The 237,143-nt window shown below is 46.0% G+C and overlaps 2 protein-coding genes across 11 annotated transcripts; one reads left to right on the top strand and one right to left on the bottom strand.

Annotated features, from left to right (window-relative positions):
• Positions 1-4,793: 4,793 nt before the first annotated feature.
• Positions 4,794-5,219, bottom strand: LOC142777231 (uncharacterized). Its single transcript, XM_075881558.1, has one exon. It carries the CDS (start codon positions 5,217-5,219, stop codon positions 4,794-4,796), a length of 426 nt encoding a protein of 141 aa, XP_075737673.1.
• Positions 5,220-70,108: 64,889 nt separating this feature from the next.
• Positions 70,109-223,118, top strand: LOC119175652 (nucleolysin TIAR). Of its 10 annotated transcripts, XM_037426574.2 has the most exons (15): positions 70,109-70,220; positions 70,296-70,327; positions 70,449-70,545; positions 97,383-97,478; positions 162,181-162,238; positions 169,906-169,993; positions 175,853-175,928; positions 178,370-178,478; positions 179,075-179,182; positions 179,241-179,325; positions 188,129-188,312; positions 197,376-197,512; positions 209,759-209,826; positions 209,943-210,116; positions 222,358-222,551. In XM_037426574.2, exons 1-15 carry the CDS (start codon positions 70,209-70,211, stop codon positions 222,456-222,458), a joined length of 1,425 nt encoding a protein of 474 aa, XP_037282471.2. In that variant the 5' UTR covers positions 70,109-70,208; the 3' UTR covers positions 222,459-222,551. The 10 variants fall into 10 exon arrangements, with proteins under 10 accessions (XP_037282471.2, XP_037282475.1, XP_037282470.2 ...); XM_037426573.2 differs by lacking the exon at positions 70,109-70,220 and having other exon boundaries at positions 70,278-70,327; XM_037426575.2 differs by lacking the exon at positions 70,109-70,220 and having other exon boundaries at positions 70,278-70,327; positions 188,129-188,255.
• The last annotated feature ends 14,025 nt before the right edge of the window (positions 223,119-237,143 follow it).

Genomic DNA, 237,143 nt, shown 5'->3' on the forward strand with positions numbered 1-237,143 from the left:
AAATAAAGGCCGCCAAGCCTACTTATTTTGAAAAAACTCTACCTCAGTTCATAAAAAGTTCTCCGACAAAATTTTGGCAATATATGAATCCCAAGGTCCGTAAAATTACCCACGAAAGCCTGAAGAAAATGCCTATTCCGCAAACGTATTAAATAGCTATTTCCAATCAATTTTTACAGTTGACGACGGAAAACAGCCTCACATAGAAATTAGAGACGAGAAATCTATTAAGCGATTATTCGTTTCAGAAGAGAGAGTTTTCAACCTACTGTTGAAGTTGGATGGCAAAAAAAGTTCCGGACCAGACAACACACCTAACGCGTTTTTAAAAAGATATGCCGAATGGATAACAAAATACCTGTACCTGCTATTTAACCAATCATTGTCGTCGCGTACCCTACCAAAGGATTTGAAAATAGCAAAAATTATTCCTATACATAAGTGCGGAAATAAAAACGAACCTTCCAATTACTGTAACACAACTCATTGAAATGGTCTATGACGCCTCATTAAGCATCGATCGCCAAAAACAAATTGATCTCATTCTGCTAGATTTCTCGAAAGCATTTGATCGGGTGTCGCACAGCAAACTCATCTTGAAACTCCAACTTCTTCTAGGCAAGGGTCAAATTGTTGACTAGATTACTAACTTCCTAACAGACAGATCGCAGTTCGTGGAAATGAACCATGTCCAATCTTCAATCGTACCGGTGACCTCTGGCGTACCGCAAGGCAGTGTTTTGGCGCCGATATTATTCCTAATTTTCGTGAACAATCTTCCTTCAACTCTTAGTGTTGGATGCAGATTATTTGCAGATGACTGCATCCTGTACAAAGAAATCCACTCACACGATGACCATATCGCCTTTAATACAGCGCTAGACGCAGTTTCAGCCTGGTGCAGTGATTGGCAAATGAACATCAACGAAAAAAATCCGCGCTCTTATCTATAACTAGAAAAAACAATCCATCCAATTTCAATTACGTCACCAATTCAGCTACCCTTTCTAAAGTCACGAAACATAAGTATCTAGTCACGAAACATAAGTATCTAGTCACGAAACATAAGTATCATTCTGTCACATGACCTACGGTGGGACGCTCATATTCATTAAATCACATCATCTGTGCTGAAAAGACTGTTATTTACAAAAAGGCGATTACAGCAAGCACCACCACACACAAAGTTACTGGCCTACAGTACAATTATACGACCCATCCTGGAGTACGCAAACACTGCCTGGTTCCCGTACACAAAAAACTAACCAGCAAGCTCGAAGGTGTTCAACGAAAAGGGCTTAGGGTCATCTTTAACAAATTTAACCGAACAGATTCACCTACGGAGCTGCTTAAAAAGGCTGGACTACTAACCATGAAAAACCGGGCGATATTGGCACGCTTAAAGCTGATGTACCAACTGTTACATGGTCAACTAAACATAGACAAGTCCCGCTACATAAAGCTATCCGCAGCTAGAACTACCCGCCACAAATACTCTCATACCCTTGCCCCTTACAGATTTCACACAGATGCCTTCAAATTCTCGTTCTTCCCGCTTGCGATCAGAGAATGGAATAACCTGTCCCTCTCCATTACCTTAGCACATCCTTAGCCACCTTCATAAAACTAGTAGAAAGCGACTTGATAGCCTCGCAAACATAATATGGTGCTCTGTGATCTTTCTTGTTATTTAAGTAAAGTGCCAATATGATTGTGCTTTGACGAATGTGTTTATATGTTTCCTTTTTGTTGTTGTTTTTGTTAATTTTTTTTCTTATTATTTTTCCTTTTCTATTGACTGTACTTAATCACTGCCTTAGATTGTCCACCTGTTATAATCCCTCTGGGATTGACAGTATGTATAAATATATAAAAAGAACAGTTTGGTACCACAACAGGAAATGAATGCGAGTAGATCTACACACCGCATGGGCCTGCATGCCACTTGCTCCTGATTTGTATTGCGATAAGGTACCTTATAAATGAGCTTAAAGCCATAATGCATATCTAGATATACAGTATGACTTCAAGGTCATTTATAAAGCACATTGTCACGTCTGCTCATATGTGTGTAGCAGGTTCGGTAAATAAAGCCACCTGGACCAGCTGTCTAATGTTATTACGGGCCAATAGGAGGAGGTGAGCGTTTTGTTTCCATAGAACCGAAATAAAAACTATGGACCATCTCCCCGAAGGGAACCCTGATGGGATGCAAAGCAGTAGCGGTGCACACGGTGTCGACCCGGTTGAAACGGGCGTTGACGCGGGTTCTGGAAGAACTGTTTGAAGCGAAACTCGGTGTGGCGTTTACTCGAGTAAACGTTTGTTTAAAACGCAAAAACAAGGGAGGCGGGACCCGTTGAAGACACTTGCGCTCGGCTTCCTTGGCCCACGTCTCGTCGGTATTACCCGCACGCCATCGGTATTCTCGAACGCGATTGGTGTTCTTGACTCGCACCTTGTTGGTGTCACTGGTGTTGCACTGACAACGCTCGTGTTCGACTTCCCTGGCTCACGCCTAGTCTGTGTTGACATCGCCACTCGCAAACGTGATCAGCTTCACCAACGCTCGCAACGCCAGCGACAGCCGGGAAAGGTACGTGCACAATAGCGGGAAGCATGCTGCGACGGCGTCCCGTCCATCGGCGCGATCGCACGGCAAGCAGCGGCACGCTAACTACATTGTCACCGCCGCGAGATTCTCGAGGCGCGCGCAGCGTGCGCATCCGTCGGCTTCTTCACGCTGACAGATGTTGTTGAGTGACTCTAGGAGGATGAAAAAAGCACCTAATTTATTTCAGCCTCATGGGCGACACGCCGCAGTGCCTTGTAGAGGAAGGGGGAAGGGGAGTGAAAAAGGATATGGGTGATAGAGTAGTATCTGTTATGCCAAGGCTTGTTGGTCATGGCTGGAGCAGCAAACAAGGCAGCAGCAGGGGCAGGGATGGCAGGTCCCTGCTCATCTGAAGGCAGCTATTCCCGTCTCGTCCAGAAACTATACAGGGCTCCGGAGCACTGGCAGGTGGGAACAGAACGGTAAGAGCAGGTGTTCCAACGTGGTGGCAGGTAAGCCCTGTCTGCGATAGGCTATGGTGACCCTCGAACGTTCTTGTTCTAAGACAGGGAAGGAGCAGAGGAGGTGTTCGAGGGTCTCATTTTCCTTACATCTACTGCAGGCGGAGGAGGCACAGCGTCCCTTGGCATGGCGACGAGCAGTCCAAACACAGCCGGTCCGCAGGCGCAGCAAGGTGGCACAGTCCCGTCTGGTGAGGCCTGTCTCGGGCAACAGCTTGGGGGCTCGTCCGTTGGCTACCCTGGGGTCTGGGTGTACAATTAGAAGGAGCTGCTTGATGCGCGCCTTCGTTTAGTTTCTGGCCTTGACGGTCCGGGTGAAGGAGGTGCCAGGGTAATGTGCAGCCTTGAGTAGCGCGTCCGCCTCCTCGTTGCCGGTTATGCCCACGTGGGACGGCAGCCAGTGGAAGGAGACGGACGCATCAGAAGCAGAAAGGACCTAGTGCTTGGCTACCAGGAGGCTTCCGGTCAGCCAGGCCCATCGGGGGTTGGCCATGGTCTGCAGTGCCGCCTTGTTGTCGCAGAGGACAGCTACAGACTGCACTGGGAGGCCCTCCACCAGTAGGTCAGCCTCCAGGTGAAGCCCGGCCAGCTCATCCACCGCGTAGCCCACCGGGAAGGGCAGTTTACACTGCCTGCTGCTCCTCTGTGCAGGGACGACGCATGCCACCGTGGCAGTTCCATCCAGCATCACGGATCCGTGCGTGTATACCTGCAGTGCGCCCTCCAGTTGCTCCTGGAGTTTGCAGGATGCTGCCTTTTGTAGAGCAGCTGCAGGTGTTCTGCGCTTTGACACCCCGTCCAGGTGGAGACGCACCTCCGGTTGCCGGTGGTGTGGCGGTGGAGAGGCAGTAGGGCGGGTGGATCCAGTAATATCTGGTGATGGAGAGGGATGAGGCCTCCTATCCTAGATCCCGGCAGGCTGTGCAGGCGGGCTAGGAGAGCTGCACCGTCTGCAGCATGGTGAAGGCGGTCGATGTGCCCCTGTGCACGCTGTAGCTTGCGCAGTGACAGGAGCCACTCGCCCGCCTCCGCCAGCGTTGCCGCAACAGGGGAGCTCTTAGGGAGTCGCAGGATGGCCCTCAAGGCTCTCCTATGCAGTTCCTCCAGCATGCATTTCTTGGCCAGCGTCATGTTCACCACGGGGAGGGCATACAGCAGGATAGTGGTCGCCGCGGCCTCGTTGAGCCGCAGTGCTCGCTTGGAGCATTCCGGCGCAACCAGGCAGTGAAACATCCGCGGCCACGCTTCTGCAGCTTGCTGACGGAACCCTGGACGCGTCAGTCCTGGGTTGTAGCAGCCTTGGCAGCAGAAATACAGGTGAGTCGATGGTAACTGGTGAGGCGCAGGTACCTCAATATCGTCTTTCATGGGAGACTGTGGTTCTTGACATTCAGCTGCTTCACGTGGACCTGTACCGCAGCAAGTGGGTAGATCAGCCGGGCCAAGGTCTTTGTGGCAGAAACCTTGAGGCTAATGCCCCCGAGGAAGGAGATCACCATATCCAGCGCTGCCTGCAGTAACCTCTTGATGGCAGGGATGGACCGCCTTGGCCCTCTTGTCCACAGTGCCACGTGGTCAGCGTAGACGTAGCACTGCGCCGGCAACCTGGTGTCTGTCGGGAGGGAAGCCGGAAGTCCTGCTAACGCCATGTTGAAAAGGAAAGCACTCAGCAACGAGCCCTGGGTGACACCGGATATGATGTCCCTGGGCTGGCTGGTCTACCCTCCAACACGAACGTAGAAGGTCTTCCCGGACAGGAAGGTGGTCACAAATCCTCGGAGGCAACCGCTGATGCCAAGTTGGTCCAGGTTCGCCTCTACGACCACGTGCGGGAGGTCATCGAAGGCGCTGTCCACGTCAAGCAGCAGCAGCATGACCACATCCCCACAACTCTTGGCATCCTCCAAGGTAGCAACGACGTCTATGATAGAGTCGCCAGTGCACCGGTGTCGCCTGAAACCTGTCTCTTGCTCCGGAAAGAAGCCCAGCGGAAGAAGCCCAGCCGGAAGAAGCCTCAGTGTCCGATGCTTGATGTCCAGGACAGGCTGCCCCTGCTGGACCTTGATGACAACTGTTGCTGCCCTAGCACTGTTGACCACAGCCGCATGCCAGGTCCGCAGCCTCCAGGTACGCCCAGGTTCCATTCAGGTACGCTGCCTGGATGTTAAGGTGGATGGCCAGGGACATCACTTGGTTGAAGGGCCATGGCACCATCAGCAAGCTCTTCTGCAGGTGCCAGGCCTTGGTGCCGTCCCGCGATTGGCCGATGGGGGCGCAGACGCCCACCCAGCCCTAGTTCCTGCGTTGTCAAGCATGGTGTCTGCAGATGGCGTCGACCCGTTGTGGGACGGCACCAAGGCCTGGCGCCTTGGTGCCGGAATCAGCCGGAACACTGTCCAGAGCTCCGGTTGACCTTTCTTCAGAGCCTGGCGTTCTGCCCGCCTCCGCACTGCTCTCAATGATAGGTGATGGATGTCTGGAACAGGCTGCCCCTGCTGGACCTTGGTCACAACTGTTGCTGCCCTAGCGTTTTTGACCACTAGCGGCATGAGGTCCCCGCCACTCGTATACTCCCTGAAGAGCCACCGGAACACCTGCCAGTCCACCAAGCAGTATTCCCGGTCCCTGGGGGCCTTGCCATGGTAGGAAGACAGACGGAGGGGCAGATGGTCAAAGCCCCACGTGTCCAGAGCCGGCGTCCATGAGTAGTGCCATCCCTCCGTGGCAGCGCTGACGTCAATGGCCATGCGGGCTGCCCGGCCCCCGCCACGAATAAAGGTCACGAAATTGGTATTCAATGTCACCAGGCCCAGCTCATGCAGGACGTCATGTAGGGCCCTGCCCCGTGGACAGGTCTTGTGGCTGCCCCATGCTGTGTGGTAGGCGTTAACGTCACCGCAGAGGACGAAATCCTTCCCCATCCTGTGTGCCAGCTGCCGAAGGCACCTGGAATCTCAAGGCTGCTTAGGTCGAATGTACAAGCTGACCACGACAGTTTCGCCCTCTCGAGGCATACTCGGACGGCGCAGCACTCAAAGGGGATTACCGACCAGGTCATCCACAGATACCTCAGCCTGCTGGAGCTCTCGCTCTACATAAACAGCACACCGAGCTGCCTTCTGCGGGTGGTAGTCGTCCTGGCAAGGGGCAGCTTGGCAGACCTCAAAGGGGCACTCTGTCCCACGTGCCCCGGCAGGCGTAGCTCCTCCACCCGGACATAGACCTCCTGCAAGGCCAGCACGTCGAGGTAGACCTGCTCAAGATGTTTGTAGAAGTCATCCCGCCGTCCCTGCAGTGAGTTGACATTCCACTGTAGAATGCTCGAACGGCGGGGGAGACGGGCCCTGGCAGGAGGACCAGTCTGGGGCAGGTTGCAATGCCACCGCCTGTAGGCAGAGTGCGTGGAGGGGGTGCTCTGTTGGTAGGAGGGCGGCACCAAACTGCATGGTTCGCAGGAGGTGGGCCGTCAGCTGATCAATGCCTGGCAGAACCGGGCTAGCATCGGCAGCAGGCAGGGTCACCATAGCAGCAGGCTGGACCACAGAGGCAGCTGCCATGACCGGCAGGGCTGCAAGGGCAGCATTCACGGCAGGCAGGGCCGGGGGGGGGGGGGCTCAGGAAGAGCAGCCGGGGGCTGGAATGGAGTGGACGCCTCAGTCGTTGTTCCTGGAGGTGAGCTGCGGTGGGTGCGAGGCGTAGGAATAGGGCGGCCAAGAGAGATGAGCCCCTTTACAGCACTCGCATAAGAGCGAGCCTCCCTGGCCTCCTACCTCACGGCCGCGGTGACCACCTTCCATGACCGGCTGGTCACTGAACATATGTCCGTCTATTACTAGACAGGCTGGTGGTGGACGACGCCAAGATGGTGTCCACCTTCCGCTGATCCTGCCACCGGGACCACTACGCCGTGTTGGCAGGGTGCAGGCCACCACAGTTAATACAACATTGTCGCGTCTGCGGGAAGTACTGTACCTCTGGTAGGGCCCGACTGCCGCGGAATTAGCTTCCAGGACAGCTGCAGCTTTCCTTCACATGGCCGAACCAAGCGCACTGCTGACACTGTAGGTGCATGGTCTAACCGGCCGCACCGGGAACCTCACCAGAAAGAGGGTCACGTGCTCAGGGGGAACCGGTCCGGCGAAGCGAAGCGTCACCGTGCGCCCCTTCCTGGTGGCAGCAAGCACCGGCACTGTGCCCGTGAAGGTACCGGGTGCTTGTCTTGCGGTCAGCAGGCTCTCTTGCGGTGACAGATATGCCCCGCAGCTCCTTGATGGTAGGGAGCTGCTCCAGGCACTCTTGAGTGGATGCGTCAGCTGCCACGACGTTACGTTTGTGGTTAACGCGTGTGGCAGCTACCCCGGTCCTCGACGAGAGTGCCTGAGTGAGCATGAGGCGAGGGCAGCCACTAAAGGAGCCACCAGGTGCTGATGGACGGTAGAGCACCGTGCCCGCGATGATCTGGTCTACGGGGAGTGCCACGGCAGCGGCAATGTCTCTGGCTTGGCGGCGGCGGGCTCCTCTGCTCAGGACTGGCTGGAAGCTGTTGGCAGATGGAGGCGGCTTCTTCACGCTGACAGATGGAGAGAGGTGGTGCGACGGAGATGATGCCCTCGTGAAGAGTGCGCTCGAGCTTTGCGAGCGCTGGAGAGGGTGAAGCGAGAGACAGCTGACAAGCGACGAGTGTGCGGCAATCGAGGGAGAGAGACGTCACCGCGCACTGCTAGGAGGGCGTGAGCTACTCGGTACCGCTTTGAGACCTACGGTGAAGAGAGTGGTGCGGACGGAGGGACAGCATCACACAGGCTAGTCGAAGAGCGGCTTTGCATCTAATATCTAAACACAGGGAAAAAACACGGCAAGAAAACACTACAGTTGCAAATCATTCGTCCGTCATCAAGCTCGTGGTCGTCGGGGCTACACATGGTTCGCAAGAAGAACAATGACTGGCGACCCTGTGGTGATTATTGAGCTCTAAATGCAGTCACCATTCCAGATCGATACCGGTTACCCCATATTCAGGACTGCACTGCCTTTTCAACCGGCACAACTGTATACTCGAAGATTGATCTTGTGAAAGCTTATCACCAGATCCCCGTTGAGCCTTCTGACATTCCCAAAACTGCAATAATTAGCCCATTTGGGCTCTATGAGTATTTACGAATGCTTTTCGGTTTGAGAAAGACGAAGTCACAAGAGGCTTGCCGTTTTGTTTCGCCTATATCGACGATCTTCTCGTTGCCAGCAAGGACGCTGAAACGCACAAGGCACATCTATATCAGCTTTTCACTCGACTGCGTGATTACGACCTTGTCATCAATGTAGAAAAGTGTCAGTTTGGAGTCTCGGAGATAGCATTCCCCGGACATCAGATCACTAAAGATGGCATCACTCCTCTACCTGACAAGGTCCAAGCTATCCTCGAGTACCCGCCTCCCACATCCATACGCAGTCTACGTCGTTTTCTCGGACTCGTCAATTTTTATCGCCGCTTCATCCCTACATGCTTTATACACTGCTGCAGCCTCTGGAAGCACTACTCTCGACTTGGCAAGCCGAGTCAGCCGCACTTCCCTGGGACACGGTCGCGGATCAAGCTTTTGCCGCCGTAAAGACCAAGCTTGCCCTGGCCACCCTCCTGAACCACCATTCACCAACTGCTCCCACTAGCCTCATGGTGGACGCTTCTTCAGAAGCAGTTGGAGCCGCTCTTCATCAATGGATCAATGGTGTATGGGCTCCAATTTCCTTCTTTTCCCGCAAGTTACGCGACACTGAGGGCCGATATAGGATGGGAGCTCCTCGCAGCCTACCTTGCGGTGAAGCATTTCAGGTATTTCCTTGAAGGGCAACAATTTGCCATTCTTACCGACCACAAGCCCCTTGTTTCGCCTTTACGTTCCTGCAGTGCCACGCACACTCTTAGAGAACTTCGACACCTTGATTTCATTGCTGAATTCTCCACATACATACGTTATATAAAAGGCAGCTTTAACAGTGGAGCGGCCGCTCTCAGTCGTATTACCATCAGTGCCACGACAGGCACCACCGACCTTTCATTGTCTTCGCTCGCGGAGGCACAGGCATTAGACGATGAGCTCCCACGACTCCGATCCTCTACTTCCCTCCGACTGGAACAAGTCAACTTTCCCGACGACGATCACGTCCGGGTCACCAATAAATATGAAACTCTGAAACGCGGTTCCGAAAACACAGCGCGGTTTATTCATGGATCTCTGCCATTGTTCCAACTGCCTCTTTTTTTTCTCCTCAGCAGACTACCCACTACTAGCTTATGTCCCAGCAGACTACCCACTACTAGCTTATGTCCCAAGTATGTTGTGCCAGAAGAAGAAGAAAAGTATGCCACACTACCATTAACAAAATGTAAACTGACACGCGTCGATCATACGGAAAGTAAACACAGTTCTCGTTAACGAGTGGAAACCTCTAAGAGTCTGAGCGGTCTACCGAGCTCACCCGTTCATGTTCTTATTGGAGTCTGGACGTGCAAGGAGACAGGTCCAGCCCACCAGTGGTTCATGCCCTTCATCATTCCAGCAAGGAAGACGCCGTGGTGGGAGTGCACAAGCTCAGGCCCATAGCCCGACGGCTTGCTCCCACTCCCGGTAGACGGCGTCATCTGCGGCGTTGTCTTCTGCCCGAACGCCACAACCAGGCCGTGCCAGTGGCTCGCCAATAGCCTAGGCGGTTGAGTGGTCACCAGGACCCCGTGAAAGTCGCCACTGGCTAGGTGGATGCTTTGGCGCCCGGGTACCCGCACCTGACGATCTCACACGCCGCACCCAAGCCCCGTTCTTCCAACCACCAGCACGACTATTCCTCTTCCTCCTTCGGCGCAGTGGCTCTGGATTCTATCTGCGATTTTCTTAATTTTTTCTTCTTTGTCAGTCACCCAGTGAACGCCACGCTCGCGCAGGTAACATATTGTCAGTAGCCCGTCTTCGTCATCTTGCCGCGTCCACTTTGCAAATCACCTTACTCGCGCACTTCGCTCACAAAAATGTGTTCAGGTTTCACCCGCAAAGTCTGTTAGCAACGCTCGGCGCAAAACACGCGGCAATGTTTTAGAGGCTTCGGGATTGTTTCAGCTCATTCTCTTAAGACTACACGCAGGGCGCGAATAGCCAAGCTGCGATAGTTTTGGGAGGTCTGATTGTTAGTGTGTAAAAAAGTCAATTCATTATCCATTGTAATTGTTGGCTTATGGCGTTTGAAAGCCACGATATAATTGGGACGCCTGAGTGCAGGACTACAGATCTGAAATTTCAACCACCTGGAGTTCTTTAAAAGGCACCGAAATATAAGTACACAGGCCCCAAGAATTTTCGCCTCTACTGAAATTGAGGCCACCATGGCCGAGATTCGGTCTCACGACATTCGAGTCGTGTCCCATACACCACCATGGCGGGTCAACCTATTATTCGAAAAGTAAACGCGCCTTGCCATCATTTGGGCTATATCGAAGTTCCTACCTATACTGCAAGCATTTCAAAGTCGTGAGCGACCACCATACCTTCATTTATTCACTTATTCATTCATTTTATTACCTCAAAGATCCCAGTTGGGATGTTACAAGAGGGAGTGGGTGATATAAAGGCTATAACTATCAGGGTATTTATGATGGCATGGTTTTAATGAACCACTTGAATTCTTGGGTGTCGATTATGGTGGCGACTTCGGTGGGCAGATCATTCCAGTCTCGGGCTGTGCGTAGGAAAAACGATTGGCGAATGGTCACGGTATGGACTTGCACTGGATAAACGGCGGTATGTGACTGTGGTGGGAAATGCGATGGGCTCTTCTGATGTATCGGTTCTGAAGTCAAATAATGGGACAGTTTATGATAAAGGTTTAAACGTGCCATTTGAGGCGTTTAGCTAGGTCGGATAAGCTAATCTTTGCTTTCAGTTCCGAGATGCTTGAGGTGTATGAATAGTTATATCGTATAAATCGCGCCGCACGAATCTGGACAGACTCGAAGGCGTTAATGAGGTTATGGTGGTGAGGATCAAATATCGCATGCACATACTCTAGCTTAGGTCGGACAAAGGTTTCAAAGGCAACTTTTTTAATAGAAGGAGGCTGAGTGAAAGGTTACGGCGCAAGTACCCTAGAGTACAATTAGCAGAATTTATGATGTGGTTAGTATGACATCTCCAAGCTAGGTCGCACGAGATGGTCAGACCAAGATATTGAAACAAAGCAACTGTAGAAACATGGTTGTTATTGATACTGTCGTTTTAAAACGTGATGATGACAACGGTGGATAGGCATTAACACAGTTTTAAGAACATTCAAAGACATGAGCCAAGATTTACACCAGTTCTGTATGCGGGTGAGATCACTTAGTAATATTAAGAAGAAATGGGGACCCAGAACGGTAACTATCGGTACACCTGAAAGAATGGGACTTAGAGATGAATAATGTAGTAGATATGAACGAATTGGAGACGGTTAGTTAAAAGGCTTCGAATCCAGATTAAAACTAAGAGGTGGGTGTTAATGCGGGACAGTTTCAATAAAGGACGACTATGGGGAACCTTGTCAAATGCCTTTTCCGAATCTAAGAATATTGTTTCAGTCGGAATGTTACGGTCTAGGTTTACGTGTGAATCATGCAGAAAAAGAGCAAGTTCAGTGTCACAGGAGTATTTTTTTTGCGAAAACAATGCTGACTTGGGTGCAAGAAATTTACAAAAGTTAAGAAGTCAGCAGTATGAGGGAATGATATGCTCCATTATTTACAAATGGCACTTGTTCTGGAAACGGGACGGAAGTTACTCGGCGATGCTCTGTTTCCTTTCTCACACCTCGATGGACGCATGGAGAGTACGAGGTCGAAGCGGGACTGGCTCTGAGCGATACCTCTCGCAATCGTTCCATTGTGCAATTAAACGCGTTCCATCTTCACAATATATATATTGTTATAAAAGGTTCGATTTTGTTTAAGTATAGCTCTACTTTGAGACTAAAACGGGAAATTTACAGAAATTACAACTTTGTTCGTCAAGCTTGATGGTTCTTCATTGATAGCTCGAACGTCTCTGCTGTGTCGCTTAGTTTCCCCGCTCATTTCCCCTCTTTTCCCTTGAAAGTTCCCGTCCGTGGTTACGAGGGTCCTAGAAATGTGATGTCAATTTGTCCTGATTTGTCGACAACGCTGGCAAGACTATGAATTACAGTAGCTAATTGGCTTACAGTGAAAAGGCCCTTCCTGAACCCATGCTACATAGGAGTTAAAATGGCTTGATCATCAAGAAACGTAGTGTGTTTTTAGGAATAACATTTTAAATGTTTATAACAAGAAGTTAGTGATATTGGGCGGAAATTTTTCAGTAATTATGGATTGCCTTTCTTTAGAATCGGAACATAGCCAGGTGCTCGGAAGCACAGCTGAAGATAGTGATACACGAAAGATGATAACAAGAGATTGCAACAGCATTAAGGCATATCTGAAGAAACACGTTTGGTAAGTTGTCAGGCCCGGGTGATGGTTTTGTTTTTATATTCAAGAGCATAGAAAATACGCCTGTCAAAGAAATAAAACTAAAATCATATTTGACTGGTGGGTCGTTCAAGTGATGCTGAACAGGCGAGCTTGGGAAAATATTACTGAAATAGGCATTGAAGTGAGCTGTGATCTCTTGTCTAGTGACAACATGATTGCCATGGTGCATAATATAGTTGAGCGGTTGACGGTATTTGCTTACGAAGGGGGGTTCAACTCACCTCTGAGTATTTCATGCGTATGTTTGTATGTGTGCATATACATATACCTCCAGAACTTGCTGGGAGCAGTTCGGAGAAAGTTAAGCAGGGTAAACTGAAAGTAACGAAGTTAAGCATCCTTAGCTGCCTTGTTGATTTAATTTTGTATGGTACTATTACGTCACTGTAAGGTACTACTACATCACGATTCGGTGAATGAAATTCCTTCGGATAGTTTTCTTGTGATTCACAAAAAAAAACTGTGGTTATGTAATTTGGGCTCATCAAGCCACTATAGTGGGATGATGCAAAGATGAGCTCACTGAACTAATAATCGAGAGCGAGCACATCGACCCCTGTGATGCATTGTGTGTTAGTCATTGTTGCATTACCTCGTTTGACAAAAACTTGAATTTTCTCATCATGCGTAATTCATTGAGTGTGATTAGTTTTATATGTACGAATGCATTACCAATCATGTTAGGGTGTTACTATAAGCTGTATTCTGCTTAAGTTTTCTATTAGACAGATTCTAATAGTCGGTTTGAACCTTACGAAATGCAGTGCGAGATACACAATTCGGTTCTTTATTGTCTATGCATTGTTGCAGTATGCTACCCGGGAAATGTCAATTTATCTTTTGTTTCCCATTGTCCTGTACTCTACCCCTCGTGTATTATTTCTGTTGGAAGAGCTCAGGCTTATCCTATACTCCTATTGCCAGAAATGATACCTCGTAATTGGTGACATACTTCCAAAGGTACGCACGGTTGGCATATGAAGGAATTAAACGCTGCTGTCAGTAGTACCTGTGTGTCCGTTGTGCCTATCTATCATATGTCCTTGTTGTTTCTCGTGCTGAAAAAGCTCAGCCATTCACTACACGCATGCTGTGCTCTACTAGACATTGTGCAGGTGGAAGCATTAAAAAATAAAGTATTTTAGTGATGCATGACTGCAGCGGAATGCACGACTAATACCGTCCAACTCCCAAGCATAGGTCGGTAATACAAGAGAATGCTCACTCACACTGATATTTCTCAGGCTGCACGCTCGCTTACATTCACACTCATGTCTACTGACATTCACAGGTACTCACTTGTATTTATGCATGCGCATAATAATACTCCATGCTGCTCACTCACACACTTACTCACGTCTTCTTACTCTCACAAGTGCGCACTCACGTTCACACTCATGAATACTAACACTCAAGAGCACTAACCACTCGCATTCATACTCATGCCTTCTCACAATCATTAGTAATGTCTCAGGTCCAGCTCACGCTCATCAGTACTGACTCGTGTTCCTGCATGTAAGTTGACCACCCATCATGGAGAAATCAAGAGGGGCAGATGTCACATGACTAAACTGCAGAAAAGAGAGCTTGTCTCTCTCCTAATTTCGAAGTCAGCATGATCTTGAAAGTTTTGGCCTGTTCAACTGTACATATAAGAATGTTACCAAGTTATTTTGGTTTTTTTTTGTGAAACTCAAGTGCGACAACTTGGCAATTGCTTTCTGTTACGCAGCTTGTTTCAGTGTGATATTCTTGTGTCTAATTATTTTATTTTGACACTATGTAGTAGGTGTTTCTAGGAAAGTAATATCAATATCAATTTTTTTCATTGAGTGTGATTAGTTTTATATGTACGCATGCATTACCAATCATATTAGGGTGTTACTATAAGCTGTATTCTGCTTAAGTTTTCTATTAGACAGATTCTAATAATCGGTTTGAACCTTACGAAATGCAGTGCGAGATACACAATTCGGTTCTTTGTTGTCTATGCATTGTTGCAGTATGCTACCCGGGAAATGTCAATTTATCTTTTGTTTACCATTGTCCTGTAACCACTCCAACTATTTTTTTTTCTTATTTCGTATGGGGCTGTGAACAAGTCAAGCTGTTCGAAAGACAGCTTTTCGTCACAGTTCTTTCTGTATTACAGGATGCAAGTAAACTTCATTTGATTTGATTATATATATGTGCTCATGCTCGTGATTACTCAAACCTCTTTACACGCTCATACTAACTGATGCCTTTTAAATGAGTATGACTGAGTGTATCTAAGGTGCCAAGCTATACTCCTAATTAACACAATATAAATTGCAAAACAGCACAAGTGGCCTTAACTGCCTAGATGACACATATTTTATGTATTTTCTTTGTTATATGACACACTTTATAATTTTGGGCACCTATAAAATACCAATATTTTCATACTGTCAGGAATGTGTCAGTGCACTGTATTCGTTAACTAAAGAAAAAAGTGTACAGGAGTTAAACCAACAAACTCATCTTCTTGTCCCTTAGCCAAATATACCATGCTTTCATTCCACAAATCAATAAAATAAGATACTCATTTAAGCTGTGTGAGCTACATGTCACTCAGATTTCGTTTACACTGATTTGTCTGCAGATAATGTCACGGCAGAATATTTCTGTATTATATATGCATTCATTTCCATATAAAAATATCTGTATGTATATTGTGTTTGTCATCACAAGTGTGGAACATATTTCTTTTCCAAAGTAATCAGTAGCATACAGGCAATGTATGATGCTCGACAAAGAATGTTTTTGAGTTAGTAACACCGCAATTCGAACCACTCTTTGTATAACTAAGTGAACCCAAATGTTATTGCGTGAACCCTCCTTCTGCAATGTTCTTGGGTGAAATGTATTGATTGATTGATTGATATGTGGGGTTTAACGTCCCAAAACCACTATATGATTATGAGAGACGCCGTAGTGGAGGGCTCCGGAAATTTAGACCACCTGGGGTTCTTTAACGTGCACCCAAATCTGAGCACACGGGCCTACAACATTTCCGCCTCCATCGGAAATGCAGCCGCCGCAGCCGGGATTCGAACCCGCGCTCTGCGGGTCAGCAGCCGAGTACCTTAGCCACTAGACCACCGCGGCGGGGCTTGGGTGAAATGTAGGTAATGAATGAAGAAGTAAATAAACAAGTAGGTAGTGCATGAGTGATCCGGCTTCATAACATGTTCTATATCGCATTCCTACTAATTAAGTGAACCACTTGTGGACACTTGTGCTAGTTTGACTGGTAAAATAGGACCAACTTATTCTCCTTGGCAACTAATGACTGTGATTGGACATGATCATTGTGATTGGCTGTAATAATTATCAGGTTATTTTACTCAAATGTAGTTCTGCAGCAAAGTATGTCCTTTATAAAACAATAGTGGAACAAACGAGAAATCGTACCCGATTTGTGATTCAAGTACTTTTGTGAAAGAATACCAATTTTTTCTCTTATGCATGTTTTCTTCGTGAAGCAACTTTATGTTCAGCATGTGCTTCTCTGCTACCTCTCACAGCACCCATGGGGAGTATCCTCATTTCATTGGGTAGTTGTGTAGTGACTATGTGATTATACAAATCCAGCTTGCATGTTTAAACAGAACATAGAGTACATTAATCTCAAAGCATCATTTGGTTGTTTCGTAATGAAAGGGAAGAATGGCAACAAATGTTTTCTCAGCCTCTTAGCCTACCTTGGCCTTGGTGCTAATCGAGGAATAAACAATTTTTTTGGCGATTAGAAGGATTTTTGCGAACGAATGTTGATTATACAAACATTGCACACTATAAGTAGAAACTAATACAAATATACAAGATGTATTGGTACAATTACTAGTCATTCACTACACATATACTTTACTATGATCTGAATCTGGCGTGACAGCTGACACTACCTAATGTTCAATCTCGTTCCCTGTCTTGCATCGTGTGAGCTTACTCACTGTACTCAGTGGAAAGCTCAGTTACTTTATTTGAGCGCGCTGTAAGATGAAATGCAGGTAGCACTCACCTACTTGTGTTACTCGATCAGGCTATGCTAATTTCATTTTATAAAAACATAGCTCTATAGTAACTAGCCAAAGTGTTTTTACCCATATGACACTTATGGGTATACCAGTAGCTTAGGTAGAGGCTGCTGAAAATTGCTTGCCCAACACAACGATGTCTGTAGTGAACTGAGTGATCAAAGGAGAACATATACGTGGCTGATTTTAACACCTTCACAGTCAGCCATTCTCAAATGCAGAAGTGGAGCCAGAAATTTTTTTTCGAGGGGTTCAACCAAACACTTTTCTATGTCTGTGCGAGCATTTGTATGCGTGCGTGTATATATATTTACGCCAAACTGAAACTTTTCGGGGGAAGAGGAGTGGTTTAACCCCCAACCTCCCCTCTTACTATGCCCCTGCTCACATGTCATCACTGCTGAGAGCAGGATCATACATGTCATGGAACAAATTATTTGTTGTGCACTTTGACAATGTGCCATGTGTTATTTAATTATTTTATGAAGTATGGCTAAGTAAATCAAAGGGACAGCAGAATGGGCCCACACCCAGAAATGTGAATGCTATGTTCACTGCAAACTACTGGTCTAGTTGTCCATAAAGGTAATTGTTTTTTATGTAAGTACTCTCTTCTTGAGAACATGCGATAAGCATTACGTATAAAAACGTCACTAAATAAGTTGCAAGGAGTCAACAACTTTCACTTACTTTCACAACTGCTTTCACGACTTATACACAACTTTCACTTAATTGCTCCATAAAGCTTACCATTATTGTAGGACCTCTTTATGCACAGTCATAACTGCAGGCCCGGCGGGAAATATTTTGTGTTTCTGGTAGCGTAGAACTTTTATTCTGTTCAAAAATACGTACCCTAGCTCAATCTACCAGTACAGCTACAGTGCAGCATTGGATGCGGGGGATGTAGGCAGACGTTCTTTACAAAGAGAGGACACCTTCTTGATCTGAATTGCTGGTGGGGCAGGCACATGGTGTCAAGTGTCATAATGTGCTCTCCATGCACCGGTGAGAAAAAAATTTCTGGAGGCAGAGGACACGAGCTAAGTGTGGAACTGTCGAGCGCATAATCCGAAGGTTGGAGGATTCGGTCTCCGCCAGTGAAAAATTTTATTTCCGGCCACTTTCTCCACACCAATGTCACAATGATAATACACTTAAATATGTACAGTTAACGTCCCTTGTACTTTACTTGGCTTCATTGTCTGCTGGCTTTAATTAAGGTATTGTCAAAAAAAAGAAATGAGGAGCCATAAAGGTTTCCTTCTTTAAACTGACAATAAAGGAAACTATTAAGTCGACATTGATTGTTGAAATAGAAGTCCAGAAACCTCATAGTGTTAGTTTTGTGCCAAAGAAGCGCCTATTCTCCAATAAAATCCCGTTTCAGTGGTCCGCGTCGGGTTAGCGCACTTCAAATTACCCGCCTCAAGAAGCGGACCGACCGGACCACGGAGGAAGGAAAAAGGTCTTTTCCTTCCTCCGTGGACCGGACCGACTCATGTCCCTGTTGCCGTGCACAACGTTGCCCGGCTTTACTGCGCTAATAGCCGCAGACCGAAAGCAGCAGGAGCCACAGCAGCAAGAACGGCCACTGATAAATTTCCCGACATTGGCTCCGAAATAGCAGACGTATTTGGTTCAACTGCGCCCCGCTAGATGGCGCCACCTGTCCAGTGTAGCTACGCGAAAATAGAATTTTTGAATTACTCGCGCCATTCCCCATAGTAACGTCCGGTGGTTCTCTTTTCGTGAATAAAACAGAAACAAACAAGTAGCATTTTATTGCTTTTCTTGGTGCGTGGAAGGTTCTTTATTTAGTGCAGCTAGATTGATTACTAGTGATTGATTGTAGGTGGTCCGTCTGACGTCATCGGAATCATTTTGAAAATGTCCTACGGTGGCGCATGTATTCCTGCGCATTCATCTTAATTTCTCGGTAAGTAGGGCACTGTATTTAATAATATTGTAAGACAGTAGCAGCGTTGGAGTCCCGAAGGCGTTTATTAGGCCGAATCGCCTGATCAACCCTTCGAACGAAGACGACGTTTTTTCGTGATGATGATTATATACAGATGAAGACGATGAAGGTCAAACATTGTCAATATTGTGTTTACACTAATTTCCCCCTCGCGCGGAAGCGGCCAATTAGGCCGCTGTTTATGACGGTGGTGCACGGCGCACGAATGGTTTTAAGCGCGACACGTGAACAACCTCCGCACCGTGAAAACGGCCGGCGAGAGGCATGACAACAGGGGTTACTCGATAGTTAACAGGAGACGTCTGCTCGACTATAGCGTAGGGGCCGATGAAACGTGAGTGAAACTTATCACACAGACCGGGAACCCGCGTTGGGGTCGACAACAGTACTTCGTCTCCAGTATTGAAGTGAACTACACGGTGGACGCCATCGTAGCGAGTCTTCCGCTCTTGTTGGCTTGCCTGTGTATTGAGGTGGGCGCGTCGGCGACAATCGGCCAGGCGAGAGATTAAGTACTCCCTCGATGACAATGACGAGTTCACATGGACGTCAAAAAAGGAGATGTCGAGCGGAGATGTTGGTTGACGGCCATAGACGAGAAAGAATGGCGAATAGCCCGTGGTGCGCTGCGTAGCGGTATTGTACGCAAAAGTCACGAATGGCTGGATGGTATCCCAGTTCGTGTGGTCGGCGTTGATATACATAGATATCATATCGGTCAAACTTCGATGAAAGCGCTCTGTGAGGCCGTTAGTCTGGGGATGGTAGCTGGATGTTGTCTTATGAATCGTATTACATGCGTGGAGGACTTGTTCGAGTAGTTTCGAGAGAAACGCCTTGCCGCGATCGCTCAATAAGATGCGTGGTGCACCATGTCTTAGAAAGATTGCCTCCAGAAAAAAATTTGGCAATGTCCTCTGCTGATCCTGAAGGAAGTGCAGCTGTTTCGGCGTACCTTGTTAAGTGGTCAACTGCTGTGACAATCCAGCGCTTGCCGCCAGTTGATATTGGTAGCGGTCCGTAGAGGTCAATGCCAATGACATCGAAGGGAGCATTAGGATACGGAAGAGGTTGTAGAAGACCGGCCGGGGAGGAAGTGGGTCGCTTGCGGCGTTGGCATAGCGAGCATGACGCAACACATCGCGCTACGCAGTTGGAAAGGCCAGGCCAGGCAAAACGACTGCGGATGCGTTCATAAGTTTTTTGAAAACCGAGATATCCAGCCTTGGGGTCATCGTGAAACGCCTCCAAAATCTGCGCCCTTACGGAACGAGGAGCAACAGGAACCCAGCGCTGTCCTTCGGGGTGGAAGACAAAGCGGTAAAGGATTGAGTTTTCAGTCTTGAAGTGCCGCAGCTGTCGATGGGCGCGAGCGTTGGGAGGACGAGAGGAGCCTTGAAGGCGCTGCATTATAGAGCGACAGTAAGTGTCGCTGCGTTGGTGGGATGCAAACGTGTCGTTGTTGAAGGTAGAAAGAAAATTGACAGCGGCGAGTGAATGAACTGACGGAGACACTTTGATGGCTTCACTCACAGTTGGCGACAGGCCAGGAGTGCCTGATGAGGTTTGTAAAGGACAGCGGCTAAGGGCATCGACATCGTTGTGTTTCTTGCCGGATTTGTAGATAACGTCAAATTCGTATTCTTGGAGACGAAGTATCCAGCGACCGAGACGTCCAGACAAATTCTTCAACGTCGGCAGCCAGCACAAAGCGTGGTGCTCAGTGACGACGGTAAAGTGGCGGCCGTGAAGATATGTTCGAAACTTCTGGATGGCCCAGACAACGGCGAGCCACTCCTGCTCGGTTATGGTGTAGTTTTTCTCTGTTGCTGTGAGGGTGCGACTTGCGTATGCGATCACACGTTCGTCATAACGCTCTGTTCGTTGCAGAAGTACAGTGCCGAGTCCGTGTCCGCTGGCATCAGTATGGAGGAGAGTGGGTGCGGCGTTACCAAAATGACAAAGAACTGGCTCAGACGTGAGGGCACGTGTCTAGGTGTCAAAAGCCATTTGGCATTCGTCCGAACATACGTATGACGCTCCCGAAGAAAGGAGTTGGTGAAGTGGCGCAGCAGTGGTGGCGAAGTCTCGTATAAAGCGCCGGAAGTACGACGCAAGGCCAAGAAATCTTCGGAGCTCTTTGACGCGTTGAGGCACCGGGAAGTGAAGAACGGCGGTAATCTTGTCGGGATCAGGCCGGATTCCATCTTTGCGGACGAGATGTCCGAGTTCTTTAATACTTTTGCTAGCCAAGTGGCACTTCTTGGTGTTAAGCCGAAGGCCAGCAGCTGCGAAACACGTCAGAACTTCATCCAGGCGCTGCAAGTGCTGTTTGAATGTTGAAAAAAATATGACGATGTCGTCAAGGTAACATAAGCATGTTTTCCACTTAGGGCCCCGCAATACAGTGTCTATCAGTCGTTGAAACGTTGCTGGCACATTGCAGAGGCCGAAAGGCATGACGTTAAATTCGTAAAGCCCATCGGGTGTGGCAAAGGCACTTTTTTCCTTGTCATCCTCGTGCATTGGAATTTGCCAATAACCGGAGCGCAGGTCAAGGCTCGAAAAATATTCCGCTCCTTGTAAGGAATCTAAGGCATCATCAATGCGAGGCAAGGGAGATACGTCTTTTCTGGTTACATTGTTTAATGCGCGGTAGTCAACGCAGAATCGCACCGAACCGTCTTTTTTTCTTACGAGAACTACAGGTGACGACCAAGGGCTTGAGGAGGGGCGGATGATGTTTTGCTTGAGCATATCAGCAACGTGCTTGTCGATGATCTCGCGTTCGCTGGAAGAAACACGGTATGGTCGACGACGGACAATAGAAGTTCCGTCGGTGTGTATGCGATGAGCCACCGCAGAAGTCTGGCTTAGAGCAGTGGAATGTACGTCGAAAGAAAATTTATGCTTAGTCAACAACGCCAGTAGTTCCTCTGCTTGCGGGGGAGTGAGATCCGTGCTGAAGGTATTGACGAGAGCCGTAGTGGGTGGAGCATCTGTTGGTATGGAACGTGATTCCACCAGACTGGTATTCGAAGCCACTACAGAGATAGGTTGTGTGTCCACGCTGGAAACTACAACAGTGCCCTTGGTCAGCAGAATCGGCTCATTGGTGATATTCAGTACTGCGAGAAATGCAGTGCCGTTGGAGAAGCGGACAAGACTCGATGAAAGTGCAATCCCTCTGGATAGACAACGGGCTGATGGACTGACTAGGACGTCACCGTGGTCAATGGAGTCAGCCATAACCGTGATAACGTGCTCGTGGTTAGGTGGCACAAGGAAGTCATTGGCTGTTCGTAGCCAGTCACGTGATAATTTCGGAGAAATATCATCCGTCTCTCGCATATGTATGAGTCGTTGTCGACAAGAGATGAAAGCAGCAGCATCAGAAAGAAAGTCCCAGCCTAAAATAAGCATACAAGCACAAGAATCCAGCACGGCAAACTGAATATGATGCCGGATCTCATCAACGAAAACTCTCACGGTGCACTGTGCTGATGGCCGTATCTGCGAGTCATTTGCGCTACGTAAGAGAGTGCCAGTATAAGGTGTGGTAACCTTACGTAGACGAGTACACAAATCCGCATAAATAACAAAAATAGCAGCCCCCGTGTCCACCAATGCCTGAACTGGTACCCCTTCCGCATACACTAATAACAAGTTGGCTGGGCCCTCTGGAGCTCTTGGTGTTTGTTCGAGCGATGCAGCTTTCCCTCCAAAAACTGCATCAGCTAGTTTTCCGAGTGGTAGTCAGAAGTAGGTACAGCCGGTCTCAGAGGAGATGTTGAGCGTCGTAGAGGTGAAGAGGACCGGCGGCGTCCGAGATAGCAGGGGCGAGGTGCGGCGAGTGGGGAAGTCGGAGAGAAGGAACGTGTCGTAGGGCGTCGCTGGTACTGGTTAGGGGATGGCTCCGAATCCCTTTCGTAAACATCGTAGCCACGGCGTTCGTCCTGTTGGCGCTTGCGGCAAAATCGTGAAATATGGTCCCGAATGCCGCAATAGTAACATATTGGGCGAGGCGAGCGCCAGGGGGCGTAGTGTGCTGGAGCTGTCAGAGGCGCTAGTACTGGCGCTGGGACCGGCGAGTGTGGTGCGAATGCTGCTACGTTGGACTGCGCAGGAACAGGATGCGCGTGCTGAACCAATGCAGGTGGCATGGCAGCGACTTGCGCATACGTCATGGGTGGTGTTGGTGGGGCCGTAGTGTTCGATGAGAGAGCGCCAGCCATGGATGAGAGCTCCTCTTTGATGATGTTGTGCAGACCAGCAGATTGAGAGTAAGGCCGAGGGGCGGGTGCACATGACAACCCTTGCGCTTGAAGTTCCTCGCGAATCAGAGTGCGAATCAGTGCGCGCAAATCCGCATCCGAGGAAGGCCGGCTGTCACTGGCGTCTGGGTAGTCTGGGTGCAATCGAATGGCTTGGAGTTCATCAAGATGCTGACATGTCGTGATGACGTCCTCAACGGTGGTGGGGTTTTTAACAGCCAGAGCGTTAAACGCGACATGGCCTATCCCTTTGATGATGTGGCGAACACGATCAGCTTCTGTCATCGCCGAGTTCACGCGGTGGCAAAGGGCAAGGACGTCTTCAATGTACGAAGTGTACGTCTCCCCGGGAAGTTGGGCACGCCCATCGAGCTTTGGTTTCGACTCTTCGGAATGGATGTTCGGTTTTCCAAAAATCTTACGGACTTGTTGAGCAAAAGTAGGCCAATCCGGGAAGCTGCTCTCGTGGTTAAAAAACCACGTTTTCGCGACATCGGACAGATAGAAGGCGACGTGACGAAGTTTTTGAGGCTCATCCCATTGGTTATAAACACTGGTCATGTCGTATTCCTTTAGCCATACCTCGACGTCGTCGCGTGGAAGACCACAGAAGATGGGTGGGTCGCGCTGCCGGGCGTTGACAATCCACGCAGGAATGGTTTGTTGGACGGGGATGCTTGATGTTCTGGGCAGCGGTTCTTGAGCCATGACAGCGGACGGGGGAGGCAAGCGGCGACCCGAATGAAGCTCCAGGGGAACGTGACGTCGGAGAGGACTTGGGGATCAAAGCACTTCCACCACTCTGTAAGACAGTAGCAGCGTTGGAGTCTCGACGGCGTTTATTAGGCCGAATCGCCTGATCAACCCTTCGGACGAAGACGACGTTTTTTCGTGATGATGATTATATACAGATGAAGAAGATGAAGGTCAAACGTTGTCAATATTGTGCTTACAATATTGTCGTTTTAGATGCCATACACTGAGCTTTCACTCTGACGTAAATTCTTATTTGACTGTAGTGTCCCTTTAATTCATTACATATTTGGCTTACTGGGAAGCCAATTCAAACGTGTCCATTGGCCCTATGGATGTTTTTAGCTCCAATTGACCCTGCCATTTCAGAATCGCCCTCTATAACAAGGGGCATGTTGCAAAGAACTATCTGCAATGCAGTGGCGTAGCCAAAAGAGGGGGGGGGGTCACACCCCTCACCCGAAATGTTTCGCGCGGACCCCCCCCCCCCTCCCAGCCACTTACCCACCTTTTTTTTCATCACTTCGCGCTGACATGACCTGGTGCTACTATCTATCACAATGTCATTCCTGGGCACTTTTGCAGTGAATAATGTGTGAACACGGGAAAACGTGTCGCGGCATTTGTCAAGGCTTTGACATTCTGAGATTTTTGGCAGGAATCTCGGCAACAAGCGTGGTAAGTTGGCTTGGAGTCGGGATTAATGCTGCAGCGATGGTCACACGTGTGCCCACCGGAACAGATCTCGCCGGCCATGAAAGCTCGCGATTCCGTGCGTCGCCGAAGGCGACTGAGTAGTGCTCGTCCTGGGCTCAATTCGCCAAATCGGCAAAGCTTGTCAGCAGTCCTCAACACCCTCAGACATCTTATCATCAATGCATGTTCCTCGGATCGTTGTTGGTTTCGTATGGTCATACGATATACATCTGAGTGCATATCTAGAAGCCACATGTTGGATAGGCCAATTATTGGTCGTGTCTGTGATACAATGTTAAAATCGCCAACAAGTATGAATGGTGCATTGTTTTACTGCGTTTAAATTTTATCGCATTCAAGCATCATCAACTACTAGTACCGCCACCTAGTTCTATATACAAGTACCGCGATCGGTGGTACATACCCGCTTTAGAGCGGGTACTTGCCACCAGTGACTACGTACATCACCAACAACAAACCCCATAGGATGTACAGATCCATACCCTAAGGAGCTTCGCCCCTGAAAGTTGGTGGTCATAAACGCACAACAGCGTAATGAGAAATGCAGTGTGGGGAGCTGTAGTGAGCACAAGTTTTATTGTTCAGCAGCGTGGCAAACAGCGCAAGAGTAAGGCAGGTGGAGCTGAAAAACACGACGAATTAAAAATATTTGTACTGATTCGCTTCATATGTTCGTCCCTTTACATTGCCATGACTGGAAGGGCACACAGAGCGATTTCTGCGACTAGCGACAGCGCACAACAATAAATGCACAGAATGAAGAGCATGAGTGGACGTGGACATGTTATCATGTAAAATGAAGAACAATATGCAGAGTAACCGTAATTTTCAGAAAAAAAATGAAATAAACTGTGGAAGCAATGTTTCGCGATGAAAATAGACACATAACACAGCGGAATACTGTTGATTGTTTTTTTTTTTCAAATGACAGGACGATTATTCTGCGCATTACATGTCATTGTGGTGAGGAGGTGGCTGCGGGCCTTCTGTCAAGTTGCTTGTGTCTCAAGCAACTTTTACTCGCAGTCTCCTCTATTGTTGATGAAAATTAAGAGACTAGTATTATTATATTATATGCCACATATGTTCCTAAATTTACGAGAATAGTTACAAGCAAACTTGCGTAGTTGCTTTGCCGTTCACACCTTACGTATCCGCGAACCACGTTTGCAAGTAAAAGGTGGCACCGGAAAGCAAAGGAGTGGGCAACGGGAGAGAACAAAATCACTGTGCCACGGTGTGAAAGTGATTTTCACCAGTATATCTCGATCAGTTGAACTTGCGCCCTTACAGGTGGACGAAACGGGCGCATAATTATTTTACCTAAACCATCCTTTTTACTACCCGCAAGAATGGTCCTATGGTTATAGTGCTCTAATTCTGACCCGAATGTTGCAAAATCGAATACTTGTCGTATTTTGATGTGGGTGAAAATGCTCGAGGCCCGTGTAGTTTGTTTTGCGTGCCGGTTAAAGACCCAAAGTGGTAAATTTTTTGGAGCGCCCCACTACGACGTCTCTCATAATCACCTTTTCGCCCACAGAAGACGGAGATATGATGGAGATCAGTTTTTTTTTTTAATTCCTTTTGTACTTGCGCTGATGACTCGCAAGTCATCTTTTCGGCGAGTGACTCGCCTTTGAGTGCTTCTAGAAAATTCGTCGCGTATAAAGCAGTGGTCTTGTGGTCACACTCATTGTGGCTTCCGAAATTTTCGAGCGTGTTCTTCCAACGTTTGCACGGAGAGAGGACCAGTCTTGCACCGAGTACTTGCTCCCTCCTGATCATTGAAATGCACCAGGAGCCAGGAAAATATTTCTTGCCAGTGAGGTTGGAACTTCAGTTTCCGCTGACTAACTGAGGAAACGCTGTAGCTGGCGCCTGGTTTCCATGACGTCTGTAGCAAACGTTCTCTTGTCTCGTCGTACTGCAACTCCTCGCGTATTGACCTAGTAAACAGGTGTCACACACAGGTCCCGTTAATTAGGGAGGCGATCGCCGGGCTAATTCCAAGGGCCGAAGTATCGGCCCCCCGAACCGCACCACGAAAGCGTGGACAATTTAGAAGTGGTCCTTTTTGGCGCGCCAGCGGACGCCAGCTGTGGCCCAAAGAACAAGTCAGAGCCGAGAGTTGATAAACCAACAAAATTATATTCTCAATAATGGCAGATCAGAAAAACAATACACAAATATGCTCACTCCACAATAGCTGAGTACAATATGTCACCGATCAAACAACGTACTACACAGTACAATTAGCCACACTCGAAACAACGGACACAGACGACAATACGCACTACAATGCAGTCGCATGCATTGAACAACCAAGACACTTAAAGACTAAAGAGATAGAAAAACCTATTCAGTCCAAAGTTCTTGGAACAAAAGTCTGGATGATACTCTTCCGAGAATCACTCACTCAAAGTCCAGCGTTGTTGTCGTTCCGCTGCCCTCGAAGTCTCTCTTTCAGGAAACCTCGCCGAAGTTTCTCTTCCAGGAAACCTCGCGTCTTCAGTTGGCCACTCTCCAAGCTTCAAACTTCTTCGCCGGAAACACGTCGGCTTCACACACGCAGCTGTTGCCACGCGTCTTCGCTCGATAGCGGTAAACACACACTCTTGCCTGTAGCTCGAGTCGTCACCCCTCAGGTGGGAATCATCTTCTTCTCCTGCTTTGTCTCTACGGACAAAACCTTCGCCGACTACACGGCGGAATCCCTACGCGCTCTGGCGCTAACTTCCGTCTTCTCCTGCTTTCTCATCTCCGCTGCTCGGTTAAATACCTTCCGCGCGACATTCCAGAAGGTTCTCGTCATTTCGTCGGCGCGATACGCAGCGAAGGCTGGGGAGAGGCGCGAGACTGTACGAGGGCCGTCCCCGACCGATGACTCAACTCGGCCGAACACGCCTATTTCCTTCTCGAACTTTCCAGCGCTTGCTCGGCCGCCGTTGTGGGGTGAGGAGGTTCGTCGGCGAAGCCACGCTTCCGAGAGGAGAGCGCGCGCCCGGGGAGCCTTGGATGTTTGTTTTCTTTTTTTTTCTTTTGACCTCCCGGCGTCTCTCCCGCGCGTTATCGCAAGAATTTGGCGGCGCGCCCATTTTTAGCGCTCGTTCTGTGACACTGCCCCCCACTTTCAGAATATTATCTCATAATATTCAAACCCACACAAACGAGCGCGAACAGTCACCACACGCTCAAAGACTGTAACATAGTCCGTCGTTCATGACACGTCACATTCACAATATATCACTCAATACGATTGGACATTACAATTCAATCTCACACACATGAAATATAACCGCAGGTACATGAGTACAACGCTTCATCACACATTCCAAACAATACAAACGTACAAGGTTCTGTCTTTACAACGATTATACAACACTATACATCACAGCACAAACACTTCGACACTTGTGACACAGGATAACACAACATTAACACAACATATGGCACTCAGCACTGCCAAACACATTCTGATTCGACCTCGACACCTATCCGGTGCATTCCGAGCGGCGCTCGCCCTTTCTTGCGGTGCTCGCTCGATCTCTTCTTGTTTTTCCTTGTTCTTTTTCGGCGAGCCTTTTCCAACGATGGAGTCTGAGGCGGCGTGTCAGCCATCGTTGTCACTTCTGACACTGTTAACGGGTGATAACGTTCAACGGGTCCTATCTGTTTATTTACCAGCTCGTTCATGTCATGACATTGGGCTTGGCTGGCCAACTCCGTCACCATTACACTGTCGGTCGGTTGGGGTCGTGCCGACGTACGTCCAGCTGCCCAGCACGTGAACTTATTCGACACGATCGTTTTCTCCTTCGCTGTCTCTTGCGCCGCGGCTTCACCTTGGGCTCTAGTGAGATCCGTCACGGGATGCTCCTCCAGTGTATCTCGCGGTCGCTGGATTGGCGAGGGCTCTATCTTAGGGTCTTCTCCCAAACCTTCCGGATCATTCGGTCCTCGCGCCCCGGCGATGTTTCCGATGACAAGGTCGTAAAGGGGGGACGTCATGCATAAAGCAGTAACCTTCCCGCTGAAGTACGGGGTTTCAACCTCAATCTCTGCTTCGGGAAGCATCCGAACCGTACGGTCAATTAGGCAAACCGGTTTCGTTCTGCCTGTCAACTCACTTTCCCGTACCAAATTTCTCCGCACGATAACCGTGGAGCTACCGGTGTCTCTTAGAACCGTAATCTTCTTGCCTGCAACCTTTCCAGGCAGCGTTGGCATTCCCTTCGTAACACCGGTTGGCTGTTTTGACATTACAGAACCCACAATAGGAATTTTCTCCCCATTTTTCAACTCTACGAATCCATCGGTGACGCCATTATTATCAGATTTCGGTGCCACTTGCACACAGGATACTTGTTGAGTTTGACTCACTCCGTTCCGACAAGCGTCTGCTTTGTGCCCAGTCTGACCACACTTGAAACATTTTACTGCCGTAGGGCTCATAAAGATCGTTCAACAGCTTTTCGCGCGATGACCCACTCGGTTGCACAGAAAACATCGCGGAATGCTCTCTGGTGCACGTTTCTTTTCTTCGGGAGCCAATTTCTTCGAATCATCGGGACAATCCTTCTTGACCTCGGCTAAATTAGTGCCACCTTGCGCTTCCAAGAATTGATCAGCCAATTCAAGCATTCCTTCAAGTGACTCGGCCTTCCTCTCTTTCAAGTACAGCGACAGGCTTGGGTGGCAACTAGTAAGGAATTGTTCTCTAATTAGGAGCTCTCTAAGTTCATCGTACTCCTGCGCTGTCCCTGAAAGTTCAATCCATCTGTCGAAATAACGGCAAAGTCGGGCGGCATACTGCGTAGCCGTCTCACCATCAGCTGGCTTTCCTGTCCGAAATCTGTCCCGGAATCCTTCTACAGTAAATCTAAATCGCTTCAGCAAAGCAGCTTTCACCTTGGCATAGTTGGCTGCATCGGTCGGCGTCAGCCTACCGTACACACTGAGCGCTTCACCACTCAAGCAAGTACTCAAAGCAGTTGCCCATTGCTGTTCCGGCCAATTCTGGCTCCTCGCAATCGTCTCAAATCGGTGAAGGTACGCGTCAAGGTCGTCCTTCCTTTCGTCAAACGCTACGAGCAGCTTGCTTGGGTTCAAGCGGAAGCCGTGGTCCTCCCGTTCGCTGCTTTCAACTCTAGCTTGGACGGTAGTTTCACTTCGCTGTTGCAAACGGAGCCGTTCGAGTTCCATCTCGTGCTGCCGCTGCCGTTCCCTTTCAGCCATCTCCGCTTCTCTTTCTTCTTTCAGCTGTCGCTCGTTTGCTTCTCTTTCTTCTCTGGCCCTTTCAGCTGCCAACTTTTCTCTCTCCAGCTCCAACTTCAATTGCTGCTCTCTTTCTTCTCTCGCTCTCTCAGCTGCCGACCTCTCTCTTTCCAACTCAGCTGCTTTTTCTTCCTTGGCTCTCTCAGCTGCCAACCTCTCTCTCTCCAACTCAGCTGCTTTTTCTTCCTTGGCTCTCTCAGCTGCCAACATCTCTCTCTCCAACTCAGCTTCTTTTTCCGCTTTAGCTCTTTCGACCTCCAACCTTTCTTTTTCCAGCTCAGCTGCCTTTTCTTCTTTGGCCCTCTCTTTTTCTTCTTTTTCCTTCTGGGTGACCCACTTCCGTAGTTCGACGCCAGAAAGACCCATCTTCTCACCAAGAGCAACTAACTTTTCGAGATCCATTGTATCTCACAAATAAGACCTTGCCGCGTGCAAAAAGTATCTGCCTAAATCAGTCTATCGGAACACTCCCCTGCACTCGTTAACGAGAACACTGAACAACACACAAAATCGTTCCGATAGCACTATCAACAACTCGAGGCTCTTTGTCACTACTTTGGACACACTGTGCACCAAAAGGTCCTGTCGCGGACACCAGATTAAATGTCACACACAGGTCCCGTTAATTAGGGAGGCGATCGTCGGGCTAATTCCAAGGGCCGAAGTATCGGCCCCCCGAACCGCACCACGAAAGCGTGGACAATTTAGAAGTGGTCCTTTTTGGCGCGCCAGCGGACGCCAGCTGTGGCCCAAAGAACAAGTCAGAGCCGAGAGTTGATAAACCAACAAAATTATATTCTCAATAATGGCAGATCAGAAAAACAATACACAAATATGCTCACTCCACAATAGCTGAGTACAATATGTCACCGATCAAACAACGTACTACACAGTGCAATTAGCCACACTCGAAACAACGGACACAGACGACAATACGCACTACAATGCAGTCGCATGCATTGAACAACCAAGACACTTAAAGACTAAAGAGATAGAAAAACCTATTCAGTCCAAAGTTCTTGGAACAAAAGTCTGGATGATACTCTTCCGAGAATCACTCACTCAAAGTCCAGCGTTGTTGTCGTTCCGCTGCCCTCGAAGTTTCTCTTCCAGGAAACCTCGCCGAAGTTTCTCTTCCAGGAAGCCTCGCGTCTTCAGTTGGCCACTCTCCAAGCTTCAAACTTCTTCGCCGGAAACACGTCGGCTTCACACACGCAGCTGTTGCCACGCGTCTTCGCTCGATAGCGGTAAACACACACTCTTGCCTGTAGCTCGAGTCGTCACCCCTCAGGTGGGAATCATCTTCTTCTCCTGCTTTGTCTCTACGGACAAAACCTTCGCCGACTACACGGCGGAATCCCTACGCGCTCTGGCGCTAACTTCCGTCTTCTCCTGCTTTCTCATCTCCGCTGCTCGGTTGTTATGACTATGTTCTTTCAAACGATACAGCCTTTTATCCGCAACCATCTTTTTCGGTATATCGACTGTACTGTATTATTTTGCTTGTTCTCCCCCCTACAATAATGCCCGTAAGGGCGATGTAGGTACATGTATAAATAAATAAAATACCTTCCGCGCGACATTCCAGAAGGTTCTCGTCATTTCGTCGGCGCGATACACAGCGAAGGCTGGGGAGAGGCGCGAGACTGTACGAGGGCCGCCCCCGACCGATGACTCAACCCGGCCGAACACGCCTATTTCCTTCTGGAACTTTCCAGCGCTTGTTCGGCCGCCGTTGTGGGGTGAGGAGGTTCGTCGGCGAAGCCACGCTTCCGAGAGGAGAGCGCGCGCCCGGGGAGCCTTGGATGTTTGTTTTCTTTTTTTTTCTTTTGACCTCCCGGCGTCTCTCCCGCGCGTTATCGCAAGAATTTGGCGGCGCGCCCATTTTTAGCGCTCGTTCTGTGACAACAGGTGAAGACCAATGTCGTTGTGAGGAATCCTGGTTTCCGTGTATTCATCATACTCCCGTCGGTTTTGAGAAGTTCTTTCGGCACACGAGAAATATTCGGGCAGTGCAGAACAATAGCTGGGAACTGTCTCTTTAGCGGCTGTAAATTTTTTGTTAGTTGTCGAATGAGCACTAGAAGCAGAGTCTACTTTCGAAAAATAATCATCAAACATTACCTCACAGCGTTTCGGTGCGGCCATCGACTCTCATAGAAAGGCGCTAATTGACACAGAAAACGAAACTATACCACCAATATGTGTAGACAACGTATTTCAATGGAGTGACTTCGCATTGCAAGGAAGCAACGCACGCAGCAAAATTTGGGCAGTGACACTGAATGCGAGAAACGAGAACCTTAGCGACTTTACATGTCGGCTGGTTAAGTTCCGCCTTAAACACTAGCGCTCATTTATCTCCTGGCGGAAAGACTCGCGGGTATACATTTTCTCCACTTCCTTTCAGGAGCCGGTAAGGTCGCGCTCGTCCAGTATCTCACTCTGCGAGCGAAACGTCTCGCGTTTGTGATTGCGCCTTTACGGAACGATGGTACTTTATGTTGCGTTGTGATCCCATACCACAAACATAATGGACGCGAAGGAGTTGATGCCAGCAGTGAAATTCCAGCGACTGGAATCAGAATTTCCGAAACAGAAAACCGACGAGCATGGATGGTACACAGTACAGCGTAAGTAAACTCGTGTGTCATGCGCTGGCAGTGCTCGTTTGGAGAAATTGATTATGGTGGACAAGACCGGAGTTCATTCCTTCATCACTAGTGAACCAATCACTCAAGATTTTCTGTAGTACGATGTTGCTCCTGTTCGCGACGGCGTAACTGCTGCAAACATGAATGCACGTACTGGTTATAACAGTGTATGCATGGCATATCTAAGCTGCGTGGTGAAATATTCTGTAGAGCTCTGAATGTTTTTTTTTTTCGTAAAGCGAAATGACGGCGGCAAGCTTGCAAACAACTGAAGACACTTTGCCACAACGCTATCGCTATGAACAAAATAGATAAACGTTTTCTAGTGCATAAACGCAGCGAACAAGCTACTTCTATGTGAGTAGCTATAAGGTCCGTTCGGTTTGCCTTGCACTGCGTGAACCAGTTCCAGGCAGTTAAGATGACAGTGCACCTAGAGCTGAACTCATTCAGTACCAGGTCAGCGAGTGCTCGCGTAGCGTTACACTAGCTCGACATTTAAATGAACGCCGAAGTGCAGGTGCATCCAGAGTACCACCGATAGCATGCCGGCGGCTATGTGTTTCTCACTTGTTCGTTGTGTGCTTTTGTGTAAAAGCGTTGATGTCCAAGCTGGTAATTTCGTCCAAAAAGCCATAGGTTCTGTCACAACATGTGCAGCTATTGAGCAAATGTTTATAGAACTGATAAGAGTTCGACGATGGATCGTCGCAGTTGTTACGATGGAATTGATGGGTTGCAACGCCTCGGAATGATCGGGTACCTCGAAGAAGTCGTGAGGCAGTACCTTGATTTTTTCCTAACATGACAAGTGGGTGACGATCGGTCAGTGTTGAAAAAAACCTGCTTGGTAGTTTTGTGCTACTTGAATGAACAGCCCCTTGGCCGAACAATTCGACACTGCCGTGTCGACCGTGCACAGTTGCGCCGAGCAAACCTTGGATTTTCTCAACAGCGTGAGTGCGGAAGTGATTCCTCGGTGCAAGACAGGAGCAGTACAGAACCAACGGCCGCTGAACTTGGCAGGAAGACGACAAGCAAGTGTTCCCTCCGCCACTTTTATGTCATCTGTTTCTGTCGTTCGCCGTTTGGTTGTGTTGTCAAGGTGAATGGACTTTTAATTTAGAGTATAGTACGCGTGAATTAGATCTACCTATAAATGTTCTGCTTTAGCAAAGCTTTATTTACGCAGTCGTATTCGCTTTTGAGCCGAAGCTTCGCTGAACACCAGCCAACACATCCCTCGCAGACACATATCCCGTCATTGCGAGCGCTCCAACATCGCCTCTTTAAAAAATTCGCATAGACAGTGGCGCCACACTTTCCTCTAGGTATTTGTGAGAAACTCTATGACGGCCTCCGCCGCCAGACCGGTCGAAAGACGGAACAGTCAGGAGGCGCTGGAACGGTACGATATAAGATCCCTCCATAATTTTAAGGTAGTATGAATGGATGGCTTGATGCATTGATATGGTTCTACCCTTTAGATCGGGCGGCTCCTAACGCCACCTAGCCGTAATACTTAGAGAACCAACAACTCGATTTGTCTTCTTTTTTTTTCCTTTAAATAGCCAAGTTGTGGACTGGTACTTTGCAGTGAATGATTTAATTTTCCCGCGTTCCTTGATTTCAGCCACCAATCAGATAACCTCCTTCTACTTATTTCTACCCACTTAATGTCTATTTTGCACTCACTGTCCCTAAACCCCCGTGCTCTGAAAAGCTCCGCGCCATCATCCTGAACTATAGGGTATGCCCTTTAGAGAACATTACCAGGTGTTCGGCAGTTTCTTCTTCCTCTCCACACGCACTGCATACCGTGTCTACCCCTTCGTATTTGGCCCGATATGTCTTGGTTCGCAATACTACCGTCCTGGCATCAAACAGTAGAGAACTACCCCGAGTATTATTATAGATCATTTCCTTGGCAATTTCTTGCTTAAACTTCAATAAATCTCTTGCGCGGAATTTGTAATCATGCCGATTCTCCACATGTCGGTCTCCATTTCCTTCACCTTTTTCTTAACAGATACTTTTTTTTTTGTCGCTTGATATTTTCGAAGTATTTTCCCGTCAATTTTCTGGTTCGCTTCCTCTCTTTTGTATCGACATTCCTCATGTACAAGTAGCTGAAAACCTTCCTTGCCCAACGCTCCTCCCCATCTCTCTCAATCGCTTCTCAAATTTTATCTTGTTGCTAGCTTCCCTGCCCTCAAATGATGTCCATCCCATATCACCTTGTACTCCCTGATTTGACGTATTCCCGTGAGCTCCTAAAGCAAGCCTACCAATTCCACGTTGCTTAATTTCTTATTTTGCTTGAACCTCTGATCTCATGCACAAGACTGTATTGCCGAAAGTCAGACCAGGAACCATGACCCCTTTCCATATGCCTCTCACAACATCATACCTATTGTAATTCCACAGTGCCTTATTTTTTATCACCACTGTATTCCTGTTACCTTTAGTCGTTACGTTTATTTCGTGTTCCCTTAGGTACTCGGTCCCATTGCTTATCCATACACCCAGATGTTTGTATTTATTCGATATCTCTAGCGTGACCTCCTGTATCCTAAGCTCACTACCTTCATTCTCATTAAAAATCATGACTGCTGATTTTTTTCTTACTGAATCTGAAATCTAACTTATCTCCCTCATTACCGCAGATGTGCATCGATCTCTGCAAGTCTTCCTTGTTTTCAGTCATTAGCACTATATCATCTGCGTACATCAATGCTGGTAGTGCCTGTTCAATGAGTTTTCCCTATTTGATAAAAGAGAGGTTGAAGCCAAGTCCACTCCCTTATAATTTGGCCTCTGATCCTTCTAGGTAAATCATGAATAACAAGGGTGACAGGGGACACCCCTGTTTAAGCCCCCGTTTTATCTCTGTGTGCTTGGATACCTTTTTTTCCGATTTAAAACTACCTTGTCACTTTCATAGATATCCTTTAAATGATTAGTGACTCCATCTTCCTCACCTAGTGCGTCCAATATTACCCACAAGTCCTCTTGAACCACGCTTCGTACGCTCCCTTGATATCCAAAAATGCTATCCACATGGGCCTGTGTTCCTTTTCTGCTATTTCGATGCACTGCGTAAGTGAGAACAGATTGTCTTCCAACCTCCTGTGTTTCCGAAACCCATTCTGTAGTTCCCCCAGCACCCCCTCATCCTCTATCCATGCCTGCAGTCTTTCCTTTATAATCTGCATCGCCAGCCTGTAGACCACTGTTGTCACTGTTATAGGACGGTAGTTGTTTATGTAAACTTTGTCCCCCTTTCCTTAATAAAGCATGCTCATCCTGCTAAGTTTCCATCCCTTCGGGGACTTCACCATCGATTAATATTTTGTTCACTGCCTCTCTCGAAGTCTGCTTAGACTTCACACCCAATGTCTTTATCAGCATAATTGGGATGCCATCCGGGCCTGTTGATGTACTACTAAGAACCCTCTTCTCAGCCCTTTCCCACTCTCGTTGTGAAAATGGAGCCACTGTTCCATATTGAGGCGCATAAGGCCCTTCCTTGTTGAATTTTTTCTGTCACCCTTGTTCTTATACATTCAATAGCTTCGTCCCCTTCTAGCCTAACCCCTTGAGCTGTATTTATAAACCTCTGCTCTAGGCTTGTCTCAATTCTTATGGAGTTTAAATGGTTCCGAAATTTCGCAGCTGCCTTTCTGTCCTTTTTATGCACTTCTGCCAGCCACTGAGCACCCTTTCTTCTAATCTTTTCATTGATCAGAAGGGATGCTTCCCTTCTACAGCTTAAAATAATATCCCATTTTCTTTCAACATCATCTATCAGTTCACCCCGCTACTTAGCATGTCTGTGTTCCCTAGAGGCTTCCCGACGTTTTGCTATGGCTCTCTTAACTTCCTCATCCCCCCAACTCTTGGGTTGTCTCCTTTTCCGGGGTGACTTGTCGCGTGCCTTAGCAAGCTCTAGCTCAAACAGTCCAATTAGATTTGTGTACGTCCACATTGTTTTATTATCCTCAGCGATTACTTTCTCAATTTTTAGTGGCTATTTCTATTTGCCTTTCTGAATAAAAATTCCCCTGTAGTTGCTCATCTTGTCTCCTTCCCACTTTAATTGCTCTTAGTTTGATACGTTTGTGATCACTATCCAGACTTCTGGAGCCACATTCATCTATGAGCATTCCACTGAGCCTATCATGCATTCTATGAGACATCAGTGCATGACCTATCGTCGACTGCGGCCTTACTACCTTCCATTTTGTTTGCCCTTCACACTTCTCTGTACTGTTGCAAATGATCAAATCATGCCTTTCACACATATCCATGATCATTTTGCCTGTTGGGTTGTATACCCATCTATGTCTTCTATGTGCGCATTCATATCTCCTAGTATAATTATCTCGCACTCTTCTCAATGTCATTTGTTATACACTCCACCATTGCTTGGTTTTCCTCTGGCATTTGCTCCCTTCCACAAGTACACCAAACCATGAAGTGTCATCTGCCTTGCTACCTTCCCTTTTAACCATAAATGTTCCGTGCAACCATGCTTGACTGTTTGCCAACACATACTTTTATGTACAAATGCCCCAATTCCACCTCCCTTTTTGCAGCTTTCTGTTCAATTGCAATATTTCCATACGTAGTACGAATTGCAAGGTAGTCGCTCCATGTCTCGAAGATGTGTCTCCACAACCCCATATACCAGCAGCTGCTCTTCTATCTCTTCCCACTTCAACCTATTCCTACCACCCTGCATGTTAATATAGCCTATGTCTGATTTAGTTCGGCCCTTATGCTTACGTCCATTTCTTCTTCCACGGGCCCCACGTGGCTCGAATATTTGTGCCCCTTTAGAACCGTCTTCGGCTACACTGTTGGCCTCAGGGCTCTGGGTCCCCCTAAAAAAGCTATGGCTTGGCGACCCATTCTGTTACCGACCCTCCTGCCCATCGCAGCACTGCAGTGAATGCCATCATGTGCAAAGGGGCGAGCGCCGGGCTCGTACACGTCTTCGTTCACCTCCATTACGCTGTAGCCGAGCTGCCGGATCATACCCTTAATCGCACAGTTGGCCTCCACTACCCTCCTTTCAATCCCACGAGACTGCCCCCCAGACCTCTGGGACTGTGCATGTGGTCACAAGCACACTCCCAGAGGCGTCTCGGAGTTTACGCATCCCACCCTCTAACTATCTGAAGGTTCTGAGTCTTTCCCTTCAGCCCATCATTGAGCCCAGCATGAATAATGACGAGATTTCCGTCCTTCATGCTGTCCTCTACAACCTCCTGAGCTTTGGTCAGTGCATCCACCATGCTGTTTCCCGACTGGGCCTCCACCCGCACTCCCCCCATCTCCCTTCACTGTCGTGAAGACGCCATCCCTAACCCTGGCCACGTTAGAGTCCCCCACCACTAGAACCCTTCTACGCTCCAATCGCTGCCTTTCTGTTTGCGATTGCGCTCCTGTTTGCTTCCCCTGTTTCTCTCTCTGCCATGGGTGCTGTGTCCCTGCCCTGCTCGAGGACTGCCACACCACAGAGCTGTATGTTCTCGGAGCCTCCATGCTGTGACCAGACACTGTGGTCCCCTGACATCCCTTCTCACCTGTCCCTTACCGCCTGTCACCTTTTCCGCTACCCACGCCTTCCATCTCACACCGCTCGAGGCCGGGGCAGAGTGCCGTTAGCTCTTTTACCAGCTGCTCGAGCTCGGTCCGTCCTTCCCGTTCTTTTTTAAGGTCACCTTTATTTGCTCTCATAGGCTGGCGGTAGCCTCCTCCCGCTTACGCGATGCTTCGAGTTGTTTTTGGAGTTCCATCCTCTGCTCCCACCACCCCCAGCTCCTCCTGCAGCACCTCAATGCTAGCATCCATGCGCCACACTGCCGTCTTCAGTGCCTCGCACAGCCTGCGCACGAAGCTCGCCTTCTCCACGTCGGCCAAACTCGTGAAGCCTGTCTCGTCCAGGTAGCACCAGCGCTAGCATTGTTCGCACTGTACCTGCTCACTCTCGCCCGTGGTTTTTCTAGCCTCCTTAGCCATCACCCGCCCGACCATCGGACCGAGCGCTCGACAGCCCTAAGTTCAACACTGATCCTCCTATCCAGCCGCTTCCGCTAACTCTCCTACGTCAGCAACTGTTGGAAGCTTCCGCCTACATCATGCACTCTGTGTTCGGGTTTTACAACTTACTGTGCGCACCAAATGAATGACCAAACTTCTTCAAAACTTCCGCCTAGTCGACATCTGCCGCGCGCGCCACCTAAAAATTTCCTCTAGCAGACAACGCGCAGGTTAAAGTACGGCATTTAGCTGGTGGAAAAATATCTGCACATAATAGGAATGCCTGACTATAATTAAGCCAGAAATAAAGGTTCAAAATGCTAAAGTTGTGTCTTTATTTCAAATAAACATTGAAAAAGAGAGCGGGAAAAATGTTTGATACATTTGGCATGTTTACATCTTGTTTATTCGCGCTCGTATTACATTGTATTTCGCAATCTAAATTAGCTGCATATAATTAAAGAACGAAGGCGTGTTGATACGCTTTTATTTCACAGAATAGTCGAAGCCCTTGTCGGTAAACAACGACAAGCCGGGATCGAAGACGACGCGAGGCGAGTTTATCCGCGCCTCCCATAGCGTCTGCCTTGGTCGCTGTAGTCTGCGTGCGCTTAATCCCAATACTCTACGTCTTTCTTGCTTGTAAGTGTGCTTTGTACATAGAGCGGTCACTTCGGTCGAAGAATGCAGACTGTGCATGCAAATAAGAAGACTGACAGCCATCCGGACCGAAAAAGTTTCGACATGGCGGTGCTGAAACGCGATCCTCGCTGAAAGTTGACATCCTGCGCACGTGTGTGGAACCTCAGATTTTGTGGAAACTAAAGGTACCTCAGTGGAAACGAGTGCGCCAACAGTCTTGTCACTGCGTGTGGCGATTGCCTGACAACTTGGGCGTGTATATTGCTATTCTGTGCTACGAGTAAACGCAAGTGTCGTGACATTCCAAAGCGGCGTTATTGATCGTGTCCTCGCCGATCCTCAAATTTGTTCGTGTTGCGAACGCGAGCTAAACGCACGGAACACCATGGTGTAGTTGAACTTTTTCGACAAGGCTTCTTGTGTGTGCGAATGCGGTTGTATTCCTGATATGTCGGTACGTAACATTGAATCACCGCATGGATTAATAATGGTGTGTTTGTTTTTTTAATAATGGTGTGTTTGTTTTTTTGAATTGCTTTTGAGGCTCTCTGAAGCGCACAAGCTTCTCAAGATTTAAAGATCCTAAAATGAAACGCCCGCAAATTGGCCTAGTTATTGCTGCACTTTATTTTGCTGGCAATCTTATATCGGTTCTGATGTTTTTCTTATGTTGGTTCAAATCTCGGTGCTTTTCATCAGTAAAATGACATTGCTGCTTAGCCGAGATATTTCATTTAGTATCCAAGTGTGAGGGTAACCGAAAAGTAACAGAGTATACAAGTGTATGTAACATGCTTTGATACAGTTGTATTATTTGGTGGCCAGTAGCTGTGGCTATGTGGTATTGATTTATTTATTTAGGAACATACAGTTAGTCCGAATGCCATTCTTTAGGCAAGGGTCAGCGATACAGTGGGAATAGCACAATTCAGTAAATACAGTGATGGCCAGTGGCTATGTGGTATTTAACTATTTATTTAAGAACATACAGTTAGCCTTATTGTCATACTTTAGGCAAGGGTCAGCGATACATTAGGAATAAAACAATGCAGAAAATACAGTGATAGCCAGTATCAGTGGCTATGTGGTATTTATTCATATATTTAGAACATACAACCAGCCCGAATGCCATACTTTAGGCATGACCAGCAATACAATGGGAATAACACAATACAAGAAATACACAAGGCATACAGAATAATATGAAATATCCAACAAATCATAATGTAGGAACTAGGGTATTATTAATTTAAAACGAAAGCATAAATGATACACAAACCAAAACAAAGTTCCATAATGCCACACTTATCCCTACACGAGTAGTGCAGTAACAGCACCTACCATTTATATACCGTAACGGCTGGACATATAAACATGCCGCCTTGCAGGAGCTGAACAAAGTTTTTTATGCATCCATCCATATACACATGCAGCACAAAAGTATAACGACACTCACACACTTCGGGTAAGGCCCCGCCGATCCAACATCGACGAGCGGCAGACTCGCAGGCTTCCACTTTACGCTTCGGCCTGCGACGCCTGAAAGGCCTCGAAGTGGCACATCTCAAGTTTATTTGCAGGTCGGTTGACCCGTGCCGGGTTGCACGTGTGGTGATGTATGAGCCTGAGCGACGTACTCACAGAGCAGACACGGACATTTGCTCAAACACAAACAAGCATTTTATTAAAACAAGGGCAATGGCGGTGAGATTACAGAAAATAACAGAGGAAAAACACTAATACGCGATGAAAAGAACAACAAAGCAAACTATGCTCTAAAAAACACTACAAAAGGTACAAACAAAAGACAAATACGCAGAATGTTAATAAAATACCAACAAGATGGAAATCAAAAAGACATACAAAGAAATCATTACGAAAAGATCATGGTCGCGCTTCGGAACGTCTATGTGCGTCAGAGCGCACACTACACTTATTGAAAAGCTGGTTAAAATAAAATGACAGTTTTAAAAAAAGTCACAATAACAAGTTTTATACGAACCAGGCCAGGTCTTGGTACACGTAGGGGAGTTGACAGGTGCCGCTGAAGATCTCGCCAGCTTAGTACACGACGAAGATGCCCGGTATTGTACCAGTCTCAATACGTTGCCCGGGTCACTTCATACTCGCCCTCTACGCGAGCCTCGCGACACTGGCGACCACGCGTCTTGCTGGTTGCACGTCAACCGCCGATTCCGATGCTGTCCAAACTCTCTCGGGTTGTCCCGTCCCCTCTCGAGCTCGTTTATTTTTCTTCAAACATATTTTCTCCTTTCGGTACAGGTGGTGGGAAGACACGGCAGCGCCACCGCCGCTGCGTCGCCAGTCGCAGCGGATGTTTTTTGTTGGGATGTCTTCTTCCCAACACAAAAGCGCCCTTTCTTGGACAATGGGGCACTAGAAAAATGGAAATTGCATTCGTTTGTGACAGACACGAAGTAGTAGAACAACTACGTAACGTTATGCTTGCAGACATAAGCCATCCAATGCCATCCACAATGCAAAGTAAATGGTAATGCAGGTACTTACTAGTAGGTATATTTAAGTACACATGCAATGCACAAAATACACTTATAATGTGCTTCCAAGTGAACAAAAGGACATTACATAATGCTGGCGCTGGCCCCGTGTCAGTGGCCTACGGGTTATGGCGCTCGGCTGCTCACCCCAAGGTTGCGGGATTAAATCCCGGTTGCGGCGGCTGCACTTCCGGTTTAAGCGAAAATGTTAACGCCCATGTCCTTAGACTTCGGTGCTCGTTAAAGAACCCCAGGTGGTCAATATTTCCGAAGCCCTCTAATATGGTGTCTCTCATAATCATATCTGGTTTTAAGATGCTAATCCCCACACTTAATAATGCTGGCACTGAACAGTAAGGGTACCTTAAATAACTAATAAAATGCAAAGACAAAGAGCAGCCACATTTACAGTAGTACAAGAGACACCATACGTTTTACACAAACTTTCCTACCAGTTCTACCTAATGCTTTCTGCAGCAACATGCATTCCAATGCTTCGGCTACCACACTTGCTGTGAGCTTTGAATTTTTGTCATCAGGAGATGGTTTTTGTTTTTCACAAGAATTGAAATGCTAGTTCTTAAAAATGTGGCAAGGAGATTATCCGATATGCAATGGCATGTAGCGAAGCAATTGCCCAAATACAGGGAACTTTGAATGGTACTCTGAATTTTAGATGCAGAAGCTGTTTGCAATCAGTGCATCTTCATTTAGGCACACATAATTTTCACCAGTCTCTATTAACTTCAAGACAGCTGCGGATGGCACTGCCAATGCCGGCTTTTCTTGGTTGTAGCACTTCAGCACTGTGAGCTTGTGGCCCTCGGCTGAGCTTGTGATCGCTACGACACATGCTTGACAGGAGTTTGCCTTCTTCACTTGCGCAAGAACATAACCAGCAAGAATTCATGTTCTAAGTCTAAAATATCAAGGAGGTGAGACGGACAAACAACATACATTTTGCTTTCATTTGGTTTGTTGTCATTGGCCATGCCAGTCAAGAGAAAGCAGTCTTCTTCAGTGTAGCTGCCATCCTTACTTTTTTTACTTATTTACATTTCATCTACATCGCCGTAAGGCATTACATAGGGGAGGTACACATAATAATTTGACTACATAGTTTCAATCGAAACAATAGACACAACAAAGACAACAGCACTCAAGATATTTTAAGAGAAGAAAAAAAAACACTCGAATATTGGTGAGCGAAAACAACGTCGCAGTCATGCATTTGTAAACACCCACACGCTTCGAGACAACAAACCATTCTTAGTGGCAGTGATATTGTAGGCGTTGTTACAAGGAAGAAAAAAAAGATTCATTATCAGTTTCATTGACGAGATCATCTGGCAGACGGTTCATTCCTGTATTGTTTTCACGATAAAAGATCTACCAAAAGAGTGGATTTCGTAGCGGTATTCTAATATTTTTCATAAATGGTCTTGACGATTAGAGACGTACGTTGGTGTGAACAGATAATCGAGAGGGTTAATAGCATTTCCATTACAATATATACAATGAAGGAATTTAAGCCTCAGTTTCTGCCTCCTTACCATCAGTGTCTCCCATTTCAATGCTTGTTTCATTTCTGTGATGCTTGCAAAAGAATTATAGTTGTCGCTAACAAATCTGGCTGCTTGGTTTTGAACTTTTTCCAGTGCGTCAATCAAGTATTGCTGATGGGGATCCCAGATTACGTAAGCATAATCTAGAATAGGTCTTACATACATGAGATAAAGGGTTTGTTTCACGGTCTGTAGAGCTTGCCTAAATTTCTGCATATGAAGTATAGCATCCGGCCTGCCTTGGCCACAGTTATGTCAATGTGTTTATTCCACTTGAAATTGTCGGAAAAATAGACGCCCAGATACTTATAATAGGATTCATTGCTAATTATTGAATTATTTATTTCGTATGTTGTGTCTAGTTTACTAATCTGGTTGGTGAATGATACACAGCAACATTTACGGACGTTTAGACTCATTTTTCATTTTTGGCACCACGTTGATATTCGGTACAAATCATGCTGCAGAATTTCAGCATCCTTGTGCGATTTAATCACTCTAAACACTACACAATCATCTGCGAATAACTTAATTGGAGAGGTAATACCATCAACTATGCTATTAATATAAATCAGGAAAAGCAAAGGTGCTAATACGCTACCCTGTAGTACACCGGACGTAACGGTTAACGCAGATGATTTTGAGCAGTTAAGCACTACGATCTGTTGTCGATCGTTTAGATAGTTCTTTACCTAATTGATAACTTTAAGGTGCTACTTGGCCTCAGAAACTGGGCCATCGTAGCACCTCAAAGCGAAAACTTGAATTAAAGTGCACGAGGCACCGGGTTCTTTCACCTTAATGTTGAGAAAATATTCTCGGGGGTATCTTGGCCGAACGTGCTCAGGAACAGAAATTTAAAGGTGTACTTTTCAAGAAACAGTGCCTGCAGTAGCAACACTGATGTTCTCGCTAGGACAACGCCAGTCTGCACTGGTTTCCGGGTGGCTTTTTTTTCATCCCCAATACATACTTCAAAAAGTGCAATTGTTTCTTCAAAAAACTGAACGGCTTTTTCATACTCATTATCATCAAAATGACTCAAAGCCAGTTTTGTTGTTCTGGAAGTCATGAGTCTGAACCACCAAAACATCACCCGAACAAACCATGCAGTTGTTAAGGCTGATTTCTCTAATGTTCCATTATCTACAAGCAAGCGTACTACAGCAGCATTGTTGCTGTTGATAAGGCTGAATGCTGGCCCCACCTTCACTTTATCATAATGGCTGCGATCAACTGAAGAAGGCTTCAGGTGGGGAGCCAGCTTTAGCTCTGCATTGCTGTCTATCTCGACGAGCTTTTTTGTAGGCTCGATAGATATTTAATTTCCTGGCAGATTGTTTTTTTTTTTCTACTTCTTCGGGCAAGTATATCTTCTGGCCTTTAGTCAAGTGGCTCCTGAGGTTCCTAAGGAGATGAGGAACGTCAGCCATGAAAAAAAAGTTGCCTAGATGCATCACTTGGGAATGGACACCAAGTTTTAGACTTGCTGTATTTGCCTACAATTATACCGAACAGTTTTCAAACAGCTTGGTTCCCCCCTCCCATGTCTGTCACCACAACATCTACTTTCAAGGAAATTGCCTCACATGCTTTTATGTAACAATGCTTATATCCTTAACTGTTTTGGTATGCAATGAATTTCCAGTCAAATGGTAAGCAACTGTTTGCTTCCAGTGGTTTGTTATCCCACCGAGCATCAATACCAGCCGATGAGTGGCCAAACAGCCAGGTGACAGTGTTCTGTCTGCAAGAGGTATAGTTGGGGCTCTAAGCACTATTCCCTAGGGTGGGTTGTACACTAAGCCTGGGGCAAGCTGCATCTCATCAAGCATTAAAGTGGCATGCCACTTCTCTGGTGACATGAGGCTAACCTATGGGGTGGAAAGATTTAGTTAGGCAATGCAAACAGTGATGCTATGTTAACAAGATGGGTCAAGGGTCGTGGGCACCTGTCTGTGTACTTACCTTTAGTACGAGAGACTTTATGATGTCCTCCAGCAAACCTGGTGTGAACTTGTACCCTTGTAAGTGACGATGTAAGGTGCTTTCTGTTGGCAGAGGTTGTCCAAGAAGCTCCCGGACTTTGTCATAACCACGTGGCCCTCCCCCCACAGGAAAGTCTCATTTTCAATGCCTTTATGACAGTCTTCTTAGTCCATTGAGTCCCTTGCATTGTTGTCATCTTCAGACATTTTACTTGCTCTTCATTCAAGTATTTCTTCAGTCCTGCGACAAGGTGCTTATTTGCAGTCAGTGCCTTCAAACGCTGCCTCTGAGCAAGTTGAAGCTTCCGTCATGTCACCTGAACTTCAGTTTCAAGCTGTGCCACCCTCTTCTGTAGAGCCTCTTGTATCAACTGGTCTGCAATAGTACATCGAAATCAGGTCTCAAGCAGTTGTCAATGCTAAACAGGCAAGAGCGGAGGCTAGGTGGTGCTTGAAGATGTCACGTCGATACAGAAAGCACATGCAGGAACAGCCTGTTTGCTGTTCTCTGTATGTGTATTCTGTATCAGTGTGATATCTCCACTAGTTTTAAATAGCGTTGTTAAGAGTGCATCACTGACAGCAAATGAACTGCATGAAAGAAGGGAAGCTCAACACAGAAACATGAGATAAGTCCAGGGATATGTAACATTTCTGCTTGTTTTTTTTCCCTTTGTTCTTTCAATACAGTTCATTTTCTCTCACTTTTCACGAGTTGTACACAAAATGGTGATGTTACGGGTATAATGTATTGCAATTTACAAAACAAAGGGGCTCACCCTCCTAGTAGCATGAAAACTTGCATGGAAAGAAAGGCTATGTCAGCTTCCGTAAGTATGTTGTTATGTGCAAAACAGGGATTGAATGATGTCACACAACAAAATTCAAAAAAACAGTTTAACTTACCAGACTGTCTACTTTTTGGCTGGAATGGGGCAGGAATCTGTGGGTATGTTTCCATATCAGGAGCATCTGCGTGGAGCACAAAGCAAGGTAACTACCAGCAATGTAGAGAGGCATTGGTATCTCACATGCGGAATGCACATGCTTTGGGCCACACAAAATATCTCCCTGTGTGCTTGGATCAGCTGTAGACACAGCTTTATTAAACGTGAAGGTAAGTTTGAACCATATTTTGCAACATAAAAAAGACTGTAAATTACAAAATATAAGAATCCTCTGTGCTGTCTGCATGACACATCTCGTCTGTATGCGAATGGATGAAGAGCATAAGCCCACAATTTACCAGCTGATGGAAAGATAGGAGCGCGCAGGCGGGAGAAACATCATTTTCGGTGTCCACTGGCTGGGGTTTGACATCGGCCTGTGTGTTTTGCTTTACTTTGGGGTCATCTGGGAAGGATACAAGAACATAATTACAAGCTATAACTCAAGGATTGTTTTTATTGCAATAATCAAATTTGACTTCAGAACGCTATGAATAGCATTCAAGATCATTTGTCCTGATGAACACCATGAACATACCAGTACCACGGCCGCTCGATGAAACAGAGTACCGTGCGCTCTTTCATCCAGCGGCCGTGCCAGTACTGTCCACTCTTGTTCTTTTAGGGGGTGGCTTACGTGACTTTGCAACGGGTCGATGCAAAGATGCTTGGCGTGTCGCAAATGGCCTTAGCTTCTTTTCACCTGTATTCTTGAGGATAATCGGTTCAAACTGGTCTTCCGTGAAATGGTCCTGTAGCAGAGTCGGAAACGACTTTCTGAACATGTTGTAAAGAGAAGATAACAACGCACGCAGATATAGAAAAGTCTAACAGTAGAACTTGCTGCTGAAATTTATGAATTTTTATTGCTATAACAATAACAATAATTGCTGGGGTTTCCCGTGTCAAAACCACGATATGAGTAAGAGGCAGGCCGTAGTTGAGGGCTCCGGTAATTCGCAACTACCTGGTATTCTATTACGTGCACTGAGTACGCGCCCTACACGAGCCTATAGCATTTTTGCCTCCATCTAAAATGCGACCGGCCAGGCCGGGACGGACCTGCGTCTTTGCGGTCAGCAACCGAGCACCGTAACCACAGTAACTGCCACACCACGGCGGTGGACAAATTGTTATCCCGTGCAACACAATGCGGATATCTGTCAGCGAATCAGTGTGCTTCGATTCCTCGCTTTATTTACTTCCATGCTAGGCTCGTAGTGCATGACCTACGTCAGTGGCTTCATAAAGCACTAAAATGAATAATCTCGACAAACGTGGGCCATCAAAACCAGTGCACATGAATGAAATGCTATTGCAGCTCCGCACATGCACGCGCATGCTTTTTTTCTTGCGCTTTTGTGCCGCGTTCCTTACCTCGCATAGTCGTGCAGTGGCCGACGGTTCGAAGTCTTTCCGTCCAATACTGTGCAACCACACTTTTCCTCTGGTTATGTTCTGTTTGCCCCGCGGGATGCAAAATAACTTCTTGCCGTCTTCAGTCCGGTTTCGGCCCCCAAACGCACAGCAACAAGGCATATCGGACCTTCCACAACGAACTCGCCGCACAACGTGCATAGCGGAACAGGCGAAGCGCAGCGCTCTCATCCCGGGTCGCGGGAATCATCATGGCGCCGCAAGGTCACGTGTCACAGATCAGCCTATCGCGGGCGCCGTCTGCTCCATGAAAGCCTTTCGTCACTTTAGAATGTATTGAGGGATTTTAACACGAGAGAGCGGACACGGGAGACAAAACGTTCGTAGCGCGGAGAAAGCACGGCGCAGCGTCCACGCTTATGCTCACACCTCACTACACACTTTCTCTACCTTTCCTATCTGCGTACCCTTCCCCTCTCCCTCAAGGAGCTCAGCTGAGCCATGCTTCGGCAAGGGTTCATCAAACCTAATGGCTCGGCATTTTTAAACCACTCGAACTTTTTTTACGCTTTTCTTTTATCCCCATACGCCATATCGAGCTCTCCTCCCCCATATCCCTACCTTTTCCCTCCAACATTCTTGTTTTTTTTTTTCTTTTACGCCCGAGCCCAAGGGCTCGCGGCCAATGCCTAGGCCGGGGTTCAAGCCCGCCCCGATTTTTCATCGCCGGACTCTTAATAAATGTTGTTTCTCTCTCTCTCATTAGTGCCTGTTATCTTTGATCAACCACTTCTTCATACGTGGCACGATATAGGCCCTCACGTGCGATTTAATGCTAGCCATCAAACTGGTTTCGATCAACAACGTGCTTCTAACTGGCATGCCGAACCCCAGGCGCGTTTCGGTCGACGGCTACATTCACGTGCAAAATAGACGCCCGTTCGAAATGCCCATCCAAGGAGGTTATACGAAGTTTTAGTATAACCTCCTTGTGCCCATCTAAGCTCGGCGTCGACATTTGCGCGGATTAGTAAATCGCCAGCTACAGCCTGGCAACAAGTACGACGTTGATAGGAAAACCAGTACTCCAGAGAGGTAAGTTCGGCTGTTGTCCGTTTCCTTTACAAGTGGCTAATAAGATTTCATGATATCAACGATCACTGCGAAGCCACACTAGTAGTACCTAACAAGCAAATGTTACATTAGCCTGGACGGCAACCACCTTGTTTACGCGGGGATTCTGCTGGCTGCGAAGCACTTACTGTTACAGGACGGACACTCGCTCATCGTATTGAAAGCCACGGCACTCTGCTAGTGATTGAATGTTGTCATATTATTGTGCACTAAAATCGCAGCTGCAGCTTGGAAATGCCGATGCTGAAATCCACGAAACTGTGAATGGCTGGCATATTAGCGCATTTCATGCGCTCTTTCTAGAAGGACACTAAAGGCAACTATTACGTCGACGTTGATTATTGAAACAGCGCTTCAGAAACCTCGTAGCGTTACGTTTGTGCCAAGAAAGGGCCTATTTTGAAAATTAAATCACGTTTTAGTGGTCCGCATCGGGTTAGCGCACTTCGAATTACCCGCCTCAAGAAGCAACCGGCAGGACCGATTCACGTCACTGTTGCCATGCACAACGTTACCTGGCTTCACTGCGCTAATAGCAGCAGACCGAAAGCAGCGGGAGCCACACCAGCAACAACGGTCACTGATCAATTTCCCGCGATTGGCTTCGAGATCGCAGACCGTTTTTGTTTCAACAGCGCCCCGCTAGAACAACTTGGCACATTGAAACTATATCAACAGAATATCCAAACCAGTCGCACAATATCAAAAACCGCACGGTATTGGCGTGAGTAGGATGGCTAGAATTACCCTTGCGTGAGCAAGGGTGCCTTCGCACGATAGAACAGCCGTGAACGCTCCGTATGTGCGTTCGTTTGCAGGTGCGTGCATCCCCAGTCACGTGACCATAGCAGCACACTCATGGAGTCATGGATACCCATGGAGGACCATGCAGCACACCGAAAGCAACGGGAGCCACAGCAGCAGCAACGGCAATTGAACAGTTTCCCGTCATTGGCTTCAAGATTGCAGACGTTTTTCGTTCGATTGCGCCCCGCTAGATGGCACTACCTGTCCAATGTAACTGTGGTGTGCCGCGCGTGTGGGGGTGCTGACGAGACCATCGCACACAATTCATCAACTGCGCCGTGCTCCCGACCGAGTTGCAGAAATTAGGTGCCTTTTCTCATCTTCTAACCACTACCACCACCACCACCACCACTGAGTGCCCGCGACTGAGCCCATCCAGTTCGAACACAGATCTCGCTGCCGCACTGGGTTTTGTGACACTGGTGATGTGGTGGACTACGCCGCAGTGAGGCGCAGCAAACCTCGCCTAGAACAATGGAGGAAAATAACTCTCCGGGGACTTCGGGAGGGTTCTTAACTCGGCAACCCGCCCAGTCTATATTTTATTTTCTTATTTTCTTTGTATTTTTTACTATCGGCTAGGGTGCCAAAGTGTGCCCGCCCGTTACAAAGGGAATGGCCTCATTACCATCATCAACTACGCGAAGTTTTATTTTTTGAATCACTCGTGCCATTCCCTATAGTAATGTCCGGCGGTTCTTTTTTACATGAATCAAACAGAAACAAACAAGCAGCATTTTATTGCGTCTCTTGATGAACGGAGGTTGTTTATTTAGTGCAGCTAGATTGATTACTAGTGAATAATTGTAGGCGGTCCGTCTGGTGTCAGCGGGATCATTTTGAGAATGTCCTACTGCGGCACATGAGGTTTTGTGCATTTACCTCATTTCTCGGTAAATAGGGCACTGTTGTTGATGGTATTGTCGTTTTAGATGTTATCATACATTGAGCGTTCACTCTTATGTAAATTGTTATTTGACTTTAGTGTGCATTTAACATAAAAATCATTCCCATAGGTATGCAGTTACAAATATCGACAGTAAGAAATGATTCGCTCAGCAAAGTAAGCAAAACCGAATTATGATTATGAATGTACAAAAACATGCTGCGTATAATCTCATTCCTCGTTGTAAGTGGAGCCGTCCTTGACTTGTGAAACGCGCTTCGCCCCGACGAGGACCACGCCATCTACGCTTAGCAGAGACTAACGATTAACGGTGTCTTCTCGGATTGGGCGGGTCATCGAAATGCGTTTTCGAAATCATCGGGTCATCGAAATGCGACGAGAGGCCGTCGCTCCAAACGGTTACTGTACCTGTCGTTTACGGCATTTTACTGCGATTGCCCTTGCAGTACTTTTACTTACTCTCTTGACAACCATATGCTGCATGGAGAGGGGGAAAATCTCATGACTTGATATACATGCACACCATCTATTCGAACTACTGTAGATAGTGATGTCACAGAAGAAAATTGATGCATGTGCCCCCCCCCCCCCCCCCACGCAGTCGGGTTGATGTGAACATCCCCCCCCCCCCCCCCCCCCGAAAAAAAAATTTCTGGCTATGCCCTTGCCGCAAGACCTGCATGTCTCGGGCTTTCTCACCCTGAATAAAAAGCCGATCAAGCTTCAAAATATCGTGTTTTTTTTTTTAATAAATATTGGTGGGAGTTTCCTCTTTTCTCTAGCTTTCTGTTATCCCAACCAAGCAGACTTCTGTCGAATTTTCACCTTTAAAGGATACAGATATCTGTGTTGCAGGCCCCAAACGGGGGGCGGAGGGGTGCAAAGTTCGTTGCTTCATTTTGTACTTTCCCTACAATCCTAGGATGAACGCAAAACGCGAAAGCTCAGGTACGAGAAACTTGAGCCTAGGAAATGCCCGTGCCGTCAAGCTTTCTGCTGTGTAAACTGGACGAACACAATGATGAATGAGGGACCACCGAAAATGCTTCTGCGTGTGAAACCTGGCTATGAATGGGAAGGCGTTTGAATAGGAAAGGAAAGAAAAGAAACGTGAAAAAAAAAAATCGGGCGTTGCTATGTTGTGTCGGTACCGAGTCCTGATCTGCACGCGTGCTAGGAAAATATGGCAGCAATATCTTCTAGAGACTCAAGAATTTGAAGGGGTCATTGAAGTTTAAAAGCTCCTCAAATTGTCAAAAGAATACTGAAATATTTGACCACATTACTGCTTGAAGAAACTTGTTTTTGCCAGTCATGAAGCATCGCGCATTTCTTAAGCAGGGTGGTTCTGCCTTCTTCCACCTTGTCCGCTCGCAAACTGTTTAACTAGTACAAAATGACATGACAAAAATTGATGGTCTGTGTTGTCACTACATTTTTAACAGAACCTGAAATTTAGCGAAATGGTGCACAGCTATTGGGAAATTTTTGAGCGCAAAACAATGCATTGACGAGACATCGACAAGCACCCGTCCCATCTTTCAGTACTTATGAATATTTAGTTTAGCACTCCGAAATTTCGCAATCGCCACATTTATTGCCGGAAAAATCGAAGCTGCATCTGAGGACACAAGTGGCTTAATGCAACTTAGCGCGAAAGGAAACCCGATTCTTGCGAATCGGGCTGCCACATGATCGAGTGATGAAGTTGGAACAGTGCGCTAATTCTTCATTGATTATGCTCAAAATTGTAGATCGAACTCAACGTGAATCACAGTGTCGCGCAATAGAATTGGCCTGGAGTTGCACACTGTCACAACATGCAACACTGCCCATTTCTAGCCCCTCGCAGAATAATGCTCGCTTATTTCGAACATTTGCGAATTCGACTAGACACGTCATATTGTAATTATCGGTAATTATTCAGTGTTTCCTGTCGCCAGTATCGCTATTCGTTATGCGTTCTTCCCTCCTTTGGGAAAAGATCACGCGAGTTTTGTAGCATGCATTAGCATAAATTGCTTTTTCTGCTTTGCCGTAGTCTGCGAACGGTGTACTTAATCAGTGGATTACCTATTAGCAATAATCTCGGAGCCAGTAGAATGCATAAATAAGCACTATTGCACCACCAAAATCTACTGGCTTTTTGAGAAGAGAACCCCATGTCTCATTGGAAATTCTAACGAAGTTTTGAAATCCCGCCGTGAACGGCATCAGCTCCGTGACCGAATACCCTGCAAGAAATGCTACAAAGAGCTATGCATCTTGGAGGTATTCAATATACATTGCATGAGATTTTAGAGTTGCGGTGCTATTAATATTTCAGATTTCAAATGGCGCTACAGAACACACCAAATTGCGTTCTGTGGTTCCATGCAATTTCGTAACTTTAAGTAAGAGCTATATACACTTGCTATTCAGTGAATATATCTTTATTCAAAGAAATGAGATGTTTTTATCAAGGACCTTCACTAAAATGACTTATGAGGGTGTGGGAAAATGGAGAGATTTCTCATTTGTAAAATAAATTCTGTGGCTATACAAGCAGGAACATATGCGATTACAATATAAAATAAAATAATTATGTTATAACAGAACCCAAGGCTATCTGCAATACCTTTATTAATTATTTTCAGATGGTTCTCTATGAGCCCAATAAAAATGAACCTACTGGGTGCTTCTCTGACTCAGAGTGTGATTTAATAATAACGCATGAGGGTGTAATGAACCTGCTGCTAGAATTGAGTGATAAAAAATCAATAGGGCCTGATGAAATCCCCAATGCTTTCCTAAGACGTAATGTCGAACAACTATCACAGCCACTGGCTGATCTCTTTAGCCAGTTTGTTACTACTGGTGAGGTTCCGGCTAATTGGCTTCAAGCTATAGGGTTGTCCCCATACACAAAAAAAAGGAGATCAGTCGCTGGTTTTGAACTGCAGACCATTTTCTGTTACCTGTTTCTGCTGTAAACTGCTAAATACATAAACAATTTTTTAACCCAGAGAAAACATGCCATTCTAACATGGCATCAACATGGTTTCCGTAAAGAGTTATGCACGATCACTCAGCTTACAACATCTGTGTATGAGTTTTTAAGTGTTTTGGACGTAGCAGGGCAAGTAGATGTGCTATTTTTAGATTTCTGTGAGGCATTCGATAAAGTGGTCATGAAAATTCGTCGTATATGGACTGCAGCAAACAGGGCTACCAAGGTTTATTGTTCAATAGATAACTGCTTACCTCTGCAATCGCGTACAGTTTGTCACGAGAAGGAATTCTGAATCCGCAGTGCTCTATGTTAGCTCTATAGAGTTCCCTAGTGAAATGTCATGGATACGTGTTATTCCTAATATATGTGAATGACTTCGTGCCCCAAGATGTAAGCATTCGATTATTTGCAGATGACTTTATTTTGACCGAAAAAATATCATCTACAGCTTCTCAGAATGTTCTGCAGTCAGCTCTTACGGCCATTGATGACTGGCGTAGTAAATTGAATATGGTACTCAATTACAAAAAAAAAACTGTTTTGTTACCCATTACAAGAAAAAAAAAACTTCCCGCCGCTTTTACCTATACCTTTCATGGTATTCCAGTATTACAAGTAAATAATTACAAAATACTTAGGTGTTATTATGAGCAGCAACCTTACCTGTAAACCGCGCATAAGAGGTACTTGCACAAAGGCGCTTCGTAAATTATAGTTTCTGAAAAGGAACTTAAAATGTGCTCCTTCTAGCGTAAAACTTCTGGCTTATAACAGCTTCATTCTGTCTAAATTGTAGTATGCTGCAGTCATATTGCACCCTTTTACAAGAAAAAAAATGTTATGCTTATTGAAAAAATACAACGAAAGGCAGTTATATTTATTTTAACAAGTATCGAAGGCTCGACTCACCTGGCACAATAATGAAATTACAGAAAATTTCTTTGTTATAAACAAGAACATAGATGATTGGTTTAACGTTTTTATACAACATAATATCACAGAAAGTTGCCTTAAATGTACCTTGTTGTGTCCGAACAGCTACTCCTACGAATACTCACCGTAAACATGATCGACCCTTGGTAACCATATTTGCAAGAACTAATGCTTACAAATACAGTTATTTTCCCGAAACAGTTGAGCACTGGAATTTACTGCCTTATGAGATTTTTTTTTCGACTGACGATTTCGCTACACCGCTGTAAAGTTATCTATTTGGTGTTTAGTGCCCAAATGTATTATAATTGAAAATTATGTTGAAGCGCACTAAAAAACGGATGGACAGAAGAAGCTGACAAGGACTGCGCTTGCTCTCACAACTGAAGGTTTATTATTCAGAAAAGGTTTTTAAAGTGGATACATGGGACCATGTGGCTAATCATACATAAACCTTCAGTTGTGAGAGCAAGCGCTGTCCCTGTCAGCTTCTTCTGTCCGTTCCTTTTTTGTGCGCTTCAACAAAATTTTCAATTATGAACGTAATCCAACTGGCCCAACTTGCCATATTGCGTAAATTTTATTATAAATTTTGTTGCTGTTTCACAGACATGTGACCTCTGTTAGCGTATAGATGCATGTTTTTGGCAACGTATTCATTTTCGACGAATCACTTGATGTTTCTTTTGTCCATCCTGCTTGGGCCAAAATGCTGGTCTGCAGCATGTCTAAATAAATTAATAAAGTAAGAAAGGTACACTATAAAAGGAAACAACAAATACCTGTGTTAATGTCGTTTGGAATTCCAGCCCCAGACCACGCCCTGGATCGAGGATCAGGGAGCGTCGCACCTGCCACGACGGGATGTGGCTATGTGTAGCACAAAGTTTCTACTTTTTTTTGTTTTTGTACCATGGTTGCTCGTGTACGTGTTTTGAAAGATTCATGGGGGTAAGCTATTGGCGTCGTATGAAATAGTGACGGACTTAGCCTTGAATGATGCGTACGCAGCAGAAGAAAACTTTCGGCATGGAACTAGCAACAGGTAAATTAAACAACACGGCTCGACAGTCAAACCAGGACGCACATGCGCCATGCATGATGCAGTACATATGAAAGTGCTACGCACATGAAAATTCAGTAATAATTACTAAAATGCCCATGCGCCGTAAAAGCCATACATATAAAGGCGCGGGGCATGGTACTTTTAATTCCATTTTTGACGTATATCTTATACTTCCCCCTCACATCTCGTGGCTGGGTTAAAAGCAGGCGCGCACGTAAGCAACCACACACTCTTCAATGAGCAGGCAAGTATCCTTCCCCTCATATCGCAAACGTTTCGTGTACTTCCTGCGTGCTCCGTTTGTCCTGTATATGTGCGATTCATGACATTAGTGATTAATTCAGTGTATCTGTAGCGGCATGGTGAGTAGTGCAAACGCTTCTTGAAGTTCCAGTTTTCAATGCTTGTGCAAAAGCGTGACAGATTTCTTGGCGCTGAGAACTGGCAACTTTTTTAACTCTAAGAGAAATCGTGAATTTCCACTCGCCTACTGCCCTCACTTATACGGAGATCTTGTACCCAAGAAGACATAGTATAGAACCTCCTTGCTTGCACCGTATGTTTTTTTTACATCTTCATTTTGTTTTGGCTCAATACCTTTCAACGATGAATGGCTCCCCAGGTCCCTTTCTCCCTTTACAATATCTAAACAAAGAAATAAGATTGATAGTAAAATTTTTGATGCCTTCAAAAAAAAGTCAAGGGTCATGCAGGAGTGTGCCGCTAGGGAGACAAGCCACTCGGACGCCTTTCGAATGGGTTCCGAAAGTTATTCATTTTTGTGGCTGAATAATGACAACCACAGGATTCAATACCATCACAGTTGTTTTCAGACGATCACCCGATTTGTCATACGACAGAATATACCAGGTGGGCCAACTTTTTTGAGCCGTGACACTTCTTTCAAGCTCCCACCACGGCGTCGCCCTAGATACGCCATCGCAGGGCCATCGACGCGCTGGCAACTAGGCGACAAGCCAGGCCTCCGGCATGCTCGAAGCCTACGAAATGGACGTTGTGGAAAGTGATGAGGAGGAGACGTTGTCTCCTGAAGAGTACAACAACACTCAATGATGGGTTGTGGCCCATGAACGACGCAGAAAGGCGGAAGACAAGACAAACGCGGTACCAGCCACGAATGCGGGAGAGTCGTCCCAGGAGGCGTCTCGGAGACGGAAGGATTTTCTGCATCGCCGGCCAGTGCCGAAAGAACCGCAACTGCCGGAAGACGATTACGAGGTAGTAATGCGCCCAGGAGGTGATCTGGACTTGACGCAACAGAGTCTAGCGCTCATAAGAGAGGGTATTCTACGAGTTGCAAAAGTACAGCCTCACATTGTTAGGCTATAGATACTCTCAGAATCAGTATGCGACATAATACTATGATCATGAGCACGCCTAGTCTGGCCAATGCGAAGTACTACAGCAACATCAAGGAAATTAAGATCCATGACAAGAGCTACGCTACAGCCGCCTATATAACAGCATTATTGAACTTCTCATCACAAAAACTTCCGACAAGTAACACAAAAGACGAGGACGAGCGCAGACTTTCAACTAAATTTATTACTACTATGACGCGCATATATATGTTACAGAAAAGACGATATAAGATCACTTGCTTACAAAACAAAAAAACAAAAAAACACAAAACCAAATGTCAAAAGAGACTGCAAGAAACCACGTGCTCACCCCGGACCATCACATGCCGAATTCAAAAACGCCAATTCTTTTGTTTTTGTGTTTTGTGAGCAAGTAATCTTATCGTCTTTTTTGTAACATATATATGTGCATCGTAGTAGTAATAAATTTTCTTGAAAGTCTGGGCTCGTCCTCGTCTTTTGTGTTACTTGCTGGAAGTTTTTGCGCTGAGAAGTTCAATAATGCATTACCAACTAGCCCGATCCCACACCTTACTTCGGTATATAACAGCACCAGAAAACACATCCAAGGGGGTTATCCATGGAATACCGACGTATGATAATCAAGAAGACATAGAGAAAAGCTTAATCAAAGGAACACGACGATTCTACATGCACAACGTAGGAAACCTGCGTACTCAGTGGTCATTGTTTTAGAAGGGTCTTTTGTGCCATACTTTGTATACTACCGTGGCGCCGAATATAGGTGCTACTCTGCAAGAAGCAATACGAAACATGCACTACTTGTGGAGGGATTGGACATCGAGCGGGTGTTTACCCACAGCCTGACAGCAAGCAAGGTCGTGGTTGTGGGGTGCTCAATCCAACTGAAAACCACCAGTGCGACCCAAGGTGTTGCTTTTGCGGGAAAGGTTATCCTACAGGAGACACAAAATGCAAAGAACATTTCAGGACCCCGTATCTTTTGAAGAAAAGATGGTGGGAGAAACAACAACGACAAGCCGATGAACAACTAGAAATGAAGACTTTGTCAAACACTAGTGCAACGCAGACGTGGAGGGAATACCACACATCAAAAAAATCTAACGGAGGAGAATGGCAAAGCCACCCAGGATACAAGAGGATGACGCAGATGTTCCAGCTCCTTCCCGCGACTCGCCGAGGGGGAAAGAGAAAGAACCCAACACGGAGCCAGATTCACATCCAGATCAAGGTCCACTCGTCAACACAGATCCAAGTCACGGGCCAAATCCAAGACAAGCGCAACGACGTCCCCTCAAGGAAAGTCCCACGAGGGTTTTGACGGCGGTCAGGGCAGCCGACAAACGGTGAGCTGGGCAGGCAAGGTATCCGGGGAGTCCCTCCCGTCTGGGAGTTTGCCTGAGGCAGTGGCAGAACGGTCCGCCCTAGGTCACGAGTGAAACCATATTAAGAAAATGCTAGAGCAACTCACCCGCGAGAACGCAAAGCAGAGGGTAACAAAAACTAAAGAAAGAGAACGCTATAAGCTCAGGCAAAATCAGCTGCGTGAGTGAACTAGCCCCATAGCATCGTCTAGTCAAATTTTAACTTTTGTGCCTGCACTGGAGCGCATGCAGAAAAACTAAGAGCAGAGGAAATATCTCTTGTAGAAAATGAAGACCTCTCAGAATCCTTAGAGAAAAAAAAAGTCTAGAATATGCACGGAGAACTAAGGTAATGCAACAACAATTCGTAGGATTGCAGTTTCAGCTCGGAGAAATAAAACAAAGAATAAATAGCATAGAAAATCGACTAACGGTGGTGGAAAACACGCAAACAGATTTGAGGTCTATAAGAGTAGGCCTGGTTAAATCTATTACTAAACCCTACAACTGGCCCACTATGACCGAAGTAATCAAAGTCGCAGGGGAAGGGTCCGTTCCTAAACATAGCACGGCGTAATCAGTATAAAATTTGGCAGTGGAACTGTCGTGGGTATCGCCGGAAACGGGGTAACTTACAGTTCCGCAACGGAAAGGAGGCACCAGACGTCATCGCCTTACAGGAAACTGGAGGCATGGCTAAACTGTCGAATTACAAATCTTATGGTACCCCTGACGAAAAAAAACGTCCGTAACAACCCTCGTGCAAAAAAATCTCACGGTGATAGAACATGATACATAAATCTGCGATGTCGATCATGTTCTTGTTGAGCTTGTTCCATCGCAGAAGAGTGGTGACAGTCTATTCATATTAAACGTCTATAGCAACCCTAGACAAGAGACCAAATTTAGGTCACTTTTTAGGAAAACCATGAGCATTACAAACAACCGAGCACTAGTTATAGTAGGAGATTTCAATGCATGACATGCGGCGTGGGGTTATGACAAAGAAAATATCAAAGGTTGACGCCCAACAGGAGGACCTCACGTTAATAACCGACTCCCTTTTCCATACCAGGATTGGAAACAGCATATCCAAAGACACGTCTTCTGACCTCACGTTTACTAAGATAATCGAATCTTATTGGCTCAACACAGAAGAAAATATGGGCAGTGACCACTATATAATTGAAACCACGTTTAAAGCGGGTCCACGTAAAAGAGGAAGCAAATAATTAAAGATGGTTGAATGGGATGGTCTTAGAAAAAATCAGAGAAAATGAGGCGTGTGATGTCATCGAAGACTTAGATGAATAGCTAGGGAATCTTAAGCAAAATATTCGAATGGCAACTAAGACCATACCAAAAACAGAAGGACTAGAAAGCACAGATAGTAAGCTCCTACATATGTGGGAGGCAAAAAAGAGCCAAGAAAAACGGTGGAAAATGCAAAAACACAACAAACGCCTTAGTAAAAAGATAGACATTCTCAGTAAGGATACTGAAAAGTACGTGGAGCAACTATGCAGACAACAATGGGAGGAAAAAGGTGATGCGATGAAAAACAAACAAGTTTCCCCAAAACATGGAATCTGTTGAGATGTCTGATAGACACGAAAGCGAGCAAGACAGCACAACGACAAAACTTTATTAGACTTGTACATAAATACAAAGGTAGAGAGGAAGAACTGATTGAAGAAATCAGGTAGAGATACATTGGGGACACAACTAAAAAGTAATTAGGCTCGCACAAAGCTAAAGAAAATGATTCCCTAGACCGACCCTTAGTACAGGCCGAGGTACGTTCGGAACTTATGAAGCTGAACACAACATCCGCCGCGAGCCCCGATGGGATCACAAATAAAACGCTATTGCACTGGCCATAGCATCCACCCCAACTTCACAAATCGTTAGCGACTCGCAGACGGCTGTGAGAAACTTTGCACGAGGGCGAATATCCCAAATAGTTTCAAGAATATTGGCTGGACACAAAGACCAACGAACAAAAGATAGTCTGGGCACCCACTCACTCCTCCTTACCCGGCAATGAGGCTGCCCACCAGACAGCTCCAGGACTCACAGACTGAGCCTCTGGATTGCCCTGGTCGAGCTGGGAGGACGATGGGAGATTTGAGTGGATGACCACTTACAGAGATATTACGCCGTCTTACAGGCTAAGCAAGAAAATTTATCCTCCCGCACACTCGTCATTGAACAAAGGACATGTGGTGGCGTGGCGCCTATACTTCAGACCCATACGTTCCCTAGTCCGGTAACAATGAACCGCTGCGTGCCGGAACTTTATTCGGACACGGGTAAATTTTGCAACAACAGGGCGGGCTTGAGCCACATATTATGGGCATACCCACAGGCCCCCTGAGAGGCGAATTCCCAGAAGAAAGTGGATGGGGCCAAAAGAGCTTTCTTTTGCCCCACACCGAACCGCCAGAGCCAGGAGGCGCGCCGTCTGGTCGGGAAGAATGCGTTAGTGAAAGGAAGCATACACAGACCGCCGAGAGCAGAAAGGTGAAAAGGATTAGGGGGAGAGAGATGGAGGGGGAAGTGGAAGGAAGAGTGGAAGGGGGCGCCCGGGGGGGGGGGGGAGCCCACCGTATACTCTCTTCATCTTTTTTCCTTCTTTTTTCTTTTAGCTTTTTTTCTCTTTCCCCTCTGATTTGAGATTGTATGCAGCTGAACACCAACAAACTATACCTTCAATCCTGATGAAGGCCAGACTCTAGGCCTAAACGTCGAAATAAACCACGTTGTGACCGCTCACGGAGGATCTACTGGACTATATGCAATGCTACGGCCACTCAACCACCATGCCTGCCTACATATAAATATATATATATATATATATATATATATATATGAAAAATAAGTATACACCTTTAAAAAACTGTTTATTGGTGACGTTTCCATCGGAGACCGATCTTCATCAGAATTCTACGGCAACCGAAGGCAGACTCTTTATAATCTACGTATATATATATATATATATATATATATATATATATATATATATATATATATATATAGAGAGAGAGAGAGAGAGAGAGAGAGAGAGATTTGTGTTTTGGTTGTTTGTACCCTCCTCCCCTAGCCGTGCTTCAATCGTCGGCGGGTGTTGATGCCTGTGGTAATAGGTGTTGGCATGAAGGAATGAAACTCCGTGGGTGTTGGCCACTTTTCGTTCCAAGTTTCTCGACCCATCTATTTGACCATGCGAGCTATCTCAAAACACCGTGTATCTCTCAGAGCCAGTGAGACCACCAACACGATGAATGCAAAACGCCACGGCTACGGCTCCAGTGGCGCTGTTCATGAGAGAGAGCGAGGGGGGGGGGTCATCGCCTGCTCCCCTCCAATGCATGTGTCAGCACTCCCTCCCCCTCTCTTCGGTGCGTGTCGTACACAATTTATGACCAATTAAGACAAAGGATCGAGTGATGCCACCGTGATCTGACATTAAAAAACGCCAGGCCTGCGTGGTAAGCCCAGCACCGTCACAGCGAAAGCTAGAAGAGCGGCTTTTCAGAGCCTTTTCAAAACACTCATGGGGTAACTACTGCAAGCACATTTTCTGGGTACCCACTACGGCAATAACGATAATAATAACTTCTGAGTAGCAGGCTGGCATTCGTTAGGCCATCCTTCCTCATTTTTCTGAGAAGCATGGTATCCGCTAAACACTTGCAAATAATTTTGTGCCAATTGTTCATGCAGTGGCTGACGACGATGAGTAATACGCCTCAAGAGGGTATGCGCCAAAGTTAATAGGTGATCAAGAACAATTTTTTGTAAGGGGTTGGAGCACATGGACGACCAACTCGCTACGCTATCCGCATTGGGACGTCTGATTGTTCTGTATGATGTTCTAAAACACTTTATTACTCATGTTAACGCGACTCTTTTCGCGGACTCGAGCCTGCCTAAGGAAAGCTTGCGAAGGCTCGAAAGTTCTGCTTGGCGTGGCTCAGTGGTAGAACGTTGGGCTGGCACACTGTGGACCCGGGTTCAAGCCACACTGTGTCCTTGGTACGAGTTTTTTTTTTCTTATTTCGTGCGATAGTGCATGGTTACGGACAACTACGGCGCCGCGCGCGACCCGAGTTGTAATCTCATAACAGCTTTCGCTGCAACGAAAGCTGTTATGTAGCAACAAAAACATGTAGCAATAAAAGTGCAGGACCCCGCCCTCTATCTCCATGGTGTTACCAAGTTGGTTCTTTATTCTATGGTGTTACTTGAAAAAAACCACCCCCCCCCCCCTAAAATGAGTGACTGGATCCTCTCCCACCCTGTACACCAATGAACAAAAAATTAGTTCATATAATTTCCATCGTGCGGCACTGCATGATGGGTTCTCTGCGTAATATACACACGCAAAGGCTAGGCGATGGGCAAGAGCAGAAGTGCCTCGCGAAAAGGGTGGCGAACGGCTGGATCGGGCGCATCTGGCTGGCATTGTAAAAATAGAGGGGGTGCTGGCCAAGCAAAAGACGTTTATTACAAGGAAAGAGGGAACAACACTAGTGGGACACCACATTTATCGGCATGCAAGGCTTTTCTTTTTCAGAGCGTATCTTCATTCGAATAATTTACCTGTTTGGAGTTAATTCCTCACTCCATAAACTAAAGAATAAAGTGAAAACCAAAATTGAAACCGAAACCGCAATTATTAGCGCCACGTTTTTGCGGCACAAAGCATACAGACTCACGGGTATGGTGGCTAGAAGGAGAGGTGTCAGCATCGCTAGGGTGGCTAGAATATGAGGTGTGAAAAGCGGCCGCAGAAACCGGTCCCCAAGGCGCGCCGATGCCGCTTGGGGCGCTGCACGCACCGGCGCGGGTAGCCTTTCGCAGGCGATGTACGAATGAGCGCGCGCTGCTCGCCGCAGCGCGCTGCTCGCCGCAGAAAAACGAAGCAGTTTTAGCTGCCTATAGGCAGCTAAAACTCATCTGAGTTAATGTATACATTAACTCAGATGAGTCACGCATTAAGAGCGCCAAAATTTACCTATACCGCTAAGCGTGTGACTTGAGAATTGTTCCCAGCAGCATAAATTTAGCAGACACTTTTTCACAAAAACACAACTTTATTTCCACGCATGCCATTCATGCACTGCCACTAGAGTACGCATGGCTTTACTCTCCGCCCTTTCTTTTCGTCTTCCTTTTGGTTCATCCCTTTCAAAAAAAAGTGGACACGAGTGAGGCAATAAAATCGCACCACACTTTTCGTCAAAAAAGCAGCATGCTTTGCGCAACCAATTTGTTGCGTCTCGCCTATCCCCTTCATCATCTCAACGGCCGATTTGGCATGAAGACGTGATGTGCTCAAGAAGCGAGTGATTTTGTTCTCAAGGGATAATATCAGGTTATAGAAGGAATTCGACGGATACAAAAGTCCTCCGAGATCCCACAGCTTGCTTGCCTGGGCTGGGAGATTTCCTGGCACATTTTCTTTAGAAGCAAGGCAGGCGTTCTTGCAATCATCACAATTACTACGAAGTACACGCTTTCTTGCGACATAACCTGCGACATAATACACAAGGCGGGCGTCACTTCGCTCAACAGTGTATGACGCATGATCTACAGACACTTCTAGCACGTCAGATGAAAGTCTTTCGTTGTCTTCGTTGTGATCTTCCACCTCGTGCAGCATTTCTTCCAGAGAGAGAAGAGATTCCACCACTCCGTCAGCTACATTGCCACCCTTCGGACTCTTTGCCAGGCTATAGAAGCTGAGGCATCTATAAATAAACAATGCATATTTTACTCACAACAGCAGTCAAACATAATCAGATGCGTAACAAGTTTATACGACATGCAACATAAGGCGTAAAATTTGATAATAAAATACCTCGTGATAACAACAAACTGTGCAGGGGTTGGGTGATCATTGCCACCACCTGCCTGCCGCACGATTCCGAAACAGCGCTCAAGGCAGTCTTGGCTTAGGCGAGCCGTCATGAGATACTTGAAATGTACTTCCTCACACAGGTACTCCAGGAGGTGCTTCGTACTTTTCAACGTCACACGCAAACCCACTGCGGTACTTTTGCTTAGAAAGCCAAGTCCTCTTGCGTGAGCTTCCCACAAATCGAGGAACTTTAGTGCCTGGTCAAGCACAGCTTCCTTTCGGCTGTGAAGCCTGAAATAATGTTTATGTATGAAGCGTAGAAACTTTGTCTGGACTAATTATCGACAGGGTAAATATTTCACTCTTACCGTAAAGCTTCTGCTGGAAACCTGGATGTCATCACCTCGATTAGTTCCGCCATGAGACCAATAACGAGTCTTGTTGGCTCAACATTTGTGTATTGCTCCTCGATCTGATCTTTGTAAAAATCTAAGCACCGAGTCACTTGGGCACTGAAAACATGAAATGTTAAGTCCACACGCATTTTCTCGAATCCATTTGGAAAGATATGTGATCGAGTCAGCTTTGGTGCCACTTTCAAGGTGATGGCACTGCTGTCAAGTTTCCACATGGTTGACACATGATCCCAGTGGGCCTGTAAAATTTCCACATTGCATCAGGAACTGTTAAGGATTCAAATTAGCATTGAGAAGTACGCATTATGCATAAAAATTCCACAGAAATATTAGAGCCAACTTGCCCTTCCGTTGTGGGTGTTGAAGCCCTGCTTCATCATTGTGTTTCTCACGCACTTCATGAGGTGAGGGAAGTCCGATATAAAGTACAAAAATCGGTGTTTGTTGCACGGATGAACAACTCTGCACTGAATGTCATTGAGGGTGGCGCGTATCCCCAGGATGTTCCACATAGATCTGTTCCAGGGCGCACCATCACAGCAAATGTAATCCACGTAGAGGCCGGCTTGCTCACACAAAATTGTAGCTTCTACCAAAAGTTTTGTCAACAGCCTGGCTTTTACGTTCCCGCTGGATGAAAACACACCTGAAGAGAAATAGAGCATTACAAAACGCTTCGGCATATGTGCCTTAACAGTGCAAAAAATATATTACCAATGATTTGTGTCCATTTCCCCACAAATGGTTGGAACATTATGACAAGCCCATGGTCAGCTTTGCGGTGTCTTTCATTGGCATCGGTAAACTTGCCGAGGTCGACAAAGCCTTCAATATTGCTGGACGACTGCAAGTCCAGATGAGCAGAGAGTTTCATTTCATCCACTACTATGCCCCCATGCCTCTCCATTTCATCCATGTCTTTAACTTTTTTCTTCAGACAGCTCAGGAGTTTGGTATTAAACCCATAAGCAGCAGCGAATCCCTGTAGATAAAAACATTAGGAACCATCTCTATACTGCACACCATATGCAATCACATACCTTGATGTATTTTTGAAGGCAAGCACGGCTTGGCAGGACAAGAATTCTGTGTGCTCTAAGATGCTCATACAGTCGTGCACTTTTCATTCTGAGGATGATGCACTCAAGGAGCCATTCTTTATTGTAGTTATATCCGCGCAAGGACCTTCGTTTGGCAGCGTCAAAACAAGCCTGCACCGCAGCCCGTTGCTTTTTTGGAAGAAGTTTCAGCTGAAATAATTAAGAAGCTATTAGTAATGAATCTATAACAACTTAATGGGACAGTGTACCTTTTCCTCTAACACAGATGCAATGATTTGTGAAGTCTTTTCTCGCATCTTCTTCAGGGCATCCTGCAAGGTAAGCAGCTTCATTTTCTTTTTCTTCAACGTACGAACAGCCCATTTCAGTCGTTGTGCAGCTGTTCTTGCAAGTGGCCGCTTAGTCTTTTTTTTTTTTAGACGGAGCAGACGAGCCTTCAGAAGGTTTCTGCATTTTCTGCAGGCAGTACAACGTCCAGATGAGCCATCTGTAAAGTGTACCATAATCGGTGGATAAGTCTAACCAAAGCAGGGACAGGTATCTACAGGCTCAAATAAAATATTTTAGGCAGGGTTTGCGCAACTGCGATATCTCATAATACCTTGTAGCGAAATCGATGAGGAACCATCGCAAGAAAGGGAGAAGACACGATTTTGAGATAGCTTCGCCTTGCTTTCCAAATTCAGTGGTTGGAACTCTTCCATTGTCCCAATTCCTACGCAGGGTGTCAATGTGTCTGCATACTTGAGAAGATCCTGTGCTTGGCTCACTGTCTGACAGCCACTTTTTTTGAATAGGAACCCGTTCAGAAAGATGCTGCACTGAGCAGCTGCTCCTTCCTCAGCTTCAAACAACACTATCTTGTTGTGAATAACAGGAGGTGTTAAATCTCTGTCCAATTTAGCGGTCTGGTAGCATAATGCATTCGTTTGCTCGAACTTCTGCATCGACCACAACTCGCTAGGACGGTGAAGCATAGCACTTAAGGAATGCAGCTGTTCGGTCAACATGACGTTCTGTTCTGAAACGATCACGTCATGGTCAATCGCTGAGCCTTCTTCGACATTGTCGTGGTTCACACTAATTCTTTTACTCGAAACAGCACTTTCAGCCACGCTTTTCCGTCTCTTTCTCTCCTTGGGCAGAGCTTTCGTCAAGTATTTAGGCAAATTAGGAAAAATCGTCGGCACGGCGTCATTTGTTAAGGTCGGCACAGCGCGCGGCATGTATACATCTTCACCATTAATCCTATGTTTGAACGTACGCACGACAAATCTGTGAAAAAGAAAAGAGAAAAGGACAGCCAATTGGTTATGTTGCAATGCAGCATGTGACACGTGGAACGCAAGTAAGCAAAATTGGTCTCTTGCTCGGGTGTGCGAACACCGTGCCTTCTATTTTTTGTACATACCTTGGGTCGAAGTGCTTCTCGCACACTGCGGAGTTCTCGTCAAGCTGTTTGTCCGCTCTTGGAATAGCACGAATCCATTTGTCGAACAGCACACTACACGTGGGAGCTCGGAAAAGGGAAACTTTCTCTCCTGAAGAATTATAATATCCAGTGTTGCAGCCAGGCACAAAGCACCAACGTTGCGTCTTCTTTTTTGTCGTTGACATCTTCGGACATTTCAGAGAGACTCAACGCAATCACCGATCGACGACATACTTGTAAGACAGTGCGACTGCTAACGAAAAAAATTATGGCGCGACTGAAGCAAACCCAGCGAAGTGCGCCGCTCACTACCCGCGCCGCTGCCATCAGCGCCCCTAGCGGCATCGGCGCGCCGAAGGACCCTCTCCGCCAAGCGAAAGGCGCCCCGCTCATCACACCTCCCCATTCTAGCCACCCTAGCATCGCCCCGGCCGCGCCTTGGAAGGAGGCGTGCTCGTATTTCATTACGCCGCGGGGCGGCGCGCAAGTCACCACCGAGATCGGTCGAAAGCACTCGCCAGCCGCTAGCGCGGCACTTTTCAGAGTCGCTTGCTCGTGTGCTCGCAAGTCGCAACGTTTGTGCTGTGCCTAGTTCGATTTGTTCGCGATCAATAATTGCCAATGTGACCATGCCACAGCGCTGCGTAAGACTGCTTTGCACCTGGAAGCAATGTGAGATATGCTTCGGCCCGCAAACAAGGGAAGAAAGCGTCTCTCTTCTCTGCTCCCGCCGATAATGAACGGCGCAAGGCCTGAGAGCGTGCGATTCCTCGCGCTGACAAACCACTGGAAAATAACTGCGTTGTGTGCGAAGCTTATTTTGATGAAAGATTCATCGTCCGTAGTTACAAGCATGTTATCAACGGGTTCTTAGCAACTTGGGGAAAAGCTGTACCTAAGGAGGGTGGGTTCCTGAGTGAACCTACTGCCGAAGGACTCCGCTTCACTCAAACCAGTACCGTTTCTATCCTGCATATATGTCTGGAAAACATTCTGCTATAAATACTTGATGACGTCTTGCCTCTGCCAAGGCGCGCTTAAAATCTTTTTGTTATTCTGAAGCGAATGTCTGGCTCAAATGATCACCCTACGCCGACACAGTTTTTGATCTCTGTGAATTGCCTCAGTTTTTACAGTTTGGCACAGTCACTCTGCCGTAGAAACATACCTTCTTGAGTTCTGAGCAGCCCTCTAAGTCCGAGCATCCACAATAATTCAATAAAAACTGCACAATAAGCTGGATGAGCTGCAAGATGTGGGGCACCCCAATGAGGTTCATGAAATGATTGTTGCTTGCAAAGCCTCCCTTGACCACACTGATCTCATTGGACGCAAAAGTGACTCCCGGATCACTTATTACGTCAGTGGCTATGTGGCCCGGAAGATGGTGAAAAAGACGAAGTGCAACGAATGTAGCAGGTTTTTGCTTCACTCTGAGAATTCCAGCTTGCTTCCGGCAAAATCATGGCTTACACGTCATATAGACAAACCTGGTCAAAGCTATGGAAGATGCATTCACCTATCGCTTTAACTTCAACAAGTTGAAAAGTGACAGCATGACAGACGTTATCTCTTGCCTGTCTGAGAAGAGGTTAAATATGGTCGGCTGTGAACACCACAAGCTGGAAGTGACAAATCAGATAATTAGATTCTTTACACTAACCAGAATACATTTTATCGTTGCTGAAAAAAATGCGTCTAATCAAAAAAAGAGAGAGAAATAAAATTGTTGAAGCTGAGACGTATGACTTAATATAACGTTAACTCAGCCAACAAGGCTTTATTTTATGTTATTGTGCATTACTCACACTGTGTTGTTTCTTGTGGTTTTACTATTGTCTTGTTCACTTTGTTGCAAATCTCCCATTAACAACGGTGATGTCACCGTCTGGCTGTGTTTCACATATGCAGAAATCAGTTCTTTCGTAAAACTGCATGGTGTATGACTGTATCTATGTTTGCCAATTTCATCATCGTATATTTACTGTTCTATTTAGTTGCCTTATTCACTTGCTTTAGCTGAGTTTCGTATAACTTGCAGTTCTCTCCAACCTTAATGCATATGTTGTGTTCATTTTTCATGTTGTTTTTCGATTTCGTGAAAATAAATGTCTTGCTTGTAAAATTAGGCGTTGATTGCGCAAGTCATAAAAATAACAGTTGCCGATACCTCTACCTCCATTGAGACGTCACGGAGAACCCTGTGGCATCAAAGTGAAACTGCACGGACTTTGTTTTGTTGTCAAGCCCACGGCAAGTCATTTTTCGTAGCTGATGTACTACGAAATGAATTAAAAACACTAGTTTCCAGTGCCAATACACGCTTCGCAGCGCACCGCTAGAATTGTGACAGGTAGATTTTGTTATAGTCCGCAGGGTAGCGTGAAATATTTGCAACAAAAAACGACTGCTACACGGAAGCGAGGAGAGGTATCGTGAAAGCGACCGCAGCGTCGCCGCATCCAGATGAATTCTCGCTCGCTCTCCGGCGCGTCGAGGCTGACACCATTCCATGGCTGACACCTATCCTTCTAGCCAGCGTATCGCGGGCATGCGGGCATAGAGTTTCTCAGAACTCTATGCATGTGGGCCCTCCGTGTGCGGGCCCAACACCTCCTAGACTTCTCTTGCCTGCCGGATTATCAACGGTCACTTAGAAAACGGCGGTCGTCAGAACTACGGTAGTGGCGCTACTCAAGTAGGGTTGTCTTCAAATAGGTTTTTACGTTTTTGGAGCTAATATTCAACAATAATAACGTTAACAGTTTAAAAAAAGCGTGTACGTGATTAAAAATTAACCATACTAAAGTGACACTGTCATTCAATAAACAACTTTTTCAATACAAGGCATAGTCTTTGAAGTTATTAGCAAACGCCAAAATTGCCGATCTTAAAACCTGAGTAAAAAGACCTTTATTCCTACGTAGGCAGCGCCTTCATAGATGACAAGTGTTTTGTGCTTATTCGGCAGGCAAAGGAAATTTAGGAGGCATTGGCGGGCCTCGGCCAACGCCTCCTCTAGAAAGATGCCTGAGAAATGGCTCGCGCTTTCAGTGGAGCTGGTCTGCCTTCAGCTTTAAACGAGCTCCGCGCGGTGGCACTCGTGACCGACACTAACATCATGGTGACGGGCGGTACCAGCTAAGCGTTATTCATCTGCGGCCCACAGGGTCCGTCGAGAGTTGTTCACACGAAGGAAGGAAAGGTGGTTGTTCAAGACCTGCAAATGTGCACCACTGTTTCGGAGGCTATGCAAAGTGTTGCGTTGTTGCACCGTCCGCCACAGGTGACGCTAGCGACCGAGAACATTTTCAAAATAAAGAAGAGAAAGGGAGTGGCAGCTGTTTTTTTCTCATGCGGCAGGCATCTTCCTAGAGGAGGTGTTGCCTCGGCGTTGACCTTCCCAGCATGCGTAGCGCGGCGCATGCGCTTTGGTTATAGGTTTAGTCGACGGACGCCATAATGGCAAACAAGGTAGTGATATTCTGCTTAATTTAGACCTTGTACGCCTGATCGGCTCTGTTTAATGACATGTTCTCTGACTTCCAGGACCAGGGTAATGACTGTCAGCCACGTACACTGTGAGTACTTGGAGATAGCGTGCATTTTCATGTCCGGCGTTGCAGCACCGCCGGCGTTCGGTCATTTGCCGCTGATCTCCATGTGTTATTCAACGTGTCGCTTCCTTCCCAAAACTTGTAGTTACGTGGGAAACCTCGACACAGCGGTGACGGAGGAGCTTCTCGTAGCTGTGTTCGGACAGATGGGGCAAGTAAAAGGCTGCAAGATTATTCACGAGGTAAGTTAGTGCATCGGTTTTGTTTAATATATTTCCACCTGTGTAGCTTTGTTAGCTAGTGGCGTTAACCCTAACGAAAGGGGCGATCGCCGAATACTGCGACTTGCTATACGATGCTCGTGCATGTTTCGTTGCTGTCCTTGGAACCGTCTCACTGCGTTCGTTTACGAGCAGTGGTGGGAGCGCCGTGTACTTGATGTCCGATAATGACACTCGGTCACTTAGCTGACGATTCTAGGCCTAACAATTATGAATTACAAGCTCGAAAAACTGTTCGAGCTTGCCCCCCAGAACCACCGATCATAGTCTGTGTTGTATTTCAGTGCGATTACTTCTGCATGGTGACTAAAAGCGCATTTCACATGGAGTGTCGTGTGGGAGCGCGCTTGTGCGATTATTGACTTGTCAACTGCCGGCGACGTGTGTGAAGTTGCGTGCATGATTGTGACAGCTGGCACATTTATTGCGTTTCTTTAACATTGTCGTGTCAGTTATGCTATCGCGTTGAATTTTGTTAGGCACCCTTGCTTGCTTCTAGTTGTGCTGCGTCGTTGCTGATAAGTGCAGCCGGGTGCTATTTTTAGAGACTTCGGGACAATAAGGTGACTAAATTTCGCCAATTCATTCCAGTATGCTTTAATATGGGGGAAATATTGGGCTCGGTTGCAGGTGTATCAAACATGACCTGTGAATTGACAGTTCATGTTAGGTAACACCGCATGGATACCATACGTTGATTGTGCAGCCTTGTTGAGTGTGCCGTTCATTCAATGCATGTCTGTAGTGTAGTAAGTTATAGTCATGTGGGAAAGTAGCGTTTTTCTGGTCGTGCCATGTTTTCTTTTTTCAGAAGTTTGAATGCATTTTTGAAGCAGCTTCATCTTGCTTGCATATTTGTAGTTTGTGTGTAATCACATTCTTCTTTTCATCATTAGTTTGTAGTACATGTCAACATATATGGAAGCTGGTGTTGGTCATGCGAAAAACCAGCTCGGCCATTCCATCAGATATGGCACATAAGATTTGTTCATGTATGGACATTGTTTATGAAGCATGCCAGTGTGCACATAACCAGAGTTATTGAATCATATAAGTTGAGAAACTCCCCATTGACTCTATGTATCAAAGTATGGACTAGAATTACTGTGATTGATTAATATGAGCGGTTTAACATCCCAAAGCCACCTAATGATTATGAGAGACTTCGTATTGGAGGGCTCTGGAAATTTCAACCACCTGGGGTTCTTGAACGTGCACACAATTCTGAGCACATGGGCCTACATCATTTCCGCCTCCGTCAAAAATGCAGTCCCCGCAGCCAGTATTCGATACCGCAATTCGCGGGTCAGCAGCCGAGTGCCTTAGCCACTTGACCACCGCGGCGGGGCCGAGAGTTACTGTATATGCAACCCAAAGGTAGCAGAGTTGTGCCACTGTTTTCCGGGCGCCCCTCGCTCCGCCTGCTGTAGTTCAGCGCCCCTATTCGCCTAGTGCCATCACGTGGTCATGGTCTCGGACAGATTTCGGACAGATCAAGCGTGGTTGACATCGGCTATTATTCTCACCGCTGTAGTGAAGTAGAATATACTTACCGCGCTTCTTTGTTATTGAAACCATGTTGCCTTTTAGTTGCGAGAAATGTGGTAGCAAGTGCATTATTCTGTTTAATTCTATCACGTACAGCTCATGTGATCAGACGTGGGTGTTACTATAGAAATATGTGTTCACTGAGGAAGGAATAAACGCTCAGCTTTTTTTTGTTTTTATTCATGGCACTGCTAAACTTGCTTTATATGCATAACCCACAGATGCAGTGAATATGTTATACATGCAGAGTTGCCCCGCCGCGGTGGTCTAGTGGCTAAGGGGTACTCGGCTGCTGACCCGGCGCGGGTTCGAATCCCGGCTGCGGCGGCTGCATTTCCGATGGAGGCGGAAATGTTGTAGGCCCGTGTGCTCAGATTTGGGTGCACGTTAAAGAACCCCAGGTGGTCTAAATTTCCGGAGCCCTCCACTACGGCGTCTCTCATAATCATATAGTGGTTTCGGGACGTTAAACCCCACATATCAATCAATCAATCAACATGCAGAGTTGGTCAGCGTGTGTTGGCTGCATACGTCCAAATTGGTCTGACCAGTAAAATGCCAAAAATAAAGGAAGAAAAACTATAACTATTCGAATCGGCGAGGTATGGCATCTAGCGCATGAATTTAATGCAGCTTTCAAACCTTAAGCGGGAAGATTGTCTGACACGACAGGGCTGTTGAACTACGATTCACATCAGCTGCCGTGAGCCGCGATTGTCATACGAGCGTAATATGTGAAGCGTGCGTAACATAGGCGTCGCCCGGCCACACTCGATCGCTATCCAGCTCGACTCATTTGGCTTCCTCACACAGTTAACGAATGAGCTCAACATGACGAAAAAATTGCATTGCTACTCGATAGTGATCAAAAGTGCAAATTAATTTTATATCTGTAAATGCTAAAAACAGTGGAATAGAAGATGAAGCTAATGTGTGACCAAATAAAATAAAGGGACATATAATAAAAATTATATGTCCCTGGTGTAACAAGCCAGCGTACTTGTTTTATTATTACATACCAAGAACGTAAGCATAAAAATCGAGGCTTCTAGGCGTGACTGGAGCAACCGAGTTTTGATCATACCTTCATAAAGAATAGGAAGGAAAAAAAAAAATAATAAAGCAATGCTAGTGCTTTGAAGCACGAGTGCTGCTTCTACACGAGTGGTGAGTGGCTTTCCTGCAATACATCTGAACCCAAGTTGGCGTATTGGCGCAACTCTGCTACTTAAAGGTAGCATATACAGTAACTCTAATCCGGGCGTATTATTGGCCTCCCCTGTTCAGAGTGAGCATATTGTCGCGCGACCTGTGCATCTGTACGGCCACTATTAAACACATTATTTGCGTCTTGTGTTGCCGCTCTCAGGTGGCACGGCAGTCAGTTAACTTCGGAAAAAATTGGGCTAACTGCGTGTCCGGATTTTGGAATGCAGTTTCACATTTAGTAACTCTGCACGCAACTAATAGGGGCCTCAACTATGCCCTTGTTATACATTTGAATATCACACAGTCTGTAGGCATATATTTATTTAGTGAATACTGCCGACTTCTATGCGAAGTCGTAGGCAGGAGTGGGTGACAGATACACTTGATTGGACATTTTCCAGGGCAAGAAAACAACAGAAGCTTAAAACAGAAAAAATATGTCGGGGGGGGGGAAATATAGAAGAAAAACGGGGATTTACAAACATTGAAGTCAATGCAGCGCTTCAGAATGAGCAGGTTTTGTGGATAAAAAAAAAGGCGAAAAAAAACACATCGACACAATCGACGAAGCGTGATACAATTGAGCTAGCGCTGAACATAGGAAAGTAATACAACTCGGACACACACAAGAGAGATTAAATATATGTGTTATATTTATGGACATGTTGCCAGTGAAGGACCTAGTCGAGCCAATTTTGCGGCTCTTGTCTTGCACAGGCACGAAATAATGTTTCACAGCTGCATAGTGAATGTCGGGCTATTTTCTAGGTGTAGAGCCTGTGTTATGCCTTCTGCTAGGATTATGCAAGCAAGATGCATGGCCCCCAATTGAACCAGAAGTGTGTGTCTGGAGTGTGCAGAACAGAGTATTAATTTGGCACTGTTTGTAAAAAGCACTAGGTGTGTGTGTGCATTGCAATCAGAGGTGCCATTTGAAGTCTGCTATTTTTAAGCAGCCTCGATTATACCTAATGGCCTGAAATTGCGAGATCAAATCCCAGCCGCAGCGGCCGCATTTTCCATATAGGCAAAAATGCTTGAGGCATGTGTATGTGAACTCAGGTGCATGTTCTACCCCTGTCACACTGTCATTCTGTGCAGCAAATGCCATTTATTCGTTACATTAATGTCATTAATTCAGAAAAAATGGCCGAAAGTTCTTGAAGGTAACCACAAAATGGAATAAAAGGCAAGATGTTTACTTTAAGACTTGCGGGAAGTCGCCTCACTTAAAAAGGCTCATAGAAATTTTATATCTCGGAATATATGGCCACTAGACGATCCAAGCAAGTAGCCACAGCCGATAGAATAAACATAAACAACACGGCTGATATGGCAAAGCCACTGAATGATGCCAAGCTGCAGCAAGTAATGCGTTTAGTTATTGTGATATGAAAAATTTACATAAGCCAGATAACTTGGATCATGAGGTTAAAAAAAAATATCCTCTTGATGCCATCGCTGAAGATGCACACGTGCATAGAAGCGTTGGCTTGTTTACATTATGGCCGAAAGCCAGACGCCACTGAGGTGGAGAGCAAAAACATTTTGCCACAGCCTGACCTTCTAAAATGGGGGATACCTTCAAAAAGCAACATTAATGGCGTGTTTCCATGAATGGAGGTCCAATTGAGAATGCCGTCATTAAGTTGTCCCTGGGATAGAGAGTATACATTTGGTTCGGCTACGATGGCAAATGTGTTTCTCGAACTCATTCGATTGCCTAAATAATTCAATTCTAATGACATATATATTGGTGTAGCAGCCATATAATGTCATTAGATGCGAATGTCATTTCATTTAAATGATATTAAAACGTCCAGTGTGACAGGGAGGTAGTTTCCAGAGCCTCCCACAACGGTGTCTCTCGTAATCATATCGAGGTTTCGGGACTCCAACTACTATTAAATCCTGTTCAACCCTACGGCAAAAGGCATGATGTGACAAGATTTGGAGGCTTGTTCTGACCGAGATAAAAACTTGAAGGTGTCACTAAATATGAAGAATGCACACCTGTTGTTCTAATGAAATGCTTTATTGAATACATATGCAGTCACTGTTTTTATTTACCCGCGTCTGGCGAATAAAAACTGTGAATTGCTGCTTATGTGTGAACGCAGTAAAAAGGCAGTTAAATTTTTTGTATAAGTCTTGTTATTGTTGCTTGCTTGGATGTTTGTATAAAGCCTTATGTAATGATCTTCGTGTTTGAAGTTGGTCTAATACAGCAAGTGAACAGCCTCGAACATAGCGGAAAGTGTCTAGTAATATGAAAGTTTGAGTGTGGAATGTTGACATTTTTCACTGATGGCGCATTCACAGGCTTACTTTTTTGGGGATTGTGTTCCTTTAGACATTTTGTTCAAAACAAACAAATTTGTGCGTGAAGTGTCGGGTTGAGCGCTATAATCTCTCACTGAATGCGAAGCATTTCTCAGTGAACTTCAGCAACTTTGGCTCTATTTATCTATAACTAACTAGCCCCCTATCACTTTTAGCTCTCTTGGCCGTTTTTATTATGGTATCTATACCGAAATTTGTATGGCATAACATAACTGTATGACGAGCATAGGTGACTAGTCATAACAGGAAGATCATATGAATGTCATGATTTTCATTTCATAGTCTTGCTACTTTTGCAGTGGTTTGGTTCGCATGAAATATTGCAAAATTGGTATGGTATGACATGACTGCATGGCGAAAACATGTGACAGACCCTAACGTGTAAAACATGACATGCATGTCGTGTAAGCCATGACTCTACGCCACGCTTACATGCGCTCGCGATCGTTCCACTAGCTTTACATATACCAAATTTGCTATTACAGGATGTGAATGGATAACAAAGGTATATGACCTGTGCTAACATGATTATCATGAGATGCGTGTCATGTGAGAACATGACGTGTCATGCTCATAATGCGCTCACAGCCATTTCGGTAGCATTATATATATACCAAATTTGGTATTACGTTACTTGAATGAACGATGAAGGCAAATGACCCGTCCAAACATGATAATCATCACATTTGTGTCATGTGAGAATATGACATGATTCACTCATGATAAGCTCGCGGCCGTATCGCTTGCGTCACATATTCGCAATGTTCATAGACTTCCGCCGTCTAGCGGAATTCAGGAGTGTCCTCTAGAGGAGGATCAGTAGGCAGACGCTCCCAACACTCCCTTGTTCGGCGGTGTTAGCAAGGAACAAACACAAACCACTTTGTATGTTACGTGCATCAGCGGAAATACCGAACCGTCTGTGACATGATAAATGTGATTCGTTCTTGCGATATGCAATGTTTTCGTGAAAATACGTGACAACTTGGCTTTCGATTATATAGCCCACAGAGTACACGTATCAGCTTCGCAAGATTTTCTGCAGCCACGTTGGGTAGTTAAATGTTATCGTATGACCTTTGCAGTTGAAACTCTCCGTGTTTGATGTGCGTATAGCATTCGTCAGTGCTTTTGTAGTGCATGAATCCCATAACATTCATTGTACGTGGAAAGTAGTGCAGGCTCACGATGTGCGCTTCCCAACTTCGGCCTGCGGTGCGTCGCTTGTTTTTATTGCGATGGAATTTATGGACACACTGGGCTGGATTCTGCTGCAGGCGTCGACGTGGGCGTCAGCATCGGTGTCATGCATCGTATATGCATACGTATCTATATATATATGAAAATGCAAGAAAGAAAGGAATTTCCGAAAAAAAGACACACACGACGACTATCGTGCTTTCAGCATTATCAGCAAGATGGCGCAGTGAGCACGCGGCGGCTCTCATCTTTCACGCATACTTTGGCCCGCTTAGAGAATAAAGGGTGTACGCTGGATCGCGCATCCTTATCTTGCAGAGGGGAGAATCGTACGTCTTGGCTAGCCTTTGAGTTTCGTCGGAACGATTCTGTTGTAGTTACCGGGTGCACAAAGGTCACAGACGAAATGCTGGGTCTGGCGAACACTCAATGTCACGCTCGACGGTACAGATTCAGAGCGCGTGCTGGATCCGGCGATCTCTGACACGCTCAATGCATTCGCGGCTCCAGGTACACACTGTTTGTCAGATTATGGACTGGTGGCAGCCGACAGCACAGTTTCGCCGGCGCAAGCATCTGAAATTCCGCAGGAAAGCGGAATTTCAATTCTCGTAGAATACACATAACGTGTTTCCGCGCTCCGAACTAGCGCACCGTCTTCGTTGCCGGCATCACGCACATCAACAAAAACAAAGGGCACAGAACTTGTGTGAAAAGAAAAAAAAAAAGAGAAACTGCTCGAAAATACAGCGTAAGGCAAAATGCGGCCTGTAAGCAAAAGTCTATCGAAGCGGACGGAGCATAGAGCAACAGCGACACGAGCGCGCCGGACGTGCCATCCATCTCCAGGAGGGACCGCCCCCGCTTCCAGCGCAGCAGCCGATGGCGGGCGCACTTTCACCCGCGAGATATGAATGAGCTGCTCTGGCTAATCGGCGCTCTGCATCGCATCTTGTAGAAACGCGGATAGCATCTGAATCACGCCGTTGACGCGATTTTGAAACGCGGCAAACGAGAGAGAAAGAGTTCACGGTCAAAACAAGACGAAGATGGCCACGTACGGCCGCATGGTCTCGGAATGGCGCGCGTGCGAAGTTTGGTTTGATTTTGGTTTTTGCGTGTGTTTTGGGCGCTGTGACGGCCTCAAAAATAGCATATTTTTAGCACTTCGGGGTTGAATTAGGCATTGATATTCACAGAATAGGTAGTTTGTGACATACAACCTGAAAATATGGTTTTTCAAAAACGGGCTTTTTCGCAATTTTTCGGTTTTTAAGAGCTGCGATCCCCTTTATTAAATGAGAGACACACGCTTTTGTTTTTCTCGCTAAAGTGACCTGGCTCAGTACACTTGCGTCAAGGCACAGGTGGCTTGTAACCATGGTCTAGTGAATGATTTGACGTTCCAGGTACCCTTCATTCGATTTATCAAAGCTGTGGGTGAGCCAACCACTTCTAAGTTTGTCTTGTGTGCACTCTACCGCAATCGAACGTGTCTCGTGCCATGATGTTTTTACGTGCGAGTTTGCAAGCGCTATTAAACCCGCCTTTTCAACTAGCTCGACTCGTAAAACATCGCACTCGTATTGAATTCATGAGTTACTTCGACTTTAGCGTTTACAGATAGTATATAACTTTTGATTATCTTACCTTTGCGCCCATAGCGACGCAGTACTGTGACTTTTCAGCAAAAGTTCGTGAACAAACCCACTAGTCAAGCATCCAACGATTTCTTGGTTGAGTCGTTCATGCGTCACAAAACTTGTCGTATATGCACCAAGCAGTCCTTTATGTCTCAGAGTTCCACCTTCGAAACAAATCTGGTGCCAAACGCAGCCTCCTTGCTCGTCGAAATGAGTGGGTCAACACACTGCAGCAAGCCACTTTGTCCGTGTATCGCTCTTTGGCATCCAATTTCTCGGCGTACACGCTCAAGTGAATCGAGCACACATCGCCCATGGTTGCAGTAGCTTCACAAAAGGTAAATCTCATACCTTCTAAATCCAAATAAGATAAAACAAGAGTAACGTGCTCTCAGTAACTTGTGTGCACCTGTTGGAACCGCCGGACTCAACTGCCGCTGGCCGCCGGTATGGAGGCCTTCAAAATGGTGGCCATGCGGTTGCCAGCACAGCTGGCGCACTTTTTTCGCTGCCGCGCCCACCAAGTTGACGTCACGTGAATACAACCTATACCAAATTTGGTTTTACGTGACGCGAACGAGCGACAAAGATAAATGACGCGTCCAAACATGATGATGATATTGATGTCATCTAAGAACGTGACTACATACCATACTCATGATGCGCTTGCAGCCGTTTTGCTCGCATCGCACATACCGAATTCGGTATTACGTGACATGAATGGACAAAAAACACAATGCCAGGTGCAGACATGATAATCATGACATGAAAGTCATGTACGGCATAATTTGTCTGCCTCGTAACATTGTGCCCATTTTAAAGTTACATATCAACCTTTCTCATTTGTGCTTCGCATGTCATCGATTCTCACTGTACGTGAGATCTGCCAATTTTTTTGCTATTGAGACCAAATCTATCAGTGAGTGCCAATAAACAATCAATTTGCCATAAATAGTCTGCTTTTGGTTTTCGTTTTAAATTTGAAACAAAAAAAATCACTTTCGTTTGATATATGGGAGCTAGCTAACGAAATTTCTGCCAACCTTTAGTTTAAGGACAAGTGCAAATCATTCTAGAAACTTGAACTTATAGAGCTTGAAGGGGCCTTCCAACACTGCTCACGCCCCCATTTTTTTTACTTGCAGGTTGCATATACTTAAGAGTGAAAAAAAGGGGGGCACACAGTCCAGAGTTCTTCAGCTCAGAAAATCCAAAATACAATGGAAAAAGCCCACCCTCAACACTCTTTTCCTGGCGTCACATAATGACTTGCCATTTGTCAGTGATGTAGCAAGGTGCCACCATAGTCCTGCAATACTTTTACCAGTTACAAAAATTCGCCGTCACGCTATGGGGAGCTTGGTATGGCACGGAAAGCTGCTGTGCCGCTCTGCCATTTTCAGGAGGTTGCGCTTCTCCGGCTCCTTTGTTTGATTTCGCAGAGACCACACGTGGGGCTGGCGCGAGTTGCAAAGTTGCACATGTACTGTACAGTATCTGTGATAACTTTTTGGTTAAGGGCCAAGTTCAGGTATTCTACATTTGAAGCTGATGTTCACATGACGATTCCGTTCATGTGCTAGATACTGGGGGGCCGTTTAAAGGCACCACTGAAAAGGCTTTTGTTTTCACGCCAAGTGTCCATGGAAACTATGAGAACTTAGAATGAGCTATAACATGGCAAAAAGCCAATGATTTCAGCATTAAAGTATGGGAGTGTCTAAAGCACTGTGTTTCATCAGACATCACCCATATGCACGATTTCACCATAAGTGGTGACACCGTATTTTTGCCAAAAGACAAGCCATTCCTGAGGCTTAACGCCATTTCTCGTGTGTTCGATGGCCTGCCAGAGTACTTCACGAATGTGAAGTCATGACTACTGGCAGTTTGAAAACCAGTGAAACAACCTCCAAAGCCATCGCGGGCAAGAGGGATTTCTAGCTGCATGAACGAGTCATTAGCTACTTATTGCAACAATGAGAAAACGAAGATGATGGTAGATTTTTGTGTTAGATTTTCTTGAAGGAGCACTGACATTCAATTTAAGAATTGAGATGTGCCTTTCATTTGATTGCTCGGTATGCATAGGTCCTTTTGGCCAAATTTTAATTGGGTCAGTCATTGGCGAGTTATTTTATTTCGACTGCAAACAGTGCAGGAGAGCTCAAAGGAGAATGTAGTGCAATGCAACATCGACACTAGTACTATATGTTCGGTGTGGTATATTTCATAAATATCATTTTGAGTGACGGATATGCTAGTAGTGATTACGTCTACGATCAGAGTATTCTTATTGTGGTGCCGCCTGGCGCTGAAGCCAGGAAACACACTCACTCGTCATGTCTGGTCTTTGTCGCACCGCTTTAAATGATTTCATGAAAAACCAAGATGCAAACAGCCCATAAATGATTGGCGAAAGAAAAGAGCACGATTCAACGTGTGCTAGTTATAGTTAGTTCGCGTGTCGGGAAACCATTGTGAGAGTCGGTCGTCTGGTTTGAAGCGCGGAAAAAGGGTGTCTTTTCATTACATGTATGTTGCACGCCAACACGATCATAAGCCATTGAATTGGAGTAGCATATAGACAGATATTGTCGCTAACAAATAACACAAAGGTAACATTATCAGTGAATTTCGGCTCGTATGTAGACTTCTTTGCGTCTGCATAATACTGAGTGGTTCACTGCAGCTGCCACTATGAGAGGCCGGATAGGTGGGGCTAGAGAACCTGGCAAGCAGGGAACTTATTCTACTTCTCTGGTGGTGCGCATTCCCTATACCGATATCACATTGACCCCTTTGCATATACCTGAATGCTGTATATATAGCTAATTATATAGCTATATATACAGCAATATAGCTAACCAATATAGCTAATTTAGACGCACGAGCGAGCATGGCCGAAGCGTGCACCCTCAGGCACATCATTGTTGCCCGGAATGGTGTCAATTTTGGAATCACTATTCTGCAAAGGTTTGATGAAGCAAAAATGATTCACGACGTTGCAAATCGTAATTATTCCTAGCTCCAGGCTGTTGTATTCAACCCTAGTCGACGTTTTGTACGACGATGGCGGCAACACAGGTGACAAGGAATGATGAGTGTGTGTGCCTAGCAGACGAAATGCTTGAGGAGCCGCTGAGCCAGACGTCACTCTCCTTTGTGGAAAAGTGGTCAGCTGTGGCGCCACTGGTAGCGCTCCCAAAGCCAAATATGGCGGGATTGCTGGTTATTTTGAATCGTGCTAGATACCAGTGATATTTATTCTTCTCTTAGTTGCGCTACAGCACCCAAATCGCTGCTGAGAGTCCGCTAGGGGGCCAGGCAAGGCTGGTGTGCCTCGCATGGACTCCGTATTCTATGAAGTTTTTGTTGAACCAAGACTGCTTTTTTGGTGCCAACAGTGGTCTCTCTTGAACTTCAGCAAGTTGCCGACGCTGCTGGTTAGTGCCTCAAACCTCTTTGTTCTTGAGGAGCTTTGCAAACTTCAACTCTTGCTGAGCGGGGGAACGCCGCCTCGTCAGCCCTAACGCCACCGGCGTCGGGCTCGCGCTTCGACGCGCGTGCATAAGTTCATTCGGCAACGCAATGGCATACAAGGTGAATGGCACGGATTTACCTGCCACAGAATTCAACCCAGAAGAATGGAGTGTAGTCCTGAATCCCCGATAACGCTCACCTCGACAGCAGTCAAAAGAAACTGAAGGAACGCAGTCAAGTAAAGCGGCGTCAGCTGCCGAAACGCCAGCACGCAAAACTGAATCACCGCCCAGTGTTTCCTCAAAGCTCGACGACACAGCTGTGGCGCGTCCTCGCTTAAAACGACTGCCACGGTTGCCACTCGATGACTTCAAGATTGTCTTTCGTCCGAGTGCGGGCATAGATTTGGCCCAATACAACGATAGAGAGTTACGAGCGGCTGTAGTCGCCAACAGCGGACTGCACTCTGTGATTGCCGACGAAGATCTTGTGTGTACTAATCTGGCCAAGAATATTTTCACCGTGTCCACTCCTTGTGCCGACCGAGTTGCCAAATGTGCAAAAATACGAGTACTACGTGGTAAAAACTGGGATTTCATGCATACATAGCTCCCACGGACGGGGCACGGGCGGGGATCATCTACTGCGCTTGGAATGGTGAATCACCTCAGGACTTGCTTCAAGAATTACGTTGGGCGAATCCCCTTTTACCAATAGTCCAAGCAAGCAAGGGACATGGGGCGTACCTCACGCTCAGTGCTCATTCACTTCATGGCAGAGGAGCTTCCTCCGTCAGTCAAAATGTTTGGCATCCTCTACGCCGTTTTCAACTTTCAACCGAAGGTGGAAGCGTGCCTAAACTGCAGACAAGTCGGCCAGCGACGAGATGTATGTCCTTTGCCAAATCGCCTCACTTGCTCAAGCTGCGAACAGAAACACCCGGAGGACTATCCCTGTACCCCGCAGTGCGTCATCTGTGGGGATGCTCACAAGACGGGTGACAGGGCATGCAAGCAACGCTTCCAGCGTGGCTTCAGCAGTCTCTCTCGGCCATGACAAAGGCCGCAACAAGAGCACCAGCAGGAGCAGCCCGAGCTCCAGCTCGAGAAGGAGTTATTTTCAAGCATCGACGATAGAAATCATAGCAGTAGAAGCAAGAGTCCTGGACGAAACCGTGGCAGCAAAGGCAAGAGCCCTGGACGAAGTGCATCACAAAGCCGCGACTTCAGCACCAAACTCGAAAAGGTGAGCTGGGCAAAGCGAGCCTCCTGCTCCTGTTGTATGCTCTCTGACGCTGAAGAAAATTCTAAAACTCAGGAGACTATCGAACGTCTAATGCGAGAGAATCAAGAGTGTGGTGTACACGTATCCCGAAGGAGTACGGCCACCAGCGTGGGTCCGGTCTTAGCGAGTCGCAGGGCACGCGTTAACCGTCGCCGTGGCGAGAACACGATACTGTTCAAAGTAGCAACACTTATTGTGGCAACACCAAACGCAGTACAGCCCGTTGCAAAGGCGCGACGGGAAAGGAAATAGGCTTATCCACACCACGGGCACATTAGTACTACACAGGGTGCCACGAGCACGTCTCCGCGGTAAAGGTGATCCACGGAGACACCGGGACCAAGGCCCGGTTGCTCGAGCGAGGGCAAAGGCGCTCGCGTTGGCTTCGGAGGGAGACTGGTCGGCGTAGCTAGGCCACGCACTAGGACACCGTAGCGCCCTTCGGCTGTGCGTACGCAGTGGGGCAACAAAAGGTGAGCGTTCGCCTCGGGCGCGAGGCGCCGTCAGCGAAGTTCGACGAGCCCCGAGCGACGGGAGTCGACCGACATCTCACAGTTTGCATTCCCGGAGAGTATCTGTCTGCCTGCTCCTGACGCAGCGCGCGAAAACCTCCGGGGAGACTTCGCGCGCGGTGCCACAGTCAACATCCGCTACCGGGTGAGGGGTTAAACGTCACTCCTCTTCCCGAGCGCGGCAGACAGCAAAGGAGGGGAGACATGTCGGGACCCGAGAACGGCAGAAAAGGCTGCAAAGCCCGCGCAAAGGCAGCGGGTAGCCTCAATTCCCACATCCCCCTCTCCTAAATTTGCGCTTTATCGCTCTTCAAAAAGCAGCCGGATGTCACCCATGCAGTTAAAATGACACTGTTATGAGCGACAGCTAACCTCAGTTCAGCCCTGTAACTGCTGCTAAAAATGATGGCAAAGGAGAAACAAAAACATTAATAACAAAATAAATACATGACACTATATGACACTATAAAAATAACTACGGAAGGGAGCTCAGGACAGTGGTAGTAGTGTTCGTGGTGCTGAAGCAGGATAGCGTCCACCGCTCGGAGGGGCGTGATAATGTTCGCTGGGTGCGAGGTCAGATGTACGGGAGGGGGCTCTCTGATAGCTCGTTGCTGCTCTTGATAAGCCGCGAGTCTGACGAACGAACGCTCCTTGCTGCTCTTGATAAGCCGCGAGTCTGACGAACGAACGCTGCCTCGGTTGTGGTTTGGAGGCCCCGCATTTCTGGCTCGATGACTGAGCTGGGACGTTGCGGGAAGCAGGGCCTCTCCATGATCAGGGAGGCCAAACCAGAATTGACTGCGAGGCGCCCTGGCGTTGTTCGGCAGCATATAGCTGCTTTCAGCTGGCCTGGTGGGAGCCATGGTGCCACCATGGCTCCCACCAGGTGGGAGCCATGGTGGGAAAGGCAGCAGGGCTTCTTTGACGACGGCCGAGAGCAGAGCACAGCCAGACTGTCTGACGTCAGTGGGTCAATGCCCCCTCCCCCAGCACCTCCAGTGTCCGCGTCGATGGGGTGGGGGGGGAGCCATGACTCACTCTTCACGGGCACGCACTTACACACACACACACACACACACACGCCGCCGACGGCTGTGCAAGCGTAGGCGCAAAGCGTCCTTCGTCTCTCTCTCCCGGCAAGCACTGACACTCAAGGTCACACACAGCTCCCTTCGCGGTAGACGAAATGAACACGAGAAAAAAGTAAAAACAGAGCAAAATGACACTCAACATCTGGCCAAAAGAAAACATAAAACACAAATAACACTTAATATTAGACAAAAGAAACAAAATACACCTGAACACTTAAAAAAAGAAACACTGGCAGCAGACTGGGCCGAGTCGACTTCGTTACGAGAAAAGGCCCTAAAAAAGGTAACCTATACTGAGGCTAGACAGTAAACTGAGGGCCTCTGGTTGCGGAGAAGTCCGGCGCGAAATCACAAAGGTGACCGCTTTCTCAGATTATACCGGTGCGGGGTCCGAATGCAGTCCGCCGCTCCGGGTGTGCCCCGTTGCTTGCGCGAAGTGCCGCAAGGCTCTGGCGCGAGCTCGTCAGACCATGAGACAAAGGGTTTCAGGTCTGCGATATGGGTACGGCTGAGTTTTCCCGTATAGGGATCTTTCAGCAAGTACGCGAGTGGAGTGCAAGCTTTCTTCACTCGGTACGGACCAAGCCACTTAGGAGCGAGCGAGGTTGAGAACCCCTTACTGGCATCGCTAAGAGCGTGGTTACGCTTCAGGACAAAATCGCCCACCTCAAAAATTAGGTCGCGATGCTTGCGGTCATATTGGGCCTTCTGCTGAGCCCTGGCCGACGCCAAACTTTGCCTTGCTTTGCAGAAAGCTCGACAAAGCCTGTCCCGAAGTGTCGACGCGTAAGCAGAGCAGTCTGCCGGCGTCTCCTCGTCCTCGAGCTGGAATCGAGTGACGCTGGTCACCGGATTTGCCAACTCCCTTCCAAAATTTAAGAAGGCGGGAGAGAAACCAGTTGGGCGGCTCTCGGATGTTCAAATAGAGAACGCGAGCTCACTCAAATGGTCTGCCCAGTCCCTTTGACTTTCGGCAAAGGCCGCCAACATCTGCTTGAGCGTACGCTTGACGCGCTCCGTCAAATTGGACTGGGGATGGTAGGGTGAAGTGGTGCAGTGATCAATTCCGAGGGAACGGCGAAAACCTCTCGGGAGACTCCGCGCACGGCGCCAGTCAACATCCGCTACCGGGTGAGGGGGGTTAAACGTCACTCTCCCCCAGTGCGGCAGACAGTACAGGAGGGTAGACATGTCGGGACATGAGAACGGCAGAAAAGGCGGCAAAGCCCTCGCAAAGGCAGCGGGCTAGCCTCAATTCCCACAAGAGTTAAAGCAACAGTTGGCTCTGGTGCTGGAACGTTTAAGTACACTTACAGCTGCCCCACCCGCGTCTTCTCCACCCCTATCCATCTCCCCCTCTGTCATAGAGGTTGATATGGCAGCAGAGTCGGGGACCGATATTATAGATTCCTCTCCACAGCCAGCAAAAAAGAAAAGGACAGAGCCACCCGAGTCATCGGAGGATGATTTTAAAAGCACCAGTAAAAAAAATTCAGAAAGAACACCGGGAACTCAAACAAAAGGTTGATTTAGGCTTTACGCAAATTGCTGAATGCTTCAATAAGATAGAAAGTATTCTAGATGTGTTAGTTGCTCGGCTCGAATCTCTCCCACAATTTCAACCCTCTCCAATGCCTTCGCAGCCATAACCCCCTCCTGCACCCTTGCCTCATCTTCACCTTCTTCACTGTGCATATGGCAATGGAATTGACGTGGATTAAGAAACAAGAGAGCCTCTCACTTTATATACTGCGGTCTACATGGGCCCCTGATGTCATCTCTGTACAGGAGCCTTTAAAAGCTTGCAAACTCCTCGGCTATCAGGCTGTACATTCGCATCCTAGCTCGCCATGGGCTACCACATATATACGGAGAAATATCTTGTTTATAGAGCATGATCTTTCCGATCTTTACAGTGACTGCCTTCTTGAACTTCACCCACGTCGTACAGGAAAGGCACTTATTTTATTTTGAATATTTATTCTCATTCTAGAGATGGCCTCACTGCTGTTTTTGAAGCAATCGATAGGGCCATCCAAATAGCAAACTCTGCTCCCATAGTTGTAACGGGTGACTTTAATGCCCCGCACGTAGATTGGGGTTACAGGAGAACACTCGGAAGGGCACCAGCCTTTTTCAATACATTCAGCCAAACAGGTGCACTCTAGTCACTGACTGCATGCTACCTACACGAATTGGCAACAGTGTGAGCAGAGATACCACCCCTGACCTTAATTTCTCTAAAAATGTGCGACAAGCTAACTGGACACTCGGTGGGGTCAACCTCGGCAGTGATCATTACATCCTAACAATTACACTGTTCCATGCCAATTTTCGTCCACTGTCTCATTTAAAACCTATTGTTGACTGGGACAAATTTCGCGAAATCGGAGACCGAAACCCGAAAAAAGAGATTCAAGACTACAAAGACTGGGCGTCTCAGCTTAAACAGGATGTAGCTCTTAGCGAAAAAGTAGCCTCAGCAGCACTTATCCGTGATCCAGTAGACAGCAGGCTACTCCACCTATGGGGGGCGCGTATCAGAGCTTGGAGAAACGATGGCTCAAGCAAAAATATAATCGCAAACTAAAACGCAAAATGTCACACACTCCAGCTTGTAACTGAACAAGCGGCCGAACTTTCATCGCAGCAATGGAACCAGATATGTTGTCGACAATACTCTACATATGAAGAACTCTTGCTCCTTGCTTCGCCATATGTTAGACCCATGCTCCTCGCAATGTGAAAGTAATAAGCGAATTACGAAACTCTTGTTTGAAGTAGAAAAATGAGGGCAATACGTTGAAGCTACGTATTTCCCTGGCCCAAGGCAAGAATCGTTACCTGCCTACAATGGAGCTCCCAATGCAGACTTCGATGCACCAATTGCAGAGGCGGAAATTTGGGCTGCTCTAAGCAACCTTCGCACCACATCTGCTCCAGGACTAGACGGAATTACTAACAAGACACTCCGAAATTTAGACTCCAAGTCAGTGGCAGCTCTTACCGATTACATGAATCAACAATGGGAGCAGGGCATGCTGCCCCAGGAATGGAACTCAGCTAAGGTGATTTTCATACCCAAACATAATAAGCCGTTAGACCTTAGTAATTTGAGACCGATCTCTCTTACCTCATGTACAGGAAAATTGATGGAGCATGTAATTCTCAATCGTCTTAATCGCTACATGGAACAAGAAAAACTGTTTCCCTCCACCATGTACGGTTTCCGAGCGGTACTCTCCACTCAGGATGTCATGCTGCAGCTTAAGGAGGGCGTGCTAAATCCTACTTTTCCACACATCACCAGAGCCATCCTTGCATTGGACCTGACTAAGGTTTTTGATAATGTTTCTCACTCCTCAATTTCACAATCTCTTAGTGAACTAAACGTAGGCTCTCGCATGCACAGGTATGTCTCTGCCTTTCTGAGCAATAGGTCCGGCTGCCTACAGTTCGGCACTTTCAAAACCGATCCCTTCACGCTAGGTAGCAAGGGAACGCCCCAGGGATCGGTTTTGTCCCCGTTCCTTTTTAACGTTACTCTCATACCGCTAGCGCGGGAACTTGCCAAACTTTCTTTCATCAATCACTCCTTGTACGTGGATGACATCACCATCTGGGTCAATGCTGGCAACCATGGTGAAATCGAATCGAAGCTTCAGTTGGCCGCTGCATTGTTGTTAAACACGCCAACAATATTGGGCTCACCTGCTCGGCGGCTACATCAGAACTCCTAGTAATTGACTTTAAAAAGCAAGATACATGTCACATTCAAGTCATGCTTGATGACACCCCTATTCGCAGGGTCAATAAAATCAATATTTTAGGCCTTACTATTTCCGACAATGGTTCGAACGCTGACATCATAAAGTTAATTCGCACCTCAGTTCATAATACAGCTTCCCTCATTAAGCGCATATCCAATCGTCATCGCGGCATGAGGGAAGCAGACACACGCCGCCTCATACAGGCCTTTTGCCTATGCAGAATTATATATTCTATCCCCTACCTCTGTCTCTCACTTACGGAGATCGAGCAACTTAACAGACTCATTCGTATTGCCTATAAAACTGCGCTCCATCTCCCTAAATCAACAGCCACGGATAAACTACTTCAACTTGGGGTGCACAACACTCTGGGAGAGCTTGTAGAGGCCCATCTTTTCAGCCAATATCAAAGACTATTACTCACAGAAACAAGACAGGTAATCCTGCGCTGACTTAGAATCAACGTTCCTGGTCACACCACGGCCACGCACACAGTTCCCGTCACTGTTAGCAGCAACCTGTTAATCCCACCACTCCCCAAAAATACTCACCCAGAACATAATCGGGCGCGACGGGAAGCTCGAGCCAAGTCCCTTCAGAAGCGCTTCCCTCCTAATTCTCCCGCAGTCTATGTAGACGCGGCTGAATATGTAGATCATCGAGCTTTCGCGATAGCAGTCTTAGATGGATTTCAAAAACTGGTCACTAGTGCGTCCCTTCCAAATTCGACAGAATCCCTGGACGCAGAGGAGGCGGCAATTGCTTTAGCCATTGTTCACTCCTCCGCTGAGTATATTTTTTCTGATTCAAAAACTGCAATTCGTAACTTCACCACTTTCCGAATTCATTCTCCAGCTGCTAAAATTCTTGAATCATCTCTTTCGCCTGATCGCCTCATCACCCTCCTCTAGGTCCCTGCGCACTGTGGACACCCAGGCAACACGGCCGCTCACACCCAAGCCCGAGCACTCGCCAACCGGGCTCACAGGGACCTGCCTTCGCTCCGAGGTGCCAGGGATCGCCTCCTCAGCTATCACGATATCACGCTATTTTACCCAAATTCCCGCCTAACGTATCCCCACCACATAAATCTCTCTCCAGAAGTGACCAGGCTTTGTGGCGCAGACTTCAAACGGTCACAGTGACGACTCCTTTTCTTCTCTCCCTTTTTACACATGGCGAAACCTCACCTCATTGCAACTTATGTCCTAGCACCAGAGCCAACTTCCAGCACATATTTCTGAATTGTCCAAACAAACCTAAGCCCCCGTGGCAAGGGTCAGAACACCAGGAGCGATGGGAGGCTGCTCTGCGCAGCTCGCAACCGGGTTTACAGCTCCGGACAGTGAGCTGGGCCAGAAGAGTCGCCGAAGCACAGCAGTGTCCGGCCACCTAGAGCAGCCCGAAGGCTCGTCGTCATCCTGATTCCACTTCCCCTACCACACCGCCCCTCAAATGATTCCTTCGTGAATCAATAAAGTTGATTACCTACCTACCTACCCGAATCGCTACTAAAGGGTCGGTCCGTAGCTACACGTTGACTCAAAACTTTTCACATGAGTAAATTTGAATTCAGTGCTCCTTTAACACGTTCACTGCAGCATAGGTCACGGTGGGTCACGGCTTGTGCTCGGGTCTATGTGGCTGTGGTATATTATGAGCGTGTATCTGCTTGCTGATGCGATAACTTTATTGAACATGAAACTTTATTGAACATGAATGCAGAAGTACAATTCTTGTTGCAAGAGGTTATAGATTATCAGAAAATTTTTTTTAAGTTATTAGATCCCATGACCCCACCGGTGGGTCACTTTGCATGTAAAACGAGACCTCAAAGAAGTTTGCTACAGCAAATGTGTGAAATGCTTGTAACTCACCATCCACTTTGACCTATCTAACCCTTGGCCTTGGCGTAAGAATAAATTAGGTGATGACACTTTGCCCGGCGCCGTGTCAGATTGTGTTCGCTGCCTCTGCTCTTTCCGTTTGATGCGACAGATGGCACTCATGGAGCGTGGGTCAAGGTGCTCACTAGGAGCGACTCAAATCTGTGTGTTTGTTTATTACGTTCGATATAAACATGTATGTCAATAACTTAACGCACTATGACTCTGCTGTAACGAAACTGATTTCGTAATTTTATTTGCTAACATTGTTTTTGTCTTATAAATGCTCCGACAGTAGCAAACGTTGGCCTAGAAAGTGGTTGCATTTTGATGTTGAAGAGCTTGTTTCGCTGAAATTATGGTGTTGGTGGCGTCGGTATGTTTGGTTCAGAACTAAAGGCAGTGTTGTCCGTGAGTAAAAATTTGAGGTGTTTGCAATAAGGGTAGCACCCCGAGGGCAAAGGCACGCTAGCTATGGGAAGGCGATTGCGTGTGTGTGTTGGTGAGTGTATGCGAGTGCATGTGTGTGTGTGCGTGTGTGTTCACGCATGGATATCGCTGTTGCGTTCCTGTTGCTCAGCAAAATGAACGACAAACATGTCAGAAAACTTTCAACTAATGTATCACAAAACTTACACGCATTCTATAAAGCACTCAAATGGACACGCTACTCTTGCCAGTCTTGGTGTTAGCGTCACGAAGATGACTCCATTCCGGCCTCTGGTAGTGTAAGCAGCATGGTATTGGGTCGCGAAGGTCGACCCTGGGTTAGCCCGTACTACACCCATGGGGGACTTTCAGGCCAGTGCCATCAGCCATACTTTGCGCTATTTTATTAAGCTGTGCAGATATTAACATGATAAAGTGCTTATCAGACAGTGAAAGCGAGCGCACTACCTAAGGCAGTATATTGCAGCTCGACCCTTACGTCACCGACGCGGGACGCCGGCAGTCATATTTCGCGTTTGATGAGGCATTTAAAGCTATCCAAAGCCTTCGCGTATCGTAAGTACTGTAGTTGGAAGTGCGCCTGCAATGTTGTGAGGTGGTGCCGAAGTACTAGACACATCCAAAAACGAGAAAATCTGGCTTGGGGGCATCAAGCATGGCAAACTAATTTTAATCACGTGAATAGAGCGAACGTAAAAAAATAAAAAACATGGCTGCATCACAGAAATAGTATGTTTATTGATTTCTGTTCATTCGTTATTCTGCAACATTTAATTTTTCTTGGTTCAAACAGGCATAAATTAAGCCACTCAAACATGTAGCACTTGAATTTAAAACAAGAAGTTAATTTTCCAGCGTGAAGGAACTGGGTTGGTAGCACATAGGCCCACACTATCACTGTCGTGTTGAGAAGCATCGTCCTCTTCATGTGGAGGAGGCCCGTCGCTGCTGAAGTGGAACGGATCCCTTTTGCGTGTGTGCCTGTTGATTCATCATCGCCACGCGGTCAATAAATTTGGTGCACATTTAGCGGTCGTGTCAGGCATTTCAGATGCAGTAACTTTTTGGTCCCCATTACTTCCAAAAAGTCTGCAGTAGAGTCAGCTGTTTTCGCAAAGCTTTCCTGGTTTTTTGCTGTACGGTCAGGGCAGCCTGGGAAAATGGCAGGCACAGCATCTGAAGTGAGCTCAGGTTTCTTTGGTGCGTGCAACAGGATGTTTCTCTCGTATTCTGCATGATATGTGGTAGAGATTGTTTCTGCCAGTAAATGCTTAGTGCACACATGGTCAGTAGGATACAAGGCTCTGTCAGCTCTGGAAATTGCCCGTCACCACTTATCCAAGCGTTCTTGTTCACTAGGAGCCTTGAAAACTGACACGCTTCATACAAGTCTGATATTCCGACTTGCAATTCGGGACAAAACACCATTTGCCCATTTTGAGGCGCAGCCAGCGACAAGGCCACTGTGCGTACTCAGGAGTCATAAGCAGCGTTGAGGTATACGTGCGCTGAATTGCAATTGAATCAGCAAGACAAGCGCACTGGCAGGGCACAGGGCAACACACTTTCTAAATCACAAAAGCCCTTGCAGACAAAGCTTTCAGGAAAATGTTCTTTTGCATGCAAATTTCAGAGTGAGCACCGCGCGCGTATACAGTAGCGCCATGGCGACTCGCGCAATGAAAACTACTCGTAGCTCAAGGTCATCGGCAAACACAATCTGCCCTCTCTTTACACGAAGTGGCGAGTGTCAGCACCTTATTCTTGGCTCACGCTGAAGGAGGCTCAAAAACATAGCATCTTGTTTTTCTCTGTTGCAATAAGTAGTTAACAACAGGTTTGTCACAGCTAGAAAACTTGCTTGCTTCAGGGCACCGCAGGGGATGCCCACTGGTGTGAATGAATTTGGAACTGCTTCCAGAAAGGGGCTGGTACATAAAGCGATGCTGAAGTTTACTTGCTACTGCGCTTCTTTTACAGTAGACTCTCTGTAAACGGAACCTGAAAGGACCGGGAAAATATGTTTCATTTAACAGGAGTTTCGTTTACTGAGAGGTGAACATGGGTGCAGAATACAAGCCCAAAATCGGGTATTTCAGAGGCAATAGTTCTGTTTAAGCAGTAGTTCCGTTTAACCGATTTCCGTTAACTGAGAGTCTATTGTACTTTTGAGAGTCATGGCGTTTGGTTTTTGACGGTGATAAAATGAAGAATCGTTGTTAAGAGAGTTTTTTGCCAGGCTCGAGCCATTGCTATTTTTGCCGGGCTCGAGCCTATCATTGACATAAGTATTTGTGTGTATTTTTTTAATAACTTCGTCTGCCACTTGTAGTGTTCTTGTGAAATTCTGGCTGTCGTTCACAAAGGCAAGCAGCGAAATTGATAGTTATAAAAGCTCTAGAGAACCATAACGTGGTTTTTATTTTGCTTTTAGAAGGGAATCGGCTATGTTTCTTATCATTGCGCAGCTTATCAGAGTTCTTGATTACACAAACTATTGTCTTCTGAAGTACTGCTTTTGAAGACTGTTCTGTCAGTTCATGTGCAGAATACTGCACACGAAGTGACTATTTTTTAATGGCTTTCATATCACCCATTGTGCACGAAATCCTATCATCTTACAGAAGTTGTACAATCGTGACGAAGATCTTGCCACGTCCTTTTTAGGTAACTTTCAGGGAATGTTTAGGTTTCACAAGGCCAGTGTGATGCACAGATTAAATGTACTGCCAGCCCGCTGTGAAGTGGGGATTTTAACGGACAGGCCCGTACTTGACTGCCTATGTTTTGTTGCCATTGTGGGCATATCCGATTGTCAATTTACTGATTGGAACTACGCGTATTCCAGATACATTGTGGCACTTGCCGATATAGAACTTACGACGAAATGCAAATGATATACCTTGAAGAGTAGTATGCAACCGCAAAAATTTGGCGTTTGGTGATGTGCGGCGCATAATTATTTAAGGAGCAGTTTTTTCCTCTTTTCTCTTTTTTACAACAGCCAAACATGGCACAGCAATTCTGGTTGACCTTTTGTTGGCTGACATCACAATGAAAGAAAACAAAATCTGCATCGACCTAAAACATACTAAAATTGTTCAAGAACGCCCCTCATCCAAGCACCAGCTCATACACTGTGCCGTCGGCATGAGCCAAGAAGGCGGAATGCGCTTGTTGCCAATCCGGTCCGTGTCAGTAAGAAAGGTCACATTTTTTATCTGATAAAATACTAAGTGCGGCAGGACCCAGGGTGGTTTATTTTGTGAGCAATAAAGAAAATTTTATGAGCACAAAAAATATAAAACATGGACAACTTTTTCAAGAAAAGCTTCGTCCAAGACATGTAGATAAATGTGTCCCCCTAAAAAGGTACTGATGTGGCAGAGCCTTTGTACACCCCTGTATTCCTTCAAAAGTATGTTGACTTTTTACAGAACATAAACTACTCTCCTGTTAGGTTTTACCTTTTGGCCTCATCTTTCAAAGCCACTTTCGTTCGTGGCTACATGAGATGTCCGCTTTGAGGAGACTTCAGCTGCTGAGTCATAGTGAGCTGAAAGTACGAATGCTAGTTATGATCACCTGGTTAAAGCCGAATTACTGGATCTGGATTGAGCTATAATACTAAAGCTGTAAACGTGAGAGGCCTGAAGCCCCGACCGGCTGGATAGATCGCACTAACACGGTTAAGGTAAACCAGGCAAGCCCAAAATAGCTATTGCGGAAACATTGTGCATTGTACTTCTGTACATGCCTTGCAGCAGCATAATTATGAATGAGTCGGCTTTTTATTAATTTTTTCTCTCATAAGCCTTGGGAGATAACAAAAGTTACTTTGACTGTGGTTGCATCATGTGTGACAAGATTTCGACACCATCATCCGGTAACCTGGTATTTTCGCACCGCTTTGTGTATACTGGGATACTGTATGTGCTAAAAGCCTCTTTCATGATTTTGCCACAGCTATTAAGTTTATCTATCAAATATTGTTTAAATTAAGTTATCACCACCATTTAGTGATTTGTGCTAACGTAAGAAGGTATACATTTATGTAGATACGTAACTGTTTATGTATGGGGAGGTAAAACTTTTCTAAACATGCATTCCGGTGACACTATAAACTGTATCCGGTATTCCGGTAACGTTCAATAATAGTATATGTACAAGCTAAAAGTCTCTAATGAAAGCTTGTGAACTACTGCATTCTCACATTCTACAAACCCAGTGATGGAAGGGCTGCTCCAAACTCAAACTCAACAAAAGAGAAATGCTGCTCCAAAACAGTGTTGGCAAACTAATAAGAATGAAGTTGAACCATGAGACCATCCCGTGAGCCTAAGCAAAAGCAAGCTGTATACACTATAATCCTAGTATGCTACTCACTGGTGTAAATCCACAAAAATCTCAAAGGGTGACACATATCAGGCTATGGTGTCCAATTTGTATTTTTAATATGGGTTGCATTTTTATTTACATAGCAGTTTAATCATGCTTTCAATTAAAAATAGAAAAAAATGAGCATGGGGTTCAAGCTCGAGCAATTGCATTTTCTATTCAGTCTTTTTTTCACCTTTTTTCGATTTATATAGTTCACACAGCTGAGGGGCATTTGAACACAGCTGTGCAGTAAAAGATAAAAAGCTTTTTAAAAAGTTGATTGCACTGTACTTGACTGTAGTCAATTATATCATGTGCTAAAGCTAAATCTCAAGCGGGACACTTGCAAGGGGTGTCCACCACAACCTGAACACCAGAAAAGTCGACTCTCGACCCCCCCCACCGACTTACCGGATCTAGATTAAAGCTGACTTATACTAAGCAGTATAGTTGGCCCATGATTCACGCCAACTATACGGCTTGTATACTAGCTGCATGCTAGCATACGGCATGTTTAATAATAAATATAAATATTCATTAGATGCTTAAGTGATGTTTTAGACTTGAGGAGTCTTTAGGAACATGCATCTGCTCCGAAAACATCTATAGCAACCCTAAGCTATAGCATTTTTTTCTGCTCTGAAGACACTTGAGCCTGGTCCAAAGCACCATTTTTTCTGCTCCAGAATCTGCTCCTAAAAGCAAAATGTCGCTTCCATCACTGCAAACCTATTTTGATGCTTTTTTTTGCACCCCTGCTTTTTGGTCTGGTTAGTCTGCATGAACACTGCATTTTTGTGAGAGCCGAAAACACATACAAAGATCAGACAATGCGCGGACTTTATGCATGTGGGTTGCCCTATCATATTTATGTGGTCGTTTCCATCACTGCAAACCTATTTTGATGCTTTTTTTTGCACCCCTGCTTTTTGGTCTGGTTAGTCTGCATGAACACTGCATTTTTGTGAGAGCCGAAAACACATACAAAGATCAGACAATGCGCGGACTTTATGCATGTGGGTTGCCCTATCATATTTATGTGGATATACCAAATGACTGTAACTTACCTCGTATGTGCTGGAAGCTGGCTGGCTGGTGGGATTCCTTATTGATGAGTTCGAGTTTGAAAAGTTCTTAGCAATGCTGGCAAACCTGTGTGTAGCAGAGCGGAAATTGCCAAATTGTTCATTGAAACTCACTGTCATATGCTCGGGGCATAGCTTGTTGGCGCTCAGCAAGCAGGCCGTCGCTGTTCCCCTCTTCACCGACTGATATGGGAGGAGTGGCTTTATTATTTCTAAGTAATTGATTGCCTTTTTTACTTATTTCTAAGTAATTGATTGAGGAGAGGGCAATCCAAAAAACCTGAAAAATCAATGTCAAAGCATCGTTGGCAGTCAACCAATTCGATTACGCACTGAATACTAGGGTGAGGTCTTGCTGTGAATCGCACCAGACAGGTTATGCCGATCGAAGCGTTATCTTCCTGCGACGCATCTTCAATTGCATTGGTGCCTTTTGCATTGGTGCCAACGAATGTTAGGGTGAATGTTTATTTGAATTTTCCCGAGGTATGTTTTAGCCTTCAAGCATAGGCATGTGCTCAATGGGGGGGGGGGGGGGCAAATTTTTGTAGGGCCGCTGCGATGTACCTTCGTTCTCCTTGATGGGGAACCCTTTGCATAGTGCTCGGTCATCGGCAAGCACGCTATTAGTGAGTGACAAACACGAATAGGTGAACAACTAAAATAACTATATTGGCTGAAAATATGGGATTACGCCCATAAAGACTAGACAAGAGACGGGGAGCTTGCAAGTAACTCGTCGAAGAAAGAAGTAAAACACCTATTATAAGTAGAACTGGCAACTCTGCAGTTAGCCTGCTTACCAATTTAATGCTATTTTACATCCTATAAAACACTAATTCATTAGGGACAAAAAATTAGAAAAGAATGCCTCTTCACGTTGTCGATAACAAGTTTCTTTGTTCTTGCAGCCCGGCAATGACCCCTATTGCTTTGTTGAATTCAGCGACCACCAGTCAGCTGCGTCAGCGCTCCTAGCAATGAACAAGAGGCTCTGTTTCGGCAAGGTGAGTGCCATGCTTGTTAGAACTTCGAGGTTTCGCGCAACATAGTTATAATGTGCATGGCATGGACAGGGTGGGTACAGGTCATTAAAAACCTTGAAAACCCTTGAATTTGAAAAATGTGTTTTCAAGGCTCTTGAAAGTCCTGAAATTTTTTCCCATCCTTGAAAGTACTTGAATTTTCTGAGCACCCCCAATTTTTGTGGTAGGCTCGCATACCTGCCAAGTCTCCCAGATTTCGACCAGTACGCTTGTACAGTTGTCAGGAAAATCTTCTGAATATTTAAATTTCTGGTGATCTGGTTGCACTGGCAGAAAAGCAGCCCAATCCAATGCAGGCTTTTTGCGAACCCATTGTACTTTATTGGGAACGAATTTAGTAAGCGTTGATCTAAATGTACAGTAGAATCTCAATGATGTGAAATCGGCAGATGTACAAATTCGTGAAATTCTTCAGCCAAGTTCCACTTTGTCCATTGGGAATTCGGATGTTCCAAGCTCTTTTCCTCATCGCGGCTGGTCGTATGAACTTTGCTGAAACCGTGCAACAAATCCGAGAGCAGCGTACTTGAAGCTTTGGAAGGACGCGCGCAGCCAACGCATGCACTGTCAGAATTGCGGTTATCGTTTGCCACAACCGTTGTGGACGAAACCGTAGTCGCTCTTGGCACAATCATGTGGCGACAACGTTACAGAACTCCGAAAGTACACGCGCCTTCAACGCTCAACCAGTTAGTCACGTTGCGTTCCACGAATGCTGTAGACGGAATTGCGACAGATGCGATCATAGCAAAAAAAAAAACATGGTTTTGAAGGTACATGCACAACCAGCACACGTGGATTGAAAACTAAACTGATGGTTTCCGCTAATGCAGCGATAGAGGAGATAAAGATGTAAAAAACGCTAGAAGGGTTTTGGTGTTCCTTTCCAAAGAATAACCAACGTTGTTCTTGTCGATCTGGGTACTTTGTCAATACTTAGACATTAAGTTCTCAGTCAGCCTAAAGCGAAGCTTCAACGTGCGCTTTCCTGGCAACTGGCTGCGTAGTCCCGTCCATTCACGAGAATCCCAGGAAGACATACGGGAGTTCTTGTGACAGAAATAGATTTTGCTAGTTGTTTCGATGTTGGAAATATGAACTCCCTTCCGAGACTCGCTTTTTACTGTAGTTTGGGGAACCCTACCCTCAGGTGCTGAGCCACTCCAAGTTGGTACGAGACCATGCAACGCCAATGTGTACTGACCTCCCCGTATTTTAGCGATGCTTTTCCTTTGGTGCAAAAAAAAAGGGAAGGGAATAAATCAGCGCGATACCCCCCACCCTCTTCACGATGCCGAAATCTCCCAGATTTAGAATCCTTGGAACTTGACAGGTATGCATTGGCGTCGACCTGGCCAGCTCTCAATTTCTGAAACATTAATTTGGCATGAGTTAATATGGTTTGGTTTTCTAAAACTCCGCGGGGAATAAAGATTTACTGTGTCAAAGCACAAACGAAATGACATACAATGCTTTTCGATGCTGGCTCGTTCTTTATTGTGCGAGCGGTGAAGCTGGTGAAACTAAAGTGAGCTAAAGTGCAGTCTAGACATGATATAATTAGAGTATGCATGCTATATAAGTGCAATAAAAATGAGTCAATTTTGTAGAGTTGAAAATTTTCCAGATTGCGTGCCGCTTTTAGTCCATGAAAAACCTGTGGCAGGTCCTGGAAAGTCCTTGAGTATCCTTGAATTTTCGCCTTAGAAACCTGTACTTGCCCTGCCACTGTTTTGATAAAACAAACCAGCATTGGGAGTGCTCTCTTTATTCTGGCCAGCTTGACGGGCACACGAAAGTCTACTTGCATTTATCCTAACATCTTTGGTCGCCACTATTTTCATCTTTCAGGCAGTTTCGGCACATCTTTGCTCAAGAGTCCTTGCCTGAAGAACGTGGTAGTACTGCATTCTGAGGAATGTATTATTGCTCACGTTACATAGTTCGGGACTTGCAATTTATCGGAAACCAAAAAAAAAATCTGTTAAAAAAATTCTGGTTTCACGCCTGAACAAAAAAGTTATGTTTCGTTTACCTTTTTCGTGTGTTACCTGTAACAGTTCTATGCTTCTACCTCACCTTACTAACATCTGTTATTGCGGCTTCTTGCATAACACGACATTTGTGCGGGGTCTTCTGCTAAACCAGCTTGAAGCATTGGCATGGCATCCTGTACTGAAACACAGGATGCAGTGTTGGATTCCTGTTGTGCAGTGTATTCTTTGCATCCACTGAGATTTTTCGCGTATAGACAGCGCTATTGACACACAGCAATATCTATGGCATGCTGTTTTAACACTATGGCATGAAAAAGTTTACAATATTGTTTTGAAATGCTCTAACCTAGTGCCTATAAGCACTAGGTTAGAGCATTTTAAAACCTTTGAACCTAACCTAGCGCCTATAGGCACTAGGTTAGGTTCAAAGAAGACATAGTTTATTTCTGGTAGTTGAGAGCAGTCAGGCAGCATAGCCATTCTTGCTTCAGCAATTCAGGCCAAGTTACTGATGATGAGACATTACATTGCCGTTCATTGGGCAACCTAGTTGATAAAGTAGCTCCTAAGTACGCATGGGCCTTGCTATTCGGTATTCTTGACATGTGATGTGTGGTGTTGCATGAAAGATCTGCTTTTCTTGAGAATGTGGTCGAGGACTGTTGTTCCGCCCCTTGCATGAGGTGCATGATTTGAACAGCCTCAATTGAATCGCTGTTTACTTTTCTTGTCAAGGCATGACACTTCTACTTAGGAGAAGGCATGACACTTCTACTTAGGAGCTACTGTGTAATCTGGACCATAGATATTATAGTGCATTATAAAACATGTTCCCTCCAAGGAAGCATCCCTTGTGACAGAAGTGAACTGGCCGAAGGCGAGCCAAATGAAAAAAAACGTGCTAATGGCACGACGTCACTGATTGCCGCAACCGATCAGCAGGCGGCCGTCGTTGCTTCGGCGCCCGATAACGGCGATGGAGGTGATAGCGGTCCGCTCCACAAAGGCACTGCAACCGACGACCACGCAACTCGCGGTGCCGGGGCATCCGACGATCGGTGCCGGGGCATCCGATATCGTCAGCGGAGGTGATAGGGGTCTGCAAGATACGGGCATGCCATCACGGGCCTCTACAATTGATCAGCAAGCGACCCGCAGTGCGGCAGCTGACAGTGATCCTCACGACAATGACGGCATTCATCGCGCTGTGTGCGAGTTGACGCTAGAGCTGTCACGAGCAGCAAAATAGCGCAAATAAGTGCTCGTGAGCAGGACATTCTTGATCGACTCGAGTCGACACCGGCAACAGCGTCATCGGCCTCTGCCGCAGACCCTGCAGCTTCGTATGTGATGGTTGTTATGGAGGTCCTGAATGAGCTGCTCACTGCTGCCCTATGTTGCATAGTATGTGGCGAGTGCGCAAAACTTGTTAGGGGTGACCGCTACTACGGCCTCGCTAAAAAAAAAATGATCATGAAGTGCGACTGTTGTGGCGAAGTGACAACGGCATGGAACTCGTGCAGAGCCCATACTAATAAGTCCTGCAATTCATTTGCGGTAAACATTATATCCACGCGTGCGATGCTCTGTAGTGGGAACGGCCGGACAGCCATGATTATTGTTTCGTCGATGGGACTGTCGCGGTGAGAATGGCGGTAGAACCTGGCAAATTTTTCTTCAAACGATCACTTCAGTTGCATGACCTTCGTTATACTACGGTGTTGTGCGATGGTGACAGCCACGTGTACAGCGGCATAAAAGAATTGAACATTTATGGCTACTTTGATGTGGAGGAGGAGGATTGCGTAAACCTTGTCAAGAAACATATGGGTACTGCACTACACAACCTAGTACAACAACGCAAGGGGGAAGGTAAACGAAGCCTTGGAGGCAAGGGGAGATTGACCCGCCGAACTGTCTACAATGGGCGAGCGCTAAAATTGCACGTGGTGATATTGAAGCCATGAGCCAGGCAGTGATGGCTACATTTCATCATGTCACCGAGGAGGAGGATTGCGTAAACCACGTCAAGAAACATGGGTACTGCACTACACAACCTAGTACAACAACGCAAGGGGGAAGGTAAACGAAGCCTTGGAGGCAAGGGGAGATTGACCGCCGAACTGTCTACAATGAGCGAGCGCTAAAATTGCACGTGGTGATGTTGAAGCTATGAGCCAGGCAATGATGGCTACGTTTCATCATGTCACCTCTAGTGACAGTTGCCCTAACCATCAACTGGTGAATAATCTTGGTGCCGCCACAATGCAGTAACGACTAAAGGGGCCCAGAGCCCAAGTACAAATATAACTTGCCTAGTGATGTGGCTGAAGCTCTCTTGCGGGTTTACCAACGATTGGTTGAGAGGAGACTGCTGCAAAAATGACCCAGGAGAAAGACCCAGAACTCAAACGAGTCTTTTCACTCAGTAATCTGGAGCTTACTGGCAAAAGAGCAGCACTGGTTATTGTTTGCAGTACAGGCAGCTATAGCGGAGGCTGTGCTGTGTTTTAATGCCAGTAATGAGCACGCCGCTGCGGCTGTGCTAGCGGAACCTAATGTGGACATAATACTTACCGGGTCTTACAGGGCAAGGGAAAAGGACCTGCGGCGTAGCACAAGTACTGCTAAAAAAAATAAAAAAAGGGCAACCTCTCTTGGCCTCACTAAGGTAGTGAAGAAAAGGCACCATGACAAAATGCATCCCGATTACTCCCCTGGATCATTTTGAGATACTTTTTCTTCGGAGGAAGTGTGTGTAAATAAATTTTTTTACCTGTTTCACCTAAGTGGCATTTCTGATGGTGTTATATTGGAAAAACAATATCTCTGGTTCTACTCAACCAGTCTCAATAATTCTTTATTTTGTAAGAAAAGTGGTGAATTGAAAAGTGCAACAGGACTAGTATTAACTACATCATTAAATAATATTTATGAAAATTTTTTGATGTTATTATTGGGTTTTACAAGTAAATTTTGAGGTGCCCTAATTTAATTTGAAATTTTTGTAAAATGTTCATTCTTTACTAATTGAACCCATGTATCATCCTTGATCACTGTAGTGTTTAAGTGATTTCCATAATTACTTCTAAGTTGTCTGGAAGTGTTTTTTCTCGTTTTCTCAAAACTGCATATTATTAATTTCTCCAAGGTGTTACTAAAGCCTTGTCCTTGCAAAAGTTTGGCATGTTGTAACTTTTGCCCAAGTTACTTTAGAACATTTTTGTAGCACTGCAAGCTTTGACCACACAAGATCATTTTCACATGCCAGTGTCTTTGATCACAACCAGCATTCATTTTTCATTCATTTTCATTTTATTATACTGTCAGCACCATTTGGGCTGACAGGGGTGGAAAAAACCAATATACATACAAAAAAATAGGTACTCCCTATACAACTTCTATCATACATAACAATTAATGACAAGAAATAGCCAAAACACTCTGCTCTTGAGGACATAGAATAAGCAAAATATAAACCATACATCTTTATACACGACATCCTTTAGGCCCTTCAAGAAAGAAGGTACACATTCCGATAAGACAGTGGAATTCGGCAGCCTGTTCCACTCACTGATCGCCCGCGGAAAGAAACTGAACTTAAAACAATCGTTGTGTGATCTGGGAGGGGGGATGTACATGTTATGCCGGTGCCTTGACGTTTCCCCAGTTTTTATATACATATACTTCGATTTGTCTATTTTTACTTGTTCTTTAATGATTAAAAAGAGTAATTTAAGTCTTTCATACTCTGTCCTTTGTTCTAGTGGTTCAAGGTGGGCCAGCTTGCAAAGCTGAGTTGGGGAGTGGCAGCGCTGTTATTTGTTGAATATGAAACGTGACGCCAATCTTTGTATTCTATCTAGCTTAGTGCGATTACTTGTTGTGTACGAATCCCATACCACCTTTGCGTACTCCATAATAGGCCGTACTAGAGCCTTGTAAGCCAAGCATTTGATTTCCGGAAGCCAAGCATTTGATTTCCGGGCTAGCATGGTGCAGATTTCTCCGAAGTCTCCACAATGCTTTTGTTAGCCTTAGCACAAACGGAGTCTACATGCAAATTCCATCGTAGATCGGAAGCTATTAATAAACCCAAATATTTGTGTTGTTCTACTCTGCCAAGCTCATGACCGTTTATAGAGTACGTCGTATTGAGAAAGCGTTTTTTCCTAGTTACGGTCATCGTCACTGTTTTTGCGGCGTTTAGATCCATCTGCCAAATGGTGCACCAGTTTTGTATTTTTTGGAGGTTTAGATTTAGTTCTGATTGATCGGTAGGAGACCTGACTGTTTTATACATTACACAATCGTCTGCAAAAAACCTTATGGGGACCGTAATATCTTTAGGTAAGTTGTTGACAAAAATCAAAAACAGTAGTGGGCCCAAGACACTGCCTTGGGGAACTCCAGAAATAACATTGGCAAGGGCAGATTTTTTCGTGCTGACTTGAACATGCTGCTTGCGATTGGAGAAATAGGAGGAAAACCACTGCGTTAGGTTTGGGTTTTTAAAGATAGTGTTTATTTTTAACAACAGTTTAGCATTCAAGAGAAAACTCGCCTCCAAATTAGTCAATGCAAAAAACATTGCATTGCATTGAACTGGCCACCTGGTCAAAATGCATAAAGCATGTAAGTTTGATCGAAATGCTTTCATAAATAAAAAAATTAGTTTTTAAGTGTGGTGTCCCCCTTAAGTGTTTAGGAAAAGTGGGTAATGATTTGGAGCACTAGGTACTCTACTGTGGGAGAGCATATAGCCGTCTCGTCAGTCTGTTTTGCCATTTGGTCCTTTTGGACCTTGTACAGCCACTGGACTAATGTTCCATTAATCACACCCGTGCCATTAGTATGGGTCGGCTCAAAGTACCGACTTCAGGTATTTACAGAAGTGGGAAATGTGACAACTGAAAAATGAATTCTGTCAGCTCACAGTTTGTAGAAAATTAAGAACTATTTAGCAACTAAAATGCCGTCTTGTCTACAGAATAGTTGTTGGTCACTATATGCACTCCTTAATCCAAGCATTGAGAACATTCATTTATGTGTAAAATAATATTGGCAAAATATTTTCTGTGTGCTTGTCCCAACGAATGAGTAGGGTGAAAACTTGGGCATGTGGTACGATGTGATGAATGTACAAGCAGTGTTGTAAGTCTTCCTTGTCTGGTCTGCTCTTTTTACATTGATCTTGAAAATTGGCACACAATACTGCACTGTTTTTGCATCCGTCTTACTATAATAAAGGTGTCTGCCTTTCAGTCCATTGATTGCGCCAGTTTTAGTGCAGCCTCATAAGTTTCCAGCGATAATGTGTAGTTGCTGCTCAACATTGATGATGACAATAAGCAGCATAGCTGATGCAAAGCGTGAAATGGTGCATTTTACCTCAGGGTAGCTTCGGCACTTATTTCATGGCTTACAGTCTTATGCAAAAGGAAAGCTGCCTTCTCCTTCATGAAAACACAGGCAATATTCTGCATTGATCCGTACTTATTGGCCTCGCTAAAAGGGGTCAGATTTTTTTTATTGCTACTTGCCGAGCATGGTTGCTGCAGTTTGAGTTGTAACAGGAAATTGGGGCATGCAGTCTTGCTAACAATAAGCATAAGTCTTGCAATGCTAGTGCATGCAATCATTAGTGCATTCGTGTGTACTTCAAATGTCATACAATGGCCTTTCTTTTGGGGCTCAAAGGTGGGTTCTTAGTTGTTGCTGCTTTACGAGACTTGCGTTGAAGTGGGCACCTGGCAAGAAGCACAATTTTCTAAGACTTAGCATGTCACCGCTACAGTTTTCCGTATATGGTAGCCTTCAACATAATTGTTTTGAAAAACACCCATGACACACTCATTTTGATTTTGACTTGTTAATTTCAAGGTGCTTCCTTGCAATGCCTCTTTGCAATTTTTAAAATAGCAGTTTGCCGATCACAGTTTAATGAGATCAAACACCAACACGCAGTTATCTCTAAGCTACTTGCATGTGCATCTGTTGCCCCCCCCCCCCCTCCAAGGTGGTCGTTTCTGTAGTATTGGAACTTAGCACAGTGAAAATGAAGAAAGAAAAACTAATATATATAAACCTCTTAATGGAAATAATGAACATGTGCATTCCATGCATACCTGACCACTTGATAGAAACATGAACTTCCTGACCTACAGACAGGTCTTGCGATTTCTACAAGACTTCTCTAACGTATACAAAAATAGCCATAGAAGGCAGCTCAGATTTCCATGCAGAGAAAGTGATTGTCAAGTGTATTTTATGCCTTCAATGTATTGGTGCTTTGTAATGTTCACATTTGAGTGTAACCACAAAGCAAACTTCCATAACATGACCAGGTGCAGATGCGTCTGTGTAAGCAGACATTTAGTGTGTAGTGACACCACGGACCTGAGCTAATGGGCAGGGGGTTTCGACACCCTCCCACGCCTAGCCGTGCGTGGCTAAGCCTTGTCCGGGGAAAAGGGGATTCTGGGGGTTCAGCTGACACTGGGTGCTTGGACCTTTAAGGCCCCCCGGCGGAGGCAACTCACCCCTTTGGCCCCGGCTTCACTTAGACCCATGGGCTGACCCACTCGGGGGGGAAATCGGCAGTTGCCTTTTCCTATCTTTCTCTCCCTACATCTTCGTCCTTATTTCGTACTTTTTATCTGTCCTCTAATCCTCTTTTCCGTTTACTTCCAAATTTCCTGGCAGCGAGGCTTAACCCTGTGTGGTTTACCCAACCTTGGGTATTTCTATTCGGTTATAGCGGCAATGCATGGCTGTCGTCTCCAAGTGTTCACTATTCACCTACCTTGTAGCGTCCCCTTATTGGGCTCGGTGGTGGGCGGCTACCATCGCCGCCGAACTGTACACAATGTGTATGGCCAACTTTTCCCACCTCTCCCTGATCGCTGCCCGAAAGGTGGCACACCGAAAAACCGTTCCTTTTTTCCAAACTAAAGCAGTCTTTTCCCAAGCTTCATGTCATGCATGGCCAGAAAGAGAACAAAAAAGTCTGAGCAATCTTACTCTTTCTTGTCTCGAAAACCCTCACCAATGTAATCAGCCCAGGATATCGTGTAACCAATTTGAGAAGTGGCGACCCCCTGTCGGTGGTTCGCGACAAGCTCCAATATGACAACTTACCTAAACTGGTGGCATTTGGGGATGTCCCAGTTTCAGAGGGCCCACACAGGTCAATGAATACAGTGTTCGTTGTGGTCTCTGATGACGACCTGCTTGGACTGTCTGAAAGTGAAATATTGGAAGGCTGGCATGTCCAAAATGTAGTCAAGGTCCAAAGAATAATTATACGATGAGACAAAAAAGTAACACCCACAAAACACATAATCATCACCTTTGGTACCAGTGACTTGCCTGATTCAATTGAAACTGGCTACTGCAAGCTCCGTGTCAGGCCTTATGTGCCAAACCCTCACAGATGTTTCAAGTGCCAGCGCTTTCGACATGGGTCACAAAGCTGCAGACGGTGCATTACTTGCGCAAAAGTGCATCCAACGAGCACACATCAGGTACGTGTATCTCAACATCATGCTGTGCGAACTGTGAAGGAGACCATGCGACCTACTCGAGATCGTGTCCCAGTGTTGGTACAGATCCTTGAAATCTTTGAAAATCCTTGAGTTTCAAAAATGCATTTTCAAGGCCCTTGAAAGTCCTGGAATTTTTCGCCATCCTTGAAAGTCCTTGAATTTCCTGAGCAATGAACTGTCATATCCACATCGCGACTTCCTAAATATGGTACATCGATACGGGAACCTGTCAAACTCATTTCTGAAGTATTAATGTGGTGTGGTTGCACATGATCCCATTTTGCAAAAGTGCATGTGGAAAAAAAAGTTATTTTCTGGCGAGGGTGGAGCAGTGGCTGTGATAGCAAGAAATTGTACTGAATCAATTCGAATCTCATTTATGGTGTGTGATTTATGCAAAGGGATTAGAGCAGAACTAAATTCCAAGTGCTTAGTTTTTCCCTATATTAATTTCCATCTGCCACATGTCGCACCACTCAGCCAGCCTATCGAGGTCAGATTGTAAAATGGTATTATCGGTAGGGCAAGTTATTTCTTTGTAAATTACGCAGTCACCTGCAAATAGCCGAATTTGCGAGCTTATGTTACATGCTATGTCATTAATGTATATTAAGAACAAAAGGGGACCAAGAACCGAGCATTGGGGAACACCGGATAAAACGCTAGTAGGGTTAGAGATGTAGCTCTTTAGTTTTACAGATTGGAAGCGGTTAGTAAGCTTCAGATTGCGAATTTTTAGTTCTAAACGTTTGTAGGGGACCCTATCAAACGCCCTTGAGAAATCAATAAATATGGCATCGACACGACGGGAAGAGTTAAGCACAGAATGAAGGTCAGTAATTAATTCGAAAAATTGCGATTGACATGAGAAATTTTGACGAAAACCGTGTTGGTTGTTTAGGAGCAAGTTATTTAAATTAAAATAGGCCATTATATTTGTGGATAGGATATGTTCGAGAAGTTTGCAGCATATGGATGTCAAAGAGATTGGTCTGTAGTTATTGGGCTGAGTATTATCACCAGATTTGAATATTGGGATTACGTAAGCAGATTTCCAGTCCTCTGGTAAGCAACCGGTATCTACAGATTGTTGAAAAATTAACGCGAGCAAAGAGGCTGAGAAGTGGCTGGTTAGTTTTAAAAGCTTAGCGCTAATATCATCAGGGCTGGGGCTGGTTTTAAGAGCTAAACGATCTACTGCACAAGCTACACCGTGTGCAGTAATTGTGATAGGAGAAAATTGATTGGAGATAGTTAGCTGTGGCAAATTTAGGTTGCTATCGAGCGGTCTCTGGATAGTGTGAACTTCTAAAAAAGGTCAAGTTTTTCAGCACAGCCGGCTAAGTTCAGGGTGTTGCCATCCTCTCCACAGAGTGCTGGCACCGACTCTCTTTTCTTGGGATTTACAGTGCTCCAGAACTTCTTAGGGTCAGTTTTGAACATGTTAGGTAGCGTGTCATTGTAGTACTTATTTTTCGCTTCAGAAATTGTAGCTTCTGTTTGTTTGGAAACGTTTTTATAGTTCTGCCAGTCCTCCGACGCGTTTGATCTCGACGCTTTAGTGTACGCTCTCGTTTTTCTATTAAGCCATCTTTTAATGTCACGGGTGAGCCATGGATCATCCGCTCTTTCAGGTATTGTAATCACCGGCACACAAAGACGTTCTCTCTTTTAATTTGTCACGAAATAAGCACCAGTTTTGTGCAGTAGACTGATTGGGAAAGTTAGATATAAGTTCATCCGAAAAAGATTCTAGCAATCTGTTAAGCTTATCAGTGTCTGCGTGTGCGTAGTTAAGTATATTTTTTCGGACGTTTGTTTTCTTGGCATGCGGAAGAGGCAGAGAGCAGTGAACTGCCCTATGATCACTTATTTCTTCTAAGATCTCAACTTTAGTGCGGTCGAGATGATTGGTTATTATAAGGTCTAAAATATTGCTGTCACGTGTTGGTTCCTGCCCAATCTGTTGTAGATTGTGATAATGGAGAAGGCGTAGAAAGTTAAGCTGTTCATGGCGATTAGGATGAGCGGGAAGAGATAAAGTGGACCAGTTGATTGGAGGATAGTTAAAGTTGCCGCCAAGTATTAGAAAACAATTAGGAAACTTGAGGAGAATGGAATCAATGGCTTCCTGAGAAGCTCAACGAAATCCTGCCGGCAATCAGGGGGTCAGTAACAGGCACCAATTATGCAATGAATGTGATCGAAATATGATGAAACCCAGACAATTTCAAGGGGGGAATCTGAGGGAAGAAGCGATGGCTGATACTTTTTTTATGGCAATAATAACGCCACCACCACGACAACCCATTCTATCTTTACGAAACATAACAAATGATGATGGAAACGAAAGTTCGCTGTTCGTTACGTCCGCGGTCAACCATGATTCCGTACCTACGACTATATCAGCTGAGCACGTGTACACGAGGGCGTTTATTGCATCAAGCTTTTTATAAACGCTGCGAAAATTAAATAAAAGTAGCGAGACCGATTTTGACAAGTTTGGCGTGTGGCGACGTGTTTTACAGGGTCATTCAGGAGGGCTTTGTTTATTTGATGACACCATGACTACGCAATCATTTACAGAGTCGTAACAGAATGTAGAACCGTGCATCTGAAGCTTGTTAAAATGCACCGTATATTTTTCATCGCCTTTACGTTGAGCCTTAGTGTAGTCGCGTAACTTCTTTCTGGCAAGTTGGACTTTTGGCGAGAAATCTTCCTCAAGCCAGACTTTGGGCTTTTGTAAGTCTTTCAACTTTGGGGCACTAGACAGAGCTTCTAGTTTTGATTTGAAGTTCAAAAACTTCACTATGATAGGGCGGTTAAAGTCGGGTCGGGGTTTTCCTAATCTATGAGCACGTTCGATGTCACCAGCCTCAATTTTCAGATGTGTTGAAAAGAATTTTTGTTACTATTCTTTCGGACTCCGCATACCCTTCGTGCTCTTCTTGTGGAAGGCCTTTGATTAAAAGGTTATTTCGCCTCATTCGATTGCTCATATCGTCCACGACGTCAGTAAGACCTTCGTTCGTCTTGCAAACATTTTCTTTTACTTCCTGAACAGTGTCGATGACAGTTTCAACGTTTCCTGTCAGATCAGATACTTTGTGAATGGTGTTTTCTAGGCTTGAGAGGCAGCACTCAATGCTTGTGATCTGCTGTTTGATTTCAGTTAAGCTGGAGGTTTCATCATGACACTTTTTGAGCAAGCTGAGAACATCCTCAATCTTAGGACCGGGATTTGCCTCCACGTCGCCAGCACGAAGCAGTAGCAATGCGAGACACATTGACAGCAAGAGAGTCGAGGGCCTAGAGCTGAGTACACGGATAAGACCTGATCCGGCAGAGAAACGACTGCCGAAGAAACATTTAGGCATTCGGCAAGCAAAGAACACACCAATGCGAGCACGATAACTCCACACATCAATACCCATGTTCAAAAAGAGGGATCTGCAGGCCACATAAAATTCAGTAGCAGCTATAACAATAACAATTCATACCTAAAACGGTAGAAAGCAATGGTTAGACAGTTGCCACTTGTGGCCGCAAATCCCGGTGGTTCGTCGCTTCACTTCGGTTTTATGGGTTTGAAGGCGCTGTCGTCGCTGACATCACGTGGTTGGTCAGCGTCGGGGAGATGGCACGGTCACGATCGCTTCGGTCTTCTATCTTCGATAAGCAGCCAGGCGGCAGTCAGCACGAGGCGAACTTTGCAATGCTAAAACGGTAGAAAGCAATGGTTAGACAGTTGCCACTTGTGGCCGCAAAAGATTAAAGATGACACAAATATTACAGTAGAATGTCACAGGACTGCTGAAAAGCCTCGACGACGTGACGTATCGAAAGAATCTGTATGATGCAGTCATGTCATCCAGTGGTGTTGCCATTGTTGTGGATCCAGGAACTGCCTGTACACATTTACCACTTCAAACGTCTCTTGAGGCAGTAGCTGTCAAAGTCTTTAACTTAACAAACTGGTCATAATTTGCTCTATTTTTATATACCTCTTCAGTAGCAACTTAGCACTCAAGAATTCTAGGTGTTAAGTGATGAACTTCCAGAACCGTATCTTCTACTTGGAGATTAACGCACGTAGCAGTCTGTGGGGTGACTCTGGCTGCTATGCACGAGGACGTCTGATTGATGCACGAGGACATCTGTTTCCTTTCTCCTCTGGCGCGTGTCTTCTCAAAAAGGAAAGAGGCAACATATTATAGCCTCGCTAATAATAGCTACTCGTCAATCGACCTGAGCATTATATCTCCATCGCTTCTTCCCCTACTTTGCTGGAAAGTCATTAAGAATCCTTTTGGAAGTGACCACTGTCCTGTAGTTCTGAGCTCAGCAGTACCAAATGAATATCCTTCACAGATTCCCAAATGGCTGATTTGGCTGGTTCCCAAACTGCTGGTTTGGTATGATGTCCTATATTTGAACTTTTTGCTCCAAATTGACGACATATATTTTTTTCTTGGGTTCAGGCATGCTTTGAGAAAATCGATTTGGATTCATTCTGAAAATTACTGCTTGTGTACAATTTTTTGGGGGGGGGTTCGCACATCATGGTGTTAATACAAATAATGAATGTGCAAATAACTTGTAAAAAAGACATCTTGCAACATGCATGCTGACGAGTATGAGCATAACGTAGTGAAGTATGAAAATCTATCCAAGGTTTCTTTCAGTGCTATAAATTACGATCGCCATGTTACGAGGCTATGTTACTTAAAAACTCGTGTCTGGGACATAGCTGAGATTTTATTTTGAGGAAATCGGGAGTGGGAGAGCAGTGTAATCACTTAAGAACATACGTGTGTTTACATGATCCTACACATTCAAGCTGAATCATTTTTTCAAACCTATCCTTTACCTGTGTTTGTGGTCTGTACCTTAAGCAATATGGTAAGGAATAAAGAATTACTTGTGATGTGTGGATTTGCATATAGTTTGTGAATTCACGATCAATAGACATTAAGCACAATGGCTTGGCTGCTGTGGCTTCACAACAAAATTCTTTAATTGTTTTTATAGTGCTCATAAGGCTGCTCTCACTGTACTTATTTATATGAATGGCTTGCTGTAAAACATGACTACAGTATTACATATGCACGGAACATATTCTGCACTGCGTTCAAGGGTGCCCAAGAACAATGTGTGCGTCCGTATTACAACCGAAGAACAGGGTGACATGATCAGCGCTCACCACCCCTACTTGCGCAATTTTACGCGCGGGTGGAACGTATGATTAGTGGGGAATGTTACCAATTTGTAGTTAACGCGTAACATGGCGGCAATGGTGAAAACCTGTCGAGTGCCCATGTAGTTCCTATCCCAATGAAAGAAATCACTTAATTGCCCAGCAGTGAGGTGGCGAGTCCATCTAAATTTCGTCGCGGTGTTCATGTCGGCTGTGGCACTTCAATTTATTTTTGTAGAGCCCTATTGGTTTAGTATAAAGATAGCTTTTAATAGTTCATCTCTAGGCTTGAGTTGCTGTTCATGTGATATGCGATGTTCTGATCACATTTTGAACATTGTAACATTTTAACATTCAATATTTTTGTCTGAGTAGCTGTGCTTTCTACTTTACTGTTGTAAGGTTTTATATACACACACACACACACACACATATATATATATATATATATATATATATATATTGAAGTTTTTTCCATTGTGCCAAACCCACTTGGGAAGAGAAGAGATGCAACTTAGCGGTTGTCTTAGTTTTATTTCCATTGGTTTCGACCGCTGCACCGGTCTTGGTCAAGGTTTGTGAATAAGTGCGACACTATGCGAACATGCCGCATCGACATGGTGGTGCAAAAAAAAAAAAAAAACTGGAGAGAGCGACAAATTAGTGATGTTTTACAGTAGTGGCATATGCTGTGCCAAACAGTTCTCATCTCATTCGCTGGAGCTAGCAAAAGAGTGAAGGGTGAGAGAGGCCCCGTTTAGAGTGGGCACGTGTGGTACGTTTGGGCAAAACATAAGTAATAGAGACAGCAGAAGCCACGTAAACAGTAAACAGACTCAAAATTCAAAGGAGTACCAAAAAAGGGAAAAAATAAGGAAGGAAGGAGAGAGAATGACAGAGGGGCGATAGGGCGGCTGGCGCGATAGTAATTTTAGATAGAAGGCTATCGGCAACTTGAGGACAAGAACTTCTATGCAGAACTCGAAGAGGACTCCATTAAATTATTCGAGTCAGAAATAATCTATGAACTACCCAAATCTACATAACGTCGGCTATGTCACCTATACAAATAATAAACAAAAGTGACCCAAGCACTGAGCCTCCAGGCAGCCCTGACGTGATCTGTACTTCAGATGACTTCGTGTGGTTAAACGTAACAAATTTTGAGTGCGATCAAAGTAATTTTGTTATCCAATCAACCAGATTATCGGCAAAATTGTGACGAAGGTAGAAGTTTGGCATGGCAAACCATGTGAAAATCCTTAGAATAGACAATAAATATGGCATAATTCTGTCCTCGTTCATTAAGGGACGCAACAATGTCGTGTGTAAATTCAAGCAACTATGTAGCCTATATTCTACACAGTATTTCTTGATCATATGCTCCAAAAGTGTGGAGCTGGTATATAAAGCAAAGATGTCTGCCTATAATTTGCTTTTTTCCAGACCTAGTGGCACGGTGTTTGTTTGTTTGTTTACACAGATTGGGAATTGTCGCAGAGATATACGTCTTTCAATGTTACAGTAAGATAATTAGCACACCACACTGAGTACCACTTTTAAAATATGTTTGGCATACCGCCTGGGCCAGAGTGCATCGTAACTTCAATATTACTGTTAGGTTATGCATTTCAGAGGAGCTCAATTTAATATTAGTAAGATCATGTAGTTTGCTGCGCGTATAAAATGGAGTGATGCCGTTAGCGGTAGAAAAAAACACATTCGAAGTAATTATTCATTCGAAGTAATTATTCATTTGAAGTAATTATTGAAGGCATTTGCTATAGCTTCCAGATTTCAAGAGAATTGGCCATCAGGAATAAACAATAAGGGCATAGACGATGCAGGAGTAATCGACCTCTAGAACCTGAAGGGATTTCTTTCATATGTAGTGCAGGCATGGCTAAGGTACTCGTTGCTAGCCTCTTCATTTTAGCTTCTGTTAGCACTATCATTACATTAGGAATGACTATTCTTAAGCTCCGTATGCGACGAGTCAGATGAATTATATTTTTATGGTAGCATGGTTGTCTGGGGTTGCATTGAACATATTTGTGTGCATCACACTTTAATGAACATTATCACAAAACTTGAGAAGGAGCGCATCTACATTGCAAAGTTCGCTGTAGTTCCTCAAAAGATCAAGGCGAAGGTGTGCAGTAGAGAAGTGTCATAAACTTCAAGACAGTTGAAAACAGTTTCGATCTCAATTCTTTGAAGAGAACACACTAAGTATGAGGCGATGTAACCAGTGTTATGGCCACAAAACCCTTCGACGACTTTACATTTTACACCGTGCGATACGAGTTCGTAGCCCCATAATGAACATAGGCTGCAGCTGTTTTTCATCTGGTCTCGCTAAACTGTAAAACGCCAGTGTAGGGGAATACGGCTGCTTCGGGAAAAAAGGCAGGGTTCGTACAGTGATATCATAGGGTGTAGTGAAGGGTAAAAGAGCCGTTCTCTGATGCCTGCTAAAATAGCGAACGCGAGCTAGCACTCGCGACCTTGTGTTCAAAGTTCCCAGATGCGCATCGAGCCACGCAGCCTCCTGTCTGAGTATCCCTTTACACTCCGTCCAGCGAAAGGCAGACAGGGTTTCCTTTCCGGTCTAGAAACCATCGATGGTGTAGCATTGCTCGCGGAGTGATGCATGCGCTGTCCGTGCGATGGAGATGGCCAGCTTGTTTCATCTATGCTTCAGTAGCGTTCCTCGCTATATATAGCGCTCGTGAGATTCTTTTTCGTGGAAATAGCATAGGTTGTGCGTACAAAAGTACTTAATTTGGACTTTATATGGAACATGACCGGGATGATAAGCCTGTATAGAGTGTCCATATTATTCTTCTCGCAAAAAAAATATACAGAAACCGTTGATGCGTGCTGGCTTTTGTTGAGGAGAGCTGGCTTGTCTTCGCTGTAAAGAGTTCGTTCGGAGAATGAAATAATTCGGAGCCTTTTCCTTTGCATTTGTCCTCGATTACACCGCACTACACTCTCTTACACTCTACAACTCTTACACTCTCTTCGACCTTTCTGTCTTCGTAAAGAATGTGTGCAATGGAAGCGTTAAGTGTAGTCTATCAGGATTTCGAGCTTTTCGGCTACACTCCGTTTTCACTTGCGCAATCGGAAACGCGCAAAATGCAGCGAAATCACAACTTCATAGCGCATGATAACCCTACGAGACGCGAGGCAGAACTGGGGTGGCGAATGAATGGCAGATCAGGGTAGAAACCAACTTGCAACTCAAAATTCCTCGTATATGAACCATTCTAGAGTATGTGCCCTAATCATGTCACGTGAATCACTATTCTGGCGTCACGAAGGGCGCTGAAAGAACAAGAATCGCCAAGATCGAATACCGCGCTCGAGTGTGCATCTTCAGAAGTTGTATTATGGCCCCTACATTGACGGCGCATGTAAACATGGAAACAGGGCAGTCGAGACAGCGCAAATGTCGCTCTCAGAAATCTTAGACCTGCAGAAAAGCAGCTGAAGTGATGTATTTTATGGCCAGATTCCCCGTTCGGGCAAAAAATGTGACAAATGGCGGCGCGCCGCAAAATATTGTGCGGCGGCGGCGTGGTCTCTCTCGGAGCTTCGGCGGCGGCGGGAACAGCATGAGTAAAAACGGGCGGCGGCGACGCACAGCTGTAGGTTGCACTTCACGAGGCTGGAGGGGCACTCGTGGAGGGCGGTATCGAAAGTGGTTCGGTCGCCACCGACGAGAGCGCCGCGGAAACCCTTCACGACCTCCGCGCTGTTGTTGATGTTGACAGCGGTCCTGCGTTTCTCCAACGCCTGACGGCGGGTCACGGGGCCGTACGAAGAGGCAGTGGGTCCTTGCGCTGGATCTGCCAGGCAGGGCAGCGCGGCTGGTTGGTTGGATGGGTGCCGGTGCAGTGAATACGACGAGCGCGCTCTGCCGCTACACCGGAGGTAGCGCTCGTCTCGCGAGCTGGTGTTCGTGGCGTCGCCGAAACGGGCTCACTGAAGGGGCAGACCGGCCTGCGCAGTTTGAAGAGGAAAACCTCCGCTGGTATAGTGGTTCCCTCAAAGGTGAAGGTGACACGCCTGCACACGAGACGACCGGAACGCGAGTCGATGTTTTCCGCGATTTCAGCGGCATTCAAGTCCTCGTCGACCCCGTAGACGACCCCTACGCAGGTGTTGTCCGTGAGGAGCTCCCAACTGACGTTCGGCGAGCAGATCCTCCGAACCTCGAGGGGCTCCGCAGGGTCCGCAGCTGGTTGAGCGTCCACGGCAACGAGGTTGCGGTGAAAGTTGACGCGGACGTCGGTTGGCGGCGACGTCGCGAAACGCGGCGAGGCAGTTTGCTTTTTCCCCCGCCGGTCTAAGATCATAGTGTCGCCGCGTTTGCTCACTTTGGGGGGGGGGGGGGGGGGGGGTCAGATGCGACAGGCTCGGGCGCCACGGTTGGGCTGACTACGGCGGCCGGGGTTAAAGGGACACTAAAGTCAACTGTTAAGTCGAAGTTGGTTGTTGAAATGGCGGTCCAGAAACCTCGTAATGTTACTTTTGTGCCAAGGAAGGGCCTATTTTGAAATAAAATCACATTTTAGTGCTCCGCATCGGCTTAGCGCACCCGTCTCAAAAAGCGGACCGACTCACGTCACTGTTGTCATGCACAATGTTGCTCGGCTTTATGGCGCTCGTAGCAGCAGACCAAAAGCAGTGTGAGCTACCGCAGCAACAATGGCCATTGATTAATTTCCCGCCATTGGCTTCGAGATTGTATTTTTGTTTCAACTGCACCCCGCTAGATGGCACCACATGTCTCGTGTAACCACGCAAAAATTGAATTTTCGAATCACTCGGGCCACGTCCGGTGGTTCTTTTTTTTCATGAATCAAACAGAAATCAAAAAGCAGCATTTTATTGCGTCTCTTGATGCACGGAAGGTTATGTAGTGCAGTTAGATCGATCACTAGTGATTAATTGTAGGCGGTTCGTCTGATGTCATAGGGATCATTTTCAAAATGTCCTACCGCGGCGCTTGTGTTCTTGTGCATTTACCTCAATATCTCGTTAAGTAGGGCACTGTTGTTAATATTGTCGTTTTAGATGTCATACATTGAGCTTGACCCTGACGTAAATTGTTATTTGATTTTAGTGTCCCTTTAAGGAAGACGTTGGAGAGGGGGTGAAGCGCGGAGTGACGACTTCACTTGGCGCGCCAGTCGTGTCTGACGTTGCAGGTGGCTAAATGCTTTGCCGGGCCTATTGTGTATTCTTTCGCGGTACCCGGATCAACATTACGAGATAGTTTCAGTTGTCAAGCTCCTCCCCGGCGCCTAACCCCTTTCTGCGAGCTGCGCCGGTAGACGCAACGGGCAGGGGCGCCTAAGCGTGCGCTTTTCTTGCTCGCGTTGGTTATCTATGCGCCAAGATAATGCCGCGAGCTTTGTAATGAAAAATTCGCGCCAAAAGGGACGATAAGGCGATGCGAAGCAGCGCCCGTGATGTGCACCGCGTTTGCATCGATTTTACTGGGTCGTTTCGTTAATGCTGCGATATTTGGTGTTATCGCCGTATTGTCATTCAGTGGCATCGTCACCATTGAAGCCCCGGTGTTGATATGGTCTAGCGAGGCGTCTGCACGGGTGTTGGGGACGTTGAAGTGGTCATTTTTCGCTCTCTCTGCCATGGCGAAAAATATATATATGGTGGGGGGGGGGAGGTGACGGGCCCGCTGTGCCGCTCCCTGGCTACGCCCCTGGTGTTTTGTGACCAGCTCTGCAGGAGTGGCTACTACTCGTTGCTGTCTTCCAGCGAGAAGGGGCACTGTTTCAGGCCGCCGAAGGCTGCGTCTTCGCTAATAGCAGCGCGCCATTCTGAGGCTCGACAAAGAACTCGCCCGCTGTTGTGTCGTGTGTGACCTGCACTTCCAGTCAGAGGACCTCGTTGGATATTTCATCTACAACGTCAATGGTGAAGTGGTCACCATAGCACGTGGTAAGTGGACGCTAAAAGAAGACGCTGTATGTCTCTTTCCTAGTTGTCCGAAATACTTATCGATGCCCTCAAAGAAGCGCAAACTTCCCACTGTGCAGCCAGCCCTTGACGTTAAGCGCAGCAAAAAATTGAAGGCGAAAATGAAAACTGATTGTGACCATTGTGAACTAGCGTGCTCCCCAGACGGTTGCCACCATTTTCACCGGTATGGCGCACCACGACAAGGACACACACAAAGGAGAAATGCACACACACACAGCGCTAACTTGCAATTAATGAAACTGTACTACCCAACTAATGAACTAATGTAACTAATGAAACTGTAACTAAGGAAACCGTGTACTACCCATTGCCACCGAAAGCCCCGCATGGCTCTTTTACGAGCTTTCATTCGACCATCGCTCGAGCGATCGAAAGAGTGCGGAGACACATTCTGGAAGGTTTCAGATGATCATGAGGAGTGCTGCCTCCCTCTTCTTGGCTCTAGCGACCATATGCTCGCATTCACGCAGGAAGCGCGTTTTTTTTCATTGCTGTGCGGTTGCGTTTTCACGCGAGTGATACAAAATTTCGACTAGGAAACAGTCATGGGGTAGCTGTAGCAAACAAGACAGCGCGTCTTTTGTGGGTGTTGCCGTGGAATAGATAAGAAGAAATAGAAACAGAGACGTGTGGGTGAGAGGGTAAAAGCCAACCAGCTCTGAGCGATTCGCCTGTATCGCTCGCTCTGTCACTTCCGGTCGGCTGTAATGTGTGTGTGTGTGGGGGGGGGGGGGGAGGCACAGGGAAGCACGGATATTATTTGCGAGTGGTGTACCCGATGGCACAACAGCTTTCTTTTTTTACATGAAATTCAGTCGTGAAAAGCCACCCTCAAACCTCGCAGACACTTAACAAAAAAGCATTGTAAGTGAGGTTACCGATCACATATTAGGAACATTACATCTGTCTGCCTTACATTGGCCGCGACATATTGAATATGCCGTGTGATTTTTTGGACAATCCAGATTTGGTTATCGCATAATATCGAAACTGGTGGCAAGCTGGAAACGCGGCCTCTCTGTGACGGCAGGCCGGAACTGCGCGTGACGGGGAAAAGACGAACTTTGAATGACGAAGCTATAGAGTTTCCCAAAATGAACCAGAAGGGATTCGGGTGCGGCGATCGTTCAGCGACCGTGTGAACTTATAACTAGTTATGGATTTGCCTAGTGACCCGTTTCGAAATGGTAATCCCAGACGATTAAGGTGGTGAAGCGCTACTGCTGGAGATTCGCCGATTGATGCTTCGTGACAGAGCGGCTTCAAGCCACGCCAAGCTATAAGTGGCGCAAAGTACGAAGACTATAAAGCCCCGCCTCGGTGGTCTAGTTGCTAAGGTACTCAGCAGCTGACCCGCAAATCGCGGGCTCGAATCCCGGCTGCGGCGGCTGCATTTCCGATGGAGGCGAAAATGTTGTAGGCCCGTGTGCTCAGATTTGGGTGCACGTTAAAGAACCCCAGGTGGTCGAAATTTCCGGAGCCCTCCACTACGGCGTCTCTCATAATCATATTGTGATTTTGGGACGTTACACCCCACATATTAAATCAACGAAGACTAAGAAATTCGTGTACTACCCATCATTCCCGTGCTCGCTGAAGCGCCATGCGTTTCAGCTCCCATAGACACTGGCGATAGAGTTCGCTCAGGTGTACTTATAGGAAACTCTTATGGTCGAAACAGAATCTGGCCTGGAAAATCAGCAAGCATGCTGAAAAGCCCAGTTAGGACCGCTTATTGTAAAAATAAAATATGACGTCAGAACCGGAAGCGGTAGGGACGTCGCGCATCTGTCTTACATGGCGCAAAATTGAAATTGTTTTCCTTATTGCTGACCTGCTATGTACCTTTATTATTGCGTGATTTTGTTGTGCCTTAATTGTGTTTCGCTAATTGCATGCGACAGAGAAAAGAAACAAATAACAAAGATTGAGGAAGCAAAGTTGTTTTATTAGCCAAATGACGTTGCAATATGCACAAGAGGCAATTGTGAGACAACTGTTCACGAGCACAATAGCATAATACTTCGAAAACTCACGTTGATGAATCGTTCAAAACCACTGCAGCGAGACAACTTCGAAAATACTGCTTTGGCAGCCGTAGAGTACAGCGTCTTGTTGGTTAGCCTGTCGCGTTCACAGTCGCTGAAGGCGAAGGCACGCCGGGCGTGCGCCAGCGAACGCAGGAGCGGCTATCTACACATTCTGTTTATTTGTTTATTTGATACCCGCAGCGCTATAAGGCATTACAGTGGAGGAAATACAACATGATTACAAGACAGAACACAAGCTCAATTTGCGGCAAGTACAGTACAGCCTATCCAGATAGTAGGAAGTACACTGAATACACAACATAATGGAGATTGACAAAAATGTACGAAAAATGCCAGCGGGTAACATACAGAAAAACAAATACAATATGTATACCGCACAACAAAACACCCTTCATCAACTGAACAATTCACTTGATTCTAACAAAGGAAGCAATAAATAACTACCAACAGCGGCAACGATCGCTGAAGGTAATCGATTCCACTGGGAAACCGTTTTAGGGTTGAGGTGGTTGAGCTCTGAAATGGACATAAAAAATAAGTGAACTTCTGACGGTGTGCCTGAAACCACCACGGAAAATTGAGCGATGGCTCCGTTGACCTGGTAATGCGCCGAACCAAAGAACACGCCGAGCTGAACGCAAGCTCCGATAGCATATCGCCTAGATACACGCGAAATCCGTTGGCTCATGTTACCAGATTGCCTGCATGTGCCCACTGTTTCTTGAAACTAAACGAAAAAAAGGGCGCTGAACCACATAGCTAAGACTATAGCTTATTAATCTACTAATTTTTGCAAGGAATAAGTTTAAAACTATTTAAAATCAACGTTTAATTATTATTTTTGTTTCCGCTATTCGCCCCGTCAGCTAGTCGCGTTTCAATCGTCTCGCTGCTGTTGATGTCTGTCGCAATAGGTGTCAGACCACTTTTCTCGCGACAGATTGACCTTGCCAGTTGCATCTTCGCATGGCCACTCGCACTGTAGGGAAAGGGCGCGGCCTCGGAACGCCATGCAGTCCGGAACGCGCACGTGTGGTCAGGCATACTAGTCTCGCTTCGTGCGCGCTGTCAGCTTCCTTTACGGCCCGTAAAATTCAAATGTAGCAAACCTGCCGTGCACGACAATTTTTTTTCTATTGTAAGTTCTCTCAAGCTAACGAGTTTTTGTTCGTAGTCTGAACGGTGTACTTTGAGCAGCGTGGCTGTCGTAGTAAAACTTTTTTTTTTTTCTTCGTTCAGCGAACTGGGAGCGCAGAGAAAACACAAAGGACGAAGCGAGGAACCACACAACACGAGCGCTCAACTATCAACTGATTTATTTTCCACATCGGAAGGACATATATAAACACAAAATGCGCATGTCAAAAAAGATTATGACGAAATCAAGGGCAGCATGCGAAGCGTGTAATCAAGGCACATGTCTAAGGGTTATCTAGGTAGCTAAATTCACAGTCAAGTAGTGAGAAGGAAGGATGACTTATACATTGGTCCGCATTCCTGGAAATGTGATAGGCTTCAGAAATTTCGCGCGTAGTTTGATGAGGATGCCGGAACAGAACAATTGTATTCTCAAACAGAGGTTGGCACTTGCACGAAACGCAATGTGACGCTAAATGGGAGTAAGGTGTATTTTTCAACGAGCTTCTGTGTTCCCTGAGACGCACGTTCACACATCGGCCGGTCTGGCCAATGTACATACGTCCACAAGAAAGGGGTATCTTATATACTACTCCGGTGATGCACTTAACAAACTTAGTTACGTGCTTCTGAAGGCATCCTCTACCTTTAGATGCATTATGTGCCCTCCTGTGCACCTGTGCAAGCAAAAGTCAGCCGAGATGGCAGTTTCTCCAGCACATGAGCCCCCAAAACTCCCCTGCCCCAATTATTTACTCCCTGATAGGGAGTGAACTCGGCACATGTCGTCGTAAAACGCCTCCTGCTTAATCACGGAGTTTAAGAACGACATGACCTTTTTAAACTCCCCAGGGAATTTCAGGTCACGTGGTTACAAACTCCCTATGGGAGCTTTAAAAACCCTCTCTGTGCGTGCGTGTGTGTGTGTGTACGGGTATATGTTTGCACATCGGTGTGAAACATAGGTGCTTTTTGTGGCTAACCATGCAGCGAAGAATTGCAACGACCAGTAGGTATTTACTGTGAACATTTCAATATATTTCACACCGTTAAACCACGCTCCACATCGGTCCGATTCCTCAACGAAACGCCATGAATACCACACTTCAAAGGGCCGAGTAACAAAAACTTCGAAGAATACATTAATGGTAGTAAAAGTAAGCTGTTACGATCGTCAGCGGCTGCTGCTGGAGTTTCGCCGTGAGAAACTTCGAAGCGGTCTGAAGTAGGCTTCGCTCGACTACGGCAGGCTGGCCGGCAATCGGTGCGAGAGTTGCGCCGGCGACGCACTTGCCTCGTCTCCGTCGATGGTGGATTCTCAGAGTGTCACCGGTGTTTCACCGGCTGCAACATCTAAGCAGTAATAAGGCCTCGCTATGCCGTCAGCATCAAGCCGGCATCCTATCGAGCTCGCACTGCGCACCGGCCGCCGTGGCGAGCTCTACGAGCTAGCTAGCACAGACTACCGGCGAGGCAAAGCATGTGTTTTACAAAAAAATAAAGGCTGCTGGGATGAATAACTGACTTCTGCGCCTTGCGACCGGAGCTGTCAAATGACTAACTCGAAGACGAGTGCAGAACGAGGCGGAGACACACAGAAACAGCATACGGCGTGCATGCATGCCCATGCAATGCGTGCAAGCAACAGGAACCGCGACTGCACATAAACTGCGTGCATAGCGGACACCTATTTCTGTGCATGGAAAAAATGACGAGACGTAAACTGCACATCAGCAAGCACTTCGTGATCGCCAGCTGTCATTCATCGAATCCCCGTGCCGTACTCGTGAGTGAGGCCTAGTCGTCGGACGCGGTAGCGGCGGTCTACCTCGGTTCATCGCTGAAGCTGCTGAATGTGCCTCGTTAATGTGTTCATTCAAGGCCGCGCCGGCTTTGTATATGATTCAGTGCAGTTTACGGATCCACAAACAGTACTGCTAATGCAAATTCAGCTCGTACGATAGAGCGCCAACTGATAACTTTTTCGCTTTAGTTGAAAAATATTGAATATTAGGCAGGCTTAGGTTAAAAGGCATGTGTGTTGAAGTGCTTACATCAGGCCACCGCAACTTCATACCTACGCCGTGCGTGTTTATTGTTTAATTAAGAGCAAAATTTGGCCCCTCCAGGGTACATCGGAGGTCAGAATGTGATGCCTATATACCTACCCGGTGACTGAATCGTGGGTGTGGAGCGCGGGTGGGGAGCTGTGGTGAGTGTGAGTGTTGCAATATTACGTGAACGTTGTGAACATGTTTGTGTACTGTAATTGTTATGTGTTTTGAAAGTAATGCAATTAAAGTTACGCTTGCGCAAAGTACAGCTGCTGACGTAATCTTTTTCTTGTTCGAAGCAAAAAATTTACTCCCATACTGACCTGAAAAAGTTCCCCGATGGTTGTAAATAAAAACTCCCCTGGCACCATGTAAAAACTCCCCTGGCACTATGTAAAAACTCCCTACTACTGGGGAGTAAATTTTTTACTCCCTCTAGACGATGTTTATAAAACTCCCATCTCGGCTTATTTCTGTTTACAGTGTAGGAGCTTGTAGATCGCTATCGTGTCGCCGCCACCGAGGTTTTTGTGCGCGGCAGTTCCGGCAAACGGTAGTTTCCTCATACGATCCCCGTGCGTTTGGCGGCGCACTCACTTCCATAACCAAGTCGTTTTATGCCATCTACGATCGCATCTGCCGCAGTTTTGTCCGCAGAGTTTGCGGCAAGCAGCGCTGCTTCGACTTATTGAGTGCGCACTTCAAGGGTTCCGTCGGTTATATCGTCGCCATACACGATCCTGTCAAGAGCGACCGCGGTCTCGTCCACAGCGGTTGTGGCAACAACAATCGCACGCACCGTAGAAGACGCTGCGCCGGCCGCACGCGTACTTCCGAAGCTTACCGCCCGTATTCACAAACGCTCCTCGACTTTCACCCTTCACTCGACAGAGTTGAGCACTGCGCCGCTGCTCAGCTGAAAATGACGCTGCGCTACTCCAGAATAGCAGCAAATCATCACTGATATGCAGTGACTTGTCCTGTCTAGAGATGGCGCTTCCATCGGCTTTCCCGAGTGAAGGTGCAGCGTTGTGAAGAGTGAAGGGGCGTTCTCGAATACGGGGGTTAGAGTACGCTGCTCTCGGCCTTCGTTCGACGGTTTCTGTACTAAAGTTCATATCACCCACCAAGATTAAGAAATGTGTTTGGTACATTCGAATTTACGCGCAATGAACATAGTGAAATTTGGCCGGGGATTTTCACAAATTTGTATCTGCCGCGGTTTCACATCACCGAGCTTCTACTGTACGTTTTGATTTGATCGATATGTGGGGTTTAACGTGCTAAAACCACCATGTGATTATGAGAGACGCCGTAGTGGAGGACTCCGGAATTCAGACCACCTGGGGTTCTTTAACGTGCACCCAAATCTGACCACACGGGGCTACATCATTTCCGCCTCCATCGGAAATGCAGTCGCCGCAGCCGGGATTCGATCCCGTGACCTGCGGGTCAGCAGCCGAGTAACTTAGCCACTAGACCACCACGGCGGGTTAGTTTACTTGTTAACGATGCGAAACACGAAGGTTAACAACAGCCCAACAAAACCCATCCGTAGAATAGTCTGTATGCATGCATTAATAGATCAGATGGTGAGCCTTCGGTATCTTAAAGGGCCACTCACCAGGTTTGACGATTTTGAGCTGACAAGCGCAATGCGCAGACGAGGCGTTCATGATCACGTCTGCCAAACTTTGCAATGCTACGCACCGCGGAAATGGGTCAAATTTCAAGATGAAAGCTGCTCCCCCTCCCCTCTGCCGGCGCACGCGTAGAGAATGAGGGCATGACGTAGCCGTAGGAATGGCCCTACGTACACGGCAATGCAGTGACGTCCTACACTGTTCATATAATTGCTATCGTAATAAAAAGGGGCCAGACGCGTTTTGGCGTTCCTATGAAAAGAATCTAGTAGTGGGCAAAGCTTTGACCCGCGCTTTTGCGGCAGCCAGCTGCGCCGGCGCGTTGTTTTGGCGGAAATATGTTCTGTTGATCCTTTGAGGCTCTCACCTTAGTGGGAAACGCTACCCTCGTGTATTTGGCCACTCCAAACCACTATAAGACCCCAACGCTTATGTTGGCGCTTGAGATTGACCCCCCACCCCCCACCCCGTCTTGTTTGTCGCAATGTTTTGTTTGTTTGTCCTAGTTTTGTTAGCCGAAAAAACAAATAGGAGCAAATAATTCAGCGCACCCCTACCCCTAGCGGAAATTTCCCGGATTCAGAATCTTTAAACTTGGCAGGTATTAATTAGTGCTTTGCTTGGTGGGACATCAATTAAGGAGTGAACTGAGTTACGTAGCTTAGGCCTGGCAGCGCTTTGCGCATGATCTGTAGGTTCATGCTAAAACTCAGATTAGCAAAACTACAAAAAAAAACGCAGCTTTGCCAACGCTGTAGCAGTGGATGTGCATGTCATTGTTTCGCAGAGCAACAAAAAAAAAAAAAAAAACCTTGCAGTGAGTGAGATGAGGGCGGCCCAAGCGAACGGGGCTGTGGTGCCCTCTCTGGTGTAAATCTGTTCTCTTTCTCGCCCTTCGCATGAGGTCAAAGCGATGCCCCGACAAGGTCGTAGCGACGCACAAAGCACTTCGCGAGACAAAGAAGCACGCCGTCCGGCCACTCTCCGTAGTCACCGCGAATAGGTATCGAGCTTACCCAATAACAGCTTACCGTGATTGTAACCCCCGTACTCACAAACTTCACTTGAACTTATCCTTATGACCATAGGTCCGCCCTTGACGCGTTTCAAGAACCTACCTTTGTACCTTTGGTTAAGGTAGCCTATATAACCTTAAGGCCTCCTTTAACATGGCGGAGGACTGCAACTTCGCGTATTCCGTTGCATATGTGGACCGCAAAGAAAAAAAAAATATTGAACGGCACAGCGCGCGCATACACGTCCCCGCCTCGGAGAGTCCTCAACGTTCGACGGAACTTATTTATTTATTTATTTATTGTACCCTCAGGGCATACAGCATTATAGAGGGGAGTGGGTTTAGAAGACAAAAAAAATACAATTGAAACGTGAAAAACAAATCACATTCAGTACATGCGTACAACACTCGAGATAAATGAAGCACCGCGACAACAGGAAGCACCGCGACAAATCAAACAAGGAATCAAAAAATCAAAATCAAACAAGGAAGCACCGCGAAAAAAAAAGAAAAAAAAATTGAAAAAAAAATTACAACATGGCACAACGTATTTGCGATACACAAATGAACGGTAACCGAACAGCAGCAAACAAAACCAGGGAAAAAGAAAATTCGTTGAGCACATCAATGCATAAAATTTTCTAGTGCCGCCCGAAAGCGTTCATGATTAATAATCGTGACTAGTGACGCAGGCAGGTTGTTCCAATCATGGCATGTTTTTGGTAAAAAAGAATGGGAGTATGTTACGGTGTTTTGGCGCGGAATATAAACCTTGTAATGATGGTCGAGGCGTTCAGATAGGAAAAAGGGAGGGTTGAGCCAACGTGATTTAAGTATGGGGTTATGGTGATACGCTTTATGCAGCACACAAAGGCGAGCAAGTTTCCGGCGAGTAGCAAGAGGAGCAAGGTCAAGGCTGGATTTCATGTTAGTAACACTGGAAGTGCGGTGATAGTTAGAAAGTATGAACCTCGCGGAGCGGTTTTGCACAGCTTCAATTTTATTAGATTGGAAACTTGGTTGAAACTTGGTTGAAACCTAGGACAAGCAATAATTTGCGTGCCGCCCCCGCTTCACGAAAAGTGCCGTGAAGAATCCGCTCTCTGCGCGGTGCCTGCGGGGACACATCCATGGTTGGGGGCTCGCTGCGCCCCGTCTCGTGCATCTGCTCATCGGCCTTGTCAATAGACAGTTATAGTTTACCGTTAGCGTGATCGCGGAGGTTAAGGAAATGGCGTTAACTAACGTGCAGCAAACTTTCGTTGTGGACAGCGTCTTATAGTTTAGCGGGACAGCATTTACGTGGTTTACGGGCCCTAGCTGGGACGGTGGCGCTACCTAATGTATGGTTGATAAGTCAAAGAACAGTGAAAAGGAAAAGAAAGCGAGAATGTTCGCCTATGCCGCCGCGTGAAGCATTGTTTCAAGTTTATTTCAGTAATAATAGTAACCACGCGCCAAACGCGAAGACGTTTATGTGGCTGATATGTTTACATCGATCTTGTAGTTAGACCTAGACGCGTTCAAAATGGGAAGCTATCTCAAAAACTACGCCAACTTATCCGTAATACTTGGTCATCGAAGCTAACTGGAGGCAAGCGAAGCCACGTTAAACAGTCGTTTTCTGCGAACAAAGTGAATCTTTCAGCAATTATGCCAAAATCACTTCGAAGCGGGCGTCCGAGAGCGCCGCCATGTTATACGTACACTACGTACACCTACGCTACCACGGTAACGTTAAATCTGAAAAATAGCGCGCGTACAGTAAGCAGTACGGGTAACGTACGTATCTGCGCAGGCGCACTTCGATACCGCTGTCACGGTACACCCGCTATCACGGTATACTATAACTGTCTAATGTCTCGTAGCCGACCGTCTCACGAGTATACAGGCCCAGCGGATATCTGGTATCGGTGCAAAAACACTTTTGCCGTACAGGTAAATCTTCTCGAAGTGACGCAGACACTTTTTTTTGGTTGTTCGGTCGACCGTTCACGCATGCACATTGTGTCGGTTGTGGAGTTATATCGTGTGCTGCTTCCACGTTTTTCGTTTTCTCTGAAGGCGCACGGTGTCTGTCTTGGTACTTGTCGACAAAATTTGTCAGGGTGTAGCCACTTCGTCGGTGAAGTTCACTTGAGTGCACCGTTCCACAATACATGCAACTTCGTTGAAAAAAAAAAAACGCTGGAAATCTGCCCAAACTATCAAGTAAATCTGGTGAAATTTCAAAAAACAAGGTAAAGAAAACTGCGAACGCTGAAGGGAGCACGATAACACCACCGAACACAGCAACATAAAAGACGTCGAAATAACAAGTCACTTGACCACGCCACTGCGTCGACGGGAGTGGCAGGAAAGTGGCTAGGCGAGAAACTGCTGGTGCTTAAACAAATAATTCTGCTGTTTACGTTTGGCTGCTTCTGCGCGTACGGTTATTAGTTTCTTGCAGTAAAGCTAATTTATTGATGCTTGCGGTAATGATTTTGTAGCAAAAATATTCCTACCCTCGCACATAGGGCCTGTACTCGACGAGTTCAGACGCCTTTCATAAGGCGCCCTTAAGACCGGATAAGGGAGGTTTCTGAAACTTGCCTTTTATACTTGTACTTTTCTCGTCCTTTCCTACGTAGCCTTACCGCGATAAGTTAAGGTCGGTCCATGAATACGGCGGTGAGTCTCTTGCATGACGCACGCATCTGGTTTATCCGTTAGCAAAGTCGCGACAACGTCGTAGCAACGTTGAAAACGTTCTCCCCCTTTCTTCATGGTGACATAGCGGAAGAACGATTACAGTATATTTACAGTATGTTGAAATCCACCTGGAGGCACAAACTCTCCGGCCACGGGTGCTTGCGCCGCCATAGCTATCGGAGCAGTCAGGCGCTGCTGTCTGCTCAAAGACTCGTGGTTTTGGGACGTTAAACTCTACATATCAGTCATCAATGAAGGCGATTGAAATGTCATTTAGCGAACACCTTTTGTCGCATACGTCTTGGAACCCTCAGTAGGCCACCTTCCACGGCCCACAAAATTGTGGTATATGAAAGCCAGTGGATAATGGAGCTGTACGGGATGTTCGTTAAGTGTATTGGTGAAATTGTGATGTAAATGAGAGAGTAAAGTGGGTGAAAATGGCGCTTTCAGAGCATATAGTACAGCCTCCAGCATTTTTAATGATATTGCGCAAGCGTGGACCGCATGCAGTATCGGCGCCTTAAACGGCGATAATATGCGAGACCGGCAGCAGTTTGCGCAAGCGTCGTCTGCCAGGGTGTTTCGTTTCGGGATGAAACACTCCCTTTCTTTGTTGAATGCGCCCGCAGTGCGCTCAATCGCAGATAAAAACGTCACGAACGTTGTTTTCTTTTTATTTCCACGTTTGCGGTAAACAGCATGCGCTGCGGCCAATACTAGCGCCGTCTTTGATGATTTGATTGATATGTGGGGTTTAACCTCCCAGAACCTCCATTTGATTATGAGAGACGCCGTAGTGAAGGGCTCCGGAAATTTTCACCACCTGGGGTTTTTAAACGTGCGCCCAAATCTGAGCACGCGGGCCTACAATTTTTCCCCCTTTATCGGGAATGCAGCCGCCGCAGCCGGGATTTGATCCCGCGACCTGCGGGTCAGCAGCCGAGTACCTTAGCCACTAGACCACCGCGGCGGGGCACTAGCACCTTCTTTAGGTGGAATAAACGGACAAAGACTGTGTGGTAAAATGCCTTTTTTGGCTGTTTATTAACTTTTTCATTCAAGTTTCCGTGTGCATCAACTTTGAGCAGTTTCTTTGACTGTAATCACAAGAAAGATGGAGAGAACATGTATCGGTAGATCGTTGTTTAAGTTGTGCGCATGGTTTTGTTCACACTACTTTTGTTTTCCTATTTTTTTTATCTAAGGAGACTAATATAGCCATTGTGGTGGGGCGTGCATCGTTCTGAAAATAACAGCATGGCAGACGGCGCTAGCGCTGCTTTGTGCGCCTGCGTGTACTGTTGCCGGTCTCGCAGATTATCGCCGTTGTGGGGTGCTGATATTGTCTGTGGTCGATGCTCGCGCGATATTATTAAAAATGCTGGAGGCTGTACTTCTCTCTTTGCTGGATTCCGGAAGAATGCGACTGGGACGACACGCACCTCGTGGTTCTGTAGCGTGCACGTCTTTCGAGAGGACAGCGTATGTACCGATCTTGCATCGGATGACGGCGTCAGTGAACTGGAACACTGGAACCGCACGCAGTCGTCAGTCCTGATGCTTGGCTCAAAGCCCGGTTCAGGCAGCTTCGCATCACATTGATTCCCACAATGCGAAGGATTTTTTTTTTCTCTCTCCAGTCCTGAATGACTTCGTTGCGCAAGGTGGTCGTAGTTTCCGACCGTCAGGGATACGGGGCATGGTCCATGGTGTTGCAGTTGTGCAAAAGACGCACCCCTTCCAAGCATTCCTACGCCCCACGGCTGCTTCAATGCAGTCGTGGTGGGAAGCAACCGTCGGCCCAACAGACGATTCTTGCTCCCTTGTAATCCGCGCCCATTGCGGTGAAAATCGTGAGGATGTAGTCAGGCGGGAGAGCTGGCTGGACAGCCCCTCGCTGTGCCTGCCCAATTCTCGCGAACTGTGGCTTGCCAATGTGTGTCGGGCAGCTTGCTCTGGGAGCCCTGGCGCGTTGCAAGATGTGCGCTATTTAGTTGGCGTATGGCCTTCTTGCGATAATTTGTGTGTGCACGTGGCGCATTGCGTCTGTGCGGCATGCTCGTGGACGTTATTGGCGCATCATATCGCTCGTTTAGTGGGAATATCGGCTGTTACGGTTGCAGCAGCGCATGTAAACGATTCGAGGGAGTGGCAGGCGTGCGACGCAGTGGTGTACTGCTGCACGTGCGGGTCGATGTGCGTCCCCCATTGGTGGGCGCACTCCGACCGCCGGGGCGCGCGCGCGTCGGGCCCGCACTGGCGTGTCCCGCGCCAGTGCGTGCCATGTTCGTGAACGTGAGCGGCTGTGCCGTGCCCCTGGGCCTGGCCACGTCGGCGCTGCGCTCCTGCGGCATCGGCAGCTGCGCGCTGCCGCCGGCCTCGCCTCCGGACATCGTGCCGCTGCTCCAGGTACCTCCTGCACGTGGCCGCCGATGTGCATGGGCGGATCTCCAGTGATGTGTGCATATCACTCGAGCTCCGCCAACGGACTCGCATGCTCGGCGAATATGGTCGCCCCCTTCTTTCGAAGCTTTATTGACATCCCCGTAACAAAATACACAAGTCGCGCTGGTGCGTCTGATTGCAACGCCCCGTGGCGGTAAGTGGGTTGTTGTATTGCAGCAGAGCGGAAGTGGTCTCACGTGCACCAGGGGCTCAGATATATTTTCTCGAATCGTTTTACTCGCGCCGCCCGCAGCTGAGCACGGCGTGCAAAGCGCAATCGCGCATATGTTCCGCCGCAGTATCCTTCGCGCGTGCCTTTTATATATTGCCCGGATCACGTTGGCTTATAATTATCTCAAATTTTGACGCACTAGATTTTTTTTTTCCCATTAAAGCCACGAATTTTGAGTATTCACGGGCTGCTGCCGTAAATAAAAAGAAACTGGTGTCGAGAAGTGCTTAGGAATGCACGGAATATGATTTTTAATACCACTGCCTTTAAACAGCAATTCCGCATTGACAGGGTGGCTTCGCAATGACGTGTTAGCACAGGTGTGACGTCACAAGAACAGTGCAATTCGCTGCACGTAAACAACGAATGCATTGCTGGCTGGGATATTTCTGCGGCTGCATGCAGGAGGCGAATTGCGCAAACCCAGTGAACCGTCTTGACTTGTGATAATGCCCATTGAAAAAAAGATAAAAGTGAATTGTTTCATTCGTGTTCTCTGGCTCCGGTGTGTGCATGCCATGGATACGAAAGATGTCCTTTTTGGTGTGCCTCAAATAGTCATTACTCATTTTAATAATAAAATATTTCCCTTGTTCAAAGTTCCTTTAGCTGTGGCAAGATATTCTCGCCTCGCTGCAGAGTCAAGGTAGTGCTCGTCGTCTTGTCCCTTAGTGGTCGTTTGGAGCTCGCGCTATAACAATCGTTATGTCATACCAACTAGCCCAAACCACCATGCTTCAAGGTTGAAGTTTGTGTTTAAAATTTCGGGCCGAAATCTGCGCGTGTGATGTAACACATTTCAACATGTATTTTTCGTTTTTCCGCTTAATGAAATTTTCCGAAATTTCGTATGCTAGGGGCCTAGGGCACCCACAGAAGACAATGTACTATAAACAGCAAAATGGACGTTGGATCCACAACAAATGCGAATTTCTGCTATATCGGTGCCTAATGCTTGTAATCAAGCTGATTACCGTATAGATTGGAATGCCAAGTACTGTTTGAAACGTTTATTTCGAAATTACATTCCCAGACAAAGCGGGAATTATCGAACATTTCGCGTTCCGCAAACTTTTTCTGTTGATAGTGTTTCATTTTTATCAAGTTGAAGGACCCAGTAGGCGCTTTAAAAATTTACTATGTCGTGGCGTTTGTTGCGGGAATCTATCCACCCACATTTTATTTTCGTGTGTTTTCTCTCCTATGTCGCTGTAACAGAGGTGTTTTCGGGATTGGGAAATAGTACGTTACTAATACGCAAAAAAGAGTTTTGCTCTTGAGTGTCCCTTTAACGTGCTGGCAGTGGTCGTCCGACTGCGTCAGTGGACCTAAAGCCCCTGGATATTTTTAGGAGAGTACCGCCATTCTTTTAACCAAGCCGCGGCTCTGCGCCCCCTCTTCTCCCGCCTCTCGGGCCACCACGAACAGCGCGCGTCATATCAGCGTGACCTAGCATTCTTGGTAGGAAAGTGGCGCGAGCCGGGTTATAGTGCCGGCGCCCGCACGGTGGCCGTTCGGAAGAGGATATAGATTTTCGACACTTGGGAGAGGAGGGTTGGACACTTTAGAGAGGTTATTGAGGCGAGTGTCGGTACTTTCTCTATATTACGGGACTTTAAATGGACCTTTCCAGACGCGCGCCCCTACGGCGGCTGCAAAGTATCATGGGAAGCCGCAGCGCCGGCGGAGGGTCGTCTGCTCGCGGAAGCTTGGCTCACCCCTTTTCCAGCAGCGCGTAAGAACACTGCTTCAGTGTGCACTCACAGAGTACCCGCGAAAAGGCGCATTGAATTGGAAGCGTTTCGCGGCGAGTCCCCTGTGCTTCGTTGATCGTATTTCCACTTAGCAGAAGCTTTCCTCGTTTGTTTTATTGTCAGGATGACCGTACAGCTTCATTATTAGTTCTTTATGTCGGGCACTATCGCTCGTGATATGCTTCCGCGCGATACGTGGTCCAAGACCGTCGCGAACGATAGTCAATGTCAAAATTTCACCCTTATAAATGGGTCCGAGCCCCACTATGCTGTGTAGATTTGAAACTTTGCACTTTGGATACTGAGAGAGTAGTAAACACCAGCACGTCCACAGAGCGGATACTTCGCATGCAGTATTTGTTTTCAAACAGCGTAAGACATGCTGTCTCTGCGTAGTTCCCGTTTCCACGACAGTCAGTCAGTCAAGAAACTTTATTTGGTCCTGAGAAGACGAGAATGCCCCCATCGGGGGGTACCGTCTGGGGGCCCCACCTTCGATGGCACCGGGAGGTTAAAGCTCTCGGTGACTTCGCGGCCTCTCTGGACAGCCCTTAGCTGCTGGTCCTTTGCGGAGGTGGTGATAAGCTGGAGCCAGTCTTCCTCAGTGGAGGGAGACCCTGAGCCCCCGTGCAACGTACAAAGGGAGCTGCTTGGTGCGAATGCAGAAGGGAAAGGTGCGCGCACGGCAAATGGAGATGGCGATGAATGAATGAAGAGAAACACACGAAAAAGAGCCCGAGTAACTAGAAATGTAACTTAGAAGTGTGGCAGATTGGGCTAATTGGTATGGTCATACCCCGTGCAAGTCGTGTTTGTACGTGTTTGTTTGTAACATTCGCAGGGTGATTACCTGTGGTCTGTTTAGGTGTGGGCGTGGAAGCGGAAACTTCCTACGCCCTAGCTGATAGTGCTTACACACCTCGTTGAAAGTGAGAAGAGGGTCCCTTTGCCACTGCCGTCCCTCAGCCTCCGAGTGCGCACTTCCGGCGCGGTGTGTGAGACCTCGCGCCTGGGAGTGTGCAAGTTCGTTGGCGTTCTGGATGGTTTCGTGACCATCACTGCCCACATGACCAGGGAACCAAATTATATGTTTTTTGCCTGTCCAAGATGCAGCAGAGAAAACGCGAGCGGCTTCTTTGCAGACCGAGTCTTTCATGAATGTTCTAGTGGCGGCTCGCGAGTCCGTGTAAATAATAGAACGGTTCCTTCTGGCCATGGCGATGGCCACTGCCACCTGTTCGGCTTTGTCGGCATCCGAATTTTTGAACGTAAGTGATGTCAGCAGCTCTCCCCGTAACAACGTAGCTGCCGAAACTAAGTGATTGGAAGCTGCGTATTGCGCTGCGTCAACGAAGGCGACATTGTCCTTAATAGTAGCCGCTGTTCGAAGAAGGGCTCTGGCCCTTGCTTTGCGTCTGCCGCAGTTGTATTGGGGGTGCGTGTTTCTAGGTACCTGAGATACAGTATACATTTCCCTGACTTTGACAGGGAGCGCGCACTCCCTCTGTCTGGCGATGGGAGACCGTATACCAATATGCGCTAGTAACTGTCTGCCAGCCTCCGTGGAAGCCAGTCTTGCAACTTGGGCCACCTGTTGTGCTTCTACTATTTCTCTAAACGTGTTGTGGACACCCAGCGCCAATAGATGTTCTGTACTGGTGCTCTGTGGGAGACCTAGTACCTTTTTTATGTTCTTGCGAATTTATTTATTCTAATCGGGCTTCATTCCTCCTGCTCCACGTGTGGGCCAGGACGATGTAGTATGTGGCTCATTAGGAAGGCGTGAAAGAGTCTACGAAGGTTCTCCTCGGATAGCCCCCTTCGTTTGTTGGCCACCCTCGTTATTAATTTTGTCATGGAATCGGCTTTGGCTGCGATGCGTTCTAACGTGTAGGCGTTACTGCCATCCTCCTCCAGGAACATACCGAGGATTCTTTCTTTACGATCGCACTAATAGAGCCGTTCGTTGTGGTGATCAAGATATTTGGGCAACTTTCTTTCTTTGCACCGATTGTTGGCCGGTAAAGGAGCAGTTCCGATTAATTAGCCGACCAGCAGAGTCCTGTCTTGTGAAGAAAATCTTCGACAACCCTGATCGCTGTTTGTAATCGCTCTTCAATTTGCCCATCACTACCTCCCTCGCACCAGACGGTGATGTCGTCGGCGTAGAAGGCGTGACCGAGACTTTCAATCTCGGGCAGACTGTGCGAAAGTGCTCTCAGCGATACGTTAAATAGAAATCGGGATAGCACTGCCCCTTGTGGAGTGCCTCTGGGTCCAAGATCAGACGTCTTCGAGCCGAGAGATCCTAGGCGAATGATAGCTTTTCTATTTATAAGAAATGAGCTGATGTAGTTGTAAAAATGTTCTCCTAGACCCGCTTCTTTAATGGAATAAAGTATGTGATAGTATTTGACCTTGTCGAAGGTCTTTTCCAGGTCAAGTGCCAGAACAGCTCTGGTGTCTCTGGAGACCCTGCCAATGATCATCTTGCGTTGACATGGACGGCCTGAATCCAATTACATTAAATGGAAAGAGATTCCTTTCCTCGGCAAATTGAGTGGCCCGCTTGAGGATAACGTGCTCAGCAACCTTCCTCACGCATGAAGTGAGAGATATCGGCCGGAGCGAGCCAAGCTCCAGGGGCTTCCCCGGCTTCGGAATGAGGATGACGGTCGCGTCGCGCCACTCTATCGGAACCTCGCCGGTCTCCCACACGTGATTTTATTCGTTAGAAGCTCGATATCCTCGTCAGGTAAATTCTTTAAGAGTTTGTTACTGATCGCATTAAGACCCGGAGCTGATCTGCAGTTGAGCTCATATAGAACCTCTCGTACCTCTGCGCACGTGAAGGGGGAACCAAGAGGGTCCGCTCCGTTCTCTGGCAAAGCAGGAGGGTAGTCATTGTGTGAGGCGGGTTCTGTGCAAATATATCTCGAGGCGAGCTCATCGATAATTTGTGTCTCTGTCCGACCAGAGTTCTTTAGGTTGTGGATAAGTCTGTCAATTGTAAGTTGCTGATTGGCTTTGGATTGTTTATCTCCCAGTAGATGTTTGAGGAGGTTCCACTTCGTCCCATCGCTGTCGAGCTAGCGTTTTACTATGCTCATCTATCTGCCTATTAAGTTCAGCATTTTTTTTTTTTGCGTAAACGTCGGTTTAGTTTCTGCGTTTTCCATTGAGCCGGCAGTACGTTTTTAGCTTCCAGCAGGAGGGCTAATCGACTGTCCATGCGCTCTCTTTCTTTCTGTCTCCACTTCCTTTGTGGAAGCAGCAACGTCTTGTTTGAGGCGGGTGAATAATTTGTTTGACGAGTTGTATTTATTCTCGTGTTGCTTTCTGATATCTCTAAAAAAATCCCAGTTTGTGACGTGAAATTTTCTGAGCGGTGGTGACGAGATTCTTATCGCGAGGCTGGTAATGTAGTGATCGCTACTAAGATTCTCTTGTAAGTTAGTCCATACGGGTTCCTCTGCATTCCTAACCATGGTCAAATCTGGTATGGTATCCCTGCTGACCGAATTGCCTATTCTGGTGGGGTATCGTGGATCGGTGACCAATGTGAGACCACAAGCTATGATCTGTGCTGCGAGGGCTTTGCCCTTTGCGGTATCCCAATATATCCCCAATCTTGATGATGTACGTTAAAGTCCCCTGCTATGATGAGCGTTCGATTACCGGCAATTTTACACGCTTTGTGGAAAAGAGCACGAAACGTCTCTTTTCTGTCAGCTGCCCCGCCGCGGTGGTACAGTGGCTAAGGTACTCGGCTGCTGACCCGCAGGTCACGGGATCGAATCCCGGCTGCATTTCCGATGGAGGCGGAAATGTTGTAGGCCCGTGTGCTCAGATTTGGGTGCATGTTAAAGAACCCCAGGTGGTCGAAATTTCCGGAGCCCTCCACTACGGCGTCTCTCATAATCATATGGTGGTTTTGGGACATTAAACCCCACATACCAACCATACCATCTTTTCTGTCAGCTGCTGAGCTGTAAACGTTTATAATAAAAACGGATTGCTTAAGTTTAGCGGTCGGGAACATCTCGATCATGTGTTCAATTTTTAAGTCCGGCCTAACGTCATGACGTAAATAGGCGAGATGCTTTGAGACGAGTGTCGCTACACCCCTCTTGCCCTCCTTGAAATATGCTTCAGCACGATAGTGACGAAGAGCGATTGCATCGGTGAGCGTTTCACGGAGGAGGATTACTGATGACCTTCCGGTAGCAGAGCTAAGATAGTGTTGCAGTACTGCCTTCCTTTTGTGGAAGCTGACGCAATTCCAGTGCCAGATTACTAGATTGCTTGCATTATCCATTTTACTGACTGGAAGGGGGTGTACCAAGCAGTGCGTGCTGCCTGTCTGATTCTAAATTATGAAGCCTCGCGGTGTGCTCGGTCAGTTGGAGCCTGATAGGGGTAATTTCAGCAATAATGTCATTTCTCAGCTTTTCAAGCAGTATTTGGATGCCTGAGACGTTAAGCGTCTCCTCGTCCATGGGCTCAGGGCCTGCGTTTCGCGCCTCTGTTGACGGACGCTGTGGCTGCAGTAGAGTAGCTTGGTCGCGAGACGCACGCTCTCGCTGCTGCATTTCTTGCAAGATTGACTTAAATATCAGATAATTCCTGTCCAAGAGACGCATTCTCGCGCTCTAGTGATTGTATTTTGTCTCGCGTTTGCTGTGACAGTTGCCCTGGTTGCGCGGGGGCCTCACCTGTTCCGGCTACCTGGTCCGCCCAGGTAGGTTGCGAGTTGAAGTCACCCCGGGAACCCCGAGAGTGTTCCGTGGCGGCATTCCTGGGAGCAGCCGCAGCCGGTACGAGCGGCGATTTCCCGGTCTCCGGCGTTGCTCGTAGCGTTCTTCGTCTTGTGACCACCCTTGCTTCTTTTTCTACGTCGTCTTCTTACAACGTAGGGAACTTGGTATCTGTTTTTGCAGGTACGGTCACCGGTGAGATGAGCGTCTACGCATAACGCGCACTTCGGTTGCACACATTCGTGTCCGTTTGCGATTATTGAAGTCCCGCACTTTTCACACACTTCTTCAGTCGGTCTAGGGCAGACGTCGTGCATGTGGCCGATTCGGCCGCAGTTACGGCAAGTGTCGATTTGCCTCTTGTACAGGGTACAACGTAGCATGTTGGGGCCGCAGTGAACATAGTTGGGTACTTTCATGGCGTTGAACAGTACAATCACGGTAGGGGTCTCTTTTATGCGCCTGACTCCGAGCACCATCGGGTTTCTGGGTGTGACAAACAGGCTTTGCAGCGCAGCTTCGGCTAGATCGGTGTCGATGCCTCTGACCACACCTCTGCGGGTGTTTCCCGGAGCTGTAATGTAAGCCGAGATAGAGTTCTCTTTATCTGCCAAGAATATTTTCGGCACTTTGCAGTATGCATTGGCATTGAATTCGGAGGGTGTGCTTATAACGAAGATATTCTGCATGGCGTTCGCACACACGATATCCTCCTCGGCTGCTGCTGTGGGCAGCCTCGCAGCCATTAATATGGCTTGCGTGACTTTTAACTGGCTGCATGTTCGCACGTCCAGCCCTTCCCCCGGGTGGACGACCACTCGAAAGTGCGATGTGGGCAGGCGCGGTAGCCTGGAGGCTTCGGCAACCTTTCTCAGCTGGCTGGCTTCAGCGGGGCCAACATGGGCTCCAGTTTGCCTAGCCGAGCGCGTCTCGTGCTTGAAGCGGGTTTTATCCGCTTTCTGTGGGCGGTAATCCAGCCGCTGGACTCGGCTTCCTCTTTGGGACTTTCTCTCCTTCTACCATAGCCTCATGAGACATGGCCTCCTCGGGGGTCGGCCGAACAAGCGACCGCGCGTTCCGCCTTTCCGTGCTGCGGCGCCCGATGCCGTGTATAAGCACAAATAGGCCTAACCCTTGGTGTCAGAGAAAAGGACCCACAAAGGAGGTTCCAGTGGACCTACCGTGGTTAATGGGGTATCCGGGTGTTCCTTGAAACTTCCCGGAGTTGCTCCAGTAGAAATTTCGGAGGAAAAGCACATCGAACTCAGTTGAACAACGTCGGTTGGTGGAGCCGATGCAGACGCGTCCGCAAGCCACTCCACCACCTAGCGTCGTTTCCACGACTGTGAGTTGAACATTAACTCAAGCATTTTGGACCTGACTGCGCGAAAGGTCGTGACTATTATAATTGACACGGTATTCTATTTTTACTGTTTGAGCTCTCTTGTTTCATTATGGTTTATGAATATGCTAATTTTGTAATTCAGGGTTTGAATAGAGGCCCTTCCAAGCTGCCGAAAACATACAACCTGTCCTGTCACCTTTGCCAAAAGGGTTCTGGGCACAGTATGCCAGAAAATGTTGATATGTATTGTGGGGGAAGGCTGTTAATGGTGAGACTGAGTTTAAAATCAATGGTGAAAGCCTCATTCAGTGTGGGAGTATATAATGCCGCAGCAGCACTTACATCAGTTGGCAATAAGAAACTGACGGCGAGTCTAGCTTTCATCGATAATAATGAAACTACAACTAACACTGTTTGCCTTGACACAAACAACAAAAAAACTATGCGAAAAGCCAAAATAGGTCAGGCCTCTTTGTTTCCGGTCAATAAAAGCAGATTCGATTGAACGTAATCATGTGGTAAAGAGAAAAATAAACACTGTGCAACTGTGCAATAAAAAAAAACTCACTGGGTTTCTTATGCATTCACCCAAGGCGACCTGAAGGGGACAGCCCTTCAGCTTCAGGCTTTTTGTTGTTCAGTCAATGTATTAGTCCTCCGCCCCCCCCCCCCCCCCCCGCATGTTTTCTGCACCTAAAGTGGCTTCGCACTGCTTCTATGACGGGAGGCATTCCAAACTTTCAGCGCCTCACCTGGTCTGCTCGGCCTCCGTGATTGGTGGGCCGATCACAGAGCAGTGCAAAGTGACGATGTCCTGTGATGATGTAATCATGGGACCGTCATGAGTAGCTTAGACGATCTAGTCATCCGTGATGTCACGATGACGTCCTATGGTGACGCCATCACGCGAGGATTTTCGCATCACTATTGTTTACGTTCCCGCCGCGGGACGCCAAAGCCACCGACGGTCAATTTTTGTTTTAGATGCCTCATAAAACGTGAAACTTGACTGTGTCCCGCATAGGCGGCGTCGGGTGATCGAAAAAATCATCACGTGATGACATATATGACGTCAGGCATCCCCCGACATTGTGACGTTATTACAATGTCACGCTACTTCACGTGATCACGTCATCGCATCACATCTGAGCTTGGCCAAATGTGGTCTGATCATGGAGGCAATGCAAAACCAGTTTTTTTTTTTCTATTTTGGAGTCAGTGCAAACCTTGTTAGGTGCAGCAAGATTTCAAAGGGTGGTGTGAACGCCTTAATAAATTAGCCTAGTTAATTACATGGTGTGCTTCAGGTCTAAAATCCCAGCCCCGTAATCGCAAAGAGTGAGGACACAGGCATCTTACCACAGGTCCAACCTAACTGATGCATCACAAAAATTGAAGCCATGAAGTAGTACCAAGCAATGGACGAATAATTGGGGGGGGGGGGGGGGGTTGACGTCCCAAAACCACCAAATGGTTATGAGAGACGCCGTAGTGGAGAGCGCCGAAAATTTCGGCCACGTGAGGTTCTTTAACTCTTTCGCTACCGCGGGAAAAAGGGCCGTCTTTACTAGGTGTAAAAACAATTTTTGTGGTTACATAATAATGCTTTATTTACAATATTTGGTACCAAACTGTAGCTAAAAGAATGGTCTGTCCAATAACATAAGTGTAGCATATTTATTATACGCATAAAGCAAAAAAAAATGTTTAGAAGGAAATGTTCCTGCAGTGATTGCCAAGTTAACACTTTAAAGAGAAGAACTTTAAAAATAATGAGGTTAAAAATAATTCAAGATAAACAATTTGTAGCTTCTTATGTTGCAAAAAGGGTATACAAGTTTCAAGAAATATTGTCAAAAACTTTTCTTTCCACAAAAACGAAAGTTAGTGGGGGTCCTGCCCTAGATGGGTTATCCTGTGCAGCTTGTCATCGCAGACGGGGTCGATCTGCTCCGGGTCCGTGGACAATTAGAAAGACAAGGAACGAACAAAAACGGCCTCTGTGCATAATATTCAAAGAAATCAGGCTTGAAAATGATTCTGACGTGTTCCAGTAGAGATGAGGGTGAGGTAACTCAGTAATTTCGAAGTAAATGAGGCTTACAATGCACTTCATCGGGAGTGAAGTTGCTCCACGAACTGCCCCTTTCCGCTTATGTCTGCGTCTCTAAAGCATGTGTCCACGCGTATTTGTTGGTGTAGTCGGAGATCATGCTGGTCAGCTGTGCAGTGAAGAACAGCTCGATGAAATCAACGGCCCAGAACAAGGGCCGTGAGTTATTCTGGAGTGCGCCTCCGACCCCCGGGGTTTCGTCTCGAAAGACACTGCCACACGCTTGACAGATGCCGGCCAGGAATTACGTTCGTAGAACGTTGAGACCCCCAAAACGAGTAAAATTGCTGGGAGTGCACACTCCGCCGCCTGGTACTACTAATTAGACAACAAAAATGTGCACCACACATAAAGCCGACCCTCACTCGCTGAATTTTGCGGCCGGACTTGACGCGTTCTCGGGGCTGAAATTCGATGTGTCAACATCTCCAGAATCGGCGCTGCTGATTCCATCCTCAAAGTCTGCTGTTGGTGCGCTCGATTCGCGAGAAACGCGTCGTCTTTTAGGGCCTTTCGCACGGAAAAACTACACCATTATAGGGGTGCGCAGACGCAGCTACCTGAAATTGTTTGAGGCGAGGGAGAAAAGCAAAGAACAGCCAAAACAGCGTGGATCTCGTTTTTGCGTTTCCCCCCTTCTTGCATATAAGGGCTTAGTTGCCGCCCCGCCGCGGTGGTCTAGTGGCTAAGGTACTCGGCTGCTGACCCGCAGGGCGCGGGTTTGAATCCCGGCTGCGCCGGCTGCATTTCCGATGGAGGCGGAAATGTTGTAGGCCCGTGTGCTCAGATTTCGGTGCACGTTAAAGAACCCCAGGTGGTCAAAATTTCCGGAGCCCTCCACTACGGCGTCTCTCATAATCATATGGTGGTTTTGGGACGTTAAACCCTACATATCAATCAAGGGCTTAGTTGCCCGCAAACTCTGCGAGCGCGCGAGAATTTAAACTTGAAAATGCATCGTTCACATTGAACGACTTAAATAGGCGTGGTAGCGAGAGAGCTAACGTGCACCTAATCTAAGCACACGGGCCTCAAGCATTTTCGCCTCCATCGGCCGGGATTCGATCCCGCGACCTGTGGGTCAGCAGCCGAGTGTCCTAACCACTAGACCACCGTGGTGGGAAATGAAGGAAACGTCCGGTGACTTCCGCGTATTATCACATTCAAGAACCGAGGAAGTATGTCCACCGCTTTTCTTATTCAGCATGTTCAATGATGATTAAGGTTATTTACGACGGACAACACAGTCTAGTATGCGTGAATGAAAGTCAGAGTGGTCAGACGTAGTGTTTCTTCACAACAGCAACTTCTTACGGCATTCGAAACCGCTCACGGCGCGCGATGAAAGCGCGCGAGAGCGGGAAAGCGTCGTCTGCTCTGCCCGCCCGGCGCTCCGCTCTCCCATAATGCCTCAGTGCCAATCCACCAGGGGAAGGCGCGGCGTTGCGATTTCCAGAGAAGTGCATTGCGCCATTTCGCTGCAATTTCATATTCCTGCGCCTTGGTGCGTGCATTGGGAGTTCAGCGCCCGCCAACTGCACCGAGGTTCACCTGTTCGCTCGGCGTTGGCCACGGCCTATAATCTATTCTTGGTCGCAAAAACACAGCTAGACCCTTTTCATATTAGCGCCTATGCAATTCCAGCGATGCGCTTCTCGCCATTATATTCAACCTAACCAAAGTATCTCCTCTGCCGCGTGTGTATGCCGTTCTTTCATATTTGCGATAACATGTAGAAAGGTTGTCTTTTTTCCTGCCCGAGTCGCTCCGCACACCGTTATACAACCACTTGAGGCCAAGGGACAAGTGCTGTAAATGGCGTCATCACGCAAATGAAGATTTAGCAGTGCATAATTTCTTCATCGCGCTGTGCAACGTATGCCTACCGCAGAGCTGAGCCACGGCCGGACGCGACTCACTCCTCCGCTCTGCCCTTACTGCCGCAGCTCTCTGGTGGCGCGCTATCAGCTCACTGTTTCGCCTCCGTAACTCGCGTGTACAGATGCGCCTCGGCAGGTTACATGCCAGGAACATCTGCGTAACCTCAGCCGCCGGACACAATGTATCTTATTTTAAGCTCATCTTGAGCGCCAGCAGTCAACGTCGCAATATCATATGATGTGAGTGGAATGGCTTAGAGCCTCTGGAAGACATAAACTTGCAGCAGACGACGCTTAAAAAGAATGAAATGTGCAGATCCACCCAGCAATCTCAGTTATCACATGTCGTTACTTATGCGATAGGGTTATTTATTCAAGCACGCGCACGTCAAGTTACAGGGCAGCAGTGATTTGAAGCCACAGCAAAACGCAAGTGAATGAGCAACATGCATTTTCTGATAGATTCAAAGTGCACTTTGGTGCTGCCAACTTCCAGGTTACAGGGGGGCAAGTGCTGCGCCATGCTGCGCATAAAACCCGCCGCAGTGGTCTAGTGGCTAAGGTACTCGGCTGCTGACCCGCAGGTCGCGGATTCGAATCCCGGCTGCGGCGGCTGCATTTCCGATAGAAGCGAAAATGTTGTAGGCCCGTCTGCTCAGATTTGGGTGCACATTAAAGAATCCCAGGTGGTCGAAATTTCCGGAGCCCTCCACTACGGCGTCTCTCGTAATCATATGGTGGTTTTGGGACGTTAAACCCCACATATCATCGAAGTTATCACAGGGTGCGGGGTGGTCTGTCCGGGATATGCAGCGACTCAAATAGCGATAGAACCAACACTATCGGCTTTCCGCGATACTAGTGTGCTTCTCTCTACCGCGATACTAAGCGACTATCAGTCTGACGGTGTCACTGAAACGCGGAGCGGTCGCGTGGACTCTGATAATCTCCTGGTTAGTTCCGTGCAGCGCGGCGCCTACTCTGCCCACGCTGCCGGGCTGCTCGCGCTCCAGTCCGCTCGGATTTGCTGAGTGTTTTGCTCGTCGCCATTTCGTCCCAGACCGAGCACAGATGAGCAGTTTGTGTGTTTAATTGGCGTCGGTATAACGAAATTCCGCCAAGTGAAGTGTGCCGCGATTATCTATCATCCGTTTCGCTCATTAGGTGCAACAGCAGTTGCAACGCTGTGGTGGATTTTTGCAGTAGGTGCGTTGACGTAAAGAAATAGTTCGCTGTTTTTGCCACGCGGAATATATTCTTTTCGTTTCAATCCGAGTATGTAATGAGCATGTCTTGTATCACACACACACACACACATTTGCGGGTGGTATGTCTGGTAGCTCATTAGTACTGAATGTTTAGATAGAGCCCCTGGTATTATCTTTTTACCAGAAATAACTTTTGACGTTTGACTCTACTGCCCCCAAAATAATTCACGTTGCTTCAAAACGCACCGCTCCGAACTTGTTCCAAAGCTTCCCTTTTACTGCGGCAAAACTGCTCCAAAACAGCATTATTCCTGCTGCCTCAGCTGCTCCAAAACACTGAAGTCCACTTCCACCCCTGAGATCGTGTGCATTAAATCTTAAAATCCCCATCTGGATGGCTTATGCACATAAATAAACAACTGGTTTCTCGTTCTTTTCCGTTACCATTTTGGTGTGATTAGCTAGAAGCAGCCTCGGAAACCTGTCGGCAATCACACTAGCTACGCGGCTCCTGTGGCCGTTTCTGACATATTTTGGCCAGTTAGAAATGGGCAATTCTTCTAGGTATGGCGTAACAAGAAGCTGCAGCATTTGGTGCACCTTTGTTCATGGTCGGTGTTTCACAGCAGTTTCAAAGGAAACCACAATATTATCCAGAACATACCAATTAAATAGTGCAGTGGCACTTTTTTCCTGTTCTTGCAATAAACTGAACAGAGGGTCCTCTTTGTTATTTCCGAAAGGATCAAACTTCAACCTTCGCGAGCCAGCAGCGGCCCAGGTCGGTCCAACTAACTGTGACCCGTACCAGTACCACTCTCAGCGAATGTGGGCCTAGCTCACCGGCCGCGTCAGTCATACATGTCATCGGTGCTTCTGGGTTTAATAGTATGCTATGCCGAGGAGTAAGAATGATCGTTACAGTAAAGTCTTGCCGTCGGTTCACTTGAATGAACCACTGTTTCTTGCGTGCGGTGTGCGAACAAAGAGCGATGTGCCTCGATGCGACGCGCTTTCAAAAAGCCCGCGACGCGACGCACACGACGAGTTCGACCGGCGCCGAAAGCCGCCGGGCGCAATCGTCGGCACTTCTCCGACTCATACGTGCAAACACAGGCTTGTCGTTCGGTGCGCGTTCATAAAGTAACACCATGAGACACTTTCGGGCACATGCAATTTGGTTTTTAGCAATAGGTTATGTAGAGCTGCACTATAGCATGACGTCGCTTGCCCAAGAAAAGACACCTTATTCAATTAACTACGCTCCTATTTATCGAGCACTGCAGTCGATATAAAATTTCTGCGCACGTCAACCATCGGAAAAATCGAAAAACGGCTATTGCCGTCGGCAGTAAAAGCTGATAATCCGCCCCAAGATCTCGGTATTTTTGTACATTTTCTATGTTGGGGTGAATTCTGAAAGAAACGTGGCGTATTAGCATTAGCGGCATGCCATGCGTGGGCGCCAGTAGTTTCCGTATTATGAAGACGCATGGTTGAGTTGCGAAAGAAAATCTCGTGTATGTTTTCAAGCTCCCACCCGTGCAGCGTAACGGCGTGTTTTCTTTATGCCTGTTATTAGAGAGTTACAGTATATCGGGCTTAGCGGGTTACCGGGTGTACCGTGATACCGGAATCGAAGTGCGCATGTGCAGATACGTACGTCACCCGTACAGCTTCCCGTACGCGCAGTATTTTCAGATTTCACGTTACCGTGGTAGCGAAGGTGTACGTAGTGTACGTACAACATAGCGGCGCTCTCGGACGCCCGCTTCGAAGTGATTTTGGCGCAGTTGTTGAAACATTCACCTTCGCAGCAAACGACTGTTCAAAGTGGCTTCGCTTGCCTTCAGTGAGCTTCGATGATCAAGTATTGTGGGTAAGATGGCGTAGTGCTTTAGATAACTTCCCATTTCGAACGCGCCTAGGCCTAACTACAAGGTCGATGCAAACAAATCGGCAACGTAGATGTTTTCGCGTTTGGTGCGTGTTTCGTATTTATTTACTTTTATTATCACTAAAATAAACTTCTAACAATGCTTCGCGCGGTGGAATAGGTAAACATTCTCGTTTTCTTTTCATTTTCACTGTTTAACTTATTAACCACCTAATAGGTCGTGCCACCATCCCAGCTGGGGCACGTAAACGCTATTCCGCTAAACTATACGACGCTGCCCACAACGAACGAATGCTCCACGGTAACCCCATTCTCTTAACCTACGCTTTCACGCTAACGCTTAACTATAACTGTCTACTGTACCACGCAGTGGGCATGGTGTGACGTGGCATAGTGGTAGAGTACCCGCCTCGTTGTAGCGAGTTCGAACCCAGGTGTGAAGTTTTTTTTTTTTTGTAACTCGTCTTTATTATATTTCTCGAGCCTCTACCTTACTCTAGTAGCAATTTTTGCCGTAAACTAACTTTTGTTGACGCCTTAGATGTTGCCGCTGTTTCTTGCTTCGAATGTGTTGCTGTTGGCGCTTAGGGAACGAAGTTCATGATCACACAACCATGCCTTTGTTATCCCTGCAACTAGTATCCTATTAACTTGACGCATATGGTTACGGGACGCAGACAGTTGCATCGCTTTGCGGCCTCGGTGGTAACATGCAACCGCAAGATTGTACTCCATCAGAAAGGACAGAGTGACAGACCGCATTTACGCCTCATCGGCGCTAGAGTTGCATAGATTGGGAACTCCACCTGAGTAGCAGAGCATTAGCAGTCTCTTTTACTCAGCCTTCAAGGAAATAGTAAGTTCCGCAGCCAACTCTGTTCTACTCCCCCACGGATTTGAAGAACTCCGAGGAGAGTAATACTATAGTGCCCAGAATATACTAGGCACTGTAGTGACGCAGTTTCTGTGTACTTCCGGTCCAGGTGGCGCTACTGCAGCAACAAACTCCTTGTAGCAGACGATGAAACTCGACGGACGCGTGCAGCTGCTATCCGTATGAAATTGCTTGAAAGCGCAAGGATGAGAACGACTAGTTTCTCTCCTTGCGTAATCGTCAAGGTTAAATACATTAGCAGAAATGTCTAAAAGCGCGTTATGTGGTGTACAATGTTGCGCGAACTATAGCAGCCACCCGGTGATCTGCGGATGGCGCGGTTCTCGTAATTTTCAGCGCTACGGGTATTGGTGTTTGTCGTTATCTAAGCGACCAGCTGTGGCCACAATTTTTGTTTTCGGCTAACGGGGAAGACTCTAACGGTTCTTGTAGGTTCTCTTAAAATGCGTAATGGCAGGATTTCGTTGGAGCCGTGCGAATCGTGTGGTGGGATCTGCTCACATCGTTCGCGTTACCCATTATAGTTTGTGTTGAAGGCTGAAAAAAAAAAAAGACAAGAAAACGTCGCTTAACCTAGGCAGATCGGCTACGTGGCACAGCACATTCGCAGAAATTAACCCTCGCAAGCGCATGACTAAGTTATACATGTGTCGCGGCACGCTTCGGTAACGATCAAGCCCAGTCGGGACAGGATCTTTTCGCTGGCTCGTCTGCGCAAGTTGCGGAAAGGAACCAATTGGGATCGAGAGCTTCAGCTTCAAAGTCTGCAGAGTATGCTTTGATATGGGGGGTTTAATGGTGGATGTGCTAATCAACAGGTGGCGCGACCATCTGCTCACTCCCGAAAATTGGGCCAGTCACGTGTCCGATTTCGATGCATGGAGCTTATGGAGAGTTTCGCAACTCGTATGATTGAATAGCTCTGTCGTAGCTGTGGCTGGGAACAGGAACTGTCGTTGACTTCGCTACTGTTTGTTGAGACCTGGTTTAGACCAATCCACAAGCCGCGGGCTGCGTCACGTCGCCGGGTTACTGCGCGTGGGAGGAGCATTGGTCAGGCGTTCGAAAGGTGTGCGGGAATTTTTTTTTTTTTTCGAAATGGAGGATTTCCGCGGCGCGCAGCTCTGTAATATTCAGAAAACGTGATCGCTGCGGTCTACTCTACGAATTGCCGAACTTGTTCGGGGGTGTGTGAATAAAGTCGGAGCCTGGCCCTTTAAACACCACGTGGTCGAAATTTCAGTCGCCCATCACTATGACCGCACCCTAATTATCATCATTATTATAGTTCGTGTTACTTGCCCCAAAACGCCAAGACTACTATGTAACATCGCTAACGTTGTTATGCATGTGTGTCTTAGCGTGTTCGCAGAAATGGACCCTCGCAAGCACACGACTAAGACACGCATGTGCACACTTCGATAGCGATCAAGCCACGAACAAGTTTTTTCGCTGGTTCATCTGCGCAAGTTGCGGAGTCATTGAGATCGGGAGGTTCATATGCGAACAAAGTATGCAGTTTCACAGCAGCTGCCATCTCTTTCGCAGCCGGGACATACATTGAGCGAGTCAGCGCGCGGGAGCAATTCTGTCAGTGGGGAAAGCACGGCGAAAGTGTCAGATTTGAACGTATTTGCAATGTATATTAGTATATGGAGCGCGCACTAGCCCATACCTTCTCTGCTCTGGTGAAATTAAATCCTCTATTAACGATGCCAGCGGGTGCCTGTACGCTACTCCACTTTGATAGTTTGCGGCCGTGTTGACTTGTAACATGCTTGTAATGAACAAGCATTGAGTTTTTTCTGCGCTTCCTATCAGACGGCTGCAACTCACCGCAGTTTCGCAACGTGTTGACTGACGAGCACACGTTGAAATATACTTTTTTTCTCTTGTAATTTCGTGAAAGCGCTGCCTCGAAGGTCAGGCATGAAGAGTGGGGGCGTTTCTAGCCATCGGCGCCACAATAGGAGCAGGGAAATTTTAGACGTCATCGCTACTAGCGCCCCGTCACTCACGTGTGGAATGTATCACATCGAACACTAGTGTCGATGTAGCAGGGCACTCAATTTTCCGTTGAGCTTTTGTCGAAATAACTTCCACGCGATGGGACGCCATTCATATTTGACCAAGAGTATTTGCGCATACTGAACAATCGAACGACGGGCGCATTCCGATTTTCTCCGCTTGCTTGAAAGACGCATTTTGGGCCCGTTAAAGGAGCCGTCGTGCGTTTTCAGCTTTATCGTCCCATAACCACGTTCGCCGACTAAGTGTGGTGTTGGTTCTGAGAATACATCATTTAGAAATAGACATTTCTTTCTGTCGAGCTATGGAAATTGTTTTTAGCGTTCACTCGCATGGCCTAGCTAATATTGCACGCTAGTTGCGTCAAGCCAATAATAAAGAAGCTGCATTCGTCAATGTCACATGAAACCACGTGGCTTTCTATACCAAAAGTAGCCCATATGTGTCGTCCTATAGTCCGAAATCAAGGTAGTTTCTCCTGTGAATTAAAATGACACCAGCCTTAATTTGGGCGCTGCTACTTGCGCAAAGAAATTCCAGAAGAACCGAAGAAAAAGACGTGCCGAAATTTTGTCGCAGCGTCTTTTAACTCTTTGCAGCACGGTGGTCCCCCAGGTAACCATCTTTTCATTTTTTTACCCCTCTTCAAGCACGTGACCCCTGCGTGTCGGATTTTCAATGGCGCATTTGATAAGTAATTTGACAAGTCATTTGACAATGTGACAGATATGACACTACTTCGTTTGGGCTTCAATCTGACATGTTTGCTTTCTTCCGGCCGCCATCGTCCTCAAGGCGCGCCAGGTGGTGGACCCGGCATCAGTGAAGGTTGATGGATGACCAGCGTGCATGAAGGGTCTTAGTAGACTGGTGATGCATACTATGGGAGCGGCGGCCGTGCCGACGGCAGAACGATGTACTCGCAAGTCGCGCTCAGCGATCGCCCACACACCATCGAGTGCCATTAGTGATATCACCATCATCGCGGCTTGGCCGAGTAAAGACGTGTTCTTTCGTGTCTTGGTATCGTCTCTAAGTGTTCCTGGCCAGCCAGAACTCCACGATGTATATTCTCCAAGTTGTGATTCTTCATATCGACATTATGCGTTGTCCAGCAGATCGCCTTCAGTAGACCGACGCGTATGAAGCGATGTTTTTCCCGTGGTATCTTGAGAGAGTCGCTCATTATGTCGTCCGAGTTGCTAATGTCAAGGGACCATGTAAGAAATGAAAAGCTGTACGGATCTTAGTAACTTGGCGCTGTAGTTGATCTCCTGGGGTGACCACCACGCATGAAGTCCCTTCATGCATTTATTTTCCTTTGTTCTAATGGAGCTGTTTTTGCAAGATATATACAAGCTCCCTGAAGGGTGAGATGAATGTGCGCTTCACACAATGCCCCTTTGCCGCTGTGGTAAAAGAAGGACTGCTTTGAGGCTTTTCACCAGAAGTGACCAGTAGACCCTTGCTGCACGGTGGTCACCTCAAGTGACCACTTCATATCTTTTCAACTAAAATCGCCACTTTTTGTCTGTTGTGAGAAAATCGTTTTCTGCAAAGGGTTCGCCATTTCATCTATAAAACTGTTTCTCGCCAAAAAAATGGAGTCATGTGCATAAAAGAGCTAAAGGTCTGCGCTTTGCAGCGCGTAGTTTTTTTTTTTTTTAACGCAGCGTCGCGCCCTTTCCCTCGGGCAGTGATGGAAGTGCTGCTCCAAAAGAGCTCTGAAACGGCATTGGAAAAACATCAATCTACAGCTTGTATAGTAGCTGTATGCTACTATATAATATACACGTATTACAATATGCACAATGCACGTATATTGTATGTACAATATACTCGTATCCGCATTTTCTATAATGTCTGATATAGTTGTCTATTTGTACTACTTTACGAGCAGTCCATTTCGGTGAAATGCGTGCGAGACGTCTTGGTCCTACTAGCCGCTGCTGTGACAACTTTGAGACTTCTTGGTCCTACTAGCCGCTGCTGTGACAACTTTGATGCGTGACTGATTACCTTTAGCACTTTAATCAACTTTCACCTCGTTTATGTCACAAGAACGAGCATTTGAAATGGTAATTTATTTAGCTTATTTTATTTTTGAAAATTTTAACTGACTGCTTTCGCAAAATATGAAAACACTTACTGTTCAATGACCATCCATCCGTGTAATTATAACTTTCGCAATGGTTATTGTGTGGGCATTCTGTTTAATAATAACTATAATATATACAAGAGGCTTAAATGATGCATTAAACTTCGAGAGTCGTTTGGGATATTTTGCTATCTGCTCTGAAAACACCCGTAGCTGCTTCAGCTAACATTTTTTTCTGCTCCATAAACAGTCAAGGCTTCTCTAAAGCATCATTTTTACTGCTCCAGAAATCAGCATGTCACTTTCATCACTGCATGCATGAATCTTGCGCCTCGTCAACAAAACGCATAGATCTTGTTGAGGTAGCGTTTGCGTGCAGACTTCATTATGCGAGTCTATCTTTTAACAGCGAAGGGTCGAACCTCTGGGTGCCGTTGCCGAGCAACCACCGTGCACATCACGCGCTGTATGGAGACGATCCAACCATAGTAGTAAACAACTTATATTAAGGCCGTGCCTGGTCGCCACCTCGTCAGCGCGTTTGATGGCCCGGAGCTGGGTGTCCAGGCTTGTAGTCGTGAGGATTCTCTCCCAGGCCTCACTTGAAGGAGGTTTGGTTGGGCAGGGTCCTTGCCGCATCCTCAGATGATGTGGTCCAAGGTTGTCTTGCAAAGGGTGCACGTAGATGTGAATAAGGCTGGGTATATGTGTATGTATCGTTTGAAGCCGCCGCCAAGTGATTTGTTGAGCTTTGTTTAGTTGCGGGGTTGGTCTGGTTTGCCTTGATAGCTTGTAGTACATGTCGTGAAAGGTGATGAGTGGTTTGGTTGCTTCGGTATCGTGGTCCGAAGTCTGGCCACCGCTCGGCGTCCTCGTGCTTCATTACCCGGGTTTCCTGCGTGCGCTGGGACCCAGATGAGTTGAATCAAACGGGGGATCGTCGGTGCTGCTGGAAGCAGTGTCGTCTGGGGCTTGGTGCAGAGGACGGAGTATTTGCGCCGTGGTTGGGGAAACGGTGCCACTGGCAAATCGGGCGATGGCAGATTTGCTAATGGTAGAATCCGGCTATTGCGGCTATGGCAGCTTCTTTCCTGTGTGTATATGGAGCCGGCACACATCTTGGTAGGCTCTTTGTCGATCGGGGTGCGTTTCGACGAGACATTGATAGCATATGCCTGTTTGGGGGCTGGGTATCTTGCCGCGTCGACGTGAGCCGCCTTAGTGCTCGCACCGTAGGTACTGTGAAGGTTTCTGGCGCGGGCCGATACCGTAATGCCGGCCAGCACGTTCTTCGGCAACGGCTGCACAATGAAGCGCTGTCTGATGAGGGGTGGTAGCGAAATCATCGTCTTGTCCGCTTGGTGACGAGGGAATGCCGATACGGTGGAGTATCCATTTGCCGGTCTTACTACCACGCAATCTTTCAATTTGTGCAGTTCGGTCTGCTTCGATAAGTTCATCTGTTGTATTGTGAATTCCAAGGCTGAGCAGGTGCGTGGTTGGTGTGGTGCGGGAGAGATCCAACCATAAAAACAAATTTTCACTGGCGAAGCGATGAATGCAACAGCAACAAATTATGGTGTTGGAATAGTAATGCAGTACGCGCTTTCTTTTGTGTGTGTGTGTTACCGCCACCCATTACAGTGTGTAACGATGCCTTGCGCAAACCTCGCCCGAATAACTGTGAACCATCTGGGTAGTCTTAGAACCTTCCGATTACGCGGCCGATATTGATAACGCTTGAATCTCCGATATACAAATCGGAGATTCAATCTTCCTAGCAGCTTCACTGCTAGGAAGATTATGTAGATCATGAACGGCCGACGCTCTGTGTTCGCTGCTATCAGTCTCTACAGCGTGTACATTGGTAGGTTAGCCCGCATAAAAAGTCACTCTTCAAAACGGTGGCTGCTACCTTCGACAACGTCACGGACCCTCCCGATATCGCGTAAAAGCCCGAAACATATGCGGAGTTTTCGCCAGTGTTTTCCCGGCGTCATCGCGTTAACGCCGCCAGAGAGGGCGGCAGGAGGAGGAGGCTTGGCGTCGAACAGTGTGACCAGATGGATTCTTTTTGAGGAATCTCTTTGAGCGGCGTTAAGTTTTCGTCAACGAGTCAGTAATAAAAACTGTTAACTTGTATTTCTGGCTTAATATTTGTAGAGTTATTTGGTTGTAAAGAAAATATCGGGGTACTGAAATAGTAATGTACTGCTGCCACAGCGTTCAGATTGGCAGTAGCGTTGCCGGGATTGGCAGTAGCATCGCCGTCAATCAGCTGAGTGCCGGCTTAGTAGTCGTGTCAATTGATCTCCAGCCACGAGCAAAGCGCCGAGGACAGCGTCTCACATTGTGCCGAAGGGAACTCCTCGCAGTGTCCGTCAGAGCTGCAACAAGAAATATTCCCCAACATGTCCAGTTTTAAGGTGAGCGAAACAAATGACGGTACCACCGAAAGTTTTTTTTTTTTTTTTACTTTTGTGGCAGCTGTTGAGAAATCGCTTTGTTCGTAGACAGACGCTCGTTTGTTCGGCTGTGCTTTGCTTAGTGTTAATGCGTTGGAACGCGAACCACTTGGTATATTTCGTGCATCAGTGAATATACCGGACCGTCCGTGACGTGATAAATCTGATTTTTTTTTTTTTTTTTTTTGGCGAGACACCAAGTTTTCGTGAAGATACGCGGCAATTCGCGCGTTCGATTATAGCCCGCAGAGTACACCTATCAGCTTCGCTAGATTTTCTGCAGCCGCGTTGCATTGTTAAATGTCATCGTCTGGCCTTCAAAGTTGAGAAACTCGCCTTGTTTTACGGTGTGTATGCTTCAGGGATAAATCCTGTTCACTTTTTTCCCGTGGATAGTGCCTTTTAGCGCCTTTCCCCGTTGAGAGTACGACGCAGATGCTTGCCGAGATAGCGCGTTCCCAGCTGTGCCTCGAGTGACCGACCCTCTTCCCCACTTTTCGTGCTCGTTCGAGATAAGCGGCGTATTTCGGTGGCATGCCGCCGCGTACGAGCGGCGGAGATCGGCCGCTTCGTGTAATCTCTGCTTGAGCAGCGCTGGTCGCCTCCGCTCGCGCGAATTCACCCGCGGCCAGAACATACGGCATCGCGGGTGATGTTACCAACTTGCATTTAACGCGTAACAAGACGGCAGCGACGAAGACCCGTCGAGCAAAGCCTAACGCGATGAAAACACTTTACCCGCCATCGCAGCGATGGCACGGCGAACGCATCTAATTTTCCTTGTGGTTCATATGGCGGCAGTGGCACTTGACCGAAAGATTGGTTTTCTTTAAGTACATTTTTTATAGCCTTGTTGGCTTTTAAGTGAAGATAACTGTCAGTAGCTCATCTCTAGTCTCACCGAAATGCCGTTCTGGCTTCGAACTTGTGCGGAGCGTGTGCCACTCTTCAAAGTGCCTGACAGCGATCGTCTGACGGTGATCATTCATTCATTCACAAAACTTTATTTGTGTCCTGAAGCCCGGTCTTTTCAGACCGAGGCGAGCCGCGTTCACGTCGGCACCGTCAGGCCGAGCCTTGTGGCGTCATCGTGGACCTTCTGGACTGCCCGTAGTTGGTCTTGATAAGACGCGCTTCGCACCATTGTCTGCCAGTAAAGCCATTGTTCTTCGGGGTCGGCGAGAGTAAAGATCGAGGCGGGCAGCGTTCACGTCGGTACCGTCAGGCCGAGCCTTGTGGCGTCATCGTGGACCTTCTGGACTGCCCGTAGTTGGTCTTGATAAGACGCGCTTCGCACCATTGTCTGCCAGTAAAGCCATTGTTCTTCGGGGTCGGCGAGAGTAAAAGACCGAGGCGGGCCGCGTTCACGTCGGTACCGTCAGGCCGAGCCTTGTGGTGTCATCGTGGACCTTCTGGACGGCCCGTAGTTGGTCTTGATAAGACACGCTTCGCACCATTGTCTGCCAGTAAAGCCATTGTTCTTCGGGGTCGGCGAGAGTAAAAGACCGAGGCGGGCCGCGTTCACGTCGGTACCGTCAGGCCGAGCCTTGTGGCGTCATCGTGGACCTTCTGGACTGCCCGTAGTTGGTCTTGATAAGACACGCTTCGCACCATCGTCTGCCAGTAAAGCCATTGTTCTTCAGGGTCGGCGAGAGTTGGGCGACAGCCAGCAGCATGTCTGATCCCAATGATGCCATCGCACGCGTCACACTTGTGTTGAATTTCACTGTCGGGGAGAATGTTATGTAGAAAATACGGAGTGGGGTAAGTTCCGGTTTGCAGTAAACGTAGCGTAACCGCCTCAGCCCTGTTCAATTTTGCGTGTGGCAGTCGGAATTGCCTATGCCCCAAGTAAAAATATTTTGTGGTTAAATTATCTTAATAGCCCCCGGAATGGTAGTGGGCGTCGGATCGAGTCTGACCGGCACTGCAAGCGGGTCCTTGTGCCAGGTCATTCGTCACCTCATTGAGGTTGACTAGAGTTTCGTCCACTTGTCCCATATGCGCAGGAAACCATCGAATATCAGTATCGATAAGATTGACTTAGTTCATAAATTTAACCACAGTCCGAGCGACATAGCCATTGTCGAAGCTCGTAATTGCTGCTTTGGAGTCGCTATAGACGTATGACCATTTTCTGTTTCTGATAGCTAAAGCAATCGCGGCTTGTTCCGCAACCCTGTAATCCTTAGTGAGTATAGTCATGGCGTCCCGTACCTGTCCCTGGCTGTCGACCACCACAGCCGTGTAGGCCTCTTGGCCTTTTACCCAGGCTGCGTCCACGACGGCTGCCTGTTGTCCTACCTGTTCGATTTCTTTCAATAAAGCTTTCGCTCTCGCTTTTCCCCTGCTGACATTGTGTTCCGGATGCATGTTTCACGGCAGGGGAGTGGTTCTGATCACGTCTCTAAGCTTCGCGTGCAGTTCGACCTCGACCTCCTTCGGGTTCTTCGATCTATTGGGGACTGACCTGATGGCCCTGAGTAATAATATAAATATGAACTCGCATCGTAACATCTAGCCAGGAACAACCGCATTGCTTTAGTGTGCTTTATACGAAATACTTGCGTGGTTCAACTATTTATATATTTCCTGGAACAACTGGGTTGCTCTTTATAGAGTACTTGCACGTTTCAAATATTTATTTATATCACATTCACATTAAACAAGCGCAACTGTGCTTGAACGATTTCCTATGTATACGAAAGCAGTGATACGCAGAGAAATATGTTTCTGGTGTGGTAACGATTCTTTTTTAATAGGGAGGTAATGAGGGTTTACGTGTCAAAACTATGATTGGACTACGAGGGACGCCATAGGGGAGGGCTCCTGTCTAAGTTTGACCATCCTGGGCTGTTTAACACGCAGCTTCATCTAAGCACGTGGAAGTTCCTTGCATTTCTTTCCTGCTGGGAAGTATTTTGAGGGAGGAATTGCATGCTGGCTGACATTTTTTTTATTTTTCTTTGAATCTAGCAATAACGAGAACAGACGAAAGTACTATTGCGCGTGAGCGGAACTATTTCTGTTGATGACGTTCACACCCTGCACAAGGCATATTTGTGTTAATGAGTTCTTAAACCTGGTAAAGATTTAGCTTTTCATCTGAAATAACGATTTTTCTTCGCGCTTTTAGTGTTACTCACACCGCTTGGAACAAAGAAGTTGGGGAGGCAGAGGAATTTCAATGCGCCAGCACCGCTCTCTGGGTACGATGGCCGCTGCACCATATGACGGCTCACAGCACAGCAGGCCCGCGAGACCGAACATTATCTGGCGCGCTCAGTGTCAACACCTGAGTATTCTTACAACATTACAACAATATGCCATTTTGGTTGAAGATGCCAGAAAAATCAAGAGGACCGACATTGCGCGGAAGTGTGGCATAGCCTAGTTCACTTTGACGACCGTCATAAAGAATGGCGGCAAAATCGATGCTCTTTTGGGAGACGATGTTGGCAGCGGTGATTGGAAGTGGATCTGCGCTGCCACTTATGACGATGTTGAATTGGCACTGTACAAATGGTTTGTAGATACTCTCACAAAGAACATCCCTCTCAATGGACCAATCCTGCTTGCACAGGCTTAAAGGCGTGGGTTTGTTCTCGGCCATGAGAACCTTAATCCAGGCAATGGATAGTTGCTGCGATTCAAAGATCGCCATGGCATCATGTGCAAAAACTTTGGCGGTAAAGCTGCATTCATTGACGAGGACGGTCTCCAGCGTTAGATGGAGGAGAAGCAGAGGTGCCACATTCAGATGGATATCTACAACACTAATGAAATGGAGCTGCTTTTTCAGTTACTGCCAGCAAAAACTCTCGGGGCGAAGACTGATAAATGCGTGGAAGGAATAAGCACCACAAATGACATCACAGTGTTGGTGTGCACAAACATAGATGGCACAGACAAGCAGCCCCTATTGGTAATTGGCACGCATAAGAAACCGCTAGGCTTTGCCAAGGGACTGTGAATGCCAGTAGCATGCAGTTAAGAAGGCGTGCAGTTTTGGTTCGATGTGAAAAAGTAAGTTATTAGTGGAGATAAAGCATAGACCAAATAGCTCTTACTCAATTTCTCTCGCCCCAGACTCTGTGCTGAAGGGAATTTTGTCTCGAATCTGATTGCTCTTGGCCAATCAAAAAGCACGATCACGTCACCACATGTGCCTGCGGCTTACATGATTACCACGATGGTTGTGGTTGGAGACTTTAAGCCTCGCAGCAAAGATTTAATATGAAAGCAGGATTGCATTTCAGTGAGTTTACAGGGATCCCCCGTGCTCTCACGGCGGCAACGAAGCCTGGGTCCAACCTAGGGAAAGTGAAGCATCATTTTTGTTGATGACAGTCAAGGCATTAGATTGCAAAGTTCTGTTGAATTTTTCGTTCTTATTATTGGCGTTTCCGTGTTAAAAAAACCTCTAGGAGAGGAGCCATGCCGGCAAAAACGTCGTGGCAGAGCAGTGAGAGCAAAGGCACTCAATCAATCCTCCACTCAATTCGTCCCTCAAGTGCAGAATGCATCCGAAGATTAGGTTGAAGGTTGCCAGTTAGAAAAGATGCACTATGGGATGAAAACCATTGAAGCCCCATGTTTATTTATTTATTTATTTTTGCGGGACAGCGGCAGAACGCTTGTGCAATAGAACGCGAAATCGCTGCAAGGCTCGCTCGTATAAGCGGCGTCAACATCACTGGAGTCGCACTACACTTGATGCTGTTATTGGCCACACGTTTGCAGAAGCGGAAAAAAAATAACAAAATAGGAATTGTGAAGAGATCGAGCTGAACAGCTTTCTGCAAATCATGGCTGGACTGCATTTGTGATCTCGAGAAACGTGAAGGGTTAGTAGTATCACCGTCAAATAAAACACGAACAGCGGCAAGCATAAGCACCCGTTCCAGTCGTCACTGTGGACATGCGCAGAGCTGCCAAATAGAGTTGATGCGCGCCTACAAATGGTGATGACTAGAATTTATAATAGTTGCTGCTGTTCACTTTTCATTTGACGTCGATAGTACATGTATACAGGGTGTCCCAGTTGTCAGGCATCATGATTAAGAAAAAGAGGAATGGCGTTACACAAACTAAACCTAGTGCATATTGTCCCCAGTACACTGTAGTATCCGCTACTATTTTTTTTTCCTAAATTATTTATTCATAATTATATTTCTAACTTGTAAAATGCTCGCCAAATTATTGAAACTATGATGAGGCAGATGGGCTCATTTTCAAATGGAATCGGTGTGTGCTACTTTCAATAGCGTACTCATTTTTTCCAGTTAATAAAGATAGCACGCAAAACATGAAACAGAACACACGACTGTGCTCTCACCTGCAAAAGAAAGCAGCGTCCTTGAGTAACTTTAGTGCAAGCAACTGCTTTACCTCTTTTCCATTGTTGATTTCTGCACATTGGCACGGTACAGGTCAGCCGCCAACATGTTGCAATATTGCAGGGATTCCTTCCTGATTGTACGTCACTACGATTATCCATATCTCACGGCCAACTGTTCTTGCTAATAATGCCGCTAGAGCACTGTTCTGATTACAGTCTGGCTGTGTAAAATGAAAAGCGATGTGTTTCTTCGGACAAAATAGCGAGATACCGCAATTCTTTTTTTTTTTTCCATCTGTATACATTTCTTTTACTGATTTTGGCAACCTTAACGTGATCCTGTTTGAGGGTGTTGCTTTCCGAGGTGCGAGGAAAACATGAACATGCAATTAGTATGTTGTAAAAAGAAGTGCATTTGGATGTCATTTCAACATGTGCACTTCTGCACCATTGACATTTCGATAATTTAAGGGAGCACTTTTTGCATTTAAAATATTATTATGACATGACTAAAAAATAATTGAAGAATAAAAAATAGTAGTGGCTATTGCAGTATATTAGGAACCATATGCACTAGGTTTGCTTCATGTAACACTATTTCCCTTTTTAAAAATTATGCTGCGTGATAATTGGGACACTTTGTATATCCTTGAGTTTTTTGCCATTTTCCCGCTTGTTGTAAAGCTCGGTTCACATAATAATGACATGAGTGTGATCGCAACAGTATAATTTGCCGTTACAGTTCTGCTTCCTGTACATTTGTAGTGCTTGCTACTCTGCACGAGGCCCACCCAGGGCACAGCAGTCACCATGCTATGACATTACGATCACGTGACGTCACCTTGCTTCATGGAACCTTGCTCTGAAGATGGGCAGCCGGCGGGCCTCAAAGTTCCTTTTTCAGTCGGCCTAGTTTTGCAACCAGTAATGTGCACTGGCATCTACAAAAAATAGCTTGGAAAGTGTGACCATGTTTTCGATGTGGCTGTGTATCACAATTAATGCATCGTACACACAAAAGAGCAGAGTGTAGTTTCATAGTTTAGGATTTACTTCAAGGATAACGAGCATTATGATGCATGGCTGATAAAGCTAGTTAACAAGGATCAGTGAGCCCAAGTCGAGCGCACGTGTTTGCTGCAAACACTTCGATAAGGTGACTAGAAACAACGATGTTAATTGGTGAACTACAAGTTCACATGTTACCCTTGCGTCTCCACGTGAAGATCATAACACCTCGTAGTCTTCTAAAAGATTGCTTCGGGGTTGTCACCACTAATAGTCCACCCCATCCTAGGCATGCTGATAAAGGAAAATGTTGTGGCGAAAGTACCGATGATGAGAGAAAAACGAGGTGGTGTGGCACATTTTCATGGAAGAAAACGGGCATTGAAAGAGTTTTTGATTCGAAAAAGAATGAAGTCTTACAGGAAAGCCTATACTTGGTTTTATCTTTTAACACATCCTTTGATCTCGACGTCTTCCCATGAAAGCTTGCTTACGTAAGCTTGGAGGCTGACATGTTTGATGAGTTCGTAAACAGCTTCTCGATTGTCACTCTTCAGCAACAGGACTGTCGGTTCCCTTTCCGATTTTTACTATGGTTACATTAGTATCCCAGCCATAGCGGCTTCATTGCGTTTTCAATAAAGGCGAAAATGCTTGAGGCTTATGTGCTTAAATTAAGGTGCACGTTGAAAAACCCAAGCTGGTCAAAATTTCCAGAGCCCTTTACTACGACGTCTCTTATAATCATGTGGTGGTTTTCGGGCGTTAAACACCAATAATTATTACGGTTATATTCGTGTGGAAGCACCGAGGTGCTTTGAGCCTAACCAGAAGAAAACGAATGTTTCAACTGATAAGTTTAGTGGCGAAGCTAGAAAAGGTTAGGGAGGTTCAACCTTCCACCAACCTGATATTGCAATTATATATCTATGCACATGTGCACACAAACACATGCCAGGTCACTAATAAAGCAAATCAGAACTGAGAAAGAGTTACTGTCTGTGACCCAAGATACGTACGTTCATGATTAGGATTATGCTGCTGTGGAAACGGGCTTACACAGACCTATTTCTCTCATTGTTTTTAATGGGCGTGAATATGAGAAAGGAGCCACAAGTCCTTGCTGATATTGAGCCACAGGTTCCCATAAAATTGTGTTTCGTTTGTTGATGGAAAGGAGCACCCTTGTCTCACAGCTATTACCCGAAGAGAAGATAAGAAAGGGGGTGTTGGAACAATCTCGTGACATGCCCTCACTTGTTTTGAGCCTGAAGGGGTGACCTTTGTTATGGGGCGCCCCTGTTTGGTTCCTCCGGAAGTCCCCGAGCTCATGTTGTGTGGACTCGGCTAGGGGCCCCCTTCCAAGTGATGCCCGGAGCACTTCTACTCCTTTACATCCTCTCTTCCCCCTAGTTACGCCAATGACGCGTGTAGCGTGTACGTGCACACACATACATAGCAATACCCTAAAATGGGGACAGTTGCTGGACCGCTGCCATAGCTCAATTGGTAGAGCACCAAATGCATTGTCGAAAGGTTGTAGATTTGGCTTTAACTCCATTCTAGTTGTCATAACTGCTGTGCAGTTCAGAACTACATTATGCCCATTCTTAGTTTCTTTAAGTAGTGTGTAATGGGAAAGGAGATCATGATTGGTTTTGTTTTGCATGCACATATTACCGATAATGGGGACTGCCTATAGAAAAAAAAAATGCATCAACTCGTGCTGACGGCAATAATTATGTTGTGTGTGCAGAAGTGGTTGGTGCTTGCATTGCAGTGTGGTTGCTTAGATAGTAGCATTGTTTGTCTCAACAAAAATTATTCTTTTCCAGGAAATGAAAGTAAACTGGGCCACATCACCAGGCAACACGCCAAAGCTCGACACTAGCAGTGAGTACATCTTCACGGCTCACGAAGAGGCATTTTTTTTCTTGGCTATTATCTCAAGGATGGGGCTATATGTATGCCGCCTGTTTACCTGCTGTGCCAAGTGCTCTTCATCTGTGCTGTTGTAAAGTTTCCTCCGAGTGCCACGCTGATAGTATGCGACGCTACCTTCATTACCACGTACAGGCTTGGGACGCACCATAACTATGCACTAAATGGTCGTGTGTAGCAAACTTTTAATACATATGTGTATCGAACATGCATCACATAAGAGCATCTATTAGCCATGTAGGTCTTTGCCAATACGGGGGCTATCTGCACTGAACCACTGCTGTTGCGCCATACTTGTTTATCAACGCCGTATTGCACTTTCAAATATAGCCGTAAGGTACGACAGCCATCAAGCCCAAAAACGTGGCTGAAACGTGTTTTTGGTTTCATCGAAATGATTTCATTGCAATTCTGCAATGGCAATGATAATTTGAGCAGCAGCTGTAAACTTTAATCGTAAGGTTTCGGTCACGATCACTGGTGCGCATGCCCTCTTTGAAGGCATCAGCACGTGTAGCTTGTAAACCCTTCAACGGGGCATGTGGTCAACGTAAAGAGTTTGAAAAGAGCATCTCTTCATGGTGCAGCAGTATTCTCCTACTTTTACATTTAGTAGAGCTACGCAATATCTGATCTAGGAGAGCCGGGTTGCCAGCATTACTTTGTATAACATTACAATTTATTGCTGTTGCATTTTGCTTCACCCTTGATGTGAAACTGATGTTTTATATAACTTCATGGCAGCATTCAGAACAGAAACAAAGGGTAATGGCAACAGTGCTGAAAAGAAGTGGATTGATGTCTGGTTCCTGGAACAACCTACAGTGGTGGTCCACCTGCGCCAATTGTGCCAGTTGGTACCATTCTGTGCCCCTGTGCACATTCGAGTACAGCTTGCACAGACTGTGCCAAAGTTTACTGGTTCATCTGTTTGCACGTTATCAGTGCGTATATGGCCTGGAAACATTTTTGGTCGCTGCACTACCGGAGCTTTTACATCATGCCGCCGATGTCCTCTACTCCATCCAATCTGCTGCTATGTTTTCTGTCATTACTAGAGATCGAATTATGGGAATTTGTTTGTGGTTATTTTATACACCAGTTTGTTATATGAGCATGAATTGAAGGTCCTGGAACGGTTTTTATAGTGCCTATCAAATACCCATTTTCAAAATAAGTGTCCATATGAGCACTATGTTACCTGGGCTGGCTGTTCTCATTTTCCTCTTTGTGCGCTTGCCTAGCGCGTGCCCCAGCAATAGCCGCGCTCTCTTCGTTTCACTCGGCCACACTGCTGCACTGCATGGCAATCGAGCTATGGAGGTGTTTCTTGTGGGCGGGTTTTACCTACACATCGATGGTTAGTCCCAACCACGTTGCAACTTTGTTTGGAGATTGACCGGAAGTGTCTCTGGTTAGCTGCACAGTGCGACGCAGTGGATGCCGTATGCCTAGTAGATGCCACCTGAGCATAACGATGTGCTCTTTATGAGTGTTTGCTTGCCGAGTCAGAAAATGCATTCGCAACACTGAAAGCACGTAGAGACTTGGGGACGTGATCATGATACTACGCGACTGCATCTTCACGGTTAGAAATGCTGTGCACCATGCTGCGCCGCCACCTGCTCAAAGGCGTGTTATTGCTTTGAAACTGCTTCCACGTTGTCTTCAGTCCCTTCATGCGCCGCCACTGCAGCATGGCTTGGCGACATTGGTGATGGTTCGAGATTATCAGTTTTGCCGCAAGAATGAAGCTATAGCAACACATTGTAAGGCTATAGGCTAACTTTTTTTAAAATCCGATCTCGTGTAACTCTTCTAAATGCTGGCAGTGTAAGAAATATGGCCACGTCATGGAGCGAAGCAGTTTTTGCACTTTTTGATCTCAGCGCGAAATGAGCGGAGTGTTTGCTGATGTCATTTGGGTGCACATGAGAACCCCAGGTGGTCAAAATTTTTGGAGCCTTCCACTACACTACTTTCATAATCACATGGTGGTTTTGGAACGTTAAACCCCCCATATCAATCAATCGTTTACTGATGTCTGTCTCTAGCGCGTGCACCCTTACGGCCAAAGTTCAAGTTGCTGCGCTTACCCCCCTTTCATTGACAGCAAGAAAACCGATGAGAGCAACGTTTTCGCACACATTTCGATACAAAAATGAAAAATCGGGAACTAAATCATGCTCATCTAGAGCGCTCAGCCGGCTGCTTTTGCTAGAGTTTTAAAAATGTGCAAATAGCGATGCTTTAATGTAATTATACCGAGCATACTGTATGCATTCTTTTGCTATGGCACAAGCATGTATGGAAGCTTGTAGCAGCTACGTGCAACAGTGTCCACGGCCTCGCATTGTGCTGCTCTAGACAAGCGTGATTCCGTCTGTACGCAAATCGCCGATGCTAGTACCCTTGCTGCTAAAGGTACCGACGACAAAGCACGGCCGCTTGTAGATGCGTCCTTGCATCGTTAACCCCGAATGCGCTCCATTGAACAGTTATCAAAGTGCTGAATCGGTCAGTGGCAGCAACGATATCAAACTAAACGGTCTAAGCAAACGAACAATAATCGAACACCGGCTTTAGCGTGGACCTCAGGTGAACAAATAACTTGCTGGTTTAAGTACATGCAGCCTGGGTTCGCGATAAACTAGCGCACTAGCACATTACACAGGGCATTCAATATGGGACCACCCTGTCGTGAAAAGGCTATGCTATGCTTTACCCTCTCACCTCTTCACCCTCACTTCTCATTCCCACTCCTGGCCATGCTCTCTCTCTCTTATATATATATATATATATATATATATATATATATATATATATATATATATATATATATATATATAAGGGAAAGAAGTGTATACCTAAGGGCTCGTTTTTCCGTGTTTTAACACAATATTAATGAGATATAACAGACAGTAATGCCAAGGAATGTACAGGGGAAGTTATTAAAATTAATGGAATGTAAATAAGAAGAAAGAAAAGTGGATGAAAAAATTACCAACTGTGAGCAGGAATCGAACCTACGACCTTCGAATTACGCGTTCGATGCTGAGCAGGAATCGAACCTACGACCTTCGAATTACGCGTTCTATGCTGAATCATAAGGGCTCGTTTTTCCGTGTTTTTAACACAATAATAATGAGATATAACAGACAGTAATGCCAAGGAATGTACAGGGGAAGTTATTAACATTAATGGAATGTAAATAAGAAGAAAGAAAAGTGGATGAAAAAATTACCAACTGTAAGCAGGAATCGCACCTACGACCTTCGAATTACGCGTTCGATGCTCTAACCACTGAGCTATTACAGCGGCCCTCTCTCCATCCACTTTTTTGGGTTTATCTGTGAATTTAGAAGTAGGAGCGACAGTCAGCGCCATCTATAAGCCAAACAACGAGTGTGAAAACACTCTTATGCGCATGTTTGGCGTCACGTAGCACGTGAACTTATTATGAGCGGGCAGCTGATTAATTGTCCCTCTTATACAACCTAAACACACCAAGTCTGCCAGTACGAGACCCTCGTTCAATGAAATAAGGGAAAGAAGTGTATACCTAAGGGCTCGTTTTTCCGTGTTTTTAACACAATAATAATGAGATATAACAGACAGTAATGCCAAGGAATGTACAGGGGAAGTTATTAACATTAATGGAATGTAAATAAGAAGAAAGAAAAGTGGATGAAAAAATTACCAACTGTAAGCAGGAATCGAACCTACGACCTTCGAATTACGCGTTCGATGCTCTAACCGCTGAACACAATATTAACGAGATATAACAGACAGTAATGCCCAGGAATGTACAGGGGAAGTTATTAGAACCAATGGAATGTAAATAAGAAGAAAGAAAAAGTGGATTAAAAAATAATTCCTGCTCACGGCTGGTTATTTTGTGCGGCCACCGTAAAGAGTTTCGTTGATTCAGTACCAAACTGCAACTTACATGTGTGGCAGCTTAGGCTAGTTGGTATGGCATGACGATAGTTATAGCGCAAGAACGAAACGACAACGCAGAGACGAGAAGGACACGTGTCCTTCGTGTCCTCCTCGCTTCGTGTCCTTCTCGTCTTTGTGTCGTCCATTTGTTCTCGCGCCATAACTATCGTCATGCTACTATCGTGACCGCTACCAATTGAAGCGCAGCCAACGCCGATCAGGCCTAGCTTGCCATTTGGTATGTTGTCGCAGAAAGTTTGTCCAAAACGTGAAGATTCGGCATCAAAAAGATAGCACTAACAGTGAACCACGAACAGCATGCATGATACGAAGTTCGCGTTTGTGGCCGGCAGATCAGCAACGACGACAACTCGCCAAGCTTACGTACGACAGCGCACTGGCAGCAAAAGTGAAAGATCGCGTCGTAAACCATTAAAGGTTTTCAATTTATGGACAAGGAAGCAAACACGATAGTTGTTGGAAGCTCGATAATGATGTCTTTCCCGACAAGAAATTGTTAAGTGCATGCAGTTGATAAGAATGGGATCGCACGTGCCACGTTGAGCGATGTGCGGCCAAGGCCATGCTAGCAACGTAGTGCAGTCGCGATCTTTTTGCGAGTGAACACGGGAGCGCGTGACTTTTAGAGCTCCGAGCGCTGTGAAGCGGCGGCACCCAGAAGCATTGCTTATGCGCAGTGCGGCCGGGCTGCGGAAATGATACCGGCGCGCGCATTGCATCAGATGAGCTAGCGCATGTCGTCTGCTTCACGTGCATGGCAGTAGGAAAGTCGGGTGCTTCTGCGTGGCAAGAATGTTGAACTTCTAATCATGCCCTCCCTGACTCACAAATTAACATTTTGTTTTTAAGATCATCGTTAATTTGTCACTGGGCACTTTCCCCGACACACATTGTGTGTTCCAGCATGGCCTGGCGCCTGGGCACACTGCAAAATTTATTATGAACGAGCACGTGGAAAATCGCCGGTTGCCGGGTTGCGGTGCTCATCTGCAAGCTTGAGCATTTGTGAAAATATATGGCAATATACACAAAATAGGCTATGGTGCGGCATGCTGTTAACTTGGCAGCTCGAAGAAACTGAAGGTTCGGCAAGAGTGGCAGAATGTTCGAGCGCATCGTTACTTTGTGCCAGCGCTGCACTCCTCACAATCTTCCAGAATAGCAGCAGTGCTCTTAATTTTTGAAAGGGGAATATGAGAAAATACTAATGTAACAACAAGGTACGCTATTCCAGATTAGTGATAAAACTTCCTTAAACTAATTCATCTTTTGTGGAACGTATCCCAAATAACCGTTTGGGTAATTGTTTCTTTTTATTTTCGTTGTATCACTACAAGAACGCAAAAAAAAAGACAAAAGCCAAGTCGCACGGCAGGCATATGAAATGCGCTGATTGAACTGAAAGCATCTAAGCTTTATTTGCCATAATAATACGGTCACTAAGGATGCCGAAAATCAGTTAGCAGACGACACACGAGCACAGCAGTGATGTGATGCGCGCAGATACTGTGACCTGCCACCTTTTGGCGCTCGTAGAGCCGCAAGCCACGCACTCCTCTGGTCACTCTCAAAAAGATTGCGACTGTACGCTGTAGCCGCGTCTGCGCTGGTGCAAGATCGGTCACCGAGGCGACCGTCCTTCTCCCTTACTTATCGAGCCCGTGCAGTGACCCATAATTTTTGTTTTTTAATTTATTTTCCTTCTCTCCGCCCTTCGTGCGTTCACTCCGTGGCCCCTCCTCCTCCGTAACGACCTCGTCGTTCACTCTACAGCGGCACACCCAGCACGCCTCCTTTCAAGAGAGCACTCGCAACTGCATTTGTCACAATTTCCGGCAACTGCATTATAACCAGTCATTCATATTGGGCGGACTACACAATAAGCGGTATGCGTATACATGGGGTTCTATGGGAGGGTAAACTTGCGGTGTCAGCCAGTGAAAGGTCAATGGGAAGCTATTGTGCCATTTTCGCTCGTTCTGACAACTACAGAGAAAAGAAACTGCTGTCTCAATGCGAGATTTGTATTACCAAACGTGCAGCATTTGTGGTTGTGGATACTACATGGTACATTGTTTGTGTTATGGGTCTAGTTCTACCTGACTAGCGGCATGTAGGCTACGGCCTTTCGTCTGGCATTCAAGCGCTAAACACCAAGAGAGCAGCTAAGAATTTGAAAGCAATGTTCGTGCTACTAAAATCAGAGAAAATGCTGTCTTACTTCGCCGGAAGCCAGATCAGGTGAAAGTTGAAAAGGTAGCTTGGTGGGGCGGATTCTGACCAGTGAAGGTATTGTTGCGCAAAGGGTTAGATCGGAGCAGTTTAAGTTAACATGGAAGAACTTGCAATCATGTTGTACGAAGTGGAGCCTATGATAAACTTATGTCCACTGACTTTCACCCATAATGATGCTCAGGAGCCAGAACCACTGTCGCCAGTGCATTTCCTCGTCAAAAGAAAGCTGGTAACCCTTCCTCGACATCACCTGCCAGGCGAAATTCCAGGTAGTGACGTGCATCTTTCACGATGATGGGGTACTGATCGGCCATGGCTGAGGGATTCTGGAAACGTTGGCAAAAAGAGTACTCATTGGAGCATAGATCGCCATATTTGTCCCGCCCATTGACATAGAATGACCTAAGGATAGACTGATATTGCTTTAGCGCAGCTCAGTTTGAGTGTGAAGGAAAGATACTATGCAGTCAAGAAGGGGAAAGACAGACGACAGTGTGAGCGCTAACTTCCAACTTTTGTTTATAGTGTACCCTTACAACACATTGTTTAACTCATTCCACGTGACGCCACACACATGACGAAACCGTACACGTGTGATGCATCACACTATCAAGGAAACCTAGTTATGATCTGATTTCAAATTAACAATTCTATATCAATGCTTCACACCACGTGCTCCAGAAAATTGAGCTCTTTTTGAGATAAGGCCACAGACAGCATACTCACACACAGCTCCATAATTTCCCTCAATAATTTGAGGGAAATTATTGAGTTCGCCTCAATAATTTGAGGGTTCGCGGGTGATGGGCGTGATGACGTCGCACGAGTCGCTAGTGATCGCTTCACGTGAATGTGTGATCGTCAGTAGCGCATCACCATTCGAACGACATTTCATTTTATATGCATGTTAGCGGGTTAGAAAGTGCATATGTGTATCGGAAGTGACTTGAATCCATGTCGGTCACTACCGATCACCTGCTCATTTGTCGCTGAATTGGTGCCGGCAACATTACACACACAACTTCTGAGTTGGTCACATTTTGTTACCAGTGATCACAACATGGGTTTTTGCAGCGACAGTCACTAGTGGCTCATTCATTCTTTCCTCTACGCATCCTGATAACATTCCCCCTTAAGTTCACTGCAAAGCTATTCACTCCCCGCATTCTCGAAAATTCTGGATCGCTTTGAAGTCGCAATGTAGTCGGTATTAAATTTGCTGGCGTCCGGATTAAATTGGCCGGCTGTTGGAATAACTTCAGTGGCACTTGGATTAATTTGAGTGGTGATTGGATTAAATTGATTGGTGCCTAGATTAATTTGGCTAACACTTGTATTAAATGAAGCGACAAAACCTGTAGAGACTCATAGCTGTAAAGAAATGCATTGCAAATTATTGTTGTTTTTTTTTTTTTTTCCAGAACACCATCACATATTCGTAGGAGACCTGAGTCCTGAAATAGAGACAACCCAGCTGCGAGATGCTTTTGCCCCTTTTGGTGATATCTCGTGAGTATTTAATAATTAGTCATTCTTATATTTGCCAGTAATTTACATTTTTCAGGTCTTGTTCTCCCTGGGTAACTTTTAATTCATGCACCACTCTCAGTAAGTGCCCCAAAGAATGTCACTGGCTTAGTCAGAGCTAGTACCTTATTTCTTTGTTAAGCATTTATGGCAGTGACGTACGTATGCCTAAATCTTTGGCTTACATTGTTCGCAATTTCATACGTTTGAAAATCTAGTTAGCTTCTCTGCACATCTGACTTTCTTCTGGGTGCTGAAGGATGTGAGCCTCACGATGTTTATACAGGCTAATCGCACAATAACGACAAGATTAATCAAGAAATTTTATTGTAGCTAAATTTCGTCTGTAGGACAAGAAATTCGGTAAGATCTGATGAATATAACTCGTCCTTTAATCTCGGTAAGCGCATGCATTTAACTTTCGCAAACTTGGAGGTACCTGGTCGCACACCGAGCAAATCTATATTCGTTGAAATAACATGCACAAAATATGCAGAAAGTTTCAAGATAATCTCGGGATGAATTTTGGTATGCACGTTGGCCTCCAGCATGTCTTAACGGTAATGCAACAAAGGCTGCCTAGCAATAATATGTGCGTACTTTCTTGCTTTCACAGCTTGCAGCTGGAAGTGTCTGGTAAATGCTAGGGTAGTGTTATACACGAGAAAGTAATATATGCAGACAACCTTCAGAGCTTGCAGAGCACGCAGTGACATGATTGAGTGTACAAAATTTTCACTAAAGAACAAGTGAAAACTAAATGCCAAAGCTCTGCACTATCATAGCCATAAGCGAACGACAGCAAAGCCGTAACACTTTGTTCCATTTTACAGCCTTATTGCCCATAATCTTTTGCTGTGATAGCTGCCTACCTTCGGAGTTTACTCGCTATCGATCAAGCCGTTATCGACCGTGGTTTTTTGTGCAGCTGTTGCAGCAAACGATAGTTATGTTTTCAATCTGTGTGTGCGCTGCTCGTGCATATGCCTTCAGAACTGCATCATTGCTGTTTCTGATCGCATCGACTGTCACGATTTTATCTCGGGAGCGCTTGCGAAGGATGGAATTGAGAGAGACAGGCATGGCAAACACACACTTTCTGACCCAAAAGAATAAAGGCAAAAAATCACAAGCGAAGAACAAACACTCGCGGGTGCACAATATTACTGCAGTAACGACCCGTACATAGTCATACCAAAACTTGTCTAAATCTGTCACTAGCCCTAGTCGGTAGTACTAAGCCAGTATGGCATCTCAATAATGTAACGTCTTTACAGTTAGCCACGTTGCTACATCGACTGGTTGCCCTTTGCTGTGTCGGCGCTCAGTCGAGTCCTCCATAGACGTTCTCCATGAGTTCCTAACGTAGAGGCCCTTTTCCACCGACCAAGGCACTTTTCTTCATTGCCAGTGTCCCGGTATTTGTCGCAGTCTTCAACTTCGCTGGGCTAGGCTTGGCTCGTCAGGGACTCCCTTCCTAACGGGTCCACCCTGCTGCCTGTTATCCTAGCGCGATGTGTGATAGCTGCAAGTCCACCCGGAACAGCTGGGCAAGGGTGTGGAAATTCGGGGCAGCCTCACTCGGGACCTTCGAGGTCGATGGCCACTTTTCGAGCCTCTCACGTTGACATGCTTCAGAATCAAGCGGCTACGCTGCTCCTGTCGTTGTAGCGACGCTGGTTTCCCACGTCTTCGCAGCTCGGAGCCCCACATTCTTCATCACAGCTTGGGTCTCGTGCCACGAGCCTCTGTTTCCAATCTTGTTCATCGATGTGGTGCATGTGCGCAGCATCGGGAATCTCGCACACGGGTGCCGCGTCTCAGCGCCTGGCTCGTGCCCTTATAACATCGACACGGTCGCAGCATTGCTTCGAGTCAGTGCCCACCAATGAACCCGCGTGTTTCAACCGCCCAGCCTGTCCTTGCGAAAGTTCCATGTCATTCACAGCGAAACCCTAGATAAACAAACCAGATCAATTTCACCATTTGGTGCGTTGCTGACTGAAGTTTTCAGATAACTAAAATGGCAAGTAGCGACCTTCTGCTTAAAGTACCTCAGAAACACCACTTCGAAAAACTTGGCATTCTATCAACATTCGGTTACTATTCAATATGTTTCACCTCACCGCTCCATGAATACCTCACGCGGAGTCTTGTGAGAAGCGGACTTCCTTGAACTGGCCGAAGAAAAACTACAGTAGAATCTCAATGATACGAATATGAAGGGAGCATGCAAAATATTTTTATCATGCCGAATTCGTATGAACCATAAAAAAGTGATAGCAGATCATGAAGATGAACAATAACCTTAACAAAGTCAACTACTTCTTGCTGAAAGAAGTCAGTGATGTTCTTTTGAACTATGCTGCCTTCACCGTCTCGATAAAGTAGCGTGCTTTCGTCACTCATGCTGCTGGCGCTTAGTAAAGGTGCGTTCACATTTGACATCAGAGGAAGTAAAAGCGGCAAAACTCGTTGAAAATTTATTCTCTTCGTTGCCTAAAGGGATTGCCTACCGTCCTTCACTGCAGTTCTCTTTTGTGTCGCAATAAAGAGCGTACCATCTGAAGTGTCTAATCCTGCAGTGGTTTCCCTGGAAATAGCACATAAATTCTCGAGACGGAATTTTTCGATCTGCGTTTGGTCTCTGTTCATCGGTGGAGTGAATTCCCACAACCAAGGAGATTTGAAAAAAATTTCTGGAGTGGAAGCTTCTGCAATGCTTTGCCAGCAGTAGTGAAGCCAGCTTTTGCCCTTCAAGGATGCTGGAAACCTGCTCTTTTCGGGTAATGCTCTCTTGGAGATTCAGTGGCTTTGATCTGTTTGTCTAAAAACTACGTTAATTATAAATTGGAAGATAGTTGTTTCTAATGAAATAACACATAGAGACGAGTACTGTTTACTTAATCTTCAAAAAATCTGCCTTGAATTCAAGGCTTACCAAAGAAAACTATTAACATAAAGACGTACCTTGAGCACTTCCTGGCCTGAAAAAGGTTGCAACGTTAAACTCATTGGGTGTGCGAGAAAAGCACTGCTTTTGAATCTCCAAACACCAATAGCTCATCATGCCCCTAGTAAGATGACAGTCATAGCCGCCATCTTACGGTGGGTACGGCTTCACTCCTGGACAATAATTTCCACTCCAGCAAATTTCCACTCCACTCCAGCACCGTCCGTAGCCCTCCAACTATTTCACCGAACAGCGCGTTCCCAGGCAGAACACAGCGCACTGTTTTTCGGCAACCTGTAATACGGATAAGCAGGGCATGGAATTGTTCGCTACGTTTGCGAATTCCACGATAAACATGCACTAAATTCGATATTCACTCGCCAAAAAAATGTGCATGCACGCCGTCAGTCTTGCCTTGTAAGACAACACCAAAAAACTTGGCATTCAAAGGGCATTCAGACGTGCTACTCGTTCCAATGTTTGCTACGTGCAGCCACAGACCGCAAGTCCGTCATCCATAAACTTAAAACCACTCAGGAACAACATTGTGTCAGCTAGCATTTAAAGCCTCAAGTTACCTTCTATACAGCTATACGCATGTATTCACGCATGCGCACCTTTGATATTGTTTCTAATTTAACAAAATACGGGAAAAAAGAGGTGATTGTCAGCGAACGAAGCGAGAATACTTACACGCGAAAAGTGATCCCAGGCGTCTTTTTGATACGATTTGTGCAGCCATTAGCAACGCACGAAGTCACCGTGGCCTTGTAAATTCTGTAACTGTTTAACAAAAGCATGTCACAGTCTTCAAAGGCCACTGCGAGGGCGGAGCTATGAAGCGCACTTTGTTGTCTGCTTCAGAGTCTTTCTTTTTTCAATATGGCGGCAACCGGCGTCACTATACCTCCACTCCAGAAGACGTAATATAAGACCTCCTTGGACTAATAATACAAACAGCGACTATTTTAATTTCCTGTGCACATGTACTAGCACGATGAAGAAATGGGAACTGCACAGCATGTAGGCGCTCAGCTGTTCGCATTCATTAAATGCAAAACATTCTTTAGCAAACTTCGGCGCCTTTAAAGGATTCATCTATCTAGCTGCCTACGACTTCATGCTTTCCTGGCCTTTTGGCTAATAGGATCTGCTTGAACATTGGTATGCCATAACATGACTGTACTATGAATGTAAATGAGAGGTCATCACATGAAAATCCTGACATGCATGTGATGCACAGTACAATTTTATGCCATTGTCTACATATACTACAGTTATTATGGCTTGACAAAAGTGCATGACGAACATGCGTGACTTGTCTTAAAGGGGCCGTGAAACGAAAATGAAACTCCCAGGATGAAATTTTTTTCAGCATCAGTAGAGATAATATATATACTGATTTTGAAATATTTAAGCGCAATACCCATTCTGTAATTAATGATGCCCATTTGAAATCGCAGTTTTTTGGGGCTCGCTAGCGACCATGCGCGACCATCGGCCACTATAGGCACTACTATGTGATGTCATGACATGCGTGTTATGTAAGAACATGACTACATGCTACGCTCATGATGTGCTCACAGCCGTTTAGCTAGCTTCACATATACCAAGTTTGGTATTACGTGACACCAATAGATGGCAAAGGTAAATGACACGTTCAAACATGATGATCATAATATGCGTGTCATGTAAAACATAACTACATGCTACGATCATAGGATGCTTTCGGCCGTTTCGCTAGCTCCATGTATACCAGATTTGGTGTTACGTGACGTGAATGGATGACGAACACAAATGCCAGGTGCAACTATGATAATCATGACATGGATGTCATGTACGGCATAATTTACGTCCGCCTCGTAGCGTTGTGCTGATTTTCAAGTGGCATATCAACCTTCCTCATTCGTGTTTTGCATGTAATCGATTCCCACTGTGCGCGACATCTGCCCTTTTTTTTACGTTTTTCACTTTGCCATTCCCTGATTACTCACTGACCTAGTATGGTTTCGTTCTGGTTAAAAAAAATGGAACCATAAATGTTGCTTGTCGGTCTCTTTAAGCCAGCGACCCCTTAATAATTCCCCGCCCGATGCCGTCGATCTTGCTCCGTAACAGACGACACACAGGGTTGCAAAAGGTACAGAGTTATTTTCTCTTGCAACCTGTGCTGTAGCATTTATATTGTGACAGTTTTACCAAAGCTTTCGTCATGATACACAAATCTTATTTATACACAAATACACGTTTTAGAGGCAGTCACAATTTTTTTTAGTTCGGTCATCTGGGAACGGCCCGTCCTGTCTTCTAAATTTTACCCGATTATACTTCGTCTGAAAGTTTGGTCTCGAAACTTAGTTTTTTTTTTTACTTTTTATCTTGCCATTAAATGTTTGCCTGTGCTTTGCCAAAGAGCCATTCTAAAGCAAAGTATGTTGTCCAAGATAGCCCCGCCGCGGTGGTCTAGTGGCTAAGGTACTCGGCTGCTGACCCGCAGGTCGCGGGTTCGATTCCCGGCTGCGGCGGCTGCATTTCCGATGGAGGCGGAAATGTTGTAGGCCCGTGTACTCAGATTTGGGTGCACGTTAAAGAACCCCAGGTGGTCAAAATTTCCGGAGCCCTCCACTACGGCGTCTCTCATAATCAAATGGTGGTTTTGGGACGTTAAACCCCACAAATCAATCAAATCAATCAATCAATGTTGTCCAAGATAGTTAGATACTGTTTCAGAATTCAATGCTAGCTGAGGATGGCAAGTGGACATTACAAGACTGTTGGTGTTTGCTCGAATCCACATGCCAAATATTCTGGCATTGTACCGTTGTGTTCTGATGAACCATTTGTGATATTGTTGGGTTATAATAGTTGTGTGGTTCTCAACTTTTCAGGGATTGCCGAGTGGTGCGTGACCCACAGACACTCAAGTCCAAAGGTTATGGCTTCGTATCTTTTGTCAAGAAAGCGGTTAGTGTCTTATCTTTCCTTCCGCAGCCAAATACAGCAGGGTGGATGGGTGGGCTTGTGGGTATTGCGTATTTGTACAAAAACTTGGGGCACCAATAGAAATACACACGTCAAAAACTGTAAAATGCTCATCACAAATGCTTATGGTGTGTGTTCTCTCTCCTCTGTCTTTTTGTTTACACTCTCAAGTTTTTGTGTGAATTGCTCGTTATGTTTCAGCCAATATCTGTACAGTCAGTCACTAAAGTTTATGGACCACACAAGCACGGGGCCAGGAATCCATTCTACTGCATCAATTAATGGCAGTCAAGCTGCATGCTTTCCTTAATTGAAGGTCTGGTTCAGATTTTCTTTTGTGGTTATGTGCTTCTTGGAAAACACTCCATCAGCAATCCTTCCCATAATGTGGTATCTACCCAATTGCACACCAAGAAAGAATTGCGGTGGGCATACTACATATGCTTCGCATCTGCATAAGCAATGCACTGTGTAGCAGTAGGAAATTGGTATGTTGAAACCCATTCCAACCCAACCCTGTGTTGATGGTACAACACATACTGCTCAGTTCCACGAACAGACAGTTTTAGCACATTCTTGCATGGTTCGTAAATTTTCATAGTTTACTGCACATGCCTGACTTTTCCTTTTCTGAAAATTAATTTTAACGGGACCTACAGCTACTCAGAACTTGAGATGGCTGCATTGATGGAAAAATTATCTGTGCTATTGATTCAAACAAACCTTCTTTTTTTTCCCTCGTTGAGATGTGGATCAATATGTATCTTTTCATTGAAAGTCGGGGAAAATGACCTACGTCTCGGGCGGCAAAAGCATGAATAAAACGGTAAATCGGCCTTGTGACTATTGATTGCTGTATGCAGTTGGCAATCTTTTTGTTATGATTGAAATGTTGTTTGTTTTTGTTAGCAGCACGCATTAAAGTTCCGCTGCCTTCGTGTGACACAACAATCCTCGTCAGCGGCTCTTGAGCTTCTTTTTAGCGCGTTTTTGCAACTTTGCACGCACTTTCCAGGTTGCTAAAATTTTAGATGGAGCGACCTCTTTTTCCACCGACACTACATCTCTGAATATATGTGCACTGCTACTCCGCACGGCCGTGCATATGGTAGTGACGTTTTTGGTGACTTTGGTTGACTCGTGTATAGAGTGTAACAACGCTGGTACAAGCAACCGACGACACAGGTGCAGGCAGCCTTGGCTGCCGGCAGGCACAAAGCGGTACAAATATAGGGAAGGTGTAAAATGCCACATTGTCTCATTGTATTCGTTATTTTCAAAATAGTTGAAAAGCTCTAAATGAAAATGGTCAAGCATGGAACTCCTACGAAAGCAGAAGAATAATAGCTTTCACAAGTTATGTGAAAGGCTGGTGGCATCGCTATCAATTGTCAGCTTTGCTGGAGGAAAGGTACATCTGTGTTGAGGACCTTTCAGAGCGAAAAAAAAAAAAAAAAACTGCTTGTAAAGCTACATGTCTTGGGGATTAACTACTGCATCTAGAAACGCTACACATGGTAAGCTTTCTGTTGTGCCGTAAAAAAAGTGAGTTAAGAAAAATCGGTCGTCGGTCAAGATTGGTAGCACAATTCAGCAATTGTGCCTACAAATGCTGTCCACCATATAGGCTAATGTGTTGAGCATGTGAAGGAAACGCTGAGCATGTGAAGGAAAGAAATGGAGGGCTCGTTTCTCTTTGTTAGAAACAGTATTAATGAACAGACAATACTGCCAAGGAAAGTATAGAGGATGGTATTAGTTGTAATGTAAATCTGAAGAAAGAAGGTTTCCGTGGCAGTTTTCTTGTTAATATTATGTGTATAAAATAACCAGCGAGCCCTTAAATCCGCCACTTCTTTCCTTCATTCATAGTAGGTCTCGTTCTGACAGATTTGATGCTTTCCAGGCATGTGCGAGGAATTATTGGCCAGCTGCCAGTCTGTAATAAGGTGACGTGCATGTGACGCCAACAGACGAAAAAGTGTTCCACACTCGCAGTCAAGGCTACTGGCAGCACTGACTGACGCCCCCATGTTTAAATGCTCTTACATGCCCCATGAAATGGACAGGGAGGTAGCCGCTGTGAGCCGAATTGGTAGACCATCGGAAGCATTATTCGAAAGTCGCAGATTCAGTCCCTGCCCACGGCACACTATCTTTTCATACACTTTTCTTTCTTCAGATTTATTTTGTAACTACTACTAGTAACAACCGCTATACTTTCTTTGGCAGTGTTGTCTGTTGGTTCCCATTTATACTGAGCATGTGACATTGCTTGTACACATTATTAGTTGCAAAGGCTAAGTGCTGCTTTTCTGCACGCCTTTGACCGTGCTGCTATCTGCTATTCTTGAAAAATATGCAGGAGGGAGGCACTGCACCACAATGTGCCATTGTACATTTTTTTTTTTTGTTTTTGGCAGGATGCCGAGAATGCAATCGGAACCATGAATGGCCAGTGGCTGGGTAGTAGAGCCATCCGAACCAACTGGGCGACGCGTAAACCTCCTGCCAACAGGACCCAGGCTGAAGGTGAGCCTTAAGGGAACGTTCTCTGGCACATTTGTAAATCACAATTTCACGACAGCAAAGGTGTCATTCTTACCATGAGAAGGCATTTTGCGAGAGAGAAAGCACCTCACCACAAGTGGCAACACCAGCTTGGAAGTTCCCACACTAGCTCACCTAGCATCAAATTTTCATAGTGTCTGCTAGATCTTTTGTAACAGTTATTGAATAAAAGTATGTACATTGTAGATTGGTTATGTGGGATGGTTGAGAATATCTGGGGTGGTCACACTACCACCTGAGCCAACAGGAAGCTAGAATCGAACCGTGGTGTTGGTTCCAGGTTTGATTTCTGCGCTATGATGGCTATTAAAGAGGCTTTATTTTTGAGAAATCTTTACAGATTTCCCTTTGGCTTTGTGCTACACAGATTGAGAGCATAAAAAAATTCAAATTGCCAAGATTCGCGACACCAAGCTTACACTCACATGCTCAAGTATTGACATGAACTTCTAATTAGTAGTGAGGTTAGTGACCACAGAATAATTTGCCTGACCAAACTGGTTTAATATTTCAGTCCAGGGCCTTTTGCAATGGCTTTTCATGATGTTTGCTTTCAGTCGACGTAACCACAAGCACAAAGCCCCTGACGTTTGATGAAGTCTACAATCAGTCCAGTCCTACCAATTGCACAGTATACTGCGGTGGCATCTCACAAGGCTTGTCAGGTATGTGTACCCTGCATCTACTTCCAAGATGACAATTTTCTTATGTCCCTGCTTTCAGAGGAACTAATGCAGAAGACATTTAGCAGCTATGGTGCCATACAGGAAATCCGGGTTTTTAAAGACAAAGGATATGCCTTCATCAGGTAGGTTCCTATGGTCATAACTTGTCCCAATTTCACTAAAAAATTGTTGCACTGCAGTATGCAAGAATCATTATGTTCAGCAGTTCTGCACTGTGTTAACTACTTACCCCTACAGACTTTTATTCTCAAGTGAAATTTTCGGATTTCAATTTGGGTGACATTTGTTACTTAGTTTCTTGGCCTAGGTTCATGAAATTTGGAATACGCTCTTCTAATCACATGAAATTGCCAAATTAAAATTTTTGCGAAGCCATTTCTAATAACTTTCATTTTGTATGAATTCACAAATTTCTGACTTGTGGGCAGTGATGAAACGTTATAAGGGGGGGACATGAGACTCGATAGTGAAATATATTAGTATTGGTCCTAGAGACATGATTTTTTCAGGGAATATTTAGCTTTGTACACTGATTGCAAATATGTAATTACATTTCCTTTACATCAGTCGAAAAAAAAGTTTCAACTATTCTTATTTTATGAATTTGGAATGTGTCTTGCATAAAAAGTAATGCATGAAAAGAGCTATAATTGAACCTGTATATTGCTGAATGTTCAAATAGTGCATATATGCAATTTCATGCTAGTATCTAAATTTTACCCAAAGTTATGAAGCTTTTATGTCGCAGTCTCTTAGCTCTGAATTTTCACTGGTGATCTCTGGAACATTTCAAAATTTTACAATGTCCTTAAACATTTTATCAAGGTTTTCTTGCACACTTCAATACCCTAGCATTCAAACAAAAAAAAGATCAAGAAAATTTAATCAGTATTAGCGACACAGTGCTCATCCCAAAATTCAAAACTTGAAAAATCTGTATTTGAGAAAAACGCAAAAAACTGAAAAAGTTGTGAAAATGAAAATTTCATGCATGAAAGCCACAGCACTTGTGTTCACAATCACTCGGAAAGCCCCTGCGGAGTAGTCTGAAGGAGGCTTTTGCTTGTGCTTCTTCTTTGCGGTTGCCTGGAACGCTGCTGAAGATGCACGTTTCCTCTCTGAGCCGACGGCACAACGATAGTGTTTCTCAACTGCCCGCTGGTTACCTGTGCATGTTTGATCTAGCTGCAGTTCACGCAAAATAAGCGAACTAGATTCCTTGTTCCCTAAGTTGAAATGCATAACAGCATCTGCCATGGCAGTCTCAACGGCAAACAATGACGCGTTCTTGTCCTTCAGTGAGAGGCTCCAAATGACCGAATGCAAGGCCTCATTCACATTCTGCATGTTCCCTCGGGTGCATCTCTGCAGGAGCTTGTTGTCGGACAAACAGGACGCAGTACATTGCTCGCAGCCTCTGGCAAATTGTACTTGCTAAGCTAAGGCTTGTAGATCGCTGTGGTTCCTGCGGCGAAACACGCGCGAGTTTCCCCAGTCCACACGAGAATTACTGTACAAATCATGCGTGCGGTCGATACTTGATTATGTGAGTAGCGTATGGGACCCGCCCACTGCCCTCGATAAAAATAAATTGGAAAAAGTGCAAAACGTGGGCGCCCATTATGTCCTGGGAAACATTATTAAAAGCCACAACTTCAGCATGACGCGCTGCAAGCAAGCTTTAGGATGGGAACAGTTGGTCACACGCCGGACTAAGCAGCGTCTGAAGCTTTTCCATGATGTATACTTATCTCAAACTTGTATTCCTCGTGACAGTTACATCTTTCCACCTCATTACGTGTCTGGACGAGTCGATCACATTTACAAAGTGCGGGGTTACCAATGTAAGACAGCGTTCAGTAACTCTTTTTTCCCTAAAATGGTTTCCCAGTGGAATCGATTACCTTCAGCGATCGTTGCCGCTGTTGGTAGTGATTCATTTCTTCCTTTGTTAGAATCAAGTGAATTGTTCAGTTGATGACGGGTGTTTTGTTGTGCGGTATACATATTGTATTTGTTTTTCTGTATGTTACCCGCTGTCATTTTTCGTACATTTTTGTCAATCTCCATTATGTTGTGTATTCAGTGTACTTCCTACTATCTGGATAGGCTGTACTGTACTTGCCGCAAATTGAGCTTGTGTTCTGTCTTGTAATCATGTTTTATTCCCCCCACTGTAATGCCTTATGGCGCTGTGGGTATCAAATAAACAAATAAACAAAATACGATGTTGCGGAGCGCTACGGCCATGCTAGAACTAAGAGGACAATGATTGTCGGCAAAATGGCATGCCATGCACAAGAGTGTGTGGCGAGTGCCTTAAAAAGACAGTTTTTGTGGTTGCCACTGACAGCTCGAACGACAGCCAGGTACAGCTGTACCTTATCGTGGCCACCTTTGTGGAAGAATCAGGCCTTATGGAGGAGAGCAGACTGCTTACTTTAAAACAATCTAGAAGGCCCTGCAATGGGGAGGAACATCACCAGGTTATTTATGGGAAGTTGTGTAATTGCATAGCTCTTTGCTCTGACAATGGTAACGTGATGATGGGCCAGAAACATGGCGTAGTGGTAGTGCTAATCGAGGCCTATGAAAGCATTGTAAAAATTGGATGCCCATGCCATTTAATAAACATTGCGGCTGAAAAAGCAGTTTCTTGTCTCCCAGCAAACATTTTTTTTATTTAGAAAGAAATGCTAAAAGAAAAAGTTGGCTTAAAAAGTTTCACAAAATGGACAAAAAGGAGTTTTGTAAGAAAAGCATGTTCCAATCCTATGGATTTCACTGGGAAAATGGTTGGAAAGGCTCCTATAAAAGTTCCGCTCTTTTGTGAATTAAGAAACGTTTCTCAAAAAAAGTTTATTCATTTCAATGACCGTGCACCATAACATCTTCAAGAAGCGAAAAGAGATGCCACTACAGCTCCCCAAATTCTGACCTACTACGACATTCTCAATACGCCAGCCCAAACTGAAGACACTGAGCAGCACCTGCTTAGATGAAAGAGAGAGGAGTCTGTTCAATCAACACCTGTGCATGTGAGAAAAAAAAAAACGAAGGCTACTGATGTGTGCAAGACTGGATCAACTTGCATAACACGTGAATAATGACTGTTCGTGTTCTTGAGCTCTGAGCTAAGCTTGCTGTCTGTTTTTAAATAGCATTATTCCTGCTTTTGAGGCAGTAAACTGGCACCTGCAAGCATACGCACACTAATACGCAAGCTACAGCCTATACTCTTGTACCTTCTTGAGGACATCCTTTCAAGGTTAGTGAGGCCAGCACTGCTAAAGCAGCGCAAGGACATCTATTTGGTAGACTACCACCGCAGAAATGTGCCAAAGAATGGCAAAGACTTCTCAATTCGACTACAAGCTAGGTGTGTTCGAAAAATGGCAGATCCCACGTATAGTGTGAATCGATGATAAGCGAAGGACGAATGAGGAACGTTGATATGTCACATTAAAATCGGCACATTACGAGGTAGATTTAAATTATGCCGTGCATGACTTCCCTGTCATGATTATCGTGCTTGCACCTGGAATTGGTGTTCGCCGTCCATTCACGTCACATAATGCGAAATTAGGTATATGTGAAGCTGCCGAAACTGCTGTGAGTGCACTATGAGGGTAGAATGTCATGTTTTACGTGACATGCATGTCAGATTATCATGTTTGGATCTGTCATGTACTTTGTCATTTATTCACGTCAAGCATTACCGCATTTGATATCTGAAGCTAGCGAAACGACCGTGAGCGCGTCATGAGCGTGGCACGCAGTCATGCTCTTACATGACATGCATGTCATGATTATCATGTTTGCACTAGTCATATGCCTTCGTCATCTAATTATGTCCTGTAATACAAAATTTGGTATTGTGAAGCCCCCCGCCGCAGTGGTCTAGTGGCTATGGTACTCAACTGCTAACCAACAGGTCGCGGGATCGTATCCTGGCTGCAGCGGCTGCATTTTCAATGAAGGTGAAAATGCTGTAAATTCGTGTGCTCAGATTTTGGTTGCAGGTTAAGGAATCTCAGGTGGTCATAATTTTCGGAGCCCTCGACTACAGCGTCTCTCATAATCATATGGAAGTTTTGGGACGTTAAACCCCTCATATCATAGTATTGTTAAGCTACCGAAATGGCCGGGAGTGCATCATGAGCGTGGCATGTAGTCATGTTCTTACTTGACATGCGTGTCATGATTATCATGTTTGCACCAGTCGTATACCTTCGTCATCCATTCACGTCACGCAATACCAGATTCGGTATATGTGAAGCTAGCGAAATGACGCGAGCACACCATGAACGTGGCGTGTGGTTATCACTTATATCACCTGTATGTCGTGATTTCCCAGTCAGGGCCTGCCACTTATGTTCTCCATGCAGTCATGTCATACCATACCGGTTTTGCGATATGTCATGTGGGTGAAACCACTGCAGGAGCAGCAAAACTATATCATGTAAATCTGGACATTCATAGCATGACATGATTTTCATGTTATGGCTAGTCACTTATGCTCGTCATACAGTCATGGATCCCATTATGCCAACAGCCAGGAGAGCTAAAAGTCACAGGCGGCTAGATAGATAGACAGACGGACATGCCGACCGACAGATACAGTCAGTCGCCAAAGTTCGCTAAGAAATGCTTTGCATTTAAAACTCAGGCCAAGTGACAAAAAGGAATTTTTTTGAGGCGGCTGTTAAAAGGTCATGTTGCATGCGACTACATGCGCCTCAGATTTCCTTTTGAAAATAATTCTTTGTTCAAGGCACGTATTGAGCATATTGAAGCTATTGATAAGACGTCGTTCTTTGTTGAGCAATTTTCAGCATTATTGCCACAGAAGGAGCAAGGGATCAAGCCATTAAGGTACTGGAAATGGAATTTGTAAATTTGCAGTCTTTCAGAATTTCTACAAATGTACTGCAGGAGCAACCGGCTGATGTGCAGTGGAGAACAATCTTGCTGCTTAGAGGTGCAGATGGGCTTCTCGGATTCAGCCACATTGCTTAATAGATGCTGGGAGTTCTTTCAATATCACACAGCAATGCTGAATGGGAGTGGCCATTCAGCATTGTGAAGAAGACTCTCACAGTGTTCCGCGCTTCTATGTCAGAGACACTGGGACAATTTTTTCAGGCCAAATATCACAGGTGTGGACCATGTTATTCGCAGGTCTATTCAGAGCTATTCAGAGCTACACAGCTTGGACTGTTGTTAAATAGTTGCATGTGTGCATACAGAAAATTGGCTTTGTTATAAAGCACCCGGCTAGAAAAATGGAGCGGCTGCTGTGAAAAACTATCCCTAGTGCCTTCTAGTGATCTCCCCAGTCTAGTGCTTCATTTGCGAACTTGGCAGGTATGTATCGCTAGCAGCGCTCGCGCTCCTGGGGAACTGGGCGCTGGCAGTCGCAGTCAATCCGCTTCGGTTGTTCGAATCGAAGTGGTGAAATCAACACGGCCACATCAGCCACGTCTTACATGTTCTTCGCTACACGGTGAAGCATGGCATTGTGGCATTGCTGCAGCGGCAAACGCATAGACTTGTGAAAGCACCGATTTAAGTCTGTGAAATGGCACATGCAGCTGAGGTGGTGGCTTTATTTATGTAATGATGTTCCAGACTTGATTCAAGCCTGTGAAATGGCACATGCAGCTGAGGTGGCGGCTTTATGTAATGTTTCAGACCTGAGACGTAGGTAGCAAATTCAGACAATCGGGCACCAAAAAGTTTCAGGTCTGAAATTTCAGATGTCCTTATACGTAGCCGTCCATACTGTCTGGGATGGTGTCACAGAAGCATCTCAATTTTTAAGCTTGTCTGAAAAATTGGCCTTTGTCTCTATCTGCGATAATTTATGTGGCAGGCATGCTTGTTGCTAGGTGCTCACCAAGACGTTAACGAAATGTTTTATTTATTCTGTAAGCCTTAACAGGCTCTTACAGGTGTGGGTCCAGAAGGATACAGAATGGTTATGGATATGTACACATCTACGGATAAACAGGATTAATATTAATAATAAAAGGTAGTAAAGATCAAAACAAGAAAGGATAACTACACAAACGACTTGATGGGACTACATATTGGAAAAAAAATGAAAAAAACACAGCAGAGACTAACAGGAAAAAGCACACATTTGAGGACTCTACGAATGAAAACTGCGCATGGCATAGAATCGGAGAAGCACTTTCCGCGAACAGCTGCGCTGTTATATACGACGTCGCTACTTAATATATCTCAAGATCGGCAGCGAATGAGTGAGCAGATTCTGAGGACACTAAACCACGTGGGAGATTATTCCATAGTTCAATGACCGATGGAAAGTAGGAATACCTAAATGTATTGCAACGGGGGATAAAATGCCTGATACTCCTGTTGTGGTTTGTTCTTGCCGAGCTCTCATGAGGTGGTTTTAAGCACTCGTGCTTGTTTATATTGATGCAGAAATTTTACTGACAATACAGTGACCAAATACAACCCATTTAACTCTGGAATTAACAAGTCCAGAAAACATTCGGCTGTGTGAGCATGTGGCAAATGCAGCAAATCTTTTTGTGCTTCGGACAACACTTATGCTGGAATAGCGTGCAGCACATCCTGCTTTTATCGATCGTCATTCATGAACATAGTAGGTATCTTGAAATTGCTTCCAGCAACACCTGCCCCTAAACAGCATAAGCCAGTATCATCACTGAAAATGTGAAAATTGCCGGGGCATTCATGCCGAATAAACCAAGCTTCGTACCACTGATCGTAAGATACATTGCCCGTGTATGCACTTCATCTCTTTGACAACAAGTATATGCCCAAATTTGCATATTTAGGCATTACAGAGCGCATGGTAAAGTGCTTGCCTCGAACTTGATGTCATACGATGGTCGCTTGCACTTAAACTGCGAGTTGCAGCATGCATTTTAGCGTTGTACCTGCAGTTTGCTTCGATGAGCTTCCTGCTTTTCTGAAGCAAGGTCAGATTAACAGAAGCAGCTTGCCAGTTCCTTGAGTTTCAGTAAACGGCGCCTAAACACTAATAAAAAAAAAAGGCCTATGCACGTTTGCTTTCGGACACCTTTTTTTGCGCAGCCCAGTTATGGCCAGCGCAGTGATGGGGGCAGGGCGTTAGTGGCAGCATTTTTCCAGCACCACCTGGAGTCTTACGTCTATGGCACACTCGTGCTCATTTCCACTTGTTAGTCAACACATGTAATACATAGCCACCTCTGGAGAACCACCAAAATGTAAGTTTGGCATCGAAATTTTCTCAAAGAAAAAAATTTCACTAATTTGTTCAAACTTCTATGTCGGCTCTATATCATGTTCTCCAGAGGATGTTCAGTGCGCTACTACAAAAATGAGTAAAGTCTGATTAGCAATTGTTGTCTTCCTACATTTGTATTCCACCATGGGTACAACACATTCATAAGGTTTAGTTGTGCATATATTCACTTGAACTAAGCATGGTTGTGTAGCCTAGTGGTCTAGACACCCGCTTACGATGCATTAGGGCACAGTTTCAAATCCCAGCACCAGAAAATTTCTTTTTTGTTTGGTTATTTATTTATGCTGGATAATTTATCTGTCTGACCCGCCGCACTTGGCGCTACAAGCAGCGCAGTAGCTTGGCCATAAAGCCCTACTAAAATGTCTGCTACTTACGTAAGTATGTCTGTCTATGGAATCACTGTCAAGATACTGGAGTTCTTTGTTATTCAGAAACACAGATGGCACACTCATACACTGATCAGGACGAAGAGTTAGACTTCAAACGCTTCAACAATTTCGCACTGCTTCTGTATATCTACCCTTGCAGTCACCAAAAACATTGCTGAATAGAGGGTCGCAACCATAGGCCTTGCAATGAATCAGTAGGTTTCCACCCGTGCTTGTAGGAAGTAAGTTGGTGTGCTCACATATCCTATCATTAACACACCTTCCCGATTGCCCAATAGAGTTTTTACTGTACCACCACTAACAGTTCTTGATAATGAACTATTTGTGGCGGTTCAGGAACTTGTGGAATGAAACAAGGAGACAGCTTTTCAAAGTACTTGCAGCCTGTCAACGAACAGCTTCATAGAAGTTGAGAATTATGAGACATCATAGTGGAAGGCTTCTGAAATTTAGAACATCTGGTGTTCTCTAACAAGCACTGACATCACTCGCTAAGGAATGCTACCGATGCGCCAATTGCACCAAATTGCACCAAATCGCCCTGGCTGCTACACGCTGCTACATTTCCTCAAAATTTGGCGATTCTACCCAACCTGTGCCAAAGGGCGTGCTCCGACTTTCAGAAACTAAACTACTTGAGGTTCTCCCGTTGAAAAATGACATCGTGGTGCATCTGCGTAAGAGGCAATCCAAGCCAAGCCAAACTGGGCCAAATCTCGCTGTTCGGACTATGGATGGTTGTGACGCAGTGAATGGCTAAATTTTCCAACTTTCTAGGAACCGGTAAATTGTCCGAAAAACTATTCGGGACTTTTTATTCCGCTCAAGTAATCAAATCGCCATAATCCCGTCTGAAATAGCTTCACTGCCTCCTTGAGTACACTTATCAGGCATTTCGGTGCACGCTCAGGCTGTTGTAAATACCCTGCCGACTTCCATGTCCAAATAAGCGTCGCGTGTTGAGCGCTGCCGATACCAGCAAAGCGTGAAATAAGTTGCGGATTTATTGGATGGAGCGTGTGGAAATGATGATGCAGAACATAAAAAATGTGGCCGAATAGAGGTTTACATTTAAGTAGTTGGTCAAAAAAAGACCACATTGTGACCGGTTCTGCACCATAGAGGGCTACATAAACTGCCTGCACTGTACTTTATCAAATGCATACAATAAAACCCGATATCATGTGGCAGAAATAATAGCCAGGAGGGTATGGTCTTAAGAAGCAATCAAAACTTTTTGCGCAGGTTTGGTACGAAGGAGGCTGCAACACACGCCATTGTGGCAACTCACAATTCGGATGTCAATGGCCAGACAGTCAAGTGTTCCTGGGGCAAGGAGGCTACTGACCCCAACAACCAGCAGCAGCCTCAAGTGAGTCCAGGAGACAAGCATCCCTCCTGGCCAGAGCAGCGCAACCCTTCCGCCGGGGTGATCACCCTTCACCTTGCCCACTGGTGGTGGAAGAATGCATTCTCTGTCACCAATCTGTTCATCTTGAACCAGCATTTTTTGCTTCTTGAAGTTGTGTTAATTAAGCCTTGATATGACCAAGCCATATTACCTCCCAAGTGAAAATTCTTAACTGGTAATCAAACTGGTTTGAACTGGTCCTAGTTCAACTGGTTTAACGAACACTTTCCAGTTGGGACCAGTTGCCAATTGGGAATGCATTCCCAGTTGGCTACTGGGACTAGTTGGGATTGAATTGAAATATTCCCAGGGGGAAACAGGCCCCGTTTACAGTTGGTGCTCAAATGTACATGGAATCCAGCTATCTCAAATAATCTTGAACGTGCAAATAATTATCATTCTGAGAATATCATACTCCAATGGATTCAGTGTTAACTGTAGAAGATTATTATGATTTATTAGCATTAAAAAAATGGTACACTGTGCCCAATAGGCAATTGCTGCTGTGTATATTGAACCAGCACTGTGGTTGCACATACAGTGCAAAGCTTGCTCCGCTTGGCTTTCATTTCCTGAAGTTTTGTCCTGAAGTTTTGTGCTGCGGCTGATGCATGTGTGCCATTCACCAGTCACCAACGGGGGAGCGTTACTGTAAAATACAATATTTACTCTAATGTAACGCGGCCACAATTGTAACGCGAGGGGTGACTTTTTAGTGCTGTAAAAAAAATGTAACGCGAGTAAAGTGGGGGAAAAAGTACCTTTATTTGCTGCACATGGTAGTGGCAAAGGCATTCCAGTTTCTAAATATGAAGTTAATTTGTCTCTTTCATCGCCATAATTGCCGCTGGTCGAGCCCTCTTGGTCACTTTGTTGCTCCCAGACGACGTCATCCTCCGTGCCATCCATATAGTTCGATATGCACCACTTTTTAAACGCGCGAACTATCATGTCATGCTGCAAGCCATACCAAGCTGCGAACACTTACTCGGCAATCTTCGCGGCGCTAGGTCGCTTTATTTTACCCGTAAGTGTCAAAGCCCAATCTTCTTGCAGCCATTTTCCGTACAGTTGCCGCATTCTATCCTTAAATGGTTTGTTCAGGCAGACGTCTAATGGCTGTAGCAAGGACGTCATACCTTCGGTAATAATGGCGAGCTGCGTTTCCCGCATCAGCTTCTTCACTTCGGGCGTCAGGTGACCATGAAATGAGACGAGAACTAGGACTGACGCGGAGTGGAGGAGCGCACCTGGCCGTCGGCACCACACAGTCTTGACCCAGTCAAGCATAAGCGGAGTGTCCATCGAACCTTCTTTTAGGCAGCGGACAATCACATCCCTGGAGAACACCTCCTTCAGGATGGTTTTGCGTCGTAAAATGATGTATGGCTGCAACTTGCACCCATCCGCCAAGCAGATTAGCATCACGGTTAGGCGTGTCTTCCCGTTGCCTGTTGTCCTTATGCGAACTTGGGGGGGCACCTGTGTCGCTGACAGTCCTTGACATAGGCATGTCCAAGAAAACGGGAGTCTGGTTCATGTTGCCAATGTGCCCCAACGGCATTTGCGACGAGTCGCACAGGTCGAGCACAAGCGCGGAAACTTCACTAGCTTCGCTTCGCAATCTGCTGGTAGCTTTTGTCTTATCGACGTTGTTTCTTCGACTGTGTTTATTTTCCACCGCATGCGTGGTCACGTAGCGGTACATCGGGCCGCAAGGCGGTTTCTTTATTTGCATGCTTATAGGTGTGCCCATTTTAGCATACATTGCCACAAACTGTTATAATCGATATAATGAAACAATGGATATAATGAAATAATTGTGGCTCCCCTTCAACTTTGTTACGTGGTTTGAGTGTACGTACAAGTATTGTACGAGCTCGTTTCCTACGAAATGCAGGCACAAATTTGCAAGCACAAGTTCATACACAAACATATTACAGTCGAACTCCGCTACAACGAACGCCGCTTCAACGAAATTTCCGCTACAATAAAAAATTCACGATTCCCCGTCAGCAGTCTATAGGAATCAATGCATAAATATTGTAGCGACAACGAACACTTTTTCTTCGATCGTCCCACTTCGACATTTTACGATGTGATTCCCAGCCCAGATACTTGTTGATATGCAGTTTCCCGCATCAGCTTCTTCACTTCTTGCGTCTATAGGAATCAATGCATAAATATTGTAGCGACAACGACCACTTTTTCTTCGATCGTCCCACTTTGACATATTATAATGCGATTCCAAGCCCAGATACTTCTTGCTATGCAGTAAGCTCAATCTTTAACATTTCAATGCGTTTCAGAGCGTGAAAATGCATCAATCTAAAACACGCGTTGGCACCACCAGAAACCGCCGCTGTTCAGCAAGCATGGGTGCTGCCATTGCTCGATAGCGATGGCAATCGGTGGTGTTGACTTTCTTTTTTAGCAAAGTCATCAGAACGCTTCAGAAAAGTCGCTAGTTTTAGGCAAAAGTCTAAACAATGATTATGACGCTTTTTTCCTGATTAGTTTTTTACTTGATAATGCACCGTGCAGAGATATTTTTTTATTTTAACAATATTTCAAATAAATTTCTGTTGTGGCGAATGAAGTTGGACTACGCTGCTACCTCCTGGCTACGCCACTGTGAACCAGTGAGCAGCTGTAGTCCACCTCTTTGCGGTGAACTGAGAGCAGTTCGGAGCCGCTTTGCCCACCTCCAACTGGAACAGAACGAGTGCTCAGATTGTATGCAGTGTGATCTGAGCAGTAACACAGCAGTTTGATCGCTGTTTGATGTCTGTTTTAGAACACTCTACCTTAATTTTTGAATGGCTCCAAAGGGATAGAATTGTCTCTAGCACGACTGAACAGACGCTAAATTTAGCAACTTTCTCGCTAACACCACAACAGCGTTAACACCACTCATGACTGCTTTTGTTTTCCCACTTGCTTGCTTTTGAGCCGCAAATGATCCGAAGCTGAAGCTCAGTCGCTCAGTTCATGGTTTCCTCTTTCCCGATTCGGATGCTCATCATTATGTTCGCGCTTGGCCTGTGTGGTAACTAATCAGAGCGTCTGTTCGTCCGCATTATCAACAAAATATGGATAAGAATGGCATATAATAATGCAAAAGTTGCTGCTCCATGATACCCTGCCTCCATCTCAACGTTGTCGGATACTTTTGACGGCGGACAGCTGCTGGTGTTAACGTGTTAATGCAACTGTTTGGTTTGTTCGCGAAAGCGGTTTTAGGCATTGTTTCAGCGTGCTTTTCACCATGGTCTCGCTATGCATGGGTGAGAATCGCATCGCTACGCTGCTGGGAAAGAATAGGAAGCAGCGGACATTTTTTTTAATTTTGAGAATAAACGTTCCTTTGTTAATGTAAGCTCAGATCAGCTGTATTTTTGTTTATTTCCCTACAATGAAATTTTCGCTTCAACGAAATTTTTCCACGCCCCGTGAGTTTCGTTGTAGCGGGGTTCGACTTTAAAGGGGCCCTGAAATACTTTTTGAGCATGGTCAGAAAACGCTGCCAATCGGTAGTACAGGTTCCATCGGTAGTACAGGTACAACTTGCGAGCCAAATATTATAGCGCAGCTCGCAGCCTGGAATTTGCTATAAATTATCAAGGTCAGCTAAAAATAGCTTTCTCTTCTCTCAACAAATTACGGATTAAGCCCAAAAATCACTCGTAGTAATCTCGTTTATCAGCCATTGGCTGATTTGAACATGGCGCGCTTCGTTGTTACAGAAGTTGCTGCGAGAGGCCGTCACTTGTCCATGCGTATGCGCGCGATCGCACTGATAAAGCCGCGTATTCGGGAAAAAAAAGTGCTCAAAGTCGCAAGGCACGAGTGACATTTTTTGTTTGCCCCTCTCATTTCTCCCTGCTTAGCTTTCAGCGCTTTTGTCGGGACGAGAGAAGAGAGAATGCGATTGCAGCGTGTGACAAATCTTTAACTCCGCTCGTACTGGACGGATTCTTAAAATTTTTGCAGCATTGAATGTGTGGAATAATATGCTTTTCTAGTGAATTAATCCTATAGTTACTCAAAAAAGTGTTTCAGGAGTGCTCTAAAGAACAGTGTCGAAGGCATTTGTTTACAATTAAATGTTCCATTGTCTCGGCACTCAAAACATTCTGTGCAAGCTGCATTACATCTACATCTGCTCCAAGACGCTAAGGCAACTAGCACTCGAAGCTTATAAGTAGTGTAATTACCTTCAAACGGCTGCATAGCTGAGAAGACGCAGGCAGCGCAGCATTCCGCACACATTGAATCAATGTATACGTCTTGTGGAACGGGAAAACAAGTCTTGTGTGACGTTCTCCTGAAGTTAAAGTCTTCCAGAAATGTAACTGTCGAACACTAATTTGACAAAATCTAATTTATGCACTCCACGACTTCACATTTCTTCTCAAAAGCAGCACAACTCAGCAGCACGTAGACCGCTCGGTAACTAGCCCTCGCAAAGTAGTAGGCGTTCTGTGCCCTCGCCACATGTGCGGTACGAAACTAACATCGCGCTGTGTTCTGAAATTATCCGTGTTCGTTATCAGATTTTTTTGTGCTATAGATATTGTGGAATAGACCAAAATGCGTTTATTTTATGCGTAATACTTATCTTTGATTACTTTACTGCTTCAACATTCCAATGTTTGAGCCTATGAGGTACGGAATTAATGTGACGTCTGTCGCTGCAGCGAAGGTGGACTTGTGCGACCGTGTTTCTGCAACGTTTGTGTGAGCAGAGAGTCGACTTGGTGTCAGCTGAGCTGTTGTAGCTCTCGGCAATACTCTATATTTTGTCGTTGCATGGAAATAATCACAATGTTGCACTCAACTCTATCAAGCAGGCATGCTCCCAACGAAGCAACGACAACATTAACACCCCGAGATCAATCAGGCCGCGACAGGCGTAATAGATTGACAACAGCTGCTATTTAATATTGCCACAAGCATTATTACGTGGTAAAAAGAAGATGAAGCATAGCACACGAAAGAACATGATGCCTTCGCTTTGTCAGTGAGCGGACTAGCCTGACATTCGGCAGACCTTCAGTTACGGGTTTCAGCACATTATAATGTGACAATATTGGTTGAAAGTACTGAACGTAGTTGATTGAATGTTTAAGTGCATTGTGTATAGCGCACCTGTGCAACGAAATAATCCACGATAATAAATACACATCAGGTCAGGTTAGGCCGTTGATACCTATATAAATAAGCGAAAAGGATGAAGTCTACAAACAAGGAAAGATAGCTGCTTCCAAAAATTAGAAATTTGTTTTTCTCCATCACAATAAGTGCCGGTTTTATGGCCAATCTCCCGTTGTGGGTACGAGCCAAGACATATGGGAACAAGCAAGCAAGCTGCTTCCAGTTGAGCTGGTCATCCTGTTGTTGAGCAGTTGAGTACTGAGACCAACTGCTAACCGGAACCAATTGCAACTATAATCAACTGAGACCACAGTCGAGTTGTAACTGGTACCAATTGCTAACTGGAACCAGTTACAACTGGTATGAAGTGGGACCAGTTACTTCTCAACTGGGACCACTTGCTAACTGGCGCCAGTTGCAACTGCAATCGACTGGAACCAGTTAGTTTTAAACTGGGGCGAGCTGATACTACTTAATACCAGTTGAAACCAATTGAATTCCCAGTTACACATTTCTACCTGGGCTTGACTGACGTATGGGTGATATTAGTGCTCAAGTTGAGTTGCTAGGACCCATAGGTCATCAAAAAGTGTGGTGCTCATTCAATTTCACCCAAGAAATTCATGTTTTGCACTTGGGGCTCACTTTGACTTGAAACTTGCCAAAACTTCTCACGCAGAGCTTGGTCTCAGCGAGTTTTCTGGCCTGTGGTGCTTGCCAGGAAACAGCAGTTGTTTTTCCCCGACCCCTCCTTGTGTAGCTTCCTGCTTTGTCTAGAAGAGAGAAAAGTGCAAATCCCTGTAACTCGCCTCATACTCGACTCATTTGAAAAGTTTTTGCAGTTCAAGACTCTATAAATTCCTGTAGTTGAATCATTCGAGGATCGCATAAAATAGGTTACACTTCTTTAAAATTTATTACTGGAATGCACTCACCAATGACGAAAGCATCTGTTCTCTCTGGTACCTTACTCGGAAAGTTTGGCTCCTTTCAACTTCGGGTCACAGTTGACAATTTGTCAGGGACGGTGAAGGGACTTATAAGCAGAGGTGTGCATATACAAAAAGTTTTGAATATTCTTCAAATATTGCAATCATAATATTTGTATTTGAATCAGTAACCACGTGTTTGAAAAGTTTCGAATACTTCAGTTTATTCTTTTTGAATAAGCTTACCGTAATTACTCGAATCTAACGCGCACCTTTTTTCCGGTTAAGCGAGTTCATAAGTCGCATGCGCGTTAGAATCGAGTACGAACAAAAAAATTACGGTCAATCTATTGCCATTGGCAAATCCGAAATGGCCGCCCCCTACGTGCGTCGGCATGGCGCGTCGGCCATTTCTGCCTATGTGTTTCCCATGTGCGGCACTTCGTACGTGTGCTGAGGAGTTCGTCATCTAGTAGTGCATTAGCATCGACGGCGTGGAAGGGCCTACTCCAAAAACTCGAGTGCACCACGATGCCGCTTTTGAAAGAAAAGTCATCGCGTGTGCAGAAACGGACGGAAATCGGGCCGCATCGCAGTCGTTCGGAGTTCCCGAAACGTGCGTGCGGGACCGGCGGAAACAAAAGCAGAAGATTGTCGACAGCAAAGCTTCACGCAAAGGCTTCAGTGGACTACAGCAGGGTTGTTTTCCGCAAATTAAAGAGCTGCTCGGCGAGTATGGTCTTGAGCAGCGAGCGGCACAGCGGCCCGTGACGACAGAACTGCTCCAAGTGCGGGCTATGCAAAGAAAAAGGGCTAATGCGAAGCCAGTTTAAAGCGAGCAGGTGCTGGCTAACTAACTTTATGAAGAGGAAATGCTTTTCCCTCCGAAGGGAAACATGCATATGCGAAAAGTTTTGTGGAGAAGTACGATGAAAAGCTTCACAGTTTTCAGAGGTTCGTCCTAAACTTGCGGCGCAACAACGGCTACCTGCTTGGGCAAATTGGGAATGCCGATCAGACGCCTCTTTACTTCGACATGCCTGGCACCACAACTGTCGAGAAGAAGGGGGCGAAGCAAGTTCGCGTGCTGACATCGGTCCACGGTAGAACTACAGTGACGGCAATGCTCTGTTACACGTCAAATGGGCACAAGCTTCGCCCGTACCTCATATTTAAATGGAAGACGCTCCCGAAAGGAGTCGTTTTTTCGAGTGGTGTGATCGTGCGGGCCAGCGAGAAAAATGGGTGCGCGTTGCAATCGATGTCTTACTTTTTTTTTTTTTTTTCGCGCTGGAAATCCGGTGCGCGTTGCAATCGAGGGCGCGGTAGAATCAAGTAAATACGGTATGTTACTGTAAAGAACTTTTATGCCTTTATAATAAGTGCAGCAATGGTAAGCGATGCAGTGATTACCGCGACTTCAGAGCAAGTGCTATGATGTATGCACAAAAATACACGAGAGCATGATGATACTTACTGACAAACGCGCCGTCATGTCATCAAGCAAATGTACAAATCATGAACTACCTCCTTGGCAGTATGTGTGGCTTTGTAGTTTACAGCTGTTACCGCTTGTGCAAGTGTACCAAGTACACTGCTTGCTTTCATGCTATTGTGCATGCGACTTCTTCAGTAAAGTGCGCATCATTCGTGGAAATGAAAGCAACTTGCTGCCGCCGCATTGGCTCAACATAATAATCTTTGCCCCTTTGCGCAGTATGGTGCTGATCGAGCACGAAGGGAATGTTTCTGGACAAGGGAAAATACACGCGTATGTTGCAGCAAGCGACACTGATGGAGTGAACTTAGTAGCAGCTACACTGCACGTAACTGGCTAAGAACACTGGGCCTGACGATGCAGCAGGGAACAAATACTGATTTCACCCGCCTAAATAGTACCGTAAGAAACTACTGCCCCATAGAGGCGCAGCACCTGAGACTACATGCACTCAAGTTTTCGTGGCGTACAAAGTGCTATTGGATTGCAAAATTTAAAAAGTAATAATTTATAAAAAAAGTTTGAGCGCTATCTCTTTGATACTTTTACACGAACACTATGGAGACATGCTGAGTATTTGTGTTAATTTTCATCAACTTCTGTAAAGTTTTAGGAAAGCTTTCTACCCTAAGCCAAATCCCCCCCTAACAGTTTAATTGACAACAAGTGTCTTTGTAGGGCATATGAGAGATATTGTATTGCTTTTGCACAGTATATTCATTTCTGCCAAGAAAAATATTATGAACTGCAAAACTATGGAAGAGACCATGAATGCCTTGACTTTCTCTGTGTGCCTTATGAAGCATGACCCACCATTCTCAATTTTATAGGAAGTGCTGAAGGTCCTTCTCTTGCCTAGATATGGATAGGCTTCAGTAGAACGAGGTTTCAGTGTAAACAAACAGATCGCAATTGATAATATGGCCGTGGATATCTTTAAAAAAGTCATCCGCAATGCCACGAAACCCCACTGTGGACTGCTTAATGTTACACCGTTGAGAGAACTGAATTCATCAGTGCACCAAGCCAGGCATAGATATGTGTTGCATGTAGAAGAATAAAAAGGCAAGCTGTGGCACAACAGGTAACCTTGAAAATTAAAGAACTTGAGCTCAAGCTACACGGCATGCAAGAGAGGAAGACAAAGCTAACAAAACCCTGAAACAATTGCTGGAGTCAGCCAATCACTTTTCGGAAGATGCCAAAGCAAGAAAGAACGCGACTTTGTTTTGTCATGGCCAACAGTTTTGTCGAACACCTAAAGTAAAGAGTTTGAGCTAGCTGCTATTGGGAAAAAAAAAATTGTGCGAAAGGAGAGCTTCTTTCCTTAGCCATGTAGGAAAATAAAATTACGTTAGCACCCCTTGAACTTCTCTTTTTTGCATCCTTGAACTTCTTGAAATGTCCTTAACTTTCAGCCAAATATTGTGCGCGAAGCGTGCTTTAGAAAGCTCTCGCATTTGTGGTCAGTCTGCATTTAAACCATATTGTTTGCAGAATCTGGCTACCCAGTACTCATACCCATACCAGCAGATGGGCTACTGGTACCCGCAGGCGGGATACCCACAAGTCCAAGGACAGTTCATGCAGGGTGTCCAGTACCCCTACGGACAGTACTATGGACAGGGCTTTGGGTGAGTCTGGCCAAGGAATTATTGTTGCTTTCTGACAAGTTCTGCATGCAAGTTGTATTTGATGGGCTGTGTTCTGTGGTTGTGAAGCAACAAATGTGTAATGCTGTATTTATTTCCTCAATTTTTTTTCTTTATTTCCTGCATAATGATTGCACCCAAACATGGCCACAAGCCAAAGTGTGGCCTCAAAAATATGTATATGGAATTATAAGGTAGCTACTCATACGATGTATTAAAAACAGATGTTGGAACATGCAGGTACTAATATAAAACCTTCAAGATCTATATCTGTTGCCTCTGCCTTTGATGTTACTCCACCTACGCCAACCAGAGACTTAGCATCAGCCAAAAGGCCACGTTATGAACCCTTTTTTTTTTTTTTTGAAACGCTCCATTGCTTGTTTGTTTGTTTGGCGTCCCCTCTACCTTTGTAGTACCTTCATTTCTTCCCTGCCGACGTACCTGTGTTGAGAAGCGTGGTCATTATCTCACTTTTCTGAGCCGCATTATGACTAGTTTTTCATCTCTAGGACTGCGCGGTAAGCGATATTGGTCATTCTACGCTAGACGTCTCCGCCATTCTGGCGGCCATCTCAAGTGTATTTGAAAATAATCATGCGGATTTACGGCATTGAGAACAGTGAATTGCTAAAATGTTTCAGACAGAAAAACAAAATTTTTTGGTCATGTAGGTAGGTACCTTCTGAACTCAGAATGTCGGCTGAATGTTGTTTGGGAAAACATTTATTTTAAAAGTACCACTCTTTTTTTCTCTACCAAGTTCGGTCTGCATGTTAAGTAAAGGAGCTTGTGTAGTTTGAATCTCAATAATAATAATGCAATTTTTCTGCCACATACGCCTCCTAGAATTTCACCAAAATTTGTCATGTTTGCATTTATTCTACCGCAATATTGCACTTTATATGGATATCCAAACCTGCCAAGTCTTCCGGATTGGCCGGAAGACTCCCAGATTTTGACCTTTTTTCCGGTTGTACGGTTGTCATGAAAATTTTTCGGAAATCGAAATTTCTGTGCGTGATCTGGCCGCATTGACAGAAAAGCAACTCAATCCGCTCCACGCTTTTCGAACCTACCCCATTTTATTATGAGTTTAAGAGGCGTTCATGTGAACGTACAGTATAATCTCAGTTATGCGAAACCACGGCAGATACGAATTCCAAATTTTACCATGTTCATTGGGCCTCAATTCGAATGTTTCGAACACATTTTCTAATCGCGGCGGGTGATACGAACTTTAGTACAGAAACCATTGAGAAGGCCGAGAGCAGCGTACTCGAAGCTTCGAAAGTACGCGTGCGACCGGCGCACGCCCCGTCTTCTACAGAGTGTTTAATTGTCGTTGCCACACCCGCTGTGGACGAAACCGCGGTCGCTCTTGACACGATCATGTGTGGTGACAACGTAACTGACAGAACCCCGTAAGTGTGTGCTCGACCAGTCAAAGCAACGCTTTGAGTGTGTGAGTCAGTCTGTCTGTCTGTCTGTCTGTCTTTCTGTCTAGCCGCCTACGTCTTTTAGCTCTCCTGGCCGTTTTGATAATGGTATCTATACCAAACCTGGTATGGCATAACATGACTGTATGAATAACATATTTGACTAGTTATAACATGAAAATCATGACATATATGTCACTAATGTCATGATTTACATTTCATGGTCCTGTAGCTGTTGCGGTGGTTTCGTTCACATGACATGTTGAAAAACTGGTATAGTATGGCATGATTGTATGGCAAACACAAGCGACAGACCCTAACATGAAAATCATGACATGCATGTCATGTAACAACATGACTACATGCCACGCTCATGATGCGCTCACGGCAGTTTAATATGGAAAGGGCGACTTGCCTCACATTTTTGGGAAAACTTCTCTAATCGCGAGAATGAATTAGTCTTATACCCCTGTCACACGGCCACTTAAGAGTCTTTTAAGTAAGCGATCTTTTTCCGAAAAGGAGTTCCTGACGGCAGACACACTGCACAGAGCGAATTCCTTTTCAGAACAAAAACAAGCATGTCACACAAAAAAAGAAACGCGTGGGGATGATTTCATGCCATAAAGTGAAACAGGGCCGTCGTGCAGTAGGTTGAGTGATTCTTGTGATGACGCATCACAGGGCGTCTCCGACGTGACGTCAGCTACATTGTTAGCGTTCAACGAAGTGATGAACGTTCTGTTGCCTTCCACGTTTCGGCGCCAAGATATTGTTCAATGAGATGACCCGCGAACTCTGCGGACAAAACTCGTAGATGTCATAAAATAAATAAAATCGTAGATGCCATAAAACAACTTAGTTTTGAAGGCGCGTGCGCAGCCAGGCGCATAAGGATTAGAAAATGAGCTACTGTTTGCCGCAGCCGCCGCGCACAAAACCGCGGTCACTGCGACGCGATAGGGATCTATGAGCTCCAAGGGTACGCAGCGGTAAGGTAAAGACAGTAAATACGTAAAAAAACAATAAGAAGTTAGTTTCGCCGCAAGGGCGAAGCAATAAATGTGACAGCAACAACTTGGAATTTAACGCTGAGAACGTCGAGCAGATCGAAACGTGTGGCGTGCTGCTAACACACAAATGACGCACGAGAACGATACTCGCAGGACATGAGCGAACAAACGTTCACCGCTCGACACGCAACGCGCTGTTTAAACAAAAACGATGCACAATATGTAATCGCAGGTACAGATGAGTACAAACTAACAAGTGTCCCAGTTGCTATACCTCGCTGTGTATGAAAAGCACGCTGTTTTCGCAAAAGGGGCCTGCGTGTAGAGGCCAAAGTGACCTTTGTGCGCCCGGCAACTAACGTTTTCGTTTCAGTGAAAGCCGCCCAAGGCACATGATTCTCCCCGATTCTCCCGCCACAGGATAAGCGCTCTCGCACAGGCATCTATCCATGGGGCAAAGTACACGTGAGAGATAAGCACGCATCGGTGCATCGCGACGAGCTCGGCGGCGAGCGCGGGCGGCTTTTTTTCTTTCAGTGTTCATATATATATACATATACATATGTATACATATACTGTGAAGGACGGCAGTGGAGGCGACGGCAAAAAAAAAAATAAAAAAACAGCCTAGATCTCGCGCTTTTGCGGCAGCCAGCTGTGCCGTCCCGTCCGTTCACGCGTGTCCCAGGAAGACACACGCGAGTTGTTTTCACTGAAATAGATTCTGCTAGCTGTGTTGATCCTTTGAGACTCTCACCTTAGTGAAAAACTCTACCCTCGTCTGTTGGGCCACTCCTAGCCACTATAAGACAGCAACGCTTATGTTGGCACTTGCAATTGAGGACCCTCCTCCCTGCCCCATTGCAGGAATCTCCCGGATTCAGAATCCTTGAACTTGGCAGGTATGGATATCTGAGCAATGAATATCTTATGAACAGAAGGTATATTTTGTGGAAAAAATACAGTTCGACCTCTCAATATATTTTGTGGAAAAAATACAGTTCGACCTCTCAAGTTAAAGATTACAAGAAAAAGCACGAATTCTACAATATCGACATTTTTGTTAATATTGAGACGTAATTTGCATCATGTGGTGGTCCAGTTAAACATCACCTTGATACCTAACACTAAAGCAAATAAGCAGTTACTTTTATGTTACAACTTTTATTATTACAGTTTTGTTTTAAGGAAGAAAATATTTTTTTAAGTTTATCTTCTTCCCATTTCGTCATACGAGAGCTTCCGCCTTCAACTTCCCCATTGCCGTTAATGGGGAACCAATAAAGTTATCATCTTTTCGGCTTAAAGTGATTACTTTGCATTTGAAACCGTTTACCATACTTATTCGAATATAGGTCGACTTTTTTTTTTTTTTGCGAAAATATTGTTCATAACCATCTATCGACCTATAATCACGATCAAACCAACCAAAAACGCCGAGCTGATGGCGTTCAGCTGCCACGCCCGCTGTTCTTCAAGCGGTTCCTACTGCATACGCACGTTATACTGTCGATCCCTCACAAATAACGGCCCCACTTGAAACGAACTTTTGCTTAAAACGAACAATATCCGTGTGACCGTGAAAATATACGTTTGTTCAATGGTACAAAATTGCACCTATAACGAACATCTCCGAGTGCCGCTGATCGGTTACAGCGAACGCAGTCATCGGTCTGCCAACTTCCTGGGAAACCAATTTCGACCACCAATCGGGCATCGGCAAGGTGCCCATACACTCTTATTGTAAAACGCCGATTCTGCCTCCGCGCCCCTCTAGTTGCCACTCTTCCCGACCGCTTTTTGTTACGCACCCCTCCGTCCTTGTCCCCCGCTACTCTGAGCACCCGGCATCGCCAGACGAGGCCTGTGTTTTCACACTGCCATCAATCTTTCGAAGACCGGTCGGCCATCTACCTTGTTTTTCATTGCTGGTACTGTCGTTGGCGTCGCCAGCCTGGAGTGACCAGACCATTTGCCAACATCATCGGCCACCGACTGTATCCGATAGTCTGCACTAGTGCACGCGCGTACGCTACCCCATCGACTCTGATAATTTGCGATTCGTTTCGTGTTTAGTACTTGTTTTCGCACACTTCGCACTCAACTCAGCATGCCTTCCGTGCGCGTGCGGAAGCGCGAAAATGGCTGTGAATTTGCGCGGAACAAATCTCAAAATATCGAAGTTCGGGAGGCCACGCAAACCCGCGAGCGCAACAAAGCGATTTTTTTACCACGTCTACCGATTTTTCGAACACAGCCGCGCGCACCGATCCAGGCGGCCATGTTTTGACTTCTGTGCGTGCAGGCACTCTTTCCGAATTTCTCTACGTGCGAGTTTCGTGGACCTTTCAAGCAAGCTACCCAACCTGCCTCCTTCCCGTGTGTTTTGGTTTTCAAGGTTGCCCTCCCGCCGCATCCTGCCCTCTCTTTAACGCAACTCCTTGCCATTCTCTCGCAAGTCTGCTCACCTATCTTGATCACAACCCCTTCGCCGGTCTCCACCGCTCCGCGACGCCCGCCACGCTGGCTCGAATTAGTTTCGATTTCTGGCTACGAATTAGTTTCATTTACTACGAACTTCGGGGTGCAGCGAACGGATGCTGCGTCATGGTCAGGTTTTGTTATAAGCGGGCTTGACTGTATATCATAAAATCTGAAATAAAGACCCCCCTCCTCCTTTCAGGCTACCTATGCAATTGAGGAAGAAGTTACTCGTGCAATAGCAGTGTTTGCGATGAAACCCACGATTTCCCTAGATATTGGCCGTGAAGTCTCTAGTTCCTAGACTGTCTTCCGGTGTGCAGCCACACTACTGGCCTGAAGCCTCGCCAGAGAACACTCCTCGCGCTTTGTTCAATTGTGTGATCGGCGTGGCGGGGTGACGGTTCGCATTTGCTTTTGGCGTTGCGCCGTGCTCCCCACCGGGCTGCAGCAATCAGGCGCCTTCTTCTAACCACCACCACCACAATTTGGTTGTGCGCAGTTGCGACGATGTCACGTCGGCATAGCTACACAGGTGACTTCAAGTACTAAGTGATACTGTTTACCAAGAACTCTAGCACAATTGTGTCGTGCAGCGCGAGTTCTGTAAGGGTCGCCAAAAGCAGCGGAACCATCTGTTTGCGGGCAGATGTCGTCTTTATGCCTTTCGCCACCTGGCAATCGGCAGCGGTGGTGGCAAGGACGACGTCGTTTGGGAAGTAGCGGATGCTTGTAAGGAATTCGATGGCATCATCTTGCACAGCTGACAAGATGACGACCCCGGCAGTGATTAGGGCGCTAAGTTGTGTATATAAAGGTGTGCTTTGTTTCAATTTGTCTCCTTCTAAGCTTAAAAGAAAGCATTGGTCGACCTATATTTGAATTTTTGTTTTTCTCTCGTAGAACACTTTAAGTAGGGCACGAGCTACATTCATGCTCGATTTATTTTCGAGTAAATACAGTAGTTTCACCTGCCATGTTTTGTACCACTCATTAATACACCTATCGTCTTTTTGAAGGGTGAAATGATCGCTATTGTTGCAGATGGGACAATAGATAATGCTGCCATCAGTAATTATATGCATGCATGAGGATAAGTTGTCAGGCAGGTAATTAATGTAGATGAGGAAAAGAAAGGAACCAAGAACACCGACTTGTGGAACACCAGAGGAACCGTAACAAAGGGATTAAGAGCGATTGTTCGCGATAGTGAATTGTTGCCGGTTAGGAAGTTTCTGAGCCATGTTAGCTGAAGAGAATCTATTTTTAGTGATGCCAGTTTTAAAATCAAGTGACAGTGAGCAACACGATCGAAGGCCTTTGCAAAGTCAAAAAATAAAAAATCTGTAAATATTCTGCAGTTTTTGGGGCTTTGCGTTTGGGGGGGCATGTTAAGCTTGTCCTAGTGGCAGCATATGTTCCAGCAGCCTACAGGCCTACATTTTGTATTACAATAGAACTGCAATAAATTGATTACAGATTACCCGCATTTCACAGTAATACGAATTTTAAGGTTGTTTTGGACAAACTATGGTAAATAGAATGCGCTGTGATTTGGTGTTATACGAACAGTCCGTGCAATCACCGCAGATAGTACAAACACTCGATAGGCCGCTGCACACAGGCAGTGCAACACAGCTTGACTGTGGGAGGAAGGTCCGTTCACGCTTGGCCTCGAAGGGAGTGAATGCAGCAAAACTCGCCGCAATTTCAGTCGGCTCAATGGCTAAATGTGACTGGAAAACCACAGCGTGAGGTCGGCGCTAAAAAATTAGTCCGAGACCAATTTTTCCACCATGCAATAGCGAGTCGCCTTCCCACTTCACAGCTTTGACTGCAACACTGCCCCAGCTCAAACCATATGATGTAAACAACTGGCCGCCAGTTTAACATGGCTGCAAAGGTGGCTAGCTTAAGCGCAGTCAATAAGCTCACGGCCTAGACAAGGACGCGTTCACCAAGAGCTTGGTTTCGGTTACAATCGTTAAGACCACTGGAAGTGCAGCAGGAGCGAGTCGGCATGCCCCAACATGGCTCGCCTTAGCGCAGCCGGCTGAATCCGTCACCGCTGCTGCGTTCATCGTGTCGTTCTCCCGAAACAACCTTTGAAAAAGTGCCAACTGTTTCTTTTCAGAGCTTCGCATGGGGGATAGTTTTAATGTTCAAGAAATGGGTAGAATGGAATGAATTATCCAAGTGGCAAAGGTGCTGGCGGCATGTTACGAGAGGTAGAACGAATGTGACGCGCACGGATGTGGTTTTCAGGTTGCTCTGGCATTTTCTTTTTGCTTTTTACATTTTTTCGTTTACACTTTACAGCATAGTTTTCGAGTAAGTGAATTTCGAGTTGTTTTCCCGCATTCGCTCCTTTTGAGGCAAAGTGTCTTTCTTTCAGGTGACTTTCTTATGACAGCGAAGGCAGAAAAGTTTTTTTTAAAATAAGCTTTTTTAGCAAGAACTAGTTGACCCCAACTCATAACTCCAGCCAAGCGCTCGCCACCTAGTGGTCGCGTCTGGAAACAGCGCTAACAGGGTCAACCTTGAAAGTAGATGTGCTACCACATTGCGCATGTTGAGAAGCGGCCGCAGAGTTCTTCAATTTTGGCCATGTCACATGCACAGACACAAAAAAGGAAAAAAAAAAAAGCGATGTCTGAAGGCAATTGTTGTGTGTGACAATGCGTGGAATTGCGGTGAAAAGATGGCAACGTATTGTTATATCTCTTCCCGAAGGATGCAGACGAAACGAGATGGAGAATGATGCAAATTGTTAACTTGCGCATAGGAAAAGTGATAGACACTATGGTAGTTTGTTCTAATCAATTCTCTTGCGAAGACCTAATTCTACACTGTGAGTATACCATTATTTATCGTGTGTGCATTCTTATCAATATTCTAGATTCTCTAAGTGCGGAGTATCGTTTCGTTTATATAAGCAAGCACTTTAGGAAATTTGTTGTTACATGTGGGACATTTTTCACATATGCTTGTTTTCTGTGCGAGCCATAGTGCTACCCAGTCTCAAATTAAGCTGCTGCAATCCTTTCCCCGAACATTTTTAATTTCCCGTGTGTGTATAGACGCACACAAACACGCACGAGAAGGTCGTGCATATGTAACTGCGTGTAGGTATATTTGTGCGTACGTATATCTGCTTTGAATATGACCTACTGCCAACACGAACAAGCGAATATTAGGATGCACACGACCTAATTCATTAGACACCTAATAACATGGATCAGCGGACAGAAAGCAAGGAGCACTCATATTGCAGTCTAAACTGCGATTTGCCTTATCTCTAGATACACTGGCCCAGGCATATTTCCGTTTTGTAATCATGTGAACGACATGCGTATTCAGCTTTTGACGGGACAGGGGCACTCAATGGGCAGCACGAGTCTGCAGCGTAGTTATCTCGAAAACTGATAAAGCCTTGCCTGTAGCAGGGTAGCAACGCAGCTCAAAAGTGCTAGCGCCTTTCATAGAGTCCTGCTAGACTTGAGCAGTTGCCTTCTTCAACCGTGGGCTCAGTAGGAAGGTTCTTCAACTTGAAGTTAATGATCTGGTTCGCTGAAGAGGCTCAATGTTTGCGCTCACCGCACAACTATTTCCGCTGTTTCACCAGTGAAATCCTTAATGCTAATGAGAATAAGAGGGTCTGCAGCCACCACTCTTAAGCCATCCGCGAAGCAACGCGATCCGGTACCATAATCAAGAAACTTCAGCACAGTGCCAAGCGAAAGTGTCGTGTTGACCCTGTTAAGCACAGCCATCATTGATTTTTCAACCACTGTTGCCAGCACAGGGAGCATTTTCTAGAGTTGCAAATAAAGTTATTAATGATCAGCTTTAAGCTATTTTTGGCTAATCCTAAGATACGAATTAGTATCATCGAGATTCTGCTATACAAGAGTAGTGGGCGCTCTGGTTCATCCTGTACAAAAGAGTCTGTATTATCCACTCTTAAAGGGGCGGTAAGCCACAGTTGACCTTATTTCTAATTGTGTCCGATTTGCCCAATCACATCGCTACTCAATGTTGTCTGCATGCTGACAAGTTGAACACAGATTATAAATTAAATACGTGATCGCAGGCTTTTTCATTGTCATTATCATTAGTTACCCAACAGATACTACGCAGCCAATTCAGCCGAAGGCAAATTTCAATGTTAGTGCCTGTCGAGGTGACAATTTTCAAAACATTTCAAAAACTAAAGAACATTGTGGTTACTTTTAACCAACAAATTTTACAATTATTTAAACTGCAATAACTAGAGCCTTCAGCATATTTTGTAACTGCTGGCTAAAATACCGCTCTGAATAGGGGTGTGTGAATATTTTTTAATAGTGTTTGATATTTGATTCGCACTCGTTTTATTATTCGGACTTCCTGAAGACAAATACAGTAAAACCTCGTTAATTCCAAGTCACTGGGGCCGCGAGAAATCTTCGAATCAAGCGGACTTTTGAATTAATAGAACATACAAAAAAATTAGGATGCAAGGTGGAACTATTCAAAGTAATCAAGGCTCGTCGTTTGTTGCGCCGGTTAGCTTGCGGCTCCAAAGGTTATGTTTTCCAGCAAAACCTGGTGGCCTAAACTCCTCAGAACCGTTTGATAAAGTTCTTGACTGACTGACTGACTGACTGTCGTGATCAACTGAAATATATGCTTGTGGAAACAAGACATCTTCACTGCAACACAGCAGTGACACGCAGGCAGCATGTGGCCTGCTCCTAGCTTTGTCAGCATGTCATGATGCGACCATTTCCACATATAATTAGGAATTTAATAATGGCCAGAAGAAATGATCTATGAAACTTTCTAACCTAGTTTTCAAAGTAGGTGTTGCTGGCAAGAACGCTGCCTATAGTGCAAAGGCGCGAATTGCTAGAGCATTTGGAAAACAGAGGTTTGCATACACTGGGAATTCTGCCAAACTGTCTTTTATTAATTTCTTTACAATCCCAGAACATATCGATATGTAGGGTTTAACGTCCCAAAACCACCTTATGATTGAGAGATGCCGTAGTGGAGGGCTCCGGAAATTTCGACCACCTGGGGTTCTTTAACGTGCACCCAAATCTGAGCACACGGGCCTACAACATTTCCGCCTCCATCGGAAATGCAGCCGCCGCAGCCGGGATTCGAATCCGCGACCTGCGGGTCAGCCGCCGAGTGCCTTAGCCACTAGACCACCGCGGCGGGGCAATCCCAGAACATATGGATAAACCAAAACCCGCTTGTGCAAAGGCGCGCATCGCTAGAGCATTTGGAAATCAGAGGTTTGCATGCACTGGGAATTTTGCCAAAGTGTCTTTTATTAATTTCTTTAGAATCCCAAAACATATGGGTAAACCAAAACCCGCTGTCGTTGCAAAAAACCCACAATGCTGCCCACACGTCACCGCTGTGTTGCAGTGAAGCACATCTCGTTTTCCGCAGGCACACATTTCGGTTGACCAGGAGATTGTTTTTGTTTGTGTGTTTGTTTTTTTTTCCTTTTTTTTTTTGCACTGTAAGTACCAAGGCTAGGGTAGTTCAGCTGCCACTCATTAGTATCTCTACGTCGCATTGCCTTGTGGCTAATAAAGGCTATTGTTTCCACAGATTTGCCACGAAACTAGCTTCACACCCAAAATTTATCTATTTGTACTGCTCTACTTTTAAATAAAAAGATAATTGGATATTAAAAGGGCCAGCAACTACAAAAAACATGAAATGAGATGACTCCACTGATGGAAAGATAGTGTGTCACATTAACTCAATCAGCCGTTTTAGTGGTAGGTGGATTTATATTTTTATTTCTTTGCAAATAATGACCTGTGCAACATCTGGCGGTAAAAATATTAATGATGTGATGTACCAGGACACGTGATTGTAGATTATTTATGACGTCAACGATTTATTTTTTCTGTATTATAGTATTGTTAGCTTCTTAATATTATAAAAATATTGCTCCATAAAAATGTGCATATAAAAGCCTGTGTTAGTAGTATGCATTAAATTGGCACTGCCTTCGCGTGATGGAATGATCCCACGTGCTTCAGCAGGTCTTGAGCAACTTTTCAAGGGGCTTATGCAACGTGCGTGCAGATTCCAGGTCGCTGAGGTTTTGGAGCAACATAGACCTACACTGAATCTTTGAAATATGCACCCTGCTACTCGACATGGCCGTGCATATGCGTAGTGGCATTTTGGTGACTTGGCTTGGCTCGAATATCTAGAGAGTAACGATGCCGGTACAATCCAACTATATGACACAGGCACAAGCTACCTTGTTTACAGGCATGCACAACGTAGTACAAATACAGGGAAAATTTATACGATTCCACATCATTCACCGCAGTGGTCTAGTGCCTCAAGCACTTGGGTGCTGACCCGCAGGCCACGTGATGGAATCCGGCCACCAGCGGCCACGTTTTTAACGAAGTTGAAAATGCTTGAGGCCCGTGTGCTTAGATTTAAGTGCACGTTAAAGAACTCCAGGTGGTCGAAATTTTCAGCGCCCTTCGCCACGGGGTCTCTCATAATCATATCGTGGTTTTGGGACCTCAAGCTTCAATAGTTGGTTTATTAAAATGCCACATCATCTCATTGTAACAGCTTGTTATTTTCAAAAACAGTTGAAAAGCTCAAAATGAAGGTGGTCGACGACAGCTTCCACAATTCGCTAGGAGAGCTGGTCGCATCGCTGTAACTTCTCATTGTTGCTGGAAGACTAGTATATGTGTTTGGAGCCTTTCAGATAGAAAAATACTGCTTGTGCATTCTTTTGGGATTCACTACTGCGATTACAAACACTCAAAGTGTGACCTTTCTGTCGTGCTGTAAAGAGATGGGTAGAGAAAAATTTATTGTTGAGGTCCCTTTAAACAATTTTCATAAGTTAATGCCATTTTAGTTACATGGGGGAGATAGCTGATTGCTGAGACTGTTGCTTCGGCGACAATATAGCTTAAAACAGAACTCTTGTGATCAATATGGCATCGATTGGGGCGTATGTACATGGGGTGCATTCATCTAGGTAATTCATTAATGAAAACAAGAAAAGTTGCCACATCTCATTTTGTTGAGAATTCTTGTTGTTGCTGATTATTCAAAACACTATTAGAAAAATATTTGATTTCGAATATCCACAATTCCATTCATTATTCAAAATTTTTAAATATTCGTACGCATCTCATATAAACTACAACAATTTAGAAAGCCTAGAACTCCATGTGCATTTGTGCCCACTTTGCTCTGTGTTCAGTAGATGTGCCAAACTGCTGCACTTTAACTCACTTTTGCAGGTCACCGCACGCAGCTTCAAGCACTTGGCATCACTACTCACCCTCCTGCAGTCTTTCATTCCAACACAGTAAACAGCCATCTTGTTCTTTAATTAACCCTTTACGTGTTTCGGTTTTTCTGCATCCCATCCGTAGTTAAAGCAGCAATGGCGGAGTTAAAGAAACAATTTCTTTAACTATGCAGCATACGGCCCAGAGACAGGAGACAGCAACGTAGCGACCACGATTCTTGGGCAGCAGCAATCTGCCAGCACGGGTGACAGCATCCTGGCAGCACACAGTCTGACCCTTTTGAAGAACACAGTAGGGCGACGCACACTCGCACTGCATAACACGTGCCACTATCGCTGGACAGCTGGTGCGCATGGTTCCCACTAGTTTTGCACAGTGATTTGGAGCTATTGCAGTAATAGGAACTAAAGAACATAACAACGTTTCTGCTACTCTTCTTTCAACTTCGTCATGATGGGGTTTAATGTATTCTCCTTGGACAGGCAGTACCCGATATGTCCAACTCGATAGAGATCGTCAAATAGTTCAATATTTCGATGAATCAAAACTATAGTGTATTTAAGACTCCAGCTCTCAAAGGTGTTTTAGGAAATTGTAACAAGCGCTAACATGCCAATTCGCTCAATGTTGTGAAGAACGTTATGCTGTTTGCTTCTTGCTCTGCATTTATACTGCTAGTAGTGCGGATTTCCACGTTGCTCCTATGCACGGTTCCAGTAGTCAATAAAGAGCCTTAGTCTTCCCAGTATTGGTAAAGCGTAGCGTATAGACTCTTTCAATGTTTACAAACACAGACCCTTGATAACATCCGGTTTTCTTCACCGACGTGCCTTAATAACCTCGGTGGACAACAAGAGCTTTAGAAAATAGACCACCAATTTCTCCAGTTATCTTCTCTTATTAGGTACATTATGTTAGAATCAATGTTCTTTTGAGCTTCATAGAACTTGTAAAACATTCCCTTGTACTTTACGCATGTTCCTTTTATGTGAAAAACGAAAGGGAGACTTTCCTTATCATTAAAAAGAACATGAAAACATGCTTCAGTTTCGACGTTAGCAGCTGGTAAATGAGTGAGTGAGCAAACTTTATTTAACCAGCAGATTGAGGCGTCGGCCTAAGCCGCGCCAGGGGTGGTGGAGAGACCCTGTCTCTCAGCGGCCTCCCGTGCTCACTGGATGGCCCATATTTGATCTGTCCGATCTGAGCTGATCAGGGCGGCTCTCCACCGCGCCCCAAGCTGTTCTGGGGAGACACATTGGCGTCCAGTATCAGTGTGCATTCCCATAACATATGCTCTAGGGTGGTGCGTCTCATGCTACATAGCTTACACGAGTCATCTGGGTATAGTTTGGGGTAGATGCGATTTAGGTGCTTCGGGTTGGGAAATGTTCTAGTTTGAAGTCGCCTCCAATCAACCTCCTGAGATCTGTCTAATGTGGAGCTAGGTGGTGGAAATCTGCGCCTCAACTTTTGGTAGAATTGGATAATGTCGCAGAACCTAAACATTGTGTCCCTCTCCCACCACTCCTCTCCTCCCAGCACCTCATGTGAAGCTCCATCGCGAGTGATGGCGTCTCTCATAATCATATGGTGGTTTTGGGATGTTAAACCCCACATATCAATCAATCAATCAATCCATCGAGAGTGCGGTAAGTGAGACCTCGCACTACGCGGTGAGCCTCCTCGTTGAGGTGGGGAATGACGGACGCAAACGGGATGTGGGCTGGGAACCATATAATATACCTTTCTTCAAATTCCTCGGATGATATGAGATTTGCCTTGCGGAAGAGTATGTTGGCTGCCTCGGTAGATATTCTTCCTCGTGCATAGTTAAGGATTGCCGACTGCGAGTTGCTGATGACATACCTACACTTTGGGGAAATTATGGCCTGTGCAATAGCCACCTCTTCAGCGATTTCTGAATTATCCGAGCATATGGAGCACGCGTTTACGCATTTGCGGTCGGTGTTTATTACTGCCGCAACGTAGGATTTGTGACTTGGGTACTCCGCTGTGTCTACGAACACCTCCTTGTCTCTGCCGTAGGCCTTAGTAAAGTTCTAGCGCGGCTTTCTCTTCTGCCCTGATTAAGTTCGGGGTGCATGTTTTTGGGCAGATTGGAGACCTGGATCTTTTCCCTGATCTCCTTTAGAACCGACACTTTACTTCCTTGTTGCCTATGGTAATTTATCCCCAACTTGTCAAGGATACACCGTCCTGTGCGCGTGCTGGCTAGCATCTCCAACTGGGCAATCTGTTGCGCTTCTATCAGCTCCTCTAAAGTGTTATGTAAGCCCAGTTGAAACATTTTTTCGTTGCTGGTGCTATCTGGAAGGCCCAAAGCTTGTTTGCACGCCTTTCGTATGAGTGCGTTGATTTTGAGTTTTTCGGCTGTATTCCAGTTTAGATATGCCGCTACGTAAATAATATGACTTATGGCGAATGAATAAATGAGCCTGATGACGTTAGCCCCTTTCATGCCCTGGTGTTTATTTGTGACTCTCTGGATTAGCCGTATCGCGTTGGTGACTTTGGTTATTAACCTCTTGACGGTTTCACCGTTGTACCCTTAGACTCGATGATGAGTCCAAGGACTCTGATTTGTTGCACTATAGGAATAGTCCTGCCGTTTTTGGTGTGACTTTGGATCTCTTCGTAAGCACGGTCCCGTTTGTATCCCTTGGGTGGTCTGCCTTTAAGCGTTGGGCGATAGAGGAGGAGTTCGGATTTATCTGGCGAGCACTCGAGGCCAGTACCTTCAAGATACTCCTCAATAGTGGTGACGGCCTCCTGTAGTCTCTGCTCTATCTCTCTGTCACTACCTTCACACGCCCAGATGGTGATATCATCTGCATATATAGAATGATGTATTCCGCATATTGAGTTCAGCCGCGCCGGAAGTCCTATCATTATGAGATTAAACAGCATTGACGATATTACCGAACCCTGTGGGGTACCAGCACTGCCCATAAGCCTTTCCTCAGATCTCAGTTCTCCCATTACGATGGATGCCGTTGCCTTCAGGAGTGTCCAGTGTTTGACAGCGGCATGAAAAGGATAGAAAGAATTAGGACCTTGTCAATATAGCTTTTTTCAAAACTGTAAAGTTAGCCTCCCTGCGATGCAGTTTTCACATTTAATCATGGCCAGTGACTTATTGCATTTAGCCTGTTCCAAGTGCGGCTTGATTACGCAATGACGTGTAAAATGTTGACTGTCAGTTAGGAAGTCCTTGACATAGTTATACGCTCTCGATCCTAAGCTTAATTGGCAGATCTGATGTAATATTGCCATATGCGATGCTTTGTCGAAGGCTTTTTTAAGGTCTAATCCTAAGATCGCCCGGGTAGCTCTTGTTTTGTTGTCTAGAATCTGCTGCTTAATTTGCAGTGCCCTCGGTCCAGCACTCGTTAATATATTGCGTGATGTTCTCTATGGCTTGGTCGTCAAGGTTCCGTAGTGTTCTGTTAGTGATCCCGTCTGGTCCCGGTGCAAATTTGGTGTTTAGCTTCTGTAGCACAGCCCTGGTTTCAGCCACAGTAAACTCCTCATCTAAGAGCTCGTTCGGGCCTCCGGAATATGGTCCGTGCTCTATGACAGGCATGGCGGGAATGTACGTGTTGCTAGCCTCAGCAATAAAGTCCTTCTCACTGCCGTTATACTGGTGCACCAATTTACGCAAGGTTTGCTTGTGTGCTGATTTGGTGTTATCTGGGTCTAGCAGGTGTTTGAGCATGCGCCATGTCTGACCAGCATTCATTTGGCCATCGAGACTATTACAAAATTTGTCCCATTGCTGTTTCCTTAGCTGCTTACAATGTTCTTCGATCTGTTTGTTCAGCTTGGCTATGCGCTTGGGCAAGGGCCTGTTGTGCCTCTGTCCCCGCCATCTGTTCTGCAGTGATTGCTTGGCCTCCCACATGTGTGCGAGACTGCTCTCAATCTGCTCTAGGGGTGGACTTGAAGTGATACTTCGCGTTGCCTCGCTGACGTCGTTATTGACATCTTTGATCCAATCTTCAATATTGTGGATAGGGTCTTGTTTTTTCGCGTTTCTGACTTTCCGAAACTTATCCCAGTCAGTCCATCTAATCTGTCTCTGAATTTCTGCGGCAGCCATGGTTTCTATCCTGATTTCTAATATTCGATGATCACTCCCCAGATCAGTGAATGTGTTTTTCCATTTAGCGGTCCCCACGTTTTGAACTAACGTTAAGTCTGGAGTGGTGTCTCTTGCAAGCCCAGTTCCCATACGCGTAGGGGAGTCGGGGTCAGTGATGAGAGTTAAGCCTGTTTCTTGAATATCCTGCCATAGCGTTTTTCCTTTGGCTCTTGTGTATCCGTATCCCCAAGCACTGTGTGGAGCGTTAGTCTCCACCTATGACGAGTGGATTGGGTCCCGCTATATCTACGGCCTTCTTAAAGAGAAGAAAGAAGCGTCGTATGCGTGTGGCATTGCTGTACAAATTCAGAATAAATATGCTCTGAGATTTTTTTCTTGTAGGGGCAAGTGTACGAGTATATGCTCAATCTCTGTTGCGGGTGTCGGGGCAGATTGCTACGAGTTCCTTCCTTACTAGAGTGGTTAGTGTTCTAATATCCCCTGTTGGGGGGCCGATCGCCTGATATCCTGGTAGCTTAGCTAAACCATGGGTTTCCTGCAAAATTGGAACATCCGGTTTGGTACTGTCCCTAAGGTGTTGCAGGACTGCTCTCTTCCCCTCATAGCACCTGCAATTCCACTGCCAAATAATTAAGTCCCTTTTTCTGGGCTTCCTTATTTTGAGTTGGCTATCGAAGAGGGAGGAGGGTGAAAGGAGGCAGGCCTCATGAAATTAGTTGATATAGTCGCTGATGTGGTGCCCTGAGATAAGTGTGAATTGCCTTCAGTGCTCATCGGAAGGTTGGTAGCTGGAAGTACCGGAGGTGTCCTAGGGTTGAGATTGGCTACATTAGCTTCGAGTTTATCTAGTCTATTCCATGATGATGGATATTGCAAGCGAGAGATTGTTGGTTGCCTCTGCCTGTTCCTTAACTGCTTTCTGTATTTCGGACAATGTTTGATTAATGTTCGAGGTTTGCGCTGTAGTTTTGTCATTAGAAACCTGAGCTTTTCTTTCAAGGGGTGGCGGGGTACTGTCCTCGTTAATTCGGTTATCTGGCATTTCTCCGAGGCGCCCTTGGGCCGCGCAACGCATTTGTTTGACAACCCAACAATGTGACCACATTGTTGGGTTGTATGTCACATAAACTACCTATGCTATAAATATCAGCGCCTAATTCAACTTCAAAATAAAACCAAACTTTGCGTGCGCGCCATTCCGAGACCATGTGGCCATCCTGCACCATCTTGGTTTTGGTTTGACCGTGAATTCTTTCTTTCTCGTTTTCCGTCTTTCAAAATGGTGTCAACAGTGCGGTTGAGACGCTATCGCCGTTTCCCCGGGATGCGACGCAGAGCGCTGGTTGGCCATAGCAGCTCATTCATATCTCGCAGGCGAAAGCGCGCCCGCCATTGACTGCTGCTCTGGAAGAGGGGGCTGGCCCTTCCAGCAATGGCACATTTGGCGCGCTCGTCTCACTGTTGCTCTCTGCTTCGTCCACCTCGGCCGACTTCTGCTTATGAGCCACTTTTTGCCTTGGGCTGTATTTTTGATCAGTTTCTCTTTCTTCTTTTTGCACAAGTTCTGTGCCCTTTATCTTTATTGCTGTGCGTAATGCCGGCAACGAAGCCAAAGACGATGTGCAAGTTCAGAGCGTGGAAACACGTTATGCAGCTTTTACGAATATCACATTTACGCTTTTTTGCTGCAAGTGCCCAGTGCGTAGATGCTTGCAACAGTGAAAATGTGCTGTCGGCTGCCACCAGTCCAGAATCCGACAGACCGTGTGTACCTGGGGCCGCGAATGCATCGAGTGTGTCAGAGATCGCCAGATCCAGCATGTGCTCTGAATCAGTGTCGAGTGTGACACCTAGTGTTGCTGAGATCACCACACCCAGCACTTCGTCTGCATCGAGGCCATCAAACGTGCGTGCGCCGTCGACCTTTTATCTGCCAACGCATTTACTAAGTAAGGAAGAAATCGATGTGAATATGAGACTTTGAGACTCTGTTCGCGCTGAACTCAAATCTATGCCAGCGACGAAGAAAAAATTTGAACTGATGCAGCTGGCTCCTGAAAGAGATGCCCTACAACTGAAAAAGAAATTCTAAACGGCACTTGGAGAAAATGGAGCGAGGACAAAAGAGGAAAAAAGTGCACAAGGACACTTTAAGCCACTCTGCTAGAACTTTTTGAGGAAAACTTATGTGCTGAACTTCCAAAACCTGTCTTCTCAAAATGGATTTTTTGGCTAGTTGTAGTGCTGAAGAAAGAGATTTTTCAAGAACTGCTTATCAGATTTGTGTGCAGTTTTTTTTTTTTTTATTCTGCTCCTGAATGATTTTGCCAGGGTGTAACAAGCTTCTTTTTTGAAAATCGGGTCCATTAATTATTAATAAACAATTATTTCTTGATAAATGTCATACCTACTGGCTACATTAATTTCAAAGTTGCATAAAATTTTTTGGAGGGGAAATTGAAAAAAAAAAAAAAAAAACGGCCCTGTAGTGACCTAGGATATCTAATCTATCCAGGGATGACCACAAATAATTTCAGCCTTCCGATATGTCCTGGGATTTCTTGCGACTCTTCCTCAGGCACACAAGTGAACCACCCAGTTAAACCTCAGTAACTCTAGAACTGTTGAACACAATTTCATGAAAGCTTGCAGTTAGTTTCCCTAGTTTCAATGTAGTGAACATACCCTAAAAGTTTCATGGAGATATCATAAAAAATAAAGTTCGATTTCCGGGGTAGCCTCCCCCCTTAATGCTGAGAGCGATGAGTCTGGTTCGAATTCCTGGTGGGTGTCTTGAAATTTTTTTTCTCCCGATGTATTTTTCTTTATACATACATGTTTATATACATACATATATATATCCGGGACATGATGAAGGCGCCGGCAAAAATCAGCTGAGAGTGTCCATATAATTGCTATCATAATAATAACGTGTCGGCATGCTGTCATCTGGGCATATGGCCCCGCCTATGGATGACAAGCATGTCATGTATGCCCACTGAGATTTGGGAAGCAACCACTGCCACTCACTAAGTCCAACATGGATTATTTGAGTGTGGCTCTGAAAAACAGTGCCAAATCGAATTGGCAGGAATACTGTGTTGTCGAAACTTAAGCACATGAATCTAAAGCGAATGGCAGCATCAGTTTGGAGCTTACAAGCTACAGAACTCACGGCGGCCACTTGTTATATTTAAAATGGAGAACAATCTTTTCCAGCAGTGCTCCATGTTTTTGAGACCCAGTGCTGGTTACTCCACCACGATTTAGAGGCTGTACCTGTGACACCTACAGTAGAATCTCTGTTATACCGACTTCACGGGAACCGCAAAACACTTTGAAATAAACAAACTTTCAATTATGCCAAATGCACAATAAGCTGCACTGTCGGCGGCGGCGCACTCGCGTTGTTGCTTCAAATGTGACTGTTCTCTGAGCAAATAGTCTGTCATCTTCTCTTGTTGAACCTGGCTGTGGCTAGCAAGTTTCCCAAGCACTACACGTGTCTAAGGGCTTCTTCAGCATTGTCTTCTTCAAGAAAACATAAAGCGCAGTACAAGAGCAAGACCTGCAGCAACATCGGTAGTCGTCGATGGCGGTTCGTCCACTAACCGAACCATCTGCACAATTTTTCCGTTCATTAGTAGACCACATGTATCGACGTTGCTCTCCGTGGCAACTGATTTTTCAAAACGGGCGTCGCTGAAAAGGGCCCCAAAACTACCGTCGTCGAGTTTGCTTGTTTGCACTTAATGAAATTAGACAGTGATTTGCCTTAACGCCGTGCTTTCGTGTCATGTCTTGCTTCGCGGTGCCTCACTGCCCGACCTAATTCGACTCTAGTCGCCAGCCCAAGCCTTCGATAGGGGCCACGAGCTGCCACTATCAAACGTCGCCATCACCACACTCGCAATCAGCTGTGGGAACACCTGCAGAATCAACCCACACTGCGTTGGCAGGCTAGTTATTTTATCATGCTACGTTTGAACAGTGCAACTGGATACGGTTTGAGCGCACACGGACACATGCACATTGCTGCTGTGTGTGTTTGCATGTTTCGCTCCGTCTATATCTAGTGTTCTTTGTCCGTGTTTGAGTGTTTTATTCCACCAGCGTCCAGTCGCGCTGTTCCAACTTCTTCAACCCAGCACGCGGCTGAAGCGCTCAGCACATCATAATGAAAAACCTAGTGAGTCGACGCGATCAATGCGATGCCCCGGCATTGACTAAATAAGATAGCCACTTTATAAACCATAGCGTTGCGGGCAGTAGTGATGGCGACAAGAGCACAGTCCGACACAGTCCGACAGCTGTCTCGGCCGTCTTGACACATGAAAAATTCCCAATATTGAAAAATTTATGGTCGCCTCGAGGATCTCGACTAAAAATCTTCTAATCGACCAACATTACCAGTATTTAACTTCGAAATATGGATCATTTTTTCGTATAGGCGTGCATACAAAATTGATGGAACCACTTGACTTCTAATTAACCCAAAATTTCAAGTAAGCGACTTCGAATTATAGGGACTCAGCTGTACAAATAAAATTTTATGTAGTGTCATAACAATAGCTTGCACTTTGGCGATGAAAACCTAATACAAGGCACAGTTCTGTTATTTCTTCCACTATTTGCATGTTATAAAGGGAGAACTTTTTTTTTTTTTTTTCAGTTTCATAGAGCCACAAAAATTGTTTTATGTTGAAAACTGGGCTACATTGCTGGGCAGATCAGATTTAGAAAATGCAAAGAAGCCTAGTAAAAATTTTGCAATGCCACTTGTAAAGCTGTAAAGGTCATGAGGACATGCAATGGGTTCTGAACGCTACATCTCGCTCCACAAGAATCTGTTCTTGAAGATTGTGTGGCCTTGGTTATGCTGCGGGAGCTTGTGAAACAGAGTATAGTGAATAGTGCCACCGTTGAAAATGGGAGCGTGAGCGCACTTCATGATTGTGGCTTGTCATCAGTGACTTAATTCAAAGAGAAACGTTGTGGCAGTAAATCATGTAGGGCTGCCACCTGCCCGATTTAGGAATGGCCGGGCTGTTTTTTCGACAACGGGCTGGTTGCCAGTTCGCACCCAAAACCGGCCGTTATTGTTAGTCTATTATTTGTCAGTTTATTTAAAATGATTTGTAACAATATGTGAAGGTCGCGGGATCGAATCCCGGCTGCGGCGGCTACATTTTCGATGGAGGCGAAAATGCTGTAGGCCTGTGTGCTCACGTTTGGGTACATGTTAACGAACCTCAGGTGGTCGAAATTTTCAGAGCCCTCCACTGCGGTGTCTCTTGTAACCATACGGTAGTTTTGAGACATTAAAGCCCACATATCAATCAATCAATCAACCTTCTGTGAGATGAGGGTATGTTTAACCACGGTAATCGCCTTGTCAATACTTCACTTGCATTGACATCAGTGGGGCCAAAATCTTGGGGTACCAGTTGGTTGAGACGCTGCCTGAACTTCTGATCAAACACGCTCACCAAGAAGTGGTGACGACTCCCCACCAGAGTAATGCCGGTGCCCCCAAACCACAGTGCAAGAAATACATTCAGTATTTCTTGCACTGTGCCACTAACAAACTTTTGTGTTTATTTGTATTTGTATTATTTGTGGCTCACAAATAAAAAAAGAAACAAAAAGCAGGGAAAACTTCAAAGAGCGCTGAGACAGAACCGATTGGGTGTGTGTTCTTCAGCACTGCAACTCTGTAATGAGATAGTTCAAGGTGTTTGCCTCCTTGGCTACCAGCCAGTGGTGCCAGATCTACAGATTTTTCTGTACATTGTGTTATTTCCTTGTCACTCTACTGATTCCCGGATAAAGTGAGAATTCTGCTTATTTTTATGATGTTCCTCGATTTCTTTATCCTCTTCGTGCCTCCCCTCAAGGGCAGTCGGCGTCTGCCAAAATGTTCTTTCCTACCTAGAAGATCGACAGACACAAAAGAACAGTATCAATTTTTATGAAAGGAAACGCGCGAGCGCGTGTCCTGCGCTCTACTGCGACTGGCTACAGCACCATCAGCCGACAGATAAAGAAACTGCGTCCGCTTTGGGCAGCATCACTCGTCGCGAGATCAGAGCGGGAGCACAATTCAGCAGTGCTCGTCCAACGGTCATGACTTGTTGTTTTGTTTGCTAAAAGGTGACGTGAACAGCAGATGCACTTCATTTGTCGGCTGATAGTTCTGTAGGAAGTCGCAAGAGCGCAGACCACACGCTTGCCCGTTCCCTTTCATACACTGTACATTAGTCACACACTTGAGCACACAAGATGTGAATGCAGCTGTATGTCTCCCTTGCATGTGCTCCCGATGAAGGCTGCAGAAACGGCGTCTTTTCATGTCTTTTGTCTCAACCCCCACTCTAGCTATCTCCCATCTGGGATCCGTGCCCCATGTTTAACCAAAATTTGGGTGTCTGAGAGTCTGGGGTGCGATCAGCTACACTTCTGGCATGATGGCCTCTAGAACAGGTGCTGGAGGAGTCTCAAGAAAAATTTTTCTGGCATGTCGATCTATGGTTTTGCAGGTACCCAGCCAGCTCAAAGAATGGTGTCCAATTATACCGTATTTTTTCGCATATAACCCGCACCAAAAATTGAGAAAAAAAATCGCCTGTAAAGTGGTGGTGTGGGTTATCTACGAATAATCCGGAAGCAGAGGTCTGCTTCACGGCAGTGCATGGCCTACCATGCAGTCTGCATCTCCATCAGCATCGTCATGTGCAAGCCAATCAAAGCCAACACAGGCCATAGATAGATCTCCTCCGTAGCGTGTTAATTCACTTTTTGCGTGCTTTGATTTGGTCAACAGTGTCACAATAGCGATTTGACGTCTTTCTCGAAATCAGGTGTGGCTAGTTTACACCATTGGTCAGCCTTGTCTGGTGAGGCACCATGAGTGGGTCTCGGTGGCAATCTTTCACCGCGAAAGAGAAACTCAAGATTATAGCTGCTGCGAGGAGGCAAAATGTCGACGAGTCTTGCATTCGCGACTTGCCGGGGGGGGGAGGGGGGGGGGGGGGGGCTCTTTTGAAAATGCACGCAAGGAAAAGCGAGCATTTCGAGGCCCCTAAGATTAGTGCGAACCCTCTTTTTGAAACGCAGCTTGTCAAATTTATTGAGTAGTGGAGAAGTCACGGCCACGCTATGTCAAAGGAGATGACGCAAATGGAAGCGCTGAGGTTGGCCCGCGAGATAAACATCTCACGCGAATTTTGTGGGACCAACATGGCATTCCGGCTGACATGGTGCGCTAGAGCTTCACAAAGTGCGCCGTCAGCAATTGCTTGGATGGCACCGAAGATTATTGCGTCTTCGAGAGCGGCGACGAAGCCTTGGATGGCAGCAGCAACAGCGGGGAGTTGGGCGATGCTTGAACGAACGGGATTCGGCGCCATCAATGTTGCAGCGATTGCTTCGAAATAAAGTTGTTTTGTAAACGAGATTATGATGTGCTGTGCAGTTGTGACTTCTCAAAAACAGTTTTCTTTTTAGCTAAACATGCAGGTTATGCGCGAGGATATATATATATATATATATTTTTTTTCGCAGAGTTCAAATAGGGGTGCGGGTTATATATGAGAAAATATGGTACAACGAATGAGTTTTCATTGTTTCTGGAAACTATTTTCTGAACACCGGAATGACCGCGGGACGTTGACAGGCTTGTCGTTTAGCAAGCCAAAAGAAACATATGTCTTCATTCGGTGCTTTTTAGGTATCGTCTTCGGAGTAGGCTCCGTCTTCTAGAAAACCATAGCTTTTGTCGCGTTGACGGCTTTCACTACCGGCCAGGGTTGGCCTTCGGGGGAGCTGACTGGCTCATGAAAGGGCATGAAATTCACGAAAGTTTGTGCTGCCAAAAAAGCTCATTGATTCGCTGGCCAAACAAGTACGCGAACAAATAAAAGGACACTCCTCTCGATAAGCATTGCCTGAGAAGCACCAAACGAGTTGCAGTAACTACTACTAGGCAGGCTGGCAGCTTAACCATACGATAACTCGTGTACAATAGAGGTCCTTCCAGTCCACGTGCAGTGTAAGGTCCTTTTTGTTATGCAGCATAATTTCCCTGTAGGGTGTTCCAGCCCAATAAAAATGAAGCTAAAAAGGTATAGGAGATATCGTAGCCTTCAGCTGTTGCATAGTAATTATGACATCGATTGAAACGAATTAAATTCCATAAGAAATCAACTGGCCGCAGGTGGGGACGGAACCTACCATCTTTCATTTACGCGCCTGGTGCTCTATCAATTGCGGGGCAATCATATGCCTTCTATACTTCCTGTACTGCAGCTAAAACATATAAGGAATGTTCAATATATATCTTAATTAGCCTCATTTACCGTTGATTTCAACTATCAGCATAGTAATTAAATTTGTGTATTGAAATTGATATTTAATGAATCTGCTGACTTTAAAAATCATGTGTTGCATTCTTTTGTTGCAGGAGCGTCGGCATGCAGATGGCGTGGCAGGGTCTGCCCGGCCAACCACAAGTGGCAGCCGCGCAGACACCGATGGCGCAAGGCTTGCAGCAGCCAGGAATGATCGGCGCATACCCTATGCAACAGTACCAGGCCCAGTAAAGGGAGCTACCACTCGCATCCCCGCCCCACGAAAAGAAGACCACACACATGGCTCTTCCCGTTCAATTTTTTTTCTCCTCTGCTCCCTGGCTGTGGCCAGTTCCATTTTTGTTTGTTTTTCGTCATGGAACTATGTGGTCAGTCAGCAGGGCGAGGGAAACTACACACACACACACACTATATGGTAAAGGGGGGGGTATCAAAATCTGCTGCCAATCCCTTTGCAGTTTCCTTTAGCAGCGTAGAATGGATTAGACTTTTTTTAAATTATAGAGCAGCGTCACGCACGCTGCTGCTTTTGTTGTTTAAGTTTAAATCGCTGCAAGGCATATGTGTGTGGATGGGAGGCTCCCTTTTAATTATGTAGCCGTCCTGCTCGTGCTCAAATGTACTACCCTCTGTGAAGGACGGCTGTGGTGTGGGCGGGGTACTGTGAATGCGTCATGTTTTTAAGAGGCACCAACCTTGACGGATGTACATAGTCGCTATTGACGCCTCTTGGTGCTGCCGCCGTCAGGCCCCTGTGCACGCTGTATGTGCGCCTGTTGGGAATGAGAGCATGGCCTGCGTTTGCTGCAGCAGGAATAAATAGGCTGGCAAAAAGCTAGATTTGTATAAACGACTCTGTCTCTTCTTCTTTATTATCATTGTTTAGCGATCTCATGCTGATACTTTTGGGCAAACTGTGACCTCGACGATGGCTGTGAAACTAGCCATATTCTTGGTACAAGTTTCACCCTTGGCATTTCAAGTCGTGTTTATCCTTGGTGTCCCTTCAAGGCTGATGCCATGCCCTTGCGAGCAGAAATTTCCGGACGATGTTGTGACCTGCTGTGTGTGTGCACCTGATGCACCTTCTGCGAGAGTTGCAGTATGCTCTCAAAATTCAAACGAGATGATAACAGGGTTTTCTTCAAATTGGTAGATAGGAAAATTACGCGTCGTCTGTTATGTTACTTCTGCTTCCAGGCCTATACCTTCACTGCTTCGAGGTGCCTACTGCACAGTGTAATCGGGGAAGAAACGTGCAATTCTGCGATGTAATTGTTGCAGATTGTTCAGTAATTGTGTTCTTCCATTCCTTTAGCAAGTGGATAGAGGCTACGTTGCGCATTTCAGAGAACAATGCGAGAATTACATAAAAACAAACAACAGTAACGGTGAGAGGTGCGTTTCGAGTGCAGCATTTGTTTTCGCTTTGAAACGCACAGTAATCTTTTGAAGAATCTCTTTAATTTGGTATTTTAGAGCACTAACGAAGACCACTGCAAAATTTCTCGCACATTTGAGCACATGATGCCAGATGTCTGCATAAGTATGTGTACTCTGCCCCATCAAGTACGCTGATATAGTATACCATATTTACTCGCATAATAGGCGCACTTTTTTTCACAAAATCCGGCTCGAAGTAATATTTCAGCATAAAAAAAAACTACCTACGCACTTTTTAATGAACAAGTGAGTGTGGTCAACTACACACACACACGTAATATTTATTTACACAAAAGATGTAGGTGTTCCTCCTTTTCCCCATTCAGAGTTGGAGAGCACACATTCATCCTCGCCCAGCGGGGATTTGTTTTCGGTGTCCGAATCATCTGCACCCCACAACATGTCATCCTCACTCGCATCCAGTACATTCAAGATGCCCGTCTTCTTGAATCTTTTCCTCACCACTTCATCGGAGATCACCTGCTACGCTTCCACGATCCACGCGCACAGCATTTCCACAGGCGGCCTCTTAATCATACCGCTTGGAGTCAGCTGATGTTGTCCACCAGCCATCCAGATGGTGTACAGCCTTCAAACATTGTCCTCCTTGAAAGGCTTATTCAAGGACACATCCAAAGGCTGCAGTATCAATGTGAGGTCACCCGGAATCACTGCCAAATCTGTGCACAGCTCCTTTAGCTCATTTCCTACACGGTCTACTAGATTCCCACGAAAACTGTCCAGGACAAGCATGGACGGAAACAATAGACCACCCGGCTTCTGACCCCAGACTGTTTTGACCCAATTCACCACGAGTTCCATGCTGATCCAGTCTTTTTGCTGGACTGTGGCGTAGATGCCTTGAGGGAAATTTGCCTTTGGGAGCGTCTTAAGTTTCAATACGTAAGGCGGTAGCTTGTGCCCATCCGCTGTCGCCGCAAGCATTACGGTGCATCGTGTATCAGCGCCAGGCGTTCTGACGACGCTCCGTGCACCTTTCTCCGCGACAGCCGTGTTCTGCGGCATATCAAAGCAAAGGAGGGTCTGATCTGCGTTGTCCATCTGAGACAAAATGAAGTCTTTCTGCTGTCGAAGCTTTATAACGAAACGGTGGAAGTCCACCACTTTGTCCTCATATGCTGCGGGCAAGCTCTGGCACAAGGTGGTCTGCCTTTGCAGTGCGAGGCTATGGCGCCGCATGAAACGAGCTGTCCATCTGGAGCTGGCTTTGAATTCTTTTGCTTCGATGCGCTGCGCTCGGGCTATTCTGCGCGCCTCGATATGCACAATATCCAATGACACTGTACAGCCGGCTTTTAAAATGTAGCTCTCGTATATGCCGGACCAGTTGCTCTTCGACGTTTGGGTACCTGCCGGTCTTGGCACCGCGGAAAGCCCGCCGTGTCTCCTTCGTTGCCTTTAGTTTTTCTTCTTGATCCCTCGAGTACCGAATACTCGTTTCTCCAATGCCGAAATGCCTGCTTGCAGCCTGGTTGCTGTGCTCCAGCGCATACTGCACTGCCTTCAGTATAAATCCAGCCGTGTAGCTTCTGTACTTCCCCATGGTGGAACCAAAGTTGAATACACGACCACAACATACGCACACTGCTTGCTAAATGGCGTTTCTTTTTCTCTGATGATGGTGATGGCGATCGAGCCCCCGGCATTGTACACGTGACCTCCAAGGAGCACAGCGATTTGGAGGGTATCAGTAATTGATGGAACAGCCTTTTTTTTTTTTTCGCTTATGGACTTTTTTTTTTTTCAAGTGTTATTTTGTTGCAGATCGATTTTTTTTTTTGCTCGTCTATTTGCCTTCTTTTTTTCTTGAGGATATGGGGACCAGGTATCGTTCCTGATCATGGCCAAGTTCGGGGTGCGCCTGTTATGCGCGGAATAAAGAAAAATTGGATTTTCCGTGACCAAACTAGAGGTGTGCTGATTATGCGAGTAAGTACGATATTTGCGTTACATATTCCGCATCCCCAGCTGTCTGCCAAGTTTAAACCAACTAGCTTGTGCCCACACTTTGCCTCAGTAAATTTGTTGAAACAGCCGAGTGCGTAAAAGGCCCACGGAATTAAACGGCCACTCGTTCAAAGGGACCCATAACTCTGTGATGTTCCGTACTACGCCTAAGAATTCCCATTCAGAGACATCAAAATTACCTATTTCGGGGATTTTTTCCTGCAAATGTTGACGAAATTCCCAGCATATTTTTCTACACAACAGTACTCGTTTCCGCCCCCATCCACGCACTATATTTACACGTGTCCCGCCTACTGGTGACTTGAAATTGTGACTAGCCCCTCCACTGCCACACATCAAAAAGCATGACTATTTATACTGCCAGTACACTGCACATTGTGGGCTTTAAGTCTAACACCAGTAGTGAACTACAAATTGTTCCACTTAAGTATCACAAAGAAGGCTTAAGTGTTATGCTCGTGTGGTGCATGAGCCAGAACAGATTACAGCAGGTGAAGGCACTGTGACCGCTAAATATCGGTCGTCATAGGAGAATTTAATAACCATTTCTGAAATTCCCTGCAATATCGCGAAGATTCCCTTTGGCTCAAAATAACAGGCAAAAATTCCGTGCACGGAACATCACTGCGATAACCGACTTTTTAAAGGCTGTAGTCTTTCTTTAGGAACAACACAAAAATTTTGGTCTTATCTGTCTGTCTGTGCATTCGTCTGTTTGTCTGCCCTTAACGGTACCCTAAACGGCACCTAAGTGGCCAAACGATACTCCAAACGGTGGACATCATCCGCAGCACCCACCAATATTGCTCAAGATTCAGCATTCATACTTGTGCAATTGTCAATTAAAAACCAATTATTGCACATATCTGAGGCACCATAACACGTCAATATTTTGTGTCTTTTGCTAGAAAAGGCATACACAAGTAATTATAAGGACTGTATATATAGTGTTAATCACGTAGCGCTGACCAGGCAAAGCTTGCTTGAAAAGGCAAGTGTTTTCAACACTTTACGAATAAGACACTGTAGTGGCACCTACCTATTGCCTTGCGTTCTGTACCTTATGATCTCCGAGACTGGCGCACAGGGCACGCGGGCTTCGTTTTCTAACATAACTGCCAGATAGAGTTCATGTCTCGCGTGTGACGTGACTTGATGCGCTCGTTCGTCTCCGCTGCACGCTCGAGGCACTCTTAACGCAGCGCCTCCAGAATACCATTCACCGATTTTCTTGCGCAGAACATCAAATAAATGTTTTGTTCACTCTCTCCAGATGCAAGACTATCATCTTTCGACGACATTTGCAGTGTAACATGCAGATACGGGGCCAATTTTTAAACTCAGTTTTTTCGGCGCGGCAAAAGCTTACCCTTAGTAGTGTTCGTAGCTGCAATAGTTAATCCCAAAAGCATGTAGTTATTTTATATGCAGTATTTTCTATCTGAAAGGCTCCGAACACGGATGTCCCTCTTTGTCGAGTAACGCTCTGAATCGATAGCAATGCTGGTAGCCCTTTTAGCGACTTGTGCATACTGTCGTTCTGCTTGCGCAGGAGTTCCTGTAACTATGCTTGACTTCCTATTTTCTGAGCTGTGCAACTATTTTTTTTTTTTTTAAATAAGCCGTTACAGTGGGACGATGTGGCTTTATACAACTTTTTTGTATTTGTACCGCGTTGCCGGCGCCCAAGTCTGATGCGCTTGTGTCGTGGATGGGGTGTCCTGTCGTCGTCCTTTTGAGCCACTATACTCTCTCGACGCGCGACACAAGCCAAGTTACCGAAAATGTCGCTGTGCACATGCGAGTCCATGCGCAGTAGCAGTCATTTCCGAGACTAAGTGCAGGTAGAAAAAAAAAAAAAACGGGCGTTTCCAAAATCTTAGCGACCTGAAAACTGCGTGTGGGGTATCATGAGCGTGCAGAAAAGTTGCTCAAGACACTTTGACGAGCGTGGAAGCATTACGTCAGGGGCGTAGCCAGAAAATTTTTTCGGGGGGGGGGGGGGGGGGTTTACTGACCAAATAGAAGGGAGGGGGAGAGAGGCATAAGCTTTTTTTGTGACGTGACTATGAGAGGTAGTTCAAAAGTTCTGAGACTTTCCCCTCTCCCTCTGGGTATGCTTCTGAAGACAGTAAGTAAAAGTAAATACAGTAAACGGTAGGTTTGATTGGTATGGGGGTGAAACGTCCCAAAACCACCGTATGATTATGAGAACCGCTGCAGTAGAGAGCTCGGGAAATTTCGACCACCTGGGGTTCTTTAACGTGCACGCAAATCTGAGCACATGGGCCTACAGCATTTTCGCCTCCATCGAAAAAGCAGCCGGGATTCGATCCCATAACTTGCGGGTCAGCAGCCAAGTACACGACATGTGGTGCAGCGGCCTCTCGTCGCACTGTTGAATGGACTAGTCTTCATTTCGATGACCCGCCTGATCGGAGAAGACATTGCTAATCGTTAGTCTCTGTTAAGCATAGATGGCGTGGTCCTTTCGGGGCGAAGTGTGGTTTACAGGTGGAGGTAGGGTGCCTAGAAGGGGGCTGAATATGTGCTGAGCGCCGCGCGTTTGTTTTGCCAAAGAGGGCGCCTCTGTGCGCTGATGCCGCTAAGGGCGTTATAAGTTACTGTATATGCTACCTTTAGGGCGCATATACAGTAACTCTAGGGTGCTGCTTGGGACAGCCACCTCCGTCTAAAATTACCTGAAGGAAGCCTTCTTTCCCCCTCCCTTTTTTTCCCACGTTGACGTGATTCTATTGTACGTGTATCACAAATGTTTTAGCAGCGAGGACAATGCCTTATAAAACCATAAAGAAGGCTTAACGTTCTCGCGTCATTCCTGACCAACGTTGGGTGCAGGTAGGGGAGTGTAAAAGTTCTAAAAGCTCGAATAACGAATCGAATGATGTTCGATTTGATCGTACTTGTGAATCGAATAGCACATATTCAAAATGCCGAGTTTTTTTGAATATTTAGCCCTGGCGGAAAAATCCCAGAGGAGCAACACATATTAAAATGGGATAGCTTTTATTTTTTTTAATCACCATAGTTTTATTTACAAGGTAACGACAAAGTACCTCTTTGAATTCGGAAATTACTGCCGAGTTTGAGCGAACAGTTATAAAATTCTTATTGACTATCACTGCCTATACAAGTTTGCCCCAGTTAACCTAAGAATGTCATTTTTTGCCCATAAAAAATCGTATTAATCCTTTTGTAAATGTTTCTGACTTTTGATTACAAATTAAATATTGTTGAAGCATACAATTGTTCTCTTACTATTCAAATTATGATCAATTTACACTCGATTCATTCTAATATTGTTTCATCTGTATTCCATCCGGTTTTAAAGTGGGCTATTCAGCCATACACGAAAAAATTGCCGACAGAAAAAAAAAAATCTCTTCAGAACATGGGCCCACGTCTGAGGCAGCTCATTGGCATGCAATGAGCTGCCTCAGACGTGGGCCCATGTACGTGATCTACGTGCCTTTTGCATCTAGAAAAGGCCCATCTACGTGCCTTTTGTAGTGGGTGACCGCCTTTGAACCACGAAGCCATTATGATAGTCACGTGTTCTGACACCCGCTGGTAATGGACGCTTGTACCATGCATTATTGTTATATTTCATGTTGCATTTACAAAACACACGTGTCCTAGGATAAGCGTGTTTGTAAATGCAACATGAAATATTGTAATGCATGTATTTGTAAAGCATAACTACTTTCACTGCATTTCCAAGCAGAGGAAGTTTTTTTCCTCGTATTCACAAGCAGACGCGTGACCGTGTGGTAGAACATCTGTTTGTCACGCAAATGACTGGTTTGATCCCCACTCAAATCCAAACGACCCCGGGTTGGCCCACACTCTGAGCCCGGATTTCTTTATCATTTATTTTATTTGCATCGTTATTAATTTTTCGATCACGCATAAGATGATTTTTCGCTCCCAACCAATGATACGGAAGCAAATGCCAAAGCTCAAGTTTCTGCAAAACAAGCTCTTTAACGCTCTTGCGTTAAAAACACGGTGCTCAAATGAAGTGGCATGCCCGACATGCAACGATATTACTAGTGCACAGTCCTACTCTCTATGCAGCCAGCTGCATAATAATGCACGGGAACGCTATTTTTTCAAAGAAGGGAATGAAATCAACCCCTTATTTACGTTGAGAAAACGCGATTATCATTCGAAAGTATGGCACGCAAAAAATAGCGCGGGCCACGTTCGAGCTCAAGCATAATTGGGCTCTATGTCGTCTGCTCAACGCCACATGCCCCTGCGTACAGCATCCCTTGAGGCATCGGTTTACCCTGAGGACCAGTTTCAGCGCGCACTTGTCACACCTTCCCATTCTAGCCACCCTAGTAGAGGTGTGCGCCAAGGCACGAGGTTTCGACCGTTGGCATGGAAACGGAAACTACAATTCTAAAAAAGAAAACTACTTTACTGTGTCTTCTCTGCTTACTTAGCTGAAATTCAGTAGTATTATGGTCCCTAGACTATGAGAATAGTAGCATTTAACAGTAATGCCTGTGTGACCAGCATGGAGATGTAAGAGGACCGGCAAACATTCCATGAATGTTTTGTTTTTCATAGATCAACACTCCCCGTTTGTTCACATCGCTAGCATGCATTGTATCAAAAAGACATTTCATTTCTTTTTACTCTCGCAGTGATGCTGTTATATCTGCTAGGTATTATTTCTTATTGACTTACACTTTGCATTGTTACTTCCAAGAAACTGTTAATCTTTTATTTTTCATCAAATGTACCACTTGCCTCTGTAATGCCTTCCGGCCTTGAGGCTACTTTTAAGCAAATGAATAATAGAGGAGCCTATTTTCAACAGGTAAGTAGGGGTAAGCGGAGCTCGCAGTCTTCGTGTGTAATGTACTGTTTTTTTTTCCGAGTAACAGACAAGTGGGCAATTTATGTAGGTCACAATGACATATAGTGACTCATGAAACACACGAGAAAGGTGCTAATTCATCTCTCATGAAGGGACACTGGTCGGCGACTTATCATGCAAGTGCTACAATGTATACAAAAGGAGCAAAACGAATATAGGACATTTGCCTTTTTCTTTATGTCCTTTTTCAAAGACTACATTCTTGAAAGACTCAAGGAGGTGCGGGCGGGGGGTGGGGTGTAGAGCAGTGCTTGAGTCTCGTTTGTTTGTGAGACCGCTCTTACCAGCCCATACTCCCTTTCCCTTAAAAGGAGTACTGAAACAAAATTTTGAATGCGACATAACCTGTCAGATATATTTGTGTAGACAGGCACATCATCCACAAAATGTAAACAAATGTTGTCGCCCAGAACGTACTTCAAATCAATTTTAATCGCGTAAACAACCAACCACCCCCTGTGTCACGAGTTTTGTGTTGGCTGTGGCTCTCTCCTAACGAACCATTCCAAAGGGAAAAGGGGCACATATGTACAGGAATACGAAGGCTGGTGTTCGAGCTTCAGCTGCCCTTTTAAATGGGTCACGCATATTTATAACGCCAGAGAAAAGACCACAGCAGCGCCCACAAAACCTTCATTGAAAAGACTAGTCGACAGACATGGTGATTCACGTGCACGCGGTTTCTTGTGTCCACTATAGCCAGTTAGCTTTGCACGAAAACCCAAGATTCCTTTCCTCCATGCAAAAAAACTACCTGGGTCTTGCCTCACCCAAGACTTAAACAATTAACAACGGGTGCTTGAGCAAACGAGCTTTCCAGTCGTTGGTCGTTAGCTGCCTGTTGCAAAAAAAAAAAGCGCTCCTTTCCTTACAGAGTACAAAAAATAGGGGCTATTTATGACACGCACCAGTTGGGGACAGGGGGGGGGGGGGGGGGGGCTAGGGTGTAATGTACGACTGTTGGAAGGGGGATGGTCCTAAATGGTTGCCGCAAAGGCTTTAGTAATGCTTCATTGTGCAAAGATCCCTTCTTTTCAACTTGCTGTGCTATCTCCGTGCCTTCTCATGCCCCCCCCCCCCCCCCCCCCCCCAATACTTTGTTTTGTACTTGCCAGCTGTGGGTGAGGCGAGTTTTAGCTAATCCCACCAGCCTCCCAGTTCAGTTACTGCAAGCTTTCCCTGAAAAGCAACCACATGTGTACATTCCCATGAGCAAAAATATTCGAAATCGCCTTTCTCGAGCAAGAATAAACAAACCTGAACAAAATTCTAATCAAAATAACTAATCATCCAATCGGCACTCGTTACCACAGCGGCGGAAGGCAGAAAATAATCCGGGACCTCGGCACCGACGGTTACCTACAAAGGCGTTTATTCACAGGGCCCTCTGTAAGAGAAAAGAAGCGGAATGTGCGACACCAACCGCGCCGCAACAACGCCACGTGTCGATCCCCTACATCATGGGCGCCAGCGAAGTTAAAAAGGCAGGAGTCTTCGTTGCCACAAGCCTTCCACCACCATCGGCAGTTTCATCCGCTGGTCCAAAGACCTAGCACCTGCGGGAAGAGTGCAGGGCGTCGTGTGCAGAATCACGTGCGCCGGCTAAACCAAGAACTTCCGTGAACTTGAAAAATGCGGCAGCACAGGAATGACTTCCGTCAAATGAACAACGGAGCGCAGAGGCAGAACATGGCAAGCGGGTTGGCGACCATGCCAGTCCCGACGGCGCGGTGATCTTCTCAACAGAAAGAAACTGGCGGCTTCCCTTCGAATCCTGGCACAGTCAGCAAACAGTGGGAGACAACAGCACCACGGGGACACTGCCCTCCCTCTACATCCAGGGCTTGTGACATGTCGTGGCAAACATTTTGGGCCTTCTCACCCCTAAAGAAAAAAACCGATGAGGCTTCAAAACATCGGGTTTCTTAATGCAAATATTGGCTGGAGCTTTCTCTTTTTCGATTCTTCTTTTATCCCAACCAAGCAGACTTCTGCCGAATGTTCACTTTTGAAAGAATACAGATATCTGTGTTGCACACCCTAAACCCAGAGCGTAGAGTTCTTTGCTGCGTTTTGTACTCTGCCTGCATTCCTTGGCACATACAAAGAGCGCAAAAGCTTGGGTATGAATAACTTAGCCTGCGAAATGCCTGTGTCATCAAGCTTTTCGCAGAGTGGACTGGGCGAACACAATGATAGGTGAGCGACAGCTGAAAGTGCTTTTGCGTGTCAAATTTCACTATAACACTAATAACATAAATTCTACAGCCAAGTCACAGTCCCAAACATAAAAGGTAAGAACTGTGCACTGACCCTAAGTTCTGATCGCAGGGTTGTTGTTGCTGCGGTATTTTGTCAACTGGTTCCGTTTTTCTCCTTGATTTCACCCCCCCCCCTCCCCCACTTCCTTTTCTTCCCTCTAACTCTCCCTTCATTTCCCGTTCCCCCGTGAGCATATCAGTTGAGGTGTCCTCACATGAGAGACAGTTATCCTGCACTCCCCACCCCATTTATTTACCTTTCAGTCTTTTTTTTCCCTAAAGAATCACCCCCACCCCCCCACCCAAACTGGTTCTGTAGACCGTGCATGTATGTATTTATTTTACCCTCTGGGTTTTCACATTACAGAGGGTAGGGGCATGTTATATGTCAAAAATGGGAAACAACACTTGATAAATGTATACAAGAACAAAACTCAAATAATTGACAGAATAATAAAGAAATATGTTATACATCAACTACTTCAACAAAAACAACTTAGCAGTAGGGATAATGCAGGTAGTACATGTTCAAAAACAGCAAACAATCTGAAATAAAAACAAAAACAACATTATATATATATAAACTTGAAGCAGAAATCAAGCAGCGTCAAACATGCTTTGTAAAAAAGCCTTAAAATGTGATGTGTCAGTGATTGCGGTAGCTGATCTTGAGAGTAGATTCCATTGAGATGTAGTTCTTGGAATGAAAGCATGCGAATGGGTTCTGCACTGAGGAACATGAACTTTTTGCAGATGGTCGATTCTGGGTAATATGAATGAGGGGGGTTTAACTACATGTTCGCGAAGGCTAATGTTAAGATAATGAAACTTGTGAAATAGAGTGAGCCGGGCTATTTCACGCCGAATGGCAAGTTCAGGAAGGTTGAGCTGAGATTTCATTTGTGTAACACTGGCCGAGCGTGTATAATTGGAAAAGATAAAGTGAACTGAACAAATCTGGACTGCTTCCAGTTCATGTGTTAGTGAAGTGCCACCAGGATCCCAGATATATTATGTGTATTCAAGCGATGGACAAATGTAGGTACTGTAATGAAGATTCTTAAGGGATGAAGGCGCCCCACTGTAGAAGCTTCTGTGGAAATACCCGAGTTGACAGTTAACTTTGGCAATGATGTACTTCAGATGATGGTTTCATGTCAAGTTATTGGAAATATGAACACCTAGATATTTGCCAGATGAAACAGCCTCGAGGTAGGTATTGTTGAGATGATACTGTGGACAAACAAGTCAAGTTCGGCACACATGCATTGTTTTGCATTTTGAAATGTTCAGTTCTATGTCCCATAATTGGCACCAGGTAAATATGTTTAGATCCGTCTGAAGTGAGGTAACGTCTTCATTACTCATTTTCGATAAATTACGCAATCATCAGCGAATAGGCATCCAGCTTCAAAAAAGTCATATACAATAGAATTGAATGCACGCACATGCTGGGCGACTGTGCTTGTGCAATTTGGAGAACTTGCAGCATGGCCACCTGCACAAATAAAGGCTATCTTTTTATATACTAAAATACAGCTAATTGCATTCATTCTAATAAGAATCATGAGAACTATTCGTTAGTTTAACTGTAGGGTTGAAAGGTAGCAGGGTCTGTACAGGTTTCAGTAACCCAAATACAAGAAACTTTCAAGGCACTACTGAAGGTTTCTGAAGAAATACAAGATACTTTCAAGGCACTACTGAAGGTTTCTGAAGGATGTAAAGCACTGTCCCAAGTAAAAATCTTTTTGCAATAACTACACTTCCAAACCATGTTGGTTTGGAAACATGGTTAGTATTTACAAATTAAGGATACAAAATTAGTGTTTGGCTCACACACAGCACTTTATTAAAGCTTTGGCTGCATAGAGACGGTGTATACTGTTTGAGCTAGAAGATGTGTGATTTCACCACTAAGAAAAAATATTTGAGTCAAAGTCTAGAGAAGCGATTTCTGCAGCGCATTCTCGCTCCGATGTTTCATTGAGTGAACAGAAGTCTAATGCAAAAAGAGTGTGTGACAAGCTTAACCTTCCAGATTTCATTAAGGCGATTAATAAGAGCGAGAACAATTTTTAAATGTCTTTTTTAACGCAAAAATGCAGACGGTCAATGTACCTTTTCCGATTATTGTCTCTGAATCTGAATCAGCTTAACCTCAAGCTTTTAGTGATAGATGACCATTATATCATGACTAAATCTAAACATGTTTCAGACGTCTTTGACACTTTCACTTACAGGTGGTGTCAGGTTTTATCGATCGATATCAAAGATCTTTTTTATACCCTGCCTCATAACCTGATCCTTGAGTGTGTTGAGCTTTCTATTGAGAAACATGGTTCCGTTGCTTTCCAAAACTCTGTGGGGATGAAATTTCCAAGCTTTTAATAGCAGTGTACGTATTGACGCATGCCACCATTGATGAACGAGCTGCTGTGGCTCATACTAGTTTTGGGCTGAGAAGAAGAAGAGAACATTTTTGTTGCTCTGGTTCAGGTCAACTTCTTTCTGTCGGTCTTGTTTTGCTCGTGACATCACTGATGCAGGCGCTGGGTACGTGTACTTCGGCTGTGTCGGCCATCTTGGGAATAGCTACATCTCCCAAAGCAAGAAGCACCCGCTGCTTGCGTGGGTTACCCCGAGGTTGGTCCCTTGGCACATACACCCAGAAAGATGGCAACTCCGAACACAAGCCAGGTGGTCCAAACCAGCGATGCCCATGGTTCTCTTCTCGCGCATGTTTTTCATGCGCCACAGACACCAAAGCCGTTCCATAAAGATATCTTCGAGGATGTTGATGACTGGCTCAACCACTTTGATCGGGTTGCAAGTATCAACGAAAGGGACAATGTTCGCAAGCTGCGCTGAGTTTACTTCTACTTGGAAGATTCTGCGAAAACGTGGTATGAGAACCCTGAGGGCTCCCTTGCATCATGCAAGAGTTTAGCTGACAGCTCCGTGACGCCTATCGCAACACCGAGAGGATGGAGAGGGCGGAACAAGCCATATCCTGCGGAAACCAGCGGCCGAGCAAACGAGTATCCATGTTTGTCGAGGACATGCTGCGGCTCTTCAGGCGCACAGACCCTGCCATGATAGAAAGAAAGAAGGTGCGGGATTTGATGCGCACAGTAAAATAACAGCTTTTCGCTGGACTCGTGCACAATCCAGCGACGACATTCGCTGAGTTCATCAGGGAGGAAACCACAATGGAGCATACTCTGGAGCAGCGGTCATTACAATACGAATGCCAAATCCTGGCCACCGCATATTTTATCGGCTCTGACAACGAGAGACAGGCCCTCCCAGACTTCATTCAAAGTATCGTTCAGGACGAATTGCAACATCTTCAGGCAGTGGGATTCCATCCACCTGTGCCAGCCCTCGCCGATATAATCCGACAAGAAGTCCGACAGGCCGACACACCCCTGGTACCAATCACACCACCAATTCCTGAAGCCCCAGTCCTGACATACGAAGCACCCTTGCGATCCCCTGCGCCACTGCCCCGCCGCGGTGGTCTAGTGGCTAAGGTACTCGGCTGCTGACCTGCAGGTCGCGGGTTCGAATCCCGGCTGCGGCGGCTGCATTTCCGATGGAGGCGGAAATGTTGTAGGCCCGTGTGCCCAGATTTGGGTGCACGTTAAAGAACCCCAGGTGGTCAAAATTTCCGGAGCCCTCCACTACGGCGTCTCTCATAATCATATGGTGGTTTTGGGACGTTAAACCCCACATATCAATCAATCAATCAACCCTGCGCCACCGGCTACAGATCCTACTATGCGGCCAAGGTACCAGGCTATGCAACCATTCCAGGACACTGCTTCGAGTCCGCCTCTCGGCTCAAGGTTTCCGAGCACACCCTTCTATTTGCCGTCTGCCTCAAGACAAAGTGGTAGCAAGGCAAGCACATGGCGCACCTCGGATAACCGTCCGCTCTGCTATCACTGCTGCGAAGCGGGTCATGTGTACCAGAATTGTCAATACCACTAACTAGGTCTCCGCGGCTTCCACCCTGATGCTCGATGCCCACGCTACGGTGAGCGCCCCCGTGAAATCAAAGTCTATCTCACGGGCCAGCGAACTCTTTCGACTATTCAGCACCACCAGTGGAGATCACCATCGCCTCACTGGTCTACGTCACCCAGTTTGCGCTCGTCGTCTTCCGCTCCTTTCAAGAGCCGGTCATCAAGTCCTCGCAGGGGAAACTAGAAACGGCGACTTCTGGAGATGAAGTAGCAGTCTGGCGAACTATTAAAGACCCTCCTTC

The sequence above is a fragment of the Rhipicephalus microplus genome, chromosome X (genome assembly GCF_043290135.1).
Source record: "Rhipicephalus microplus isolate Deutch F79 chromosome X, USDA_Rmic, whole genome shotgun sequence".
Taxonomy (NCBI): Eukaryota; Metazoa; Arthropoda; class Arachnida; order Ixodida; family Ixodidae; genus Rhipicephalus; species Rhipicephalus microplus.

Bases quoted from the DNA above. Each gene is read 5' to 3' on its own strand.
- LOC119175652 (XM_037426573.2), top strand. From the start codon at position 70,278: ATGTTCTCTGACTTCCAGGACCAGGGTAATGACTGTCAGCCACGTACA. The intron at 179,183-179,240 runs GTATGTGTACCC...CCCTGCTTTCAG, and splicing joins CATCTCACAAGGCTTGTCAG to AGGAACTAATGCAGAAGACA. The intron at 210,117-222,357 runs GTGCGCATGGTT...CTTTTGTTGCAG, and splicing joins CCACTATCGCTGGACAGCTG to GAGCGTCGGCATGCAGATGG.
- LOC142777231 (XM_075881558.1), bottom strand. From the start codon at position 5,219: ATGGAACCTGGGCGTACCTGGAGGCTGCGGACCTGGCATGCGGCTGTG.